The sequence below is a fragment of the Taudactylus pleione genome, unplaced genomic scaffold, assembly GCF_031769625.1.
Source record: "Taudactylus pleione unplaced genomic scaffold, aTauple2 ptg000176l, whole genome shotgun sequence".
In the NCBI taxonomy this organism is placed as follows: Eukaryota; Metazoa; Chordata; class Amphibia; order Anura; family Myobatrachidae; genus Taudactylus; species Taudactylus pleione.
Window position 1 is genome coordinate 1909261 of NW_028284578.1, and position 288358 is coordinate 2197618.

At 45.1% G+C, this 288358-nt stretch overlaps 3 protein-coding genes across 3 annotated transcripts; all 3 read right to left on the reverse strand.

The window, feature by feature from the left end:
• Positions 1-56887: 56887 nt before the first annotated feature.
• On the reverse strand, positions 56888-70462 carry SAP30L (SAP30 like). The gene is made up of 4 exons (XM_088475672.1): positions 70092-70462; positions 61632-61754; positions 60717-60815; positions 56888-59815 (listed from the first exon to the last, which is right to left on the reverse strand). The coding sequence occupies exons 1-4, from the start codon at positions 70281-70283 to the stop codon at positions 59684-59686; spliced, it is 546 nt and encodes a 181-aa protein (XP_088331798.1). The 5' UTR covers positions 70284-70462; the 3' UTR covers positions 56888-59683.
• A 15504-nt stretch (positions 70463-85966) lies between these two features.
• On the reverse strand, positions 85967-212962 carry GALNT10 (polypeptide N-acetylgalactosaminyltransferase 10). The gene is made up of 12 exons (XM_088475673.1): positions 212613-212962; positions 148282-148384; positions 146305-146443; positions 142814-142980; positions 124003-124188; positions 123402-123585; positions 120732-120849; positions 106466-106573; positions 103551-103772; positions 92035-92151; positions 91792-91941; positions 85967-90663 (listed from the first exon to the last, which is right to left on the reverse strand). The coding sequence occupies exons 1-12, from the start codon at positions 212763-212765 to the stop codon at positions 90496-90498; spliced, it is 1815 nt and encodes a 604-aa protein (XP_088331799.1). The 5' UTR covers positions 212766-212962; the 3' UTR covers positions 85967-90495.
• Positions 212963-241916: 28954 nt separating this feature from the next.
• Positions 241917-256249, reverse strand: LOC148520509 (uncharacterized). Its single transcript, XM_088475662.1, has 8 exons — positions 255781-256249; positions 253727-253833; positions 252006-252138; positions 249367-249377; positions 248332-248523; positions 243529-243656; positions 242346-242364; positions 241917-242057 (listed from the first exon to the last, which is right to left on the reverse strand). Exons 1-8 carry the CDS (start codon positions 256247-256249, stop codon positions 241917-241919), a joined length of 1200 nt encoding a protein of 399 aa, XP_088331788.1.
• Between the last annotated feature and the right edge of the window lie 32109 nt (positions 256250-288358).

Below are 288358 nucleotides of genomic sequence, written 5' to 3' on the forward strand. Positions count from 1 at the left end.
CTTGAGTCAGGTGCATACCCCCTCCTTTGCTTATGTCATAGGTGGATGTATAGGCTTGTATGGCCTTTTGCTGCTCCTCCATCCTCTGAAGCATATAGAGGGTTGAGTTCCACAGCGTCACAACCTCTTGCTTCAGGTGATGGCGGGGCAGGTTCAAGAGTGTTTGCTGGCGCTCCAGTCTTCGGCATGCAGTCGCTGAATGGCGAAAGTGGCCAGAAATTTTTCGGGCCACCCAAAGCGTCTCCTGCACGCCCCTGTCGCTTTTTAGAAAATTCTGCACCACCAAGTTTATTGTGTGAGCAAAACATGGGACGTGCTGGAATTTGCCCAGATGTAATGCCCGCACAATATTGGTGGCGTTGTCAGATATCACAAATCCCCAGGAGAGTCTAAGTGGGGTAAGCCACTGGGCGATGATTTCCCTCAGTTTCTCTAAGAGGTTGTCGGCGGTGTGCCTCTTACTGAAACCGGTGATACACAGCGTAGCCTGCCTTGGAACGAGCTGGCGTTTCTGAGATGCTGCTACTGGTGACGCTGCTGCTGTTGCTGCGTAAGGTGATACATCTACCCAGTGGGCTGTCACAGTCATATAGTCCTTAGTCTGCCCTGTTCCACTTGTCCACATGTCCATGGTTAAGTGGACATTGTGTACAACGGCATTTTTCAGGACACTGAGGACACTTTTTCTGACGTTTCTGTACAGTCTCGGTATCGCCTGCCTAGTGAAGTGGAATCTAGACGGGATTTGGAAGCGGGGACACACTACCTCCATCAATTGTCTAAATCCCACTGCACTAATGGCGGATACCGGACGCACATCTAACACTAACATGGCAGTCAAGGCCTCAGTTATACGTTTTGCTTCAGGATGACTGCTGTCGTACTTCATCCTCCTCGCTAAGGACTGTTGGAGGGTCAATTGTTTAGTAAAAGTAGTGGTGTTCCTACTTCCTCTCTGGGATGATGAACGACTCCCAGCAGCAGCAACAGCAGCAGCGGCAGCAGTAGGCGTAGCAATGCAGGATCCTCCGGAGGAATCCCGGACAGGAGAGTCAGTCATGCCAGTGACATGGCCTGCAGGACTACTTCCGATCCTGACTAAGGAGGAAATTGACGAGGAGGGAGTTGACGGTGTGGTTTGCAGGCGCTTGGATACAACAGGACAACGGGATTTAGGTGTCCCTGGACTGCTTACGGTCTTAGCCAAAGTTTCTGAACTTAACAGTAACTTTTTATGAATGCGCTGCAGGTGCCGTATAAGGGAGGATGTTCCTAGGTGGTTGACGTCCCTACCCCTACTTATTTCACCTTTACATATGGTACATATGGCAAGACAGTTGTTGTCCGGATTTGGATAGAAATATTGCCAGACCAAAGAGGTGGAATGTTTGGTCTTCTGCCCAGGCATGACCGTGATGGGCTTTTTCATCCCTCGGACAACAACTGTCTCCCCCGGAGCCTGATTTAAACAAACCACATCACCATCAGAATCCTCCTCGCCAACTTCCTCCTCAGCGCCAGCTACACCAGTATCCTCATCCTGTTGTACTTCAACAGTGACATCTTCAATTTGCATATCAGCAAGTGGACTGTGGGTGCTCCTTTCAGCACTTGCAGGGGGCGTGCAAATGGTGGAAAGAGCCACCTCTTCCCGTCCAGTGCTGGGAAGGTCAGGCATCGCAACCACCACCACACTTGGACTCTCCTTGGGGATTTGTGATATCTTCTTAGAAAGCACAGTTCTTCGCTGTGCTTTTGCCAGCTTAACTCTTTTGATTTTTTTAGTGGGAGGAGGGCTTCCATCGTCATGTGAAGCTGAACCACTAGTCATGAACATACTAGGGATCGACCTTAGCCGTTCCTTGCCACTCCGTGTCGTAAATGGCATATTGGCAAGTTTACGTTTCTCTTCAGCTGATTTAAATGTCTTTTTCAAGGTCATTTTCCTGAACTTTGCCATTTGGGATTGTATGTGCCCTCTACTATGACATTGGGCATCGGCCTTGGCAGACGACGTTGATGGCATGTTATTGTCTATGTCATGACTAGTGGCAGCAGCTTCAGCACTAGGAGGAAGTGGTTCTTGATCTTTCTCTATTTTATTTTTATCGGAGAAAGTTTGGTCCTCCATTTATGTTATATCGATTTGATAAATACGTGCGGCTAAACACAGAAAATAATTTTTTTTTTGGTTTGGACTGGAGTGTACTTTGGGGGTTACAGCACCCTTTAACGGTCAAGCCAGCCGGCCCTTTACTTATGACACAGGCGCACGCTTGGCACTACTTTGTTGATGCACGTGCGGCTACTGCGCACACAATTCACAAACACAGAAAATAATTTTTTTTTGGTTTGGACTGGAGTGTACTTTCGGGGGTTACAGCACCCTTAACGGTCAAGCCAGCTGGCCCTTTACTTATGACACAGGCGCACGCTTGGCACTACTTTGTTGATGCACGTGCGGCTACTGCGCACACAATTCACAAACACAGAAAATAATTTTTTTTTTGGTTTGGACTGGAGTGTACTTTCGGGGGTTACAGCACCCTTAACGGTCAAGCCAGCCGGCCCTTTACTTATGACACAGGCGCACGCTTGGCACTACTTTGTTGATGCACGTGCGGCTACTGCGCACACAATTCACAAATACAGAAAATAATTTTTTTTTTGGTTTGGACTGGAGTGTACTTTGGGGGTTACAGCACCCTTTAACGGTCAAGCCAGCCGGCCCTTTACTTATGACACAGGCGCACGCTTGGCACTACTTTGTTGATGCACGTGCGGCTACTGCGCACACAATTCACAAACACAGAAAATTATTTTTTTTTTGGTTTGGACTGGAGTGTACTTTCGGGGGTTACAGCACCCTTAACGGTCAAGCCAGCCGGCCCTTTACTTATGACACAGGTGCACGCTTGGCACTACTTTGTTGATGCACGTGCGGCTACTGCGCACACAATTCACAAACACAGAAAATAATTTTTTTTTTGGTTTGGACGGGAGTGTACTTTGGGGGTTACAGCACCCTTTAACGGTCAAGACAGCCGGCCCTTTACTTATGACACAGGCGCACGCTTGGCACTACTTTGTTGATGCACGTGCGGCTACTGCGCACACAATTCACAAACACAGAAAATATATAATTTTTTTAGCTCTTGGGGGGAGCACCCCTGATGGACAGAGCACCCCCTGGACAACACTACAGCACCCCTTTAGGACTGGGACACTGCACAGGACTTTGGAGTGGACACAGCCCCTATGGAGAACTGACTGCACAACACAGTCCAGCCAGCCCCTATGGACTTTGAAGGAGTGGACACAGCCCCTATTAACAACAGCAGCACAGCACAACACAGCCAGCCCCTATGGACTTTGAAGTAGTGGACAACAGCAGCACTACACTACACTACACAGCCCTAACTCCCACCCTCCCTCTTCACTGTCCACAGCCGAGTGAGAAAATGGCGCCGACCCGGGTACCTTATATAGGATCCAAAACCCGCGAGACTCGGAAGGCGGGATGATGACGTTTTGCCTCGATTTCAGATCCGAGTCAGGCGGGAAAAGTCGAGCCTGACTCGGATCGGACTCGGATCGGGGGGGCTCGGGGGGGTTCGGATTTCAGAAATCCGAACCCGCTCTCCCCTAATTGCTACGAAGAAGTCTGCACAGGAATAATGTATTTGATTGCACATATGCAGACTAGAGATGTGCTCCGACCCCCGTATTTTGGTTTTGGATCTGTATCTCCTCTGGTTTTGGATTGGTTTTGCTAAAACCACCCTTCCGTGTTTTGGTTTTGGATCTGGATTTTTTTCTAAAAAAAACATAAAAACAGCTAAAATCACATAATGTGGGCCTGTTTTTGTTCCTACAGTATTATTAACCTCAATAACATTTATTTCCACTTGTTTCCAGTCAATTTTGACCACCTCACAGCTCACAATATTGTGTTTATCCAGTTTAGACCCAGAATTTGCACCAAGCTAGCTAGCTGACTAAGCTAAGTGGCAGCAGTGGGTGGCACAAACACATGGCAGTTCAACTACCAACATGGCACATCAGGAAACAAATGTTTTTATTATTAAATAGGCCCAAGGAAGTTGGAGTATGTATGTAGTTGAAGGCAGGGACAGGAAGGGTTGATTGGTATTAAATTAAATTTAATTTAATTTTTTGATTCTGATGTAAATTTACTCATTCACATCAGTCCTTGCCCCAGAGAATCCTTGAGTGCCATGCCTGCTGCTAGGAGTGGATTTCATCCCAGAAGGGGTCCAGGAAGACTTCTAGTAGTGCTTTCCAAAACAATTGATGGTTAAATAATCCTTTGCAAAGATTCCACTTGAAAAGCATTTCCCAACCTGTACAGGGACATTAAAAAAACATAGTTAGTTAATGGCCTCCAAACTGTAGTTGTACCCACTGTCCACCAGCACAGATATGTAAACAAGCGGAACAGAGCAAATGAAAGATTTCAGATTTAATGTTTTACGTTGTGTCTTTCTTGAGAATCCTGCACCTGCTTTTGCTGCTAGGAGTGGATTTTCATACCCGAAGGGGACCAGGAAAAGTGCTTTCCAAAATTATTGACTGTTAAATAATCCTTTTCAAAGATTCCACTTGAAACTTCTTCCCAACCTGTACAGGGACATTAAAAAAAACATAGTTACTTAGTGGCCTTCAAACTGCCATTGTACCCTCTGTCCACTTAACAGCACAGATATGTGGACAAGCGGAACAGAGCAAATGCAAGATTTCAGATTTAAGGTTTAAGTCTTACGTTGTGTCTTTCCTGAGAATCCTTAAGCATCATGCCTGCTTCTGGGAGTGGATTTTCATCCCAAAAGGGATGAAGACATTGTTTCTTCTTCCCAGTGGATACAGATCTGAAGCGTTCAATTGGCACGTGATGCTGCAATGGCTTCTCCTTCAGTTTCTCCAGTAAGTGCATCTGCTGAGAAAAAACTAAACTTTCAAAACACCCACTGGTGATGGGTCAGAATTGTCTACAATTAATTACACCTCTACTGTGGCTCCATCTGATACGGTCACAATTCAAAGAATGGTTAAGGACTATTTAAAAATTTTTTAATGATAGCATCCAAAAAAGCATGTCAGCCAGTCCGTTTGACTACTGGCAGAAAAAAAAGGTAATTTGGAGGCCCTTGCACAAACTTGCTTTGCTTTACTTGAGCTGTCCACCCTCCAGTGTGTACTCAGAAAGAGTTTTCAGCACAGCCAGGAACCTTGTCAGTGATTGGCCTATGAGGCTTCTTCCCTAAAATGTGGAAAAGATGATGTCCATCAAAATGAACTACAAATGTGCAAAAATTACAGAGGACGTTATGATGTAGATCATTGATGACCATAATACATGATCATAATGTACATCATTGCAGATGACGTAACAGGGTGGAGGTTCCCAGATGGTTAAAGTCCCTATCTCTACTAATTTTGTACAAATGGTACAGATGCCTTTACAACTGTTGTCAGGATTTGGGTTAAAATAATTCCACACCCAAGATGTGGCTTTTTTGGTCTTAAGCCCAGGCATCACCCCAGCCTATTACCCCACTTTATATTATTACCCCAGCCTATACCATCACCCCAGATTATACTAGCACCCAAGCGTATGTCGTCATCCCATCCTGTGTTGTGTTGTGTATAAATTACAGCTGCGCTCCCTGTTAGATTGGGGATTCATTGTCCAGTTTAGTGGATGTGAGCTCCATTTTAGTCCATATCACCACACCCCTACACATCTTCTGACCTGGGCTACAGTAGGAGCAGCTGCACTCTGGAATACGGTTGCATGGAGTTGCCCCTCTGAATCTGAAATTCAGGTAGAGGGACCATGGGTAGGGAGTAGGGACACTATATCAGAGAATGCAGTTTTAGCTGCCTTATTTCATTTTTTAAACCATATCCTCTAATTTCACCTTTTGAAACTGACTATGTTTATGTGAATTTTAGCTGAGGCATTTGTGATGTCATTATGGTTAATATATTGTGCACATTATTTAGCACTTTGTTGTGGTCTTGTAGTTGGCATGTAGACTAATCATTTAGTAATGATTGAGGAAAGAAGTGAAGAGTTGAATTTTTTTATTGCTAACTTTGTGTTATTAAATTGTAAAATTGTGAAGTTTCCACTTACAGTGTCACAAGATTTTTTATGAATAAGAAAAGAATAACACACTGCGCTACCACTTGCAGTGTTACAATTTTTTTTACGAATACACTGCGTTTTCCACTTACAGTGTCACAAATTTTTTTACGAATACACTGCATTTTCCACTTACAGTGTCACAATATTTTTAGCGCATACACTGCGTTTCCACTAACAGTGTCAATATTTTTTACGAATACACTGCATTTCCACTAACAGTGTCAATATTTTTTACGAATACACTGCATTTTCCACTAACAGTGTCACAATATTTTTTACGAATACACTGCATTTTCCACTTACAGTGTGACAATATTTTTTACGAATACACTGCGTTTCCACTAAGTGTGACAATAGTTTTTACGAATACACTGCATTTCCACTAACAGTGTCAATATTTTTTACGAATACACTGCGTTTCCACTTACAGTGTGACAATATTTTTTACGAATACACTGCATTTCCACTTACAGTGTGACAATATTTTTTATGAATACACTGCGTTTCCACTTACAGTGTGACAATATTTTTTACGAATACACTGCGTTTTCCACTTACAGTGTGACAATATTTATTATACACTGCGCTACCACTTACTGTGTCACAAACAATACGTGTATGAATATTACATTGCTGTCTGACAGGCAGCATCACAGTAAAAAATAATAATAATATAGTGCACTGGGGTACAACACAAAAAAAATCTATATTTTTTTAATTAAATATATTATTAGCTTTTATTTTTTATACACTGGGCACCCTTGGATAGACAGAGCACCCCTGGTTGGACACAGCAGCCCCTGCCCCTGGATGGACACAAAAAACCCTGGATGGACACAGCAGCCCCTGACCTGGATGGACACAGCAGCCCTTGGATAGACACAGCAGCCCCTGACCTGGATGGACACAGCAGCCCCTGGATGGACACAGCAGCCCCTGCCCCTGGATGGACACAGAAACCCCTGGATTGACACAGCAGACCCTGGATGGAAACAGAAGTGCCTGCCCTTGATGGACACAGCAGCCCTTGGATGGACACAGCAGCCCCGCTTCGATGAAGCACAGCCCTGAGAGCCCGGGACTCAGCAAGCAAATGGCGCCGATCACCGTGGGGAGGGACTTTTATACAATCCAAACCCCTCGAGAATCCGACAGCGGGATGATGATGTTTTGACTTGCTTTGAGATCCGAGTCAGGCAGGAAAACTCGAGCCGGACTTGTATCTTGCCTCGGATCTGGAAGTTCGGGTGGGTCCGGTTCTCCGAGAACCGGACCTGCTCATCTCTAGTTAAAACAGAGCAAAAACAATCTTGATCTGATTATGAAGGAATAAAATGCCTCTAGGTCATTAAAGGGTTAAAAAATCAGATGTTATGAAAAAACGATTGGCAAAGCAGGGCGGCATGGCGCAGCCAAGTCGATGCGAGGGCGTGTGTGATGCTGTGATTATGTAATCTTGGTCCGACCCCTCTATACGTGATTACCAGTTATGTGAACTGGGGGAGTGGCCATGTTGATGAGATTCACTGCGAATCGTGTCATTGGCGGCCCTGACCGCTAGCCTGGAGAGTAGACAAGTATGGTACATAGTAAAACGTTACATGATGGTGTGGGAAAGTCAATAAGGGAGTGATTCAGTCAGCTTTGCAGATAGATCTCATGATTTTTAGCAACTGTGCATGTGTCAGATCCTGCATACTTAACTCTCAGCAGCTATGGGCGAAATCAAAATCGTACACATCCCAGCTGCATTTCCACTTGCGGCTGAGCGGGGTAACAGGGTGCACGTGTGCAGACTATTGAAAGGTGAATGATCGGGAATGATTTCAGGATGAACTGAGCGCAGCTCTGACTCAGCAACTAAGGGGTGAATTGAATTAGAAGCAAGTTTTTCTCAACAAAAAATCACGCAGACCTCGTGCCCAATTTTGGAATACCACGGGTATGCGTGCTACCGATACCCGCTGTATTTAATTTAAAAAAAAATGCACGTTGGGTTTTCAGCACTGAAAACCCTGCGGTGAGAGAAAAAAAAAACGAATTACCTCTCCAGTTGTTTCCACGGCTCCCGGTCATCTCCCCTCCATGTTTGCACTGGGGAGGGGGCTCTGCTGGATGTCGAGGGGGCTGCTGGGAGGCCAGGGAGCTGCTAGGAGGGGAGGTGGCTGATGGGAGATGTAGTTCTCCCTGCTGCTGACTCCAGGGGGCTCAAACACACACAGGGGTCACACATACACTCACACACACTTATGCAAACCAGAGCAAGTGGCCCAGCTTTTCTACCGGCAAATGCAATTTTAAAAATGGATGTGACAATAATGTTGGGGGGTGTACCATGGCCTGATGACAAAGTAAACTACTACATGCCTAATTTTTTAACCTATATGGTACACATAATAATGACCTTTTTTTTACTTCAATGACATTGAATTTATTACACTATAAGGCGCTTGTTTTCACCTTTTGCCAAAATATATACTGTATATATATATATATATATATATATAAAGTCAATGTAAGCTGGCACTCCAAAGTGTAGCAAATGTTACTTACCCTGGTGCCATCCGAAGGTGTTGTAACCTTAAATGTAGAAAGAGCAAACAGCGGCAGCAACGGGACTTCCAAAAATGAATCCAGGACACAGCAGTGTAGTTCAACGTTTCAGTCTAAGGAGACTTTTGTCAAGAACAACTTTCTGTTGTTCTTGATAAAAGTCTCCTTAGACTGAAACGTTGAACTACACTGCTGTGTCCTGGATTCTTTTTTGGAAGTCCCGTGAGTGCCGCTGTGTGCTCTTTCTATATTATATATATATTGTGGCACAGTTGGAATAGGAGTCCCTCTCCTGGGGTAGACGGACTCCCTCTTTACACACACCACAGCCGGAGAAACAGGACACAATTCTGGGGTTCTCATGCAAGCTGGTCGGAGCCAGTCTTTATTGTACCAGGTACATAAATAAAACAAAACACAAACAAAATCCTAGCCCGTCTGGGCTCTAACTAGACAGTAGGTTCCCTCACTATCAGAGCACTATAAACAAGTTCACATCCACAGTACTTACAGGTCTATATCAAAACAATGTCTCAGAGCAAGCTAGCCTGCGGGCCTGCTCTTCCAGGTGTGAGACACTCAGCCAGAACTAAATCCAGCTTATAAGAGCCATTTCCAGGTGCAACCCCTAATGAGCCTGCTACCAGGCTGAAAGGCCCAACACCTGGAGTAGCCTGTGGATGGAGCCCTAACTCTCATCACATCCACACCCCCAGGACCCATTCCAGCTTTTCACCAAAGCCGACATTCCAATCTGTTCAGAAGAACAGACTTTTCCTGGGGGTTTAAAAGACATATGTGAGAAATCTGGGACACACATATATGCCTTCCACAACTTTTTAAGTGCTTCTATCACATATCCACCCCTTTGTTTCGACCTGTGGGTCGGAACAACTGCAGCCCCCAAACAATGAACGCAAGACAAAGCGTCTGCATTGGCCAGCTGGCTTCCTGGCCTGTGCTCTACCAAAAATTTTAAGTTTTGTAATGCCAAGAACCACCTAGTTATTCTCCCATTGGTCTCTTTGTTCTCTGACATCCACTTCAACGGGGCATGGTCAGTGATCAGCCTTAATTTCCTTCCCACCAAATAGTACCTGAGAGTTTCCAATGCCCATTTTATGGCCAACGCTTCCTTCTCAACTGTAGCATAGTTTCTCTAATGTACATTTAATTTCCTGCTTAGGTAAAAAAATAGGGTGTTCTTCACCTTCCTTGCTCTGTGACAGTACCGCTCCTATACCTACTTCTGATGCATCAGTTTGCACAACAAACACCCTGTCAAAATCAGGAGTCATCAGAACTGGTTGGGAACACAACGTTATTTTCAACTCCTTCTCTGCTTCAGGACTCCATTCCACCATGACTTTCTGTTTGCCTTTGGTAAGGTCAGTCAGTGGGACTGCAATGGTGGCAAAATTGGGTATAAACCTCCTATAATACCCAGTGATCCCTAAGAAGGATCTCACCTGCTTCTTATTCAGGGGTCATGGCCAGTTTTGTATTGCCTCAAACTTATTGAGCTGTGGCTTTATCAAACCTCCGCCAATGGTGTATCCGAGATACTTTACTTCTTCCATCCCTAGACAACACTTTATTGGGTTGGCTGTCAAACCTGCCTTATAGATGGAGTCCAAAACTGCTTGTACTCTGGGCAAGTGAGACTGCCAATCAGGACTATGAATGACCACATCATCCAGATAAGCAGCAGCATACTGTCTATGGGGAATTAGAATCCTGTCCATCATTCTTTGAAAGGTTACAGGTGTCCCATGTAGCCCAAAGGGCAACATCTTGTATTGAAACAACCCCTCTGGTGCAGAAAAAGCTGTCTTTTCTTTGGCATTCTCAGGTAACGGCACTTGCCAATACCCTTTGGTTAAGTCGAGTGGTTAAATATCTGGCTGTCCCTATCCTTTCAATTAGTTCATCCACCCTAGGCATTGGGTAGGCATCGAACTTTGACACACTGTTCAATTTCCGGAAGTCATTGCAGAAACGCACACTCCCGTCCGGCTTTCGAATAAGTAAAATGGGACTTGACCACTCACTATGCGTTTCTTCAATTACATCCAACTCTAAAAAATGTTTTATTTCTTTCGATACTGATTCTCTTTGGGCTTCTGGTAACCTATAGGGCTTTATGTTAACCTTTACCCCTGGGTCAGTGATTATGTTATGTTTAGTGACTGTGGTTTTTCCTGGTATGTCAGAAAACAGCACCCTATTTCTGATCAGAAATTCCTTAACTTCCTGCTGTTGAACTGCTGACAGGGTTTTTGCCACTGTCACTTCGGGAACCAAAGGCCCTGGGTTTACTGGAGGGGCTCGGACAGCTGCCAGAGCTGCTCTATCCTTTAGACTTTGTAATTAACCTGTCCCACTTTTTCTAAAATTTCAAAGGGTCCTTGCCACTTAGCCAAAAGTTTACTCTCTACTGTGGGAACCAACACCAACACTCTGGACCTCATTCAGAGTCGGTCACGAGCACCGATGCGCTCGTAACCGATTTGATGGTTAGGCCTGCGCACGTGCAGCGGCCGCACTGCACGTGCGCAAGCCCCGGAGCGACAGAGATTGACAGCTGCCCCCGTTTGTTAGGGCCGGGGGGGTGGTTTCCAAAGTGGAGGTGTTCCTTTACGAACACCTACCATTTTGTGGGTGGCCGCACTGACATCATCAGTGATGTCAGTGGGGAGCTTCCTGCTCCATCAGAGCAGAAAGCTCCCTGGGGCTTACGAGGGCCCAGACCCAACCTTAGGGTCTGGTTGTAAGCCCCGATGGTCGCAATGGTGATCACCATCGTGACCATCAACCTGGTCGGTCATTGAGCTGTGAGTGGGAACCCACAGCTTAACGATCGACAAGGAGGCGGCCGTTCAGGATGCAAGTGGTACCTTGGTCAGTCAGTATTTCCTTAGGTATTCCCAACCTGCTAAAGACATGGACTATCTCTCTAGCAATGGTCTTGGTTGACTTATTGCGCAACAGTATCGCTTCCGGGTACCAGGTGGCATAATCCATTATCACCAGAATATATTGATGGCCCCGGGCAGACTTCATTAAGGGTCCATCCAAATCCATTGCTATTCTTTCAAATGGCATCTCAATAATGGGAACGGGACTAGTGAACTTTTAAAATGTGGCCTACTAGTGAACTTTTAAAATGTCAGTATCATTCAGGGCAGGATGCACAATAGTTAGATACCTCTTTATGGACCCCGGGCCAGAAAAACCTCTGCAAAATTCGCTCAGTGGTTTTCTCTACCCCTAGGTGGCCTGCCGTTATATGACCATGGGCCAGATCTACCACTGTTCTTCTGTATGTCTCTTCGTGTATGTCTCTTCATGGGCCAGATCTAACACTGTCTCTCTGCTGTCTCTTCGTGGATGTCCCAGCGCGTTCTTAAACTTAACATGTCTAAGACTGAGCTGATCATCTTACCACCCTCTTCCACTCCATCACTTCCCACAATTTCATTATCTATTGATGGCACAACTATCTCCTCTAGCCCCAACGTGCGCTGTCTTGGAGTTATCTTAGACTCCTTCCTCTCCTTTAAACCGCACATTCAGCACCTCTCGCAGTCCTGCCGATTTCACCTAAAAAATATCTCCAGGATTAGACCCTTCCTCACCCAGGATGCCACTAAAACCCTCATCCACTCACTGGTCATATCCAGATTGGACTACTGTAACCTTCTCCTAGCTGGCCTCCCAACATGACTCTTTCGATGATCTGTGGTCCTGTCAGCATCTCGGGCTGTAGCCATTTTGTGGTTAGATGGACAAGGTCATGCATCTGTGAGCATGGAGGCTTTTCTATTTGGAATTCTTAGTGGTAGACTCGTTGGGCACGAACAAACGAGGTGACCCCCAAGCAAGTTAGGATCTCCCGATATAGCTTTTCATAGTCCTTTGCATCAGCCAGGCACAAATCATAGTAGGTCTTTTGTGGTTCTCCAGACAGGATGGGTGCCACAAGACTTGCCCACTGTTCCTTAGGCCAACTCTCCCTTTCTGTGGTTCTCTCAAATGCCATGAGATACGCCTCCACATCATCACTTGGAGTCATCTTCTGTAAAAAAATTACTGGCGCGTATGGAGCGAGTGTGGGTTGGAGGGTCAGTGGATGCATCTCCAGACCACATAGGCAAACGCAGGGGGGGTTTCCGTCTGCCTGGAAACCCCCCTCCCCAGCACACATCATGACCATAAAAGAAATAGTAATATAATAGAATGTTACTAGCGCTGCATGTTCTTCTCAGTATCACAAATGAAATGATTAACACCATTTGTGGATCTTTTAAAATGTGTCAGCTAGTAATAAATATACCTGTGCACCAGTTAGGACATGCACTGTTAGGGGTGCACTGCTATAGACCATCAATAGAGTTAATTATTAATACTGTATAATAATACACTATCCAGTACATAAGGAGACCAATATGTACATATATATGTCCAGGGCAGTGCTAGGTTCTTCTGCCGTTCGCCCAGACTCCCGGACTTGCTCCAATGCTCTGGAATGGTGCCCACATCTGAAGAAAAACATTCTGCTCAGACAGGATGGACCTACTGCTGCATCTAATGGCATACTGTGATCGCTGGTCCTGTATATGCTGGAATTATGCAACACAATATACTTTGTATGATGCATATTAAAGCTGGATAAGTACTAATTCTGCCCTCTTCATGGACTGGCCACATTCGCTCTAAAATCAAGCATTTGGAAACCCCCTCTAGAAATCCTGCATTTGCCACTGGACCAGGCTACCAAGTGTTGTACTACCTCTTTTAAGGCCTGGTGGGTTTCCTCGATAGTGACTTGTTGTTGCCTCTGGGCTGTCTCCTAGGCCAACAGTTGCACATTGGTGGATTCCTGCTGAGCTCTGGTAGCTTTCTACTGAAGTTTGTTTGTTTCCTGCTGAGCTGCCGGAGCTTGGAGCAAGGCCTTAACAATGTCCTCCATGTTATCTTTAGGTGCAGGTTGGAAGCTGAATCTGGCTTCTCTAAGCATTTGCTGATGCCACCTTTATGGATTCCACAATTACGTTTCTGTTCCTTTAAATTTGAAAGGAAAATTTTTTCCTTGCTGCAATTTCAGTGTGTGCTTGACCGCATTCTCCATCAATTGTGACACAGTAGGGATAGGGGTCCCCCTCCTGGGGTAGACTGAAATGTTGAACGACACTGCTGTGTCCTGGATTCTTTTTTGGAAGTCCCGTGAGTGCCGCTGTTTGCTCTTTATATATATATATATATATACAGTATATATTGTGGCATAGTCGGGATAGGGGTCCCTCTCCTGGGGTAGACGGACTCCCTCTTTACACACACCACACCCGGGGAAACAGGACACAATTCTGGGGTTCTCATGCAAGCTGGTCGGAGCCAGTCTTTATTGTACCAGGTACATAAATAAAACAAAACACAAACAAAATGTTAGCCCATCTGGGCTCTAACTATACAGTAGGTTCCCTCACTATTAGAGCACTATAAACAAGTTCACGTCTACAGTACTTACAGGTCTGTATCAAAACAATGTCTCAGAGCAAGCTAGCCTGCGGGCCTGCTCTCACAGGTGTGAGACACTCAGCCAGAACTAAATCCAGCTTATAACAGCCATTTCCAGGTGCAAGCCCTAATGAGCCTGCTACCAGGCTGAGAGGCAAAACACCCGGAGTGGCCTCACATCCACATCCCCAGGACCCATTCACGGCCTTTCCAGTGCTGCTATCACATAATATATATCGGGGTAGGGGGACCCTCTTACAAACAGCAGCCAGGAAACAGCACACCAGTCCAGGGTTTTCGTGCAATCTGGTCGGAACAAGTTTTATTCTGCAACATAAACAACAAAATAAACAAAACATAAAAATAAATCCTAGCCTGTCTGGGCACTAACTAGACAGGTTATTCCCTCTCTACAAGTGGCAAGGCCTACTGCCTTACCACAAACACAGCACTTTCAAATATCACAGTGTCCCTGAACAAACCTCAGTGTCTGTTCTCCCCAGGGTATGTGAGACACTCAACCAAAACCTTAACACAGCTATATGAACCACTTGCAGGTGCAACTACTAATCGAATAAAAAAAATAACAATTAGTGCGCTCAATTCAGAGTTTGGAACAATACCAATGTCCAGGGAATGAGTCCCACAAGTGATTGCACAAACAGTGTCTTGTAACCAATTCCTCACATATGAAAGTGGGATTGTGAAGCAGAGATCCTGTATATGAAATGGATTGGCGTCTTCCCCAATATAAGAACCCCCGAATCCAGCCGGGAACAACACTAGAAAGAAAACAACTACTAATCAGCCTGCTCTCAGATTGAAAGGCCCAACACCTGAATGGCCTGTGGAAGGAGCCCTCCCTCTCTTCTCACATCCACACCCCCAGGACCCATTATCCAGCTTTTTCCAAAAGCTGACACTTCTGATCTGTTTGGCATAACAGACTTTTCCTGTTTTTTTTTTAAAACACATATGAAAGGAATCTGGGACACACATATATGCCATCCCAGACTTCTCCAGTGCTTCTATCACAATATATATATATATATATATATATATATATTGCGCTTTAAGTGTGCCGGTATGGAACAGTATGTCATGACGTCACTGGCATCCATCCGGCACTGGCACTGTAACTGTCCCAGCGCCGGTCAACAAGCGGCTGCTCTCTGCTATTTAAATTTGCGGCGCTGGTACTATCACTGTCTCAGTGTCGGTCAGCAAGCAGCTGCATGTTTAAATTTGGCTCCGGCCATGAGCCAATCATGGTTAGCAGACCGGCAGCCAAGTAGGAGCGGCCACACTGATTGGCTGCCGGTCCACAAGCTGTCATTTGCTCACAGCCAGCGCTGAATTCAAAATGCCAGTGCCACCAAAGACAAAGATTGGGGAAGGGCCCAGGGAAGGAAGCGCCGCAAAGCAGGGTGAGGTGGGCGGTGTGCTGTGGTGTGAAGTATGCAATGAGCTATGGTGTGTGGTGAGGTGTGCTGTGGTTGTGAGCGAAGGTGTGCTGTGGGTAGGAGGAAGTGGGGGTATGGAAGTATCAGGGGCTCAGGATTTGGGCTTTCCTAAGTAAAGCCCCCCTGATATTGTCATTCCCCCTAGCCCGGGAACATGTCCATTAAGGTGTCAGCCTTAATGATCGTAATTTCATTGCTTTTTGAAGTTCGAGTGGCAAAAAATCAATAGGTTTTGTGCATTTTCAGATCATGTCTAAGCAGCCTCAATGGGACATGTGAAACCATACGGTTTTTTGTCTATGGAATTTCATAGCTTCTTTAAAATGTATTAACTATCAGGGGCAACAAAATGGTACACTAACACAGGTGGAAGAGGGGACAGCACACAGGAGGTTGGTTTGGGAGGTGCAGAGTGCGAGACGGCTGTAGGCGTGCGGGGTAGCGGCAGCAGCAGTGGTGCAGAGCAGTGGCAGCGGTGCAGTGCAAAGGGGGCATCAGTGGGCGACAGAGGGCTCACTCGTAGTGCGTATTCACGTCATGAAATCAAATCAATGTCACAGATGCACGAATGCAGCAGTGAGATCTACGCATATATGTTAAAAATTGAGTGTGTAAAAAAAAAACGTAGCCCCCCCCCAGAAAACAACCAGCACCCGGGCTATGGAGCCCCCCAGTACTTGTTGTGCTAAATACAGGGGACTAATGATGTAGGGGTCTCCTGTATTAAGCACAACCAGCACCAGGCTTTCAGAACCAGTCCTAGTTGCCAAAATACAGGAGACAAATGATGTAGGGGTCCCCCGTATTTAGTGCAATCAGCACAGGGCTCTGAGGTTCCCCCCGTATTTCCCAGAACCAGCACCGGACTCCTTCTAGCAGGGGGGTGATGCCGCAGCCAGGGGAGCCCTTCCACCAGGCCCCCCAGCCGTAGCATCACCCTTCACGACTAGTCAGCCCAGGCCGAGGATCCCTGGGGAGTTGGGGACCCCCCCAATAAGAGGTCCCCCTCCTCAGGGCATCCCAGGCTGATAGCCCGAGGCTACCCCCAGCACCCCTGGGTGGTAGGTGCAGGGCTGATTTGCGTTGTGTGATGCATATGAATATATAAATATTGTCTTTTGCAGAAGTACTGCAGGTCCCAGCAGGCATCCCCCGCATACTGGCACTTGGAGAACCACAAGTACTAGAAGGCGGGGCACTAAGAGCCTGCTATTGGGGGGGTCCCCAACTAACCCCTTTATTAGGGGGGTCCCCAACTCCACAGGGATCCCCGGCCTGGGCTGACTAGCGGTCAGCAGTGATGCTTCGGCTGGGGGACCCGGTGAAAGGGCTCCCCTGGCTGTGGCATCACCCTCCCGCTAGAAAGGGTCCGGTGCTGGTTCTGGGAAATACAGGGGGGGCCCTATGCATTTTTCCCCCTGTATTCACAGAGCCAGGACCAGCTCAGAGCCCTGTGCTGGTTGCGCAAAATATGGGGGACCCCTACATCATTTGTCCCCCGTATTTTGGCAACCAGGACAGGTTCTAAATAGCCTGGTGCTGGTTGTGCTTAATACAGGGGACACCTACATCATTTGTCCCCTGTATTTAGCACAACCAGTACTGGGGCTCCATAGCCCGGGGCTGGTTGGTTTTTTGGGGAGGTGGCCACGCCATTTTTTTTTTTTTTTTTTAACTGTTTTTATTTTTAAACACAGAAGCACAGACGGGTCTGACTGACCCATCCCTGCTTCTGTGTTTGTTTTTTTTAAACACAGATGCTGATATCACGGATCTTCCAGATTTGAGCTTGCATTTGTGTGCTGCTACCTCCCCCGGGTCCTAATGCCTGCACTACCGCCGCCCGCTACTGTCCCCGGTTCCCGGCCACAGCTAATGCCCGCTAACCCCTACCCCCTCTCCCTCGCATCACGGCTGCAGCAAACGCCGGCTGCCTGCCCCCCGGACCCAGCCCCCGCTACCGCCCACAAACAACAGCCATCTTGCTGCACCCAAGTGAAGCCATAGTTATTACACCTGCTGGAGGCTCCTACTGCGGCTGCACAACAAGTTGAAAAGTCTTATCTCTACAATGGCGCATTCTTGAGGTAATAGTTTAAAAACTGTAACTTTCTAATTTACCTGAACCCCAAAAGCACGTACCCTGGCACAAAAGCTACCTAAAAAACAAACCCCAAGTCTAAATCCCAACCCTTCCCAAAAATCCCCCTTAGACTATAGCAGAAAAGGGTCCTAATTTTGAGTGTCAGAAAAAAGTGACAGTTGGAGCTTTAGATTACTCCCTAATTTTTTATGTTTATGCCCTGAAATTTGTCATGCAGTTCCGTGAGACAGTTCTACCCGGCCATACCAAATTTCAGATCGGTACCTCCTATAGCTTTTGAGGTGCAGCCCCTTAAACACCCTGCTTCGGAATTCTCTATGGAGAAATCGTTTTTTTTAGATGCAGCCTTAATATAAGGGCACAGCTGTGCCCTTATAATATATATATATATATATTAGGGGTGAGCGGGTTCGGATTTCTGAAATCCGAACCCCCCCGAGCCCCCCCGATCCGAGGCCGATCCGAGTCAGGCTCGACTTTTCCCGCCTGACTCGGATCTGAAATCGAGGCAAAACGTCATCATCCCGCCTTCCGGGTCTCGCGGGTTTTGGATCCTATATAAGGTACCCGCGTTGGCGCCATTTTCTCACTCGGCTGTGGACAGTGAAGAGGGAGGGTGGGAGTTAGGGCTGGCTGGGCTGTGTAGTGTAGTGTAGTGTAGTGTTGTGCTGTGCTGCGCTGTGCTGCTGTTGTCCATAGGGGCTGTGTTCACTCCACCAAAGTCCATAGGGGCTGGCTGTGTTGTGCTGCTGTTGTCCATAGGGGCTGTGTCCACTCCTCCAAAGGCCATAGGGGCTGGCTGCGTTGTGCTGTGCTGCTGTTGTCCATAGGGGCTGTGTCCACTCCTCCAAAGTCCATAGGGGCTGGCTGTGTTGTGCTGTGCTGCTGTTGTCCATAAGGGCTGTATCCACTCCTCCAAAGTCCATAGGGGCTGGCTGGACTGTGTTGGGCAGTCAGTTGTCCATAGGGGCTGTGTCCACTCCAAAGTCCTGTGCAGAGTCCCAGTCCTAAAGGGGTGCTATAGTGTTGTCCAGGGGGTGCTCTGTCCATCAGGGGTGCTCCCCCCAAGTGCAAAAAAAATATATATATTTTCTGTGTCTGTGAATTGTGTGCACAGTAGCCGCAAGTGCATCAACAAAGTAGTGCCAAGCGTGCGCCTGTGTCATAAGTAAAGGGCCAGCTGGCTTGACCGTTAAAGGGTACTGTAACCCCCAAAGTACACTCCAAACAAAATAAAAAAATATTTTCGGTGTTTGTGAATTGTGTGCGCAGTAGCCGCACGTGCATCAACAAAGTAGTGCCAAGCGTGCGCCTGTGTCATAAGTAAAGGGCCGGCTGGCTTGACCGTTAAAGGGTGCTGTAACCCCCAAAGTACACTCCAAACAAAATAAAAAAATATTTTCTGTGTTTGTGAATTGTGTGCGCAGTAGCCGCACGTGCATCAACAAAGTAGTGCCAAGTGTGCGCCTGTGTCATAAGTAAAGGGCCGGCTGGCTTGACCGTTAAAGGGTGCTGTAACCCCCAAAGTACACTCCAAACAAAATAAAAAAATATTTTCTGTGTTTGTGAATTGTGTGCGCAGTAGCCGCACGTGCATCAACAAAGTAGTGCCAAGCGTGCGCCTGTGTCATAAGTAAAGGGCCGGCTGGCTTGACCGTTAAAGGGTGCTGTATCCCCCAAAGTACACTCCAAACAAAATAAAAAAATATTTTCTGTGTTTGTGTGCGCCTTAGCCGCACGTATATATCAATATAACTTCAATGGAGGACCAAACTTTCTCCGATAAAAATAAAATAGGGAAAGATCAAGAACCACTTCCTCCTAGTGCAGAAGCTGCTGCCACTAGTCATGACATAGACGATAACATGCCATCAACGTCGTCTGCCAAGGCCGATGAACAATGTCATAGTAGAGGGCACATACAATCCCAAATGACAAAGTTCAGGAAAATGACCTTGAAAAAAACATTTAAATCATCTGAAGAGAAACGTAAACTTGCCAATATGCCATATACGACACGGAGTGGCAAGGAATGGCTAAGGTCTTTCCCTATGTTCATGACTAGTGGTTCAGCTTCACATGACAATGGAAGCCCTCCTCCCACTAAAAAAATCAAACGAGTTAAGCTGGCAAAAGCACATCGAAGAACTGTGCGTTCTAAGGAGATATCACAAATCCCCAAGGAGAGTCCAAGTGTGGTGGCGGTTGCTATGCCTGACCTTCCCAGCACTGGACGGGAAGAGGTGGCTCTTTCCACCATTTGCACACCCCCTGCAAGTGCTGAAAGGAGCACCCACAGTCCACTTGTTGATATGCAAATTGAAGATGTCACTGTTGAAGTACAACAGGATGAGGATACTGGTGTAGCTGGCACTGAGGAGGAAGTTGGCGAGGAGGATTCTGATGGTGATGTGGTTTGTTTAAATCAGGCTCCGGGGGAGACAGTTGTTGTCCGTGGGATGAAAAATCCCATCACGGTCATGCCTGGGCAGAAGACCAAACATTCCACCTCTTTGGTCTGGCAATATTTCTATCCAAATCCGCACAACAACTGTCTTGCCATATGTACCATATGTAAAGGTGGAATAAGTAGGGGTAGGGACGTTAACCACCTAGGAACATCCTCCCTTATACGGCACCTGTAGCTCGTTCATGAAAAGTTACTGTCAAGTTCAGAAACTTTGGCTAAGACCGTAAGCAGTCCAGGGACACCTAAATCCTGTTGTCCTGTTGTATCCAAGCGCCTGCAAACCACACCGTCAACTCACTCCTCGTCTATTTCCTCCTTAGTCAGGATCGGAAGTAGTCCTGCAGGCCATGTCACTGGCATGACTGACTCTCCTATCTGGGATTCCTCCGGTGGATCCTGCATTGCTACGCCTCCTGCTGTCGCTGCTGCTGGGAGTCATTCATCATCCCAGAGACGAAGCAGGAACACCACTACTTTTACTAAACAATTGACCCTCCAACAGTCCTTAGCGAGGAGGATGAAGTACGACAGCAGTCATCCTGAAGCAAAACGTATAACTGAGGCCTTGACTGCTATGTTGGTGTTAGACGTGCTTCCGGTATCCGCCATTAGTGCAGTGGGATTTAGACAATTGATGGAGGTAGTGTGTCCCCGGTTCCAAATCCCGTCTAGATTCCACTTCACTAGGCAGGCGATACCGAGACTGTACAGAAACGTCAGAAAAAGTGTCCTCAGTGTCCTGAAAAATGCCGTTGTACACAATGTCCACTTAACCATGGACATGTGGACAAGTGGAACAGGGCAGACTAAGGACTATATGACTGTGACAGCCCACTGGGTAGATGTATCACCTTACGCAGCAACAGCAGCAGCGTCACCAGTAGCAGCATCTCAGAAACGCCAGCTCGTTCCAAGGCAGGCTACGCTGTGTATCACCGGTTTCAGTAAGAGGCACACCGCCGACAACCTCTTAGAGAAACTGAGGGAAATCATCGCCCAGTGGCTTACCCCACTTAGACTCTCCTGGGGATTTGTGATATCTGACAACGCCACCAATATTGTGCGGGCATTACATCTGGGCAAATTCCAGCACGTCCCATGTTTTGCTCACACAATAAACTTGGTGGTGCAGAATTTTCTGAAAAGCGACAGGGGCATGCAGGAGATGCTTTCGGTGGCCCAAAAAATTTCTGCCCACTTTCGCCATTCAGCGACTGCGTGCCGAAGACTGGAGCGCCAGCAAACACTCTTGAACCTGCCCCGCCATCACCTGAAGCAAGAGGTTGTGACGCGGTGGAACTCAACCCTCTATATGCTTCAGAGGATGGAGGAGCAGCAAAAGGCCATTCAAGCCTATACATCCACCTATGACATAGGCAAAGGAGGGGTATGCACCTGACTCAAGCGCAGTGGAGAATGATTTCCGTGTTGTGCAAGGTTCTCAAGCCCTTCGAACTTGCCACACGTGAAGTCAGTTCAGACACTGCCAGCTTGAGTCAGGTCATTCACCTCATCAGGCTTTTGCAGAAGCAGCTGGAGAAAGTGAAGGAGGAGCTAAGATGGAGCGATTCCGCTCGGCATGTGGGACTTGTGGATGAAGCTCTTCATTTGCTTTGCCAGGATTCCAGGGTGGTCAATCTGGTGAAATCAGACCACTACATTTTGGCCACCGTGATCGATCCTAGGTTTAAAGCCTATGTGGTGTCTCTCTTTCCGGCCGACACAAGCCTGCAGAGGTGCAAAGACCTGCTGGTGAAAACACTGTCAGCTGAAGCGGAACGTGACACGTCAACAGCTCCTTCTTCATTTTCTCCCACAACTGGGGCTGCCAGGAAAAAACTTAGGTATCCTAAGCAACCCGCTGGCGGTGATGCAGGGCAGGCAGGACCAAGTTTGGACATCTGGTCCGGACTGAAGGACCTGGCAACAATTTCTGACATGTCTACTGTCACTGCATATGATACTGTCACCATTGACAGAATGGTGGAGGATTACATCGGTGACAGCATCCAAGTAGGCATGTCAGACAGTCCATTCCTGTACTGGCAGGAAAAAGAGGCAATTTGGAGGCCCCTGTACAAACTGGCTCTATTTTACCTGAGTTGCCCCCCCTCCAGTGTGTACTCCGAAAGAGTGTTTAGTGCAGCTGGGAACCTTGTCAGCGAAAGGCATAGGAGGTTGCTTCCACAAAATGTGGAGAAGATGATGTTCATAAAAATGAATTATCAACTCTTCCAGGGAGACCAGCCTCCAGAACGTACAGAGGGACCTGTGGTGGTGGATTCCAGCGGGGACTCTGTGAGGATGAGGATGTACACAACACTGAAGAGGGTGAGGAATCGGTGGATGAGGAGGATGAGGACGACATCTTGCCTCCGTAGAGCCAGTTTGTGCAGGGACATATTAATTGCCAGCTTGTTTTGTGGGGGCCCAAATGAACCAATCATTTCAGCCACAGTTGTGTGGCAGACCATGGCGCTGAAATTATTGCTTTGTTAAAGTGTGCATGTCCTGTTTATACAACATAAGGGTGGGTGGGAGGGCCCAAGGACAATTCCATCTTGCACCTCTTTTTTTTCTTTGCATTATGTACAGTTTGGGGCCTAGTTTTTCTAACTGCCATCCTGTCTGCCACTGCAGTATCACTCCTAGATGGGTCACGTGTTTGTGCCGCCCACTCGTGTCGCTTAGCATAGTCATCCAGCTACCTCGGTGCAACCTTTTGGACATAAAAACACTATTGTGAGGTGTGAGGTGTTCAGAATAGACTGGAAGTTAGTGTAAATTAAGGTTATTGATGTTAATAATAGCATAGGAGCAGAAAAACCAACGCATTCTGTGATTTTAGCTGTTTTTATGCTTTTTTAAAAAAAAAAATACAGATCCAAAACACAAAACCCAGAACCCAAAACACGGAAGGGTGGTTTTGGCAAAACCAATCCAGATCCAAAACACGAAAAGTGGCCGGTGCACACCCCTAATATATATATATATATATATATATATATGTGCCCCACTCCACCCTCCACTTACCTGGTATGGGTGTTGACGACAGGAAGCAAGCACTGCTCATATCTGTCTGCCCTCTCTGACTAATGGTGCATGCACACTAGGCGATATGCTCCCTGAGCGATATCGTCTTGTGTGTCCCCGGCAGGCTGTGCTCAATGTCGTTCATGACATTGAGCACACCCGCTGAACGATATCATTAATGATATCATTCAGCGCCGGGCTCTCTGCTCCATTCCATAACATGCAGCAACCTGACGACATTGTCAGGTTGGCCTGCATGTTAACCCGATGAACGATGATGACGAACGACCCGCGGGAACGCGCATCGTCGTTATCGTTCATCATTTTTGTGTTAAAAATGAACGATAAAGTGGACGACTGAACGATAACGATGTCGTTATCGTTTAGTTGTCCACTTTAATCGCCCAATGTGTACACGCCATATCTCCTCCATGGGTGCAATAGAAAAATTATATTATCATTCAGCTCCACTTAGGCTCTTTCCACTCCCCCGATAAGCTACGCCCCTTCTCCCATTCTCCAGCTTCTTGGAATTCTGGGTAAGGAAACCTGGCTCCCAATTGGTCGACAGCGGCCATCTTTTTGTAGCCTGATATGGGGGCAGCCATTTTTTTTTTAGCATCTGTTACTTGAGTCGGATCTCCCTCTGGGCAGCAGCCATGGAGCAGGAGCATCCTCTGCCTGCCTGCTGCAACCTGGCGACCCTAGAATACTAGAATGTACTGGCCCAGGTGGCAGATAGCACCCTGCCCCCTGGCCCAGCCTTCCCCTGAAGACACCGTTTCGGAAGGTGAGTAATTCGGAAACTTCCAATTGCTTAATTAGTCATTAGAAGGGATGCCGCCGAGGTCCCGGAGCATTTCCTGATCATTTTTCCTAAAAATATGGATTTTATGAAAAATGTCGTGCACTGGAGGTGCGCAAAAAAAGATTCTCGGCACTCAAAAAAATGAAAAACCCAACGCCTAATTGAATAGCAAAAATCCTGTAGCTGCAGAAAAACCCTGTATTAGCCACGTACATTTTTATTGCAACAAAACCTGGTTTTTAATATGATTTTTGCCCAGTTGTCATTATCAATTAGAGACCAATTTTGTGAGAAAAATTATCCGTTTTCATCCAAAAACACACAGGGTCCATGAAACTGTGTGTTTTCGTGATCGCGGCAATGAAACCGGAGCTGATTTCGAAGATTTTGTTTTGCCTGCCTGAGGCAGGTGAAACACAATCCCCGATTAGTGCCGGTTTTCGGGGCTAAAAGCACCCACCGGCAAATTACCGGAGCTAATAGGATACCGGCCTTGAAATGCTAAGCCCAAGGGCGCTGAAAGGGAGAGAGACAAGTATAAAGCATCTGGGCCTCTCTTGGGCTTGGGGCCTGTCAGTGGCGATTATGGTGAGGACTCATATGGCATCAGCCTGATTCACGGCCTAGCTTCTTATTGCCTGCACTGTCACACCTCTCGTAGGCTGTGCACCTGCAGCGCCAGCCTTTACCAAAAGCTGAGTATGCAGCCTCTGGGGGCACAAGAAGTAGCAGCACTGGTGCCCATGATTCCTCAATATAGCAGCCGATCTGACGGATTGGTACGATATCGCTGCTATATCGTACCTTGTTTGGGCATGATATCGGCCAGTGCGCCCTCCCGTGGGTACGTACATCGCAGTTCCAGATCTTACTGCATGTACACTTGATCTGGATATGTGATGTACGATCCCATGCAGCGCTATGCGGGTGGGGGTGGGGGGGTGCTGGCATATCGGGCAGTCAGCCACCCGATCGCTCCGTGTGTGGGGACTGCCCGATATGTCAGCCGTCGGATCGCAAGTCGCATATCGCACGGTGTATGGGGGCCTTTACACAGTTAAGTTCAACCATGCTCCAGAGAGAGTTATTTGCAAGTTGCTGGGCTGTTTTTCAGCAGTACAGTTACAGTCTAATTTTAGAGACTGAAAGTATTTGAAGTATGGGCTATCTGCAAATGAGCTAACTGGAATATTTCAAATACAAACACACAGCTTTCCCCATGCATCACAATCAGATGCCTATAAGTTTGTCTTCTTGTAAGCAAAAGATAGTGCAAGAAAGAGGTTATCATGAATGGATCTGAACCATCCAAAAAAGCTGAGATTTGTAGAAGTGAGGTTTTTTTTTTCTATTTTAAATATTGTAGTATATGCTTAGGCTCTTTTTCACATATATTGTTTTCTAATCTATATTGTGGTTCTATTGTGAATAAATAGGGTTTTATATGATTGAATGCAATAATGTAATATATAAGCATAATATAACAAATAAATATATATCAAATAAATATATATATATTGAGCATAATATAACAAATAAATATGATTGTATATATAAATGGTGTGCTTATAGGACTCTGTATACCACTAGCCCATACCTCTGAATCTCAACAAGCTGTTGTAGATCTGTTTATCTGATCTACTGGGAGTCTCCCCTTATCTTGCAAGTGGTTAAGGAATAGTTAACTTGGAAAATACACCAGACATCTTGGAGCCAAATAAAACAGCAGGGTTGACATCAGAACCAGGAGGTGGACAAGGGCCTGCAGAAGAGAGTAATTCTGGGGTCATCTGGTTAAAGATGGAGAGAGGAACCCACTAGTATGTAGTGGGGGATATACAAAAGCTGCTGAACTGCTGATAACTTATCTTATTCTGTGATTAGAGGATAAAGGTTATCAAACGAAATCTTAGCTCCTTCTGATCAGAGACAGTATGTGTGGATGGTAGAGACTTATAAAGGGCTTCCACTCCTTGTTGGTGATGACCATCCACATTTCTGAATGAATCCAACATTCAAAATATATAGAGTTAACCCAAAACGATTCAATATACAGGACTCCATCCAAAACCTATATCAAATTTGTAAGTAAAAAGAAAATTGTATTATAGAACAAGACTAGAAAACAAACAAAACAAAAAAAGCAAAGGGCCAGCAAAAGAGACTTATATCCTACATGTTAATAAAATGCAGAGGGCTCAGTTACATACATTTCCGCAAAAATATGTAAGCCACCAGGCACGTCAAGGCGTCTCTGCTCTGGTGGTCCTACACTACATGATAATAGCATCACTTTGGGTCATACATTTATGTATTTCTAAAGTGAGAGCCAACTCATCCGGAGGCACCCCAGGATCCTGGGGTGGATCCTCCAATAAGGCACTACCAGGATCAGCATACCCTTTAGGTTACTGATCCCATACAGTCAGGGCCGGTTCTAGACATTGTGGAGCTCAGGGCGAAAGTTTCTAGTTGCGCCCCCCCACCCAAAAAAAAAAAGAGGAGAAATAACTTTATTTAGATGGCATTCCTCTGTGCGCGTGCTTCCGGAAAGGGGGTGTGTCCTTGCTGAACACCCCCAATTCATCACACTGTGGGGCGTGCCCAGCACTTACGAAGGTACTGGGCTTCCCCCAAGCACTCCCTTTGTGGCGAATAATTGCCATGTGTAGTAATGCGCCTTACACAGTATGTCTTACACAGTAATGCCCTGTATAAACACATTATGCCACACGTAAAAATGCCCTTATAACACATTATGCCACACACAGTAATGCCCTTTATAACACATTATGCCACACGCAGTAATGCCCTTTATAACACATTGTGCCACACACAGTAATTCTCTTTATAATACATTATCCCCAATTGAAATTGCGCCACACAGTAGTCCCTTATTCATGTTATGACACACAGTAGTGCCCCTTTTACATAATGCCCAAATTACTACCCCTTATACACAAGGCCCACAGTAGTAGTGCCCCTTATACAATGCCCACAGCAGTGGTGCCCCTTATACAATGCCCACATCAGTGGTGCCCTTTACACAATGGCCCCAGTAGTGGTGCCCCCCCTGCAGTGCCTTCATTAGTAGTGCCTGCAGTGTTAATGCCTCCAGTAGTAGTGCCCCCATTGGTAATGTCCCCTATAGTAGTGCCCCCATTGGTAATGCCCCAAATAGTAGTGCCCACAGTAGTAATTCCCTCTATAGTAGTGCCCACAGTTGTAATGCCCACATTAGTAGTGCCCCCAGCAGTAATGCCCCCTATAGTAGTGCCTTCAGTAGTAATGCCCAGTATAGTAATGCCTCTAGTAGTAGTGCCCCCATTAGTAATGCCCCCTTTAGTAGTGCCTGCAGTAGTAATGCCCCCTATATTAATGCCCCCATTAGTAGTCTCCACTGTTGTAATGCCCCCAGTAGTAATGCCCCCTATAGTCTTGCCCCCAGTAGTAATGACCCCTATAGCAATGCTCCCTATAGTAATCCCCCCTATTCCCCCTATAGCCATGATGTCTCTCCCATAGATCCGATGAGCCGGAGAACAGGAGTCAGCTCTAGTTCCTCGGATCTGTGGGAGAGACATCATGACTTTGGGGACCGGCGCTGGGGGTTTTTCTTCTGGGATTTTTTTTCTCTCCTGGGGACTCAGTGGCGCCCTCTAGGTGCCGGCGCTCCAGGCGACGGCCCTTTTAGCCCGCCCCTAGAACCGCCACTGCATACAGTACATGCCTCTTAGAACACAAATACACAGAAGTTGCTCAATCACTTTATTGTCCCATCACAGGTACATACAAAGGAGAGGTTAATCTAGACTAGAAAACAAAAAACAAAACAAAATAAAAGCCCCCAGCATACTGCAGTGGGCCAGTGAAAAAGACTTACATCCTACATGATAATAAAATGAGTTTTTATCATGTAGGATGTAAGTCTGTTTTGCTAGCCCATTGCTGTGTGCTGGGGAATTTATTTATTTTTATTCTAGTCTAGATTAACCTTTAACATTGATTGAACAATCAATTCTGTGTAACACAGGTTATGTTTATGCTTGAGAAAATTATAAAGTCACCAGGGGTAAATTGTATTACTAAGAATGATGATGTAGAAACAGCAAAATTTCCAGTATTGGTGCCACTAGTTATCAAAGAGGACCACTGCTGGTCCAAGACTTCTAGATGCAACCAGTTGGGATGCAACAAGCATTCTGGACTGTGGAGCTCATTCAGACCCGCTCGCTAATTGCGGCCGCTCGCTCCCAGCATATTTAGATTTGGCAAAGGGACGTCAAGGCAGCCGCTTGCTCGTCAAGGCATAAGCACGCCCACTATGTTTTGGCGAGCGCTCACTTTATCAATGTAGACGCCCACTAGTGCACGTCATCTCCAGGAAGTGTCTTAAAACATTGGTACATCTAAGACCATCGGAACTGATCGCAGCGCTTGTGGTTGACTCTACCCTCCCACAAGCACTGCGAGCGGTTCAGGCTAAAAAACAACCAAGTGACATGTTCAATGACGCTACTTTGCTAATTATGCACACCCATTAAACTCCATTCTGACAGCCAGACATGCCTGCGTTCACAAATCCACTCCCCCGTTCACAAGCACCTTCCCCTGTTACCACCCACAAACGGCACATTCTGTCACTCAAAGTAGCGGGCAGTCTGTACTACGAGCGCATGATTCCCCATCTCTGAGACTGGCTAGTGCACGCACACTGCGAATTATACGCATGCGCAGACGGGTGACTATCAGTCAGTGCAATCGGCCACAGCTTAGCGAGCAGGTCTGAATCAGGTCCTGTGTGTCCTCAGCTATACTGTATCTGTTGGAGACCTTTTTCTTCTAGGATACTAATTTTTCATCAGACCATCTACAACCAAGGTTTTTTTTTTATTTTGCATTATATTTTTTATTGAAGACCATAACAAAATACAAACACTAATTCTTTCACATATACAAATATCAATTGAAAACCTGACAAAAGAATCAGCATTTGACATATCCATATAATTTAAATTGTTACACAATATGGTTGAATTTTTCAACTAAATCTTTATCAAACACAGTTGAACAGTGGCGTAACTAGGGGGGGTCGGGCAGGGTGCGTGCCCTGAGCGCCGTGGAACCGGCGGCGCGGGGGGGCGCCGCTGGCCACGGTCCGGCCCGCCCTAGTTAGCTACCAGTGTAGCGCCGACCGCAGAGAGTGCGGTCAGCGCTACACATTTACAAAGGACCGGCGCTAGGCTTCCAGCGCCGGTCCTGTGCTGCACAGCTGAGCCCGTTCCCTCCCCCTGAGCGCTTGCCCAATAGCCCTAGGAGGCGACCTCAGGCTGTGCATAACACACGCATTGCCGCCAGCGCTGGCAGCGATGCGTGTGTTAAACAGCAGCCAATGAGAGTCAGATAGACTCTCATTGACTGCTGCAGCACCCACTGCAAGAGCCGGGCTTCCGTCCGGCTCCTGCAGTGGGTAATGGGACAGACGTCATGACATCATGACGTCTCTCCCATAATGCTGAGCGCTCCAGCCCGGGAGGACTGGCGGGCAGTGGCGGGAGCGGTGTCGTGGACTGGAGCAGCAGCAGCAGCGTGGATTCAGGTAAGTATATTTTTATATATATATTTTTTAAACCTGTCTGCACTACTGGGGGCACAACGGGGGAGGGGGTGGCTACTACTGGGGGGACCTCTACTGGGGGTGGGGGCACAATGGGGGAGGGGTGGCTACTACTGGGGGCACCATTATTGGAAGGACCTCTACTGGGGGTGGGGGCTACTACTGGGGGCACTTAATCGGGAGGGGGAACCTCTACTGGGGACTACTACTTGGGGGGGAACTACCACTGGGGGCATTATAAAAGGGGCCTACTACTAGAGGCACTGCACTGGGGGGACCACTACTGGGGGCAATAATAGGAAGGGCCACTACAGGGGGCACTGGATAGGGGGGATCACTACTGGGTGCCTGCATAAGAGGGACCACTACTGGGAAAACTGCATGGGGGGACTACTGCTGGGGGCACTATATAAAGGGCACTGCATAGGGGGATACCGCTACTGGGCGCACTGCATTGTGGGGACTGCTACTGGGGTCACTGCATAAGGGGGAACACTACATGGGGCACTGCATTTGGGGGGGCCACTACTGGGGGTACTGAGTAAGGGGAACTAATTGGGGGCTGGATAAGGGGGACCACTACTGGGGATACTGTATAAGGGGCACTACTATGGGCCTGCATAAGAGGGACCACAACTGCATACTGGGGGTACTGTGTAAGGGGTACTACTGGGCTTAAGGTGCATATGGATAGGAATGTTCAGCGTGAAAATAAAGGGGTGTGTCATGTTGACACACCCCATTTTTAACTGACCACACCCATTTTTTTTGCCGCGCACATCGGGTGGGGGGGCTCCAAATACCCTAGTTACACCACTGCAGTTGAATCAGAACAAATGAAATATAAAATAATAAAAAATTTAATGAAAAATAAAAGAAACACAAAGGAAGAAGAAAAAGAAAGAAGCCTCCTAGCATATCGTAGAACTACTACGTCTGATCCTCTATTTTAATGCGCCATTAAATATATCCCCGGAGCCTATTGTGCGCTTCTTTAATTAAGACTAAGCATCTTATAGTGGTCCGACTCCTTATACTGCAACCAGGGATGCCAAGTCACAGTAAAATTATTACCCCTGTATGAGTGGGATAAAATCAAATCATCCATAGCCATATAGTGATAAAGACATGTACACCACTCCGACATGGAGGGGGCCAGCCTCGACTTCCAGTGAACAGGGATCACAGCTTTGGACGCACTTAATATATAACAGAGTAGCGACTTTTTAAAATATGCATAGGGTTTCCGAACAAGGTTCAAAAGCCAAAGTTAGGGCACGAAGGCAAGTCCTCATGGAGAATAAGACTTTGTCCCTAAAGGGTCTAATAGAAGGGCATTCCCACCAGACATGTAAAGGTGTTCCCAGTTCTGTCTCGCATCTCCAACAAATGCTAGGAACTCCTGGATACATCTTAGAAAGCTGGCTAGGGCAGCGTTACCAGCGTGTGAGGACCTTATAATGTGTCTCCATAGTTAACGCATTTACGGATGCAGCAAAAGTATTTCTAAAAATCTCCAGCCAATCATCCTCTCCTATTAATCCCCTTAAATCCAATTCCCAATCAGAAATAAATTTGGGTTTAAAAGCCTTTCAATTAACAGAGTATAAATAGAGGACAGAGGGTGTGGTGGGGATCCACGAACTGCACACACATATTCTCAAATGGAGTATTACCCCTCCCATATGTTTTAAGGGGGCCTAGTGTCGAGAGGAAATGTTTCATCTGCAAATATTTCCAAATCTCACTGTTAGGTAAAGCCCATCTAAATTGAATAGAGGGATAGAACCAAGGTTTGATAGATCCCCCACTTGGTGGTGGTCAATGGTCTGTAAGAAGAATATTGCTGTTCTAGGGCCTCCTGGTGTGAGGCTAGTATTTAAGAGACAAGTCTCACTTGTGGGATGATGCCGGAGACATTAAAACTATCAATCACTTGCAGGCAGCCTCATTTATCACAGTGTGCTTCCCCATGGGACGTATCAAACCCCACCAGGGATCAATTCTCCTAATCACACAGACAGGCTTATACCATTCACAACATAAACAATTGTTAGACTAGCCAAAATACACAGGAGAGAACCTTGCAGACTGTATGCTACTGAAGAGAACTAAGTGTGTGCGTGTGTGTATGTGTATATATATATATATATATATATATCTCCCATCTCGTCCCAACACCCCGACACCTCTCTCAGGAGTACTTGCTCCAATGCCTTCTTAGAGGGTCAGCGCCCCCAAATATATCCAATAAAGACAAGACACTCAGAGACTATGAGACATGAAAAAAATCCCACACAGGGTGCTTTAATATAGTCTACGTTTCGGGGAACATGTCCCTTTCCTCAGGACTGTGATCGCAATGCAAACTCAGCACCACATAAGGACGCCCACTTTACCATACGCACATTCGTATTACTTAGCAGAATAGCGAAACCATCAGTACAATCGAGTACCATCGGACCCATATGCACACTTGCACAAGCCCTGACCTCACTCAGAAATTGCTAATAGCCACGCATGCTATGAGCCCTCACACTGCGTGTGGCTCTTCAGTGGATAATTTATGCATGCCCCTGAAACGGTGTGCAAATGCAGTGGCACGCCTGCGTTAGTCCAACCACCCCACCATCACCACCCACAAACGGCACTTCCGGTTAATTACTCTGCTATGGGTCTGTGTAGCCTCTGCGATCGCAGTCCCGTTCGCAGTGATCAGCTTGCACACATTTTGATGTGTACGCATGCGCAGAACGCAACAATTGGCCGATTGCGTGCGAATCCAAACTGCATCAGGACCTTTGTTGGATATATATATATATATATATATATATATTAGAGATGTGCACTGACCCTTGAGTTTTGGTTTTGGATCTGTATCTCCCCTGGTTTTGGATCTGGATTGGTTCTGCCAAAACCTCCGTACCGGGTTTTGGATCTGTTTTTTTCTTAAAGAATCATAAAAACAGGTAAAATCACATAAAATGGGCCTGTTTTTGTTCCTACAGTATTATTAACCTCAATAACATTTTTTTCCACTCGTTTCCTGACAATTTTGACCACATCAAAGCTCACTATATTGTTTTCATCCAGTTTAGATCCAAAATTTGCACCAAGCTAGCTGGCTGACTAAGCTAAGCGGCAGCAGTGGGTGGCACAAACACGTGGCAGTTCAACCACCAACATGGCACATCAGGAAACAAATCTTTTTATTATTCAAGAGAGGCCTAAGGGAGTTGGAGTATGTATGTAGTTGAAGGCAGGGACAGGAAGGGTTGATTGGTAGTAAATTTAATTACATTTTTTGATTCCGAAGTAAATTTATGAGGGAGAAGAGGAAGGGAGGAGGGGAGGCATTTACAAATGCTTCTGCTGCTAGGAGTGGATTTTCATCCCAAAAGGGGACCAGGAAGAGTGCTACTGCTTTCCAAAATAATTGTTAAATAATCCTTTGCAAGGCTTCCACATGAAAAGCATTTCCCAACCTGTACAGGGACATTAAAAAAAAACATAGTTATTTATTTTTTACCAGTTATTTATAAAGCGCACACATAGAACCTGATTCAGACCCGCTCGCAAGTTGTGGCCGCTCGCTGGCAAAAAGGGGCCGGATATTTAAATGAAGTGCTCGCACTGCGTCGTGTAAGGATGCCCACTATGTTTTAGCGAGCGATGGCAAAACGCGCTTGCAAGTGTATAAAGACGCCCCCTTGCCACTCACAACACACGTCATCTCCGGGAAATGTAGGATTAATCGGGACCATCGAGAGCCATCGGAGCTGCTCACAGCCCTTGTGGTTGCCTTAATCTGCCACAAGCACATCGATCAGTGCGGCCTGAAATACATGCAGGTGACGTGACCAATGACGCTACTTTGCTAATTATGCATGCCCTTTAAACTGGCGTTTTGGCTGTCTGACACGCCTGCGTCCGCAATACCACACCCCCGTTTACAAGCACCTCCCCAGTTACCACCCACAAACGGCACTATCTGTCACTCAAAGTAGCGACCTGATAGTGGCTTACAAGCAACCAAAAACAGATCGCAAAGACTGGCTTGTGCACGTGCACTACGATTTATACGCATGAGCAGACAGGCGAAAATCGCTCAGAGCGAGCGAGCGGGTCTGAATCAGGGTCCATATTCTGCAGTGCGTTATTGTCCATTCACATCACTCCCTGCCCCACTGGAGCTTACAATCTATGGGCCTGATTCAGAGCCACTCGTAAGCGGCAGCTCGTTCGCTCCGAGCGATGTTTGCCCAACTGCGCATGCGTACGGATCGTTATACGCATGCGCGAACCAGTCAGTGCGGCCGAAATTCATGTGCTCGCAAAATAGCGAATGCCTGATAATTTGAGTGACAGAAAGAGGCGTATGTGGGTGGTAACAGGGGAAGGTGCTTGAAAACGGGGAGTGGAGATCCGAACGCAGGCGTGCTTAAAGGTCAAAACGGGCGTTTTATGGGTGTGCATATTTAAAACAGCAGCGTCATTGACCATGTCACTGGATTTTTTTGAAGCCAGAACTGCTCGCAAAATTGTGGTAGCAAAAACCAACCAGAAGAATAGCGAGCAGCTCATACCCTGTTCGATGTACTCGATTAATCAAATAAATAGCGGACATGACGTAGGATGCGAGCGGCCAGGGGGCGTAGTTTCCCAAAAAACGACCGCAAGTTTTGTTCGCTCGTTCAGACCTAGAGGCGTCAACAGACCCGCAAACAGCGAACGGTTCATTTGAATAGCCACCCCTATTTTCTGGACGAGCGAGCGCAAATAGCGTCCGTCTCTGAATCAGGCCCTATATTCCCTACCACATGCTCACATTTAGGGGTAAATTTACTAAAAATCGAGATAGGTTGAGATGACCATCTTGGGTGATTTATTCATTTTTTTCCAGCTTGCAAATTTACTAAAGGCAAAGTCGGGTGAGTTAGAGAGAGATTTCTCTCATCTCACTGTAAAACTCGATCAAATCACCATCGGGCCAAATTGGAAGTACTTTTCACCTAAAACATCTCTCAAATTTACCAAGAATTGGGATGACAAGCTCGGGAGAGATAGGGCAAATTCTCAACCCTCTGAACTGTGAGATGGTCTGAAACATACACAAATCATTGTGATTTATGTATATGTTTATTTCTGTAAATGATTAAAATCGGATTAATTTACTTAAAAAAATGATGTGAGGTCCCCCCCCCCCCCCCAAAAGGCTAACCAGCCCGGGCTTGTCAGCCTGTCCTGGTACTTAATTTACAGGGAAAAAAATGTGTAGGGTTCCACTGTAAATTTACGAACCAGCAACAGGCAGCAGGGACAGAGCTGGTTTTAAATCTACAGAGAAAAAAATGGTGTGAGGTTCCCCGTATATTTAAAACCCGCCCTGGACCCTTTCTAGCGGGGGGCTGATGCCACAGCCAGGGGTGCCCTTTCACTGGGCCCCCCAGCCGCAGCATCAGTCCTGACTGACCCGGGGCTGGTTAGTCATTTGGGGGGTGGGGACCTCACGTCATTTTTTTTAAAAAACATTTAACCCTTTTTAACAAGTCTTAACACACAAGCAACCAACACATATCTCACTGATATGTGCAGGCTGCTAGCTCGGGAGAGATTTGCAAAGAGAAAACACTGCAATCTCAGGTGAGTAATCTCCTGCAAAATGAGATACTCGGGAGAGATATCTCGTTCTGCTTCACCATCGGCCAACTCAATTAGCCTCAAATCGCCTGTTGGTAAATTTGGTAAAAAACAAGGGATTAAATCACCCGAATTTTGGCGATTTCCAGCGAGATTAATCTCCTTGAAAATCGGGACCATCTCAAATCTTAGTAAATTTACCCCGTAGTGGCCTTCAAACTGCCGTTGTACCCACTGTCCACTTAACCAGAGTAGATATATGGACAAGCAGAACAGACCAGCAAATGCAACATTTCAGATTTCAGGTTTAAGTCTTACATTGTGTCTTTCTTGAGAATTCTTGAGTACCATGCCTGCTGCTGGCAGTGGATTTTCATCCCAGAAGGGATGAAGACATTGTTTCATCTTCCCAACAAACACAGATCTGAAGAGATGTAAAGAACTACGGGCAGGAAAAAGAGGCAATTTGTAGGCCCTTACACAAACTGCCTTTGCTTTACTTGAGCCGCCCACCTTCCAGTGATCGGCCTGAGACTACTTCCCCAAAATGTGGAAAAGATGATGTCCATCAAAATGAACAATTTTTTTTTTTCGCACTTGGGGGGAGAGCACCCTGAATGAGGCAGCACCCTTGCGCAGCTACTTTGCTGGTGACATTGATTGATTGGATTAATTTTTGGGGGGGACATTGATTGATTGATTGGATTATTATTATTTTTTTTACACTTGGGGGGAGAGCACCCTGAACGAGGCAGCAGCCCCTTGATAAACGACACAGGCAGCAACCCTGCGCAGCTACGTTGCTGGTGATAAGTGGGGCTAATGTGCACACACACACAGAAAAAAAACACATTGATTGGATTCATTTTTTTTTGGCACTTGGGCGGGAGAGCTCCCTGAACGAGGCAGCACCCCTGCGCAGCTACTTTGCTGGTGACATTGATTGATTGGATTCATTTTTGGGGGGGCACTTGGGGGGGAGAGCACTCTGAATGAGGCAGCAGCCCCTTGATAAACAACACAGGCAGCACCCCTGCACAGCTATGTTGCTGGTGATAAGTGGGGCTAATGCGCACACAAACACAGAAAAAAAAACACATTGATTGATTGATTGGATTATTATTATTTTTTTTACACTTGGGGTAGAGCACCCTGAACGAGGCAGCAGCCCCTTGATAAACGACACAGGCAGCACCCCTGCGCAGCTACGTTGCTGGTGATAAGTGAGGCTAATGTGCACACACAGAAAAAAAACACATTGATTGGATTAATTTTTTGTTTGGCTTTTGGGCGGGAGAGCTCCCTGAATGAGGCAGCACCCCTACGCAGCTACGTTGCTGGTGATAAGTGGGGCTGATGTGCACACACACACAGAACAAAAAGCACAGGGATTTATTAAAAAGCTCTGTCCCTGCGAATCCCCTCTGCAGCCTTTTTTCGGAAAAAATACAGTGACAAGGCGCCCGCACATGCACCGACCGGCCGCTGCTACCCCCCCCCCCTGCGATTGCAACCTCCCTGCCATGGCTTCCCCCCGCGACCCCCCCTTAATTTCACTAACCTCCGGGGATTGGTGCTCCGGTGATGTCCTCCGTGGCTCCAGTCAGCTGGTCTCCCATCCTGTACTGTGACCCAGTCAGCTGACCGGGTCACAGTGCAGGGTGGGAGACCAGCTGACCGGAGCCCCTATCTCTGGCCCCTGGACTCAGGTAAGTTTTTTTTTTCTTTTTTATATTTTAGCAGTGATCATCGTGTGGTCTGTTTAGACCACAAAGCTGATCACTGGGGCCGACTCCGGGCTCTGCTCTGCCTGTTAGAGCAGAGCAGGAGTCAGGTAACTGGGGGAAAGCCTGGATAACGCCACCTCCAGGTGGCGTTATTATCATAGGGCTTCCCCCGGTATTTTTTCACATTTCATTTTTTTGTAGCTTTGGCCAGATCACATGTCCCATTACAATTATGGGAAATGAGATCTGCTTACTAAAAATATGTAATAATTAGGGCTTGGAGTAGAATTTTATGAATTCTACTCCAACTGCCCTTTAGTAAATATAGGTGATACTAAAATAATGTAAAAAGGGTGTGAAAACACCCTTTTTCACTTTATTTTAGTTAAAATAATGTTAATAAATAGAGCCCTTAGTATAATATTTATATTTGTTATGCAAAATTTTATTGTTTTCTGTTATTAGTCAGTTGTAATTAATGGTGGCTAAAACAGGCAACCTGCTGTAGTTTCTTTCAGTGGCATAACTCACAGGAAGTGCTCTGTGTGTAGGAATATATCTCCCCCACAATCACTTCATCTCAAATATCTTCAGTTCCGAGAAACTCCATCATTTGCTTTGTGGAACTTTATACTTTAGTTATACTTTGTTTTTTACTTTACTCCAAACTGCTCTCTTCGCTCCACAAATGCCGTCTCGCTTGCCAATTGATTACTTCCTCCCATTCCCGTCCCCAAGATTTTTCCTGTGCTGCTCCCTACTTCTGGTAATTCTCTCCCTCTCCCTTTCTAACTCTCCACCTCTCTACAAAACTTCAAACAGGCTCTCAAGACCTTCTTCTTCACCAAAGCCTTCCAGTTCTCATCCTAACCTAGTCCCCCATGCTCAATGCCTACCCCATCTGTGTCATCCTTGTCTGTCTGCCCCGACCCCTCTAGAATGTAAGCTCTCATGGACAGGACCCTCTTCCCTCACGTGCTTCTCCTTTCCCTTACTAATACTATCATCTGATCCATACTCCCTACAACAGCACCTAACCCTTGGTTTCTGTCACACTGCTGGTTATTGGAGTGTTACAACCTGCAATGATTATATATTATGTACTTGTCATGCATTGTCTTGTACTGTAAGTCAGTTTCCTTGTATTGCTAATTTGTTTATGTACTTTGTTAGGCGCTACGGAAGCCTTGTGGCACCATATAAATAAAAGATAATAATAATAGTAATCACCTAGCATTTGAAGACATTCAGGGACTCATGCAGGGTGGCACCCAACTCCATTATATGGACAGTTGTTACGTTTTGTTTTCATTGTGCATGCTCCATGGTTGTACGTATACAACTATAGGTGGATCGGAGTCATACGCCGCTGCGTCACATCTCCACTTGCACCTGAATGCGTGTAAGTGTTCGGCAACAGGGAGCTCACATGTAGGGTAAGTGATCTGAGGGCGCTATGGGCTTGTTGGCAGAATTGCAGGCTATACCGAGGTGAGCACATGCAGACAACTGTATTATTTCAGACAAATCTCTTGCACCAAGCATAGAGATATTGTAAATGTGCACTATTAGTGATGATGACTACGTGCAACTTAATTATTTCCATGCGACGGCCAACTTGCGAGCAACTCTGCCTCAGCCCTAGAATGTGGGTCTCCAGAGTTACAGGACACATGATCAGGGGGTACACTTCCTAAGGAGTGGGATGTCAAAGACGCGGCAGCTCCGACTGATAGAACTAACAATGGCAATAAAAATAAACAGTAAATCAGGTTTGCGTAGAGTGTGCCAATGCTGACTCTGTGGTACGGAAGCTGAAAGGGCAGTTGGGGGACCCTATGTAGTACGTAGACTCCTAGATGATGTGAAGGAGAAGCACTTCAGCCCATTGGTGAGAGAGAATGAGTAAATGGGGATGGGGACATCTGGTGGGGGGAGAGATAACAGGATGGAAGAAAGAGAGGATGGAGGGCGGGAGAGAGAGAGCAGGGGGTGGTGGATTGTAGACAGAGTGGTTAAGGGAGAGTGAACCGCTCCCTGTTGTCGCTCTTTGCATAAACACCAGTTCCTCTAGTTTCATGACATAATATTAACATGCACCCTGCTGTTTCGACCTTGTGGTCCAGTATTGATTACAATAATCTGTGTCAAGATTTTTGTCCCAACCCCTGGGAAATATGTTTTAGGTTTATCCGCCACGTGCGCGGCAAAGCAGAGATGCATTAAGGGGTAAAGAGGATAGTTGGATGAAAGATAGCAATTCAGAAGCATTAGGGACCCCCTGTGGAACATAGCTCACCCTTAAAATGACAACTGTACCCATTCCAAAACATTACATTTTATGCAATGTTATGTATATTAAACAATAACTTGTTTGGCCTACTTTGACTTTATACTTTTTTACTTGCATGCAGGGCATGTTTTATTGGCATGCATTGAGCAGAGCAGAACAACCTGTCCTGCAATAACATGGCCAAAGAAGGCCGAAACACATGTAAGTTATCACATTAAAATGCTATATTTAGTTATAGATATATTCTCATCAAGACACTACATTCAATAATGTAATAATAATCAAAATGTATTAAAATGTTGTAAGCAATTTATAAAAACAAAAGGATAATTTGAACCAGTTCTCTAATTGCCCTGCTAAGTTCTTAGAATTTTATGGCCAGCTGGGGTTTAAAAATCTGTTATTTTTGTAATGTGCTGTGTTAGAGATGCCCTCTGCTGGTTTGTCTCAGCTACAACAACTTTTTAATAAGTGCAGTATACTTACATATGTGTTGTGTGTAGTTTATGGGGAAAAGGATAATTTACTGTAGCTTGAAACAATTCAAGAAAGTAACTTTAGTAGGATGTTTTTTTTTTTTTTAATAACAATGTGAGATTACACTGTAAATGAACCTACCAATCAGATAACAGCTTTCATCAGATTTTCTGCAAGTTAGATTAATAGCAGCTTATGGTTATGCCTTACTGGGTGCAGTATATTTGTGCAATTAGCACTTTATAAAAATGAAGATTTGATCCGTGGTGGCATACAATTTTTCATAGGTAATGTGCGGGTGAGGGGTCACCATGATGGCCTTATTTTTGCTAATATTACTAATATTATTCACAACTAATTTACTGCACCTGACACGGAGGCACAGAATCTTGTGGCCTGAACCTGGAAACATATTTATATTTTGTTGCTAGAGGATATGTCCTGATTTTCCCAATGAAGTCCCCTTTTTGTTTTCTAACTGGAAATATTTATTTTGATATTATTAGAACTCCTAATGAACCAAAATTAATTAGGCAAATAGGAGCACTGCCTTACTTTTTACAGCCTGGGCAAACTGCAGGTCACGTGGCATTTACAGTCAGGTGCATAAATATTGGGACATTGACAGAATTTTCATATTTTGGCCTCTCTTCACCACCACAATGGTTTTGAACTGAAACAAACAAGATGTGCTTTAACTGCAGACTTTCAGATTTAATTTGAGGGTAATTACATCCAAATCAGGTGAACGGTGTAGAAATTACAACGGTTTCTATATGTGCCTCCCACTTTTTAAGGGGCCAAAAGTAATGGGACTATCAACTCAAAAGCTATGTCATGGATAGGTGTGGGCTATTCCCTCGTTATTTCATTATCAATTAAGCAGGTAAAATGTCTGGAGTTGATTCTTGGTGTGACATTTGCATTTCAAATCAGTTGCTGTCGACTCTCAATATGAGATCCAAAGAGCTGTCACTATCAGTGAAGCAAGCCATCATTAGGCTGAAAAATCAAAACAAACCCATCAGAGAGATAGCAAAAACATTAGGTGTAGCTAAATCAACTCTTTGGAACATTCTTAAAAAGAAAGAACGCACCGAAGAGCTCAGCAACACCAAAAGACCCGGAAGACCACGGACAAAAACTGTGGTGGATGACAGAAGAATTATTTCCCTGGTGAAGAAAAACCCCTTCACAACAGTTGGCCAAATCAAGAACACTCTCCAGGAGGTAGGTGTATATGTGTCAAAGTCAACAATCAAGAGAAGACTTCACAAGAGTGAATATAGAGGGTTCACCACAAGATGTAAACCATTGGTGAGCCACAAAAACAGGAAGACCAGATTAGAGTTTGCCAAACAACATCTAAAAAAGCCATTACAGTTCTGGAACAACATCCTATGGACAGATGAGGCAATGATCAACTTGTACCAGAGTGATGGGAAGAGAAGAGTATGGAGAAGGAAAGGAACTGCTCATTATCCAAAACATACCACCTCATCAGTGAATCATGGTGGTGGTAGTGTCATGGCGTGGGCATGTATGTCTGCCAATGGAACTGGTTCCCTTGTATTTATTAATGATGTGACTGCTGACAAAAGCAGCAGAATTAATTCTGAAGTGTTTCGGGCAATATTATATGCTCATATTCAGTCAAATGCTTCAGAACTCATTGGACGGAGCTTCACAGTGCAGATGGACAATGACCCGAAGCATACTGCAAAAGCAACCAAAGAGTTTTTTAAGGCTAAAAAGTGGAATGTTATGCAATGGCCAAGTCAATCGCCTGACCTGAATCCGATTGAGCATGCATTTCACTTGATGAAGACAAAACTGAAGGGAAAATGCCCCGAGAACAAGCAGGAACTGAAGACATTTGCAGTAGAGGCCTGGCAGAGCATCACCAAGGATGAAACCCAGCGTCTGGTGATGTCTATACGTTCCAGACTTCAGGCTGTAATTGCCTGCAAAGGATTTGCACCAAACGGGTATTCAATATGAAACGTTAACCTCGCCGTCGAAAATTTCGCCGCACATCAGAGCTTTTGCTGACGAAAAAGTATCGCGCGCATGCCCCCGATTGTCCCTGTATTCAATATGAAATCGTCGAAAACGGCACCCGGCGATACTTGGATCGGCGAAAACAAAGGGGAATTTTTTGGAAACAATTGTAGGACCCCCCTAAAGATGTCCAGACCTCGGGGATCACTATGGGTACCCCCGTTTTTGCCTGCAGAAGAAAGTCGGGGTTTTAAAATAGCTGCGACAGATGTTTTTTTCCCGACTTTGAAGAAGTGATGCAGAAGAGCATTTAGCTTTATTTTTTCATTTTTAAAAGTGGTCCCATCAAATTTTGGGTACATGAAAATGGGTACTAGCATATTTTTGTGTCCGTAAAGTTATTTTTTTTAAAAATCTGCAAAAATGCACCAGCCGCTAATTTGCGCAATGAAAAAAACACCTGCCACATAGTTGGGGACCCCACCAGAATTAATTTCATTAGTTTGGCATTTTTTTCCCCTTTTTTTTTTTTATTTTCACAACAAATTTTTTTTTTATTTTTTTAGGGTGTCCCGATTTTTTTATTTTTTTTTTATTTTTTTTTAACATTTCCTTTTTAAGGGACATTCCCAAAAGTAAAGGTTATTTAATATAAGCCTGCACCCCCAAACCCCAATTCTGCACTTTTTTTCACTTGCTGTAGTGATTTGAAAAATTATCCCTGTTTTTTTAAAAATGACCCTTGACCCCATTAACGAACAAAAACGGGAATTCTCGGGAAATATGCCTGGGACCCCCCTAAAGATGTCCAGACATGAAGGATCACTAGGGGTACCCCTATTTTTGCCTGCTAAGAATGTCTGGTTTTTACATAGTTTTGGCAGGTGTTTTTTCCTGCCGCGCTATTAGAAACCGCGACTTCCTTCAGTAGTTAAAAATGGGGGTACCCATAGTGATCCCCCATGTCTACACATCTTTAGGGGGGTCCCTAGAATATCCCAAAAATTCCCGTTTTTGTTGAACCTGTAAAAAAAAGTTGAAAAAATTTACAAAAAAAATGACATAAGGTCCCCCCAAAAGCCATACCAGCCCCAGGCTAGCCAGCCAGTGGTGGATTCTAAAAATACGGGGAACAAATTGTGTAGGGTTCCACCGTATTTTAGAAACCAACACCAGGCTGCAGGGGCTAGTGCTGGTTTTAAATATACGGGGCAAAAAAGACGTGGGGTACCCCCTATATTTAAGACCAGCACCAGACCCAACCGACCGGGGTGTAATGCCACAGCCCAGAGACCCAATTACCGGGGCTCCAGGTCCAAAGCATTACACCCTAAGTCGGTCAGCGCAAGCCGGTGATCTCGGGGGAGTCGGGTACCTCCCAAAAAAGGGTCTCCCCTCTCCCGAGCACCACAGGCTTACGCTGAAGCCTGGGGCTCTTCCCCATACCCCTTGCTTGGTGGGTATGGGGGTAATAGGGGAGCCAAATAATGTAACACTATTGTACTTTACAGTGGAACTACAAGTGCCGGCATGCCTGCCATTTTGCACTTGTGGAACTACAAGTGCCAGCAGACATGCGGCACCTGTAATTTCACTGTAAAATAAATAGTTAAAACAAGACAAAACACACACACCGTGTCCAGTAAGTTTATTACACACACCTACCCATTCACACATACTTACCTATACCAGATGTTCGGGCCCCTTGTCCAAGTAGAATATCCAAAAACATGGCCCTGCAAAGAAAAAAATCATACTCACCTGTATCCTGGCGCTGGTCTCCGCAGTAATCCACGTACTTGGCAAAAAAGAAAAACGAATACACGACCAACGAACGAGCTATGAATATGTGTGTTCCCACGCATACTCATAGCTCCCGAATGCCAGCTGATGGCACATACACGGAGCTGGCAGTCCTGAGAGCCAATCAGCGGCCGCACTGAGTGTAGAGTGGCCGCTGATTGGCTCCGGCTACTGACAGTTCCCACGTGGCGTGACTGGCCCACATGGGAACTGTCAGTAGCCGGAGCCAATCAGCGGCGGCTCTACACTCAGCGCGGCCGCTGATTGGCTCTCAGGACTGCCAGCTCCGTGTATGTGCCATCAGCTCTACGACGGAGCCGCCTCCGTCATGCGCATGCACACTTGGGCAACATCGACCGCTGAATACGGTGTAAAACCAAAACCAGCGAAAATGACGTCATCGGTGTGAAATTATCGCAAAAACTGACTTTTCGCTCCAATTTGAATACCCCTGAAAGTATTAAAAAGTGAAAGTTAGATTTAGGATTGTTTAGTTTGTCCCATTACTTTTGGCCCCTTAAAAAGTGGGAGGCACATATAGAAACCGTTGCAATTCCTACACCATTCACCTGATTTGGATGTAATTACCCTCAAATTAAATCTGAAAGTCTGCAGTTAAACCACATCTTGTTTGTTTCATTTCAAAGCCATTGTGGTGGTGAATAGAGGCCAAAATATGAAAATTCTGTCAATGTCCCAATATTTATGCACCTGACTGTATATGAGAAAACCGATCCCCCCTCCTAGTCAGTGACTTTTATAGAATTAGACACACTATTGGCTGCTTTTTGTCTTTTTACTTACCATACAGAACAATGCCACATTTACAATAGCAAAGTTGGACAATGCCTCTTTGTTTGGTGTAAAATACACTATTATACAAATTGGTACTGCGCATGCCTGTATGCAAATGTGGTTGCCTCTTAGTCTCAAGGTGTCCACACACTAGGCAATCTGATTACGATCATATATCATGTCCGATTTCTCCCCCGGCAGTCTTGGGCACGATTTGGTGTGAAAACTGCAAATTGAACCACGATCTATTGTGCATCCTTTAATCTATTCCAGTGCATTGTGACTGAGATTTTCAGATCATGCCTGCAGCAGGCAAGATCTGAAGATGCGATATACGACCAGCAGGTACGCGCATCGGTATCGTGAGTGGAGACTCACGATTAGGACTTATATTACACAATCTGTCATCCCGATGCGATGGAATCGGGGTGATTGGATAAAATATCGCCTAGTGTGTGGGCACCTCAACACTAATGGTGCCTGGAGAGGCGGGATGGGGGAGAGATGGAGATCTCAGTCTGGGTACGGGAAATTACTTATGAACAAGTTTTTATACAGTGCTTACTGTACATATTTGTTAGGGGTGAGCGGGTTCGGATTTCTGAAATCCGAACCCCCCGAACCTTCCGATCCGAGGCCGAACCGAGTCAGGCTCGACTTTTCCCGCCTGACTCGGATCTGAAATCGAGGCAAAACGTCATCATCCCGCCTTCCGGGTCTCGCGGGTTTTAGATCCTATATAAGGTACCCGCGTCGGCACCATTTTCTCACTCGGCAGTGGACAGTGAAGAGGGAGGGTGGGAGTTAGGGCTGGCTGGGCTGTGTAGTGTAGTGTAGTGTAGTGCAGAGTAGTGTTGTGCTGTGCTGTGCTGCTGTTGTCCATAGGGGCTGTGTCCACTACTTCAAAGTCCATAGGGGCTGGCTGTGTTGTGCTGTGCTGCTGTTAATAGGGGCTGTGTCCACTACTTCAAAGTCCATAGGGGCTGGCTGGACTGTGTTGTGCATTCAGTTCTCCATAGGGGCTGTGTCCACTCCAAAGTCCTGTACAGTGTCCCAGTCCTAAAGGGGTGCTGTAGTGTTGTCCAGGGGGTGCTCTGTCCATCAGGGGTGCTCCCCCCAAGTGCTAAAAAAATAATATTTTTTCTGTGTTTATGAATTGTGTGCGCAGTAGCCGCACGTGCATCAACAAAGTAGTGCCAAGCGTGCGCCTGTGTCATAAGTAAAGGGTCGGCTGGCTTGACCGTTAAAGGGTGCTGTAACCCCCAAAGTACACTACAAACCAACTAACAAAAATTATTTTCTGTGTTTGTGAATTGTGTGTGCAGTAGCCGCACGTGCATCAACAAAGTAGTGCCAAGCGTGCGCCTGTGTCATAAGTAAAGGGCCGGCTGGCTTGACCGTTAAAGGGTGCTGTAACCCCCAAAGTACACTCCAAACCAAAAAAATATATATTTTCTGTGTTTGTGAATTGTGTGCGCAGTAGCCGCACGTGCATCAACAAAGTAGTGCCAAGCGTGCGCCTGTGTCATAAGTAAAGGGCCGGCTGGCTTGACCGTTAAAGGGTGCTGTAACTCCCAAAGCACACTCCAATCCCAAAAAAATTATTTTCTGTGTTTGTGAATTGTGTGCGCAGTAGCCGCACGTGCATCAACAAAGTAGTGCCAAGCGTGCGCCTGTGTCATAAGTAAAGGGCCGGCTGGCTTGACCATTAAAGGGTGCTGTAACTCCCAAAGTACACTCCAATCCAAAAAAAAAATTATTTTCTGTGTTTGTGAATTGTGTGCGCAGTAGCCGCACGTGCATCAACAAAGTAGTGCCAAGCGTGCGCCTGTGTCATAAGTAAAGGGCCGGCTGGCTTGACCGTTAAAGGGTGCTGTAACCCCCAAAGTACACTCCAAACCAAAAAAAAAATTATTTTCTGTGTTTGTGAATTGTGTGCGCAGTAGCCGCACGTGCATCAACAAAGTAGTGCCAAGCGTGCGCCTGTGTCATAAGTAAAGGGCCGGCTGGCTTGACCGTTAAAGGGTGCTGTAACCCCCAAAGTACACTCCAAACCAAAAAAAAAAATATTTTCTGTGTTTGTGAATTGTGTGCGGAGTAGCCGCACGTGCATCAACAAAGTAGTGCCAAGCGTGCGCCTGTGTCATAAGTAAAGGGCCGGCTGGCTTGACCGTTAAAGGGTGCTGTAACCCCCAAAGTACACTCCAAACCAAGCGCAGGGAACTGCAAGTACTATATCTTTATCCCAAAAAAATATATTCTGTGTTTAGCCGCATGTATATATCAAATCGATATAACATAAATGGAGGACCAAACTTTCTCCGATAAAAATAAAATAGAGAAAGATCAAGAACCACTTCCTCCTAGTGCTGAAGCTGCTGCCACTAGTCATGACATAGACGATAACATGCCATCAACGTCGTCTGCCAAGGCCGATGCCCAATGTCATAATAGAGGGCACTTACAATCCCAAATGACAAAGTTCAGGAAAATGACCTTGAAAAAAACATTTAAATCAGCTGAAGAGAAACGTAAACTTGCCAATATGCCATTTACGACAAGGAGTGGCAAGGAACGGCTAAGGTCGATCCCTAGTATGTTCATGACTAGTGGTTCAGCTTCACATGACGATGGAAGACCTCCTCCCACTAAAAAAATCAAAAGAGTTAAGCTGGCAAAAGCACAGCGAAGAACTGTGCTTTCTAAGAAGATATCACAAATCCCCAAGGAGAGTCCAAGTGTGGTGGTGGTTGCGATGCCTGACCTTCCCAGCACTGGACGGGAAGAGGTGGCTCTTTCCACCATTTGCACGCCCCCTGCAAGTGCTGAAAGGAGCACCCACAGTCCACTTGCTGATATGCAAATTGAAGATGTCACTGTTGAAGTACAACAGGATGAGGATACTGGTGTAGCTGGCGCTGAGGAGGAAGTTGGCGAGGAGGATTCTGATGGTGATGTGGTTTGTTTAAATCAGGCTCCGGGGGAGACAGTTGTTGTCCGTGGGATGAAAAAGACCATCACGGTCATGCCTGGGCAGAAGACCAAACATTCCACCTCTTTGGTCTGGCAATATTTCTATCCAAATCCGGACAACAACTGTCTTGCCATATGTACCATATGTAAAGGTGAAATAAGTAGGGGTAGGGATGTCAACCACCTAGGAACATCCTCCCTTATACGGCACCTGCAGCGCATTCATAAAAAGTTACTGTCAAGTTCAGAAACTTTGGCTAAGACCGTAAGCAGTCCAGGGACACCTAAATCCCGTTGTCCTGTTGTATCCAAGCGCCTGCAAACCACACCGTCAACTCCCTCCTCGTCAATTTCCTCCTTAGTCAGGATCGGAAGTAGTCCTGCAGGCCATGTCACTGGCATGACTGACTCTCCTATCCGGGATCCCTCCGGAGGATCCTGCATTGCTACGCCTACTGCTGCCGCTGCTGCTGTTGCTGCTGCTGGGAGTCGTTCATCATCCCAGAGAGGAAGTAGGAACACCACTACTTTTACTAAACAATTGACCCTCCAACAGTCCTTAGCGAGGAGGATGAAGTACGACAGCAGTCATCCTGAAGCAAAACGTATAACTGAGGCCTTGACTACTATGTTGGTGTTAGACGTGCGTCCGGTATCCGCCATTAGTGCAGTGGGATTTAGACAATTGATGGAGGTAGTGTGTCCCCGGTTCCAAATCCCGTCTAGATTCCACTTCACTAGGCAGGTGATACTGAGACTGTACAGAAACGTCAGAAAAAGTGTCCTCAGTGTCCTGAAAAATGCCGTTGTACACAATGTCCACTTAATCACGGACATGTGGACAAGTGGAACAGGGCAGACTAAGGACTATATGACTGTGACAGCCCACTGGGTAGATGTATCACCTTACGCAGCAACAGCAGCAGCGTCACCAGTAGCAGCATCTCAGAAACGCCAGCTCGTTCCAAGGCAGGCTACGCTGTGTATCACCAGTTTCAGTAAGAGGCACACCGCCGACAACCTCTTAGAGAAACTGAGGGAAATCATCGCCCAGTGGCTTACCCCACTTAGACTCTCCTGGGGATTTGTGATATCTGACAACGCCACCAATATTGTGCGGGCATTACATCTGGGCAAATTCCAGCACGTCCCATGTTTTGCTCACACAATAAACTTGGTGGTGCAGAATTTTCTGAAAAGCGACAGGGGCGTGCAGGAGATGCTTTGGGTGGCCCGAAAAATTTCTGCCCACTTTCGCCATTCAGCGACTGTGTGCCGAAGACTGGAGCGCCAGCAAACACTCTTGAACCTGCCCCGCCATCACCTGAAGCAAGAGGTTGTGACGCTGTGGAACTCAACCCTCTATATGCTTCAGAGGATGGAGGAGCAGCAAAAGGCCATACAAGCCTATACATCCACCTATGACATAGGCAAAGGAGGGGGTATGCACCTGACTCAAGCGCAGTGGAGAATGATTTCCGTGTTGTGCAAGGTTCTCCAGCCCTTCGAACTTGCCACACGTGAAGTCAGTTCAGACACTGCCAGCTTGAGTCAGGTCATTCCCCTCATCAGGCTTTTGCAGAAGCAGCTGGAGAAAGTGAAGGAGGAGCTAAGACGGAGCGATTCCGCTCGGCATGTGGGACTTGTGGATGAAGCCCTTCATTCGCTTTGCCAGGATTCCAGGGTGGTCAATCTGTTGAAATCAGACCACTACATTTTGGCCACCGTGCTCGATCCTAGGTTTAAAGCCTATGTGGTGTCTCTCTTTCCGGCCGACACAAGCCTGCAGAGGTGCAAAGACCTGCTGGTGAACACACTGTCAGCTGAAGCGGAACGTGACACGTCAACAGCTCCTTCTTCATTTTCTTCCGCAACTGGGGCTGCCAGGAAAAAACTTAGGTATCCTAAGCAACCCGCTGGTGGTGATGCAGGGCAGGCAGGACCAAGTTTGGACATCTGGTCCGGACTGAAGGACCTGGCAACAATTTCTGACATGTCTACTGTCACTGCATATGATACTGTCACCATTGACAGAATGGTGGAGGATTACATCGGTGACAGCATCCAAGTAGGCATGTCAGACAGTCCATACCTGTACTGGCAGGAAAAAGAGGCAATTTGGAGGCCCCTGTACAAACTGGCTCTATTTTACCTGAGTTGCCCCCCCTCCAGTGTGTACTCCGAAAGAGTGTTTAGTGCAGCCGGGAACCTTGTCAGCGAAAGGCGTAGGAGGTTGCTTCCACAGAATGTGGAGAAGATGATGTTCATCAAAATGAATTATCAGCTCTTCCAGGGAGACCAGCCTCCAGAACGGACAGAGGGACCTGTGGTGGTGGATTCCAGTGGGGACGAGTTAATACTCTTTGAGGATGAGGATGTACACACTGAAGAGGGTGAGGAATCGGTGGATGAGGAGGATGAGGATGACATCTTGCCTCCGTAGAGCCAGTTGTGCAGGGATAGATTAATTGCCAGCTTGTTTTGTGGGGGCCCAAACGAACCAATCATTTCAGCCACAGTTGTGTGGCAGACCCTGGCGCTGAAATGATTGGTTTGTTTAAGTGTGCATGTCCTGTTTATACAACATAAGGGTGGGTGGGAGGGCCCAAGGACAATTCCATCTTGCACCTCTTTTTTTTCTTTGCATTATGTACAGTTTGAGGCCTAGTTTTTCAAACTGCCATCCTGTCTGCCACTGCAGTATCACGCCTAGATGGGTCACGTGTTTGTGCCGCCCACTCGTGTCGCTTAGCATAGTCATCCAGCTACCTTGATGCAACCTTTTGGACATAAAAACACTATTGTGAGGTGTGAGGTGTTCAGAATAGACTGGAAATGAGTGGAAATTAAGGCTATTGAGGTTAATAGCATAGGAGCAGAAAAACCTACAAATTCTGTGATTTTAGCTGTTTTTATGCTTTTTTTCAAAAAAATACAGATCCAAAACACAAAACCCAGAACCCAAAACACGGAAGGGTGGTTTTGGCAAAACCAATCCAGATCCAAAACACGAAGAAAGATCCAGATCCAAAACACGAAAAGTGGCCGGTGCACACCCCTAATATTTGTGTAGTGCTTTACAGAGAATATTTAGTCATCCACATCAGTGATTGTCCAAATGGAGTTTACAAACTACATTCCCTACATAACGGCGGTTTAAGAGAGGAGGGGGCCGGTGTGCAGGCTCTGTGTACCAGTGATGTGCGGTCAGTTGAAGCAGGTTAGCAGGGAATGGGTATGTAATGCCAGCTGTTGGGATGGCTCCTGTCAAAACCACGACAGCGGCATCCCAATGGTTGGTAACTCGACAGGGGTCGGGTAAGTATACTAACCCTCCCCCTAACCCTCCCCATTAGTGCCTAAACCTAAGTCACCCCCCTTCATGCCTAACCCTAACCTCCCCCACAAAACCTAACACTAACCCCGCTATGTAACCTACACCTAACCCTCCCACCACACGGCTAAGACTAAAGACGCCCCGGACTTACCTCGTTTGGGCAGCCGTCCTTCGGGGTGTCCTGGTGGTGGGATTAAGATAAGCGTCGGTATTTCGGCACCTATCTTAACTCCCTTGTCGGGATTCAGTCGTCGGGATTTAGATCGGTGGTCTGCCGCAAGGCCTGTTAGCAGAGCCTTTCCTGTCATACTTAGGTATAGTCCAGAGTTTTGACATTAAAAATAAGAAAAATTGAAAGAAAATATTATTATTTGTATTATTCTAATATTTTTATAGTGAAAACTCTGGAGTAAAAAGTGTACGGCTGGTGAGTCACTGCCTCCCCTGCTACCTTTTTACACACATCCCTGATCAAAACAGCCCAAATTTCCAGCACTATATACTGCTGCACCTTTGTATAATGCCCACATGTACCTTTGGGTCATATATGTATCAGTAAATCTGGCTCTGATACTAGCCAGTACCTCCCCAGCCATTTACCTCACCACATGTCACTGCTGTGTACCCCCCACTGGTAAATGTGCCAACCACACTCTGACCCCTGTGCTAGAATCTAATGCACATGCTCAGACCTCTAACAAAATGGGGCTGATGCCATTTTCTTGGTGATTTCTTTAACACACACACACACACACACACACACACACACGCTGATCCAGCGTTGAACGCAGACGCGGGTACTGCTGCGTGTTTTGACTCCCACTTGCAGCATTTCCATCTCAGAGCATCTTTAGGGACACCATTGGTGCACCAATGAAATGAGCACCAGCCCTATGTGCACTGCACCAGCAGTTTCTCTGTCTGAGTACAGTGTCCTGTGTGAGCAGCTGTGCGTCTCCGAACGCAGCCACTTTCAGCGACATGCCCACATCAGCTTAGCCACCCCCAGTACGCCCACTAAAATCCACAGATCCTGCATCCGTTTCTGTACTCCTTCTTTGAGTGGCAACAATCGAGACCCATGCGCAGACTTACAACATCGGCCAACTGCGTGCTCCATCACCACTACATCCACCTCTATATCGGTCCCAGTATGTGTTATGGATTTTTGGAGGAAATTTTAGCACCCAGAAGAAACATGAGGAGAACAAACAAATTCCACAGATAGGGTTCTGGTGGGAACCAAACACATGCCCCTAGTGCAGTGGGTCAGCAATGCTAACCACATTGCCACCTAGCAAGAGCATGTTTGTGCAAATGTGACTCAGACCTGCACAGCAGTGATGATGCACCTGTCAGTAACCATATCACACGCGGGTGACTGTGTGCTGGTGCACATACACACTGATAACAATGACAGTCACCAGCAAGTGATAGCTGCATCTTATTGAGTATCAATAGCTGCTTTCTCCTTTTAAAATGATTTTCTTTTTATTGGCTTCTGAAGTAAGGCTGCGATTGCAGGATGTGATTGTAGGCAGCGTAACAATGCTGCCTGCAATCACATGCCAATGCAATTTCATTTATTAAATTTTTACTTAATATCAAATCTTTCCATAGATTGTATATTCAGATTGTTGTACAAACTGTTTTTTTGGAGGATACATTTAATTAGATTTAGAGGGTGTTGTATTTTATGTAATGTTATATTACCTGTGTACAGCAGCCAATGGATAAAATACAGATTTTAGCAACTAACATAGTATTTTATGCAATAAACCAAGTCAAACTTCATACAGAGTGGTGCCATTAAAGGGAGCTGATTCTCCTTCTCGTTGATCATGTTCTGACCACTTATCAGTGGCGTCACTTACCTGGGAGAGACCTGGCTGGTCGTCGGTCTTCAGTGCACTGCAGGCGCAGCTTAGCAAAAGGCATCACTCCACAAAGCCACACCCCTTATGTGTGCACCGATCTTAGGGCGTTACTGCCCCTTCTCGGCACACACTGGGCTTACCCAGCATTCCTGCAGAGCAGCTCTCGGATGGTGTCACCCGATGCGGCCTGCACCCTCCGCCACCCCCCCTAGTAACGCCAGTGCCACTTATCGAATTATTCTTCACATTATTGCACTACAGCAGCACCCGCTTCATTTTAGATGCACAACAGAAGTGGGGTTATAGAACAGTACAGTGACAATGCAGACATGGGGGGGCCTGTTTGGAATACTCTACTGGCAAATTATCCACCAGAAATGACAGCCCAGGATCGTGTCCATGCTCTTGTAAAAAGATACTTACCAATTGTATCAGGAGCTGGTTACAATAGAAGATATTTAAGATAAAGATGTGAGTGCGGGGGGTAAGGCACATTCAGATTGAGCTGAATTCACCACTCAGTGAATAGTTTGGCAATAAAAGGGAATTCATAATAAGAAAATGCAGATTGGTAAAATGCTTGCTGGCTGGATGCACCTACTTACATATCTGGACAACGCATTTGACATCGGGCAGCATCCCATAATATTTACCAGCCTTTATCTTCTTAAGAACTTCTTCAGTGCTCTGATCTGGATACCAGCGATGTGTCTGGGAACGAGTCGTTCAGACATATCACACCGGCTCTGCTGAACAGCCGATGGCAGATATATCAGTCCATAGTGCTGTGCGTACGGGCGATCAACTAACCACCTGTACACTTGCAACGGAGGGCAGAGGGAGGGGGTCGTGGCAGAACCCATGGCTAGATGATCAGTGTATATGAACAACCGTCATCTGCAGATCAGTCGATCTTCAGATATATCTGTTAGGTGTGTACTCTGCTTTAGAAAGAACAAGTTACTGTACATCTTGGTAAAACCATGCTGCACTGCAGGTAAAATGTGCAGAGAGTTAGATTTGGGAGGAGTGTCCCCAAACTGAAATCTAAACTGCAGTGTAGAAATAAAGCTGTCCAGCATTTGTGGGCTACATGCAAAAGCAGCCGGTATTTACCCTGCATGATTGAAGAAGAAAAAAAAAGTAAGTATTTGCACCCCTTGCATTGCAACGTGGTTTGTCCAGGTTCACAGTTACTTGCTTTATATTACTCTATTCCCAAATCTGAATCAGACCCTTAAGATGGGTACACATCATACGATATATTGTATAATATATCGTATTGACAAGCATTGGAACGACTATATCGTATAGTCTGTACCCCAGATCCCTCATTCCCGTTGTTCATTGAATTGCCCCATACTTTGAACGTATGCTGAACTTTACCATTATGTATTCTTGTCTGACCCTGAAAGAGAATGAAAATAAAGTGTAGACTGTAAATCGACATGGTGTATGGTTGTCAACCTCCTCCATAGGCTTTAGCAATCCCTAGCTGTAGTACATATACCTAGCGAGTACTTTTCTTAGACAATACAGGTTGAGTCTCCCATATCCAAAATGCTTGGGACCAGGGGTATTTTGGATAACAGAATTTTCCGTATTTTGGAATATTTGCATATCATAATTAAATATCTTGGGAATGGGACCCCAATATACACACAGAATGCATTTATGTGTTACATACACCTTATACACACCTGCAGGTCATTTTATACAACATATTCAATAATTTTGTGCAGGGCCGGATTAAGGCTTGGGGGGGGCCCCAAGGCAACTAAGTTGCGGGGGCCCCCTTCAAGCCACACAGAGCCCAGTCCAGCCCAGCCGTGCCCCCAGTAGCAGTCCCTCCTCAACAGTGGTTCCCCCAGGAGTACCCCTAGTAGTAATCCTCCTCTATGCTGTGTCCCCCAGTAGTGGTCCCATCAGTGTGCAGTGCCCCCAGTAGTATCCCCAGCAGTGCCCCTAGTAGTACACCCCCTCTATGCAGTGTCCCCCAGTAGTGGTCCCACCAGTGTGCAGTGCCCCCAGTAGTATCCCCAGCAGTGCCCCTAGGAGTAGTCCGTCCCCCCCCCCACCCCAGCAGTGCCCCTAGGAGTAGTCCTTTCACCCCCCCCCCCACCCCAGCAGTGCCCCTAGGAGTAGTCCTTTCACCCCCCCCCCACCCCAGCAGTGCCCCTAGGAGTAGTCCTCCCCCCCCCCAAACAGTGCCCCTAGGAGTAGTCCTCCCCCCCCCCCAAACAGTGCCCCTAGGAGTAGTCCTCCCCGCCCCCCCCCCCAAACAGTGCCCCTAGGAGTCCTCCCCCCCCCCCCCCCAAACAGTGCCCCTAGGAGTAGTCCTCCCCCCCCCAACCAGTGCCCCTAGGAGTAGTCCTCCCCCCCCCCAACCAGTGCCCTTAGGAGTAGTCCTCCCCACCCCCAGACACGAAAAAAAAAATATCTCCACTTACCTTAATCCCCACTCCAGCGTCTGCTCATCCATCCGGCCCGCTCTGCATGATGGAAGAGACGTCATCGTCTCTTCCATCAGCCACAGCGGGAGCCGGAAGCTCGGTTAGTGGGCCGCAGCGCAGCAGCCGATGAGAGTTTGTGTGACTCTCATCGGCTGCTAAAACAAAAACACAGCTGCTGGCGCCGGCGGCTGTGTCTTTGTTCTGTGTAGTGCGGACGGCACTTATGTGCCATCCACACTACCGCCCTGCCCCAAGCTGATGCAGCAGCACTGACTGTGCTGCTGCATGCAGTAGTGTAGGGGCCCTCTGTGTTTGGGCCCAGGGACGACCGCCCCTGTCGCCCCCCCCTTAATCCGGCCCTGATTTTGTGGCTCAAGCAAAGTTTGTATATATACACATGAAATTCATTTATGTTTCATATAAACCTTATACACTGCCTGAAGGTAATTTTATACAATATTTTTAATAATTTGTGCCTTAGACAAAGTCTGTGTACATTGAACCATCAAAAATCAAAGGTTTCATTATCTCAGTCATGCCACAATTATTCCGTATTTCGGAATGTTTGGATATGGGAGACTCAACCTGTAATAACAGCCTAAGAAACCAACACAAACAAAAACATATCACAATAATATAAGTCTTCGGACTGCATTTTGTTTTCACAGCGCACGTGCTCCAACGCAAACGCAATTACAGGCATTGCAGAGTCGTGCACAATACCGTCGCCTCTCCACCCACGACTAAAGAGGTGCAGTGTAATGACAAAATTGCGGGATAGACAGAGTAGTCCAGAACATAAATGTGCTCGTCTTTGCACCAAGCAATAGTGCTCGTGCAGCTGAAGACGGGTAGATATATATATGGGTGAAAACACTCACATGGGTGACTACAATGCAGGAGCAATTACAAACAACATTCGTTCAACTATGTATCGACCCCTCATACACCATGTCCCACTGGTGTATCTATAATGGGTGTAGGGTGCGCAATGTACACGGGCCCCCATGTAATTATACTCACCTCTCCAGAGTCCCACATTGGCACTGCAGCAGTAACAGGAATCACCAGGAAAATGGTGCAGCGGCCATTTTCCATTAGACTTGAGCTTGCACAGTCACCAGGAACATAGGGCGGACGGGACCCTGCTAGGTCCATCTAAAGATCTAACCAATTGAAATATGAAGCAATCAATCAACTGGTCTACTCTCATAGCGTGTCATTAAAAAAAAAGTCCATTATGCTGGGTTCAAAGTCCACAAGATTATTGAGCCAAATATTGCAGAGTGATAGCTGGAACTACAGGCTCAAGCACAGCCAATGACATAGCTGCCTGATCCAAATCAGATCTCATTCAGAAATGGGCAGAAGACCAGAGCTGGCCACTATGTCTCCTCACCAGCAGCACTGGCAGACCGATCACTCGCAGGGTCTAAAGTGGAGGTGAGCAGCCGGAGGAGCTACAGGCTGGAGCCACTAGTTGACAGGTTATTACTACAGTAATTAATGTCTATAAAGAAATTCAGATGTTTTCTATGCATAATACAGGAACTTACTGTACACAATCGTGGATTATAGTTTGGTATATTATCACCAAGTGTGCCAAGAACCTGGAAAAAGCTTATTTGGCAGTATTGGTCCGAACATAGAAACCACTATGGATGAGGAATACTGGCTATGTAGTGTTAGGATAACCTGTCATATTATATAACACAGCATCAAACCACCTTCTATTGTAACTGAGGAGCAATAATTGCAAACACGGAAACGCTAAAGCGCTGATCAAGCAACTTTAATTAAAACATACTATATTTTTTAATACAATAAATATTTAAAAAAAAGGAGTGTAAAAATGGTTTTAAAATATAAATGGTAAATTGAAAAGGACAGTGAATATGTATAAAAGGGATTTTCATAGTTAGTATGAGCAAACACAGCTTTTACCCCACAATGGCGAAATGAAGCTGAACAGATCTTACATGTCCGATCACTCGGAGGGTGTAAGTGGAGGTGAGCAGCCAGTGGAGCTACAGGCTGGAGCCAGTAGTTTACAGGTTATTACTATAGTAATTAACGTCTATAAAGAAATTCAGATGTTTTCTATGCACAATACAGGAACTTACTGTACACAATCGTGGATTATAGTTTGGTAGTTTATTTCAACTAACCGTTACACTGATGGTTTTGTTGCAGCACGGATTAAATGGCCAGTAAAAATCTGCAGTGTAGAAAGCGTACTTTACCTGGAAGGTCTCATACATAGATAGGTCTTTCATAGGTGGCGATAATCCATTACATGTGAAAGACATCTACGTATGAGAAAATGACCGTTTGATTCATAAGGGAAGTATATCATTTATTATATCCCTATGGTTGCGTGACACAAGCGCATCTGAGTTTTGAATACCTGTTATTATAGGCATTTTGTGAGGTTTTTAAGGGTAGAACCAGATTTCTGATCACTTAATTGCTGCTAATTGAGTGTCTAGGTACCAGAGGCCACTACAGAGATTATATTTTATACTCTCTATATATTGTCCTTCATACAGCACAGCCAAAACACTTAGCACTTTTACTGAAGCTTAAACCAAATCATTCCTAGTCCTGCTGTATAACCAGAAAGACATGTCTGACTTGGAGACACGGAGCTATATGCTAGAGCTTTAGATGTAATCGGTTTCCAAACGGTGTAAAGTGCCTTGTATCCGCAAAATAGCCTTCTAAACTTAGACTGGGAATTATGTTTTGTGATCATTCTCAAAAGCTATATCAAATAATTGGTGTTGACCACTTCGGCCTAAGCTTCCCCACCTTGGCTATGGGCACCCTAACCAAGTTGTAGCAGGTCACTAGTTATGTTATAGTCTCTACCCACCGAGTGTAAGAGTCCATGGGGCAGGGCATACCAAAACCATCCTATCAGGTGGGACATTCTCTACCACATTCTCATTCCCCCCTCTGTCCACAAGCTGAAGATTAGGTGATTATAGGGAGCCCAGGTGGCGAGGGAGATTTACAATTAGCCAGCACTATTAATTGAAAATTGCAGTTCAGTAATAGAAGCAACTAATACATTATGAAGACTTAAAGAATAAATATTGAGGGATTTTAACACAGTGTGCAGTTAGCGGAGATCAAAGATTGGCTTTGTTACTCTTAACTCAAATCACACACTTGGCAGGGTATGTCCTTACAATAAACCAGCTCTTCCATCGTTTACTACTGGTATCACCTTTAGTTATTTCTAAACAAGTGTCCACTTCTGTTCCAGTGCTGCTTAGCCTAGAGCAGAGATAAACAGGCTGAATCTCTTCATTTCAGCATGCTGGGGACATGTCATATACAAATGTAAACCGTTTTTCTGTGCCGTTTTAAAGAAATTCATTTTGGAGCAATGCTTGCTGCACCGACAGGTTTTTATTTTTCCAGATAAGCGAGTTATAATAAGGGGGCACTCCAGCTAAACCTATTTGCACAATATCCTCCTCCTCCTCCCCAGTCAGGAGAGTAGCTGGAGATATTGTTGAAACCCTGCACTGTAGCAGACAATTCAGAATCATGCAAAGAGCAGGAGCCCAATGCTCTAAGCAGGGGACAGGAGTGGGTTTATGGTGGTAGAAATAAAAGTCAGACAAATTTCATGCATACTGCTAAAATAGTGTCAGATGGAGACAAGCGGCTCAACCTGTGCTTAAAAACATTATATATAAAAAAAACTAAACATCCCAGATGGACATGGCACATACTATAAGACTAAGAGCTAGTGAATATGTCCATAGACACGAGACATGTGAAGGTGCTGTTTTTAGACCAAGTGGCAATCACCGTGCTCGCCATAATAATAAAAATCTGATATAATCATAGAACAGGCACGACGACTGCCTGTGGATCAGATCTCTGGTAATATACGAAAGGTTCAAAAAACATGTAGTAAAAATATGTGGGGGCGTTGGGGCTCAGCTGCCATTGTAAGTAAAACCGCCACTTATTGCTGGGATATACACCTGCTGATAGGGAGTGTGGGAAATCTGCTGGCAATGCATTTCTCCCATTGTCTTTGACAACTACCCACCTTTGTTGTACAATGGTGGGTGGTTTTGGGAGAGTTGCCCTTTACCGCGTGCTTTCAAGGACATGATTAAAAGCACAATTCCCAATACATTGTGCCACTCGGCTCTTCCACATTAAGATGGGTTACTTCTGCATTTAAGGGAGAAGACCAGAGTGAGTTCCCTGCAAAGAGCTTTGTTACAATGTATTTGTGAGAGACAACTGTACACTATCTAGAAGAGCTAATCCTGCTCCAGTAAGCCTGAAGTCCTCTAGTATGAATGGCATATGCCCTGGGAGCGGGTGCCCACCAACCCAACTCTTTCCAGTCTCATGCAAAAGCGCAGTGCATGGTCATCACTGTCTATAGTGTAAGAAAACCAGCCTCTCCTTGGTGCCAGGAGAAACCATATGGCACAGAGTCAGCGGCTTAAGCTGTCACCGCATTCACGATGCTTATGTACAAAAATAAGTCCGTTGTTTTATAACAGCTGCCTGTCAAGTCCCATAGTCTCCGAGGCTACCCATCCAGCTGCTTGCTGCTTTCAGATTTCTGGTCCAGCCGGCTCCGGTTGCTTTTCACCATGTAGATAAAATAGGCCAATGTCTCCTTCTCATTTACTGGAATGTTCCGAAAGTGCCGGGATACAGTCTGTTGAAGGGGGCAGAGGAAAGATTGAGGTTGAACAATGCGTCAAAATAATACATTTGTTCTTCAAAGAGCATAATCTTAAAAAAAAAAACAGCTTACATATCTAACTTCAATGAAGATCCAGTTGTGTCCCTTTCTCCCAGTAATCCCCCCACCCTCCATTTTCAGCTTGGGACTTTTAAGTGCAGAAATCAGGTATTTTTTTTTTATGTATTTGCATTAAAAACCGGTTTAGATTGTAAGCTCTTGTAATGGTGCGTACACACGGTACGATAAGAAAGATATGAACGATGATGATATCGATCATATCGTTATCGTTCATATTGTGCATTTTTCAGTGCCTCCAACCCACCAATGACCTGCGATGCGCAGGCACGTATGGACGATAAAGATATCATCCATCGACCATGCATGCAGGCCACCCTGGTCGATATCGACCATGTTACTATAGGGACCGGCGATCGCAATCGTTGGTGGGCAGGCGGTGTGCTGGATGATCGATGTCGATCATCCAGCGATATAGTTATCGCTGACGGTCGTCCCAAGTGAATGCACCGTAAGTCAATCCTCACTCCCACTACCTTTAGGTTATGAGCCTCTATATACAATGTATATTATTACAGCAGTCAGTGGCAAGTAGGATGTTTCATATAGAGAACACACAACACTGATCCAATGTCAAGTGATAATCCAGCCTGGACAGCAGAACTTAGCACAGGGTTAATGAGCTGCGGCTCATAATTCATTATTCACCTGTGAATATTTCAGGCTCTCCCCTGGTCATCACGGCTACTGCAATGATGGCAGCTGTATTTAAATTGAGTTTCAATGTCAAGCTGTGGTGTGATATTAGAGGGTTTTACAACAGCAAGTAATGGTCGGTCAGTGCTGGGAAGCATACCTCTGCAAGCTGTGCCTTGTTAAGTCCAGGGCGAGTCTGGAGCTTGTAATGTCTTTTGTACCTCCGGAGAGTGTTCACTTGCAGCTGAAACAGGTCAACCTGCAGAAAAGACGAGATGCTCTGTTACTAAAAACAACTAAACAATTGGCTGAAAGTGATCAAAGTGACTCATCTACACTTCTCACAACAGGAACAGACCTATTCCCATTCACTTCAATGGTCCATTATTGCAAACAGATCCCAGCGTGTACACTACTGTACATGTAGTAAACCCAGTTGTAACAGATCTTGTGAATGGCTTGTAGTTATTTTAGTTTTTGTTTAAACTTCAGTTTTAAAAGGGAGAGCCATGGCGCCAATGTAGACAGTTTACATGGACAGCTTGAATTAGGCAGAGGCCTGTTTAACAGAGATAAAACAAAAAAAAAAGTTTTGCCTAAAACAGTTTTGATTTACTCTTGTAGAACATCCCCCACATTGGAAGAACTGATGTTCTTATTGGAATGTTGTCTTCCTGTTACTTTGCTAAAAACAACAGGCATCACCAATAGTTTTCTAATGAGCTACTAAAGCTGTCCATATACGCTGTGATCCGAATCACCAATCGGGACCCAATTCCCTACATGAGCCCCAAACAATTAGCCATCAATGTTTGATCAGGACCAATCAAATGCCAGAGAGTAAACGATTGCAATCATATTCCCAGTACAGCAACAAAGTAGGTGCTGAAGCTAAGCTGCTTAGTGCTCAGGTGGTGGCACCAGATCTCAGACTACCACAGGCTCACCAGGACTAAGGCTAAGCTGTAGGCCTTCATACAGATAGTGATGATTAAACTGACATTTGTTTTCTCTAGCCTGTATTTAAAAGCTCAAAATGCGGTTTAGAACGTGATCCATAAATAGGAATTCTCACCTCTGGGACGTCTGTTTCGTGTTCTGGAGAGTCTCCTCCATCATCGCTGGTTTTTCGTTTTCTCTTGTTCCGGACGCTTTGAATGAAATTTTTGTGGAAGTCACAGATGTAAAGATGTCGAACCTGAGGAACCCAAAAACAGTCAAAAGAAAATAAAGTATTTGTAAATTTGAACAATGCAGTCTTGCAATTTAGGTTTAGTAATTTTGGGCTTAATCTTAAATCAAAAGACTGAATCCGAGTACCGAGTGAAAAGAGGTGACCATTTTTATGGTAGCAGGCAGGAGAGTCCTGATAGAGATCTCTGCACTACAGGTCTGCCCTTTGCTGGACAAAGTTTTTATTTCATTACTGCAGCGACAGCACAGATTTCCTTGTCAAACGCTCATGGACCACTTTGAACACTGTGCCTGATTCAGAGCCGGACGCTCTTTAAGCGCGCTCACTCTGAATAAGGGCGTCCCTCTTTTTTTTTTTTTTTTAAAGCCAGCCTCCTGGCTGCTCGCATAGCTGTGGGTGACCACCCACAGCTTTAGCAAGCGGCCAGGTCCTCTAATAGAGTCGGAAGCTCACCACTGACATCACTCGTGATGTCAGTGGGGCTGCCCCCAAACGGCAGGAGTTCCTTCTGAAGCTCCTCCGTTTGGCCAGCCACCACCCCCTGCCCGCCTCCAAAACGGGGCAAGCTGTCAATCACAATCGACAGCTGCCCCGCTTTGGTGAGAGACCCGTAGCGGTGGAGCACCCGTCGCTGGCCGGGTCTCGCTCATGCGCAGTGGGTGACCATGGACCCGCTTGCGAGCAATGTGCGCTCGCGAGCCTGAATCAGGCCCACTGTTTGCTGCAATGGATGTTTGATAAACCACATGAAATGTCCCTGGTACATTCTTACTGCCTGTCTTCCTAAAAGTGGCAGCTCAGATTTAAAATGCCACCTAACCAGTGGGCTAGATAGTGTGTTCATTCTAGCACCCTGCACCTGTCACAACCCATGCAGTTCCTCTTTCCTGCCTGGGGTGTTGATCTCTGCTCTGGTGCTTCTAGCACACGCAGCAGATGCAACAAGCCTCTGATGTACAGACCACATTGTGCTAGAAGCAACAGAGCAGAGAGACACACCCCAGAGGAACTGCATCATAACAGGTGCAGGATGCTGGAATGAACACTACAAAGTAGTAAGAAATATTGTATACTTCAAGAAACATAAGGGTAGAGAACAGAGGGGAAGATGCAGCAGACACAGTGTTGCAAAACTGCTAAGGGTTAAATTAAACTAGAGATTCATCAGCTAAACTAACATATAGGGTGAGGGGGGTATTCAATCCTCTGCAATTCTCAGCCGCGCACATCATGGTAATATACGATGCGAGAACAAGCAGGCAATGATCCATTAAACATACTAGTATGCTATGAGTAAATTAAAATACAAAGCAAAACATATTTTGCTATACACTTCGGGATTGGCGTAAACCTCACAGCGCCAATCCCTGACAAGTACTAAGGCTCATACGACATTGCTGAAAAAATGACTGTTAAATATGTTGTACCTTGTCCTAACATTTACCAGAGATGTCACAGTGTGTTCTCAGCCTAAGGGTATTATGTCTGTACTCCATTGTATTTTATGAAGCATTTAGGCTTCTGAACAATGCAGGCAATGTTAAGATACAGACAAAGCGAACATCAGAATGTGTGTCGATCCTACTCACTTACATCAGTTTTTGGAATTACAGCAGTTATGTGCTTGTATCAGGCTGCAGGCAAACAAGTTGAAAAGTATACTATTCACCAAGTTCTAAAGGTGGAACTTCATAGCAATACGTATAGTTATATTCTGTACAGCATTGTTGCTGAACTAGGCAATGAAAGATCTGATAGCACTTTCAGGAGACACAACAAAAATCACGAAGGGGGAAAACGCTATATTCTGGCTGAGCATTATGGGAGATAAAAGTTTAACCATCACTGCTGCGCATAAGAATAGCGGTAGTGGATAGATCCCATTCAGTATTTGTACCTTGACATCATCAGTTAATGTCCAATGTCATTCCCTACTATACATATATGTACATATGGACATAGAGGGGGAATACAGCCATGGCCAAAAGTTTTGAGAATGACAATTATTGGTTTTCACAAAGTTTGCTGCTTCAGTGTTTTTAGACCTTTTTGTCAGATGTTACTATGGTATACTGAAGTAAAATTACAAGCATTTCATAACTGTCAAAGGCTTTTATTGACAATTACATAAGGTTTATGCAAAGAGTCAATATTTGCAGTGTTGACCCTTCTTTTTCAAGACCTCTGCAATTCGCCCTGGCATGCTGTCAATCAACTTCTGGGCCACATACTGACTGATGGATGCCCATTCTTGCCTAATCAATGCTTGGAGTTTCTCAGAACTTGTGGGTTTTTGTTTGTCTATCCGCCTCTTGAGGATTGACCACAAGATCTCAATGGGATTAAGTTATGGGGAGTTTCCTGGTCATGGACCCAAAATTTCGATGTTTTGTTCCCCGAGCCACTTAGTTATCACTTTTGCCTTATGGCAAGGTGCTCCATCACGCTGGAAAAGGCATTGTTCGTCACCAAACTGTTCATGGATGGTTGGGAGAAGTTGCTCTTGGAGGATGTTTTGGTACCCTTCTTTATTCATGGCTGTGTTCTTAAGCAAAATTGTGAGTGAGCCCAATCCCTTGGCTGAGAAGCAACCCCACACATGAATGGTCTCAGGATGCTTTACTATTGGCATGACGCAGGACTGATGGTAGCGCTCACCTTTCCTTCTACGGACAAGCGTTTTTCCAGATACCCCCCAAAAAATGAAAGGGGATTCAGAGAAAATAACTTTACCCCATTCCTCAGCAGTCCAATCCCTGTACCTTTTGAAGAAAATCAGTCTGTCCCTGATGTTTTTCCTGGAGAGAAGTGGCTTCTTTGCTGCACTTCTTGACATCAGGCCATCCTCCAAAAGTCTTCGTCCTTTGCCACAAAAGTAACATTATACCATAGTAACGTCTGACAAAAAAGGTCTAAAAACACTGAATACTTGTGTCATTCTCAAATTTTTTGCCCATGGCAGTATAAACCTGTGGCGAGTGAAGCAAGCCCGCGAGAGGACAAGTTTCTTCTTTTGGTGACCTTTATGGGCATGGAATCGCACTTCTGCCCTCACTCACGTCACTTCCAGGTACATCTACGGAAGGGGATCTATACACTACCATAAGATAGCACCTATTGAAGTGGCATCATTCAGAAAAACCCTTTAATAATGAATACAAGGATCTCACAATTGAAAATGGAGGCAAACCAATAATGTGATTAGTTATAGTGGTGCAGTATCTTCTAAATGTATCCAAGCAATACTATACGACTCGCTAGCGACGGGCAACACTTTGCCATTGAGTGGAACATCTTCTATATAAAACACTTTCTCCACAAAGACCAATCATTGAAACGGACCATAAAATTCCATCCTAATAGTTAATTTCCAATAGCTAAGAGCTTTTAAAAATCATATGGTGACTTTCCAGTGGTCTTCATCGGAGATCAAGGAATCTATAAGTAGTGGGATGAAGTGGTATTTCTCTAAAAGTTATATACAAGCAGACTGATGAGGAGATGGACAGGTATGTCCCAAAGGTACTATGGTGAAAGATTTCCTCCACAGACCACATTCAGACAGGATGATGTGGGTGACCAAGATCACTAAAGATACAGAAGGGGAGAATATTTTTCCTGAAAAACATAGAAGGCTGCATCTCTGGAACAAATACTAAGGGGCCCAGTTATTAACCCCATTTCTACGGGATTAAAGTGTTAGCAAAGCCTGACTATAAGAGATCTTGTCTTTATGCAAATTAACACTGCAGACCATACCCCTATGTTTTCTGTCACAATTTATCAACTCCAAAAAGTTTACTTTTCCAGCGCTTGAGCCCTATTACCAACAACATCCTCAGACGGCATTAGCTATTGTAGCCTATTGGCTACAGTACTGCTGGAGAGGGAACTTCCGATTCCTCTCCCAGTAGTTGCGGGCATCTCGGAACAGGGGCCTGTGTATGGCTGGTACAGCCTATTTCCGGGAATGCTGTCCAAGCAAGCAGGCATTGTGGGATCCAGGGATGTGTGCAGTCTCTCCTGGGTTAAGCCCTGCTCACTCATGCTTGTGGACTAAATCGGAGCCAGATACACAATCATGGGTAACAGGAAGTATAACAGTGGACTCGGCACACATCCTTGGTTCCCACCAATTACATTTGCGGATGATATTGCTATTACTGGTAAATTTAGGAATAATGACTAGACTAAATCTGAGGTTTCTAGATTCCAAAAATGGAGCTAGGACAGTCATTTCATTTTGAATGTGAAAAAAACTAAGAAATTATAATCGATTTTAGGAAATTAATCAAGCCGGTATATTGCCAGTTAGACCTGAATGGACAGAATGTGGATTCTTTTACATTTTTAGGTATTAATATTACAAAGAATTGCTTATACTCAAGTTGTAGCTAAATAAGCCCAGCAGCGGTTGTTGTTTTTTATTTTTTTTTATTTTAAGGAAAATGCCACAGTAATGTGTAGGGAAATCTTAGTGAATATATATTCCTATATTACTGAAAGGGCTATAACTTATGGAATTGTTGTGTGGTTTAGTTGAACGTAAGGGACGGTACACACTTGCACAATATCGGCCCGATTTGGCCAAATCGGAACGACAAAACTGGGCATATGGTACCGTATGCATGCCCAACTGATAGCTGCCGTGGGTCGCATGCGATATTGTGTGATTGGTTGTGCTGCAAGGCCAATCACACAATATTGCATGCAGTGCAATGCATATTAATGAAGGATGGAACGAAACATTGTTCATTAAATCTTCTTAATGTGTACTGTCCAATCTTGCATGGTCCAAGGGCGAAGGTAAATTGCTCCGACCATTGGCAAGATTGCCGGTCGTACAAGTTTGTACCCGCCCTAAGTCTCTTGAGAGGGTTGTTAAGTCAGCGGGTAAAGTGATGGCTTACACTTACCTAGTATTCAGGAGGTATATGAAAAAAGGCTTTGTAATAAAGTACAAAGTATATTAGCAGACTTATATAGTGTTCACTCTAGCTCCGGCGGCAGGCAGGGTGCCGGAGCTAGAGAGGGCAACTTTGTGCGCGCGGGCGAAAAGGAGGCGTGGCCATAAAAGGGGACGTGTCTATAAGAAACGTCCCCTTTTTCTTCATACTTGGGGGAGTGCCCGGCACTTACGGACATGCCGGGCAGCCCCCAAGCGCTGCAAACAGGGAGAATAGATGCCGGGCGCATGCGCCCGGCGTCTATTCTCCGGCGGTGACCGGGTCACCGCACATTTCTCCACCCGCGGGACACTGCGTCCCGCGGGTGAAGACTGCACCCGCAGCCTGTGAGGGCAGGGTGCTTTTTGCCCTCCTTCTGGAGGGCAGGGTGCCGCACCCTGCTAAAACAGCCTAGCGGGAACGCTAGACTTATCAATTGGAGATAGATAATGCAATATGAATGGTTATTTATAAGCGAAAACCATGATCAATAGTAAATAGGTCCCTTAAGATCAATGCTATGATCACAGGCATTCCTATAGATTGTGCACCAAATACTTTTCAGATACTGGACACAAGACCCATGCAGCAAGACATGGCCACTGGGGAATATTATATGGAGATTCTATTGGCTAAAACAGTATGAACACAGACATGAAGAGCTGCATACAGTAAGCTAAACAAGATATGTAGCGCTGAAAATTAGAGATTGTTAAGAACAAAACTGCAGCAACTAGGACAGTGGTTGTAAATCAAGCACGGAGAAAACAATATCGAATTTAAACAGAGCTCCTTGTGATGCCAGAACATTAACCATGCAGTAAGTGTGACCTTGTATGAGCCTGAGGACCTAGACTGGAGGGACCGAAATCACTTACTAATGTTCTGTGCAAACATGGTATAAACCCAGGGCAAGTTTCTGATCACATACGTGTCGTAGATTTCTTCTTAAAATTCTGAAAGCCCTAGTCCAATGTCACAGGATTATGAAGTAAATGATTACCAATACTACAATAAGGGGAAGAGACTCACAGGCTTCACTATGCCCTGAGCAGTTCAGGACAGCACGGCATGAGCAGAGGACAAGCTGACAGTACAAAGCAGAGAAGTGTACTTCTATCCAGCGTCAGAGTACAGAGAAAAATTGCAGTATGGCAAAGTACAGGATACGTATAGGGCAGTAATGTGTAGTATAATGGGCGTCCTTCTGTCTATCCACAGTGTAAGTATAAGACAGTAAAGCAATATGGGACATTGTTGCTCTAGTCTATGTAGAGTGTAAGGCACGTATAGTATAGAATATGGAGGCCATAACGGCTCTGGTTTGTTTACAGCAAAGGGCAGTACAGTATATTATAGGGGGCCAGCATAGGTCTGCATACAGTATAGGAGTATAGGTCAGTACAGTGTGGTATAATAGGGGAAATAGTAGATCTGGTCTATGTACACTGTACAGTATGGATCGGTATAGTATAATTTGGGACAGAGGTTCTGGTCTGCAAATAGTAGAGTAGTACATGGGACATAGTGGCTGTGACCCTTGTACACTACAGAAATATATAGTGCATTAAATAGTATAAGGGGACAGCAGCTCTGGAATGTGTACAGAATAGGGCAGTGCAGTACAGTGTAGTATATTATATAGAACATAGGGGCTCTATACAGTATAAGGTAGTATATGGACGATATTATAGCACATAGAGACTTGTCTGTGTACAGTCTAAAGGGTATGCAGTCTGGATGCCGACGGTCTAAATGCCGACCGTCGGCATCCCGACTGTCCTATCCCGGCAAGATCTAATACAGAGGTTCCCAAAGTCCGCCATTACAGTCTACGATTTAGGAATATCCATGCTTGAGCACAGGTGACTTAGTACCTCAATCCATTTGATTTAACCATCTGGACTCAAGCTTGGATATCCCTAAAACGTGGACTGTAATGGCGGACTTTGGGAACATCTGGTCTAATGACAGGCATCGAAATCCCGACGCCTGTCATTTTACCTACACTGGGAGCCCGGCATCCCGATCGAAGGTAAGCTGGGCGCCAACAGCCGCGGTTAGGGGATTCCAGGGGGAACTTAGGGTTAGGCACCCCCCAGGAGGATTAGGCTAGGGGAAGGGGAGGTTAGGCACCCCTGAGGGGGAGCGTATGGATAGGCACTTAGAGGGGGGTTAGGCATTTGGGAGGGAGGTTCGGATGGGGGGGGGGGGGGGGGTTAGGTTAGTTTATACTTCCCTTTAGTGCAGTCGAGATCTTCACTGGTGCCGGTCTTCCGGCGTCGGGATTTGAACCGCTGGACATGCACCCGGCGGTAAATCATACCGATCCGATCTAAGGTCAGTAAAGGCAGTATAAGGGGGACATAGCAGATCTGTACTGTTTGCATAGGGAAGTACAGTACAGAAGTATAGGATAGTGCACTATAAGGTAGTATAGGGCACTACAGTGCAGTATAAAAGGTGCCCACACACATACCGACTTTTCATCCAATTTGGCCGATTTCGACGAATCGTGACGACAGATCATGTAAAAAATGTCCAAATCGTAAGTTTCTACACTTGATCACGATACCGATGTGCGTCCCCGCTCGTCGTACATCGCATCTTCAGATCTGCCGTACTGTAGGGCAGATTAGCCAATCTGGGATACAATGCACTGGCTGCACGATAGATCTTAAGTCAGATTGGACATTTTTAACTCCAAATCGTGACCACGACTGCCTGGGGAGAGTTCAGGGGAAATCGTGTACAATCGGCTGATAGGGAGCAAGTCGGTATGTGTGTGGGCACCTTTAGGGAGACATAGCAGATATGTTCTGTTTGCATAGGGAAGTACAGTACAAAAGTATAGGGTAGTACAACATACAGCAATATAAGGTAGTATAGGGCAGTACAGTGCAGTATAAGGGGGACATAGCAGATATGTTCTGTTTGCATAGGGAAGTATAGTACAAAAGTATAGGGTAGTACAATATAAGGTCACATACTGCAGTACAGTACAGTATAGTATAAGAGGGTGTTAGGGATCTGGTCTGTGTACAGAATAGAACAGTATCGTGGAGTCGTATAGGGTAGTACAGTATAAAGGAAAAAGAGGATATTGCAGATCTGGTCTGTGCACACTATAAAGCATAGTACCGTATAGGAGATCTGGTCTGTGCACATTATAATGCATAGTACCGTATAGGAGATCTGGTCTGTGCACATTATAATGCATAGTACCGTATAAGAGATCTGGTCTGTGCACGCTATAAAGCATAGTACCGTATAGGAGATCTGGTCTGTGCACATTATACAGCATAGTACCGTATAGGAGATCTGGTCTATGTCACTATAAATAGTACCGTATCAGGTATTATAGGGCAGTACAGTATAGGGAGGACACACTCACACTCTTGTCGATGTCCAGTTTGAGCTTCTTCTGGGAGATACTCTTCTGCACCCGCTTGCTGAATGACGCGTTCCCGGCCGGCCGGGCGCAGCGCTCTCCCCCGTCTATCAGGCAACACGTCTGTCCGAAGAAGGGAGCGGCTGGGGCCGGAGGCCCATCCCTGCTGTCCTCCTCGGTACTGAAGCCGTTCATTTCCCCCGCCTGTGTATCAGGCCCAGCCGCCGGACATGCCGGGCCTTCCCCGGTTACACACTGCAGCAACCGGGCCGCCAGCTCCCTGACAACGGAAGTCCCTCCCTTTCCCCACCGCCTGGCGCGACTGAGATATCGGGGGCGGAGCTTCCTAGGGATGCAGGAACCCAGTATTGGCAGTGACGCCTGTCAGTTGGGACGACTCTGCACACGCCTCTCCTACTGCTAACCAATCCCAGTGATGTTATTGTGCCAGACGCTGAGTCCCCGCCCCCTCCTCCCTCTATTGTGCCGTGCTGCTTGCTGCTCCTGACCTGTCCCGCTGTTAGGGAACTAGAAGTCCCAGCAAAGGCTGACACTGACAGAACTTTATATTTACCCTGTCAAATGAACTTCTCCATAAAGACAGATGAGGTAGCTCTACTGGATATAATGACCACCCCAGTTCCACATGCACAATATAATGTAAAAATATTCCAGAAGTCAGTCAGTTACTCTCTCATCTGCACTCTTTCACTGTCAATAAAGGATTGGTGTGTACCCAACTGGTTATCCCAAAGAGAGTACAGAATAATATACAACAGGAGAAAGGGAGAAATCTTGCCTAGGGCATCAAATTGCTTAGGGCCGGTTCAGTGTATAAACAAACCCCCTACCTTTCTCCTGTTGTGTATACATATACACACACTCCCCCTATAGTCAAACTAGTTTACCCTTCCAATTTGGCCGGGAGCCTCCCGAAAATCGGGTGCTGCTCCTGGTCCCCCTGGAAAGGCAGGCAGGCAGCCGCCACTGATCCCGCTCCCCCACGATTGTATGAGAATCCCCCGCAGCAGGGGGCCGGTGAAGCGATTCACACCAAACCGCGGTCAAGGACGGTGGCTTCAAGTCAGCGTAGTGCAGTCCGCACTACACAGTAATAAACACATCACTGCCTGGTAGTACACTCGTACTACTCGGCAGCGGTGTCTTTGTTTTAGCAGCCAGAGTCAGAAAGAGTATCAGTGGCTGCTGCACCCATGGCTGAAGCTCACTCATGAGTTGTGGCTCCCACAGGGGGTGATGGGAGAGACATCAGCACATCTCTCCCATATAGCCCAGCGGGAAGAGCGGATTCATGTGTTTTTTTTTTCTGTCTCCTATATATGTAAGGGGAATTGTATAAGCAGGGACCACTACTGGGGGCACTGTATAAGGGGTACTACATTGGAGGGGACCACTACTGGGGACACTGCTACAGTGGACATTGCATAAGGGAAAAAAAACAAAAGAATAGTGTAGTGCCGTGTGGAATTCAATATAAAAATTTATTTCGCAATAGACCATACAAAATCTATGTATAGATAAAAAAAAATACTTAACAAGAAATTAATAATAGAAATAGAAACAAATATTCCCAAGTGTATTGATCCGAATATAGCAGCAATATACTGTCAACATATAAATAATTAATAGCAACACAGTGAATATATTAGATAGCAACTGAGCCACACCATTTACGTGACAGTCCGTAGTTTCATGTAGTAATGCAATTGAAGCAGAAGCTGTGAGCGTATAGTTTGTATCCAATGTCAGAGAGACAAATATCTGGTAGTATAAGCAGGTAGCAAAAGTGTACTTGTAATAAAAAAAAGACAGTTGCTGGATGACCAGCTGATATACTTGCAGACCCAGTGGGGTGGGAGGTAGATGAAGCTGGTATGAGGTCCAAATGTAAATGCCTTTCCAGGACGCTGTATGTGAGAGCCGGCGGGCGGTGGAGGCCAACGCTCGGGTATGTGGAAATCTATGGCCATTAATTCAAAATTGCTTCAGTGTGAAGCCAGGGCGGGTCACAAGTGTTGAATATATTGCACATGGGTTAGGTATTATGTCAACATTTATCATGTAGACAATGATGGCCAAGCAGTGACTTACCTGCTCCTGATGGCTCATCATGTGACCGAATTCCGGTTTAGACCTCAGAGATCCTTTGGCTCTCGGGCATTTCTCCCCTATCCCTCCCCCTCCCTCCCTCTAATGCTCAAATCTAATCCCCCCACAGCCTAACCATAATGTTGACAATCTGACAATGTCAACAGTGTGTTGTAACAATGTCAACATAATGAATAGCCATCGTTGATCTTTTGACTACATCCCATTGCGCATTACAATAATCTTTGGCTACTTCTGAGCAAAATCAGGTAGATATCTCTCTGCAATCTGCTTGTTCTGGGATGGTGGAGGTTCCAGCTGCAAAAATCATAGGTAACAGGAACCCCTCTAGTCCAGAGGTTCCCAAACTCTGTCTTCAAGGCACCCTAACGGTCCAGGCTTTAAGGATATCCATGGTTGAGCAGATTGTTAAATCAAAAGACTGAGGCGCTAATTAAGTCACCTGTGCCCAAGCATGCCTATCCTTAACACCTGGACAGTTTGTGAACCTCTGCCCTAGTCTGTTGTAGTAGTACACAGTATGGCTCTAAAGATGAGGCCAAATGTACTGAAGCATCAATGTACACAATGTGGCCACCATAACGGAGCACAAAGTGCACTGGCAGGGGATATATGACCTCATGAGCTAGATCTGATTACTAGCACACCTATGTTGAGAATATAGGAGATTGGTGCCATGTGTTCTTTTTGGGAGCGCAGTTTTCCATGGATGTTGTACTAGAAGCCAGCGTCGGCTCCAGGGGCAATATTTGAAAAGCTTAGCTGAATTTGGCACTTGAAATTAGACATTTGGCAGACAAAGCAAACTTTGGATACATTAGTGTCTCAGTTTTCAAAAATATCTTCAGTATGGTAATACTGGCAGCTGTTTGGGGAGCTAGCCACTGGCATTCCAGGAGGATTTCTGCAATTAGAACTACGGTCTGGTAATAATGGAGATTTGAGAGGCCGGCCCTAGGTCAGTTGAGCTTATTACTGAAAAAAAACTGACCAGGTAATTTCACCCAATAAATAAGGATGTACTCCAGTAGATGATTGACCTTCCATAGATCACCTTCATATCATTGTCTGCCACACCAATAATACAGCGCATGGAAAGGGCGTTCAGACAGAATTCTGCTTTAAAAATTGCCAGTGTTTGCATGACATTTAAAAAAAAATGTGACAGCACTTCTATAAATTTGTTGTACGGACATCGAAGAAAAAAAAAAAGCTACTTAAAGGCGCGTACACACTAGACGATGTGCTCACGCTGCAATATTGTGAGAGATTTCCCATGAACTCCCAGCGGTACTCCTGGACACGATATGGTGCTAAAAAGTGTCCAATCTTACCAAACGATCTATCGTGCAACCTTAACTATTTGCAAGTCGTTAGATCATGCATGATATATCGTTAGCTTACTAAACACCCGACGATGATCTGCAAGATTTCAACAAAATTTAAATAATGGGCAGGCCTAACTAGGGGGCATATGAAACAGGCGCTATTTTAGCTCTGTGCACTTCTGCTCTGTGACTAGTGAGGCTTGGTTTATATCTGATGAACGCTGTACATTGCTATTGTGCTCTGCTTTGTTTTGCCTGGCTTAAACTGTGTTTTTGCTGCATTCTGTCCTGTATTCTGTGGTGATGGATGCCTATCGCTATAAAGTTCTGCTAGCCTATGCTGGGACTAAGTTGGTAAAGGAGAGGGCGTAGCAAAGGAGGAGAGCATGCTGGACAAAGGAGTTGCTGTTGTAGAGGTATACTCGCTCTCACATGTCGCTGCTGATGACGATTCGGGAGATCAATCGCAACTTCCTGCGCATGGGTGACACCACCTTCCTAGAGTTGCTGCGTCTGGTGACCCCATATATCCGGAGGCTGAATACTAATATGCGGAGGGCCATCCCTGCTGAGGAGCGGCTGGTTGCTACCCTGAGGTACCTGGTTACAGGTAGGTCCCTAGTTGACCTGAAGTTTGGGTGCCTAATCTCCCCTCAGGCTTTGGGCACCATCATCCTGGAGACCTGCAAGGCTATTGTCAAAGTTCTGCAGTACCAGTTTTGCAAGGGTAAGAAAAAACACTTCACAATAATTTCTTTAGAAAAAAAAGTTTTTCTCTTTTTTTAGGAAATATAGAAAACAAGTGTAAAAACACTTTAAAAACAGTGTTAAATTTGCTGCCAACATGGCTGCGTATAATAAAACTGTCATTATGACAACACTATAAAATTGGCATGTTTGGGCATTCCAAACATGGAAAAAAACAACTGTGAAAATGCATTTTTTTTTTGTTTTACTATATATGCATTTATAATGTAAAAGACAATTATCAACAAGTTTCATCAGTCCCAATAGCTATGCTGCTCTATGATATATGTTGGGTCAGACGCCAGATTGAATAGGCCAAGAAACACATGGCGCAAGTACATATTGTGGTCCCGGCTTTCAACAATCTGTCCTTATGCCGTGTGTTTATTGACCACCATATACCATAGAGTAGCTATAGGGAAAGATAAAACTTGTTGATAATTTTATAAAAACATAAAACTGTTAAAGGTTGTAAAACCCAGGAATCTCCTCCTCAGACTCCAAAAGGGGACATGAGGTAGACGGGTTACTGGGTGGGGGGAGCGGGCTGTGACTGGGTTGGAGGCATCACAGAGGCGGGAGGGGCAGTTGAGTAGGGACGAGGGTCAGCGATGTAGGTGGCTGGTGACAAATTATTTCTGAGCCCCCTGATCACCAAATCATATAGCAGACGCTGAAATTCTAGCTACTGTATATGTCAGGCCTCATCTGCCTCATGGAGCTATTTATGTGGGAAGTTAGGTGATCAAAGTGGTCTAGGGGGCCTTCTCAAGACCTCTTCAGCCTGCCTCAAGAAGTCGTCTGCAGGCTGCGTTGTCTGTGGCTGCTTTCTTCCCTGCCGACGCCTTCTTTTTTGTGTAGCTGTTGGTGGTGGGCATGGAAGCAGTGATACCTCCCCCTCACTTTCCCCGAAGAGGCTCAAATCAGGAGTCCCTGCCAACTCCAGTTCAGTGGTGAGAGTCTGTTGGAAAAAAACAAAACTTAATGATCATATTTTAACCAGTATTTCCTTTTTTTCTAGTTTACAACCGTGGATGAGTGGAAAACCATCGCTGAAGAATTTGAATGGATTTGGAATTTCCCTAACTGCGGGGGAGCCATCGATGGGAAACATATCCGCATCACCCCACCTGCCAATAGCGGATACTAATATTATGATTAAAAGAGGTACTTCAGCATCGGTCACATGATTGTGGTGAATGTCAATTATGAATTTGTGTTTGTGGATGTTGGCAAGAATGGCCGTGCTTCAAATAGTGAGACTGCATTTTACCAGAGGTTCACCTCCAAGACCCTCAAGTTGCCGACAGTGGAGGAAGCATGGCCTAAACTTTGTCTTTGTGGCTGACGAGGCTTTCGCATTACACAAGAATATCATGAAGCCATATGTACAAAGGGGCCTGACCAGAGAGAATCGGATCTACAATTACAGGCTTTCCAGGGCACACTGTATTGTGGAAAATGCATTTGGAATTCTCAGTAACAGCTTCCGCATTTTCCAACCTCAATAAACCTGCGCGTGGACAAAATTGACGGTTCTCTGGAATGCTGTCCTGCATAACTTTCTACGGTGCAAACTAACCACAAATGGCATCTGGCACAGCTATGCCAGACGACCCCGACCACCCTGAGGAGGTTGGCCAGTTGTCGTCAGTGGTAACACCGGGACTGCAAAACTCAGGGACTGCCTTGGCAAAACAAGTGAGGAAGGAATACATGGCCTATTTTAATGGACCGGGGGCAGTGCCATGGCAGGACGACTGTCTCAGATTAAAAAAAAAAATGGAGCAGACATTTGGGGAAAGGAAAGAAAGCAATGTAAAAAACAAAAACACATGGTGTGTATGCCCTGTGTCTCTACTTACCAAACCTTCCTCGGACGCCACGCTGGCAACTTCGGCCACCTCCTCTTCTCCCTCTCGCTCGGCCATCAGGACAGCTGACCGTTGCTGAGGTTCTTACTCCAGGAGAAAGGAGATCAAATTGTAATACCACAAGGTAGGGTTGTACACATCAGCGGAGGCTCCAGATATTTTGGACTCTTCCTTCTTCTTCCTCTCTTTCACAAAAACTGTCCTGAGATTCTGGATTTTATTTCTCACCCATTTAACTGTTGCGTCGCTGTAGTATCGCCTGCTATATTGGACCAACTCCTCCAATGCCAATAGTTTTTTGGACTTGTTGGCATAGTCACGACAGGTGACCCTCCAGAGACATTCCTTGGCTTGCAAAAGCTCTAGGAAGCCAGTAATAAAATCGCGATCGTTATCCAAAGACATTTCTATGGGGGAAAAAAAATGAAATGGACATTTGTCATATCAAATTTTAGTGATTTTATACAGTTTTTTTTTTTTGTATTTTTAATTTGCCATGTGTTGCTGTTTTTAATGTTGTTTATAGTTATAGTATTTTTAATGTTTTAATGTTGAAGTTTCTCTTTTTATTTTTGCATTTTTCAATAAAATTTTATTTACAATAATTTCATAGATTTATTATGTTCATAATATAATTTGTACTTTTTTTTTTTTTTAATAATATATATTATATATGCACAATAGGGCTGAGTACAGAAATGTGGTCAGTGAGTCATGCATTTATACACATTGGTGGTCAGTGGGTGGGTCATGCATTTATACACATTGGTGGTCAGTGGGTGGGTCATGCATTTATACACATTGGTGGTCAGTGGGTGGGTCATGCATTTAATAATAGACATTGGTGGACAGTTTGCACTTAAAACACATTGGTGCTCATCAGCACTACATTATACTTACCAAAATAATATGAGATATGGTAAGAACTTACCCTTGTTATCTCTATTTCTACGAAGTCCATAGGGTTCCACAGGATACCTTGGGGTATAGGTGTGACGTCAGTCATCGGGCACCAAAGAGTTAAGCTTTCAGCCTCCCAGTATGCACTAGGTCCCCCTCCTATACCCCGCCCCCGAGCCAAGGCATCTCAGTTAGTTACCAAGCCATAGGCCGGAGGAGGAGAAGGAAGAGAGAGAACAAAGATCTGGACACATACAAGAATCACATTCTCACCAGAGGGAGACGGAAAACCCCCGGGACCTCAGCATGGCCGTCTCAACAGCCACGCCGTCAAAGACAGCCGAGTCAGGTCCGGGTGAAGACAAGGACCCTGAGACAGAAGGTCCGGTCGTAGCGGCTACCGCAGAGGACTGTCCACGGACAGACCCTGAAGGTCTGAGAACCAGTGCCGTCTGGGCCAAACGGGAGCTATCAACAGGAGCGTCCCTCCTTCCTGTTTGAATTTCCGGATTACCCGTGGAAGAAGGGAGACCGGAGGGAACAGGTATGCGAACCGGAACGTCCACCGGACGGACAGAGCATCCACCAGAGACGCCCCTTCGTCTCTTGTGCGAGACCCGTACACCGGCAACTTGTTGTTGTGCCGGGACGCCATGAGGTCGATCTCTGGAAGACCCCACCTGTCCACCAGCAGTTGAAAATTGTCCGGGTGCAGGGACCATTCCCCCGGATGAACGTCCTGGCGACTTAGAAAGTCCGCCTCCCAATTGAGCACTCCCGGGATGAAGACCGCTGATATGGTCGGAAGATTGCGCTCCGCCCAAACCAGGATCCGAGAGACCTCTACGAGAGCCGCCCGACTGCGGGTTCCTCCTTGCCTGTTTATGTAGGCCACGGTGGTAGCGTTGTCCGACTGGACCTGTACCGGGTGACCCTGGAGAAACCGATGTGCCTGCTGGAGAGCATTGAAGACCACACGGATTTCCAAGATATTTATGGGAAGCTCTGCTTCTGTCGGCGTCCACCTGCCCTGGAACAAGTGTGGACCCAAAACCGCTCCCCAGCCCCGAAGACTGGCGTCCGTTGTCAACATGACCCAATTTGGAACCCAGAACGGACGTCCCTTGTTGAGGTGGGTCGTCTGTAACCACCAAGCAAGGGACAGGCGAACCTCCGGGGTGAGCACAATCGTCTGGGACTTCAGAGACCGAGGCAGCCCGTTCCACTTGGACAGGATCAGGTGCTGCAGAGGTCTGGAGTGAAACTGGGCGTATTCCACCATGTCGAACACCGACACCATTGAGCCCAGTAACCTCATCGCCGAGTGTAGGGACACCCGGCGGCTGTGCAGACAACTGCGCACCCTTGACTGTAAAGCAGAGATCTTGTCCTCCGTCACGAAGATCCTTTGCTGTCCCAAGTCCAATAAGGCTCCAAGATGCAGAATCCTCCGAGACGGGATTAGAGTGGACTTCTGCCAGTTGATTAGCCAGCCGTGCCGTTGCAGCAGTGCAATGGTCAGGTCCAAGTGGCGTAACAGGAGCTCTGGAGATCCTGCCACCAATAACAGGTCGTCCAAGTACGGCAACATGCGGACTCCCTGCAGCCGCAGAGAAGCCGCCATGATCGCCATCACCTTGGTGAAAACCCGTGGTGCTGTCGCCAGGCCAAAAGGTAACGCCCGAAACTGGAAGTGGTCACTGCGGATTGCAAACCTGAGGAACTGTTGATGGCGCAAAAGAATAGGGACATGCAGGTAAGCGTCCTGTATGTCCAATGACACCATGTAGTCCCCAGGTTCCAGCGCCAGAATGATGGACCGTAGGGTCTCCATCCGAAACTTCGGTACCCGCAAAGACCTGTTGAGTGCTTTGAGGTTGAGAATCGGACGATACGACCCATTGGGTTTCTGTACCAAAAAAAGATTTGAATAGAAACCCTGGCCCCTCTGGGAGAATGGAACAGGCACTATAACTCCAGCCTGGAGCATAGTGTGCAATACCTTCCGCAGCTCCGTAGCCTTGTTCCGGTCTGATGGTAGACCCGTGGTGAAGAATCGAGCCGGGGGTCTGTGCCGGAAGGAGAGGGCGTACCCGTGGGAGACCACCTCCAGAACCCAAGTGTCTGTCGTAGTGGTCGACCAACACTGGGCGAACTGCAGCAGGCGGCCTCCCACCCTGGGATCCCCCAAAGGGAGGCCCGGACCGTCAGGCCGCAGGCTTGTCATCTGGCTTGGGGGCTGGACGTCTGGTACTCCATGCCTGCTTCCGGGGCTTGACCGATTTCTTAGGGCCAGCCTGTCGAGGAAACGACTGTGGTTTGGGCCTGCCCTGGGCCCTAGATGACCGAAAGGACGATGGTCCAGAACCAGAAGGAGCAGCGGCCGACGGGAGACAAGCCGATTTGGCTGCCGCCAGCGTGGCCACAATCTTATCCAGATCCGGACCGAAGAGAACTTCTCCGGTAAACGGCAACGCCTCCAGACCCTTTTTGGAATCTGCGTCCGCCTTCCAGGATCGCAGCCACAAGGTGCGACGAGCAGCTACCGCTGCTGAAGAAATCCTAGACACCAGAGTACTAATGTCTAGGGCCGCCTCGTTGATGTAGGTGGCCGAATCACGGAGATTGCCAATCAACTCCGCCTGTTCGGCCGGACAGTCGGAATCAAAAGAAGCCTCTAATGAATCCGCCCAGCGCTCCATCGCCCTGGCAACCCAGCAAATGGCCATAGCCGGCCGTGCTGCCCCCCCCCCGCAAGGGAATAAGCGGACTTCAGGCAGATCTCCACCTTGCGGTCCGTAGCATCCTTAAGGGAGGACATGGATGACATCGGCAATGTGGCACTATGGACAAGACGGGTCACGTGAGAATCCACCTGTGGAGGGGATTCCCACTTTGCAAAATAATTATCCGCGAACGGATAAGCCACCGCCACGCGTCTCTGCGGCTGGTATCTTTTGCCAGGTTGTTTCCACGCCTCCTCTAAATGGTCCACCAACTGACCCGAAAGAGGAAAGACTGTGGCATCGCCCTTCACATCTTTGAAAAAGGCATACTTAGATTTAGCCGCTGGGGGAACTTCGTCCTCAATCACCAAGGCTGTGCGGACCGCCCGAATAAGTCCAGGAATATATACTTTGGACTTAGCATCAGCATCCTTAGCATGGAGAGGTTCCTGATCGTAAGGATCCAGAATCTCCCCATCATCAGACGTCCCCTCGTCATCCTCATAAGGAGCCGACAGAGACGCCACCGGCCGTTTATGCAGCCGCATCACAGACTCCCCTTGCAACACATCCGACAAGTGCTGTACAGAACTCGTCAGGGAGTTAACCCACGCTGGCTCCTGAGAAACCGGGAGCAGGGAAATAGGGAGACTGTGGGGTACCACCAATTGTCGTGGGAAGTCTCCCCCAGGAGCCCCTAACCTTCCCCCCCGCGGCTGTCCGCTGCACAGCTTACCTTCGGTATGCCGGGCGTCGGTCTCGCAGTGTAGGGCTAATGATAGGCGGTGGGATTTCGATGCCTATCATTAGTACCTTGCCCACTATGACAGTCAGGAAGCCGGCGGTCAGCATTTCGACCATCGGCTTCCTGACTGCATAACGTTTTTTATATTGCAGTTGGGTGTTTGAGGCAGATTTTGAAGGTTTTTTAATGACACAAATATATACTTATGGGAATTTTAATGCACCCCCAATTTAGAAAGAACATTCAGCCAAAAAACTCTTGCTTTCCATCATTATTTCACGGTTTTAGAAAATAGGATTGTGTGAAAAATGCAGACGCGCATAGCCCCGAAACACGGTAAAATTCCACAAACGGCGTGATAACAACGTGCGTTAAGTTATTGCAGCTAATTGAATTCCTCCCATGGATTTAATGGCATTTGTGAAATTACAAGTCCCAGCGGGATACAGTCAGGAAGCAGACGGTCCAAATGCCGACCATCGGCTTCCCGACTGTATAATCCCGGCAGGGGTCTAATGACAGGCCTCTACTTTTACTTACGCTGTGAGCCCGACGCCAGGCATACCAATCGAAGGTAAGCCGGGCACGGACAGCCGCGCGGGGGGAATAGTTAGGGGCTCCCGGGTTAGGCACCCCCCCCCCCGGGAGGGTTAGGCTAGGGAGAAAGGTGGGGGGGTTTACGGTTAGGCAGCCCCCCGGAAGACTTAGGTTTAGGGTGCGGGGAAGGGGAGGGGTTAGGCACTCACTTACAGGGGGAGTTAGGGTTAGGCACTTGGGGGGAGGTTAGGCACCCCTAAGGGAGGGTTAGGAAATAGTAAAAATACTTACCTGTAGGGATCTTCACTACCGGTCATCCAGCGTCGTGATTTGAACCGCCAGACGCATTTCATACCGATCCCGTCCCAGCAACTTGTGGATCTACAAGAGAGCCTGCTGGAACAATTCCATAATAGTACGCTTGCCATAATATCCCTTTAATCCGGGACACCTATGATTTACACAGTTTCTGTGGCTGATTAAAACCAGATGAAATCCAGGCTTGAATTTAGGCAGCCACATGTGTGTAATTCATGTGCGTCCCGGATTAAAGGGATATTATGGCAAGCCTACATAATAGTATTTCCAGGCTGTCATTCCAGCTTCAGCCACAGCTTAGTAAATAGACCTCGCACACTTGGGAACCATCCTTTCACCTACTCGACGGCATACAAAAAAGCCTGCGTGATGAACCAAGGATTTCAAACTTTGATTCAACGGACCATAAGACCTTCTTACTTCAGTAGTCCACTGGTGGTGCTTCATGTCCCAGACAAGCCTCTTTCTCATTGCTAATACAGATTTTAAGGATATCCATTCTTAAGCACAGGTGACTCAATTAGTACCTCAGTTAGTTTGATTGTACCATATGTGCACAAGTATGTATATCCTTAAAACCTGGGCTTGAGTGCCTTGAGGACAGAGTTTAGGAAACCCTGGTAAACATATTGTGCCTGGATGCATCCATTGTATGTAAAATGAAATGCTGCTTTCTATTCAGCAGCTGTGAACGTGACAGCATTGGTGGATAATATGACACTCATTTTCTTTAATGAATCCACATACAAACTTAAATATGATCTAGAACAGTCCTTCATAGGCGTACCACCGCAGCAAGTAAAGAGGCCCCTGGCATTCCAACCCACACACACATACACACACAATACCAAGACCTAGAAGTTCAACAGTGAATACATGTAAATAAAACACAAGGAGATGTGTGAAGTACTCTAAAGAAGGTAATCGCATACTGTAGAGGTTCTCAAACTCCGCCATTACAGCCCAGGTTTTAAAGATTATCCATGCTTGAGCCCAAATGGTTTAATAAAATTGACTGAGGCGCTAATTAACTCACCTGTGCTCAATCATGGATTAAAACCTGGACTGTAATGATGGAGTTTGGTAACCTCTGGCATACTATATGGCTCCCTGGCCAGTCTTAAATACTGAATATTGTTCCTGAAAACAGGTTCCACCCATAAAAAAAGTTCACAAAAGAAACGTAGATTAAGAAAGAAATCTTTGTAAAATTTATTTCATTTAAATACATTATAAAATAAGTATCTTTTAGCCTTTAGAAACCTAGCAATGCATTATGTCAGAAGTCATCAAGGATTATTCACACCACTAAAGGTTAAAGTGCTGTAATTACCACCCTTCCACCCCTCACCGAATTAGATTTATGGGAGAGTAAATAATCTAGAGACTGTAGGGGTCAACCCTATTAGCCGCGATGATCTCGCCGATGCGAGTTGTCACAGCAATGGCCACACTTTACGGCAGCCCGGATTCACTGAAGTTTGCTCGCAGCCCCATAGGGCTCCGAGCAAAATTCAGCTAATTCGGGCTCGGAGCGGGCCGCGAAGGGTGTGAGGTGCCGGACCGCTGCCAGCGTTTTAACGCTGTTGCAACGGCAACAGCCACCCTTGGCACGGAATAGGAATGACTTATAAAGCTGGGTACACACTTAACAGATATATATGCAGATCACTCGATCTGCATATATCTGCAGATGATGGTTGTGCATACACACTGAACAATCATCTGTTTTCTGTCTTGGGGTACCGCTGGCTGGGGGCGGCGGCATCTGCAGCAAGTGTGCGGGAGGTCGGAAGACCACCTGTACACACAGCACGATGCCCCAATATATCTGCAGATATATCTGTCCATCGGCTGTGCAGCAGAGCCGATGCCATACGTCTGAACGACGTCGTTCACAGACATATCGCTGCTACACACTGGCCGACGGGCACCCTATATATTGGCCGATCCATTGATCGGCCAATATATCTGCCAGTGTGTACCCAGCATTAGGATACCTGTGGCCCAACCACAGCTGAAGTGTCCCAAGAGGGGTAAGACCCAGCTACATAATTGTTAGTTGTATTAAAAACGCCTCTAAACTCTTTGCGCAACTATTTTTTTCAAACACACAAATAGTTGTCAATATATCTTCCATTGGCAAACAGGAAAAGAAAAGGTCAGATCACTGCAACATCAATACTTTACATGTGATTCTTGTATGATTGTATTTACACAATGAAACAAATAATACATCAATTTAAAGTAGAGATTCCACAAAAATAAATAAAAAAGACAATAAAACGTTTTACAAGATGACAGCAGTGTGTAATTTTGCAGACATTCACCATGAATAAAGGAATCTGATGGTCATTTTATAGTCAGAAAAAATAAAGTAGTTATATGTGTCCAAATTAAATACTGTAATCATTTGTAATGTTACTCACAATAAGCTGCGTTTACTCCTGTCCGTAATTGGGGGCCACTGTACATGGTCACGTCTGAGAATGAGCGTAAATAGTACTTGGACATATAACGATGATATGACACATTTGTTCCATAGATCGAGAATGTGTCTTAAAGCTAAGAAAGCAAAGGGAAGAGCAGCACCAATTCCCCACACTACAGGTAAGGGTATTTCATTCTGATCTAAAAAGGTGGTGTGGAAAGCTTTCATCTATGGATTTTATCTATACCTATTTGGAATAAGGAGATCACTTTTCATATTTCCATGGACATATTTTTGTATTTATTAGGGTAATGCACTATTATAGTATGGTATATGTATATGTTTTTGCAGTGATCGTCATTATGGAAACACAGCAGTGAGATAAGTAAATATTTACTACATCTAGCATAATATAAACTATTACTCAAATATGATTATGAATTTTTTTTTTTTAAGAAAACTGAATTTGTCAAAAATTAATGTTTTAATTATGGCTAAGCTCAGAAAGTTGTGCAAAGGCCCATCTACACAGTACTGCATGTGACTTAACTATGCCAAAAACAACGGCAAATATGCTGGTGTTGAGGCTTCTGAGTTGCATTTTTGACATGTTAAATAACATTTGTAATCCCTGCAATTTGCAGCAATAACAGACTAAGATGCCAAATTATCAATAAGTCTTGCCGGGACAGTGCTTCTGGTAAGAGGTTGTCCCGGCGATGACTTTCCCCATTAAAAGCTCATTCACCACAGTGGTAACTGAGAGCTAAGCTTTTTGGAGCTTTGTAAATTACCAAATCCCACAGTTGAAAAAAACAGGGACTGCTCTATCCTCTGATACTTAGCTGAGCGCAGGAGATATTTCTACAGTCAACTACCTTTTCCCACATGATTTTATTGGGGCAGAGGGAATTAATAAATAGGCCCCATACAGTCTTATGCAGAGCATCTAAACTACACTACATCACCAGCCCACAGACGGTGCCATAGGGTACATAACCTCTATAAGTCCCCCCTCTATATGCGATCCTTGGCTCACAGTGCACACAGCTTCAATAGACCAGGTTCCCAAACTGGTTGCTGCAGTGCACTTGAAGGGGTGCCACGGGTTGGTGGTTCAAAATCAAATTAAATTATTTATGATCAATGTGATCGGCAAAACAAAGTGTTGGTGGCTGGCAATCATAAAATATGTGGACAAACAGAAGCACAACCCTGTCCTCCACCACATAATTGAACCTAAACAGGTAAGCACAATTTACTTTGCTGAATTTCTCAATAAATAAAAAAACTTTTGGCATATGTGCTGTGAAAAAAATGCTAGTACTTTATGGTGCCGTGATTCAAGAAAGTTTGGGAACCACTGGATCAGATGATAAAGATCACTTCTCTCTATGGAAACTGCACAGCCAGTACACACTAGATTGATCAGAAATACTACAAGCAGTATTGAGGTCTAGCCAGCACATGAAACAAATGGCAGCGTGTACAGTATACTACTATAATCATCAATAATCTGATCAGATCCATTCCAGCTGCTGTCACTAATAAGTCACCGTGATCTGAATGGTTACCGGATGCAAACTGCAGTGTGTGTGTACATATACATATATACGCACACGCTGTATTACTTGGAATCCAGCTGGGTTCCTTTACAGAGGGCCCCGGAGCATTTACTTTCATTGACACGTGAGTGCCGCCCGTGACACATAATATATATATATATATATATATATATGTATATATATATATATATATATATATATATATACACACACACACACATATACTTTCCATGGAAGCCTGGCACTCTGGATAATTAGAACAACGAAGGGGTGCCTTCCTAAACACATGTAGTCTCCAAACGTACCTTTGCAAGAACAAGGCGGCACTCCCAGTGATGATGGTACAAAAACGTGTATTAAATGGTTTCAGTGAATCATTATATCGACGTTTCAAAGTCCGTAGACTTTTTCATCAGGATGGGTCACGCAATATGTGAACAAGACAATCATTGACAAACATGGTCTTGTTCACATATTGTGTCATATGTGTCACTGGAACAATTTAATACACGTTTTTGTACCATCATCACTGGGAGTGCTGCCTTGTTCTTGCAAAGGGACGTTTGGAGACATATATATATATATATATATATATATATATATATATATATATAGGGTCCACTAACTATACAATGTACAAAACAGAAAAGTTCACATCTTATGCGGTACATTCTGTACATCTAATGGTGTGTACATACTGAGCGATATTACTGAGCGATTGCACGATTACGACATCGTAATTGTGCTATCGCTCAGGAATCGTGCACTATAATGACGGAAACGACCAGCAATGCGTGCTACCGCTGGTCGTTTCCGACACTGTCCATAGGCTGAAAAAGCAGCACAATCTGCCAATAACGACAGATTGTGCATGTTCAGTGATGAGGGAGGGCTCAGGAACAACGGTACGATTACGATGTTGTAATCATACTGTCTTTCCTGATCGCCCAGTGTGTACGCACCTTAAGTTTATCTGTTTGTGTAAGGAAAGAAATACTTCTGTAAATAGGTTTAAAGGCTACAAGCAAAAATAACTTGTAACCCAGCACAGAAGCACTTATCAATTCAGCTAGCCGAAAACAAAATTGGCTCAGGAGAAAGAACAAAATAAGTGACAGATAGTAGTAAAGGTTGTATAATGCAAAATAAATGGAATCAGTCACTACTACTATGCTATATATAACATAGGCAAGAAATGTGGATAAGGTAGAAATCATCCTGATAATTTGATATTATTTAGACACTCTTAGATAAAGTCAAATGAAGTTATGTTAAAGTAAATTTCATTCCAGACTATCCAGAGCGTGGCTACTTACTTAGAACTCGGAGCAGTGTGGAGTTATGTTGTTAAACTCTAACACACTAGTTAACATTTTATTGGTATATCTACTTGAAACAATCCAACGCAACGTAGCCTTCAATTACTTATGGTCCTAACCCCAGTCTACCCTGAATGTAATTTCATCCGCCTCCAAATCAGCCCAGATAAATTCTGCAAGATCCCATTTTTGAACTAACTTATAAACTACAATCAATAGTATGAGTATGTGACAAATAATTCTATGCAAAACAGTTCACTGAGCTTGGCGTTAATAAATAGAATTGCATAATGCATTTTATTTACAGAATGTTTTGTGAAAGAGATGCCTATGTGATGCACGTATACAAGAAAATATACGCCATGTCCTATGGCTGGTGTGATATGAAAGCAGAGGTAGAGTAAGTCCATTACATATATCACAGCATCCCAACCACACAAAGTAAGCAGGAATTTCAGCAATAGGGAAACATTCAGCAACATTAGGCAAAAACACAGAACAAATATGTTAAAACAGTAATGGCTATAGGTGTATGAGCCAGCCAGCGTACAGAACTGCACATTTCATGCTGTACAAATCATCGATGATGGTTACTAATGGCTATAGTGTGCCAGTTGTAAGTTTGCTTTAATAATTGGAGGCAATAATGTACATATAGATTGGTCTATAAAATATGATAAAATTGCAGTTGTATAAATGGTTTACTCTTTGACCTTCAAATGGCTTGAATTCATTGGCTTATGCGAGTTTGACTGCAGCTTTGGCTAAGTAGGTTAGTTTACCTTTCTGTGCTTTACAGAAATGTGTGTGTTCAGGCAGCAGTGTTTAGCTGTTGCCCTGGGATACGACCCAACTTTGTATCTTAAAGAAGAAATATCTGCCTGGGGCTATAGGCAAGGCAGAACATCAGCAAAGGTAGAGAGGAAAAGCAATTATTTAGTAAAACTGGGCAAGAGCCATGTAGAAGGCAATAAATGAACGTCAACTGAAGGTGGAGGACCTAGTTCATTTTCAGGATGGACAGAAGGGGCAGTGGTGGGTGCTGAAAGAACATCCCGTTTTTTCATATAGGTCAGATTATTTTTCTTATAATTCTGATTGTTTGATCCAGACTCTGCATTGATTGCACAATTCAAACAAGCTATGACCAGTCAGTGTATGAAAATAATTAATGTGAAACACTGTTCCCTTTACAACACAATAATTCCTCACTCAGTGTAAAAGCAATGCATGGGGGCATTTAGACAGCATGGACAGTTATGGAATATCATGTCCTTACTCCATTACATTATTAAAGCCTTAGCGACCTCGTGCCTAGAAGCCTGACCCTGCAGCCATGTACTGGTCCTGTTAGCTATTCTAAGGATACATACTTTATTGGTGGACCACCATCTACTGTACATTTGTTGCGCTGAAATGTGCTGTGTTCACCGATCACCATGGAAAGTGTTTTTACACCACAGCAGTTTTAGTAACTGTCTTATGGACAATGGTTTCAACTAAATGTACTCCAAGTCCGCTCGGCATTTGTTAAAACTGCCTCAAGGATAGACACAACATTTGTACCATTGATCTATAACTCATTATTTTAACGAACCTGGCGCAGGACAATGCATTGTGGGAGATGTATACATTGCTGTGACAATAGAAGCAAGATGAGATGGAGCCAATATAAACTTAAGATAATTCTTTGAGCACGTAACGTGATTTAATTAGTTTGTCATCTTTAAATTGTATTGCATGTTACACAGGCTGTATATGTAGGTAACTTGGACGGAGAGGCTATATTCTGGAACGGAGGGGTTTTATGGCTCGTTAAGCCAATGCTGGTGGCAACTGTCCAAGAAACCATCAATGCTTCCATTTTTTATGCAGAGGTTCAAAGGGAGGGGGGGGTTCTTTTACATGATTAACAACTTTTATGTAGGCTGTAATACCCAGCTTGGGCATGCATATACAACTTTACACCTACTCACAAGTCAGTACAAAACTCAATCATACAAAAGATTCCCGGATATAGGGAAAGCATTATCAAACCTTCTCAAGTGCGGCTGTTGCCCCATAGCAGCCAGATTCTAGCTATTATTTTATAGAATGCACTAGATAAACGATAGGTAGAATCTCATTGGTCGCTATGAGCAATATCTCAGCTTTAGAAAGTTTGATCAATCTCCCTCGAGAGGTAATAGGGGAGAAACCAAATGGCAGCATGTCTATGTTCCACCCAACTCCCATGTCCTCCTGTCCAGCAAGGCACTAGATATATAGTTCAAGTTTAGGCATTTGCTGTACACTTCCGGTTGTAGGCTGGTTAGTTCAATGATGCTGTAGTAGAATCATTCAACTTCTGTGAACTATGGTTTGTAGATTTTGGATTGTCATACACAGTTCACTGTGTGTTGGTGACAGGTCCACCTTAACACTAGCAGCAGTGACAAGTTTCTATCATATACTGTAGTGCAGAGGTTTACAAACTTGGTCCTCAATGCACCTTAACAGTCCAGGTTTTAAAGATATACATGCTGGACCACAGACTTAATTAGTGTGAATTTGATTTAACCACCTGTGTTCAACCATGGATCTCTCTAAAACCTTAACTTTTGGAGTGCATTGAGGACCACATTTGGGACCTCTGCTGTAGGGACTTATGAGATATCCTGCGAGATGCAGGTTCTGGACAAATTCCATCAAGTTTGCCAGTATTTGTAAAGCGCCAATCATTTAAAAGGCAAAACCAGGTTGGTTTCACCTTTTAAATAATTGTCACTTTAAAAATATGGGCAGCCTCGCCCATGTCTGCATCTCGCAGGATATTACATAAGCCCCATAATGTCTGTATTTTTCAGACTCAACCTCATTTACCTTATATTAAAGATCATCCTTAAAAAATAAGTGAATTAAAAAAAAATGCAAACTAAAATTAAACATCATAGGCGAAAATCTAAAAAAAAAAAAAAATTCCCTTTAACTCTTAAGTATATTAACCTTTCAGAATGGCTCACGCAGAACCTTACAGAAGTTCCACAGATCAAATAACTTAAAAAAATGACCACTGCCATTTGGGAATGAGCAAAAGTCACAGATTAATCTGAAAAAAACACGTCCCCCGATTATTTTCTATACATTTTATTTTACTATAATCCAGGGATTAATAGTCATTTTGGGCTCACATAGTAGACACTTCTAGGCGAATTTGATAAAAATGAGCACATCTACTGCCCAAAGCGTTGTGTGCTCATTGACAAGTCTACCTTCCAAAAAGTTCTGCATTATGAGCATCACCCCTACAGCAAACAAACTGTCCTATACTCCGAAAAAAGCTTTGGAAAATCTGTGGCTCTTTAGCCTGTGAGGAACTATAAATCCCAGCACACCCGCTGGGACCTCAAGCTCTACAACAGCTGGAGAAGCAACAGTTTGCCCAAAATTGTGAAAACAAATGGCATTAAAATAGACTTCATCACAGCACCCGTCTCTGTTTGTGAAATTTGCATAACAAACATTCTTTGAATATAATTAGAACATCTGTCACAAATGCCATCTCCAAAACCACCGATGTTCAGTCACAGCATCATTTAAAGTAACTCAGCCTCCGTTTACACATTCAAAATATCCTTTTTTTTTTGTTTGTTTTTTATTTAAAACCCTACACACCAAGGAAAACGGAAAAATAAATTTTCTTGCCAGAAGGAAACAAATATCCCATACACCAGTAAAAAATATAGATTTAAAATATATATATTCCTATTTATATATATATATGTATATTTATTTACCCCCCCCATTGCTATAAGCCCCGGTTCCTGTTGAAAACTTCTAAGACTGTGGAATTGGTATTTTCAAAAGTCCATTGCTGCGTGGGAGAGGAGGGATTGCAAATATTCATGAATAATCTGCGGTCCGACTCGTTGCAGTCCATGCAGCTGTTGCTGATGGGATGATAAATAGTCCTGTCCTAGGGGTAGAACAGAGAATATTAGTACTTGCCACAAGCTACAGCTCTTAAGTCAGTGGAAGGCAGCATAATAAGAGGTGCATATGTGGGCTCTCATTGTGCATTACAACTGCAGGGAGATGTTTATGTGGTATGCGTTTGGCATCCTGGCGGTCTGGATGCTGACGCTTACCTTACCGGCGCCAGAATACCGATGCCGGCATCCCGAACGCCGGGATGCCGAAGTTAAGTAGCGGGGTTGGGAGGAGGGGGTTAGGCACTACTGGGAGGGTTAGGCTCTAAGGGAGGAGAGTTCGGTTAAGGGTCTGTGAGGTTAGGTTTAGGCACATGGGGGGGCGCGGATAGGTTCAGACACCGGGGAGGGTTAGGGTAGGGAGAGGGGGAGTGTAAGCATACCAACCACCAACTGTCGATATGTTAACCCTGTCGACTATGTTAACAGTAAGTCATCTCCACCACTAACTAACTGCATGGATCAGATATCCAGGACCCTGCCATGTTGCAGACAGTCACCCTAAACCCCCCTCCCAGAGGTGCTTCTGCAACTATAGAATTTATTTGACACCTCTTGGTGAGAGCACTTAGTGGACAGTTGCAGCAGCCAACAATTATTTAGCTCTTGGCATGAGCCATAGAGAAATTCTAAGTTGTCATACCATGGCTGAACTAAATGAGTGTTACTTAGACATTCATGGGTGAGTATCTTCCACTGGTTTAGGCTGGGGGGTTTTACACACCAGAAATGCTAGCAAAAAGGATATGAGAGGTCACCCTCTTGAGGGTTGTTTAAACTCCAGATGGAAAGGAATCAAACTCCATAATGGCTAGCACATAAAGAACATGCTGCTGTTAATGTTCTAGTGCTCTGGGTACAGGTTGTTCTCCATTTTGGAGATTAAAAATCCTACATGTGTTGACCCTACTCAAGAATAAAGATCATTATAATAATGTTTTTCTTTTAATCTTATTCCAACGTTCTGTTTACTTAAGAATACTTTTGTGCATGTTGATATTTTTGGGGCAGTTACATTGACGATGTCTTCAGGTGAATGTTATCAGTTTGTTACATTCGAAGGGGCCGATAACCTTTGCTACAAAATGTGCCTAGTTTTCTAAAATTGAATATACCTTTCTGTATTTCCACAGCTGGTTCCCCTTCATCCCATGGCAATCAAAGAGTGTGACAGGGCTGGTGTGTGATATGGCATCAAAGCAAAACTTCTTGGTGTGTTGGGGGTCTCCTGGGCGGATGTCTTCCCTCCAGCCCAAAGTGAACACCTGCAAAACAAACTGCTTTAGTGCTCTTATACAGAGGATTGAGGCCTGGACTGGTCAGCGGTGAAACCAGGGGTCCGGTATCATCACATCTACCTGCACGCTACTCCAGGCATCAGCTTTACGTCCTTTGGTGCATATTTCCAGGCGTAGCTCAGAGCCCATGGACCCATGCTTTGTATCTACACAGAGTCCAGTCTTCTTGTTCTGGATCTGCACATCGGAAGAGAAGAGATGATTACATAATTAGCAGCAGTAATGCACTCTTCACATTCAGTAGGAATTATTTAGGAGCAGTAAAGAGGCTGGGCCTGTCCAGAGCTTAAAATCCTGCCAAAATATTTACATTACATTTAAAATATTCTATATATGAAAAATGAGAGATATGGTAAGAACTTACCTTTGTTATCTCTCTTTCTTCGAAGTCCATAGGGTCCACAGGGTTGACCTTGGGGTATAGCTGGATCTGGATCCACGGGCACCACGTAGCTAAAGCTTTAGCTCCCAGGATGCACTGGGTCCATCCTCCTCTAAACCCCGCCCCCGAGCCACAGGCACCTCAGTTGGTAAGTAGCCAAGGCCGGAGGAGGACCAACAGAGAGAAGGAAGACTGGAACACACAAGAACTATACTCACAGAAAGAGAGACGGAAAACCGGTGACCAGCCACACAGCCCATATGAAGCCAGGTGCGTTAGAGCGGGCGCCCTGTGGACCCTATGGACTTCGAAGAAAGAGAGATAAAGGTAAGTTCTTACCATATCTCTCATTTTCTTCTTCAGGGTACATAGGGGGTCCACAGGGTTGACCTTGGGGATGTCCCAAAGCAGTCCAACTAAGGACGGGGACGCTCCTGTGCTGAAAGGAGAATCCGGCACCCAAAGGAAGCATCCTGAGAGACGCAGGTGTCAAATGTATAGAACCTTAGAAAAGTATGTATGGAAGACCACGTGGCCGCCTTACATAGCTGCACAGCCGAGACGATACAGTGAGCTGTCCACGAGGGGCCCACAGACTGAGTAGAATGAGCCATAACAGAGGCAGGAACAGGCAAACCCTCCTGTGTATAAGCCTCACAAATAACTAAACGAAGTTTGTTTGTTAGCAGGCCAACCCCTCTTGTGAAAAACAGAGGACGAACAAGGAATCCGACTTCCAAACAGAACCAGTCCGGTCCACAGAAATTCTGAGAGCACGGACCACATCCAAGGAAGCCTCACCAGCCGTAAGGTCAGGTGACTGAAAGGTCAGCACAACAATTTCCTGATTAATATGAAACTTAGAAACCACTTTAAGCAGAAAAATCAGAAAGGGATGACGACAGGAAATCGCCCCCAATTCTGACACTCTCCTGGCCGAAGCAATAGCCAGGAGAAAGGGTCTTAGTAGGCAACCACTTGAGGTCCATGGACTCAAGAGGTTCAGATATAGGCCCCTGGAGGGCCCGAAGAACCACCGCCAAGTCCCAAGGAGCCACTGGGGGCACAAAGGGAGGCTAAATCCTGAGAGCACCCAGGAAAAAAGTGCGGACGTCTGGCAACAGAGCTATCCTTCTCTGGAACCACACAGATAGTGCGGAGACATGAACCTTAAAATAAGTCAGGCGTAAGCAGAGGTCCATACCAGACTGAAGGAACGCCAAAATCCTAGAAACACTTGAGGATCGTAATTTCTCGTGTCACACCATTGAAAATAAGTATGCCACACTGTGGTAAATTCTGGCAGAGACAGGCTTATGCGCCCAAAGCATCGTGTCAATGCCCGAGCTAGAGAAGCACTTGGACCTTAAGATGGAGGTCTCAAGAGCCACGACGGCAAAGATCGACAACCCATGCCTGGGTAAAGGCAGGGACCCCGAGACAACAGTTACGGACGTTGAGGCAGAAGGAACGGAGTGTCGATGGAGAGACTCCGAAGATCTGAACACCAAGGACGTCTGGGCCAAGCTGGAGCCACCAGCAGAAGCTTGCCGCCATCCTGCTTGAAATTCCGAAGAACCCGAGGAAGTATGGATATCGGAGGGGATAGATACGCAAACTGGAAGGTCCATCTGTCCGACAGAGCGTCCACTAAGCTAGCTTTCACATCTCTTGTCATGGATCCGTACACGGGCAAACTTATGATTGTGACGGGAGGCCATGATGTCCACCTCCGGCAGGCCCCATTTTTCCACAAGGAGCTGAAACACCTCTTGGTGAAGCGACCATTCCCCGGGATGCATGTCATGACGGCTGAAGAAGTCCGCCTCCCAATTGAGGACTCCTGGAATGAACACTGCCGAGATGGCTGGAAAGTGGCACTATGCCCAAGGCAGGATGTGTGACACCTGTCATCGCTGCTCGACTGCGAGTGCACCCTTGATGGATGACGTACGCCACCGTGGTGGCGTTGTCGGACTGAACTTGCACGGCTCTTCCTTGAAGAACGTGACTTGACAACTGGAAGGCCCTGTATATGGCTGAAGTTCCAGAATATAGATTGGGAGAATTGCTTCTTCCACTGTCCAACGGCCCTGAAGTGAGAGGGAACCTGTCACTGCTCCCCAACCCCGGAGGCTGGCATCTGTTGTCAGAAGAACCCAGTCCGGTATCCAAAAGGGGCAACCTTCGGTGAGATGAGATGTCTGAAGCCACCAAGATAGAGACAGACGCACCTCCGGAGACAATACCAGCACCTGAATCGTGATCCGGTGTGGTAACTGGGGGCTGCAATGGTACTGGCCATATTCCACCATGTCGAATGCCGATACCATGGACCCTAGAACCTGCAATGCCGAATGAACAGACACTCTGCAACTGTTCAGGCAACTGCGCTCCCGCAGTTGCAAGGAGGAGATCTTTTCTGGAGTCAGAAAAATCCTCTGCTGCTGAGAACCCAGAAGGGCTCCCAAGCGAACCATCCTTTGCGAGGGAATTTGGGAGAATTTTTTCCAATTTATCAGCCACCCGTGCGCTTGCAGACAAACGATCGTTAGGTGTATATGTTGTAGAACAGTGTTGGCTAACCTTGACACTCCAGCTGTTATGGAACTACATAACCCAGCATGCACTGCTACAGTTTTGCTATTAGGGCATGCTAAAACTGTGGCAGGGCATGCTGGGATATATAGTTCCACAACAGCTGGAGTGTCAAAGTTAGCCAACACTGTTGTAGAAGTACCTACGCTCGCCAGCAACAGGTCGTCGTCGAGATACGGCAGAAGCCGTATGCCCTTGCTCAGAAGATGGGCAGCCATGACTGCCATAATTTTGGTGAAAACCCTTGGGGCCGTGGAGAGGCCAAAGGGTAGAGCCTGACACTGGAAGTGGTGCTGCTGTATAGCAAACCGCAGATACCGCTGGTGTGAAGGCGGAAACATGAAGGTATGCGTCCTGGATGTCCAGGGAAACCATGTAGTCCCCAGGTGCCATAGCCAGAATGATGGAACGCAAAGTTTCCATCCTGAATTTGAGCACTCTGAGGAACTTGTTCAAAGACTTCAGGTTGAGAATAGGCCAATGAGACCCATTGGGTTTCTGAAACAGAAACAGTAGTACCCCGTCCCACGCTGAGAAAGCGGGACTGAAACAATAACCCCCACTTTCAGCAAGGACTCTGACTTCCTGAATCTGCAAGGCCTTGGCTTTATCCAAAGGAGGACTCGTGCAGAAAAACTGGTAGGGGGTCCTGTGACGAAAGGATAGGACGTACCCCCCCGGAGAGACCATTTACCGTACCCAAGCATCCGTGGTGGTATTGCACCAATACTGGGCGAATTGAAGAAGCCTGCCTCCCACTCTGGGATCCCCCAGGGAGAGATCCGTCCCATCAGGCTTGGAAGCAGGGCGTCTAGCACTCCAAGCTTGCCTGGGGTAGGACTGACCCTTGGATTCTCCTGAGTACGAAAGGACCGAAATGCAAAGGTCCTCGCCTTGAAAGGTGCAGCTGCTGAAGGCAGAAATGTAGACTTAGACTTTACCAGGCAGTCAACAATTTTGTCCAAGTCTCGACCAGGCCTTTCTTGGAATCAGCATCCGCCCACCAAAAGCGTAACCACAAAGAGCAGCAAGCAGACTCTGGAAGTCAACTGACTTGCATCCAAAGCCGCTTTGCCAATATAGGCAGCAGCATCTCTCATCTGTCCCACCAAAGCTTTCTGGACCTCTGGAGCTTCCTCAGAAAGGTTATCCTCAAGCACATTGGCCCAGCTCTCAATGGCCTTAGCTACCCAGGAGATAGCCATAGACGGACGGGCCACAGCCCCCGAAAGAGAATAGATTAACTTCAAGCAAGTCCCCACTTTCCTGTCCGTGGAATCCTTTAAGGATGAGATGGAAGGCAAAGGCAGCATAGCACTCTCGATCAAGTGAGTAACATGAGAATCCACCGCAGGTGGGGATTCCCACTCTTGCAATGACCTGCAGGAAACTGGCAACTAGACGCCAAACGTTTCTGCGGCTGGAATCACTTACTAGGCGACAGCCAGGCTTCCGCCATGTCGTCAGTCAACTGGTCAGCTAGAGGAAAAACAGCTGAATTCACCTTTGCTTGTTTGAAATCCTGGAATTTGGATTTAGGGACCGGGGCGTCATCCACTATTTCAAGAATGGATCGCACCACCCTTAACAAAGCTGGTACATTTATAGAAGAAATGGTTTCCGCCTCCCGGACAGGGGAATCTGAGTCAGAGTACTCAGGTAATTCCCCGTAATCTGATGATGCCTCAGAGTCTGAGAGCTGCGTAGCCTGGGACAACATCACAGGGCGCTTAGACGCCCTTTGGGGCTTATCACTCCTCAGCATAGATTGAAAAGCTGAAGATGAAGCCGTCAAACTCTGGATTGAACTAGATAATACATCCAACCAGCGTGGCTGACCCCCCTGTGTAAGTCCCTGAAAAGGGACGACCGAGTGCTGAGTCACCGGAGGAGGCTGCACATATAGCGGCAAACCCGGATAGGTATTAACAGATTGAGGCCCAGGGGAAGACCGCAATATTTGCTGGACACCCTGTGATGGGAGAATAGCAGTTTGGGTTAAACCCCATCTGGGGGAGAACTGTAACTTATTTTTAGCAAACTCAAATAAATAAAAGCTATGGGGCTGTTAATCAGCCCCCCTGCGCTTAAAGGTGACCCGACTCCGGCCGGGCTCCAACTAAAACTGAGGTGCCTGTGGCTCGGAGGCGGGGTATAGAGGAGGATGGACCCAGTGCATCCTGGGAGCTAAAGCTTTAACTGTGTGGTGCCCGTGGATCCAGATCCAGCTATACCCGAAGGTCAACCCTGTGGACCCCCTATGGACCCTGAAGAAGAAACAAACTTACCTGTAATTCTCCTTCTGTATCCACCCTAGGCTTCATGCATAAATGTACCCCCTGATTGTACTGAAGCCACTGTCTCTGACTAACCACTAACAAGTTAATAGAGTAAGCAAAACTTTCTCCTTTCCCTGATCATCTTCACACAGGCTTCACTTTATTAAGTAACCTGCCCCTGATGTATGTATGTAACTGCATATTACAGGATTTCTCAGGGAGGATGAGGAGAAAGGGGGGGGGGGGGGGGGGAGAATAAAGCTCACCATCCGGATCCTCAATGCAGCAAGGTGCCTTTATAGTTATTTGAGAAAAAAAAAACAACAGGATTTTGGTACTTACCGATAAATCCCTTTCTCCGATTCCACAGGGGACACTGGAGTTCAAGACAGTGGGGTATAGACGGTGGTAGAGCAGAGCCTGGCACTTTAAATAATTCTGAAGTGTGACTGGCTCCTCCCCCTCTATGCCCCATCAGCCCCAGTTTCAAGAACTGAGCCCGAGAGGAGACGGTAGACAACAGGAAAATGAGAAGGAGAAGACCACAGAACGGAACAATACCGACTGAAGGAGAACAGAGGAACCCACTGCAGGGAACACATGCAGTCACACAACTAGATAAGGACCCAACAAAACGGCAGGAACGCAGCGCTGGGCGGGCGTCCAGTGTCCCCTGTGGAATCGGAGAAAGGGATTTATCGGTAAGTACCAAAATCCTGTTTTCTCCTTCATCCACTAGGGGACACTGGAGTTCAAGACAGTGGGGACGTCCCAAAGCCAACCTCCCGGGTGGGAAGCGCGGAGAACCTGCCGACCTTTCGGCCAACCGAAACAGGGACAGCCCAAGACTGGAGGCATGTCGTAGAGCCAGGAGACAATCAGAGCTCCTTGCTGAACAGTCACAGACATTCCACAACTTACAGCGTAAATTCAATGGAATACGGCTAGAGAGTAGCCGCAGATGAGAAGCATCAGAACACCGTAAGCTCAGCCAAAAACAGACCAAGCAAGACCGCTGGGAGCAGAAAACCCCAACTAGAATCCATAGAATGGCAGTAACATGAGAACAAAACTCGAGAAAACCGTACCAGCGACAACTACAGGAAGCTGCAACAGTCTCAGACAGCAGAATCCCAGCACTGCGGGACATCAATCATATAGATAAAAGTATAATGATACCAATATACAGAGACGGAGCTGAACCCGTCCACAGACTCTTAACCAAGCAAACAAGGAGGCAAGAGTCACGACCTAACAGTCGCCCTGAACCATTCTCGAGGTCCAACTATAACTACTAAAGGGTTGGTAACCAGTGGAAGGTTTAGACCATAGAAGTTGTCAACGAGTGGCGATCCCACTGGGCATGAGACGGATACGAGAGGATTGAGACTACAATTCCTTCCAGTGGGTCAGACGGCAGTACCACCCCTCCTGTCAAACAGCAGACAACTTCCTACATGATGGTAGAGTGTAATCAGTACCAACTACTGGCCTGAACATAGTATGAAAACACCCAGGATACCCTTAGCAGAAAAAGAGCACGGATGCCACCTCCACCCAGGGAGAGTTACCAATATAGGGAAGTATCCCATCCGCAAGGCAAAAGTACTAGGACAACTATGAAGGTACCATTCAGGTACCTGTCAGTGTGCTGAATTTATCAACAGATACTGAACAGGAAACTAACCAGGCCCTCTGTATGGAACATAGAGACTGTCACACTTTATAGTAAAGATGTGCATTAGCCCATAGATGCGCTTCAGTCCATAAACCCAACAGATTCCAGTAGAATAGGGTCACAAATCTCAATGTTACAACTATGCACCTACACACCAGGAAAGCTCTAAAGTGTACAGCCAACTGATTTAAAAGAACTGAAGGCTGCTAGGACAGCAGCTAGGGTGCGTAAGAGAGAATAACAGCTATGTCATTATGCATGAAAAGGAAGCATCTTCCGAGGCATTAGTGGGGGAAGCCCGCTTACCTGTGAGCGACCAGAAGCCCTCTGGACGCTATGTAGAATGTCACTGACCTTATTCATCTCACAGCAACCCACCACGACAGGTACAGAGAGTAGCCTCAGTGGGCAAAGATCAATGCTCTACAGCACGGACTTCAGTCTGGAGATGCTGCAGAAGAAAATACTGTAGAAACTAGCAAATTGTTAGTGGAGACAAGAAGGCCGTACAACAGGACGCTATACCTGAGCCTGTTCCATTAGGGATATGTATCCATATAGAGATTACACATACCCCAAAAACGGTCTGCTAGTGTATCCTTACATTAACACTTATAATGGTGAAGTGTGTATTACGCCCACAATCTGATACAACCCAGGCCAGACCCTGCCTATATCGGCGGGTGGCCCTAGGCCTCATGTAAATTAACTAAATAAGCCATGAGGATGGAATAGATCCAGGATTCTCTATGTACTGATAGGAAATGTACCCAAGGGACCATCAGATACCCATTTTATTGAGATATGCGACAAGACAATAATATAAAGTACCAGAATCGATGCTGGGAAAGGTACCTGTACATAGACATAGAATGCGTTAATTATCCCAAGTAAGAAGAGATATATATATATGTAGTGATAACGCCAGTCAGGGCCAAAAACAGATTTCTCCAATTATTAGGAAAATTCATACAAGGAACGGGAATATATCAGTATATATACACATACACACACACATAAACATAGCTGCATGAAAAGACAAACTCTTTGAAAGGAAGAGTTAGTACCGACATAGTAAGTCACTTGTCAAACTCCTGCACCAGGAGATCAGCACGCTACATACATATACATATATACACACACACACATATATCCCACAATAGGAGATCAGCATGCTATATCTATATATACACACACTGCATTCCTAGTGTCTTACAAGTTGGTTACTAAGTGCGCCCTAGAGTGTAGTTGTAATTAATAGGTCCCCCGAAGTGGACGCCGTAGATATAGACTGATGGAAACAGGACTATAACCCGAGGCGGGTGTAAGTACATATCCTTATATACATGTGTGGACATACAGGAAGGCCCCAGGACATGTATAGAGTCCATACTAGAAGCAATGCCGTAGGAGCCTCTGACTATCCTATGTAAGCTGCAGAACATGACTCTAGTCTATAGAGCCACCATATAATATGTATGTATATAACAGACAGCTTCTGGTAAACCCTGGCAGCTTTCCAGACGTGGAATAATATGTACCTTAATGATTGTGGAAGTATAGGCATACCTACACATATCCATAATTATATACAAATACACACACACCACCCAATCCCTAGGGAGAGATGGTGTAAGCGGAGTTATAGAACAAACTACCAGATCAGGAGAGTCCAGCCTCTCATCGCAGCATCCTCTTTAAATATGCTAGGTATCAGACATAAAACTGAGAAGAACATATCCTACCCCTGCTTTAATGGTAAGGATAAGAAGCAATATATATATATATATATATATATATATACACATATATATATATTATATACACATATATATATATTATATACACATATATATATTATGTATATATAATATACATACATACATATACATACACACATACACACACAAATCCCCACATGCCTACGCGTACCTACATACAAGATTAGTAGGTGACTATATAATTTGAAAAATATAACAAGGGCAATAGTTAGAGCCATGGAAGGAACTGAGCCCCAGGTCTTAACACCGGGTTTAGTATAAAATACAAGTATATACATACATGTGGCTTACCTCCACGCAGGGAGACTGCTCATGTGCCGCGTGTGGCCGTCATTCTGCTACGGCGTTGGGGCAGGAAATGTTAGCAACGTACTATCCCAGACTGATTGCGATCCTGGGACCCTTCCGTTACCGGTGTACTCGCCTTATCAGGTGTGCCCCAGATGATGGAAATCAAAAGATGACCTCAGTGATGCGAGACAGCAATGCCAACCACCACAACGGCCATATGTTACTACTTCGTGTTGTGTGTGCTGCCGAAGGGAATAAATAAGATATAAATCCATATAGATGCATACCTTCTAAGGTAAGCACCGAAGGCTGTTGAGATTTAACATATGTGCAGCCACATATATGCATGAGAACAGTACGGCTCATTCTTAAGGTGAGCCAATGTGAGGCATAAGCCTGAGGATGGGACGCACCCTTTTTGTAACCTTGAGTTAAAGATATTCAATAACCGTAATTTCTGGCAGCAGCCAGAACAGTGGCCCCGACTATGCATACCATACACATTTAGGCAGAGTGATCTCTGGCAGCTATAGATGCAAGAAACACACTGCATTATTCTGTTACACATCAAGCATATGTGCCCCAGATGTTCAATGTAATAAGCCTGCCGCACCTGGTATACCCAGGCGGTCTCCCATCCAAGTACTACCCAGGCCTGGCGCTGCTTAGCGTCCAAGATCAGACGAGATCGGGCGTGTGGCCATAGGCGCTGATAGATATGTGGTGGGCAAAGTGGCATGGACACAACCTCTATATTAGGCTGTGGCATGTTCCTCCCTGTGCTTCATTTTTTTTTTTTTTAAATATAATATTAAACCAGTACACTGCCCAGTTCCGTAGGGGAACTACCGACGTGCAATATAACAGAGATGAGGCAGAGCCAGATCTATATAAAGACTGCAGGTTAAATTACAAACTCCACAGTTGTGTCGTTAAACCTAATAAGACCAGTGCTGTAGGTTTAAGTAAAGAAAAAAACGGGAGAGGCATTATGCAAGCACAGGGAGAACATACAAACTCCCAACAGCTAGAGCCGTTCTGGGAATAAAACCCACAACCCTTTTAAGGGTTGCACCCCCCACAGAACTCCAGAGTGAGGATGCAGGAGATGCTGGCAATAAGCCCCAGCTCCTTTTAAGGCAGGTGCATATGCTGTTTTAAAATACTCGCTGGAGGTAATGGCGGCATCTGTGCACGCCAGCATGGACTAGACTCCGCCCCTTATCAATAAGCGGGCGGGGCGCAAACAATGGCTGGTATAGCAGCGCGAGTGGGGCAGCGGGAACGTAATAGCCAGCGCCGGTGCATCTTCATACAAGCACCGGCGCCGCAACCAGCAGCCGAGAGCGCTGAATAACAGCCTCGCTCTCCGGCGGCTGTGTGCAGAAGCCAGCGCTTCTACAAGCACCAGCGCGGCAGGGAACAGCCGCTCTGAGCAGCTTCCTAAGCCCCGCCATGCGCCAATTGTAGGCAGCGCCGGTGCAATCTTCATACAAGCACCGGCGCCGCAACCAGCAGCCGAGAGCGCTGTGAATAACAGTCGCTCTCCGGCGGCTGTGCTCCTCCCCCTGCAGAAGCCAGCGCCAGTGCTTCTTCAAGCACCAGCGCGGCAGGGAACAGCCGCGCTGCTGCGCAATGTAGACTCCCTTATGGGAGTAGCGGGACGCGCAGGCTCCCTCCCCGTGGGGATAGAGAAGAGGGAGGATTCGGCTCTCGTGAGAGCTGACAAACAGAGCGCTGTCAGCTCTATTAAGTCAGACAGCGCTCAGTAGCAGGATATCAGGGCTCGCTGCTAGGCAGCAACATTACAGACTGTCTGAACAGTCTCCCTGTACATGAATCCGCGCTCTATGCGCGGTAGCTCTGCCCCTTGTAATAACGCTAGCGGCGTTTTAACAGGATTCCAGGAGGGGTTATACTACAGTGTATACCACCTGAGCCTGGGAGGGGGCAGAGGGGCCGCAGATTAAACTCCGTTCCCCATACGGGGAACAGAGCTATACTTACCAGCTGCTGGCATCAGGGCTGCGGCTAGGCATTCGGAAGCACGGACACAGCCTCTATATTAAGCTGTGGCGTGTCCTCCCTGAGCTACTGCCAGGGTGCCTTGGACTCCGACACACACTCTTATTTAGTGGTGGCGGGTCTCCTGATGCCTCCATGTAGCAGGCTGACAGACGCAGCACTCTGTCAGCCTGTCCTCAATGCTTTGTGAAAGCTAGAAATTAAAATAAAGTTGAAATAAAAGAAAAAATACTAAGTGTGGGCTGGAGCTCAGCCCTATGTGACCGGTTCTCTCGGGCACATTCTAAAAACTGGGGCTGATGGGGCATAGAGGGGGAGGAGCCAGTCACACTTCAGAATTATTTAAAGTGCCAGGCTCTGCTCTACCACCGTCTATACCCCACTGTCTTGAACTCCAGTGTCCCCTAGTGGATGAAGGAGAAAAAAGGATTGATCCCCCCCCCCCCCACAAGTTCACTATAAAAGTATGGCACCTCGCTACCACTGAAAAAAACATTCCCATACGTCCCATATATTTGCCAATTTGCAATCCATGGTCTTACCTCTCCCCAAGCAGCTGCAGGAGGTTCCACCGGAGGATAGTGATTGGGCAAGTCCCAAGCTACGTTGGTCATGAACCACTTGAAGTTCTGACAGTTCAACTTAGCACGTAGCTCCTTCTGAGATGCCACATCACCAGGTGAGAGATGCCGGTAATCAGGCCGTCGCTGGTAGATGTACTCTGCGTATTCATCCATCCAAACTTCAGCAACACGTTTCAAGTTCTAAAAGAGGATCAATGCAAGGTATGTCAAAGCATGGTAACTTTATAGGTGATGTTCTATTCAATCCTGTCATTTCACCCTTGTTGCAGGTTTATTCTAAAACAGAATGAAACTTGTAGTAAAACTACTCGAGAGGTTTGTAGTTGTAAAAGTTCATTTGAGTTCACATTGTGTCCACTAGATGGGGCTACAGTACCAGCTAACACCAGCAGGCACATGAAGAGTTGGACGTATGTGCACTTATTTTTATTTATTTTTTGCATAAAATATGCATTTTCCAACTTCGCATATTCATAAAAAATAGACTTATGCGTTTGTTCTATATATAAGTGCTTTCAACTGTGCAATAACTTTTAGTGCTACACTTTAATTGCATTTAAGTGTAAAAATTGCATTTACCCACAGCAGCCAGTCAGCAAAAAAACTATCTGTCCAGCAAACTTGGCAATCTGGCATGCCTTGAGAGAAAATGTAACTGGTCTGACTGCTTTTATTGGTCTCATTGAGTAGACTCAGCTGTGTCATCTTAACCTGGCTTCTACCACTTTACTAGGTTAGTGGGGTCACCAGTAGAATAACACAACCAGGGGTGGAGTCCTCTGCAATAGAGTAGAGCTGTTTTTGCTCCCTGCAAGTACACATATATGGCAGTGATTGCAAATGTACGCGCTACAGGCACTAAGGGACCCAGTTTGTAAAAATGCCCAGGTCTTGCAGGATGCGCTGCAGGTGTCGGCACCAGTTACATCCCTCACCATCTCCCAACCAATGACTGCGGGCGTTAGAGTCTCCTCAACCAATCAGCATGACCACCGCCTCCTGGTCATGCGACGGTGCCAGGCTCTCTCCTCATGGATCTCTGAGGCGGAGCCATTTTCATTCAGCAGCTGCCGCACGGGTAGACAAAGTTCCCCTGACCTCCATGCACAGGTCTGCAGCTATGTGACGCCGGATCCCCCCTTCGCCCCCGAGGCCGCTGTGCTATTCCCCCCCCCCCCCTCCCTGCATCACTTCTCAGGGATCTGCCCATCTAGAAGATGCAGCCGCGGACACCCGATGCCCGCTCCCCCTCACTCTCCCTGCCCGCTCCATATCTGTCCAGTGCTCGCACTGCTGTCTCACCGGCTCTCCCCCTGCCCGCTTCTCACTCCATCAGCAGTACTCACCTGCTTAGTATACTGCATTCGCGCACCCACCCCCACGCTCCCCACTCCATCACATCTGCTGTACTTAAGCCAGCGCTTGCACTCCTGTTCCACCCGCTCCCCCCGCCTGCTTCCTGCTTTATCAGTACTGGCCACTGAGTACGAGGATCTGCCCGGCTGTGAACACCTAACACTCCTCACCTCTCGTTGCCGGCTCCATTACTTCTGTTCCATGCAGGTACTGTTCTCAAAGAGGCTACTTTATTTTTTCTTTTCTCAAGTCTTCTTTCATCTCTACCTATCTTCGAGGCTACCGAGAGAAAAGGTGCCCATCCAGGCTGCATGCATAGGCTAGTGGGTATGTCCGCACCCTGTGCACATCAATCTTCGGGACATCCCTTTCTGTTGGGTCGGATGCTCCCCGTTCCCCTCCCCCCACTCTGGTACACCGATACTCTTCACTCAGTGTCCGAGGAGATAAAGGGGAGAACTGTAACAACGGGAGGGAACCGGAAAGTACCCTCTCCTGCACAAGCTGCCATGTAATCGGCAGCTTGTGCATGGTATCGGAGGCTGCACGCCATCTCAGGGTGGCGTACAGCATCACTAACAAATTCAGAAAAAAATGCTTTTTCAGAAATGGATGAATTACACAATTTGAATGACAGGCTGCGGAGGAAGTGGAGTTTTAAAGCCAGGCTCCTTCTCCATAGCCTGGAAATCCTTTGTGAAGTTTTCTTTATCTGGGCTTAATTCAGCAGGAGTTAGTCCCGGAGCTATTCAATTCAGCACGCTGTTAGGTTGACTAAATGATTTCTTCTCTGGAGGGTGCGAGGACAAATCCGACTGTAGTGCCAGCCGCGAGGCCGTTTTCCAGCCTCGTGGCCGACACTTTAGTATGAGAAAGCCGGTTCCCGCAGCTAAACACCCAGGTTAAGTTGCGAGAACCGACATTCTCAGACTTAAAAACTTGTAATTGTCGGACTAAACAGCGCGCTGAATTGAATAGCTCCCTATGATTACTATTACAGGTCAGCAGTATACCACAGCTGTGTGATATTTTGGAGGGGGTGTGAGGAGGGGGCTGCAGTAGTGACACTGCAGCTTCTCATTCTTCTCATAGGTCCTACCACTCATTATGCAGCTATTTTAAGTGGTGAAAAGGGGGGAGGAGGAATGGAGAGGAGGGAATCTAAAACTCCATCTAAACCCTGTTCTTTTTGAAGTATTTGGCTGCTAGCTAAATGTCCTAGTGCTCTTGACACTCCCATGCACAATAATGCAAAGAGAAAATAAAAATGTACGCAATATACCAATAACGAACATCCATCTTTGTCTCCCAGTACATATCTCAGAATCTAAGGTACAGTCTTTCTTTCATGTATCTTTTCCACCCATTTTAATTCCCACTTATAATTAGGTTTTTGTGCGAGCTTCTTTGTTTCTGATGCAGACTACTGAAAAGAGTTCTACAACATAGAAAATCCCAGGACGAAGATCAAATTCTAAGCTGGGCAATATCAGTAAACAGGAGGAAGAGAGACTTACCCGTGCTAAGCTGACACCAGCGGGGACCTTGTATGGCACATATTTTCGGTATATATGTCCTACTCGTGAGCATGGAGTATCTTCCATTCGCCCTCCACACATCCATACCTGCCGTGAGAGACATTTGTAGTCATTACAAAGCAAGTTGTATATTTGATTACTTTGAGTACTTTGGATCTCTGCAGCAGCAGACAGTGGGGAAAACAGAACATATGTAGAATGGAGACAAAAAAAAAATGCCGAAATGGAAACAAAGAGTAGGGAGGGGCCGGGATCATGAGAGACTGGGTATTCTAATTGGAATAGGTCACAGCTGAAACAAGAGGGGTGGGAGTGGAACAGAGTGGAGATTGGGAGAGTTGTGAGGGAGCATTAGTGTGAGCAATACAAGTGGAAGTAGGGTTAGTTGTAATAAAGAGATGGGATTGCACAGACTGTTTAAGGATCTGAAGACTGGAGCAAAGCTAAAAAAGGTTTAATTTGCTCCTGGAACAAACTATGTTGCAATGCAAGGGGGGTAAACATTTTCTTTTTTTTTTGGAATGCAGGGAAAATACAGAATTATGCTATAACATACCTTTTGATAATTCTTTTTCTTAGAGGTCCATAGGGTCCACAGGACTTACCTTGGGATATATAGTTGGACAGCGTCCATTGCACCAAACAGTAAAGCTTTGGAGTTCCCAGCATGCACTGGTCCTCCTCTCCCTGTATACCCCGCCCCCAGCCACAGGCACTCAGTTCGTGACTAAGCCACGCGGCAAGAGATGTAGAATAGAGAAGAAAGAAACATTTCACAAGAAACACTAAACAAGCGAAGAGGGAATCTGTGATATAAAGCTTTAAGAACAGGCCCATCTGAGGCCAGGTGCATCAGGGTGGGTGTCCTGTGGACCCTATGGACCTCGAAGAAAAAGAATCAAAAAGGTATGTTATACCATAATTCTGTATTTCTTCTTCGGGTTCCATAGGGTCCACAGGAATTACCTTGGGATGTCCTAAAGCAGTTCCCTTAGGAATGGGGACGCTCCTGAGAAGATTCTACGCCATCTGTGTCGCCCCTGTCTGTCTGCCCTTCCCCTTTAGAATGTAAGCTCTCACAAGCAGGGCCCTCATCCCTCACGTGCTTCTCCTCCCCCCTACGTATAGTATAATTTACTCCTAACTCCCCACAATGACACCTAACACCTAGTTGCTCATGTCCTGCTGCTTGTGTTATGCAGCTATGTTTATAAACCATGTCCTTGTCCTACATTGTTTTGTATTACTATTAACTGTTTTTCTTGTGTGCTCATTTATGTACTGTGTAAGGCGCTGCGGAACCTTTGTGGCGCCATATAAATAAAGGATAATAATAATAATAGGAGAATCCACCGCCCAAAGGAAGCATCCTGGAAGGCATACGTATCAAAAGCATAAAACTTTATGAACGCACTCACGGAAGACCAGGTGGCTGCCTTGCAGAGCTGTTTATCAGAGGCGCCCTGTCTTACCGCCCATGATGGTCCAACAGGCCGAGTGAAATGGGCTGTCACCCTGTTAGGAACGGGGAGATTAGCCTGAGTATAGACCTGAGAGATGGTCATACAGAGCCAGCGTGACAAAGTTTGTTTGTTTGCTGGCCAACCTCTTTTGTGGAATCCAGACAACAAAAATAGAGAATCTGTTTTCCTGATCGTCTTGGGCCGATCCACATAGATCCTGTGGGCTCGAACCACATCAAGGGAAGCTTCACCTGTAGACAGGTCTGACGCCTCAAAGGCCAGGACTACAATTTCCTCATTAATATGGAAACGGGAAACCACCTTTGGAAGGTAGCCTGCCTTGGTACGGAGGACCGCTCTATTCTTATAAAATACCAGATATGGAGAACGACATGAGAAAGCTGCCATGTCAGACATCCTGCGAGCTGAAGACATAGCCAGGAGAAAAAGCATTTTCGCCGTCAGCCATGTCAAGTCCACCTTATCCAAGGGTTCAAAGGGATGCGTCTGCAGTGCCCTGAGAACCAAAGACAAATCCCAGTGTGCTACCGGTGGGAGGAATGGAGGTTGCAGTCACAGTACCCACTGCATGAATGTTGTAACATCTGGCAGAGGAGCAATCCTGCGCTGAAACCAAACCGTCAAAGCCGAAACTTGGACTGTCAAGGTAGCCAGGCGAAGAACTAAGTCTAATCCAGCCTGGAGAAAAGAAAGTACTCTGGCCACCTTAAATATTTTAGGGTCATATTTCCTGTTGTGACACCACAGAAAAAATAACCGCCAAATCCTGTGATAGATGCGAGCAGAAGCAGGCTTCTTTGCTTTAAGCTTTGTCTGTATCACTGACGTAGAAAACCCCACGGCCTTTAACAAGGAAGACTCAAGAGCCAAGCCGTCAAAGCCAGCCGAGGTAAATTCTGGTAAAGACACGGACCCTACATTAACAGGTCCTGCCACAGAAACGGACTGTCTATTGATAGAAGTGTCAGATCCGAAAACCAATGCCTCCTGGGCCAGACAGGAGCTATTAGAATTATCCTGCCGCCTTCCTGTTTGAATTTCCTGATGACCCATGCACGGAAGGAGATTGGAGGAAACAGGTACCCTAACCTGAAGTTCCATTTCACTGCCAGGGCGTCCACGAAGACTGCTGAGGGGTCCCTTGTTCTAGACCCGTACCTGGGAACCTTGTGGTTGTGACGTGATGCCATTAGGTCTACGTCTGGTAACCCCCACCTTTCCACCAGGGTATGAAACACCTCCGGATGAAGAGCCCATTCTCCGGCGTGTACATCCTGACGACTTAGGAAGTCCACTCCCCAGTTGAGAACACCTGGGATGAAAATTGCGGATATCGCTGGAAGATGACCTTCTGCCCACAACTGAATCTTTGCCACCTCCCTCATAGCTGCTGGACTTCGTGTGCCTCCCTGATGATTTATATAGGCCACTGCCATCGCGTTGTCGGACGGAACTTGCACAGGCCTGTCCTGAAGAAGGTCCTGCATCAGAAGAAGTGCCTTGTGCACTGCCCGAAGTTCCAATACATTTATTAGCATATGGCCTTCTAGGTCTGTTCACCTTCTCTGGAAGGTGTGCTGACCCATCACCGCTCCCCATCCACGCAGACTCGCGTCTGTGGTGAGGAGTACCAATTCCGGGACTCATTATGGATGGCTCCTGTCTAAGCAAGTCGTCTACAGCCACCAGGCTAGGCAGAGACGAACCTCTGGGGAGACCGAATCATCTGACGTTTTATCTGATGATGCTGACCATCCCATTGAGCCAGGATCCACAGCTGTAGGGCTCTGGAGTGGAACTGAGCATAAGCCACCATGCTGAACATGGCTACCATGGAGCCCAGTATCTGCATAGCAAAGTGGACTGACACTACTTGCTTGCACAATAGACTATGCACTCGAGACTAATGCCATAATCTTGTCCTCCGGCAGAAAGATCCTCTGTTACAAAGAGTCCAGCAGTGCCCCCAGGTGCACCATTCGCTGGGTCGGTGACAGGGAAGACTTCTTCCAGTTGATCACCCATCCGTGCTCCTGTAAGCAAACAATAGTCATTCGGAGATGACATTGCAATATCTCTTGAGACTGGGCCAATAGCAGGAGGTCATCTAGATATGGCAGTATCCTGACCCCTGTCACCTGAGACAGGCCGTCATGACTGCGATTATCTATGTAAATACCCAAGGGGCTGTGGCCAGACCGAAGAGTAGAACCTGGAACTGAAAATGTTGCTGATCTATTGCAAACCCTCTGGTGGGATTCTGCAATCGGAACATGCAGATACGCATCCTGAATGTCTAGTGACACCATGAAGTCTCCCGGTTCCATTGCCAGCACGATTGACCGTAGAGTCTCCATCCAAAACTTCGGTACTTTGACAAATCTGTTGAAAGATTTTAGATTTAAGATAGGTCGGTGCGACCCATTGGGTTTTTGGATCAAAAACAAATTTGAGTAGTAACCCCTTCCCTGTTGCGTCACAGGGACTGGGACTATAACTCCTGAGTTGAGGAGGGTCCCCACAGATTCCTGGTAGCCCGACACTCTGACCGGGTCCCCAGGAAGTTTTGTTACCACAAACCTTTGAGGGGGATACTTTCAAAAAGTTATGACCTAGCCATGAGCAACCAGTTCCCGTACCCAGGAATCCGTAGTTGTCTGCCGCCAGGCCTGGGAGAACTGTAACAGTCGTTCTCCAACCCTGACCTCCTTCAGGGGGAGGCCCGCCCCATCAGACCGTAGGCTTACCGTCTGGCTTGGAAGCTGGGCGCTTGCCTGACCAAGCCCTTCTGGGTGGCCCTCTATGGGACTGACACTGTCTGGACGAGGGCTGTTTCTTAGTCTTATTTTGCAGCCGAAAGGACGGGATGATGACTGTCTTCTAGAAGTAAATGTGGATGGTAATTCTGCCGACCTGGTGGGGCCAGTGTAGTCATAATATCATCCAATCCTGGTCCAAACAACACCTTGCTTGCGAAAGGTAAGGACTCTAGAGCCTTCTTAGACTCTGGGTCTGCCTTCCAGGACCTTAACCATAGGATTTTCCGGGCTGCCACAGTGTTAAGCCAAGACCCTAGAGGCCATTATGCCTGCATCAATACCTGCTTTCCTCAAGTATACAGTCGCCTCCTGTATCTGATCCAGAAGGAACTTCTGTTCTCTTGTCGGGTCGACTATAGTCTCTGCCAGAGATCTAGTCCAATCTTCCATCGCCTTTGTCACCCAGGCTACAGCCGTAGCTGGACTGGTAATGGTTCCAGACTTTGAAAACATTGTTTTAAGATAACCATCTAGTTTCTTATCCGTACTTTCCTACAAGGCAGATGCTGCTGGAATAGGCAATGTAGCAATCGTACTCAACCTAGTGATATGAGCGTCTACTGTGGGGGAAACCTCCCATTTACAGCAGGCTCCTGGCGCATATGGATACCTAGCGGTTTACCTTTCTCGTGGGCGAAAAATGCTTGCTAGAGGTTTCCCATGCCTCTGACATGAAATTAGTCAACTGTCCAGAGTGGGGGAAATTAAGAGTTATGGTATAACATACCTTTGTTAACTCTTTTTCTTCGAGGTCCATAGGGTCCACAGAAATTACCTTGGGTATGTAGCTGGAGTGATCCAGGCACCAAACAGTTAACAAGCTTCAGATCCCAGGATGCCCTGGATCCCCCTCCATACATACCCCGCCCCTGGCTACAGGCAGTTAGTTTGTTATCAAGCCCAAGCAGGAAAGGAAAATTGAGAAGGAAGGAAGGACCCTTGTACTCTAGACACACTCTCTCTAAGAAGAGGGAATCATAGAAAATACAACAGAAAAGAATTTCCCAACAACAGGTGCATTAGGGTGTGTGTCCTGTTGACCCCTATGGACCTCGAAGAAAAAGAATTAAAGGTATGTTATACCATAACTCTTATTTTATTCTTCAAAGTCCATAGGGTCCACATAAATGACCTTGGGACGTCCCAAATATGTTCCCTTTAGCGGTGGGGACACCCCTGTGTATCAGCCGCAAGGAGAATTCTACGCCCATAAGGAAGCATCATGAGAGGCAAATGTGTCAAATGCATAAAATTTGACAAAGGTCTGGACGGAAGACCACGTGGTCGCCTTGCATATTTGTTCAGAAGAGGCACCACGACGAACCGCCCACGATGGTCCCACAGATTGAGTAGAATGCACTGTGACCGTGTTTGGAACAACAAGGTCAGCTTGTGTGTATGCTTGAGAAATTGTCATATGCAACCACCTGGCCAAAGTCTGTTTGTAAGCTGGCCAGGATCACTTATGACAGCCATACAACACAAATAAAGAATCTGACTTTCTAATGGAGTTGGTACAATCTACATAGATACGTAGTGCACGGACAACATCCAGTGATGCTTCAACAGCCGAAAGGCCTGAAGCTTGCAAAGCTGGAACCACAATTTCTTCATTCACATGAAACCGGGATACCACCTTAGGAACGTACCCGACCCTAGTACGAAGAACAGCTCTATCCTGATGGAATATCAAAAAAGGAGATCGAAAAGACAGGGCTGCCAAATCAGAGACCCTATGGGCAGAAGCTATAGCCAGAAGAAAAACAGTCTTGGCTGTCAACCACTTCAGGTCTACTGATTTCAGGGGTTGAAATGGAGGAGCCTGCAAAGTCTTGAGAACCAAAGTCAAAACCCACGGGGCTACAAAGGAAGGCTGAAACCTCAGAACACTGTGAAAAAATATTCTAACATCAGGCAATGGGGCGATCCTTCGCTGAAACCAAACTGAAGCCTGAAGCCAGAAGCCTGAACCCTGAGTGGCCAGACGGAGACCCCGGTCTAACCCAGCCTGAAGAAACGAAAGCACTCGAGAGACCTTAAAACACCTTAGGGTCACATTTCCTCAGTTCACAGCACTGAAAATATGAGTGCCAAATTCTGTATTAAATGAGAGTAGAGGAAGGTTTCCGTGCCCTCAACATTATCTGAATTACAGAATTGGAAAAACCTTTTGCCTTTAAGACGGAGGTCTCCAAAGCCATGCTGGCAAAGACAGACGAAGATTTGTGTATAGGCAGGGACCCTGTATTAACATGTCCGGCCTTAGAGGAAGAGGCCATGGAGTGTCTATGGAGAGACTCTGTAGAACAGTGAACCAATGGCGTTTGGCCCAGGCAGGAGCTATCAGTATTACTGTCCTGCTTTCCTGCTTGAATTTCCTGATGACCCTTGGAAGGAGGGAAAACGGAGGAAATGCATACGCCAGTCTGAAGTTCCACTTTACTGCCAGAGCATCCACAAACTCTGCTGCAGGATCCCTGGTTCTGGACCCGTACCTGGGGACGTTGTGATTGTGACTTGAGGCCATGAGGTCTACTTCAGGAAGACCCCATCTGTCCACAAGGCTCTGAAATACCTGTGGATGAAGAGCCCACTCTCCGGCATGAATATCCTGCTAGCTTAGGAAGTCCGCTTCCCAATTGAGGACTCCTGGAATGAACACCGCCGATATCACTGGGAGATGACGACATTCTGCCCAGACCAGAATGTTTGAAACTTCCGCCATGGTAGCCTGGCTCCGCGTGCCTCCCTGATGTTTGAGGTAGGCTACGGCGGTGGTGTTGTCGGATTGTACCTGGACAGGCCTGCCCGTCAGTAGTTCCTGACCCTGAACCAACGCCCTGAATACTGCCCTTAGCTCTAGGACATTTATGGACAGAAGACTTTCTCTTGTCATCCAATGTGTGTCGACCTGTCACTGCACCCCAACCGCAGAGGCTAGCATCGGTCATGAGGAGTACCCAATCTGGAAACCAAAATGAGCGACCCTTGTTGAGACGGTACGTCTGCAAACACAATGACAGGGACAGTTGCACTTCTGGTGAGAGACGAATCATCTGTGCCCTTATTGCGTGGTACTCCCCCCATTCCAGTGCGAGAGGATCAACCGCTGCAATGGTCTGGAGTGGAACTGGGCATATTCCACCATGTCGAAGGTTGACACCCTGGATCCCAGAATATGCATTGCCACATGAACAGATACTAACCGGCTGTGCAGAAGCCTGCGTATCCGTAGCTGAAGGGCCGCAATATTGTCCTCTGGCAGGTGTATTCTCTGTGTCAGGGAATCCAAGCGAGCCCCTAAATGCACCATCTGCTGCACTGGTAGAAGCGACGACTTCTTCCAATTTATAATCCAACCATGTCTGTGTAGACAGGCAATTGTCAGTCTGAGATGATGCTGCAATTCTTGAGGCGACTGAGCCAATATCAGGAGATCGTCCAAGTATGGCAGGATCCTGACCCCCTGGCACCTGAGGCAGGCCATCTTTATTGCCATGATTTTGGTTAACACCAGAGGGGCCGTTGATAAACCAAAAGGCAGTGCCTGAAATTGGAAATGTTCCTGCAGCACTGCGAACCTCAGGAAACGTTGGTGGGATGGTGTAATTGCTACATGAAGATATGCATCCTGAATATAAAAGGACACCATGAAATCCCCTGGTTCCATTGCCAAGACAATCGACCACAGAGTTTCCATACAAAACCTGGGCAAGTGGATAAATGTGTTGAGTCCTTTTAGGTTTAGAATAGGTCGGCAAGGTTTTTGAGTCAAGAAGAGGTTGGAATAATATCCCTTTCCTAGTTGATTCACTGGAAACGGGATTATTACCCCTGACATCAGCAGGGAGTGTATAGTCTGTTGGATTGCCAAGGCTTTTACCGAATCCGCTGCCAGAATCGTGCCAAAAAACATTTGCAGGGGACTTCTCCAGAAAGTAAGGGCGTACCCCTGGGAGATCACCTCCCGAACCTAAGCATCTGTTGTTGTAAGATGCCAGGCTTCGGAATACTTTAGAAGTTGGCCTCCTACCATGGGATCCCCCAGGGGGAGGCCCGTCCCATCAGGCTGCAGGTTTAACCTCAGACCTGACAGCCGGACGTCTGTTTAGCCAGGATTTCTTAGACTGTGGTTTCCTGTGAGAACTGTCTCTAGAGGAAGACTGACCTCTTGCTTTTCCTTGCAGCCGAAAGGCTGACTGCTTAGGTCTAGCAGTGGATGCCGAAGGTAGACCAGCTCTTTTAGAGGCTGCCACCGTAGCAACAATCTTGTCTAACTCTGTGCCAACAAAATGCCCCCCGTGAACGGAAGGGATTCCAGGGCTCTCTTAGACCCTGCATCTGCTTTCCAGTCTCTCAGCCAAAGGGCTCTCTGAGCCACAACCGAGACCACTGATGCTTTAGAGCAGGGGTCTTCAAACTTGGCCCTCCAGCTGCTGTGGAACTACACATCCCAGCATGCACTGCCATAGTTTTAGCATGCTGTTATATCAAGAAGGTGGTAGTGCATGCTGGGATGTGTAGTTCCACAGCAGCTGGAGGGCCAAGTTTGAAGACCTATGCTTTAGAGGATAATATACCAGCATCCAAAGCTGCCTCTCCCAAGTAGGATGCCGCCTCCTTAACACAGGAGATAATAGTCAGCTGTTCCTTGGAAGCTTCTGGAAGAGCACTTTCCAGTGTCTTCATCCATTCCTCAATGGCTTTGGAAACCCAAGCTGTAGCCATGGCTGGGCGAGTAACAGCACCTGATAGAGAAAAGACTGCCTTAAGACAGGCTTCAAGTTTCCTATCTGTGGGACAATTAAGAGAGGATGCAGATGGTATAAGCAATGTGGCGCGCCTAACCAGATGTGCCACATGTGCATCCACTAATGGAGGAACTTCCCATTTAGTGCACTGATCCAATGGAAAGGGGTATATAAGGCTTCCACCTTTTTTGTAATATGGAATTTCTTATCTGCCGAATTCCATGCTTCCCGCATAAGATATGAAAGGTGCTCAGATTTGGGAAACTCAGGTATTATAACCCTCCGACGTTAAAATCTTGTAGTCTTTCTTTGTACTGGCTCTTCCTCGTTAATGTTTAGCACAGCCTTGACCACCCTAATCAGATAAGGGACATCTGCTGCTGGAAAATGGTCTTCCTCCTCTGAGGGGATTCGTGAGAGAAACCCTGTGTACCCCCCTCATCAGAAGCTGTACCAGAATCTGAAAGCTGGATGGTGTGCGAGACCGACCGCCTTCTGGTGTTTGGCTGTACTGGCCTAGTCGCCTGCTGTGGCTGCTGAAAAGCTGCTAAGGACGAAGCCACATTCTGACCTGAGTGAGCATACATGTCCATCCAGGACGGCCGCATCGGGGGCAAAACCATAGTAGCTGCCGAGGGAACCCCCACATTGTGGCCGGCCCAGGGGCCGCCAATCTGTCTGCAACCTGGGCCATAATCTGGGAAAAGGAAGCCCAAGGGGGCTCCTGCCCAGAAGCTGGTAGATTTGACTGATGTGGCAACTCCTTAAAACAGTGGCCACATAATCCATCCTTTATGAAATCCTGTAGGGATAACACCGCTTTGTAGGCAACACATGACACCAGCACAAGAGCATCAGCCACCTGTCTTTCAGCTTCTTTGGACATAATATCTCTAGTGATATGCAAAGTCTGAGTACAAATGTGACAATGTTTCACACCCAATATATACCACAGGTGTAGCAGAGGGTCAATGAGGAGAAAGAGCAGTGATAGATTATGACAGAGTTATTTAGAAAAGGCAGCATAACACAGCAGATTTCAAAAGTCACATACAATACACATAGATATAGTTAATATATATTATAAATATATGCACTAAGCTCTTTAGCAACTACTGATAGCCCATGTAATATAAGGAGCTCTGTATGACCTGATCACCGCAGGAGAGATATAGAAGGAGACTGACCCAACCTCCTGAGAACCCAGCCTCCGAGAGCACATGAGTGGTCTCTGGCCGACTCAGAGGGAAGGAGGAGCAACCAGGACGTAGGAAGATTGTAACTGAACCAGCATCTGGGGGGGGGGCCTGACAGGGGATAGCGTACCTCCCCTTATGCTGTATGGATCCGCCTGGCACACTGGCCGACACCATCAAGCCCCTGACTGTCAGGATCCCTCATGTCCCGGTGGTCTGGCGCCGGTGACCGTTTTCACATGGCTCTGCACTACAGCGTCCTCCAGCGAGTCTCCACCGCCATAGGCACGAACTGCCACACGGTTCCAATGCCGCGGGGAACACTTTACCTGCATCCCAAATGTTCCCGGTTGCAGTCCTGGGCTGGTTAAGTCCTGCCAAAATCACCAGTACCCTCAATGGTGTTGTGGCCTGGCGGGGGAAGACAGATCGGCGACACGGATGTCTATCCAAACGCTTAGCTGCTTCAGGTTCTCCCCTCCATCAGCACTCGCCGCTACTACTCGCTGTCGCAGTCCCACTGTCCGCATGGTGCTCCTGCACCAAACAGCAAAAAACTAACTACCTGTAGCCAGGGTCGGGGTATGTAGGGAGGGGGACCCAGGGCATCCTGGGAGATGAAGCTTGTTAACTGTTTGGTGCCTGGATCACTCCTGCTACATACCCAAGGTAATTTCTGTGGACCCTGAAAAAGAAATAGCCTTTAGTCATGGCCTGACGTCTTAAGACCACCTCTTTAGATGCTGGTGTGACCTCCTCCTCCTGAATATTAAGGACAGACCTCACACCCCTTACCAAAGAGGGAACATTCACCAAAGATTGGTGGTTCTCCTTTACCTAGACTGACTCCGAAGTCTGAGAATCCTCATGCGATGAGAAGGTTGATTCCGACTCCTGAGGCAACACATGGTGACTCTTATGCCCCCTCTTCCTTACCCCACCGGTCTTTCCACCTGCGGAGAGGCTGAAGAGGGTAGTATCGCCTGGCTGGAGTGAGCAGTCATATCCCAACAGGGATTCATGGGGGGTAAACACTTAGGAATGCTGTGGGATCCCCATAGCCTGAGGTACCCCCTCAGCTGGAGCCCGTATCTCCATTGCCCTGCCTATCAAATAGGACAGGACTTCCGGTGTGATGGCCATCCATGAAGGCCCTGGTGCTGATGCAGGTGTACCAGTACCATACGTACTAAGTTCCAGTTTGCTACAGGTCTTTCAAAACCCATTCAGATTCATGTCTTGCTCAGACAAGCCTGCGGCACAGAACTTACAGAATATCAGCACCGGAGGACTCACATCCTTATCTTCTGACATAATAAAATGTACATACAAGATATACTATCAGTGACACACACCCTGCCTCAGAGGGACAAGGAGAAACACAGTGATAGCAGTAACTGACAGTCTCAGAAACCATAGACAGTGTACACACAGCAGCTGGCACACAGTCGCATTCCATGCAAAAAGACGCGCAATTGCTACTGCAATGTGGACTCAATCAACTAAACCGGCCCCTGGAGGGGGATGGAAGGATATAGAGTGCACTATATGCCAAACCCAATGGAGAGGTATATAGAGAGACCAACCAAAACCTCTGAGACCAACTGCTACAGCCGTGAACAGACACTAAACTGCGTGCGTCTCACACACGAGGTGGTCATTTATACCAGACGAGGGAATCCTGCCCGGAAGTTGGCGTCTGGGGGGAGGAGCGGCCGGGGTAGCGCCTTATCTATCCTAAGCTGCAATTCTGACGGCTGGGATACGCTGCACTACAAGGTAATAAGACGTTGACTAGTGCACTCCAGTGCCTCTTACCACCCGTCGCCGGCAATAGACGATATGACCCCGGCCGCCTTAGTGAGGAATAGTTTTTTCAGAAAGTCTTTCACCAGCAGCGGCCTATGGCGCGTCTCAACACCAGAGGCTAGGGACTGCTTGCGCATGATTCCCAGAGAGGAATCCTTACCTAACATCTCCGTTGACCCGACCACGGTCCCAGACCTCAGCGTCTTCTGGCCGAAAGCTAAGCCGTGCTGAGGCCTGCTGAGAACCTCAGGTCACGAAGCGGTCTGGTGTTTCGGTGGAGGTAGGTGGAGGCACAGTAGAGCGTCATTACTGGCGCTAGTACCGCCAAACTCTTGAAGTTTCACAACTTAAGGTAAAACATAAAATAAAAAAAGCTTAGCACTGCCTAGCAGTCCCACTGTTATAGCAGGTTTGTCTTGCCGCACAACAAACAAAACAACTGAGTGCCTGTGGATGGGGGCGGGGGATATAGGGAGAAGGACCAGTGCATGCTGGGAGCTCCAGAGCTTTGCTGTTTGGTGCAATGGACGCTGTCCAACTATATATCCCAAGGTAATTCCTGTGGACCCTATGGAACCCGAAGAAGAAATACTGGCTGCTTCTGCATGCAGTGCCCAAATACTGGGCAACTTTGTTTTTAGAAAGAAATCTCTGTACATTTTAAATCCGCCCCAACTGCAGTGCAACATGGTTTTGCCAAAGGTGCAAAATTGCCCTTTATTTGCTCCTTACTCTGCATAAACCCCTTTGTGTGTAACTTGATAGGCTGAATATGGGGTCAGCTCACAGCACGAATGCTGCCACTGCGTGTTGGTGCCAGGTCTATTTTAAGATTAATTATGTTTGAGAGAGAAGGCACTACAAAAAATAAAACCAAGCTTCAACAAAAGATTAGATAGAATACGAGTTATAGATTCTTTGAGAAACTTTTGTAAAATTAACAATATATCCATAACATTTTAATACCTTTATAGCAGAAAAATATACCCTTCTACTAAACTGTACATTGCTACAGCTAACTACATTGGAGTTATTTTTTCTGTACCCAGGAACAGCACATTTACATGTCAGACTGCCTCACTGGGTGGCTAAATTATATCGGTCAGTGGTTTCATTAATTGCAAGTCTTTAACTGTAATCTCCTTCCAGTGAGAAGACAGCATCTTAGTAAGTAATGGGGCTGAGGTCTTTGCTAAGCTCTTCCTATTGTTGTTTTCACAGAGAATGGGCTTATAAATGAGCTTGTAGGTATGTGAGGCTCTGTGGTCCTTCACTGTCGTCTCTATGGTCCTTCTCTGAAGTATGCAGGTCATAAATCAACCATTAATTAACCATGTGTCACATGATGCTCGCTGGCTAAGCATCATGGGAGAATATAGATTAGCAATGACTGTTATAGACCCAATGGCTGTCAATTCTTTACATTACACTAAACTAGTGCTTCCCAAACTTAGACCTCAGGGCACCCTATAACAGTCCATATTTTAACTATCTACATGTTTTTACGCAGAGCTGGTTGAATCAAAGTATTGATTAAGTAATCCGTGCTCAAGCATGGCTTTCCTTAAAACCTGGATTGTTAGGACAGAGTTGCTAAACAATACCCTATATAGTCCTACTTGCTCAAAACACAACAATGCAGTGCTAGTTGCAGTCTGTTTCATAGCACTTGGTTTCCCTCATATTTATCATAGACATCTAGATATTCAGCTGTGTACAGTGCTGCCAGTGCAGCATAAGAATAAATAAGTCTAGCAAGCCCCCACAGACTAGCTATCCTTCATTTCCCTGTTTCAATCCGCCCCCTCCCAGCAGCCAGTCTTTTGTGCTTGCGATTTCAGCACAGTTATTAATCTATCAGCCACAGATGACTGCTCCACTTTATCTTAATTTCAGGACAATAAACGGAGCTGTTTCTGTGTGACTTGTCCCTACCCCGTCAAAGGGGCTCTCGGCGGGTGACTAATTACAAGGGGTGCGGCGAGTAACTCTCTCTGGTAAATGGGAATTCGGTGTGCGGAGGGTTTGTTGCTTTTGCAGGTGTCAAAAGCATTTTAGTAGTGTGCCTGTGAGGGGAACTTGTAACGCTGTAGCATTCTCCTAAGAACAATCTCTGCATGCCTGGCATTTCACAGGAAGCCGTTAGAGGTTGCGTTATTGCAAAAGTTCACAAGGCCCAGTCTGACCTTGAAAGATATTTCGTACTGCTCTCCTCCCCAAATCTCCAGCCCCGGATCATATCCTCCGAGCTCCCAGAACCATTTTCTGTCTACAGCAAATAATCCGCCAGCCATAACCGGAGACCTACAATGAAAGCAAATGTAATAGAGATTCAGCACACAGACAATAAATTTTCTGGGTCAGGTACCTTGCCTGCCCTGCTGGCAAACACAGCAGGTTCATTTGTATTATATGGCTGCTATCTGGGGGAGATTCTTTCACTCTGCAGAGTATTTCTGTCAGTTAATCCCGCTGCTGCTGGAAACGCTTACGACAGATTGTAACGCTATGCATTGCTGAGCCTAAAGGCCACAAAAGGGACACATTTTAATTACTTAGATTTCTGTGTTAGAACTGATAAAGCAACAGCTGTCTTGGACTGTAACAGAACATTCTTTGGCAGACATCAAGAGCGCAAGTGTGTTGGCCCTTAGTAAATACTTTTACGGCCATTAGGCAACGTTTATTGGTGCTAGTCATCCTGACTTCTGGTAACACCAGAGTTACTTGTGATTCTTTCAAAACTAAAGCTGGGTACACACTGACAGATATATCGCCTGCACCATTGAACGGGCGATATATATCTTTACTTCATCACCGGGTGTGTACAGCGGATATGTCTGTTAACAATGTAATTCACAGACATATCTGATCTGCTGTGCAGCACAGCAGATGGCCGTGCTGGTGTATATGGGCGACCTGCCGATCGCCCATAAACATTCTGCAGGGATCCGACGGTGACTAACAGCTCAACTGGGCGGGCAATATAAATACCCAACCAGTTGAGCTATCCGGCACATAAGGAAGACAATTGGTAAGTGTGTATACTCTTACCAATCGTCGGATAGGTCAACTTAGTGTGTACCCAGCCTAAGAGACATATTTTCAAAAGTAGCACAAGAAGAAATTTATCAGTGCCAAAGCATTTTTATTTTGGCATAATCTTCAGTCACTCTTAACCCCCATATACTTAATAATATGATGCCAGATTGTTTCGCTGCAAACCCTGACTTATTTTTGAGGGTTCATTATTCCTGACTAAAATAGTTGGTGAATATACATTTAAAAGGTTACCACTACAAAACCAAAGGGTTTTGTCGTGCCCAGCATCCACGGCCTCCACTGTATGTGCAAACACAAGAGGCCTAGTTGACCATATATTCTTTGCCATTCACTTATTCAAACAGTGTCAGGTAACCAAGGCTACACTAATTAGGTAATTAGGGATATTATAACTACCGTTCTGCAGCACAGTGAAAAGTGACAAGCCATTTAGGCTAAACATCAACTTTGGCTTTGCAATGCAAGGACATTTAAAGATATGCAGGTTCAAAGACATATTAATCATCTACAAGTATGCCACCAGCATTCCTGTAAAGAGGGAATTTTCCCCAATATATTTCTTTAGTTCAGAGGTTCCCAAACTTTTCTGAATCACGGCGCCCTAGAGTATGTAGTGAAGTAGTACAGAGACGTAAATTGTGCTTACCGGTCATCCTTAGGTTCAGTTATGTGTTGGTGGACAGTTTTGCGCTTCTATTTGTCCACATATTTACATTAATCTTTGACCATAAAGAATTTGATTTGGTGCTGGACCACCAACCTGAGGCACCCCTGCAAGTGTCCCGAGGCACCCCAGGGTGCCGCGGCGCACAGTTTGGGAACCACTACTTTAGTTGATAGCACATTACCTGCTACAAATCTGTTGTACTTCTGACATTAGATAACATTTATAATTCTGTACAGCGACCCACTGAAGCGTGAAGATGTAATCAGGTCAATGTCTTAGGAGCACTATAGAGACAATAGAGTAACACTGCTTTGCCACTGAATACAGTATGAAAGGCAGCTTGTGTAAGTAATGTGTAATGGGTCCCTTTATAAAGATTTGCCTGAAGAGATTTGAGACGGTTCAAAGATGTGTTTTTTTAAAACACCTTTAACCGATTTCTATTGCAACAGGCTCCCCCAGCTGTTTAATATTTCAAATCTACTGCTGTATCTGAGAAATACAACAACCAATTCTATGACTGTGTCTGATGAAAACGCAAAGTTCTGAAACCATTATTACAACAACCTTGGAAAAAAACATTATTCCAGACAAGCAAAATTAAACATGAAAAAAAAAAGAAAAAAAGAATATTTTATTCATAACGAACGAGTCAATCAAACCTTTTCAGGACTGTAGTTGGAGAATAGAGTGTTATACATTGTGCTCGATCTAAATAACCTGTAGAGAATGCACTTAGAATCCCATTATGCAGATAATGATTCAATTAAGTGATCACAGGGTCTAAACTTTGCATCTTTTAAACAAAGGGATGGACAAAAGCCGGTTGTCATAGAGACTGAAAAAAACATTCTAAGGAGTGGAACTGGTATTCACACGCAAGGACACCATTGACTGTCAGAATGCGATTAAACGCTAGCCGGTATCAGCGGATGGCATGATGAAGGTAGGATAATGGCACATTCCATGTTTATAGTAACATGTTGAACTCCACCCGATACCACATGTTTAGTTTTGGCTTCTTCTCGAAGCACCACAGACCAATAGAACTACACTTTTGTAAAGGAAATGGAACAATTAAATTTAACTTTAGTAACATTGTGGAATAAATGCAACTGAAACTCACTCGAAAGGCTCACTGGGATCAGAGATCTGTAACTCAGGAGGGATGGGGATCCGCTTGTAAAACATCTCCCAGTCAAAAGCCCCTCGCATGGCGTCACCGGCTTGTGTTTCATACCCGAAGTTGTCATGGTCGATGACATCGATCATTGGACACACAATGGTCTTGCGGTTTTGTGCTATACGGTCTGCAAGAGGAGAGAGATTCATTTTAGACAAGTCCAAGCCTGGCTCGAAGCTAATGTGGATTAACGGTCATCTCTCTATCAGGAAATTAGAACACTGAACTCTGGAAATAAAGCAATGAGCTGTTTGTACATAATCTACCTTGTAGGAATGGATTTAGGTCAGACATTCAGCCAACAGTGACACATGCCAGTTCTCTCAGCTGCTGCCTCACAGCAACCACTCTCTGGAGAAAAAGGACTTTGTAGTTTGAAAAGAAGCATTAGCCTAAAACATGCTAGTAATGGCAAATGTGACATTTAGTGCACTATTCCTTGGTAAAATAGTGGTGACTACTGTACATGATGCAGCAGAAGTTAGGTAGTGTTATATAAATAAATGTAGTTCTCTATGTGTCCAGCAGAGGGGGGTGGTCTCACCGAGCAGTGGTGGCAGCCAGTTCACATTGGCTTCACAGTGCGAGTCTAGGAAAGTGATGACTTCTCCAATAGCCACCGAGGCCCCCAACATGCGAGTACGTATGAGGCCTTCTCTCTTCTTGGTGCGGACTATTCTCACCTTCGGGAAGTTCACCATGTAATCTTCTAGACGCTTCTTCAGGTGCTCTAAAATAGAAGCAGCAGCATTCAGATCACACAGCAGTGGTCAGCTTCCGGCGACCTGCATGCATCCTCCTGACCAGGAATGCTTTTACCACCTTCAGACCGAAATCTCGAATCTGAGTACCCTTAAGGAACACACAGCCTATGGTTTAATGCAGTGTTTCCAAAACATAGTCCTCATGGCATCCTAACAGTGCATGTTTTCCAGATGATTTAACACAATAGATCTACAGGTGGTACTAATAATTCCTGAGGATACCATAAAAACACGCAATGTTCGGGTTCCATGACGTTTAATGAGACTTCCCACTCAGAAACCAACCAATCGCCTCTGTACATCCCATATTTGCCATCAATTTAAAATCTTTTTTCATGAACACTTTAGAATTGGGTAAATCTAAGACCCCATGAGCTGCGCTGGGTCTGCCGACCAATTAACTAAATACTGAGGACCCAATGAGGGTGGAAACAGCTCAGGCCAACAGCAGTGGACCCAGGACTACACAATTGCGCAATTCATTTTATTTATTTTTAAGTGCATGTTCCTGAGCTAAAAGCTTTAATTTGCAACCATTCTCTTTACAATAGAGGAGCAAAACTTTCAGTAATTATTGTGCTTTTTCACAGGTAACATAACTAATTGTACTTATCACCACTGATCCTGAAGAAAACTTGAACTCATTAACCTAAAAGTTATAAGGACCACCGATCCAGATGATAAACCTAAATATTACATAAAGTTTTGATGACTAAACGGGATTTATAGATTAATTCACATGAAACAAAAAGCACATAAATGATTTATCCCATCGTCGTCCTCTTTTAAACACAACATTCTACATACACACTAAAAGACACTTGTATCCAAGTACATTCCAGCGAAATATATTACTCCTCATCAGTGCAGAAGATCCCTCTCACCTCCTGAACTCTGGAGCTAATGGGTTATTCTGCAAAGCACCTTATTCTATTTTTTTTTTTGGAACGAGGTTTTATTTTATTTTCATTTAACATTTATACAGTAAAATGGTTAATCACAGTACCCAAACAATAAATCATCACAAATTAAAACCTTATTTATCAAATTACACGTTACATAAAGGGTTTATTTTTTGCCTATTCTAGATATTTTACATCCATTTTTAGAAAAAAAATATATAACTCATCACTTCTTATTTTAAAATGTTGTTTTCTGGACTCAGCTGTTCCTCTAGAGCCGTTTACCGACACGGGGGCCACAGCTGAGCTGCACACAAGTAGATCGCTTTGCAGCCAAAACCTGTTTTCGCTCTGTGCAGGCTCTGGAGCCGTGTGCACGCAAGTAAAGGCAATGAAGAGCAGTGTGCTACTTAGCTGCATCACCGTTTGCAGGTGAAGAGATGTAAATGGGGGCAACTTAGGTGATGGCACGTAGGCAAAGATTAGTGGTCATGTATAGATGGAATTGTGGGCAAAATTTTGGTTACATTAAACGGACTCAACGCCCATATCATTTGCGGTAGTCCTGGTTTAAGAGTGATCGGAGCAAAGTCATGATTAGAATAGAACTTAGCAGTGTAAGGTAAAAAATAAGTGAGCCAGAAATTACCATGCAAATCTCCCAATTGAAACCACCCCAAAGGGGTGACTGTACTAAGCAGCATCTTGCTTTTCTTCATGTTTAACAGAGACATTTTAAATGTCAGTAATGTTAAAAGCAAAACATGGCGCGTTTTGCTTTTAATATCATTGCTGTTTTAAATTTACGTGGTTAAATTCGTTGAAAAGTTGTGGCTTGAGAAGCTGATGTTTGGTCTCCAGAGACGAAGACCTGTCTAATTTTATCACTTTTCTTATTCACCCTTTTTTGTCATCAGAAGAGTAGCAAAGAGGGTTTCTGTTCAGTAGACTCAGGTGTGACCATGTGTAGGCAAGTTTGAAGTTGAAAGAGATTGCACAAAATATAACCAGATCAAGCATCTAAATGTTCAGAACTGCACAGAGTAGTGAATGGAGTCTCTTGGTGGACCGATTCTGGAAGATTTTAGTGCCAATTACGCCATTATATGAAGTTGTGTTCACACAGCCAACTTGTAAATAGATGACAGAATATTTCAGTTTAATAGTAACGTGAAGCTCAAAGAAAAGCAAAGACAATGAGAACTACAGTACATCAGATATACAGGAATTTTGCTGCAACTTTGGACAGCATTAAAAAATACAGAAACCATTTTATAAACGGACATTCCTTAGGTAGGAAGGACAGTTGGCAACAATGATTAACCTTCTGCCTGTGTTGTGAAAGCCAACCATATTGGTCCTCTGAAGGCATAACACATAGGATGAACGCTCTGCAAATATATCGCAAAACAAGAAACCGCAGATATCGTATTTTCATAATATTGGATCAGCTCAAAAACATGGCTACTTTCATACTCTTTAAATGATACCCCTTTCACACTGCCGTTTCAACTTGGGTTGCGGCTCGGTGTGAAAGGGTCCCCGAAAAAAAAACGGGTCCAGTGAACAGGCAATCCAACCCAGGTAGCTTGCATGGTTGACACAGGAACGGGTGAGCCAGGTCATCTGACCCGGGTCACGTTTACAGCATAGGGAGAGGCTGTTTCCAGGAGCTTGGAGATGATGTCATCTCCAAGCGCTGGCAGAACAGTTCCACTGCTCCCGTGTGCAGTGTAAATGGCGTCCACCTGAAAATAACCCAGGTGTGAAAAGGCCTGTCCCGGGTCTGACCGATATTGGAATAGAACCGGGATTTTGGTGTGAAAGGGGTAAAATTAGTCCATTGTAATATTAAAAATCCTATATAATTTAGGAAAATATATTGCAATTTCCCCATATATGCATAAACAAGCATCCCTTCATGTTTAACATGAAGAGCTAAAACAGGCAGGGCCAACATTAACCACGCAAGCCTAATAGACATTGCAATACACAAGTCCTGCCCTAGAATAGTCTACAAGTCACACTATCCAATATATAAAGAGCATTTCTGCTGTACAAACGCATTCTTGCAGCAGCTGCCATTCCTCTTTTATCCCCGAGGACTACTTCTAGGCTTGGCTAAAGGAATTCAAGTAACCATACAAAAAATATCTCCATAAATAAAATACATTTCTTCTACATAGGTTTTTACTATTATTTACAGAGCAGACGTCCTTCCACCGCTGACTTACACTGCTCTGCAAAGCTATTTTTCTCTCCTCTAATGCTTAAAAAACAAACAAATAACTGTATAAACTTTTTCCTCCTACGGTTCTCTGGGGGCACCATGGCAGACATTAAAGCTTTACGGTTTTAATAATTTAGAAGCTGTGTGTGGCTTTCAAGGAATAGATATGGCACGTCTGGGTCTCAGTGGGGAACGGAGAGATCAGATACATGATCTTTGCCAGAGATTTCAGCAGCTACAGTAAAACTTGCAAAAGCATAAAGATATAGCAAAATAATTAGGTATGGGCACATTAAATGTATTAACTTTAAATTAGGAGTTCATGAAGTCTAGTCTTACTCTTTCAGAGAAGGTAATTTTTTCAATTAAAGTTGAACCGTCACATACAGTAAATAGCCATCGATTGACCTGAACCAGTATTTAGCCTTCCAATTCACGAGGATCTGAAGGCAGATCTTATGTTGTGTACACACTTTTTCATATATCGTTCAATCGACAAACTATATATCGCGAGTGCATCGACGGGTGTGTACAACCACAATATGTCTGAACTACATCATTCACAGATATATCAGGTCGGCCGTGCAGGACAGACGATGCATGTGTGTACGTACAATCTGCCCACCGCCCAGACACTGGCTGCAGAGACCGCCGACACAGACAACTCAACTGGACGGGCAAATTTAAATGCCCGACCTGTTGTGATGTCAGGCCAGAAATATCGAGCAGCCGATTAGTAAGCTATACACACTAACCAATCTGCCACTCTGATCGGTCTGATGACCGATCCTTTTTCCTAGTGTGTACCCAGCATAAGGTATAGGCCCCTCTAGACAGGTAGAGATATTTCCGACAACACCATTTAAATTCAGCAACGAAGTACATTTATAGCATAATCTGCTTCTTAATAATATCAACTATGCGGGCCATACATCTACGGTCCGATTCCCCTTTCTGCCAACACTGTTCAGACGATCAAAACCGCCGACACATGGACACAGATGATCGGCTATCTGTCGGCAGATAGGGGAAAAACAGCATGTTCAAATTCCCGGACGCGATCATATTTTGGTTGAGACTGGCAAATCAAAAATTTCCAACTTGTTGGATTTCCCAGACCCCGACAGAATGAGGAATTGGGGCAATCCATCTCAGCTGATGTATGGGCCCCATTAGCTTGAAACATTTGAAAAAGTTACATTTTGAATTTTAGTAATAACTTGCATTTATTTATATTTTTATGAAATAGCTGGTAATGATGTTTAAAATTATGCGTCTGAGGAAGCCCACTTGGGAGAGTAAAGCAAAAAGATACAAAGATACCTAAATGTTAGCAGAAGTATCATTATTAATATTCTCTATTTAAATAGTGCGGATATATTCCATGGAGCCATACGGTTGAAGAATTGTGGTGCAGGTAAAGTAAAGCTTACTATCTACTACTACAGTGCTATCTCTAGAGATGGCCTTCCCCAAATCATGAGGAAAATATATGTAACATAGACGGCAGTGGTACACCCTCTACGGCAATCCTACAGCAGGAAATATTCACTGAAAAATGGCTTTATTTAAATAAAGCCATTTATTTTAAACCAGGACAGTAAAAGGAGTACATTTTATCCATGTGTGTTTTTTAACGTTCTCTTTTTACCTTTTGTCATGTTTTTTTTGATAGCAGAAACAAAAGGACAATGCAGGGCTTCCAGTCCCATTGTGCTTGTTTGAACAAGAAATCTGAGTCATGCATATGCACCAAGACTGGTCAGTTGATGCTGCAAGAACTACTACTGCCGCTATCAGAGAGTATGACTGAGCTGCCCCAGCGATATTTTCCAGTAATGGGAAACCATCCATATTGCCACTTGCTAATAAATGTGCACCCCCCCTCAATTACCATACAAAACTACAGCTCAACTTTTACATATTTATTCCCATATGTGAGGAACAGCTGCTTCACTGAACACACACTTACATTATAAGTTTAGTTTTCAGTTTATACATTTTCATTGTGACCTTTTAAATAAGAGTAATCAGTAAAGTTTAATAGAATATTTATGCCATATACAGTAATACTGCAGAGTATGCTTAAGACAGCCACAATTCCCCTAATTAGATAACCACGCCAAGCTATGCTGCCCTTAACTGTGATATACAAGGTGTTTATGGGTCCAACAGGTTGCAATTAGAACTTAAGCACCGGCTGTCCCATTAAGATTCTAATCAGCGATGAAGGGCAACGTGCAGCAAAAGGGCAACCGAATAGATCTGAGAGCGCTCTACCGTCCTGCCATCTTTGGGGACGGAACAGACAGGAGGTCTGCGGAAAAATAAGGAGGCTCTCAGGGAGGCAATTAGGGTTCTGGCAGAGAGAGCGCAGCTAAATAATTTACTCTGATTGCTGGGAAAAAAAGAAACAGCTGTTCAGATTTAGCATGGAGAATCTTACATTGATAGAGCTGCCAAAGCTTATAAAATTATTTATCAGACAAAGAGAAATAAATAAGAGTTGTCCTGATTGCCACAGCTACTGTGGGTGGGCGGAGATCCAGGGTTAAACCGAGCAGCTTTTCTGTAAACCACTGGTTTTGTAACATGGACACACTTGACAGCAAAATGATCATCGAATGGATGACTGGAACCCTATAATCTTTACACATGTCCACATATGCTGTAGCATTGTGCAATCACATTTTCTTGTTTGTTTGTTTTACATTAATCCCTGTTGCAGACAAGATCGCAAACTAATTTCCTTAACACAAGCACTCACCACAGCCAGTTTAATCAGATGCAGAATGGGAGAAAACTACTGCAACCTAAGTAAATCCTAGTTGGAATCAAACCCAAGGCCCATTTTAGAGTTACCCATGTCCCCATTATAGTCAGATTGCGCGACTATCTTAGTCCACAGCCTCACCGTCTAAGCCGGATTAGAATGGCTGTGGGGAAGTGAGTACACCAGTTTTAGCCAAAGTAGTCAAAGAGGGGTTCACAGGGTCACCACAAGCAACGGTTTTTCCATGGGGTGGGGGAGCTCTACTCATGGAAGAGAAAGACCAGAGAGAGAGGGCGGGGGGGAAGAACTGCCAGAGAGAGCAAGAGAGAGGGGGAAGAACTGCCAGAGAGAGCAAGAGAGAGGGGGAAGAACTGCCAGAGAGAGCAAGAGAGAGGGGGAAGAACTGCCAGAGAGAGCAAGAGAGAGGGGGAAGAACTGCCAGAGAGAGCAAGAGAGAGGGGGAAGAACTGCCAGAGAGAGCAAGAGAGAGGGGGAAGAACTGCCAGAGAGAGCAAGAGAGAGGGGGAAGAACTGCCAGAGAGAGCAAGAGAGAGGGGAAAGAACTGCCAGAGAGAGCAAGAGAGAGGGGAAAGAACTGCCAGAGAGAGCAAGAGAGAGGGGAAAGAACTGCCAGAGAGAGCAAGAGAGAGGGGAAAGAACTGCCAGAGAGAGCAAGAGAGAGGGGGAAGAACTGCCAGAGAGAGCAAGAGAGAGGGGGAAGAACTGCCAGAGAGAGCAAGAGAGAGGGGGAAGAACTGCCAGAGAGAGCAAGAGAGAGGGGGAAGAACTGCCAGAGAGAGCAAGAGAGAGGGGGAAGAACTGCCAGAGAGAGCAAGAGAGAGGGGGAAGAACTGCCAGAGAGAGCAAGAGAGAGGGGGAAGAAATGCCAGAGAGAGCAAGAGAGAGGGGGAAGAACTGCCAGAGAGAGCAAGAGAGAGGGGGAAGAACTGCCAGAGAGAGCAAGAGAGAGGGGGAAGAACTGCCAGAGAGAGCAAGAGAGAGGGGGAAGAACTGCCAGAGAGAGCAAGAGAGAGGGGGAAGAACTGCCAGAGAGAGCGAGAGAGAGGGGGAAGAACTGCCAGAGAGAGCGAGAGAGAGGGGGAAGAACTGCCAGAGAGAGCGAGAGAGAGGGGGAAGAACTGCCAGAGAGAGCGAGAGAGGGGGAAGAACTGCCAGAGAGAGCAAGAGAGAGGGGGAAGAACTGCCAGAGAGAGCAAGAGAGAGGGGGAAGAACTGCCAGAGAGAGCAAGAGAGAGGGGGAAGAACTGCCAGAGAGAGGGGGAAGAACTGCCAGAGAGAGCAAGAGAGAGGGGGAAGAACTGCCAGAGAGAGCAAGAGAGAGGGGGAAGAACTGCCAGAGAGAGCAAGAGAGAGGGGGAAGAACTGCCAGAGAGAGCAAGAGAGAGGGGGAAGAACTGCCAGAGAGAGCAAGAGAGAGGGGGAAGAACTGCCAGAGAGAGCGAGAGAGGGGGAAGAACTGCCAGAGAGAGCGAGAGAGGGGGAAGAACTGCCAGAGAGCTGTTTGAGTGAGAAGGTTAAATAGTTTCCAAAGACAGAGGAAGAAGAAAATTATATTGTGAAGGGCAGTGCTCAGTAAAAAAAACAAAGAAAAAAAACACAATAGGACACAGCTACAGTGATGTGTCATTAAGGGAAAGCCAGAATAGAAAAAGTCAGATGCACAGCGTGTCAAAAAACGACAGCTAACAGGAAAGGTGACAGGTGACAGAGACCAGCAGCCATCATCTTCCCGTAGAAGACCCAGAAGGGCAAGGGAACTGTCACTGCCATTCATATTAAGTCCTGTGGGAAGCTGGATCTGCTCAGAAGGTGGACAACTAAAGTCGCTGTTTCCAAAATTAAAACCCAGTAATAATCTGCTAGTTTACTTTTGTATTTACGTTTGTGATTAGGACAGCTCATTATTAACAAAAAAGAGTTTGACGTAAATGTCAGTGCACAAATGTGACTAAGTAAAATCAACTGACAGAAATGCTAGTGTAACATTTATATATTTCTATAAATACTACAAAGTTTTTCTAGGTCAATTTATGGTAAATACAGTTTAGTTTTAGTAGCTAAACATCTATTTCATAATATGGGAAAGATTTCTGGACTGCACACCCTGAAAAAAAAAAAAAAAAAAATTATATATATATATATATATATATATATATATACATATATATAGGGAGGTGCTACCTGATGAGACTAATTGCAGGCACAAAAGCAGACAAATCTCAGGTGCACAACTCCAAATTATTAATAATATATAAATTCAATACAATTTTGCAATCAATAGAGGTTTTTAGCATAATCTTGGCCAAGGTTATGGGCCTACCCACCATATCCAGGTAACCTCTTTAGGGTAGATCGCCAAAAATACTAAGAATGAAATACATACTGTAGTGCAACTTTGGTTCATTTTTGGGGCGTGGGTCTCCCTGGATTGCCTTTGTTGATCTGTTTCAGGGCACCGCATTATAACACATTTTAACCCTTCACTGTTTGTTTATTATATATGTACCTCACTTTTTATTTTCATTCTTTATATGCAGCAGTAGCTGCTCCTAACTATCTCTTTACACTGCACTTTTCTTACTATGGCGGTGCCCTGGGGCGGCTTAGCTGGGCTAGTTTGGGGGTGTCCTGCACTCTGGATTTGAATCTTAGTATGTTAGGGACCTACCCTAAAGAGGTTACCTGGATATGGTGGGTAGGCCCGTAACCTTGGCCAAGATTATGCTAAAAACCTATATTGATTGCAAAATTGTATTGTATTTATATATTATTAATAATTTGGAGTTGTGCACCTGAGATTTATCTGTTTTTGTATCCATTTCATAATGTTTACACAGTGGATTTTAGATACAAGCTTTAAAGCTGCATACACACAACGATGTTAGTAACGGACGATTTTAGTGAACGATTTTCGTTCAGATTTTCCCCTGAAAAAGTGAACGAAGATCGTTTATACAAACCGTTGGTTACTAAATTAATAAACGATTTTCATGAACGATGAACGATTTTTAATCATGCATACAGTGAATGGACATCGTTCATTCTGTACAACATGAACGATTTTCTGAACAAAAATCGTTTGTTGGACAGTCAGAATGGACGATGAACTACAAACTTGAACGTGCATGAACGATTATCGTTCACCTTAAAAAGATGAACAATTTTATAAACTATTTAACGATAACGACATCATATTTAAATCGTTCAAAAAACCGTTGTGTGTGTACGCACCTTTAGTGAGCAGTTTTAAAACTTCTGTAAATGAAAGCAGGTCATACTGAAATTGGTCATGGAAGGCTTCATAATACTGGCTCTTTAAGCAAAGCAGATAGTCACCATTATGTTGCTGATTCAAATAGTGGTGATATTCAGCTGCGCACACATCTACCCAATACGGTGAGGTAAAACTAGCGATATGGCGCGTCCCGAGATGCCATTCTGCTCAGCACATGGGACCTCATTCAGACCTGTTCGCAAACGGGCCGAAATTTAGGCCCTGCGCAAGTGCACATGCGCAAGCCTCAGAGCAAGAGAGAAATTCTCTCGCTCCGCAGCTCACTACAAAAGGGGCGGCTGTCGATGGTGATCGACAGCTCGCCCCATTTTGTAGGCGTGGCGGGGGGGTGGCTTCACAAACAGAGGCGTTCCTTAAGGAACGCATGCAGTTTTGTGGGCGGCCCCACTGACATCAGCAGTGATGTCAGTGGGGAGCTTCCTGCTCGATCAGAGCAGGAAGCTCCCTGGGGCTTGCGGTTGCCGAGACCCAACCTCAAGGTCTCGTCGCAAGCCGCGATGGTCTTGACCATCGCGACCACCAACCTGGTCGGTCGCTAAAGCTGTGGGTGGTAACCCACAGCTAAGCTAGTGACCAGGATGCCGCAATTCAAAAGAGAAGCGGCCCCCCACATTAAGAGCAAGCGCTTGCATTTTGCGAGCGCCTCTGAATGAGGGCCATGGTGTCTGAGCAGCCGCCTATAAACCAGTTTCTCAGAGTGTCAGTGTGTACCATTATTATCAGCCACTTTTGCAGTAAACAGAGAAACCTCGTGATAATTGATAAAAAAAAATATTTTTTTTCTTTTAAATGCGTAACATGACTGGCACTGTTCCAACAGTCTCTGCCAGAGGTAGGTCACCTATCGCAATTAATAAGAATCTCACCAAGCCCTGTCACTCTCAGGTCATCAGGCGTATCCTATTGTTTCCATTGCCCTCACGAAGGAAGTTATATTTTTAGAATTATAGCTAGATGGCCATGGGTTACACAGATGAAGGTAGTAAGGAGTTGTACAGAAGTACAAAAAAAAAAAAAAAATCAGAACACCCTCATCTTAGTAATTCATAACAATTTTGTGCAGCACAAATTGTTCTTTGCTACAAAATAAGAACAAGTTATGGACGATCACTTTTCTCAAGAATTCTATAATGCTGTATTGCCAGCCTGTGCCGCTAATGCACTCCTTATAATTAATACCACTTGCCTGCGGCATGTTCCCAGTGAAACCGTCTGGATGATGATAGCGGCAGGAAAGGCATTGCTCACAATTGGAGGTAAATCTGATTCGAGGCAATTTATGTGCATGGTTTCGGCTCTTAAAGCTTCAAGCGTCTCAAAAAAGATGAACAACTCATTCAGTTTATCCTTGTAAAAAAAATATATATATATAAAAAAAAAATAATCACAAAAATCTAGTGGTTGAAAGGATCCGAAACACTGCCTCCCAGCAAGCAATTAATGCCTCCTTGTAGCTGATTGAAGACCCGAAGGAAAGTAACGACTTGCTTTTGCTGAGTGCATGGGCTTGTGGGACGGGAGAGTGGTTCAATGTCTCATTCACTTCGCATAAAGTACTTTAACGGTCTTTAAAATTGCCTCCTCCTCACATCATAGAGCTACAAAGCAGCAAAGCAAGTCAATCAATAAGGCTTCTATTTGAAAAGTGCCATATATTACTATCTGTACAATTTTCCCAGCAAGATGCTTTAAAGGCGGCTCAGAATGTAGCAAAAAAAATTTTTTAAAAGCATAATTTCACAAGAAGGCTTCATTATAGCAAATATATAATTTACATTATATAAAATGCAGCTCAAGTAGTAGGTGAAAGTGAAAACGCAAACTGTATATCATCAGTGTATAAACAAAAAGTAGGTTGGGAATAAAAAAACAAAAAACAATTTAACTAAATTAGAAAAATGCACAAATACTATGTACATGTGTATAGTATATGGGGGCCATTCAAGTGTTTGCGCCCGCGGCTATCACTAACGGACGAAAAGTCCTTGTTTTGGGCACCCAAATTGCTGTTTGCGCAAACTAACCAGGACTTTTGACGGGTATAGCCATTTTACATGGCTAGTCCCATGTTATTTGGGCACATGTGCAAAAAGGCATGGGCACCCAAAAACAATTGAATAGCGCCCCCTGATCTCCCATCACTTAAGATGGGAGATCTTGCGCGATAAAACAATTGAAACTACTCTATAGATATTTGTGCACGGCTACACATTGCACCGAACGTTTGAGGCCAGATAAAGAAACTACTGTACCGAACATAACTGGATTGTCTATAAATGTGCAGTAGGTTTACACTGGTATTCTAGTAAAAATAATATACAATTAAGTCTTAAACGGTCATTAAATTGTAACACAAATAAGCCACGTTACACATCGTCTTCATTTAACTCATTATAAAGGTAAATTATTCCATTAGCCATAGCTCCGGGACTGTTACATGAAGCCATTTTTCCCCGGAGGCTCTGATGAACCAGCAAATCAACTAAGGTAATAAATTATAATTGACAGCACAGAGGGAAGAGGTGGGGTGGGCTGTGCTGGCACTGGAGGTCCAATCAAAAACTGGAACTGACCAACATGTCAGATATTGACAAGAATACTGGATTATTACTGCACATGGCACAGTGGTTGCTCACAGACTACACGTTGCAGAATCCAGCCGATAGTCCCAGTTTTAAAAATATTCTTTATATTAGCACTGCTAAATAAAGTATTTGACGTACAAAAAAAATTGACACTATTACTGATATACAATATTGTCACTATTACTGATAAACAATATTTATACACACTTTTCATTATATATGTGAACCTGGTATTGCACAACTTGGAATTTAGGCACTCACTTACCTGAAAGAATCTAATAGAAATGTTAGAGTGTACCTAATATCAAATAATGAATGTATTGTTACAGGGAGAACACGGACCACTCCTGTTATAAAGAACAGTGGAGTCACTGCTGGGACCCTTAGTGCCACCAGTATATTATCTCAGACTGCCAGACAGTTTATCCTTAAACAGGCTTGCAGGTTTATTGTGGGTAACAGCGGCAACAGATATAGCGGGAGGCAATCGGGAAGCCGACTGCCTAAATACCGGCAGCCGGCTTCCCGACTGCCATTTCCCGGCAAGGGTGAAATGCCGGGCATCTAGATGTAGACGCCCGCATTTCCCCGACGCCGGGAGACCGGCGCCCGGCATCCCGATCGTAGGGATGCCGGGCGCCGCGAGCGGACAGCCGCGGGAGGACAGCGGCGGGGGGGGGGGAGGGTTAGGTTTAGGGCTCTCGGGGGGGACTTAGGGTCAGGCACCCCCCCGGGAGGGTTAGGGATAGGCTAGGGGGAGGGAGGGTTAGGGTTAGGCATTCCCCCGGGGAACTTAGGTTTAGGCAGCGGGGAAGGGGGTGGTTAGGGTTAGGCACTTGGGGGGGAAGTTAGGGTTAGGCACCCCTAAGGAGGGTTAGGGTTAGGAGGGTTAGGTTAGTAAATACTTACCTATCCACGATCGGGATTTCCAGCGCTGTCGGGCTTCCGCTGCGTCGCACTCTGCTCCTGTCGGGCTGCCGCTGACGGGAATCGAACCGCCGGCCATGCGGCCGGTGGTATTTCATACCAATTCCGATATAGCAGCGGTTGTCAGAATATATATATATATATACATACAGAATATGCAGAATATACAGAATATGCGGTTTATGTCACAAAAGACAGTGATGGTGATAGCGGTTATATAATTAGTGTGGCCGCAGCCCGACCACACGTGGCTAAAATCTAAACACCGGGACTGAAGGGGTTAACCCTCTTTGCACGGTACCATCTTTAAAGGGACAATGTAGGTGCAGGACGTCATGTACTGTAGATTTATGGGTGAGATTGCATTTTATCATTTAAAATGCAGTGCGCAATTTAGAAATTGGGGAAACCGGTTTGAATGTACAGGCTATGCACTTCTAGAAATGTAATTTGGAGACAAACTGCTCTAGACATCTTCCCCTAGGGATTGATATGGTAATTGCCTTAGCCTGGCAGTGGAGGGTTGGTGTTGACTGAACAAGCCTTTTATTCGAAATGCGGGCTAGGAGAGCGCCTGTGTCTCTCTGGGTAAAATACCCAGCAAGTTTAGGGAAAACAATTTGTTTGTGTTTAAGAAGCTCTTATTGGATTGAACTTCTTAAGAACTTAAGGTGTTAAGACAGGGAAAGCCAAACTGGTTTTATGCATTGTTCCTCGTATTTGAAAGAATGAATGGAATTTATCAGTTCCTGTGAAATGTTATATTTACCGTTTGAGAGACAGTCTATGCTAAGTTTGTGTGTTTTAGGAAAGCCAAATGTTTTTGGGTGGTAACGAGGAAATTTAGTTAATTTCTGTGAAATGTAAGATGTTTTTATTTATGTTTTGTGAGTAAGAGGAACCCAGGGAGGACTTACCCCCTGTGGTAGTGTGTATTGGAGTGGCATAAAAGAAGGGCATGTGAGCCCTGTATGTGTACATCTTTGTGTATCTTTTTAAAGATCAAGACTGCTGTATCATCTGTATGTTGTACCCCCTTGAAGCTAAGGGGAAGGGTCTTTTTCAAGACTGTGAGAAAAAAACATCTTCCCTTTACTAGGACTGCATCTCAATCCTGCGATCAACAGAATTACGCCAAATGCTATTCCGTTCTCCAGCTGTTCTGGGTGGAACTCAGCATCTCCAAGTTCAAGCCACCTACCAGCTACCGTGCAGAACCTGGTCCATTGCGAGGGATCAGGAGGAATCAGCTGACACCAATCAGGAAGTGTGGCTGCAGCTAGTCGACGCATACGTAGTAGAAGCGGTTCCAGGTTCCAGAGGTAGGAGACTGAGTACGTAAGAGGCGGTTCCAAAAGGAGTTTGGTGGCGGCAGCATTGTTAAATGCCCACTTCGCAGTGGGCAGTGGAATCCCTGATACCACAAGACCCAGTGGGAATCAAACCCAATCTTTGATCGAGTGTCAAGTTGAGGTCGTCCGGTCACAAATAGGTACTCCCAAACTCAGAGGAACATGCGCTGCAGGTCCGTGCTGTACATTACACACACACACGGCAAGATGGCACAGGGGTGAGGGGACATGCATGTGCAGTAACTGGTTCGGCGACCATCTTGGTAAAGGTGGCTGGCTGTCTTCAATACATAGCAGGAGCCAGGGCTGGAGCACACTGCTCTCTAACAGAGATGCTTGGTAAATCTGTGTTTTTGGTGTGAGTAGTTTGCTTTCTCTGTAAACAGTTGAGGTGTGTCCAAAGGACAAATCAATTTCAATTTATGAATAAACTATCTATGCCAACTTGGGCCACTAGGGGTCACAGAGGACAATGACAATGAAGACCATTTACCCGCCAGACTAACAAAAACATTTCTTAAACATGGATCTAGCAACTGTCAAGGTTCAGTGAACCCATTTTGCTGGGACTTTGATGTCATAATATGCTTGTGCGATAATTGAGACGGTCGCATTGGTTTCTCCTAAATCACCTGAAGGAAACCAGTTCTGCGCTGATGGCTGTAATGGGTTTGGGCAGATCCAATTCTACTTTCCCTAATTGGTCAACAGTCAATGCTCGCTAAATGGGCCATTTCCAAACTGTTCACTGCTTAGGTGGAGACATGCAATAGGAAAATATGGCATATTTTATAAATTAGGTATACTCAAAATACAAAATGTCCCTAGGGAGAAAATTTTACTTATTTACTTATGTTTAAATTTTTTAAGCTTTAGTAGGCGTGAAATGACCAAGATGGTAAATGTTTTGCTTTGTCCTTGCATGTAAAACTAACTCTTTTGTCAGAACACATGTGCTGTTTTGCAAGGTATTATAAAGCCATGAAGCAGCGACTCCCACCAGAGAATGTATCCTTAGCAGTAGCAGGAGAACTGAACGGACTTAAGCTGCATATCCACTACACCAGGGGTGGAGAACCTTTTTTCTGCCGAGGGCCATTATGATATATATAACATTATTCGCAGGCCTGGTGCAGGCCACTCCCCCTCAGTGTGATGTCACAGGGGACGGGCCACAATCACCGGTGATTACTGCAATGCCCGAAGCTGTAAAGACAACGGTGTGACCGTCTGAAGTGTCCAAGGATGCTTCAGGCGGCACTACTGCATAGATTCTGGCTGCAGGGTGCCATTCTAGGCACCCTGCTAGCCAGATGAGTTTAGCAATAAAAAGCTCAGAGGCCCAGTCCGAATTATACGGCCCCCGGGCCTGAGGTTCCCCATCCCTGCACTACATGATTCGCTCCATGAGCGATATCATGTAGTGTGTCCCCGGCAGTGGTGTGCTCCATGTCCTTAGCAACATTGAGCACCCACACTGAACGATATATATAGTTCAGTGACGTCACCCTCCTACATCAGCATACTTGCAGAACCTGACATTATTGTCAGGATGCCCTGATCAGGAGGGGACTGCTGGGACAAGAGTCCCGGGCCCGGACACTGGCAGAACAGGAGGGGACCCACGCCCACTCCTACCCCCAATGCGCAGCCCGCACTATATATGTGTTTATCCTGTGTTTGCACCTGCCCTTTTATATATTTGATATTGCTGACTGATCTCCCTGCACCTTCCTGGTGTGCTGGATGATCGATATCGAACGATCCCACCAACGATGAGCCAGCGACCCGCGATCAAAGACCCTCATCGCTGGTCGTTTGTGGGGTTGGAAGGCACCAAAAAAAATCAACGATCTGAACGATAACGATATGAATATCGTTCACATCGTTAATTTTTATCGTACTGTCTGAACGCACCATAAGCGAGGGAAGGGGGGGGTCCAGGGGCCCTGCCTATTTTTCAGTCCCGGGCCCCACAATTTCTAATGGCAGCCCTGCCTGCAAGTACGGGCGATGGGCAGTGTCGTCAACGACCATCGGGAGCGCGCATCGCTGGTCGTTGACGCCATAGTCACTGGACGATATACTGAATGATTGAATAATAATGATATCGTTAAGTCGTTCATTATATCGTCTAGTCGATACGCGGCACTATACTGACAAAAGAAATTGCTTTCAAGCTTCACCATTCAAACAGAGGCCTAATATGAAGTGAAAAGGGAAGTAAAGGGCCGTTGACACAATTTATCATCCTTAGGACCAAATCACTCTTGGCACTAAATCTCCTGGGTAATAAATTTGCTGAACAGATACATACAGCTGGATAAATACATTACGACCTCTTTATTTCATATAACCTTCTGCTATCTACTATAACAACCACAAGTCCATTCTCCATACTCCCTCACTGCTCAAACCAATTCAGTATCATCATTAACCACACAATGCTCTTCCTCATCCCACTGCCCCCTCATCAGCCCCTGTGATTATAAACCGCCTATCAACATGTCTCGTTCATCAGTATTGGCACGTAGCTCCATGCATCACCTCCCCTTCATCAATATAATCATGGTACTTATCCACTCCAGTCATCACTAACCCCATTGTTCTGCAATAACAACCTCCCTTCAGTAACCATCATTAATCCCCATGCTTTATTATTGATGCAGCTTGTACACAGCTTTCTGGGCACCAAGTCTTCTCCTCCTCAGCATAACACAACACAGTAGTGCCCGAAGAAGAGGACACATGTTCTTACTTGTGCAGGGCATCGTAAGGTACAATGGGCTACTGAGGATTGTGAAACCCTACCGGAGAGCTTCAAATGAACCAAAGATTACTGGAAAGAACAGGTTCTCCAGCACTGGTAAGGGTGAAAATAAGGGGTAAAAATATTCTAAACCACATCTATGAGTAGCTGAGATTTTGATACATTTTTTATTTTTACGTTAATGCTTTATTTGTATTTTATCTTTTCATTTTTATATAATGTTGGCTAATCTAATTTTATGTCTATATGCTGATTATTGATGCTGGGGCAATGTTTAACAAAATATTGGTTTTATATTCTAATAGTGATAAAGTTTTTATGTACATTTCAAATTCATCTATCCGTGACAGTTACCGTATGTTATCTTAATTCAATTTATAAATTAAATAAAAATGTTATTGCCCATTTTTTACCTAGAACTGATTGAGTTAAAGGTACTTAATTTCAACGAACTGCGGCAAATTATTGGACTATCCCAAAACTTTTAGCTCTCCTGATATGGAAGAATAAGGGTTAGTTTAGTCACAGTTGGTTTAGAATATTTTTACCCTACTCTGATCCGGAGAACCCCCGCTCTCCTTAGGCTGCAGGTACAAGGTACCCTTTGGTGCCACCCACATCCCTAATCTCACCAGATTAGTAACAAGCCAACATAGGTACATGCCTTGGGTGTAGACCAGTTAAGGGGCCCATCCATTTGCCGACTTTCTGCATGATGCGACCAAAACCAGGTGGTTTTGGTCGGATCATACAGAAAGTCTGCAAGTGGATAGCCGGCAAGGACTAGCGATGCACGTGCACGCTGGGTCCTTGCCGACCCCGACTATCTATCGAACATGCCCGTCAACCTGACGACGATCGTCAGGTTCCACATGTTAATAGATAGGGAGGTTGGGCTCCTACACTGAAGACGTTCAGTGAACGTCTTTCAGAGCGGTGCCCCCACCACAGTGACTTGAAAGACTGAATGCTGGATGTTCAGACCTTCATGTCGTTAAATGGATAGGCCCCTTTAGGGGAGCCCAAGGAAAACAGATGACTTATGTTGTGTATTATTATATACTGTTATACTGTTGTGTATTATTTTACTTTTGTTACTGCTCTCTTTGCAGTTTTACAGCACTGATTTGGTCAGTTTCATCCAGGGTTAAATTTATCATTTTAGCAAAATGTCTCTATTTTCTCACCCTGTAATAAGTAACTCTCTATTCATAGAAAGACATGACTGAAATGAACAGAAGTTAGAAACAAAAAGCAATGTATGTACTAAAAGTTGCAGGAGGGTATAAAAAAAAATAAAGAAATCTGAAGGTCAATAACCCCATTAAATCTACTTAATTCAGGTTAATTTAATCAATTAAAAGTTATATTAAAGTTGAAATAAATAAATAAAATTACTGAACATAAAATGCATTGTATACTATTGGCTGTCCCCTGATGTACTTCTACAATGCCATCCATCAGACTGTCTTGCAAATTAATTTCGGCATCAGAACCAGGTTCTCAAACTCGGTCCTCAGAACCCCAAACAGTGCATGTTTTCCAGGTCTCCTCACAAAATCACAAGTGAAATAATTAGCTTCACCTGTGGATCTTTTATAATGCGTCAGTGAGTAATGAATACACCTGTGCACCTGCTGCGTGACCTGGAAAACGTGTACTGTGTGGGGTCCCGAGGACAGTGTTTGTGAACCACTACTCTAGACAATGCAGTGTTGGGAAAAAAGCCCACGCACCTTTGTCACTGAAGTCGTCCACCAGCACAATCTCGGCGATGAGCTCTGGGGGAGATCGGTTTAGGACGCTGTGCACGGTGCGCAGGAGGGAAGACCAGCCCTCGTTGTGGAAGGGGATGATCACACTGGTGTTTGGTAGCTTGGTTGAATACAGCTTGCTCTTGCAGCTACAGTAGAGAAAAATAAATAAATCAGAGGACATAAAAGGGACACCTGTCAGCTTCATACACAGACTGTCCCTCGAGCTCATGTCAAATGAGGACAGCTTGGTAACGTCTGAGAATGCAGCAGCTGAGAGGTGCAAAAGTACAGATGGGGATCACAACTGGTGATACGTACAGCGACATGCAATGATATAAGCATGGAGTAAGGATGCAGAACATGTCTCAAAGGAGCTACTGTATGCCATTGAGACCGAGTAATCATCATCCTTACAATCTAAATCACACGCAGAGCTAAATCTTATGGGGAACATACTTGATGTGATACTGAGTGGATGATGATTAGAATTATATCTGCAGCTCCAATTATTACATGCTCCAGCAAAGCATTATGCAGAACTGTCTGATCTCCCATCCAAAAGGAGACATTCTATTGAAATAATACTTTTAAACCAGTGTTTGTTTTCCCCTGTTTTTCTCGCAATGTAAAACAAAGGAACTCTCACGTCAGAGTATGTGTCATTCAAAAGACATAGCTTGGCTTCTAAACGGTGCTAAATGGTGCTATCCTGTTCTGGATAATTTGGCCACAAGGGGGCAGCAGTGCTTGAGTCAACGTAGGGATGAAGTCTCACTTGGCTTTCCGAGTTGGTGAAGTTGGCAAATTGGCTGCTCCTTATTAAATGGAAACAGTTAACTACACACAGTGGAAGTTTTCATTTGGCAGCTGAAACAATAGTAATGAGAGTGCAGACTATCAATTCACCAGGAACCAGCAACATCACAGAGGTTTCAGTGACTTTACAGATTGTTAACAAATTGCTTGGCTGCAATATCAGGAGTAATGGTTGAGCCCTGAAAACAGCTTATCCCATTGTGTGCATGTGACAGGTACAATTTAGTCAGTGTAAATGAATGAATACTCATTGAAAAGTATGACTGGTCTATTTTAAAAATAATGAAAAAAAAAAAAGTTGACATTAAAAATAAAACAAAAATAAAAATGAAAATGACAAAGTTCAAATTGTGGTACTTGAAGTCCTTAACCCCTTTGCTACGGAGGGTTTTCTCATCCATGCTATGTGCTGAGCCCATTTTCTGATGTTTGTGCTTGTCACAATCCAGTATCAAATCAATGATTTATTTTTTATGCAGCACCCACACAAACTTGTTTTTCTTTGTGCAAATGTTAACAGTCTTAATTTAAATGCTAACAAAGGGATTAAATTGTTTTTGTCTCCAGTCTAAAGTGACTAGGAGTTATCCAATTGTTTGAGTGACCAGTCCCGTGCTGGTTGCCACGGCCGCATTCTAATGCACAAATGCACGGGATTAGCTGCGTAAAGCGGCTTCTCCTGTGCCAAGTGTAGGCACGCGATTCAGTTAAAGTGCGCCTGGCACTAGCTCCCAGCCCCAAAGCCCTACTTTAGGCGTATTTCTGCCCGCACCTCAGGAGGGTGCAAGCAGAAGTCCACAATAAGGGGCGCCCAAAACAATTGAATAGATCCCGGTCACTTTAGATGGTAGCTACGGGTGCTCAAAACAATTGAAGCATCTCCCAAGTGTAGGTAAACTAGCGCAGTCCCACAAGGCCTACCACATTAAATAAGGGGAGAAATTATTTTATTTGACACAATATGGGGCAGATCTGGAGATCTGGTCTTTAGATCCTCACCAATGTCCCCCTCCCCATGGGTGAAAATGTTTGCTGTTTAAGTCATTGGTTGGGGACCTACTAAGTGGGCACATTGTTTGAAATAGAAGACGCTCCTGTTTAAACAAGGATGCCCGCACGTGTGCTGCCCAGTATGGGGGAGATGGGGCACATTGTGCCTTCTTGCCATCTATGGAAAGCTACATATTTTGATGTCTCTGGTTGAAATTGTCTGGTGATCAAAGGTTATCACAAGAAACAGATACAAAAGGGACCACAATTTAAAGTAGGGGAAACCCTTTTTTCATAACTGGGTGCCCCCACATTCACATATATAATTATCGGTGTGACAGCATGTCGTGCCCTCCTGTACAGATATACGACTGCCGTTCAAGGGATAATGTCCGATACACTGACCATCAGAAATTAACTTCTAATGCAGCTACTAGTTTGAAAGAGGGTATTCCATCTCTTTAGGTGCCAGTGAGGGGGAGATAGAGTGACTTACAGTCCCTCCCCCTATTCTCTGGCATTTTTTTTCCCCCCTTTAAAATGACATCACTAGTAAGAGACCACTCCCAAACGCAGTCTGCTACTGCCTACCGGTGTTTAGTACCAGTGAGAAGACGGTAGGAGGAGTTATTTTAAATTACACACTAAACTGCGGAAGACAATTGAGACTCGTCCTCTGCAGTATTAAGGTGCAGTCCTCTGTGGTGAAAGGGTTAATGCTGAAAACAATATTATTTCTGCTCATACTGTGCCCGTCACCTAATCTTACGGAGGGAGCCATTTGATGGATTCAAATAATACTGAGCCTACAAATTCACTAAGAAGGAAGGGCATCACAGACACAGAGCACAATAACCTGGGCTAAATGTAGTCTAAAGGTTATTGACCTACCAGAATATATTTGGACCTTGGAAGCAAACTTTATTCACAAAAAGTATAACTGAAAACTGTATATTTAGACATTGATCCACTGCACTCTCAACTGCCACAACTGGGATGTGACTGTTGTGTACACAAATATATAAAGTTTTTATATCGCTAATATGAATGCAGTGCATCTGCACATATTTCATGTTTATCCCTGGGAGACTTTGCAGTGTCTGGGAGTGAGCGGTGCGGAGAAGACTGCAGTGTGGTGTATTGTACGATCACCAGAAACCTCTCCTTGTAGCACATGGCCCTCATTAGCTCAGCTGAATGCATAAATCCAGTGTGCTAGCCGCACGTACAGAGAATTAAGATTGAGTTTCTCTGTCATAAGACTCCAAATCATGGGGGAACACAGAAAGCCAGAAAGTGATTTGTTCATGATCCATTTGAACTCTTACTGCACACTCTTAAATAATACATACACAGATGCCCATCCCACCTTCGTTATATTTTTGGTGGCACCGAGAGACGAATCGACTCATTAAGGAGCTGAAGTAAACTAGGTGCACAGGTGACGGTTGCTGACTGGCATGCATCTTATCATAGCTGTCGCTTTGCATACGGTCACAATTGCGGCTTTATTAGTGAACACAATTTGCACTTGCGATAGGGGTCGCAACTGAGTGCAACTCTGCATCATATTATCGCCAAATAAAAGCACTTCTCTGTCTGTGAAACGTCATACAGGAATCTTCACTGCGTCGTAAAGCCTAAGAGCTCGGAGATTTACTCACTTTGTGTGCCGGATATCTGGAACAGATCTGTTGAGTGAGATTTTGTCGCTGACGTATATATTGAATCCATTTTCGCGGTATGCCTGCTCCACGCGATCTGCATCGGTCATCACGAAAGGTTTCCCCTGCTCGCCATTACCTAAGTTAACGTACACATCATGAACACAGAGTATAAACAAAGGTAAACAATCAATCACTATAGAGGGCGTCCCAAGACGGTGACTGGAAGATACATTTGTTAAGCTGGCCATACACACTACAATTATCGGGGCGATCCGCCTGATACCGGCGGATCGCCCCAATAATTGTAGCGTGTGGGGGGGCGACCGAGGGTTAAATATTGCTCGGTCGGGCATGCCGGATTGTCCAGCATGCCCTTCCGATGCACTATTTCCTGGTAAACTGTCGGCCGCATCGGGCAGTGTATGCCCAGCCGCGGCCGACAGACAGACAGACATTTCCTGTGTTCCTTCCTATGGAAGGAGCAGGGAAATGTCTCCTCCCCCGGGGGCGGAGAGCGGATGTCGGGCTGATACACTGAGAGAAATCTCACAGTATATGCCGGCGACATCTGCGGCTGGCAGGCTGCCAGATAAAATGTCTGTCGGTCTGACAGACATTTTATCTGGCCGTGTATGCCCAGCATAATAGATGTGTAATACCGATACAAATTTCTTATTATGAAAACCATGTTTTGTGCTTTGACAAAACAGTACAAGAAAAAAGTAAACAAAACGGTGACTGAGGCCAGTGGCACATGGACGCTTGTGCCACTATGTATCACACACGCTTGGACACAATTCCTGGCACACTAGCACTATACTGTATGAGCTCTGTGAGCTGTGCGAGAATCACACCGCAGCGTTCACACTACCAGCTATTCCAGAGGTTCCCAAACTCGGTCCTCAAGGCAGAATGGGTATGAAGGGATGGGTTCATATCCCGACGCCGGCAGTTCGAAGGAAGAAGATCCCGACAAGACAGGTAAGTACTCTATCCCTACCCCTCTCTCCCGCTAAACCTACCTTAGTGGGGCCTATCCCTAACCCCCGCCCCCTAGTACCTAACCCTAACCTCCCCCCCGGGGTTCCTAACCCTAACTTCCCCTTAGCGTACCCTAATCCTAACCCTCCTGAGGGGGTGTCTATCGCTAACCCCCCCAGGGGTGCTTACCCCTCCCCCCTAGGGGTGCCTAACCCTAAGCCCCCCCCCCCAAAACCTAACCCCACTACGATCCCTAAACCTACCCTCCCCCCCTCTCGCAACTAACGCTAAGGGTGCCTTGGACTTACCTCGTTCGGGCTGGTGTCCTTCGGCATTCTAGGCGTTGGTATTTCGACATCTATCTTAAGTCCCTTGTCGGGATTTCCTTTTCGGTATTGAGACCAGCGGCATCGCGGCCGCCGGTCTCATAACTGCATACCCTCAAGGCACCCTAACAGTCCAGGTTTTAAGGATACCCATGCTTGACCACAGGTGGCTTAAGTAGTACCTCAGTCAGTTTGATTTAACCACCTTTGCTCAACCATGGATATTTCTAAAACATGAACTGTTGGGGTTCCTTGAGGACCGCATTTGGGAACCTCTGAGCTATTCATTTGCAAAAAAGAACAAGTTACAGTGGATAAGCAGGCAAACAAAGCACCATTTGTCTGTAGCGTTAAAGTGAACCCATCTCTTACAGACCGCAGAAGCAGCCATGTTGTGGCCAATAGTCTGGAAGCAGCCCATCAGAGAACCTGGTGCCTCAGTGAGGTCAGCAGGAAATTAAAGGCTGCATGCTGGTGAAAATAAAAACTGGCTTGCTGCACTGTATACAGGTGACAGGTACTCCCTAACAGGATGTTTTGCAAATTGCTTAATCAGTAACCAAGATTGCTTGGAGTCACACTATCTATGTAGCTTTCGGCACTCCAAATGGATGTTCTGGATTTTAATCTTTAATACTGACAGCAGAGACAGGATTGCCAACACTACCTGTTCGATCGTGGTCTAGTCTCATTCGCTCATAGTCATGCCAGTCTTTCTTCCCCGTGCCTTTGTAATTGGCATATTCATCCTTTTGTCTCATCAGTGCAGCCTGTAAATGAGATGAAGGTAAATGTTAAAAAGAATTACAGAATTCACAGCTAATACGTACTGTGCTTAGATACATGCTGAAATCTAAAATGACACCTGAAAAGATGTTAGTCGACTGCAGTTTCCTGACCTAAATGTACCTTCATGTGGTTTCTTATTAATTAAAAATTAAAGAAAACACCATTGTAGCCTCAGACTCCTCAAAGTATCTGTACAATAAATGATACATGAAGTGATGTCAGTACAACATAGAAGCAGACTCAATTTCAAACAACAAAGCATCTGTCAATGCAAGTAAAATGTTACATGTGTTCCGGTTCCATTACAGGGGACTTTACATTCTAGTGAAAATTGAAATTCTAATTCTATCACTCACTTCAAATCAAAGAAACTAACTGCTTACATTAACTACAACTGTAAGTGATTGGCCGTCATATATCGTTTCTTGATTAGAGTGAATAATATTCAATGAACAGCAGTTAGCTAAATGCTACTCCCCAGTAACACTCAATGGATGGTAATTACGTTAACCACCTTGATGTAGTGAATTTAATGCAAATTGCCTGAATTATTGTATTACATGTGCAACTGTGACTCTATAGGAAGCAAGGATTTAGCATTCCGTTTATCCCGAACAGCAGCAGTAAAAGAATATTGACATTGTTTTTTTTATACTTATAGCTGCTCTCTATACTAGTCCAAAAATATACCAGTAGGTTAACTGCATACAAAAATGGACGTGTCTCCGTGTGTTAGGGGTTTTAGACTGTAAGTTCCAATGGGGCATGGACTGATGTGAATGATGAAATATAATTATTAATCAGAATAAATATATAAATATTATGTGTAGAAGAGCGCAATATGGCGGCACAATTAAAACAATAAAATTAATATGTTGGAATTGCCATCTTTGGATGTTACAGTAGAGAACCACAGAGAGAGTTTAATGTAAAAACATAGTAGGACTTTATCGCAAGCTCTGTCCCTGCAAGGGATTTTTGATAAATCCCTGTGATATTTCCAAATTTCGCAAACCAATGCGAATTCAGGCGAAGATATCACACTACAACCGCATTTTAAATGACTTTAAGGGGCCTATATATCAAAGCTTGATGAGAGAGAAAATTGTGACATATAGATCACCAACCAATCAGCTTCTAACTTGCATTTTAGAGGCTGTGTTTGAAAATTGACAGTTAGGAGCTGATTGGATAATACTTTTTCTCTCACAAATTTCTCTCTCATCAAGCATTGATACATAGGCCCTTTAGTGACTTGAAATGTGAGAGACTGGCAGCAATGTGTCAGTGTATAGTGAGCAACATCTTAATGAGGAGTTCTCTTCATAATTTCAAGAAAGCCAGCTCAAGCTTTAAGCCAGTGGTCAGGGAACAGGGGTAAATTACCCCACATGGGGTAAAAATGAAATTCCTGGGCGGTAATGGACAGACAGCCGGGCATTCATATGAATCATAATATAGAATAGGGAGGCTCTAAGCCGGACGCCCGCTGCAGCACCGCGTTTGCCAGAAGCTGGAGTTCTCTTCTGAACTCCAGCTTCCTCCTCTCTCCATACACACTATGGGAGAGAAGTCATGACGTCTCTCCCATAGTTCCGAGGAGCAGCCGGGCGGCGGATGCAGTAAAGGGGATTAAGGCAAGTGTTTTTTGGGGTGTTTTTTTTTTTTACAAGCGGCACTACAGGAGCATTATATGGGGGGCACTACTACAGGGGCATTATTTGGGGGGCACTACTACAGGGGCATTATCTGAGGGCACTACTACAGGAGCATTATATGGGGGGCACTACTACAGGAGCATTATATGGGGGGCACTACTACAGGGGCATTATTTGGGGAGCACTACTACAGGGGCATTATATGAGGGCACTACTACAGGTGCATTATATGAGGGCACTACTACAGGAGCATTATTTGGGGGGCACTACTACAGGGGCATTATATGAGGGCACTACTACAGGTGCATTATTTGGGGGGCACTACTACAGGGGCATTATATGAGGGCACTACTACAGGTGCATTATATGGGGGGCACTACTACAGGAGCATTATTTGGTGGGCACTACTACAGGGGCATTATTTGGGGGGCACTACTACAGGGGCATTATTTGGGGGGCACTACTACAGGGGCATTATATGGGCGGCACTACTACAGGAGCATTATATGGGGGGCACTACTACAGGGGCATTATATGGGGGGCACTACTACAGGGGCATTATATGGGGGGCACTACTACAGGGGCATTATATAGGGGGCACTACTACAGGAGCATTATATGGGGGGGCACTACTACAAGAGCATTATATGGGGGACACTACTACAGGAGCATTATATGGGGGACACTACTACAGGAGCATTATATGGGGGGCACTACTACAGGGGCATTATATGGGGCACTACTACAGGGGCATTATATGGGGCACTACTACAGGGGCATTATATGGGGCACTACTACAGGGGCATTATATGGGGCACTACTACAGGGGCATTATATGGGGCACTACTACAGGGGCATTATATGGGGCACTACTACAGGGGCATTATATGGGGCACTACTACAGGGGCATTATATGGGGCACTACTACAGGGGCATTATATGGGGCACTACTACAGGGGCATTATATGGGGCACTACTACAGGGGCATTATATGGGGCACTACTACAGGGGCATTATATAGGGGCATATCTATGGGGGCACTACTACAGGGGCATTACTACAGGGGCATAACTATGGGGGCATTATATGGGGGCACTACTACAGGGGCATTATATAGGGGCACTACTATATGATTTCCTTCCTTTCAAATCAAGGGGGTAACGTCGGCGTATCTAAATATATTTTGGGGTAAAAGGTAAAAAAGTTCCCTGACCCCTGCTTTAAGCTGATGCCAATTTCTACCTGCCCCTTGACCCCCCCTGCCCAACTCCTCCTTGTATGTCCAACCATCTCTTGATCAGATAAAACAAATATACATACAGACTGATGGTTAGTGTATTACATATTGCCGAAGACTAGAGAAGTCAATTATTTACCTCTCACAGGCACAATACAATCCACAGCAGGCACTTTTGAATCCACTGAGTATTGCACAAAGTGTACATAAATAGGAGGATTTGAGTGGTCACAATAAGAGGAAGATACATTTCCTCACCTGTTCTTCGCAGCTGCACATAACAAGCTCCTTATTATAAGCCCAATCTGAATTGCATGATTCTGTCTGTCTCCGCTCCCAGCGGTAACCATGGTGTTTACTGTGGCATTGTCTCTTACACAGTGGTACAGTGTTCATGTCTCAATGCACAAGAGTCCAGACCATGACAAAAGTCACTGTCTCCAGTCCAGGCATCTCTCTCTATATATAGCATGTGAAATGACATGGATTTACAAATCCTTTCAAAGAATTCTCAATTATACACAGCTAACAAATGATGCCGATGAATAAATTCTGGTCCACAAAGATAAAGACAAGTGATCAAATTGCAATACGCTAGTTACAGTCCAACATCTCCATTATACATTATTGTACCCAGTGGAGGAGCATTACACAAGGGAAACACCACCATCAGCTGTATCTGAACATTCCTGCTAGGTCCTCTGTTGGGGAAAAGCAACTTTATAAAGGGTCAGGTCCTTCCCTGCTCTGTATTGCTATTACGGGAGTTTTCTACTATAAACTGTTTTGAGACCAAATATAGAGCTCAGAGGGGTGTTTTTAAAACTGCTCTGTTCACTATAGAATGTGGCTTGTGACTCTGGTAGCCATGGTAATTACATGAAACACTGAAGAACTATAAATCATTACTATCAGCCTGAAAAAACAAGTCAAGGAATAATATCAATTACCAAGCTTCTCACTGTCCTGCCATAGTGATTTATGTTTAAAAACTTCTTTCCCCCTTGGGAATAATATTTTAATCATCTCGGTAATACACAACACTTAGTTTATATTAAACGTCAAAGAGTGTCTTTAGTTACTTTTTAATACTGTGCTAAATGTGAAGATATTATCTGGAGTGCTCCAACCTTTGTGTCTATTTAAGTTTATAGAAGCAGGATTTTTATGCTGTAAAAGTAAAAGCCAGCCGTCTACATTAGAAAGTGTATCAATAACATGTAGTTGAAACTCAAGGTCTTTTTATGCAGGTTAAATATAGTAGTAGTTCAACGCTGTATGCAATCCTCATACCTACTCCTGGAGACAGGAAAATCCTATTAAGGATCTATTTTAAAAAGACACAGTAGAAATCCATTCAGAGCTCATTAAGTTATCAGTTCAGAGAGAAAATGTATTGCGCTCACTAGTTAATAAAGATAACATGCCATTATCGTGGAATGAGAATATAAATATCTTTGATTGACATAGGAGACCCTCATATTTGACTAACGCATTGTTTCAGCTATTTTCTGTAGCCGTGCTGTCAAAAATCAGGGGAAAATAGTATATTTAGCTACAGATGTTTTACCTACAGTATATAAGTAAATCAGTTTTAACTTTATAGGAATAGTTTTAAAGTGAAAAATAGGTAGCGAATTTTACTGAGAAGACGGAGGACATTTCTTCTCAGACTGCCCCGATATATGAACATTAGTCAAATCATTTTGTAGAAAAGGTGTCCAGTTGGATACGAATGGTTATTTAAGGCACCCGAAACCCATTTTTAAAGATTTACAGGAAAGGCTTAAGCCCCCCATACATCAGCAATCTGAAAACCACAATTGAACAATTTGAAGATTTATTGCCCGATTTTAGGATTTCCCAATCTAGCAACCTGCGCCCATACACTACAGATCTTTTTTAGTGATTTGCAGATCGATTGCAGCAAACACAGATCTTGAAAGGCTCCATCATTTTACTAGAAACGGTCTGCAAATCTGCTGATCATGCCCATACACTAGCAATCTACAGCCCCAATCCATCTGTGAAATCCAACATGTTGGACAATCTGATTTAACAATTCCAATCACTTTTTGGTTGCAATCTGCGATCTGTGAAGCCCATACATTGCAGATTTTATACACAATCGATTGCAAATTGCAGAATTGCCACAATCGATTGCTGATATATGGGGGCCATTATGCAGTTGAACAGGCAGGCAGAGGGGTATGGAGTGACAGAATGCGGGCAGGCAGGGGAATCGACCACTGCAGAAGATTGGAGATAAGCTTATGCTCAGCTGATGATGTCTCATCTGATTAGAACATGCTGATCAGAGTGGAGGCTCTAAAAACCTGGCTGTTTTGATTTGCTGATTTCAAATTACCATTTATAAAATAGGTTAACAGGACCATATTACCAGGTATATAGTAACAGAACATCTCATTATATAGAACTTCCTGGGTACATCATACGGAGAACTAACCTAATGGCATCAAGCATAACATTTAATACATTTTATAGAGCTAAATGAGAGAAGTTTTAAAGACCTAGCAGATAGTGGTACAACAGTAAGATTACAACATTGTCATCATACAGTTGTTCCTCTTCCCCTGTAGTGCCTGAACGATATGTCATTCAGTGTAAGCACCCTCCCTCATCCCTGAACATGGTCAATCTGTCGTTATCGGCAGATTGAGCGGCATGTTCAGGCGACGACTCATGTCGTTAACGACCAGCGGGAGCACGCATCGCTGGTCGTTTGACATTTTCATGCCCGATTTGTGCACCATTAATGAGTGATTGAACGATAACAATATCGTTACCGTTCAATCGCTCAATTTAATCGGCAAATGGATACCCGCCTTAAGACGGGGCAGATTTAAGTGACTCAAGTAGCAAGATCTATTTATGACTATGATGATTATCTAGCAGTAAAAACACACTCTATAAATATTTAGTCAAATCAGAATTGTACAAACAGACATCATTCATATATTCTTACATACATTTAGCGTACATAATTAAGAAGAGTCCCTGGGGAGAAACTTATTAAGCAGTGAGAATAAGGAGTTATATTCTGTACTGTAGGTGCTTTGCAGATAAACGCATGACGGTAAGAATGAGCAATTCATAAAGATATGGATCATCTGTCATTCATTTGCCACACATTAATAGATATTGTTCCCTAGGTGTGTTCAAAGACAGAAATATATAAATAAAACATATCTGTTTACTCTTTAATGAACATAACATCTTATATAATGTAGATCAGGGGTAGGCAACATGTGGCGCTCCAGCTGCTGTGGAACTACACATCCCAGTTTCAAGATGAGATTCCTCATCAGGCCATCAGAGCTTAGGAAGCCAGGCCTTGGTTTCTATATTTCTGCCTTCCCAACTAATGTGAATTTCTCCGCCTTGGCAGTGGAAACAGAATCCTTATTCGCATCTACCGTCTCCATCATAAAGGGCCAGATGAATAAAAAGTTATTCACTGTGATAGCAACTGCAATTCATCTCAGACCGCCTTACTAGAACTACAGTCAGCATCCAGAACAAAGGAGATGCATATAACGGATATATTGAAGACACTGACAAAACGGCCAAAATAATAAACTAACATTATAAGACAACCCAGAAAAGATCCCTCTGGAAGAAGTCTCAATAGCAATACAAACCAACCGTAACTACACCAGGCACTGAGCTATAGCATCCTGATGTCTAGTCCTTGGGTAGCGGGAACCCCACCAAGATAAGTTTTGGAACTGTACTACAGGAGGGCAAGCTGCAGGTTACAGAGCACCCTCCCACCTGGCATCCCACCCATTGCCCCGCGGGCTCCAGGAAAGAGAAGGAGAAGCTGCGAGGATGCAATGCCTACAGCCCATCTCCAAATGCAGGGTGAGCCATGTCTGAGGTGGAGCAGTGGCCTATATACTCCCTCCGGAGGGGGGTCCCCACTTTGTGAGCACCACTGGTGCCCGGTAGTGTAAGGAAAAAGCGTTGTACCCATCAAAAAGGCCCTGGGGAGAACATTGCCTCAGTCCTACATGCTAAAACAATGCAGGCTGAATCACTAAAGATGTGTAGCCAGTATTATGGAGCTTGAAGGTCTACTTAGACGCGCTGAACACCAAGACTGTATGTTATAGTAAATACCAAGTTTAAAATAATGGAATTTTGACTTTGCTCCTATTTACTACCTCCTACTATTCCCGTTCTGTTGCTGGTCACCATCACTGCCAGCGACGGGCTGCTGTGTCCTGCGGGACAGATAGAATGCACATGCGCATGACACTTTAACCTGGCGGGGACTTAGAAATGGCTGGAAAACTTTGCTGAAGCCGGAAAGGCTGATGCCGAGTCCCCACTGCCGGCAATGAAGACCGTATCACTCTCACCATCTATGGCGTAACCGATAAAGTGACAAACAGTGGTAATCTTAGTTTACCGCTGTATGTTAAATATAGAAAGGAGGACAGCGAGTGTTAAAGGGGATATGTCTCATTGTTAAATGGGCCCCTTCGCTCTCAGAAGTCATGCTGACTCCGAACCCTCTATATACGAAGCGCTCTCCCGTTATTCCCCTTGATAGCCTATACAGCGTGTTTACAAAGGGTCAATCTTTTGTTCTTCCTAGCCCGCCAAGCAAAGTATATCTCAGCAGTAGGAACGTCAGGGCACCGTGAGGCAGTAGTTATAGATTTAAGAAAAAAATCAATATATAAAATAAACAAAAAGAAAATAATAAAGATGAAAAAAGAAATCGGCATGTGGATCTGATCTTCCTAATTTATATGGAAGAAACAGACAATATTGTGCCTTGGGAGAACTTACTCATGTTTCTAATACAAGTTGCAGTATACTTGTTTCACCAGGATAGTATAATTGGCCAGTGGAGGCAGAATGGAAGTCTGGCGGATCCTTACCTTTATGCCATTCCCGTAAACAATGGTTCTTCAATCCTATTTCGGTCCTGAGCCAGCACTCTATTCATGTGTAAATAATGTTCATTCATCTGTGTAATAGTGCATGTATTGTTCGTAAAAATGGCTGTGGTCAGGCATCCCCCAAGGAGAGATTTGAGAAGTGCTGCTCTAAAAGCCTCGTGCACAGTTACCTGTGACCACATTAGCAATTTCATTGTGAGGGACGGCAAAGTACATGTTTGGTTCATCAAGGGAGAGGAAAGCGGGAGGGCGCAGAATTAAATATCATCAAAACGAATGGATGAGTAAAAGCCAATTCTAAAAGGTTTGCAACTATTAAATGCTTTGAACATGTACAAAATCGAGAACAACAAGACTCTCTTTCTTGCACTTAAAGAGTATTGCCATAATTCAGTTAATTCAATAACCATTACCCGGTAACATTATCTGGAGATCTCCTCATACAAATCAAACACTACACTAAAACTTAATTCAAAACCATTTTGGGGCCTATAAAAGCATTTTGTAAGCATAAAAAAAAACATAGGTTACAGTTATACCAATCAGGCAGATGTAAACTCAATATAACAATCTGCAAAAAAATTATATATGCACATGTATAAATGCAAATAAAAGACACTGGGTCAATTGTAATAGCTCACGATTTGCTGGAGCCATCATGATTCCGGCGAGATAGTCATTAGACTAGCAGACATGAAAACGACTGCACGATTACGACATTGTAAACGTGCAGTCGTTTGTCAGTCTGTGATGAGCCTGCACTGAACGAGCAGTCGTTCAGTGCAGGCTCATCAATCATCTGCAAACATGCTCAACCTGACATTATCATCAGGTTGACCAGCATGTTTGCACGATGATAGATGTCTAAACGACCAGCAGGCACGCGCATCGCTGGTCCTTTTAGACATTTTTGTAAACGATTTGCAAACGATTGAACGATCATTATCATTCAATCGCTCAACTTAATCGTCTAGTGGATGGGCACCTTTAAGGCAGCAATTATTTACACCAGGGGTTCTCAACTCCAGTTCTGAAGTACCACCTACAGGTCATGTTTTGTCAATTACTGTAATCAAGCACAGGTGAGTTAATCTATCCCTCCTGCTTCCACAAACAGAACTCCTCAAAATATGACCTGTTGGGAAAACTTGAGGGTTGGCAAACACTGGTTTTAAGGCAAAATCAAACTGTCTGACTGGAATCGCGACGGCTCCCGCAAATCACAGGCTATTACCACTGGACCATTGTCTGCAATGAAGGGCTGTATCCTCTTTTCACATTTAATGAACAAACAATGGATGTGATTATTCTTTAGAACATAAATTTCTAAGCATTTTTAAAAAATGCATTAATATACAGCTTTGTCCAGAAATGTAAAGACATTGGCGGAAAAAAATAGGACAAAAAAGAAATGTAATTTAGTTAAAGTTACAGGAAGGCATTCACAAGACAAATGGCTCAATTCAATTCAATGCAAATTGAACAGCGCCGGGAATGAGCTCCCGAAGCTATTCAATTCAGCGCGCTGTTAAGCCCGACTAAGGATTTCTCGCATCTCTCCTGGGGTGCGAGCAGAAATCCGACAAAAGTACAGGTGCAATGCTGTTTTCTGCCTTTAGAACGGTGGAAATAGCATCGCCCAGGGAAGTTTAGTCGGAGAATGCCCGTTCTCGTGGTAAATAAAAGCTAAATGCAAACTAGATATGTGATTGAATGCTGCATAGTTATGAATACTGATGCACAACAAGGATGATTATTGAAACACCTCTTTTTTATGTGCGCCTCACTTTTATCTTAATCATGAAAGTGTGGGGCCACTTTTGAAGGCTTTTACTACTTTGGTCAAAGTGCACCTAGAGGTGTGTGCGGTTCTATGCTGATGTAACAGTTGAAAGAGCAATGCATCTTCTCCATGACATGAAACTAAGCCTGCAAACCCTTCCTTCTAATACCAGGAGCATTTGCGCCCGAAAATACACATTATGTCATAAAACAGCATTTGGTGATTATTGTGTTTGCAATTTTAGAAATGAGCTTTAGAGGGGAATTCAAATAGCCGCCGTAAATTACCGCAGCTAATTGATCCCCCGGAGGCTATTCAATTCTCCCTGATAGCTGACACTATCAGGGATTTTTTTCACCTGACCGGGGGCAGGACAAACAAAACCTCTGAGAAGTGACTATTTTGCGGCCACGATCACGAAAACACATGGATCCAGGAACTTATCCTAAATCCTGTGTGTTTTTGCCAGAAAACAGGACATTTTTGGAGCTGTAAAAACCATGACCCCTTCCACCAGGTACAAAGTTATCTGATCCTGGACTTCCCACTTAATTTATGATTGCAGTCACCTGTGTTGACTAATTGAGGAGAAGAGATTGAGGAAGTCCAGGATCAGATAACTTTGTACCTGGTGGAAAGGGTCATGGTGGGGGTCGGAGATGATCACACGCTCACATAACTCCCATCCCCGGCTCCACATAATTCATAAAATTGCTCCTGCATTTCTAAATCGCCGCAACCTCACCAGCACCGTCGCACGGAGCTGCCCGCCGACCATAGCATCGTTGGCTTTTTATCAGAGTCCCATCTCTGCCTGCTGACGCCCCGCCGAGCTGTACACTCACTGGCTGTTTGCAACATTGTCCTTTTTAATCAAATACTATAATTTCTTGCGGTGGTATTTTTGCTTGCTCTGGGCTGATACTGCCACTTACCATTCTCACCAGGGCAATCTCCCACCGTACACAAAGCCCGAAGCCCTGACACTGTCAGTGTCCGACAGAGCAGCCGCGCAGGCCAGCAGCACTAGCTATGTCTCACACAACGCTGCTGCCGGCGACCCTGCTCCTGGGCTGCCAACCCAGCATAGTGTGCCGCGGTCCTCCCTCCCCTGTCTCCTCCCCACACTTGCCTCATCGGGTTGCTGGTTGCCTCCTTCTCCTCCTTTGTGCACCGCACTGGCGCACTTCGGTGGTTCCATCTATTCTGGTCTGAACATATTGCATCATAAGCCGGCCCTGGGGAACCACACTGCGTACCAAATGTGGCGGAGGCATGCGGAGCAGCATGTCCAGCAGGTGAGTGCCTTGTTGTTATGCACTGTTTTAATTTATGTCTCCTTATGTCCATGATTACAAGAAGTGTGGAGCATATTATTATATTATGTCATGTTGGGTCTGGAGCAAATTAATATATTTTGTGGGGAGGGGGTCTGGATCAAATTATTGGGCAGGGGGTCTGGAGCATATTATTACTGTGGTGGCTTGAGTGGGGGCGGGGCTGGTGTGTGTGGAGCATATTATTACAAGGGGGTCTGGAGCATATTATATGTGGGGAGGGGGTGTGGAGCATATTATTGTGGGGGGCTATCTCTGGTGCATAATATTAACAAGAAATAATATTTTTCTTGTTAATGTTATGTTTGTTTTTTTCCAAAATCTATTGAAAATGGGAGGGGCAGATCTGTAAGTGGGAGGAGTAATGAAGAGGGGAGGAGTCAGTATTAATTCTTAAACCGCGCCCCCCCCACCACCCAAAAAGTAAAGTCTAGATCCACCACTGCATGTTACTGCCCAGGGGCGCTGAGAGTGGGGGGAGCGGGCACTTTACCCGGGCTTGCTGGAGGGGCCCAGGTCAAACGCTGCTTCTCCCTCCTCCCTAGCAGCTGAGCAGCCCAACATATGCTGCTGCGTGCTGGGCTGCAAAGAGAATGATTGCTGATGCAGAGCAGCAGTGTCCTGTGCCTGAGAGGGGGAGTGATCATACTGATAGCACCCCCCCTGGATTTGCGCTGGGCTGAGGGGAAAGTGCTCCCCCCTGAAGGGGGCATGGCCATGCCTCCCACTATTAGGCCACGCCCCCTGCACCCGCTCTTATCGGCCATAAATCTGCCCACTGTAACCTATGTAGTGTGCCCTAGATGGCTGCCTCGTCTGGTAACTTCAAGGCTTGACTGAGCGACCAATGGAATTATTCAGGCAGGGGGTATCCGGCTAGTTCACTGTTCAGTTTATCCTTGTGTGCCCTATTTTCCATGCAATGCATATTCGCACATTATAACCAATTGGTAGCCTCACCTGGTGCTCTATGGGAAATTAAAACTGCATGCTTCTGATGTACATACAAGGACCTGGACAAGTATTTTATCTCTCCCATTATGCGTTGTCACTTCCAGGCATTCTCTGTTCTGCCCAGTGTTATCTTACATAGTGTGCCTAAAAATGGCTTCCTTACCTGGACTCTGCATGGGTAGGATGAATAATCCTGCAACCGATGACCCAAAATGGATGTGAAACCCATTGTAGTATCTACATGCTCTCTGTATTTCATTGTTCCTGTACTGTTTTATGTCTCTGTACTGTATTATGTCTCATTCTGTCTGTCTCATTCTGCGCCTAGAGTCTTACTGTTGAAGATCACTATATAAATACAATTATTACTACTACATCAGTAAGAAGTCATACACTTATAAAACCGTAAACATTCCTCTGGGAATCTGCCGTTAATCTCTAGTTGCTGTATTTCTTAAAGACTCCAAAGGCAATGATAATGTTGGAACCTGTTACAGACTTAACAATTGTTACCGACTGAGGGCCTGGTTAAACAGCGTACGCAACTGCGATTTCGTACGGAACGCAGCTGCAAAAATATGCTAATGCTTGCCAAAGCACAGCCGGCATAGGAACACCCACTGCTGCTTTCTCATATCCGTCCAACCTCGCAGAGCGTTCTCATGCTGCGTAAGCAATCGCAGTTGCTAATTTCTGCACGCCCATGAAACGGCGTTCAAACGGACAGGCACGTCTGCTTTTTTCTGACCACTCCCCTGTCACCACCCCCAAACGCTGACAGCCTGTCACTCTGCAATGGATTCCTGTGTGCGTCCGTAATCACAATATGATCGCTGCGCACGTGCAGTGCGGCTTGTACGCATGCACGATGGCAAACAATAGCTCGACTGCGTTCGATATAGCTATTGCGTACACTGCTGAATCAGGCTCTGACTCCTAGTTCACCTTTTGGCGAACAAATTGCTAAGTATACACAATTTATATTTTACTATACCAATTTCACAAAGAAAACATACGCTGGTTACCACAACATTGTGCTTGCACTTTGCATGAGGTTGGTTACAGCAAGGCACATTCTGCTTGAGAACAAACATCAAGGTCTTACTAACAGCATGCTAGTCTTCGTGCGTGAAAAGCTATTACAGTAAATGTTGGCACAGCAGGAGAGCGGTCAGATAACTAGACTTCAGGGACTATAATAGTACTGCAGTGACGTGCAAGAGAATGTGGAGACTAGAGGACTAGGAAAACTTATTTCTTCAGAGTTGTCGCTGTGCCTGCAGTATAGACTTAAGCGGGAGTTACATTCACCATTGTGCCATAAAGTACTACACTAAACCTATGCAGATCATTTCCGTTGTGCCACGCTGATTCTCTCGAAGTAGCAACTAGGCAGCTAAAGGACTAAACCCCAAAACTTTACATTTCATACATGAAGCACAGATGGTGTAATGGTTGCCTCACAACACTGAGGTGTTGGGTTTGATCCCCACTACGGTTCTAACTGTGTGGAGTATGTATAGTCTTCCAGCGTGGGTTTACTCTGGGTACTCCCATTTCCTCCCACATTCCAAAAATGTACTGGTAGGTTAATTGGCTCCCTACAAAAATTTACCCTAGTGTGTATGTGTTGGGTAATGTAGATTGTAAGCTCCACTTGGGCTGGGACTGATGTGAATGGCCAAATATTCTCTGTAAAGAGCTGCGGAATATATTTGAATTATTTGTATTATTATATAAATAACTGGTAATAATAAAGAAGTGTGAAGATAAAATTCACAGATCTGTCCCTAACCGTGGCAATTCCGTTGTTGCAAGATAGAGAAGCACCACCCTCTTAATCCACTGCTGCTACAAGTATAGGATAAATAGCATTCTAAACCTAAAAAAAAAAAAATTTCAGTTATGCAGTTTCACTCAACTCCATATACTGTACATGAATGGATAAACAAAAATCAAAACTGCAACCTGTAGGCACTAAGAAATGCCTAACTAAACCCATCTCCAAAACCATCCAGCATTTTGTTATTTGCTGCTGTAAAAGATCTTGATGTTTTATAAACATTGATAATTTAATATGGAAGCACAGTATACGTCTGCTTACTGAAATGTGGAACTTTAGAATTCACTATTCCTGGCCTTGAACAGAATTATGGTGCATACACACGATCAGATTTTTTCTTCAGATATGGACGATAACGATTTAAAAATCGTTCAGTCGTTCATATCTGAAGGAAAATCGTTCATATCTGACATGCCTGAACGATGGACGATCAACGATGCGCGTTCCCGTTTGTCAGATAACGATATCTGACATCTGATGGGTTTGCAGTCAGACTTGGACGATTCCATTCATTTTAATGCAGTTAAAAATCGTTCAATCGTTCAAATCGTTCAAAACTTTGGTCAAATCGTTCAAATCGTTCAAATCGTTTAATCGTTCAGTCGTTCATCTGACAAGTCTGACAAATCTGACCGTGTGTACGCTCCATTACACATCAGTACTTAGCTTAATAAAGTCTATTGAAGGAATGCAATTCAATGCGATGTGCCGATGCCTCGCTGCGCACATACAGTATAGTGTCCAGTGGCCCAACACATTGAATTGAATTCCCTCCCTTAAGGCCCCCATACATCAGCAATCTGAAAACCACAATTGAACAATTTGAAGATTTATTGCCCGATCTTAGGATTTCCCAATCGAGCAATCTGCGCCCATACACTACAGATATTTTCAGTAATTTGCAGATCGATTGCAGCAAACACAGATCTGGCAATCTTGAAAGGCCCGTCATTTTGCTGGAAACGGTCTGCAAATCTGCTGATCATATCCATACACTAGCAATCTGCAGCCCCAATCGATCTGTGAAATCCAACAGAGATGGATTGCAGCAATCGTGTAATTTGCAAATCGATTGTGTATAAAAATCTGCAATGTATGGGCTTCACAGATCGCAGATTGCAACCAAAAAGTGATTGGAATTGTTTAATCAGATTATCCAACATGTTGGATTTCACAGATGGATTGGGGCTGTAGATTGCTAGTGTATGGCCATGATCAGTAGATTTGCAGACCGTTATCATGAAAATGATGGGCCTTTCAAGATTGCCAGATCTGTGTTTGCTGCAATCGATCTGCAAATCACTGAAAAGATCTGTAGTGTATGGGTGCAGATTGCTCGATTGGGAAATCCTAAAATCAGGCAATAAATCTTCAAATTGTTTAATTGTGGATTTCAGATTGCTGATGTATGGGGGCCTTTAGTCAAGTCAAACTGTAATTCAGTCAAGAACAGTTTCATTTTCTAAGCCTATTATAATGACCTGTATTCTCCATACATGGCAATATAAGAGTACTGCAAAAAATAAAATCAGATGGTAATTAAATATATATGAAACTAGAATGGGTTACTGCTAATTTCTATAATTTATACATAATCTCTTTTGTTTTTTGTCTTTTTTCCTATGAACCCTTGTGACCTAACCCCTAAGTTGCAAAGCATCGTATGATGAATCGAGTGGAAATCCGATGCGCACTCCCGCAGCTCTTAAAATGTATCGTTTGATCAGATGTGCAGCCTGTCATATCTATCGTGATCGTATGCCGATCGTGTCGTGTATTTGCGCATGTGATGCATTGTGCGTTAGACCTTCATAATTTCAGTGACATTTTGAAGAAGTGTGTGTTCTTTCAATGACCTTCCCTCCTAAACTTCAGATCGATCGTATCGTGAGATCGTATGTACATCGTGTGTCAATCGTGTGGCCGGGACTGCCAGGGAGTTCAAGAGAATTCGACAGATGAATCTGATGTTATGCTGGTCGTACTAATGTATGACCAGCATAAGAGTGCGTGGGAAGCTAATCACCATACTATAAAAAGACAAACATTTTTAAAACGTATAATTACTCTGCCATTCAGGACTTCTGTACAGCGGGACATTACTATGCAAATATCCAACAAAAAATTATGTCTGTTAAGTCAATTAAGTTGTGAATTCCTGAAAACAAAATTACACCTCCAGGCAACTTACTCAACTCCTTACTCGTATCCCTCACTTTGTTTGTCATAAATGTCAGAGTTCATAAACTTTAACAAACAGCAAGCTGGCCCTGCACAATGTGTCCAGGTAATAGATTGCCATGTGTGGGAGAGAAAAGTGCTTAGCATGGGAATCGCATTGGCTACAACCGCCTGCAGGGAAGTGCCTGGGAAAAGCCTCAGGCACTCTATGTGATTAAACTCATCTCAGGTAGATTGCTGCATCTCCAGGCAGGAAGAGGGAAATTATCATCATTTCTCTAACAAGCTCACTGGGCACCAAAATACAGTTAAAAAAAAAATTATTTTTGAGATATATATATATATATATACACATACACACACACACAGTGTATCTAGAAAGTATTCACAGCGCTTCACTTTTTCCACATTTTGTTATGTTACTGCCTTATTCCAAAATGGAATAGTCATTTTGGTCCTCAAAATTCTACACACTATACCCCATAATGACAACGTGTAAAGTTTTTTTTGGTTTTTTTTTAGATTTTTGCAAATTTAACAAAAAAAAACAAACTAAGAAATTCACAGCCTTTGCTCAATACTTTGTTGATGCACCTTTGGCAACAATTACAGCCTCAAGTCTTTTTGAATATGATGCCACAAGCTTGGCACACCTATCTTTGGGCAGTTTCGCCCATTCCTCTTTGTAGCACCTCTCAAGCTACATCAGGTTGGATGGGAAGCATCGGTGCACGGCCATTATCAGATCTCTCCAGAGATGTTCAATTGGATTCAAGTGTGGGCTCCGGCTGGGCCACTCAAGGACATCCACAGAGTTGTACTGAAGCCACTCCTTTGATATCTTGGCTGTGTGCTTAGGGTCGTTGTCCTGCTGAAAGATGAACCGTCGCCCCAGTCTGAGGTCAAGAGTACTCTGGAGCAGGTTTTCATCCAGGATGTCTCTGTACATTGCTCCATTCATCTTTCCCTCTATTCTGACTAGTCTCCCAGTTCCTGCCGCTGAAAAATATTCCCACAGCATGATGCTGCCACCACCATGATTCACTGTAGGGATGGTATTGGCCTGGTGATTAGCGATGCCTGGTTTCCTCCAAACATAACGTGTGGCATTCACGCTAAAGAGTTCAATCTTTGTCTCATCAGACCAGAGAATTTTGTTTCTCATGGTCTGAGTCTCCTTCAGGTGCATTTTGACAAACTCCAGGCATCTGCCATGTACTTTTTACTAAGGAGTGGCTTCCGTCTGGCCACTCTACCATACAGGCGTGATTGGTGGATTGCTGTAGAGATGGTTGTCCTTCTGCAAGGTTCTCCTCTCTCCACAGAGGAATGCTGTAGTGACAGAGTGACCATCGGGTTCTTGGTCACCTTCCCGACTAGGGCCCTTCTCATACGATCGCTCAGTTTAGACGGCCGGCCAACTCTAGGAATAGTCCTGGTGGTTCCGAACTTCTTCCATTTACGGATGATGGAGGCCACTGTTCTCATTGGGACCTTCAAAGCAGCAGATATTTTTCTGTACCCTTCCCCAGATGTGTCTCGAGACAATCCTGTCTCGGAGGTCTACAGACAATTCCTTGGACTTCATGCTTGGTTTGTGCTCTGACATGCACTGTCAAGTGTGGTCTTATATAGACAGGTGTATGCCTTTCAAAATCATGTCCAAACAACTGAATTTACCACAGGCAGACTCCAATTAAGCTGTATGAACATCTCAAGGATGATCAGTCGAAACAGGACACACCTGAGCTCAATTTTGAGCTTCATGGCTGTGAATACTTATGTACATGTGATTTCTTGTATATTTTTTTATTTTAAATTTATTTTTTCTATCTAATAAACTTTAGGTCTGTCCTAGTAACTTAAGGAAAAGGTGACCAAAACAGACAGGGGGTAAAAGTTTTGTTTCCCATTTAGGAAAATTCTGCACTAGTGAGATTGAAAGAATCGGTAGTAGCGCAGCTTTAAAAAAAAAAAAAAAAAAAAAAGGTTTTGCCAGAAATTCTATGATTGAATAAAGGGATAACTTGCATTTTAGTTTTTCAGCAAAAAAATTATTTTTTCTAGGTGCATAGGTGTCCGTAAATCCCCACAGCTGACAATGATCATATCAAAGACAAATTCAGAGCCCACACAAGCTGAACTGTGCATCTCAGTGGGCCGCTTGACGAACAGACAATAAGAGTTATTTTTGGGACTAAAGACCTGAAGCTGCTGCTCATCCCACAGGGAAACAGACTTGTCTAGAATCATTCAGGGATGTAATACCATAAGCACAAATGACAGCGGACAGCTCCTCTTCCCGACAGGCTCTGCAGTAATGAAAAGTGCTAATGGGCCGAGATGTGTGTAATTCATCCTGAAAGTACAGTTGGAACCTGCTTCTGACCTGGTCTGCAGCCAACACGTAATATGGAAGGGCAAAAACGGAGCACACAAAAAGATCCCAAACTATTTTAGGAATGGGTATGATATCCCGACACGTGTGTTGACGGCTGTCACTATACAGAGAGCGGCATCCCGATTGGGACAATCCCGACAGGGGAACGATAAGTAGTGTTCCCCCCTGTTCTATTTACCCCCCAACCCTTGTTGCCTGTACCCTAATACTAACCCTCCCCAAACCGTACCCCTAACACTCCCGGTAAGTGCCTAAACCTAACCCTCCACCCCCTTAGTGCCTAACCCTAACCTCCCCCCAGTGGTGCCCAAACCTGCCCCCCCCCCCTGTCTGGACCCTAACTTCCTAACCCTAAAGGTGCATACACATACAACAATTTTGTAAATGAACGATTTTAGTAAACGATTTTTTCCCTTGAAAAAATGAATGTAAAATAGGTTACTAAAATTGTTCATTTACTAAATGTAATGAACGATTTTTATGAACTACAAAAGATTTTTCCATATTAACTTACTGAAAATCGTTCAGTTGACTAGTCTAACTGAACTACAAACATGAACGCACATGAACGATAATCGTTCATCGTTTGACTCAGAAAGTGAACAATTTTTAGAAACGATTATCGTTAAACGATAATCGATCAAAAAATCATTGTGTGTGTATGCACCTTTAGGCTCCGTTATACTGCTGCGAGAAGAGTGTAGAGCCAAAAGCATCTTGATATCAAACAAAAGTTGCACATCTGTTACTTCACTGCTAATGCACTATCGCTGAAGCTTTCCCTCTCTCTTGTGCCACCAATTTTAACAGAAAAGTATAAATTAAGTAAGAGCAGTTCACTACTATTATATCAGACAGGAATCTAGAGAGAAAGCTATACTACACATAATATTCCGGCAAAGGGTAGTATAAATGTATCTTCCATATGTGGAAATAAAGTAATAATAACTGCATGGCTATATTTACCTATTTGGTGCATATGCTCTTTGAATGAAAATCTCGTTGCTTATTAATGGACCCCTATAAAAATATAGGGGTAGAGGGGAAGCCTTGGAGAGAGATAGTGGGAGGAAGTCAATTAGCAGCAATAATTTACCATGGGTGGAAAAGGGAGGGGGTTGGGTATGGGTTCCTGGTGGTTGGGATGCCGCTGGTCAGAATACCAACAGTGGCATCCGAATAGTCAGAAATCCGATACCCATGGGTAAGTATACTACCACTAACCCTAACCCTCCTCCCTCCCTGTGCCAAAACCTAACCTCCCCCTCTAGTGCCTAAACCTATCCTCCCCCTCCCAGCACCCTAAAGGGGCTATCCATTACACGACCAGTAGGTTTTGGTCGCATTGTTCACAAAGTCGTGTAATGGAAAGCCGGGCAAGGACCAGCGATGAGCTTACACGCTGGGTCCTTGCCGACCCCGACTATCTACTGAACATGCCCGTCAACCTGATGACGCTCGTCAGGTTCGGCATGTTCAGAGATAGGTCGGACTCTGGCACTGAATGACGTTCAGTGAATGCCATTCATTGCGGGCACCGCACCTCAGGTCGCCTAGTGGGTAGGCCCCTTAAACCTAACCCTAACCCTCCCTCGCTTAGTGCCTACCCCTAACCCCGGATACTTACCTTCGGGATGCCAGCGGTCGGGATCCAGGCGCCGGTATTTAGACCATCGACATCCCATACGCCGGGATGCTGACTACATCCCGAAAAAGGATGGTAACCTCTGGCTTTTTCTCATCCGGTAAATTTCCATGTTTACCGGATAAGTTCCTGGACATATGGGTTACCATGGTCGCGGCACCCACAAACAGGCTATTTAACGCAGATTTCTTTTCGAGCTCAAGTTCGAAAAAAATCCTAGTTAACTGCAGCCTGTGGACTGCCTTCGGCTCTAATTGTATAGCCCCGCTGTTTCAATTAGTGTGGTAAATTACTGCGGCTAATTGAATTCCTCCCAACACGGAGATAGATAAAGTACCAACCAATCAGTTACTGTCATTTTTCAAACACAGCCTGTAACATGACAGTTAGGGGCTGATTGGTTAGTACTTGGTCTCTCTCCAAGGCTTAGTACATCTTCCCCATAGACACTGAGCAGCAGGTACCAGAGTGGGCTGTTGTCTTCTAGTGGTTTTCTTTTAGCCTACTCAGGTGTAGTGTGATAATTATATTACCTTATGAGACAACTGACCTTACTAATCGCCACCTAGGCTGCAGTTACTGCTAGAAGCTGCTATCTATAAGCAGTTATTTGCCGCTGTACAGAAATATTAATTTCATGCTCGGTAATCACATTTTTCCCCCTGAATAATAGGCTCTTAGAATAGCAGTTTGTACATACACTAATAGCAATAATTTAAATCGAGAAAGGTCAGGCTGCTCTGTAGTGAATGTGTCGTTACAAGCAATCACAAAAGAACACAATTTTGATGTGTGAATCTTATTTTTCTATAGAGGTGCCACAAACTTCTAGCAACAGTCGAACAGGAGGCTCATATCGGGACGTAGTCAGGAACCTGACTGTCACAATACCGACAGCGGCGTCCCGACGGTCAGAATCCCGACACCTTCCGGCAGTAAATATTAGCATTAGGGGGAGGCTTAGGGTCAGGCACTGGGGGGGAAGGGGTTTAGAATACTTACCTCAATCTGTCGGGATTTTGACCATCGGGATGTCGCTGTCTGTCTTCTGACTGTCGGCATCCCGCACCCAACCCCTCATATCACTACTCTGCTGGCAGAATGTCTGGTTTCTGATACTATTTAGGTCAGTGATGGCCAACAAAGGGGCCCCAGGGACGCATGCAGCTCTCTGAACCTTCACTTGCAGCCCCCACCTCATTCCTGCTATGTTGTCATAGATGTTTATTATAGCATTGTTTAAAATTATAGAGATCACTTCCTTTGATTAAATGCATTAATTTAACTTATCACCAAGTTAAAGGGCAATGTGCGACCATTCTGAGGGATAGAGAGCCGCCCAATGTGGCCCTGTGCCCTCGAAGTGCATCAGGTTAGCGATCACTGATGTATGGACTTGGTCACATTAGCAGTTTCTGGAGTTTGAGACAAATAACATCTATCATCATTTAGTTGCTGACATCACTTACTCATGAAACCCTCCGAGCTGCTTATATTATTGTACGGACAACATAGGCCCATGTGTCAGAGACACAGCTATTTTTAACAACTTGCATGACACTGCCCCTATCACATGTAGCACTAACACCATTACATGGATGAATAGGGCACTGCACACTCATTCCCTCTGTTGCCATAAAACATGCCATGAGCGGATTGGCTATAGATTGTTCTTCCCCGCCTACTTTAAACAAGGGAACACACAGGTAACGCAGGAGATGGTAACAGAGGGTGCTTCCAAAGAAATGACTAAATGTAAGCCATGGCCTCATATTAAAGCATAAGTAATGTAATGGACCGTACACACTGTCAGATCAGACAACAATCAGATATCGTTGTCTGATCGTCCTACATGTGCTGGATGATCATTATCGAACATTCAGCACATGTACCATTCCCCCAACTACTATAACGACCCTCGATCAACGATCAAGGGTCCCTATAGTAATGCACGGGCGATTATTGACCATCCGTGCCCGTGCATCTTTTGGTCGTTTGAGGGGGCAAAAAAAAAAAAAAGAGGACGATTTAAGCGATCAAACGATATTATTATTGTTTTAAATCGTCCTTTAAATCCAACCGTGTGTATGCACTATTAGTCAGCTGGCTACCTAACAGTTACCTATTTTCATTACTGTAAATCAATACTATGTAGTAAGAAAAAACACAACATGAGCTGTGTGCAGTTCAATTAGGAAAAAAAAAATCAACATCACTGCTATAAATTTGTCAGACTGTTGTGTGTGGAAATGTATTAAAGAAGCCTGCTGAGATGGTCCAGCTTAATTAGAATAAAATGGTTCAGTTTTTGCCATACGCTCAAGTAAAATATACACAACATTATTGCTTAGCCTTGCATACATGTTAATCATTAATAGCATGGAGGACAATTCTGCAGCCAAGGTATTATAATCTATGAGCTGTAGATATATTGCACAGTTCACTATTGACAGGATCATTTACAACAATTAGATACCACAAACATGATAAGGAGTTGCTGCTTCCATGTACGGAAGGGGATCTATCTCTACCCGTACTGACAAGTGGGGTGAGCCATCTAGGTCTGCTGAGTTATAAATACACTTTATGCTGTAAACATACATTTGTGTCTCATCTTATTGCTTATTACAGTAGTTAAGTAAACAGAAAAGAATATAAATTTTAAATACCAAGTGAAGCTGCTATTTTACATGAACCCCTAAGCTGCATACACACACAAAGTTGGTCAGTCAGAAAGAACTACAAATGGGAACACGCATGAATGATAATCGTTTATCGTTATAACTCAGAAACTGAACGATTTTTTTCAACGATTACGTCGTCATTATCGTTAAATCATTCAAAAAATCGTTCCGTGTGTATGCACCTTTAATGATTAGCATACTTTGTAGAATTTATGAGCAAATGTTTTTGCATTTTGTTTTAGTTGACCATGTACATTCCAGCTAAAGCTAAAAAATGTTTTGCTCTGCATAAGTGGCACATCCTGTATACACTGCAAGTTGTCCTGTTTAACACTTTGTAGAAATGATCAGTCAGCAAGTGTACATAACAATTGCTGAATGTCTCTCCAGAGTCCTGAGCAGATAATGACATGGAGTGCAGTTTTAAGGCCCATGTACGCCTTGCCATAAAAAGGCGGTGGCTGGTCATTAAGGAGTTGCTATACATCAAATGATGTCGGAGCTGTACAATACACATGAAATAACAGCTAAACTGTACTAAACAAGTCCACACAAGGTTACCATGTTAGAAATTAAATACTCATATTATAAACATATCATACACCTCATTCCTTCTCTGTATTATAATTCTTCCAAACCACCGGTGACTATATTAATATATGACTTGCTATCATGTACTCTAGATTAACTGTAAGCTGATTTTTCTTTTTAATACTATGACAACACAAAAAATAACAGTCCTTTTATTTGAAAGCTACACCGATAAACACAAACTGTAGGTGGATGTGCCAAAATATAACCACTAGAGACACTGTTCCACAACAACATCGGAACCGATTTGGTGACCATAACCAGTGTTTCCAATTACAGGGGGGGGGTTTTCCTGTTTTTAGGGAAATTTGACAATGATCAAGAGCAGTGTTTGCATTTCATGGATCGTTTCTCCTTATTACAGGGAAATTTAATACTGATCATGACGAAATCTCCCTTGAAAATCGGGTAAAATGCATGCAGGTCTGACGGGCGATATCGTCAGCATGGCCCCTGCTGTTGCACCATCGCTCCTGGCATCAGTAAGTGTATATGCACTTGCCGATGTTGGGACACCTCCCGCGGGACTTGCCCCCTACGATATCGTGCTGGGTACACATCGACTAATGTGTACCCAGCATCAGTCACACACAGATATACAAGTGTTGCATATCAAATTAACCAGCACAGTCCCCTGGTGCTTCCTAGTCACCATGCGATTAAATAATTTTATCGCGAAAGCAGATCCCAAAGTATTATTCAATTATTGCTGCCAACAGGTGCAATTGCCACTGGCATCCATATTTTATCTCGCACCCTTCTGAAGTGTCTAGCAGAAATTCTGTGTTTTGAGCGCCCAATTGGTAGTTTGGCCGCTTTAACCTGGACTTTAGATGATGAATTTGGCCGTGACATGCACGAAAAGGAATGGGCACGCCTGCCAGAACAAAACAAGTGAATATCGGCCAATCTAAAGTGAAGAGAGATCACCGCACAAAAAACAATTGCCCCAGAGTCCGATTTACTGAACATGCAAAGAAATCTGATGAGGAAAAGCACCCTACTTCTGAATAAGGCGATTCCTACATTTATAGAGAACACAAGCTCAGTCACAGGGGCAGCACAGCAGAGAATATTAGCAGCTTCACAATCGTCTGTGCCTTATAACTAACCTCAGATCATGAAAGTTAATTGTGGCATTTGCAACAGTAGGTGCTATTAAATCAAACAATTCTTCAAACGTATCTTTCGGCCAACTAAAGTTACAAGGTTAATTAAGTGTGTGAAGCACCAATAAAGTGAGACTTAATGGATCTATAAATTGTATCCGATTAGTGCATCTGAGGATTGTAAACTGTTTTACACGCTGGGGACAAATAAGCACTTATGTAATCCCTTAATGCTAGAGGATGCTGGTTTCACACTGCTAGCATCCCGTTCATAGTCAGAATATCATCACGCTCATGTTAAAAACCCTGAATTACTGGGACTTGTTTTGGGGATTTATTGTTTATTTGGTTGGTTTAGTTTCTGGATTATTGTTGTTTTTTGTTTTTTTGTTTGTTCAGTTTCAGTTTAATGAATGAGCATTTAGGAGCACACCCGTGTTTTCTGTGATTCAAAAACATTTACAATAGAGTCACCTAAACAGACTCTCTACTTATTTATTACCAGTTATTTGGCGCACACATATTCTGCAGTGTTTTACAGAGAATATTTGGCCAGTCACATCAGTCCCTGTTCTAGTGAAGCTTACAATCTACAATCACTACCACATATACACACACACACATACACACACACACATACACACACACACATACACTGTAGGGTTCTTTTTTTTGAGAGCCAATGAACCTACCAGTATAGTTCTGGATTGTGAATGTGTACAATTATATAAAATGCTATCAAACATGAGTTGAAATTATTATGTAGAACAGAGTAGCCACTACAGCAAATCCAGGAGCCAGCAGGACCTTTAAATGACCATACGCATTAAAATCAGTAAAATCACCGGCATTGAATACTAAAAGTTTAGAAGCTGCTTTCTAGGTACATTGTCTACCAGGTTTATGGGATTTTCCCAGCCCAAGCCAAGATTACCATTACATGTATTAAAAAAAAATTCAAGAGGGTAAACTGAATCTGTTCATATTTTACAAAGAGGAAGGAAATTTCCACTGGGTTCTTAGGGGGGGGGGGATTTCTTGTCTAAAGTGATGGGCAATATTCAATTGTTTGTGCAGCTGGGTGCGAATGCCGTGGGCACCCATTATTTCTGCTGGCAACCACCCAAGATTGCCAGCAGAAATCTGCCCAAAGTCTGGCTTTTGTGTGCCCAAACAGCGGCTAATTTTGGTGCATTTGGTCACGACATGCACAATAAGTAATGGGCATCCACGGCACTCTTGGCCAGCTAAACAATTGAATATCGCCCTTTAAACGGGAGCTGCGGGCGCAAATAAACAGCAGCAACATCTCTCATTGTACATTTACTAGCACTAATGGGTTCTATGTCTGTGCAAGGATGGAGAACAGGAAGACAGAACTGGACTTCTCAGTACAGGAAACTCTGCAGAACTGAAGGGTCAGAAGTTAATGGGTCTCTCTGGTAACTTGCAGGGAATGCTTCTCATTAATATCTAAAAGCCAGCATTATATTCACAGAGGGGTATAGGCTTCTTTCCAAAAGAAAAGTAAGGCTTACATATGTAAACAGCTCATCATTGCCAAAACTAAATAATAATATAGCCACACACATTCTTATTTTATAGATATACATACACATTTATTTTCCAAAATGTGCACAACTGTCAGTGAATACGTGACACAAAGCTCTACGATCTTGTATCACATACCTGAACACGCCTCACCTGAAATTCGTTTTCAGTCATGTATGCCCAGTATCCATCAATAAAACACCCAACACTGCTGAGAGCTGCACATCAGCACTAAAACCATAGCAACCAATCATTTCTTGTCTAACCTGCTACAGACAGACAAAAGCTAAATTCTGATTGGCTGCTATGGTTTTAATGGCGATTTTCACCTTTGAGCAGTGTTCCCAAACTGAAATAGTCACTTTAAGAATAAAGTAAGTTTGGCGTCATTGATTTATTTTTTTAAGTTATTATTCAGCCAAAATAGTTATCAAAACACTACTAAAAAGTATATTTTGTTCATTTAGCCTGTTGCTGCCAGTCTGTGCCAAATTTGCAACATCTTTATCAGACACCCAAGCTCATGTTAAAGCACGTAATTATATTCTCTAACACTAGGGGCGCAGTTAGAGAGATCAACATTAACCTGAAAAAAACTTCAGTGAAGACACCTCATGGGATCATCTGATATAGTGAGAAAACTTTCACAACCTTTGGCGCTACCTCATGCAGCAGCAGAAACAGATCAAAATATAAGTCACCAACTTATAGATACAATCATATAAACAAAAAATGATCTTACAAGTCCGCACTATGAGACGTTCCAAATAGTATATCTTTTCACAGACTCCAATCGTTTTTCAATCAATCAGTCCACATGTAAAAAAATAGAAAATCTGTTGTAATATAGTTCATACTGTAGCATTTCCACACCCTAGGTGTAAGGAATGGATGGAAAGGTGGTGAAAGTCCCAATCCAAAATAAGGGGAGATATAGAGAGGATATCCAAAGTTCCGTTAGGTACTTTACGTGGGAGATGCATCAAGTTGCGATAAACAGCATCTCTCAACTTCAGCGCCAGATGTGAAGCAAGCAATTGAATAGCTACTGCCATTCATCCCGGGAGCTAAACAAACTCACATTGAACTGTAATTCCATCCAAAGAATGGACAAATAAGAGACACAGGTTGGCTTTTCTAAATTATATAATGGGAGTTGTTCACTTTAAGACATCCTATGTCTATTTAGTAAGTGCATTTTATTAGAAATAATACTGTGATTATTGGTCCCCAGGGCCTCAAAACAAACTTGTTTGCAGAGTATCTTCCTGCTGTCAATAAATAGCATCCTGTACTGTAAGAAGCTGATCATTAAATGGGATTGAAATGCCGGCAGCCGCCGGTTCAAATCCTGACAGCATGAGCTAGACAGCAGGAAATCCCAACAACAGCAGGTAAGTGATCTAACTCTCCCTTGGGGGTACCTAACCCTAAACTCCTGGGGTGGTGCCTAACCCCCACTTAACGCTCTCTAAACCTTCTTCGGGGTGTCTAACCCTAACCCCCCCCCTCCCCCAACCTAACCCCTCTAACTGCCCTAATCCTAACCCCTCCCGCCGGCTAACAGGATGGGCCCCCCCCCCCCCCCGTCGTTCTGGATTTCGGCTTCGGGATTATGATAGGCGTCGGTATTTTGACTCCTATCATAATTCCTTTGCCTACATTCTGCAGTCGGGATTGTGATAGGCGGCCGCATCCCCTGGTCATGCATTGCATTCACTGTGCTATGGAGAAAAGGTGTTTGTGAATGGCCACTGATTGGACCGCCCCGCTTATGTTGTCCAATTAGATGCTGTATTCACTACAAATGTCCCTGTGATTAGCTTGAAATTTCCACCTCTAACAGAATGGATAAATATCTACAAATACCGAGCACTGCGCTCGTTATAAAGATCTAGGGGGAACCTATAAAAAAGCAGCACTCACTAATGTGCTACAAACAATGTTGTATATAACTATAGACGGGGCAGGGATGTAAAAAATAATGTAGAGCCAGTCATAGAAATCTAGGAGGCAGTACGAGTAAGTTTTATTAACCTCAATGGAAAAACGTCAGGCGCCAGCACTAATGTGTGAGGCATATTGCCTACTTAGAATTTGTCCAGCCCTGGAAGGGAAGTAATCTCAGAATAGACAACTCCAGAGGGAATTTTACCCAGGGTAGATATAAATCAATATGCATATACACTTTGAAATCCTCTTGCATTTGAATAGATGTTTTTCAGCTGTGGTTTCCAGCTTGCCCACATTCTTTTCCCATTTGTCCAGTCTGTCTCTGCAAGCCAAGCCTTGGTTAAGTTTTGTGGTTTGTACATTTTGCTGACTGTTCGCTGGTTTCACAAATGTGGAGAATTGCAGTAGGAACAATTAGAAAGGACTGAGGGAGAGAGGAGCATATAACAGTATGCCTGTCTGCATTTTCAGACACAAAGTAGTAGGACAAAGCAAGAAACCACTCACAAGCTCCAGATAAAAGAATGCACTGTTTATGAACACAATAAAAGCTGTGCCTCTGATTGTCCATCGCTGGCTCTTCCAATCTGAAGGGAGCAATCAATGGCAGTACCAAATGATTCAGCGCTGTCATTGTACACAGCAGTGCTGAGAATGGTTATTATCCTTTATATCTATAGTGCCAACATAGGGCCTGATTCAGAGATGGACGCTCTGCACAGCTGCTGCGTCTTTTGTATGCAGCAGCTGTGCTAAAATATGCAAAAGCCGCAGGAGGCTTCTTGTGTAAAAAGGCGCCAAAGTGCAGGCGATGCTGCGACCGAAGACGCTCAGGTTACTCAGGATGTCCGGTGAATTCACTTGAATTGTGGAGACCAATAAAGCCGCGTACAAAAAGGCAGGCACCAGCCTCGGCATGCCCAGAAAACATGGCTGACACCACTCTTTCTGGGACGGCATCCATTCACGCACCTAAACATGTCAATCACGCTGTGGCTTAGGAGGTACTGCGACCGTCGCCACAGACGCAGATCTGCACATGTGCAGTACAGATCCTGCGCACGAAAAGATTGAATATCGGATATGTACGCAAACCATCGGGTTCACATACATCTCTGAATAAAGCCCATACTACACAGCAGGGCCAGACTGGCCATCTGGCACATGACAGATGGGCCGATCAGTTGTTAAACCCTGGCAGAGCAGCTTCGCCTCCCTGCTCGACCGGGATACATGCCTCGAGGCCAGGCCCCCATGACTCGTGGCACGCCCACGTGAGACTTAACCACGCCCTGTTTTTGGCAGGTCCACGCCCCCTTTTGTGAGTGCATGCAGAGGGACTGCCAGGGCTGATCAGGAGCCCCAGTCCATCCCTGCTATGCGGTCAGAACAGGGAGAATGTTGAACTGCTCACATCAGTCCACAAGATACTAAGTTAATTTTTTCGAAATCCATTTAAGCTACCAAAGACACGCACGTGGGGAGAACATACACACTCTACACAGAAAGCGCCCAACACCCACTGTGGTGCAGCAGAAATACTAAGATTGTTTTCTTACTGCAGTATACATATTCAATAAATGATATATCCCATGCAGACTGTAATATTTTCTTTGCTCAATGGGAGTCTCAATCAATATTCAGTTCACTAGTAATTTTTTACCTTATGGAGGCATGAGGCACAAGGTGCCTCCACGAGATCACTAGATCCTAATGAATTGATAGGCTGCATTCAGCACACAATATGGTAAACACAGAAACAAATAAAAGAATAAATAAAAACAATGACCTAATTAGTTTACAGTGTGACTTCTATGCAGACAGTTTAATCACATACGTTTTTACTTGGCAGCCTTGTAGACGTTTTCCTCCCAGGTTCTATATCCCAGACACTACATGACTGCTATATGAAATGACCTGAGTTCATAGCAATGCTGAAACACTGTTGTCTGAGGCTAGGAACTAGTGACTCATGATTACTGGTGGTGCAGTCACAGATTCCTAGTGGTACGCTGCATTCTCATTCAGCCCAATGGCTGCGACCACCCGCTGTGGAGGACAGGTTATGTTTATATGAAACCACATTATGTCAGACACTGGTAAACAAAGCAGCATATTGAAGTGATAGCGTCACCAGGCACGGCTCTGCAGGATAAATGTGTACAAATATATGCATGCTATTTGTGTAATATCACTTGAACAGCAGCAACCAGAACACAAGTAACAGGGGAAAAAAATACAGGCATTATATAAGCCGGCAGTGGATCCGACATCCAGAAACCCATTATGGAAGAAGTTCCAAAAACAAGGTGAGGGGGGGAGGAAATGATTGCTACTACTAGATGAGGGTGACACATACTCAGACATAATCACCTAGTACCTCCTTCCACAGGCATGGTGATGAGCACTGCCAAACAATTTAATGAGGAGAGAGGGGGAGTATGGGAAAACACAGAGACTGTTTAAATGCAATTTAGGATATTTTAAGGCTGTTGCTCCAAATGATGGAAAAACCTTTTATGCAAAAAAAAAATGTAAAAACACAATCCACATGCATTCCAGACCTATATATACTAGACGGAAAAAGCATTAAATAAAACACAGCTGTCAAAACAAAAAACTTCATGTTTGGCGAATTTATTTGGAAAGGTCAAAGCCACAGCATATACAACACTGAAAACAGCTTGGCATCTCCCAGCAATAAAACAAGATATGCAGGTATTAGCATAGGACAGCGAGATGTCAATCTGTGAAGGATGATTGTGCAAAGTCTATCGCTGCAGTCATGAGCTTGGACCAGCAATACAATTTTACTGGCAGATTGGAAGCAAAGCAAATGCCGATTAGTTTCATCAATGTGAAGCGGTGACAGCTTAGATGGGGATTTTTAGGAAACAGATCTCGGGGAAGAAATGCCAGTTATTTGTGTGGATTAAACAAAACTGATTTGTGTCAAACAGCAGTTGTGTGGGAGTTGGCAACCTAAGCAGTGTGGTTATCTGGCTATGAGGGATTTGTCTGTAGACACAACAGAAATTAATGATCCTTTTTATAGGAGACAGGGATTACAGTAAAATAAAAAGGACTACAGATTTTCAAGCCACAAAGTAACTTTTTCAAATGTTGTACGGTTTCACAGGCTACTGTATGGTATCATACGAAAATACACACTGGTCTAGCATTAAGCTATGTACAAACATCAACCTTTAACATGCGTGCGATTTTCAATTTGGGTGCTGGACAAATCGCACAGTGAGGTAGATTTACTAATCGGCAGTTTATCAAAGTCGCGACCAACGGATCCATCGGTCATCAGCGACTAATAAATCTACTCTATGGTATCTACACACTGTATGAAGGCAAATATATAGTGTATAATAGTGCAATCCCATTTTCCTTCAGATGCCCATTTTGGCCATACATCGGTGAAGCGAGGGCGCGCACAGAATGGCAATTTTATTCAGCCTATTGTGCTGCACAAAATACTTTATGCGCCAAAATCCCAGGTAGCACAGATGTAATGGTCGCCACATCAGTACAGATTTTGAATGGTGCAGCAAACTAGGCAATAGCGAAATACTACTCTGGGGCGCTATGTACTTCAGTACGTAGATACCCCAATGGTTAGCAGCGCTGGAACCTTGGGTTTGATTCCAAGCCAGTGTGCTATGTAAGTGCAGCACCTAAGTTCTCCTTGTGCTTCTCTGGGTCTCCTCTTTGTGCTCCATGTCTCTCTAATATATTGTCGTCCAGGCAAATTGGAGGGGCAGAATCCGGCTGTGGACATTACTAAAGGGGCTTTGGGCCTGATTCAGACCCACTCGCGAGCGGCTGTCCGCTCGCAAGTGGGTCGATGTTATGGACTGAGCATGCGCACGACGGAGGGAGCTCCGTCGTGCGCATGCGCCAGACGCGACGAGCGAAGGAAAGTCCTTCGCTCGTTGTGTCCGATCAAAGGGGGCGTGCTGTCAATGGGAGTGATTTTGGCTCTGATAGAGCCAAAATCACTCCGGAGCTTGCGGTTGAAAACCTCAACCGCAGGCTCCGGCTCGCAATTTCGATGGTCGCGATGGTCACGACCATCGCGGCCATCACAATGCACGCTCGTATAGCCTGTGGGTGGTGACCCACAGCTATACGAGCGTCCAGGAGGACGCTCCATTTTCATGGAGCCCGGCCCTCATTCAGAGCGTGCGCTCTGCTCAGAGCGTACGGCTCTGAATGAGGGCCTTTGTCTCAAATTGAACACCCTCTTTATCTGTGTACCCATGTGGCACTTTTTTTTAATGAAATAACCAAATGCAGGCTGTCCTAATTTTAGTTTGCCAGACATGTGACAATTGATATAAATGATTCCTATTGTGTCGCATATGCTCGCCGTGCGAGGAACGAGGCACCAATGGCGGTAATAATATCTTACATGTGTAAAGCAGATAAAAATAGTCCACGAGTGATTTTAAAGTAACCAAAATGTCACTGTTTTGAACCAAATTGGCTTCATATCTGGCCTCAATGAGAGCAATAACAATGCATAAGTATTGGAACCCTGCTGACTGTGAACAATATAAAACAATCTGCCCCAAACGGCCCTTTTCGCGATCGTGCCCAGCACTTTGGTCGGGGTTAGCCGATTTATGCAGCTAAACCCTACCACTTTGGGAGCGATCAGCGTGAAAAGCTGGAACAATTCAATAGCGGCATGCGATCTCCCATCACTTTAGACGGGAGATCCGGGCTGCGAAAACAATTGAATTCCGCCCTTATGGTTAATCTTATTCCATCCAGAAATGTAAAAAAAAAAAGCCAATAGACTTAATTGAAGCTCTAAAAACATTGAGCTTCCCTTCAAAGTTGTGGAGAAAACAAATTAATTTAGCACAGCTTCATTCCAGAGTGAGATATGCCATAAAATGTGCTTTTGGAGACGTAATCCAAAACGTCAGCTTCCATAGATTTTTACATAAAATAGTGTTCATTCTACCACCCTGCACCTGTCACAACCTGTGCAGTTCCTCTTTCCTGTCTGGGGTGTCGCTCTCTGCTCTGGTGCTTCTAGCACACTCTGGTCTATCAGCAGTTTGTTGCAACAGCTGAGTGAAGTGGCGGATTCAGGGGGTGGGGGCACCCAAGCACGTGCCCCCTGTTATTTAGGAAGAGGAGTTGTTTGTTTACTTTTATTGCAGGTGCACGGCCACAACGAGGCTGCTGCTTCCAGCCCTCCTTGGGGCGTGCAGCAACCAATGTGCACGCCTGCCCGCGCTGTCAGATAGTTTTTTTTTGTTTGTTTTTTTAAGACAAGGCGCACATGACATCACACCGCTGAACAGAGGAGCTACGGCTCGCAAGAGCACTGCAGCAACAAGGTAAGAAGGGGGGAAGTGGGGGCCTGCCGAGAGTGGGGACTTAGGGGGAAAGCTGGGGAGTGGGGACATAAAAGGCTGGGGCTGGCTGGAAAGTGGAGGCACAGAAGGGGTACTGCTTGGGCGTGGGGGAAACAAAGGCTGGGGCCGGTTGGGGAGTGGAGACAAAAGGGGAACTGCTGGGGATGGAGACGCAGAAGTGGGGTTGCTGGAGCTGGGGACAGAGAAGGGGGGCTGGCTGCAGGGATGGAGTTGCAGAAACACTGGGTGGTGGGGCTGTCCTGCATTTATTACACTTCTAACACAATTGGAGCAGCCAAGCAGCTCTGCCTTCCTTAGCTCCCTTTCCTGAGCAGTGCCACGTCAGGACAGGTTGCTGTGGGTGATACTGCAGGGGTGTCAGTTTGAAAGTAAGCAGTTTGCTGGTGCTGTCCGTGGCAATGTGAGGTGAATATTGAAGGAAGAGTTAGGGTGCTGTAATGTGGTGTAATAATGATGGAAGGTGGGGGGTGGGTGTGTGCTGTGATATGATGAAGGGGGGAGAGTGCAATGAAGTGGGGGAAGTGCTGCGAGAGGAGAACATTGAAGGGGAGGGGAAGTGAAGGGGTGCTGTGTCCAGACCTGCCTACTAACTTTCTCGTCCTGTCACCCACAACATCTGTCCCACATACACTTACCCTATCACCTACCAGACCTGTCCTAGCACACTCATGCTATCACTTACCATACCCGTCCCCTCATACTCACCCAGTCATCCACCAGACATGTGCCCAAAGACTCTCTGACCATGCCAAACACCAGACCTATGCCGCCCACGGCTTCGGCTACTAACAGGTTAAGTCATTAGTCTGTGAGGGGGCTGGGGTGTATTATTTTTTTTCCTGTGGGGAACAATGTGTGTGTTTTATTCCTGTGGGGCCAATTTTGTTTTTCTATGGGGGCAAATGTGTTTTATTTTTTCCTGTGAGGAGCAATGTGTTTGTCTTTTTTCCTGTACGAGCCAATGTTGTGTGTTTTATTTTTTCCTGTGAGGAGCAATGTTTGTCTTTTTCCCTGTACGAGTCAATGTTGTGTGTTTTTTAATATTAAAAATAGTAAAAGTATTAATTATGGGTATAGTTGGATGGGGGCGCTCAAAAAGGTCTCACACAGGGTTCTGGAGTCCTGTGAGGTGGACATTGGACGGGCCGAGGAGGTGCTGTGAGGTGGTTGCTAAAGAGGCTGGAGGGTGCTGTAGGGAGGGGAGTGCTGTGAAGTGGCAGTGAAGGGGGTGCACTGTGTAGTGGACAATGAAAGGGACAGTGAGTGCTCTGAGGTGGACAGTGGGTGCTGTTAGGGGGACAGTGAGTGAGTCAATGAGTGAGCTGTGAGGGGTCAGTGTTATATGGAAGGAACTGGCAGTGAGACAGATATGGAGAGGGCAATCAGGGATATACTGTATGCAGGGAGAACTAGATGAGAGCTATGAAGGGGGCAATCAGGGAGATATGCAAGGGCACAGACAACAATGGAGGGGATAATCTAGATATGGGCAGCAATAGGGCAATGAGAAAGATCCATGCATTCTAATGCTTTATGTTGGCTGGCAGTTGCAAATTTAGGGGGAGGGTTCTAATTATTTGACACTTTTAAATGCAGGTATTTATTCCCTGTCTCTTTTCAAGGGGATCCGGTCTAAAGATCTACAGTAAAAAGGTAGACAATGTTTAGATAGACACCAGATGTTAGACAGTCAAAATGTCGACAGGGTCAAAAGGTCGACCCGCTAAAAGCAGACGTGTAAGAAGGTTGACAGGAACAAATGGTCAACAGTGTCAAAAGGTTGACATGAAAATGGTCTACACGATTACCCCAATGGTTAGGGTTAGGCACTTACCTCGACGGTTAGGTACAGGCACTAGAAGGGACGGTTATGGTTAGGCACCAGGATGGAAGGTTAGGGTTAGGCACCAAGGGGATGGTTAGGGTGAAAATTAGGGTTAGAAAAAACAACACGTGTCGACCATTTATATGTTGACCTTTTTGTACCTGTCTACCATTAGTGTGTCGACCTTTAGTCTTTGTCGACCTATTGACTGTCTAACATCTGGTGTCTATCTAGATATTGTCTACCTTTCAATCCACATCCCTTTTCCAGACAGGTGTGAAACTTTCCAAGATTTAGACAACTACCAACTGACCTTAGAACACCAGCTGGCTGGTAGGACATAAATTATTTTAGCCTTGGCTATTGTATGCCCTCAGTGTGATGAAAACGAGGACGTGGCTCTGGGTATGGCATTCCCTGTGAGGCCACGCCCCTTGCTATGAGGACACACCCACTTTTCCAGGAACTTGAATGCGCAAAACACCACCCGCCCCACACCTTCCCCTATCGTGGTGCCCCCTGTCAGTTTGTTCTGGACCCGCCCGCAGGCTGAGTGTGCTAGAAGCACCAGAGCAGAGAGCGACACCCCCAAGCAGGAAAAAGGAACTGCACGAGTTGTGACAAGTACAGGGTGCTAGAATAAACACTACATACCATTAAGCTTGTTTTACAAAACATGAGGCCAGTTACCCCACTGACTGTAAAAATCAGACCTTTGCTAGCCTCTAATTGGCCCATTCAGCTTTTTTCCTCAAACCCCATAGAGATGTTAAGTGTTCTGTATATGGCAGATATGTGCACAGCCAACCATGGAGTACACCAGCAGAATTGAACCAGCCCCTAAGGTAGGTAAAAGTTAGTAAACAGGTATAAGTTTTGTTCCAGTATTGGTTGGAGTGACCCAATTACATACATTAGTTTGCATCGGTGACAGAGGTGTACCTGAGTCATTTACTCACATCATTTCAAGTAATTATAAAAGGTGGAACGCCATTAATTCTCCCCCACCCAGAATACAGGTGCAAGCACCGGTTACACACTGCATGTCAACCTTTTTATATAGCAATTGCTCCAATACAATTATTATTACCATTCAATAATATGAGAGATACAGTGGCTCTATGTGGAACGTCCGCACAGAGGCTTGCTCCACTAGAGAACATTTAGACAGCGCACTATAATATCTGCTCGCTCCACAATTTTTCACCCAAGGGCATCTCTGCTACTAAAACATTCTTCTCTGAGGCGTCCTGGATTTATGAAAAGCCATAAGGACATGTAATGATCTTTTTAATAATTAAAAAGTGGTAAAACTCAGAGCAGATTTACATCTCTCTGAAACTATTGCAAAAGATTTCCTTTTATACCCTATCTTAGAAATGGCATTTCACAGACAAATATACTATTTATGCTGGATTATCACAGGGAATACAGACATGAAAAGCACAGCAGTTTCACCTATTATTTATCACAAAGCTGGATCTGGCCATTCATCAAAGAGAACAAAGTCAATCGTTGCGCAATACTTTTCCTCACTTTTGACAAGTTTACCTCCTCTCACCCCACCTCACGTGAAAGTCCAAGTATAAAAGACTTGTAACGAGTAACAAAAGAACAAATCTGCATTAATTTTCCTGTGTTCCAGGTTTTAATGAGACCGTTTTTCAGTCACTGCACACGGCTGCGCCGACAGATTTGTACTAACAATGCAGTGGGCTGGTGAGTTAATGAACAGGGCATCATCAAACGCAGAACCTCTTGTTAATCAGTAGTATAACAGAAGCAAGACTTCTGCAACCTCTCGTCAAATCAGAGAGATCACCTTGCATAGCAGCCCTTTCACTTCGCGTGTTAAGGTTCTCGACAAAATCAAGGATGCAGCAGGCCAGAGAAAGTGATGAGGTGCTATATTAATGATTGTTTTTTTCCACGGCAAACAGCAACAGCACGATACGAGACAGGAGTGTGAAACGTTCGCTACGAACATCCATGTAGCCCAATATAAAGCTGTCTAAAGGGCCCCATACATCAGCGACCCCGGCATCGCAGAAATCCAACATTTTGGATTTTCCCGATTTGACGATTGCGATCAAAAAATGATTGTGATTGTCTAATCGGGGACATTTAACATGTAAAATTTCAGCGATCCTGCCACGGATCGCTGACCATCGATGGTGGGCAGTCGGCGTTTCCACACGGAAGATCACTATTTCCATTGCTACATCGCAACAATTCATCGCAGATGTATGGGCACCTTAATGGTATCAGATGGTGGGGAACACCATAACATGGGCTCAGGCACAAAAGCATCTCTGCCCCATCAAAGATGGATGCAAACACTATGATCAGGCGATCATTGTCTGATCGTCCTGCATCGAACATCCAGCACATGCAGCAACCCCCCCAACTACTAGAACGATAGTAAACAGGCTAACATGGTCGATATTGACCATGTTGGCTTGTATACATGGACGATGGTCGATATCTATATCGACCATTCGTGCCCGCGCATCTACCATCGTTTGGTTGTTTTAGGGGGCTTTAGCAGCTTCGGACAGTCTCCCACTTCAGCCCAGCATGTGCTGGGCTGCTGTGTATGGGGGGCTGTGCCGGACCCGGGTTAAGTAGTACCCCCGCTTGTGCCCCCCTCTCTGCACCCCTGTGTATGGGCGAGCGGCTGATCACACGTACACACTTGCCGATGGACAGATATTTCTGCAGACATATCTGTTCATTGGCTGAGCAGCACAGCCAATGCGATATGTCTGTGAATGACGTTGTGTGGAAAGACGTATCATCTTTCCACACTGGCCGACGGGGCACGATATATTTTGCTGATCAATTGATCGGCCAATATATCGGCCAGTGTGTCCCCAGCATAAGTCACCTGTGCTCAATCATGGATATCTCTAAAACCAGAACTGTTGGGGAGCCTTGAGACCACGTTTGGGAACCTCTGTACCAGGGTCGCACAATATTGGAATTTTATTTTTTTTTAAATCCTATTTAAATAAAATAAATTAGTTTTGGAACCTTGTTCTGTACTAAGCCTAAAGGTGCGTCCACATGGTACGATTTGCTCCATGAACGAAAATCATCCAGTGTCCCCCCGGGAGGGGTGTGCTCAGTGTTGTCGCAAACACTGAACAAAATCAATAACGATTTAGTTCAGTGCCGGGCTCCCTCCCTCATCCCCGAACATGTTCAACCTGGCAATATCGTCAGGTTGGACAGGAGGTTCGGGCGATGAACGGCAACTACCAACTACAAACGGGAGCACGCATTGGTAGTTACCGTTCATCGTTTTGGCCCTGAAACTGAACGATTTTTTGAACGACTGAACGATAATGACAGTTATCGTTCAGTCGTCAAAAAAAATCGACCCTTGTGTACGCACCATTAGATAAAGTGAACGGAGATATAGTCCCAACAAATCGGCTCCTAACTGTCATTTTTCAACAGCCTGTGACATGGCAGTTAGGAGCCGACTGTCTGTGACTTTATCTCCATTCACTTTATCTTCATCCAAGGCTTAGTAAATAAACCCCTAAGTCAGAGTTGGCGCTCCTCTCTCCGCACGCTCCAACTCTCCACAGCCACACTAAATCAGCGTCAGGACGTGATAGCGTCATGCGCGGCATTCAGTGAGGAAACCCGAAAAAGCCTGTAGAGCTGTGTCGAGGCACTGTGTGACTGTCTGCGCCTCGAGCCAGTCTGCACACAGCACTCGCGACACATGTTGAGACGGTCGCGACCCACAGTTTGATAATCGACGTTCACTGTTGTAATGTGGGAATTTGCAACCCATTATCATTATAGCAGTTCTCCCTTGATCTAGGCTATGCCACATGATACTGCACTGCAAAACAAGTAGCTGCATTATCTTTAGCTACTGTCGCGAACAGAGCAAAAGATGTTACCACGCGAAACCTTACTGCTCAGGGAGTCTACTGTAATTACAGTGTACGTGCATGCAGCTATTGTAACAGTATGTAACAATTTTTTATTTTGTCCTTGTGTTTGAAGTGTTATTTCCTAATGGCCTTTACTCCAAGAGTATAGAAAATTACAATTATTCGCCACAAACTATGCTTTTGTGACCTGGTCAGAGATATTATGAAATGTTCTTGCTTCAAAATATTGGGATTCCTTATGGGTCTCCAAGGTGGTTTTATCAAGTTTTCCTGCTTTCTTTGCGTTTGGGACAGCAGAGACACCAAGGCGCACTACAACAGATGACACTGGCCACAGCAGACAGAGTTCTGTGTGGGGACGAATAATGTCAAGCGGGAGCCACTGGTGGACTCCAGGAAGGTGCTGATGCCTCCACTACACATGAAGCTCTTTTCATGTAAAACACGAAATTGTCTGGGTGACCCCAAACTATACACACACATCACTTTCTCTGTAGTCAGTCTCTCACTGTCTGGGGAACAAATCATTGACAGACACAGTGATTGCTGAATGTAAGTACTATGCTAAAGAGATCTAATGTTGTTACCTCTGCTCATGCATCCCAATGTTTATGCTAGGAGACGCCAATCAAAATTACATAGAGAACCATGCAATTTCGATGGGCATTTCTGGGCAGTAATGGGGAAGGGGTGGCAAAGAATTGCAGACACGTCTGTGTCAATTTCTAAAGACGCAGTTTTACTGACACCGGCGGCCATGGACACTCGGACATTCTGCGACTACCATAGTCAGGTGCAACGTCCAGCGGGTGCGCACTGCAGCTGGCGAGTGTTTCAATAGGATGCCAATCAGTCACGGCATTAAAACAAAGACACAATAGCAGAAGTAATAAAAGTTGTAGCCACAACTGCAATTGCGTCCATCTCTGAACCACCCTCAGTTCTTTAAAGTTGATGTGTTGGAAGCAGGAAAAATGGTAAGCGCAAGAATTTGAGTGACATTGACATGGGCCAAATTGTGATGGCTAGATGACTGGGTCAAAGCAACTCCAAAACGGCAGGTCTTGTGGAATGTTCCCAGTATGTAGTGGTTAGTACTGACCAAAAGTGGTCCAAGGAAGGACAACTGGTGAATCAGCAAAGGGTCATCGGAAGTAGTGAAAAAGTTAATGCTGGCTATGACAGAAAGGAGTCAGAACACTGTAACTTGCTGCATATGGGACTGCCTAGCCACAGACCAGTCAAGAGTGCCCATGCTTACCCCTGTCCACCGCTGAAAGTGCCTACTATGTCAGAAAAGAACCATGTAGCAATGGAAAAAAGCGGCCTGGTCTGATGAATCAAGTATTCTGTTACATCATGTGAACGGCCGGGTTCGTGTCGTTTACCTGGGGAAGAGATGGCACTAGGATGCACTAGGGCAAGAAGGCAAGTCGGCAGTGTGATGCTCTGGGCAATGTTATGCTAGGTAAACCTTGGGTCCTGCCATTCATGTGGATGTTGCTTTGAGCAGTAACATCTATTCTAATTTTGTTGCAGACCAAGTACACCCCTTCATGGCAACAGTATTCCTTGGTGGCAGTGGCCTCTTTCCGAAGGATAATGTGCACTGCCACACTGCAAAAATTGTTCAGGAATGGTTTAAGGAACATGAAAGATTTAAAGGTGTTGACTTTGCCAAATACACCAGATCTTAATCCGATCAAACATCTATGGGATGTGCTAGTGGAAAAAAAAAAGTCTGGGCCATGAAGAGCACCCCTCACAACTTACAGGACTTAAAGGAACTGCTGGTAATGTCTTGGTGCCAAATTCCACAGACACCTTCAGAGGTCTTGTAGAGTCCATGCCTTGACAGTTCAGAGCTGTTTTGGTGGCACAAAGGGGACCTACCCAATATTAGGTAGGTGGTTTTACTGTTATGGCTGATCAGTGTGTGTGTGTGTGTGTGTATATATATATATATATATATATATATATATATATATATATATATACACACATACACACACCTATCTACATGTAAATACAATACATCTACAGATACATACACACATTGGATGGTGAGAAGCCAGATAGACAGCACTGTCTCTACCCATAATGCAGTATGGTACAGTGGAAGGGAGGTGTATAGAGCAAACTGGCCACTTAGTGTATATTTCCTCTAATAAGAGCCATGGGGAAAATGAGGCAGTGGGGAGTGAAGTGTAGGCTTATTGTTCAGGGACTTCTATTTAATAAATCCTCTACCCCCGCAGGAGTCATTTTAATTTGTGTTTCTCTCATTATCTCAAAGCTCCACTCGCAATGGTCTGTTATTATCTGTTCTGCTCCAACGTGATGGTACTAATTGTCTCCTTGTATAGTAAATGCATGCGAGAGCCATTTCCATCTAATTACCAGTGTAAAAGGAGAGCCCAGACACAATACCAACTCCATGTTTTCTGCCACATAGCGGATGACCCAAAGTAACAGACTGGAATTATCTCATTAACTCTTCCCTTTATTTTAGAATTTGACACATTTAACAGAAGCTCTTTGCTATAATGCGCAGTGGATAAGGCTTCATAGTTGTGTTACATTCGGACTGTGTTATAAATAGGACCTCATCTGTACTATAGCTGCATAATACAACTCAATAAAGATCTCACTAATTACATGTCCATCTTGGACAATCAACATGGTAGGTGATCATTATTTAGTTAACCGGCCTACTTTCAGCAATGTTAACACAAGCCTGCCATTTCCACATAAGACTATGCTGGTATATTCATCTAGCAAAAAAAAGTCATTTGTGAAACATAGTATACAAAATATCTTCCAATACGAACTGACAATGCTAATGCCTGATACAGCAGCAAACTGCTTACAGTGTGGAGCGCTACCTGAATATACCTATAAAGGAAATTAAATGTCACTGGAACAATGTTCTCTTTTAATGTTTCTAACAGTTAAGCTGCTGCCAAAAAGGCATCCAATCTAACTTGTCACCGACTTGGCAAGACAAGCCAATGCTTCTAAAATAAATGATGTACATAGTGATTAGTGTGCAACAAGCTCATCCCATGTACTAAAAGAGACAAGACTGTAAATTGTGAGAGTTCTGTAATGGATCCTTTTTGAAGTACGACTAACAAAAGTACCTGAAGATAATCAAGTCAGTAGACCTTTATTTATGTATTTTTAATCACCGCCTATATGTTTAGAGAGAAAGTTTTTTAAAGTGCCACTAAAAACATTAAAAAGGGGGGATGTTCAACAGTCAATTGATTTAGTGTTCATTCTAGCACCCTGCACAGCCCGTGAAGTTCCTGCCTGGGATGTCGCGCTCTGCTCTTGTACTTCTAGCACACTCAGCCGACGCAACTATTTGCTGAGGTACATACCAGAGTGTGGTAGAAGCACCAGAGCAACAATCCAGACAGGAAAGAGGAATTGCACGGGTTGTGACAGGTGCAGGGTGCTAGAATGAACACTAAGATTTATGCCACCATAACATCCTGTCTCCCCTGCGGAATGCAATAGAGTAGCCAAAATCTCCTCCTCCAGAACTGACCACACATCTGCAGACAAGCTTTTATTAACATTTCCAATAATGATGCCATCGACATGGCTTCCACCAACAACAAGCGAGAGGTAGTTGGCATCCCGGCAGTCAGAATCCCAGCGCCGGAATTCCGACAGCAGTCAGAATCCCGGCTCAAGAATCTGTGCTAGGGGGATAGGTTAGGATTAGGCTGAGAGAAAGGTAGGTTAGGGTACTTACCTGCACGCCTTAAAATTCTGACCGCCAGGATCCTGTTCCCAACCCCAACACACAGCCAGCAGCGGTGAATGTACCATCGGCGGGCACGATATTGGGGGCCCTACAAGTCAAGTAAACTTTTGGGACCGTATTTTGTTTCCCAGTACTTCGGATATTCCACCCAAAACTAAAACAATTATCGTTCAACTCCCGATACTCCATCAATAGTCGGATCACAACACTACTATGTGTAGTGGCGAGGGAGCAAGTATGACAACCTGACACAAATACATGCCTGTGTTTTTATCAAGTCAACTCTTATTAGACGGAATGAGACAGGATCTGCTGTATAGATCGTCGCAGTTGTCCTGTCAGATCACATTAAAAGCAGGACAGGACTTGGAATAATAACGTGAAAGAGAGAAGGGAGCGAGTTAATGAAACAGAGGTAAAATAATGTCGCCAATAGCAGGACAGCTGCAGTGGAAGGCAGGTCTGGTCAGGCACAGGAATGTAAACATTTATTACTTCCATTGCAATATAAACCATATGCCTAGAGTCTGTCTGGAACGTGCTAGACTGGAAGGAAGTCCCACAAACATATGCTGGCCAAACACTAGCCCGATTTCTGGCCGATTACACGATTTTAGACGTGTCGTACGATGAATTGTGTGAAAATCGTGTAGTATTTAGGTAGGAATACGATCCGATGCGTGCTCCCGCTGCTGTTCTATCGTATCTTATGATCAGACGTGCAGCCCTTATTATCAGTCGTAATCGTATACAGATCGTGCCGTGTATTTGCGCATTCGGTGCATCGTGCGTCAGACCGGGGTCATTTAAATCTATTATGATCGCATGTTTTTGGTGAGGCACACGACTGATCGTATCACAACCCGTCGTATAGGGGCGAGTGATTGTACGTCAGATCGTGTGTACATCGTGTGTGAAAAAAGCACCAAATCGTGCGGCCAGGACTGTCGGGGAGTTCAATGGTCGTACTAGTGTAGGGCCAGCATAAGAATTCCATGAGGTAGTATTAAACAAAAATCACATAATATTTAATAAAATTAAAAACTATATCAGAATGTCTTCAAGAGCACTGGTACTCTCACAGAGAGGAGGACGCCATTTTGTGATGATCATGAGAATGCAGCTTATCTATTCACTAAGAACTACAGCCTGCACCGAGGCACGAAGCACAAGTTCAACTGTCCCAATATGGACATTGTGAAGCACAAGGTGTATTGTTATTGTTAATTTCCACTCAAACTATTTTACAAACAAAATTATGTTTCTTTAGATTTTTAAAGAAGATTCGGATGGCATAAAAATCAGGGGGCGATTCAATTGTTGGCGCCGGCGGCTGTCAGTGCTGGGCGCTTGACTGAACAATTCAATTGTTGCTCCGTTACGGGCGCGTTAGCCTTTGGCATTTCTGCTCGCCCCCTCCTGAGGAAACAAGCTAAAATGTACAATAAGCCCTGGTTTTGGGCGCCCTAACCAGCACTTTAGAGGGTTTTAGCCTTCTACACGGCTAAACCCAGTCAAATTAGGCACGTCCAGCGATCGTTAGAAACTACAGAATAAAATATGTCTGCACGGCCAGCAAAACTAATACTGTCACATGTACAGCTTCAGTAAATGGTTCCAATGTAGTAATTAAGACATGAGAAAAGATAATACCGACATTCATCCATTACTGGCCCATTAAACAGTGTTTGCTTTCTCCTCCAACCTTGCATCCTGGTTACACCCTGATTATCCACATAGATTCAATTACATTTAGGGCAAATATGCACTCAGGAACTGGCAATCATTGTTGAGTCAATAATTTTAGTCCGTTACGATTTGTCTGTGGTTAAATGAGCACTAAACCTAAAATATAAGAAACCTTCTGTTAAATTTATACTAACAACATTATCTGTCTATACATACATATGCATTAAGATTATTAAAACAAAGTTATTTTCAGGTGGGAAGTTATTTTGACAGTGCACCCAAGACTTTTCATGTGTCATGTTCAAACTGCTGAAATGCAGCCTACAAGGTTTTTTTTGGTGGGAGTTACTGGCAGGAAGTCTATGGTGTTGAGGAACAAAATATTCCTACATGAGTGCAACTTTAGTAGCTCATTATATAAACCAATGTAAGCATTCCGTTTAGTACTGTAGTCTTTAAACACTTTGCAACCTCGGTGTCCGCTATAGAGATTATAGTGCAAGAAGAGGATAAAAAAAAAGAGGGAAAGTCAGACAATTTTCTAAGAAGGGGAGGATATGCTGGGTTATTGTTAATATGTGTAAAGCATTTGCTGCAAATATGTAGCACCCAATATGATTGTATAATGTAAACTACAATAACTGCAGCATAACATCCAGGTAAAGCTAGGTACACACTGGACCGATGTCTTCCAGTTGGCCCTGCTGCACAGCCAAATGGACAATATTGCATGCTGTGCAAGGTAATGAAGGACGGAACGAGGGTTTGTTCAGTCCTTCATTACATCGTTCTGATGTGTACCGCGGATATGATATGTCGGCCCGTCAGCCACCATTTCATCAGAGTACATATAGCTCCAGTGTGTACCCAGCTTAACTACACAAAGAATTGCAGTCCTCTCATAAGGACTGTGATTATGAACCATCCTAAAATACACTTTACTCTAAGGGGGCGATTCAATTCAGGAATTTAGCTCCCGGTCGCAATCGATTTCCGTGACAAGCCACGGGGCTGCATTTACCGCTTTAAACAGGACTTTGGGGCTGGTCGTGAGCAAAGTGCGCCGTAACTGCATCAACCCCCGGCACTTAGCACGGGAGAAGCTGCTTAATGTGTCTAATCCCGTGCATTCTCACGCAAAATAGTTGCTATCGCGGGAATTGAATGGGAGCTAAATTGACCCCGCATAGGAATTAAATCGGCCCCTAAAAGCTCTATAACATGACAACAAAACTAAACTAGCCATTTTCATGAATGGTGGTAAATTATTCAGTTGTAACTTGACCTCATCTCCGTAACACTATTAAGTTTCTAGATAATGGCTCTGTCTAGGCCAGGGGTGGGGAACCTTTTTTCTGCCAAAGGTCATTTTGATATATATATATAATATTATTTGCGGGCCTGGAGCAGGCAACGTCCCCTCCGTGTGATGTCACAGAGGGGTGGGGTCACAATTGCTGGTGATTATAGCAATGCCCTGGGCATCCTGAGGATGCTCCGGGGAGCTGTAAGGGCTGCGTTGTGACCGTCTGAAGCATTCTAAAGACGCTCCAGGTGGCACTGCTTCATAGATTCTGGTTGCAGGGTGCCATTCCAGGCACCCTGCTAGCCAGATGAGGCTAACAGGAAAAAGCTCCAAGGGCCAGACCAAATGATTCCTGGGGCCTTATACGGCCCCCGGGCCTGAGGTTCCCCATCCCTGGTCTAGGCAGTGCTGGCAGACCCATAAGGTCAGCTTGACCATCAACTGTTGGCAACCATCGATAGTTTAACAATTAAGTTAGATAGTTTTACCATCGATGGGGGTCCGGGGGTCCTTGGTGGTGTGCTTTAGTGGTGGAGGTCCGATGGCAGATAATGGTCTGTGCCCTAGCATCCAAAGTACATTATTATATACCATATTATACACTAATGTCCAACCCCTGTTCCAGTTCACATTCTGTGACATTTAACAATAAGTCTATTGGCTTTCTAGTATACAGCAAACAAAATGCACAGTGCTGCAGGAAGACAGAGCATCAGACCCTATATTTAAATTCTTATATTTTTTTATGCCAGTTCATATTAAAGTGTGCATGCATTTTATTCTGAATACAGTATATGCAATGCCACAATATTTTGCACCTTATTCACCCCCTCTTCCTCTAACCATCACCACCCTCCCCCCCATACTCACCTTCCATTCAGCATAAACTTGCTAAGAAAACAAAGATAGATGAGGAGAAATAGAACCAGCAGCATAGAACAAGATAAAAGGACTGTGCACTGTCACTTAGATGTCTGCATAGGACCTGGGAGTAGATTTTTTAAATTCTAAAGTAACAGTCAACAAAAAAATGGAACAAACAAGCGGTTTGGTACCACACCAGACTATATGTGTTTTTTCCTCCTCAGTTTATTATACTGATTCAAAATGGTTTGCACTTTGTATATCATGGTTTGTACTTTGTATATCACTAGTGCCATATAAATAATAATAAATTATATTGTGTGCAGTACACAGGGTAAGCAGGTGCTACCCCTTTTTTCACAACGCTTTTGGCGGGTCGCACCCGGGATTTGTGCAAGCGTCGATGCCGGGTGCGACCCGCCTGAGACCCCTCTCAGACTGGTGGCCCGACCGGGCACTAATGCCACCGCCAACGCTGCTGAGCCGGCGCTTGGAAATGATCTCATCTCCAAGCGCCGGCTCTCCCTATGCAGTGAACGGGACCCGGGCCGCCTCAACCCAGGTTACCCGTTCACACCACACCGCGAGACAGGCTGAACTCGTATTCAACCCTGCTCGCTACCAGAGTTGAAATGCTGGATCGACGCGGGTTGTTTCAACTGGCCCCTTTCACACTGCGCAGTAACCAGTTTTATTTGATGGCAGTGTGAAAGGGTAGTAAGTTTTACAAATCCCAGTTGTAAGAAGGAAATATATGGTTGTACTGTGGGGTCTGCGTAGGTGAAAAGAACGAGATTATTGAAGTGCAGTTTTTGCATTTTATTTATTTCAGATATACAGAACAAAAATGGCATGGATGTCTTTTATTTAAACCTTCTATTCATGATTCACAGACTGAGCTATTCACACAATAGGGTTTAAAGTTCAGGGTCACGTCAATGATAAACAGGGTCAATCACACCATCAAGTGGCTTTTATTGTACAGAATATCTATGTACAGATACTTGGAAATAATAAATTATACATATAGTCTTGTTGTCCTTAATCCAAGGTCTAACCACAACTAATCCTGGCTTGGCCAGTCCTCGGTTCTAGGTGTGCTAATGTTGTCCCACGTAATTACCATAATATTTTATTAGTGGAATTTAAGCCATGAATAAAAATATACCTATTAACTGGCACTCCAGCCAGGGAATGAAGAGAAATCAGTAGTTTACATAGACATTATCTATCCATACAATGTGAAACAATTACTTCTACAAAAGCGTGGAATTCAATTGCCGCCACCGATGCCACGTGCTGTTCCAGAATGGCACATTGCATCCTGCCAATACAGAGGTGCCAGGAAAAACTAGCAATGTCAGCATCCATGCCCCCACCCCACCCCCCCCCGAGTGGAAACTTTATATAAATATTTGTCAAAGGTATCATCAGAGACTTTTGTTCTTCCATATGTGGCATTCACAGGATGGTTTAGTGACCTATCACAGCTGGAAGCAAGGCCTCCCTATCACTAGAGCACGTCAGCTGTGAGAACACGGCATGAAGCATGCACCTTTAATCTGCACACAGTGTTTTATATTTACTGATCGGTCACTATGTTGGCTACAGAACACCACATTGTTTGGGAAGGAGGAATGTTTGGTTTTGAATCATCCATGTGATATCAGCGTTACATAGACACGTTAATATGACATGTTCAATGTATGGTTTTAAAGTGTAGCAAATTGGTCTTAACAATGCAAGTACATTTTCATTTGTGGACCATGAAACTTCAGCCCTGATAACAATTATATAGTATTACCTCCCCACTATATAACAGATAGCGGCTCTGTTCTGAATCATCCTTGTGACACCACCCTTACATAACAATGTAAGCATATGGACATATATGCTCATTTTCAGTTATGAGACTTGAAACTTCTGCCGTGGTAACAAGCACAGTATTAACTCTCCACTACATTACAGATAGCTGCAACTCCCCCCACATATTTAGGACAATGCGCTGATAGGAAGGGATACGGGTCAAATAACTTAAGACTCTAAACATCTGTGATAATAAAAGATCACTGGCTGTGCCACGGTACAGTATATGAAACAAGCAGTCCACACAATGCATTTCTGTGCTGCCAGTCACTGCCTACGTGGTGTGCTGGAGAAGGCCCTCTCTCCTACTGTGCTGCAGGAGTAGTGTGGGCAAGCATGGTAGACATTTAGTACATTATTCGGCCCAGCAACACTCACTCTTTGATAAATAGGATTATGAAATACAGACTGTGACTGCTATACTCTATACTACTGTCAGGCTGTGAGAACAGGCTTTGAACGTTCTGTTAAAAGCAAGGACAAAGTACAAGGTTTTCTCTACCGTCAAATGCATTTCCAATGCCCACTTGTACAAATCCTCAGTGATTAGGAAGAATATGACACCATAAATAAGAATAGATTGGCAAGTGAAAAGTACCTACAGTAGCAAGCCATGTCTATTGACTTTTGTACAATAAAGACAAAATTAATGCCTGAACAGTCGACCCACCACCTGTTCACAAAGGCGGACATGTGCTTTATAGCATTCTACCATGTTTTTACGCTGAATAGGAATGGGGGGCACACAATGGCAGAGAAGGTCACCAACCATTATGAATGGTTCCTGGTTGTACAATCGTTTCTGCACAGCGAGGCACCCAGATAAATCTAGTGTTCCCACTAGGCTGTTTTGGCAAGGTGCCGCACCCTGCCCGTTTTGTTGATGTTGGGATGCACCCTTTTTTTTTTTACTGCGCCAAGCACCACTTCGGAGCAGACCAGTCCCTAGGAAGAGCTTTCCAGTCACACAACGGCACTGAGCTCCGGCTCCAGGCCTACACAAGCCGGGAGCTACGACCACACATGTACTTCTGACGCCCATGGGGTATGCCTCTACGAAGGAGAGGTGAGCCACTCGGAGCCAGCCGAGACTCTCAAAACTTGCTGTATATTATCGCAGAATATAGGAAGATGGGACATCAACTGTTTGAACACGAACAGAGCCATGCAATATGTTTTATAATGTAGCATAGAATATGCATTTACCCTCATCTTAATTAGATGTCATATATTAGGATTCAGTGCTGATACATTACATAGGATATATTCTTATGAGCCTAAGCATTTTTTTTTATAATATGCCCAACATGACAAACACACATCAATTGAAAAAAATAAAAAAATAAGAAAGAAAAATAAATAACTATCAGGTGAGGTACAAGGGAGCTCAAAAAATTATATTTGAAACCATTTTATATGGCCAATTCTGAATTGGCTGCACTAGTGTGTGGCATAATATTAACTGTGGGCACTATTGTGTGACATAACAAGAACTGAAGGCATTACTGTGTGGTATAATGGAATTGTGGGCACTACTGTGTGGCATATGAATTGAGGGCATAATATAACAGTATAAATAATGTAACAATTATATCAATGTATGACAATAACTACACCAGCTTTAGCAACAACGCGTACAAAATTTTGCCCTTTAAAATTAAAATGTGCCCACCTCAATGATAAGTACCTTGCCCAAAACAATTCTACTATTGTCCTATTTTTGCCTACATTATCATTTTTATAAAAATAAAAAAGACTTATTTATGTACAAACATTACCAAAAGAAGTCCCTGTCTGTCTTTGAAAGCAATAATATAAAGTTCACTCATACAATAACAAATAAACAATTTAAGCTGCACACAGCAAAAATGCAAAAAATTCATGAGTTTGGTGACAAAACTATAAGCACCCGTTGCCATTGAAGGGTTAAGGGATTTTAGCAGAATTAAACAGCACTAGTCACAAAACTATAGGCACTTCAACAGTATATGAAAAACCATTCTTACACGGCATAACACCGAGGTGAAAAGATTGTTCTAGTCTGTACAAACAGTTCTCACATATTAATATTTTTAATCAAAACACAGGATTTCCATCCTCTGCTGCTAATCCATTTTATAGTCCAACGCTACCTGAGCCACCCATGCCGTCTAAAGATAGATAGAAGTGCGGAGGTGACTATCACCAGCTTGGCAATTCAAGACGCTTCAGCGCCAGGAGCATAGGGGAGGCAGAAGAGCAGGCTAGTATGGCAGCATTTGGTATAGTGTGAGAAGCAACAGAGAGAGGTCATTGGTGATCCTGAGAAACGTGAAGCAGGACTAAATTATTGCTTTAGGTTGAATCATTTTAATCAACCCAAGTCAGTGATTTGGAACTCCAACCTCATAAATCATCTTCCCAATTAACAGTGTACAAGTCTTCACACAAGGGCCTCATGCTTCAATCAAAACGGCTGTCACCAAAGTATGTAGGTCATGAGTACAATTTATATATCTATCACAATCTGAAGAACTTTTACTTACTATCAAAACTAACACAGCCAAACGGGGTAATCTTTGGCACCATCACTGACTCGGACAGGGCAAGAGACCAATTAGGCCAGTCATGTACAGCCGTGGCCCAAAGTTTTAAGAATGACACAAGTATTGGTTTTCACAAAGTTTGCTACTTCAGTGTTTTTAGACTTTTTGTCAGATGTTACTATGGTATACCAAAGTAAAATTACAAGCATTTCATAAGTGTCAAAGGCTTTTATTGACAAATTCATTAAGTTTATGCAAAGAGTCAATATTTGCAGTGTTGACCCATCTTTTTCAAGAACTCTGCAATTCAGAAAGGACTGGTAGTGCTCACCTTTGCTACTCCGGACAAGCGTTTTTCCAGATGCCCCAAACAATCTGAAAGAGGATTCATCAGATTCATCAGTCCTCAGCAGTCCAATCCCTGTACTTTTTGCAGAATATCAGTCTGTCCCTGATGTTTTTCCTGGAGAGAAGTGGCTTCTTTTCTGCCCTTCTTGACACCAGGCCATCCTCCAAAAGTCTTCAACCTGTGTCATGCCAACAATAAAGCACCCAGAGACCATTCATGTGTGGGCTTGCTTCTCAGCCAAGGGAGTGGGATCACTCCCTTGGCTAATAATTTTGCCTAAGAACACAGCCATGAGCAACTTCTCCCAACCATCCAAGAACAGGTTAATGACGAACAATGCCTTTTCCAGCATTGCCATAAGGCAGTGGTTCCCAAACTGTGCGCCGTGGCACCCTGGGGAGCTTTGGGACACTTGCAGGGGTGCCTCAGGTTGGTGGTCCAGCACCAAATCAAATTATTTATGGTCAATGTAATATACATTTTTGGACAAACAGAGGCACAAACCTTTCCACCTCCACATAACTGAACCTAAGGATGAAAGGTAAGCACAATTTACTTCACTTTACTCATTTCTTTTCTGAATTTCTCAATGTCAAACTTTTGGCTTAGGGGGTGCTGTGAAAACAATGCTGATACACTAGAGCGTCGTGATTCAAAAAAGTTTGGGAACCACTGCCTTAAAGCAAAAGTGATAACTAAGTGGCTCGGGGAACAAAACATCTAAATTTTGAGTCCATGGCCAGGAATCTCCCCAGACCTTAATCTCATTGAGAATTTGTGGTCAATCCTGAGGAGGCGGGTGGACAAACAAAAACCAAGAAATTCTGACAAACTCCAAGCATTGATTAGACAAGAATGGGCGACCATCAGTCAGTATGTGGCCCAGAAGTTGATTGACAGCATGCCATGGCGAATTGCCAAATTGCAGAGGTCTTGAAAAAGAGTTATCCGGTCTAAAGATCTACAGTAAAAAGGTAGACAATGTCTTGATAGACACCGGATGTTAAATAGGTCGACAGGGACAAAAGGTCGACACACTAGAGGTTAACATGTAAGACGGTCAACAGAAATAAATGGTCGACAGGGTCAAAAGGTCGACATACAAATGGCAGGTTAGGGTTAGGCACTTACCCCAACGGTTAGGGTTAGGCATTTACCCCAACGGTTAGGGACCAGGAGGGAGCAATTAGTTTGAAGATTAGGGTTAGGAAAAAAAGAAAAAAAAAAAGTATCGACCATTTTCATGCCGACCCTTTGACCATGTCGACCATTTGTACCTGTCTACTTTCTTACATGTCAACCTTTAGTTCCTGTCGACCTATTGCCTGTCTAACATCTGGTGTCTACCTTTTCACTGTAGATCTTTCAATCCATAACCGAATAAGAAGGGTCAACACTCCAAACATTGAATCTTTGCATAAATTTAATGTAATTGTCAATAAAAGCCTTTAACACTTATGAAATGCTTGTAATTTTACTTTAGTATACCATAGTAACATCTGACAAAAAGGTTTAAAAACACTGAAGTAGCAAACAAATGTGAAAACCATAGGAACGCACGGTTAGTGTTTTCCTAACCCCTACCCTAACCCTCTCCGTTGCCTAAACCTAACCTCCCCCTAATGCCTAAACCTAACCTCCCCGCGCCCTCATCCTAACACTCCCTCCACGATGCCTAATCCTAACCCTCCCACCAGTGCCTAACCCAACACCCCAACCTCCCCCTAACACCCCGATACTTACCTTCGGGATATCGACGGTCGGGATACTGACGTCTGAATCCCGACCTGCCGGTATTTAGACCGTCGGCATCCCGCACGTCGGAATGCAGACTACATCCTATTTAAATAGTGTGTATGCACCTACGATCATGTTTTATCAGGAGAAAGCAGATCGCATCTGAAGAACGGACTACATGTGCATCCTACTATTCATCAAATGTGATGGTACAATGTCAGTACACACTACTGACCGTTCTGTCCAAAACTTCTGCTGCTGCTCCCGCGGTCACTGCCTTTTCAGCAGATGGTTTCAAGAGATGATTATCACAGCTCAAATGCCAGAATGGAATAGCGTGTACGCATTAATCTGCATATTCATTTGGACTTCGTAAGTGTATGTAAGAAGAATCAGATCTCAAGTGTGATTGAACAAGAGTGGACCTAGCTTTAGTATGTACTATCTTTATATATTAATAGTGTTCAAGCCCAGCGCAACTGAGAACAGTACATACATTTACCATAGAAGTTAATGATCTCTATAACAACCCATGTTAAGGCTGCATCTAATATGCGCGGACTAACTGCAAATAAGGTAAAGCGCAATCCACTTACTCACTGTATATCAGCCCTAAATTAGTAAGAGAAAATGCTTGTTAAATTAAACACGCATACGTTCTAAAAGCTGCTAATGAGGCAGTAAAGATTTGCAAGACTATAAATTAAACAGCAAAGGCAACAATGAAAAGGTTCGGAAGAGGAGATCCTGAACTAAGGTTTAAGATCACAGAATTATTTCTGCATGTAGCTATAAATTTTAGTCTTTAGAGAACAGGCAGTGCCAGAGAAGTGGAAGAGAAAGACCTTTTTGATGCAGTCATAGGCGTAGATGACAGATTTGCAGCTGCTCGCGCGGAGAGAACAAAGTATTCTCTGCCAATCTTGCTGCAGGTGGCAATTCTGACAGATAGTCAAAGAACGATAAATGAAAAAGGAGATACGTGTTAGTCTCAGATCTGGCTGCAGTCCCCAGCGTACGAGCTCCATGCCTGAAAAACACTCTCCAATACGGTCTGCACTACGCTATTGGTTGTGACAGCAATAAGGTGCTGGGCTTCCAGAAGAGGTTGCAGCGTAGCACCCGCACAATGTGGGAAGGTGACATGTTAGGAATTTTAAGTCGGGAAGAATTACCATATACTGTGCAGTTCATCAATGAACCAAAGTAATCTCTTTAAACTATTTGCAGGTACATTTTTTTTGAATCTTAGAAAATTATTTTTGTTTGTTATAAAGCGATCAGTAATTTCAACTAAATTTAAGCATTAACAGCCTTCATGTGACCCATTTAAATATTCATTTGGGAAGCATGGAGGTAAAATGTATTGCTTAATGTTACCCCTATATTTCACTATTAAATTCCCACTCCGTTACAGATAGCTAAAGCCACTTCCCACATATTTTGCAAAGTAACCTAATGGCATATCGTGCCGGTCAAAAAGCAAAAATTCTAATCAGTTAAAGCTGCACTACTCTATCGGAAAATATTTTATGAACGTGCCCCCATCATAGCCACCAGTGTGTCCCAGTGCAGGCATTATTCCTGGGTCCCTCCATTTGTCTCACAGCAGCAACCAAAAACCAACTGGGTCTGTGATCCTCCAGGGAAAACACCAATTTACCAATTAAAAATAGTGAGCTTTATCCTAATAAAGATCAGATAAAACCCCAGGACAAAAGGCTCTAGGTAAAGAGTATGATATACTGTAGGACAGTGAAATGTTTTCAAATACTGGAGTCACTCTACATTGCTGAGTAAAGCTGGAAATTCTCGTCTCTCCAGTATATATTATTGTCCAGGCACAGGAAGTGGTTTGCACATGTAAAGTAATCCTTAGTTTAAGTACAGACACCAGTACTTTTTGTATTTATTTATATTTTCCCCCTAAGTGGTTATGGGCTGCACTCTGTCAATATGTAAAGCTGCAGCGCATATTTCCCCCCCTTTAATCGTGTCTGCCTTAACCTTCACAGATGCCTGAAAGCTTACATTGAAAGCGCACTCTGCGGGCTTCGGGCTGAGCGATACTGGCTGTAATGCTCATTTGTGGACAATTGTGTGTACAGAAGCAAGAACTGAACAGCATGACGCCACCCTGGAAGCAGTTACCTTCATTATCTCAAATGACGAGACCCCACAAGAAAACCTTCTACATTAATCAAATAAGTGCAGTAAGTAACCAAGAACTCTGGCTATATATACTTATTTAAACACACGCAAGCTAACCCCCCCATGTACGTAGACAAATAAAAGTTATACCATTTTGTGTATAATTTCTAACTTCCTTTACAAGCATAAGTGAATGACTAAAAACAAACAAAAAAAATTTAAAAAAATCATAGTAATCTAAAGAATTGTGCAAGAATTTTATATATAAATTAACTAACCCAGTCGGTGATGCCCTTTGGGGGGTGTCCTATTGCCCAGATACCCCACCCCAACCCACACACTGGAATCACAACAATTCTGTGGTTTAGAAGCAGGAAATAGCTCCATGAGACCTTGCAGTTAGTGCCTGCAATTATACAAAAAAAAAAAACAGCATTCTAACACCCATTTTGTGAGGATCTGCCATGTTTCAATAAGCTTTGGCTTCAACAAACAGGTCATGGCTAATGTTTTTACCTTATTTATTGGCTCTAGGTGCATGGTTCTCACTTATGTTTGACTGAAGAGCTCACTAATTGTAATTTTCTTTTTTTATTGGATGTGAGGGGATAATAGTATTAATTTTGTAGAGTTTTATTAACAACATATTGGAGGGAATTCAATTGTTAGCACCAGCAGCTGACACTAATGGGCGCCAAATGGAGCAATTCAATTATTGCTTCATTCGGGCGCGAAGAGCCGCGGGAACACATTTCTGCACGCACCCTCTTGTGGTGGTGAGCACAAATGTGCGATAAGTTCGTGGATTGGGCGGGCTAACCAGGACTTTAGACAGATTTATCCATTTTACGTGGCTAAACCCGATCTAATTGGGCGTGACAAGTACGATAATTAATTGATGCCCAAAGCCAACTGTATTGCTATATCAGGCAACCATTAATTATACCCCTTTTCCACCTAAATTCTGGGTCTGACCTGGAGTTGGAACAATGTTCCTATCCGGATCAGACCCTGAATTTTGCCGGCGCCGACCCGGGATATTCCCGAGTTGGCGCCGCTCACACCGCAGTCGGGTCTGCATAGACCCGGCTTTTTCGGAGTGAAAGTGGTCGCTTGGAGATGACGTCATCTCCAAGCGCCACTGAAGCCGGACCAATCGGCCGGCTAGCAGCGCACTCCAGGTCATCGTGACCCGGAGTGCGCTGCTCCCACAGCAGGGTTTCACAGGCTGCGCCTGTATTAAACCCTGTTAGTTACCTGGGTTGGATTGCTGGGTCACTCGACCCGGCGATCCAACCCTCTCCCCTTTTACACCAGGGAGCTGCCCGGGTTAACCCTTCAAAAACCAGGGTTTTAGCTCCGGTGTAAAAGGGGTATTAGTATGTAGAAAAAAAAACACAATTGAATCACTACCATTATGTTCATTTGGTAAAATTTGATTTAATTATTTAAAGTCAGTTAGTATTACTTTTTCTTTTCTTTTTTTTTTTTTTTAAAGTACAGTACAACTTACTTTATGCCACACACTTTTTTTTAGTTAACGTATGTCATTGCATAGCATTTGCACCTGCCTATAAGCAGTGGAGGCAGACATTTTGTGGGCTGTGCCAAGAGTCATGACGATGTAACCTAACAATTCACTAGGAACTAAGGGCCTGATTCAGACCCGCTCGCGAGCGCAGGACGCTCGCAAGCGGGTCGATGGTGCCCTACTGCGCATAACAGAGGGAGCTCCGTCGTGCGCATGCGCGAGATCCGGCTAGCGACGGGGTAGCCGTCGCTCTGGGTCTCGCACCAAAGGGGGCGTGCTGTCGATGTTGATTGACAGCACGCCCCCCTTTGGTGGGCGTGCCGGGGGCGTTGCTGCCAGACGGAGGCGTTCCCATGGGAACGCCTACCGTCTGAAGCCGGCCCCACTGACATCAGTAGTGATGTCAGTGGGAGTGATTTTGGCTCTGATAGAGCCAAAATCACTCCAGGGCTTGTGGCAGCGAGACCCTACCGCAGGGTCTCCGTCGCAAGCCCGATGGTCGCGATGGTCTTGACCATCATCATGGACACTCGCTATAGCTGTGGGTGGTCACCCACAGCTATGCGAGCGTCCAAGAGGCCGCTCCATTTTCAGGTAGGAGGGCCCTGATTCAGAGTGAGCGCCCTGGTCAGAGCGTCCGGCTCTGAATCAGGCCCTAAGTGCCGTGTGCCTTAAGGCATACATCCACTAGACAGGCAAAAGTCTGCACGGTTACGGCATTGTAATCGTGCAGTCGTTTGTCTGTGATGTGCCTACACTGAACGAGCAGTCGTTTAGTGAAGGCACATCAATCATCTGCAAACTTGTTGACCCTGACTATATCGTCAGGTTGTACAACATATTTGTACGATGACATGTCTAAACGACCGATTTTCAAACGATTATCGAACGATAACGATATCGTTCAATCGCTTAATTTAATTGTCTAGTGGATGTGTACCTTTAGCAAGATCATTAGCTACCAGTGAATTCACAGATGGCCGTTTTGTTGGCTGAACTACCCATGTATGCTGGTAATGTCAATATCTCCTAATCAGCTGGTTCAGTGGTCCCCAAACTTTTTCAAACCACGGCGCCCTATAGTATCAACCTTTGTTTTTCACGGCACCCCTGGGCCAAAAGTTTCTGACATAGAAATGCAGCAAAATTTATTTGATGCTGGACCACCAACCTGAGGCACCCCTGCAAGTGTCCTGAGGTACCCCAGGGTGCCACGGCACACAGTTTGGGAACCAGTGAGCTAGTTGGTTGTATCCTCATGAACTTGAGCAGAGTTGAAAAACCTAATGTCAAAGCAATTTAAGTTTTAAAAGTGATCAGCGATAGGCGTCAGATTCTCAGGCAAACACTGATCGTCAGGTCACAATGTAGCAAGATTAGATACAATGAATCTTTATTACCCACCTTAGCATCACAGGCATGGAAGCTGTACAGAAACTATAAATAAACTGAGAGTGTCATGGATCAAGCTGACGAGATAAACCTGTCACTGTATTATGGAAAATGGCACTTATACAGTAAGTCACTGCTAATCGCTCTTTGCCCTGATCACAGATAGTGATGCTCTGCTAAATAACAGGTTAGATGCGACACAAAAGTTTGCTTGGATACCTGAGAGGGAAATGAAATGACAAAGAGATAACAATCTGGTCCAAAGTTTAAGCCGCTGAACACAGGTTATCTAGAAAAGACTAGACTACATGGTAGTAATCCCATAATATTGTTTTGCAATATATAAAAATTACTGCCTTTCCTTATCTACTTCTAGAAATAAAGTTCAGAAAATCCAAACATCTTATGCTGCTGCAAGGTGTCTTATAGTTAATTGTTACCAACTAGTGACCAACAGTACTTTGCATTTTTCCAGTGGTAAATTCTTACATAGGTGGAATCAGCGGGTGAAGTCCGCCAGGATATATATGGCAGGATAACATAGCACCACTTCTACTGCAATATTATCGCATTTTGTTCACTTACATTCCTTATACCACCACCTTCAAATTTCCATTTGGATCACTGGGTGGAATCACATTTAAATTAAACCCCAAGATTATTAGGAGCAGTTTTTAGCAATGGCTGCAGATTTGTTTCAAAGCGATGTGCTGCCGAGCACTGTGGCGATGCCGGGCTGCGCAAATATAAGCCATTCACGGTATTGCCAACATTCCAAATAGAGGAGTGAAGGAAAACTTTAGATGTGCCTTTCCAGAATAGAATTCTCCCCTTAGAAGTGGGGAGAGGACCGGATGAGCCCCTAAAGAGCTTAAAAGTTCTGCGCAGTAACAAGAGTTGTGCAAGAGAGACCCAGGCCCCACATCTACCATGAAATGCGCTGGTTACTTTTACAAAAAATATATTTCAAAAGTCAGTTCAGCACTTAAAAAAGCAATGAGCAATATTTACACATCCTGTTAATAAAAGAACATTTTAGAGAGTTTGTAACTCAATAGACAAAGTTGTATGATACTACAGCCGCCAGCACCGGTCTGCAGCAACAACGTGACACAAAAAAGGTAGAAGTTAGTGAATTTGGTAATCTTGGGCTGTCCTACATGATAAGGTAGCTACAAAGGTTTGCACATCATAACAAGGCAGAAACCTCTTTCCAGGTCACAAAATTAACAATGCAAAACTGTACACCCAAAGAACTGCCCCGTCAGCATATATAACTATATATAGATCTTCTTCCTTCCCATTCACACTATTTACTCTGGGTTTCACCACAATGCACTGACATCACCCTAATCCGTTATCCCCCTCTGGACCACCAGCTCTACACAACACACACTATTTCCAGACAATTATACAAGGACATAAGAGTGCCCCCTCTACATACTAATGCAATACCCATGCCCACAACTCATTGCTTCTCATTCAGAGCACATACATATTCAGCATGCAGTACTTCAGTGTCCACAATCATACACGCAAAGTAGGATGAAACTCTTTGTGGAGTAAATGACAGCACACACGAAAGATACACACGTCAGCGGGTGCTGAATGGAATCTCAGAGCTACGTGTTGCAAACACCCAATTATGCAAAACAAGCTCAGTACTTCATATATATATATATATATATATATATATATATATATATATATATATATATATATATATATATAGCAGCATTGGTATAAAAGCATATAGCTGTGGAGTAGTCATTTACAGGTGCTATCAGAATACAATAAGGTACAAGGTGGAGGGATGGATTTTGCTTTTGCATTCAGAATGGTGTGTTTCAAAAGTTTCCCTGGAAGACAATTACAATTGCCGTATGTTTTAATTAACTGAGTGGTTTGATTCTTTATGCACTTGCTGGGAACATAAAATGTATGTTAGTTCAATTTGAAAAGTTTGAGTTTGTTACCATGTTGAGCGAGTCACTGCTCCCACTGTAAACAGTTAATTGCTCTTGAGTTTTAAATATTGCTAAATTCTGACATACTTAACTCCATAAGACGTCTACTTGCCAGTGACGAATAAACGACATACCATTAAAATAGACTGAAAGCAGAGACAGTGCCATTTAAAGCACTAATACAAATCACCCCCACCAAATGCAGTGGCAGAGATATAACTTGTAGTGCAACATCTGTACCCATGAAACACACAGACTCAAAACCGATTAACCTGCAAATCTATCTGCCACACACCGGTATCCAAACAAACCACTAAGGATTTATACAACAACATATAAAAAGTGCAAGTAGTGTGTACAAGCAAACTCCTGTAATTAGCTAGATATGGACACCCAGCACTATGCAATGCTGCCACTGCTCCCTACTGCACAAACACAGCACAGTAGGGAGCAAGCAAGTACTAGATTGTGTGCTGCGATCCGTATGTGGGATACTCACACTCCAAATCTATTCATACTGTCACACAGGAGGCTCACAGTTAAGCTGGCCACACACTGGACCAACTTACATGCAACCAGCCAACTTGTTGATTGGTTGGAATGAAAATCTGGTAACGTATGGGAGTAACTAATGATCAGCAATTTGCTCCTAAATGCCAGAAAACAGATGAAAATGGTCGTTCAGACAAGTTTGTTAAATGTTTGATCTAAACTATTTGTTCAAACAACAGTTTTGGTCCATTTTCCAGTGTTTGGGAGCAATTGCTGATTGTATTCCTTACCAGATTTTCATTCCAACCAATCAACTAGTTGGCTGGTTGGACAGATAATCTTTAGATGTGTGGCCAGCTTTAATGAGCTGGTCCACGCCGAAAGCTAATACTCGCATACAGTTCTGAGACGCACTCATTCTCCAGATCTTATAACCGGCATCATGGGACATTTCAAAGCAGTTTCAAATAGGTGTTATATAATGCTGCAGGTCACCCAGGAGACCAGATGCAGCATTAAATGAAATTATTAAAGCTCTACCCCTGTAACACTCCAGCAATTCAGTTGTCAAAACCAATAGTCAGGTCTGCGGGACTCTACTACTCCAGGTGATTATGGTCAGATCTTGGAGACTCTCCCACTAAGCTCTATTATGCACTCAAATGCTTACACTCAAAAAGCAGGACACAACACTCCACTTTCCGCTAGCAGCGAGGAACACTCACACTTGAGGCATTTACAGTCAGCTCTGCAAGACACTCACACTCCAGGTGCTTACACTCAAACTTGTGAGACCCTCACATTCTAGGCGCTTAGTCAGCTCTGTGAAACACACACTCAGCTCTACAGTACACTCACAACCCAGGAGGTTACACTCAGCTCTGCGGGACACTCACACTCTAGGTGCTTACAGTCAGCTCATGAGACACTCACACTCAAGGTGCTTAGTCAGCTCATGAGCCACTCACACTCCAGGCGCTTACAGTCAGCTCATGAGACACTCACACTCTAGGTGCTTACAGTCAAATCTGCGAGACACTCACACTCCAGGCGCTTACAGTCAGCTCCTGAGACACTCACACTCCAGGCACTTACAGTCAGCTCATGAGACACTCACACTCCAGGTGCTTACAGTCAAATCTGCGAGACACTCACACTCCAGGCGCTTACAGTCAGCTCATGAGACACTCACACTCTAGGCGCTTACAGTCAGCTCATGAGACACTCACACTCCAGGTGCTTACAGTCAGCTCATGAGACACTCACACACAGGCGCTTACAGTCAGCTCATGAGACACACTCAGCTCTCTATGGTACACACGCCATTCAGGTGATTCCACTGAGTTCTATGGGACATACACTCGGCTCCACTGTACACTCACACTCCAGGCTCTTGACAGTCAGCACATGAGACACTCACACGCTTACAGTCAGCTCATGAGTCACTCGCACTCAGGCGCTTACAGTCAACTCATGAGACACTCGCACTCAGGCGCTTACAGTCAGCTCATGAGACACTCACACTCTAGGTGCTTACAGTCAAATCTGCGAGACACTCACACTCCAGGCGCTTACAGTCAGCTCCTGAGACACTCACACTCCAGGCACTTACAGTCAGCTCATGAGACACTCACACTCCAGGCGCTTACAGTCAGCTCATGAGACACTCACACTCCAGGCGCTTACAGTCAGCTCATGAGACACTCACACTCCAGGCGCTTACAGTCAGCTCATGAGACACTCACACTCTAGGCGCTTACAGTCAGCTCATGAGACACTCACACTCTAGGCGCTTACAGTCAGCTCATGAGACACTCACACTCTAGGCGCTTACAGTCAGCTCATGAGACACTCACACTCCAGGTGCTTACAGTCAGCTCATGAGACACTCACACTCAGGCGCTTACAGTCAGCTCATGAGACACACTCAGCTCTATGGTACACACGCCATTCAGGTGATTCCACTGAGTTCTATGGGACATACACTCGGCTCCACTGTACACTCACACTCCAGGCTCTTGACAGTCAGCTCATGAGACACTCACACGCTTACAGTCAGCTCATGAGACACTCACACGCTTACAGTCAGCTCATGAGACACTCGCACTCAGGCGCTTACAGTCAGCTCATGAGACACTCGCACTCAGGCGCTTACAGTCAGCTCATGAGACACTCGCACTCAGGCGCTTACAGTCAGCTCATGAGACACTCGCACTCAGGCGCTTACAGTCAGCTCATGAGACACTCGCACTCAGGCGCTTACAGTCAGCTCATGAGACACTCGCACTCAGGCGCTTACAGTCAGCTCATGAGACACTCGCACTCAGGCGCTTACAGTCAGCTCATGAGACACTCGCACTCAGGCGCTTACAGTCAGCTCATGAGACACTCGCACTCAGGCGCTTACAGTCAGCTCATGAGACACTCGCACTCAGGCGCTTACAGTCAGCTCATGAGACACTCGCACTCAGGCGCTTACAGTCAGCTCATGAGACACTCGCACTCAGGCGCTTACAGTCAGCTCATGAGACACTCGCACTCAGGCGCTTACAGTCAGCTCATGAGACACTCGCACTCAGGCGCTTACAGTCAGCTCATGAGACACTCGCACTCAGGCGCTTACAGTCAGCTCATGAGACACTCGCACTCAGGCGCTTACAGTCAGCTCATGAGACACTCGCACTCAGGCGCTTACAGTCAGCTCATGAGACACTCGCACTCAGGCGCTTACAGTCAGCTCATGAGACACTCGCACTCAGGCGCTTACAGTCAGCTCATGAGACACTCGCACTCAGGCGCTTACAGTCAGCTCATGAGACACTCGCACTCAGGCGCTTACAGTCAGCTCATGAGACACTCGCACTCAGGCGCTTACAGTCAGCTCATGAGACACTCGCACTCAGGCGCTTACAGTCAGCTCATGAGACACTCGCACTCAGGCGCTTACAGTCAGCTCATGAGACACTCGCACTCAGGCGCTTACAGTCAGCTCATGAGACACTCGCACTCAGGCGCTTACAGTCAGCTCATGAGACACTCGCACTCAGGCGCTTACAGTCAGCTCATGAGACACTCGCACTCAGGCGCTTACAGTCAGCTCATGAGACACTCGCATCCGGCGCTTACAGTCAGCTCATGAGACACTCGCACTCAGGCGCTTACAGTCAGCTCATAAGACACTCACAATCCAGGCGCTTACAGTCAGTTCATGAGACACTCACACTCCAGGCGCTTAGTCAGCTCTGCGAGACACTCACACTCCAGGAGCTTACAGTCTACTCATGAGACACTCACACTCAGGCGCTTACAGTCAGCTCATGAGACACACACACTCAGCTCTGTGAGACACACTTAGCTCTATGGTACACACACTCCATTCAGGTGATTCCACTGAGTTCTATGGGACATACACTCAGCTCCACTGTACACTCACACTCCAGGCTCTTGACAGTCAGCTACGTGGGACACTCAGACACACTCAGAGTTCTGTGGGGCACACTGTCCTGTTGGACACTCAGCTCTGCCAGGTGAGTAAGACGTTGTCATGGAGACACACATACCTGCCCGTTCACCGGAGCCCCGTTGCTGTCCCCGGCAGCGCTCTCCAGCTGCCGCTCCCGGTATAGAGACCACAGACCCACGTTGGGCAGGAAGAGCAGGGCGGCTAGCCCCAGCCCCACCGCCTGCAGCAGCCGCTTCTCCTTCCGCCGCATGGGAAGCCCACGCCCGACTGCTCCCCCCCCGTCTCACACACTCCGCTCTGCCGGAGCACCAAAGCCTGACAGCCCGGAGGACGGAGCCAGCCGGAGATAGGCGGCGGCACTGCACCCAGCGGCGGCGCCCGGGAGAGGGGCGGGGACACACTGCTGCTGCGCGCTCCCGCGGCGCCCTCCTCAGGCTGCCGGTGCTGCCTGCTGTATCCGCTAGGCGGCGGGCTCCGGCGACCTGTTGCTCTAACTCTGGTGGAACTACAAGTCCCAGCATTCCACAGCTATAACTGTGTGCTGGACAGAAGTGGTGGACGATACTAGGAAGAGAAGTGTGTTTAATATATGTATACCAGCCACTGAAATATTGATCTGATGACAGATATGTGTTTTTCTGTGTGTGTGCATGTAGATGTGTGTACATATATAGATAGATAATGTATCATTAATGCCCCTCTTTTCTACCTGACGTCAACAACAGACTTCAATATTTATATTTCATGGCAGCGGCCCCTTTCTTGTTTAAAGTACATCACGTTATCACGTATGTGCGGAATATTGTACTTTTTTTTAAATTATATTTGCGCCATATGTGATACGGGCAGAATCACACGTAATGGAGCATACACACGGTCAGATCTGTCAGATGAATGATTGAACGATTTTACCAAAGATTTGAACGATTTTTGACTGCATTAAAATGAATGGAATCGTCCAAGGCTGACTGCAAACACATCAGATGTCAGATAACGTTATCTGACCATCGGGAACGCGCATCGTTCAAATCGTTCATCTGACAGATATGTCAGATTTTCCTGCAGATATGAACGATTGAACACATTTTTAAATTGTTATCATTCAGATCTGAAGAAAAATCTGACCGTGTGTATGCAGCATAACAATTTTGTTACCAACGATTTTCTATCAGATTTTTTTAAAGTGTAATGAACAAATTTTTGTAACGAAAATTGTTCAGTTGGTCAGTCAGAATGAACTACGAACGTGAACGCACATGAACAATAATCGTTAATCGTTATAACTAAGAAACTGAACGATTTTTTAAACAATTGAACGATAACGATGTCGTTATAGTTAAATAGTTAAAAAAATCGTTACGTGTGTATGCACCTTTAGACCTCACGGGGCCCTAGGCTAAATACTGGTTTGGGGCCCTTATCCCGATCCGTTCATACAATGAATACCTATTCTAGACAAACTGAAACTGTAAGAAAATCTTACAAAGAATAAATTGCAAAGCAAACTAATCCATAAATAATACAGGGGTAGGGCCGGATTCAATTAGCTGCAATAAAACGAAAACTTATCGCCGGTAAAGTTTACGCCCTATTTGCCAGTTTTGGTGTAATCTTTTCACGTACTTTCGCAATGCGCGCTCCCATTTTTCGTCCTATCCAATTACAAAGCATGCAAAAACTAATATGTGCGATAATTGCGCATGGCCAAAGTAGCGAAAAGTACAGCACATTTTGGGGAAATCAGTCTGTACCCCATAAAAAGCCTAACTGAGATAGGAAATCAATATAGAAGTGTATTACTAGCCCTAATAAAAGTATTTTGGGTTCTTAAATTGTGTGACATGGTTGTTATATGCATATTTGCATAAGTGTGGAACATTTAGAAAAATCTATATTTTCTGGAGAAAATAATTACTGCAGTTAAATTGGGGGTACATTAAAATGGCTGCAAGTATATTTTTGTGTCCTTAAAGTGCACTTTTAGAAATTGTTAAAAATACACCTGCTTAACAGCCCCCCCCCCCCCCCAAAAAAAAAAATACCTAACCCATTACTTTAAATCCATTTTCCAACATATTTTATATTTTTGCCCCAAAATTACATGTCATTACAGGTTGAGTCTCCCATATCCAAAATGCTTGGGACCTGGGGTATTTTGGGTAACGGAATATTCCGTATTTTGGAATAATTGCATATCATAATGAAATATCTTGGGAATGGGACCCCAATATACACACAGAATGCATTTATGTGTTATATACACCTTATACACACAGCCTGCAAGTCATTTTATACAATATTTCCAATAATTTTGTGGCTCAAGCAAAGATTGTGTACATACATGAAATTCATTTATGTTTCATAATATACACCTTATACACACAACCTGAAGGTAATTTTATACAATATTTTTAATAATTTGTGCCTTAGACAAAGTTTGTGTACATTGAACCATCAAAAATCAAAGGTTTCATTTTCTCAGTCATTCCAAAATTATTCCGTATTTCGGAATATTTGGATATGGGAGACTCAACCTGTATTAGGGGGAGTTAAGCTAATTTAAAAATTACTTTTGCCTAATTAGTCATTAGGGGGGTGTCCAAAAAGTTCTAAACCAAGTCCCCACTAGAGATGAGCGGGTTCAGATTTCAGAGATTCGAACCCACCCGAATTTAGCTGATCCAAGTCGGACCCAAGCAGGCTCGGGGTTTCCCACCTGACTCAGATCTCAAAACCGAGGCAATGTAGTATATAGGGATCATGCGGTGGACGCCATTTCACTTTGGCTGTGGAGACTGAACAGGGAGGGTGGGTAGTGTAGGGCTGGGAGAGTTGCTAGTGTTGTGCTGTCTGCTGTGTCCTGGGCTGGTGCACTGCTGATCCATTCTGGGCTGGTGCTGTGTCCTGAGCTGGTGGTGCTGTGCCTGGGCTGGTGCTGCTAATTTTTACTGTCTGTGTGTGTGTGCGTGCGTGTTAGGTTTACCGCACAAGATCTAGCCAGCAACGCAAGTTGCAACCTAGTGCTGCCTGACTCCAGTCATGATCAATCGGTGCTCTGGGCTCAAGTTCTGGACCTGAAAAAAAATAAAAATCAATTGTCTTTTGTTTATCTTTTACTGTCTGTGTGTGTGCGTGTTATGGAGCGTACACACGGTCAGATTTGTCAGACTTGTCAGATGAACGACTGAACGACTAAACGATTTGAACAATTTGAACAAAGTTTTGAACGATTTGAACGATTGAACGATTTTTGACTGCATTAAAATGAATGGAATCGTCCAAGTCTGACTGCAAACCCATCAGATGTCAGATATCGTTATCTGACAAACGGGAACGCGCATCGTTGATCGTCCATCGTTCAGGCATGTCAGATATGAACGATTTTCCTTCAGATATGAACGACTGAACGATATTTAAATCGTTATCGTCCATATCTGAAGAAAAAATCTGATCGTGTGTATGCACCATTAGGCTTAACCGCACAAGATCCAGCCAGCAACGCAAGTTGCAACCTAGTGCTGCCCGACTCCAGTCGTGATCAATCGGTGCTCTGGGCTCAATTTCTGGAGCTGAAAAAAAATAACAATCAATTGTCTTATTTTTGATCTTTTACTGTCTGTGTGTGTGCGTGCGTGTTAAGCTTAACCACACAAGATCCATCCAGCAACGCAAGTTGCAACATAGTGCTGCCCGACTCCAGTCTTGATCAATCGGTGCTCTAGGCTCAAGTTCTGGAGCTGAAAAAATATGAAAATCAATTGTCTCTATTTTTATCTTTTACTGTGTGTGTGCGTGATAGGCTTAACCGCACAAGATCCAGCCAGCAACGCAAGTTGCAACCTGGTGCTGCCCAATTCCAGTCGTGATCAATCAGTGCTCTGGACTCAAGTTTTGGAGCTGAAAAAAAATAAAAATCAATTGTCTTTTTTTGTCTAATATTTTTGTGTGTGTGCACGACTGCACGTGTGTGAATTTTGTAACTGCACCTTGGCGCTTGTGCCACTACTTCAAGACTGCAGAAAATATGGAGGGCTGTCACATGACAGGAGAGCAAGGCCAAGAACCACATGTTGTAGCTGCCGCCAGCAGTGCAAAGCCGTCAACTTCCTCGTCCTCTATAAAGGCCCATGCCCCAGGGTTTAAGTCACGCCATTGACATGGTAAAGCTACATGTACTGAAGCTAAGAAAAAGTATTGAAAGGAAATTTGCCTTTAGATAAACACAAACTTGGCAATATGCCCTTCAGTACGCGAAGTGGCAAGGAAAGGATAAGGCCTTGGCCTTATCCTAGGAAGACTGCTTATCTAGGAAGACTGCTGATTCTGATAGCCCTTCAGAAAAAACAACTGTGTGCCCTGAGAAATCGAAATCACAAATCCCTGAGGAGAGTGCAAGTTTGTCCGCGGTTGCCATGTGTGAGCCAGACCTAAATACTAGTGTACTGGAGGATCCTCCAAGTTCCAACATTTGTGTACCCTCTGTAAATATGGGGGAGGGCAGTCAACATCTTGCAGATGTAGTCATTGAGGATGCTTCTGTGGAATTGCAAATAGAGGAGGAGGATATTTTGGTAGTTGAAGGTCTAAGGATGATGAGGATGTTGGTGTTGGGAATGTTGATGCCAAGGATGTCCTTTGTGTAAGTAAGGCAACAGCTGTTGCCCATGGATTGAAAAAGCCAAAGCCCATTGTTGTCATTCCGGGACAAAAGACAAAAAAATCTACTTCTCACGTGTGGAATTATTTCCACTCTGATCTGGACAACAGTTGTCAAGCCATATGTGCGTTGCCATGCAAGAGTGAGTAGAGGGAGGGACCTAAACCACCTAGGAACCTCCTCCTTGTTTCGTCACTTGGAGCGCATTCATCAAATATCAAAGTGTATGTTGCCAAGTTCCAAAACTCAAAACGTAACAAGTTCAGTGTCACCTACCTGCTCTCTCTCTGTGAGATCCAAGCGCCTTCGATCACCAACACCTGCATCATCAACATCCTCATTCGTCATTGGGAGTAGTCCTGCTGCATCCAATGTTGGTATTCGAAGCATTATAGACTCCTCTCCTATCCGTGATTCCTCAGAAGGATCCTTGTGACTACGCCTGTTGCTGTGAGTGGATCTTCATCCCAGAAGGGGACCAGGAGGAAGACTACTTGTAGCGTATCCTCCAAAAAACAATTAACTGTTAAACAATCATTTGCAAGGGCAAACAAGTATGACAGCAATTACCCATTTGCACAGCAGATTACTGACGCCATAACAGCTATGCTGGTATTAGATGTGCGTCCAGTATCTGCCATTATTGCAGTGGCTTTTCATCAGTTAATTAAGGTCCTGTGTCCTCGCTACCAGATCCCTTCTAGATTCCACTTCACTAGAACAGCAATTCTAAGTCTGTACAAGGACATTAAAAAAAACCTTATTAATATCCTCAGAAATGCCGTTGTAAACACTGTCCACTTGACCACTGATATGTGGACAAGTGGGACAGGGCAGACTAAGGATTACATGACTGTGACAGCCCACTGGGTAGGTGTATTGCCTGCAACAGCAGCAACAACATCTGCCAAAAGACAGCTGATACAGAGGCATGCTACTCTTTGTATAACTGGTTTCACTAAGAGGCATATCGCTGAGAACCTCTTAGAAGAACTCAGGGAAATCATTGCTAAATGGCTTACCCCACTTGGACTCTTCTCAGGATTTGTGATTTCGGACAATGGCCCTCATTCAGAGCCGTTCGCTATTTGCGGTCGTTCGTTTAAAAACAAGGGGTGGCTATTCAAATGATCCGTACGCACATTGCAGTCTGTTCACACCTCTAAGTCTGAACGAACGAGCAAAACATACGCTCGTTTATTTGTTAAAAACGCCCCCTGGCCGGTCGCATCCTACGTCATGTCCGCTATTTATTAGATTAATCGAGTACATCGACAAGGGTATGAACTGCTCGCTATTCTTGTGGTTGGTGTTTGCTACCACAAATTTGCGAGCAGTTCTGGCTCTAAAATAACCCAGTGACGTGATCAATGACGCTGCTGTTTTAAATATACACACCCATAAAACGCCCGTTTTGACCTTTAAGCACGCCTGCGTTCGGATCTCCACTCCCCATTTTCAAGCACCTTCCCCTGTTACCACCCACATACGCCTCATTCTGTCACTCAAAATAGCAGGCACTCGCTATATAGCGTACAAACGATTTTCGGCCGCACTGACTGGTTCGCGCATGCGTACTAAAAAGCGTACGCATGCGCAGATGTGCAAACATCGCTCGGAACGAGCGTACTGCCGCTAACGAGCGGCTCTGAATGAGGGCCAATGTCACCAATATTGTGAGAGCATTACATGTGGGCGAATTCCAACAAGTCCAATGTTTTGCTCACACAATTAATTTGGTGGTGCAACGTTTTTTCAAAACTGACACGGTCGTGCAGGAGATGCTCTTGGTGGCCCGCAAAATATCCGGACACTTTAGACATTCGGCGACCGCTTGTCAAAGATGGCAAGACCAGCAGGTACTGTTAAATTTGCCCATCCATCAGCTGAAGCAAGAGGTAATAGCTCGGTGGAATTCTACCCTCTATATGCTTCAGCAGATGGAGGAACAGCAAAAGTCCATCCACGACTGTACAACTGACTGTGACATAGGCCGTGGAGGGGGAATGCACCTTACTCAAGTGCATTGGAGAATAATTTCCGTGTTGTGCAACGTTCTCAAACCCTTTGAATTTGCCACACGTGAAGTTAGTTCAGACACTGCCAGCTTGAGTCAGGTCATTCCCCTCATCAGACCTTTGCAAAAACAGCTGGAGAAACTGAAGAAGGAGGTGAAACGGAGCGATTGCGCAAAGTATGTCGGACTGGTGGATCAAGCCCTTGATTCACTTCACCACGATCCAAGAGTCGTCAATCTATTGAAATCTGAAAAATATATTTTGGTGACCATTCTGGATCCTAGGTTTAAGTCCTACCCTGTGAGTTGTTTTCCAACAGACTCAAATCTAAAACTGTGCAAAGAGCTGTTGGTAAAAAAATTGTCAGCTGCAGCCGCACATGAAACGCCATCATCTCCTCCTTCAGTTTCTGCACCTGCCAGGAAAAAACAAAATTTTCCTTACAGAATGCCTGCTGGTCATGCAGATCATTCATCAAAAATTGACATCTGGTCGGGCCTGAGAGAACTGCCTACTAGTGACATGTCTTCTACCGTGACTAAGGCCCTCATTCAGAGCCGTACGCTCTGAGCAGAGCGCACGCTCTGAATGAGGGCCGGGCTCCATTTTCATGGAGCGTCCTCCTGGACGCTCGTATAGCTGTGGGTCACCACCCACAGGCTATACAAGCGTGCATTGTGATGGTCGCGATGGTCGAGACCATCGCGACCATCGAATTTGCGAGCCGGAGCCTGCGGTTGAGTTTCTCAACCGCAAGCTCCGGAGTGATTTTGGCTCTATCAGAGCCAAAATCACTCCCACTGACATCACTAGGGATGTCAGTGGGCCGGCTTCTGACGGGAGGCGTTCCCGTGGGAACGCCCCCGTCAGGGAGGCACGCCCCCGGCACGCCCACCAAAGGGGGCGTGCTGTCAATCAACATTGACAGCACGCCCCCTTTGATCGGACACAACGAGCGAAGGACTTTCCTTCGCTCGTCGCGTCTGGCGCATGCGCACGACGGAGCTCCCTCCGTCGTGCGCATGCTCAGTCCATAACATCGACCCACTTGCGAGCGGACAGCCGCTCGCGAGTGGGTCTGAATCAGGCCCTAAGTGTTATACGGTCTCCATTCACAGAATGTTGGAGAACTATTTCAGAGATAACATCCTAATAGGCATGTCAGACAGTCCCTTTCAGTACTAGCAGGAAGAAGAGGCAATTTGGAGTCCCATACACAAACTGGCTTTGCATTACTTAAGTTGCCCACCCTCCAGTGTGTACTCCGAAAGAGTTTTCAGTGCAGCTGGCAACCTTGTCAGTGATCGGCGTAGGAGGTTACTTCCTCAAAATATGGAAAAGATTATGTTCATTAAAATGAATTACAAATTCCACGAAGAAGACCTCTACCAACAATTACATGAAAAAAAATTACAGAGGCGCCTATGGTGGATTCCAGCGGGGACAAATTAATATTGTCTGAAGGAGAGGATGTACACACTGATGGAGAGGACGAGGATGATGACAGCTTGTAATGTAAAGCCAGTTTGTGTATGGGATCATTTTCATTTCCATGTCCAATGCATATTGGCAGCTTGTTTTATGGGGGTCCAAACAAACCAATCGTTTAAGCCACAATTGCCAGTCCTTGTCGCTGAAATGATTGGTTTGCTAAACTGTCCTGTTTCGTATACAACATAAGGGTGGGAGGGCCCAAGGACTATCCCATCATGCACCTTTTTCCATTCCATTATGTGCTAATTGGGGCATGGCTGCCTGACATTTTAAATTAATGTTATGGTTGGTTTAGTAACTAATGATTTATTTTTAAATTAATTTATTAGCCATTTTACAGCCTGGGGCTGTACCAATGAATTGTTTTTAATTACTTTATTATCAATTTTACAGCCAGGGGCTGCACAAATGAATTTTTTTTTATTAATTATTCAGCCAGGGGCTGCACCCAATTATTTTTTTTTACTTTTTTAATTAAATTATTATTAACTATTCAGCTCAGGGCTGCACCAAATAATTGTTTTTTAATTAATTATACAGCCAGGGGCTGCACCAACTATCAATTCTTCAATCCTCAAGGGTATCCCAACCATCATCTTTGCACAGTCCTCAACTTTGTTAATAATTATATCAAAAAGTTTTGAGCCAGCAAGCTGGATGCAACCTTTTGGCCCTATAACTAGATAAAAAAAATCAATATTGTGAGCTGTGAGGTGGTCAAAATTGACTGGAAACTAGTGTAAATAAATGTGATTGAGGTTATTAATACTGTAGGAACAAAAAAAGGCCCATTTTATGTGATTTTAGCTGTTTTTTTTATTTACTAAGAAAAAATCCAGATCCAAAACACGAAAACAAAACACGGAGGTGAGGTTTTGGCCAAACCAGGGGAGATCCAGATCCAAAACCAAAATACGGGTGTCGCGCACATCTCTAGTCCCCACATTTTTAGTCAAAAGTGGATTTTGCAAATTTTTTCACCTGCTCTGAGATGGTGTAAACTTTTCGCCGGTTTCTGTCTAATGAGTTTTCGCTCATGCAAACACTTCGGGAACTGAATAGCACAATACACACTTATGTGCAAAAAGTTTGCACGAGCGAACACTTTTCACACCTAATTCAATATAGCCCTAGATGCAAGATTGTTTAATGAAACTCTCAAACATCACACAAATGCGCGCTTCCGAGAAATACAAGATCCAATCAGAAATGCCTATTCGCGCTACTCGCAGCAAGGCGGTGCAGTGGCGTCACTATGGGGGTGCGGGGGAGTGTGGACCGCACCCAGGTGTCACCCTCGGAGGGGCTGACACCAAAATGCCTGCTCTTCCTCAGTGACAGTAGCCGGGTGCTGCAGTGTGACATTCTCTGTCTCAGAGGAGGAGACGACAGTGGAGGCACTAGTAGGTTATGAAGTGCGCACCGGGTGTATTGGTGTGTTTTTAAACGATGTCAAATGGCTGATATGTGCATTTTTTAAAGAAAATTATAAAAACCTAACGTTTTCCGTTTAATCACAAACAAATGAAACAGAAAATGCAGAAAAAGTAGAAAAAAGGTTCATTTGAAGCCACTTTTCTAAAAATGTAAAAAAAAATTATAAAAAGCAAATATTTTTCATTTAAAAACATACTTTAATTAAATTTGGACTTCCTAAACTAATGAAAAAGTTGATATTGGCGTAATGACATGTAATTATTGGCCCAATTAAGCTAATTGAAAGCTTCCAAATGCCTAATTATTCATTAGGGGTGTGTCCGAGGTGTTCTGCACTCTTGGCCTGATTTGGAGATGAATGCAATGGCGATAACATACGCAGTTGGAGCAACTGTTTGCCATCGCGCATACATATAAGCTGCACTGCGTTCGCATTGCGAATATGGTCGCACATAGGAATCCATCGCAAAGTGAGTGACAGGAGGATAGCGTTTAGGGGTGGTAACAGGAGTGGTCAGAAAAACGCAGGTGTGTCTTTGTGTTCGATCGCCATTACATGGGCGTGCATAAATTACCCTTTGCTATCTCCAACGCAGCATGAGACCCCTCTGCCTGAGATGAATGCTGCCGAGTCTGCAGCTGGTCAGACCTTCCGCAGGGGCAAGATAGCCTATCAATCTGCATCGATGTTACCGATATTTACACAGGTATGTGTCGTCGTCATCGTCGCATGCAGGTAAGCAGGCAGCAGTGGGCGTCTTTATGCTCGGGTGATCTTTGCAAACATTAGCTTATTTTTGCAGCTGCATTGCGTACGAAAACACAGCTGCAATTGCATTAGCATCCATTTCTTAATCAGGCTCAGTGTTCCAACATTGCACCTTAAAATAAAGATTTTCCTGACCTTTTGACCTCAGGAAAGTGCGCATGAAAAAAACGTGATTTTCCTGTGGAAAAAACTGCGCGTTTGGAATTGGATTGCAACTGCAATTCGCAGTGTGAGTTCCCCATGAAATTGCTCGCACAAGCCAATTCACACCTAATTTGGTTGGTCCCATGGTATGCAGTCGGGAAGCCGGCGGACCTAATCCTGACAGCCGGCTTCCCGACTATCATATCCCGACAAGGGTCTAAAGATAGGCGTCGATATGCCGCCTGTCATTAGACATATGCCAGCCCGAGCGCGGATAGCCGCAGGGGGCAAGGGTTAGGTATAGGGTTCCCAGGGGGGGGACTTAGGGTTAGGCACCCCCTCAGGAGGTTAGGTTTAGGCTAGGGGAAGGAGGGATAGGTTTAGTCACTTAGATTGGGGATTAGGGTTAGGTAACGGGGGGTTAGGGTTAGGCACCCCTAAGGGAGGGTTAGGGGGTAGAATAGATTAGTAAGTACTTACCTGGGGACGATTGGGATTTCCACTGCTGCCGGGATGCTGGTGTTGGGATTCTACACACGTCCGGCGGTAAATCATACCAATTCCGGTTTGCTATGACATGCTGCAGGTATTGCACTGCTGATTGAAAATATTACCTATCACCGAGTATCATTAAATAGACCCTATGGGGCCGGAATCGGTATGATCAGTACGTCATAGCAAACCATTCTCATTGCAGCCCAGTTACACCCGCCCGATCGCAAGCGGAGATATGCACTGATCCCTTTCCATTTTTCTGACCGCCATGCACTGCAGAGAGCATTTTTGTGACTACCTTTACACTACAGAGACCATTTATGTACCCACCATGCACTTCAGAGACCATTTTTGTAACTGCCATATAATACAGAGAGCATGTGAATGATCATCACTATGTAATACAGAAAACATGTGAATGATCGCCATATAGTACAAAGAGCATTTGAATGACTTCCATATAATACAGAGAGCATCTAAATGACCGCAATATAATACAGAGCGCATCTGAATGACTGCCATGTAATACAGAGAGCATCTGAATGACCGCTATATAATACAGAGAACACTGACCGCATCGGGTGATACCGTGGGGAGGGACGCCACTGATGGCAATCACAGGGATACTGTCTGTACTGTATCACTGTCAAATGATTGCTCTCTGTATTGTATTTTAGTTAGGGCTAATGGTTTGCTATCTCCGCTTACATTTGTGTTGGGTCCTGCCTACATTTTATTTGGTCCTGCTTACTTTAATTTTTCAACGGCCACTGTAAGTTCCTAATCCGCAACTGGTAAGGGGGCAGGTCGAGTGTGAACTATTAATATCTGCTCCCTGGACATGGACTTTCAAATAATATTTTAAATAATAGTTTCTAAACCAACAGATTTTGAGTACTTATTTTTTTATACTTTTAATACACGAGACGCCATATTACACAGAAAATAGGTGCAATATGAAGCATTCATATTTTATTGTGAAGTAATGTTCCAATGTGAACAGCACATTTAAATATAGGGCACTGTCTGTTAAGGTGGTGGGCTAAGTAAATCTCACCCAAAAGCGAAACTTGGGTTTCCATGATCATTGACCATAGGTTTGTGAAAGGGACTGTGTGAAACAATTGATTCCTATTCTGTGGGCATTGGTTTTGCTGAAGCTGCAAGTGTTGCCTGGTGGTAAGATTGCACGATCTTAAGCAGGGTCCAAGAATTTTCACTCAAAGGTCCTGTTAGCAGCAATGGCTAGTTCTATGCATGACAGTAACTGTGAGGCTCAATAAGATGATCATCACTGTCACTAATACTAGTTGTAGGCAGTGCAGTAGTAGGATTGCCAAGTATTAATCCCAATTTCCCACATTTAGTTTCAAGGAAGATGACCAATAGAACTAATGTCTAGTTATGTCCACAGCAGTGGTAGAAATGACAAGTAGGGTGTAGGATGTGCATATGTACAGCTTAGTAAGACACTTTTTTTGTAGTTATATGCAGAGACATAACTACCAGTGGGCCAGGATAGCACTCACCAGGGGCGCCAGTCAAGTGGGGGCTCTGCACAGCACTGCCACCCACAAATGTTAACCCCTGGTGGACCACATAGCTGCAAGACCCTGGCTAGAAAGCTTTCTTCAAATTACCGTAGCCTTGCCTTTTGCTCTGAGTTCCTGGCTCCATCACAGAGCCTTCATGATGTTATGGCCCAGAAGTGCAGCTTGCGTGAGGTCATGATGATACAATGCAGCTTAATGGAAGTTCTTCACTTTGCTAGAGGTGCCCAGGCCCCTAAAGATGCTTCTGTTTATACTGTATGCACAGATTTAGCCATATAATTTTATCAGCAATGCCCATTAATTTGCCATTGGTAGTAAAGGGCGAGTACTATCATTATGCCATAGTAGTAGTGGTACCCACTTCATCACTGCTGCTGCCCAGGGCCGGTGGAAGGTTTCAGGGCACCCTAGGCAAAGGTTCACAATGTCGCCCTGTTTTTTCCCAAACCCTCCACCCAGCTCACAGACACATACACAGCTCACTAATAATATTCACATGACCCGAATTAAAGGGATGACATAGTAAGCTTATAATATATATATATATTAGGGGTGTGCACCGGCCACTTTTCGTGTTTTGGTTTTGGATCTGGATCTTTCTTCGTGTTTTGGATCTGGATTGGTTTTGCCAAAACCACCCTTCCGTGTTTTGGGTTCTGGGTTTTGTGTTTTGGATCTGTATTTTTTTTTAAAAAAGCATAAAAACAGCTAAAATCACAGAATTTGTGGGTTTTTCTGCTCCTATTCTATTATTAACCTCAATAACCTTAATTTCCACTCATTTCCAGTCTATTCTGAACACCTCACAATAGTGTTTTTATGTCCAAAAGGTTGCACCGAGGTAGCTGGATGACTATGCTAAGCGATACGAGTGGGCAGCACAAACACGTGGCCCATCTAGGAGTGACACTGCAGTGGCAGACAGGATGGCAGTTTGAAAAACTAGGCCCCAAACAGTACATAATGCAAAGAAAAAAAAGAGGTGCAAGATGGAATTGACCTTGGGCTCTCCCACCCACCCTTATGTTGTATAAACAGGACATGCAAACTTTAACAAACCAATCATTTCAGCACCAGGGTCTGCCACACGACTGTGGCTGAAATGATTGGTTCATTTAGGCCCCCACAAAACAAGCTGGCAATTAATCTGTCCCTGCACAAACTGGCTCTACGAAGACAAGATGTCGTCCTCATCCTCCTCATCCACCGATTCCTCACCCTCTTCAGTGTTGTGTACATCCTCATCCTCACAGAGTATTAATTTGTCCCCGCTGGAATCCACCACCACAGGTCCCTCTGTACGTTCTGGAGGCTGGTCTCCCTGGAAGAGTTGATAATTAATTTTTATGAACATCATCTCCACATTTTGTAGAAGCAACCTCCTACGCCTTTCGCTGACAAGGTTCCCGGCTGCACTAAACACTCTTTCGGAGTACACACTGGAGGGGGGGGGCAACTCAGGTAAAATAGAGCCAGTTTGTACAGGGGCCTCCAAATTGCCTCTTTTTCCTACCAGTACAGGTACGGACTGTCTGACATGCCTACTTGGATGCTGTCACCGATGTAATCCTCCACCATTCTGTCAATGGTGACAGTATCATATGCAGTGACAGTATACATGTCAGAAATTGTTGCCATGTCCTTCAGTCCGGACCAGATGTCCAAACTTGGTCCTGCCTGCCCTGCATCACCGCCAGCGGGTTGCTTAGGATACCTAGGTTTTTTTCTGGCAGCCCCAGTTGCGGGAGAAAATGAAGAAGGAGCTGTTGACGTGTCACGTTCGCTTCAGCTGACAGTGTTTTCACCAGCAGGTCTTTGCACCTCTGCAGGCTTGTGTCGGCCGGAAAGAGAGACACCACATAGGCTTTAAACCTAGGATCGAGCGCGGTGGCCAAAATGTAGTGGTCTGATTTCAACAGATTGACCACCCTGAAATCCTGGCAAAGCGAAATAAGGGCTTCATCCACAAGTCCCACATGCTGAATGGAATCGCTCCGTCTTAGCTCCTTCACTTTCTCCAGCTGCTTCTGCAAAAGCCTGATGAGGAGAATGACCTGACTCAAGCTGGCAGTGTCTGAACTGACTTCACGTGTGGCAAGTTCGAGGGGCTTGAGAACCTTGCACAACACGGAAATCATTCTCCACTGCACTTGAGTCAGGTGCATACCCCCTCCTTTGCCTATGTCATAGGTGGATGTATAGACTTGAATGGCCTTTTGCTGCTCCTCCATCCTCTGAAGCATATAGAGGGTTGAGTTCCACCGCGTCACAACCTCTTGCTTCAGGTGATGGCGGGGCAGGTTCAAGAGCGTTTGCTGGTGGTCCAGTCTTCGGCACGCAGTCGCTGAATGGCGAAAGTGGCCAGAAATTTTTCGGGCCACCCAAAGCGTCTCCTGCACGCCCCTGTCGCTTTTCAGAAAATTCTGCACCACCAAGTTTATTGTGTGAGCAAAACATGGGACGTGCTGGAATTTGCCCAGATGTAATGCCCGCACAATATTGGTGGCGTTGTCATATATCACAAATCCCCAGGAGAGTCTTAGTGGGGTAAGCCACTGGGCGATGATTTCCCTCAGTTTCTCTAAGAGGTTGTCAGCGGTGTGCCTCTTACTGAATCCGGTGATACACAGCGTAGCCTGCCTTGGAACGAGATGGCGTTTTTGAGATGCTGCTACTGGTGACGCTGCTGTTGTTGCTGCGTAAGGTGATACATCTACCCAGTGGGCTGTCACAGTCATATAGTCCTTAGTCGGCCCTGTTCCACTTGTCCACATGTCCGTGGTTAAGTGGACATTGGGTACAACCGCATTTTTCAGGACACTGAGGACACTTTTTCTGACGTTTCTGTACAGTCTCGGTATCGCCTGCCTAGTGAAGTGGAATCTAGATGGGATTTGGAACCGGGGACACACTACCTCCATCAATTGTCTAAATCCCACTGCACTAATGCCGGATACCGGACGCATGTCTAACACCAACATAGCAGTCAAGGCCTCAGTTATATGTTTTGCTTCAGGATGACTGCTGTCGTACTTCATCCTCCTCGCTAAGGACTGTTGGAGGGTCAATTGTTTAGTAAAATTAGTGGTGTTCCTACTTCCTCTCTGGGATGATGAACGACTCCCAGCAGCAGCAGCGGCAGCAGTAGGCGTAGCAATGCAGGATCCTCCGGAGGAATCCCGGATAGGAGAGTCAGTCATGCCAGTGACATGGCCTGCAGGACAACTTCCTATCCTGACTAAGGAGGAAATTGACGAGGAGGGAGTTGACAGTGTGGTTTGCAGGTGCTTGGATACAACAGGACAAAGGGATTTAAGTGTCCCTGGACTGCTTACGGTCTTAGCCAAAATTTCTGAACTTGACAGTAACTTTTTATTAACGCGCTGCAGGTGACGTATAAGGGAGGATGTTCCTAGGTGGTTAACGTCCCTACCCCTACTTATTTCACCTTTACATATGGTACATATGGCAAGACAGTTGTTGTCCGGATTTGGATAGAAATATTGCCAGACTAAAGAGGTGGAATGTTTGGTCTTCTGCCCAGGCATGACCGTGATGGGCTTTTTCATCCCACGGACAAAAACTGTCTCTCCCGGAGCCTGATTTAAACAAACCACATCACCATCAGAATCCTCCTCGCCAACTTCCTCCTCAGCGCCAGCTACACCAGTATCCCCATCCTGTTGTACTTTAACAGTGACATCTTCAATTTGCATATCAGCAAGTGGACTGTGGGTGCTCCTTTCAGCACTTGCAGGGGGCATGCAAATGGTGGGAAGAGCCACCTCTTCCCGTACAGTGCTGGGAAGGTCAGGCATCGCATCCGCCACCACACTTGGACTCTCCTTGGGAATTTGTGATATATTCTTAGAACGCACAGTTCTTCACTGTGCTTTTGCCAACTTAACTCGTTTGATTTTTTAGCGGGAGGAGGGCTTCCATCGTCATGTGAAGCTGAACCACTAGTCATGAACATAGGGAAAGACCTTAGCCGTTCCTTGCCACTCCGTGTCTTAAATGGCATATTGGCAAGTTTACGTTTCTGCTCAGATAATTTAAATGTTTTTTTTTAAGGTAATTTTCCTGAACTTTGTCATTTGGGATTGTATGTGCCTTCTACTATGACATTGGGCATCGGCCTTGGCAGACGACGTTGATGGCATGTTATCGTCTATGTCATGACTAGTGGCAGCAGCTTCAGCACTAGGAGGAAGTGGTTCTTGATCTTTCCCTATTTTATTTTTATCAGAGAAAGTTTGGTCCTCCATTTATGTTATATTGATATATATGTGCGGCTAAGGCGCACACAAACACAGAAAATAATTTTTTATTTTTGTTGGAGACTAGTGCACTTTGTGGGTTACACCACCCTTTAAGAAATGAGCCAGCCGGCTCTTTACTTATGGGACACAGGCGCACGCTTGGCGCTGCTCCTTTGTTGATGCACATGCAGCCGCAGTGCACACAATTCACAAAGACAGAAAAAAAAGAATTTTTTATTTTTTGTGGAGCGCACTTTGAGGGTTACACCACCCTTTAACAGACAGACGCACGCTTGGCGCTACTGCTTTGAGGATGCACGGACAGTGCAGACAATTCACAAACACAGAAGAAAATGTTTTTTTTTTGTTGGAGTGCACTTTTGGGGTTACACCACCCTTTAACAGACAGATGCACGCTTGGCGCTACTGCTTTGAGGATGCACGTACAGTGAGCACAATTCACAAACACAGAATAAAAAAATATTTTTTGGAGTGCACTTTGGGGGTTACAGCACCCTTTAATGGACAAGCCAACTGGCCCTTTACTTATGACACAGGCGCACGCTTGGCGCTACTTTGTTGATGCACGTGCGGCCACAGTGCACACAATTCACAAACACAGAAAATTATTTTTCATTTTTTTGGAGTGCACTTTGGGGTTACAGCACCCTTTAATGGACAAGCCAGCCAGCCCTTAACTTATGGGACACAGACGCACGCTTGGCGCTGCTCCTTTTTTGATGCACGTGCAGCCACAGTGCACACAATTCACAAACACAGAAAATTATTTTTTATTTTGTTTGGAGTGCACTTTGGGGGTTACATTACCCTTTAACAGACGAGCCAGCCGGCCCTTTACTTATGACACAGGCGCACGCTTGGCGCTACTTTGTTGATGCACGTGCGTCTACTGCGCACACAATTCACAAACACAAAAAATATTTTTTAATTTTGTTTGGAGTGCACTTTGGGGGTTACAGCACCCTTTTACAGTCAAGCCAGCCGGCCCTTCACTTATGACACAGGCGCATGCTTGGCGCTACTTTGTTGTTGCATGTGCAGCTACTGCGAACACAATTCACAAACACAAAAAATAATTTTTTATTTTGTTTGGAGTGCACTTTGGGGGTTACAGCACCCTTTAACGGTCAAGCCAGCCGGCCCTTCACTTATGACACAGGCGCACGCTTGGCGCTACTTTGTCGATGCACGTGCGGCCACAGTGCACACAAATCACAAACACAGAAAATAATTTTTAATTTTTTTGGAGTGCACTTTGGGGTTTACAGCACCCTTTAACGGACAAGCCAGCCAGCCCTTTACTTATGGGACACAGACGCACGCTTGGCGCTGCTCCTTTGTTGATGCACGTACAGCCACAGTGCACACAATTCACAAACACAGAAAATATTTTTTTATTTTGTTTGGAGTGCACTTTGGGGGTTACACCACCCTTTAATAGACGAGCCAGCCGGCCCTTTACTTATGACACAGGCGCACGCTTGGCGCTACTTTGTTGATGCACATGCGGCTACTGCGCACACAATTTACAAACACAAAAAAAAATGTTTCATTTTGTTTGGAGTGCACTTTGGGGCTTACAGCACCCTTTAACGGTCAAGCCAGCCAGCCCTTCACTTATGACGCAGGCACACGCTTGACGTTACTTTGTTGATGCACGTATGGCTACTGCGCACACAATTCACAAACACAAAAAAAATGTTTTATTTTTTTTGGAGTGCACTTTGGGGGAGCATCCCTGATGCACAGATTACCCCCTGGACAACACTACAGCACCCCTCTAGGACTACAGCCTTCATGGGACACTGCACAACACAGTTCAGCCAGCCCCTATAGACTTTGGAGTGGACACAGCCCCTATGGACAACTGACTGCACAACACAGCCCAGCCAGCCCCTATGACAGCAGCACAACATAGCCCAGCTAGCCCCTATGGACAACAGCAGCACAACACAGCCCAGTCTTCCCCTATGGACTGAGTGGTCACAGCCCCTATGGACAACAGCGGCACAACACAGCCCAGCCAGCCCTAGCTCCCATCCTCCCTCTTCACTGTCCACAGCCGGAGTGAGAAATGGCGCCGACGCGAGGACCTTTTATAGAATCCAAACCTCGTGAGATCCGGAAGGTGGGATGATGAAGTTTTGCCTCGATTTCAGTTCCGAGTCAGGCGGGAAAAGTCGAGCCTGACTCGGATACGACTCGGATTCGGAGGGGCTCGGGGAAGTTCGGATTTCAGAAATCCGAACCCGCTCATCCCTAATATATATATATACATACATACCATGTTAGGGACAGCAGATGATTTGCAAAAATAAAAAAAATTTAACCATAGGCTCAATGCGTTTCCGTGTGGAGGTAGCCCACACCTTCATCAGGAGCAAGTGTGGTAGAATATCAGTAACCCTTTATTATATAATCTGTTTTATTTATGTGTGTTTGCCATCACTCCTTATTTTAGGAGATGATGGGCTATTAATATGTCTATTGTTTTTTAAACAAGCCATGTGTATTTACAGATAATTAATCAGATTACAGGGTACATTTCTTAAACCCCCACTTCAAAGATGACCCAGGCCTCTTACTAGCGATGTTATTTATTTTTTCTACTTTGTTTTATACCAAGGAGATTAACACCCTCCTCCCTACAGCTGCTTACCGACAAGTGCCACTCTATCTATTTCTTGTGGTCATTTTTATTTCTATGTCGATCAGCAATTTTATTGATAACATAGGCCCTCATTCAGAGCCGCACGTTAACAACAGTACGCTCGTTGCGTTCCGATGTTGACTAACCGCGCATGCATCGGTGTTACACTGCGCATGTGCGTACGGCAGATTGCGAGCTTTTTTTCTCTCGTTCCTAAAATAGCGTACAGGAAGTGACATGTCAAATGTGATTGACAGAACAGGGCGTTTTTGGGTGTTGACGGGGGTGGAGATGAAAAAACGCAGGCGTGGCGAGGCGTTTTTGGGGCGTACATACATTAGCAGATGCGAACGTCAAATGTGTTCGGACCGTCTCATACGTCACTGAAACATCCGCTTTCCCTTCAAAATGCTCGCACAGCTTAGGGTCAGGATTACTCGACCACATTGGCGATGGCCTTCTCCTCCGTCCCGGGACTCCACGATGGTGCAGCGATTAATCGCGGCTGGTCAGTAAAGTAATTAGTGTTGGATTGAAATCCGGCTTGGTATGTGTTTGGAAAGCAGTTTATTGGGATAGCACAAAAGCGTACGCAGGTGGAAATCAGAGCTGCTAATGTCATGATTACACAATCAATTAGCGTACATTTTTGGGGTTTTATTTTGGCCACAATTTGGTGGTTATGGCCTATTGTAACAATAATGTCATCATCTTTTAATTAGCTCCCCTTTTTTTTGGTTTACTGTGGAATTTGCATCGCTATGTGATTTTTTAAACGTTCCTTAAAGAGGCCTTTTTTTTTTTTTAAGAGGGTCAGTTTTTGCGTTTAAGGCCAGGATTAAATGTAACCCATTTGTACAATAATGTCACAATACAATGTCAGTGTTTTGTTTTTAATTTATTGTTTACACACAAACAAATTGGCCTAATATTGTATTGCCTTTTTTTGTGGCCAAGATATTTGATCCAAAAAAAAATATAACATAACTACTAACATAAGCGTAAATAAAAAATTTAAAAACATTTCACAAGAAAGGAGAGGGAAGTTTTGACCAGAAAGGAATATGAGCCAAGCACAGAAGGAGTGTGGGAAAAGTCGCCATTGCTGTCACCGTTTTCTCGCCCGTTTGGCTGGGTGAGGGTGGGCGCCAGACCGGGTCCGGGATGCCATCGGGCTGGCCTGTCCAGAGGCAGATGTTGTGGCCTCTGGACTAGGCACAGGGCTAGGCACATTTGGAGGATTGGCTGATGTTGTGCCAGAGGTGGAGGATCCGGATGTTCCGGCAGGAAGGGAGGTCGGCTCCACCATGTGCTGGCGAACGAGCTGCTCCAGGGCATCGGCGATGCGGATGTTGGCCCTGGTATTTTCCGCCAGGGCCTGACCAATGGTCACGTTGGCCGCAGCATTTTGCTCCAGGGCCTCAGCCACCCGTATCAGACTGGCGTCCATCCTCTGCAGAATCTCCGTATGGCAATCCGATTTAAAATTGAGTTCTGTGAGGAGGCCCACTGCCTGCGAGGGGGCACGCCCTGGACTGGCTTCTGCAGGGTCCTCAGCCGGATGTACTGGTTCCTCCCCTGCAGAGCCAGCAGAAATTCTGCGCCCAAGGCTCCCCTCTGGAGCAGACTCATCCGCCTCTGTCTCTGTTAGGAAATTGGAGAAAAGACTCACATTAGAATCTACATATTGGCACAATAGCATTTCTGAGTTGGTGACATCACAAGACTTACCTTGGCCAACATGAGGAGCCGCAAAGTCTGGCATGTCCGTATCCATGTTGGACACGCCAAACACCTCCACAGCCTGCACACACCCCTGTGCCATCTCTTCTAAGTCTGTCAACTCCAATGACACAGGGGTGGGACCCCCACCTGTCCCCCTTGCATGCCTAGCCCTGTCGGCAAGTTTTTGCTTTAGACGATATTTGAAGTCTGCCCATCTGTGGAATGAATTTGGAACCATTATCCTTTTTTTTACAATGGGGTTTGTTTCTAGGATGGGAAAGTGTTTACTTACCGCCGTTTGACATCCCGGGCTAGACGGACATAATCACCCACCCTATTGACAGCAACGGCGACCTCCTCCCACATTCTCCACTTCTGGCTTTGGCTCATATTCCTGGCTGCCTGGGGCAGGATGTCAACGCACTTCTGGATAAAAACCTCCATCTCCTTGCTTGTGAAATGTGGCTGCCTTTTTTTTTTGGCAGCTTTGGCGGGTTGACTGGGGCCAGCAGTCTCTTCCATGTCATCCTCCTCACCTATTTGGGTAAATATGCAGATTTAGCCACTTCACAACTTGCACAATATTATGTTTTAAAAGAATAATTGACACAAAATGCATGAAGGCCTTACCGCCGCAATTTGGACCATTGTTTCCCTGGTTTGAAGCCATGTCTCTGCTTCCAGCATGAAATCATCCAGAAATTCTATGTGATTTCGTGACGTATTTATACATGCGTCCTTAGTTTGCGGCCGCATCATTGATTGTGCGTCCCTATGATTCATCCTTAATTTGTGCGGGAAAATAAACACTATTTATGGCTTGGTGTGTGTGGAGTCGAGGTGGGGTTGTTGGAGTGTTGTCGGTTAAGTGCTTTGGATTTGGTTGTTTGCGTTTGGAGGATTTGGCAGAGTTGGTTTTTTGTTTGTTTTTGCTACATTTCTTTGGTTTTTCCGTTCGCATTTTTTTCTTTTTTTCCACATCCTTTCCTGATTTGGTAAGTTTTGTGCATTCAAATTTGTGGCCAATTGGTGTATTCTTCTGTTTTGTGGTTCGTTAATTTGTTTAACACTCATTTCATCTTTTTTAGTTTTTTTTGGTTTTCGGACCCAAAGAAGTTTTTTGTGGAAATCTTATATATTCGAGTTGGGTAAGTCCATTTTTTGTCTTGCATTTGCGAATTAATTACCGCATTTTTGACTGTTGGTGTAGTGACTTGCATTTGCGAATTAATTACCGCATTTTTGACTGTTGGTGTAGTGACTTGCATTTGCGAATTAATTACCGCATTTTTGACTGTTGGTGTAGTGACTTGCATTTGCGAATTAATTACCGCATTTTTGACTGTTGGTGTAGTGACTTGCATTTGCGAATTAATTACCGCATTTTTGACTGTTGGTGTAGTGACTTGCATTTGCGAATTAATTACCGCATTTTTGACTGTTGGTGTAGTGACTTGCATTTGCGAATTAATTACCGCATTTTTGACTGTTGGTGTAGTGACTTGCATTTGCGAATTAATTACCGCTTTTTTGACTGTTGGTGTAGTGACTTGCATTTGCGAATTAATTACCGCATTTTTGACGGCTTATTCATCATATAATCCAGTTTTGCTTTTCCCTTTTCCATTTTTTGGGTCCATTTGAACCCTATTTGACGTACGGTGTGCAATGTCGTTTTCATCGATGGCCAAATGTGTTTTTCCGCTATTTTCTGTGTTGGCTTGCAACAATTTTTAAACCAAAAAAACACCCTCTAAATTTTTGAAGTCTCATTGTTGGCTTTTTTACAGTTTATACGTATCATGACAATACCCCGGCATGTAAGCAGCTATGGATGGTATCAGAAAGCTAAGTTGTTTTTTATTACTTTTGGGGTGGGTCAAAAGCCTTACATTGTAAACTTTGAATTTCAGGTAGATCTGGGGCGAATTGTTCTGGCCCTGCTCCCGGAAGACGACCAACCTCAAACTCGTCCCAGGCGTAGGCATCGTAGGCATGCAAGGCCCCAGATATTTCGAACACGTGTCACCCTTTTTGGAATGCCCGATGATGAGGTTTTAAGACGCTACCGTCTACCTCCCAAAATCATCATAGACACTCTCTCATTAATAGAAAGTGATCTTGAGCGGCAAATTGACAGTCCAACAGCAATACCACCACTGACGCAATTTATGGCGGTGTTACATTTCTGTGCCTCAGGATCATTTCAAACAACGGTGGGAATAGTGGCGGGCATCTCCCAATCCTCCTTTTCCAGGATCCTGAGGGCAGTGATGGAGGCACTTTTCAAGCACCTCCATCATTTTATTCAAATGCCTTTGGATATGGGTGCCCTTAGTGTGGCCAAGGCCAATTTTTACCAAATAGCTGGCTTCCCACACATCATAGGGGTTGTGGATGGTACTCACATACCACTTCAGCCTCCAGCACGGCTGGAGGCAATATTTAGAAACAGGAAACACTATCACTCCCTGAATGTAATGGTGGTATGTGATGCCTCCCTCCAGATCCTGTCCCTGAATGCTAAATTACCCGGAAGTGCTCATGACTCCTTCGTCATCCGGCAATCAGGGATATGGCAGAAATTAACCAACCTACAAGCTGGTGATGCGTGGCTTCTGGGTAAGTGGAGACCTTTAGTACATAACAATGTTAAGCTTGATACACAGTGTTCCTGATGTGGTCTATTTTTGTTCACAGGAGACAGTGGATACCCTTGCATGTCCTGGCTGCTCACTCCTTATTTGGCTCCCACACCAGGGCCACAAAGTGCGTATAATTCCGCACTTACAGCCACCAGGCAAGTGGTGGAGCGCTGTATCGGCCTTTTAAAAGGCCGATTCAGATGCCTCCACCGCTCTGGTGGCGAGCTCATGTATGTGCCGGATATGGTGTCGAAAATTGTGGTCCTGTGTGGGATATTTCACAACATTGCCATAAGGAGTGGTGTCCCAATGCAGCCAGAGGATGCCTTACCTGAGGATGGCCCCCCCGAGGTTGGTCGAAGGTCAGCATGTGGGGGGGCCATACGCGATGATGTGGTGGCCAGATTTTTTAGGTAAGTTTGAACAAAACTCCAGTGTTTATACCTAATGTGTTTGTGTTTTTTGGCGAACATCTAATTTTTTTTTATTTTTCTCACCATCTTCTGTTTGTTCACATAATCTTTGGCACTCCAACGCTCACTACTTCCTGCTACCCTTACCAAACCTGGATCTGGTCCTTTTGGGCATATATTCTGGAACCCATATCGCAACGCCATGTTTGTGGAATCATGTTGGCATGGTCCTTCGTCAACCAGTTCTTGATTTTGTGTTTTTATTTAATTATTTCTTGGTATGTGTTGTATTTGAATTTATCACTGTGTATTTTTTTTGGGAGTGACCACTTTGTTTTCTCTGTTATGTTGTGAATAAATGTTTGAAGAGTGAAATGGTCTTCCTTTTTTGGGACGTTAACAGCAAGTGTAACCAGGTTAACACAAGTTACATTTGACTAAGGGGTAAACCAGTACTGACGCCAGTTGAGCAAAACTGAAATATGTTTTCAGCTTCCCAATCCACACCAAAAGGAAGCCTGGCCCAACCTTGGGATTTGTAAGATTGGCCTAAGCAGCTTGCGCACCAAGTAGGAACCTGGAAAATGTAGAAATCTGTAATTGACACTACACCCAAAAAGGGAAATGACATTGTTACTGTTATGTGTTTCTGGTGTCTGTTTGACATACAAAGACAAAACACAATCTAACTTTTAAAAAAGGGAAATCCTTGCAGGAACTTATGTCAGGCTAAACTATCTTGGTTTTGGTTTTTAAAAATGAGCCACAACGTATATTTGTCTTAATAAATTTATTTGGAAAATAGAAAAAAAAAAAAAAATCTAATGCCGAAGGAGGCCAGACAGCCGGTCGAGGGCCACCAGAAGGCCGATTACATTTTGGCGCATCTGCCCCACAACATCCGCCACCTCTTGCCGACGCCTCTGTTCCTCTGTGGGTGAGAAAAGTGTGTGGGTTAATACAACAATAGGGAATCCACAGAAAAACTTAAAAAAAAAACCAAATCACTCCTAAACCCAAAAACAGAAATAAAAAGGGTGGGCTGGCAAAAATACAAGGCCTAGGTACAAATTCCCACAGGTATGATATGTGTATGCTTAAATCACCAGGAAGAGGTAAAGGCAAACCTTCACAATCAACAAAAGTCAAGCCACAAAAACACAAAGAAAGGCACGACACATGATTACATACAAACAGTTTGTGCTTTAAAAAAAAAATTAAAAAAACATACCGGGAGACAAATCGGGAGCTCCGGCCAAACCTCCATGATCCTCCTCGGAGGATCCGTCATTCCCCAAAGAATGGGGCGGAGTTATGCTGGACTCCGGGGAGGGGGTAATTGGAAGAGGGGTGGGTGGAGGAGAGGGGGAAGTGGGACGGAGGGGAAGGAGGCCCGACATTTCCGGGAGAGGGTCTGGGAAGGATGGGGAGGAGTGGGGAATAGGGGAAAGATTTGGGGTGGAGTGTTGGCTGGGGGTTGGGGAGAGTGGGCGGGAACGCCGTCTGGATGGACGTTGACGGCGGAGTCTTGGCTGTCCCCCTAAAATATGTCAAAGAAATTGCGTTTAGTTTATGGACAAATCCGGGCAACCAAACCAAAAAAAAAAAAATAATAAAAAATAAAACCAAAAAAAATAGCAGTAGAATTAATAAATCAGAAATAGAGGGGAAACATGCAGACGCAGATATGAGTACCAATAATAAATAGAACAGACAGGAAAACATGCAGACGCAGATATGAGTACAAATAATAAATAGAACAGACAGGAAAACATGCAGACGCAGATATGAGTACAAATAATAAATAGAACAGACAGGAAAACATGCAGACGCAGATATGAGTACCAATAATAAATAGAACAGACAGGAAAACATGCAGACGCAGATATGAGTACCAATAATAAATAGAACAGACAGGAAAACATGCAGACGCAGATATGAGTACCAATAATAAATAGAACAGACAGGAAAACATGCAGACGCAGATATGAGTACAAATAATAAATAGAACAGACAGGAAAACATGCAGACGCAGATATGAGTACAAATAATAAATAGAACAGACAGGAAAACATGCAGACGCAGATATGAGTACAAATAATAAATAGAACAGACAGGAAAACATGCAGACGCAGATATGAGTACCAATAATAAATAGAACAGACAGGAAAACATGCAGACGCAGATATGAGTACCAATAATAAATAGAACAGACAGGAAAACATGCAGACGCAGATATGAGTACAAATAATAAATAGAACAGACAGGAAAACATGCAGACGCAGATATGAGTACAAATAATAAATAGAACAGACAGGAAAACATGCAGACGCAGATATGAGTACAAATAATAAATAGAACAGACAGGAAAACATGCAGACGCAGATATGAGTACAAATAATAAATAGAACAGACAGGAAAACATGCACACGCAGTTTGCCCCACAAACACAAACATTAAAACCACAATACATAACACTTGCCAGGATCTGCATGCGAAAGCATGCCAGCAAGCGGGGCGTTCGCCGTTGCAGGTCGGACCACCTGCGCTCCAGCTGCCCGATGTTGCGGCGTGAGCCGAAGGACCGCAGGCGGGACCGTACCTCCGCATACGCGGAGCGCTTCTGCCGGTTGGTCATGGGTTGAGGCTGGCTGGTGATCCGGCGATCCATGACCTCCGTAAGCACCAGCAGCTCACGCCTGGTGAATGCGGAGGCTCTCATGATGGCAATGGTGTTTTTCTTAAAAATCATTTTTGATAAAGTGTGTAAAAATTTTCTGATTGGCTAATGTATTTTGGAAATTAACAGGAGCAATTTTATTGGTTAGTGTATGAGTCATGTGTTCGACAGGGCCAGAAATCTCTGGAGAGTTATGATAGGCTTGATGCAGTGACATGCGTAAGCAAATTTAAATAAAGAAATGAACCCAGGGAAATATGCGGGGATCCACAGCAATAGTACAATTGTTTAATTGTGGTTCACATGTTTTTTGAACAATAAAAGCGAATGTTTCATCCGTACGTATTCTGCGGGTAAACACAAACACGGACAAGAGTAAAGTTTCTTGCATTGTGTTGAAAAAAAACAAACAATTAAGCTAATTGATACATTGATTGGCATGATACGATTGATGGAGGTAGGCAGAATAAAGGAGCAGGTAATCGACATCTGACAAGGCCACTTCCTGTTTATACGTGTGCGTGCGTTCCTTTCAAGCCATTTCGGGGATGTACGCTCGCTATTTCGTACGCTCGTTAGTTAGAGGAGGGGTCGTCAGAGTTTAGGGAGGAATTTTAGATGCGAACGAAAATACGAGCGAGCCATTGAATTTAAATATTTTTGTACGTACGCCTAACGTACGTGCGCCCGCTTGCGAGTGGGTCTGAATGAGGGCCATAGTACTGTCAACACCCTGTTTCTTGAGATTAATGAGTCTATATGTCCACCCCTGCATATATATATATATATATATATATATATATATATACACACACACACACACCTTTTAATATTGTAACATGTAGAGATGATTTTTAGTATTAGCCTGGAAGACCTCTGTATTTTCTGTAACCCTGTTTTTCTTCTGACTTTTCTTTGTTTCTTTTTATATTACAGCTATATGTATCTCTTATTATACTATGCCTTGATAAAGGTTCTAATGTGGACCGAAACGTTGGCAACTATTTCTATGCATGCTAATAAACTTATGTATTATTGTGAGTAAACAAGTCTGGAGAGTGCCTTAATCTCCGCAGCCCGTGGAGTTATCTTTGGTTATGTATGTATTACAGAAATCAAATTCACAATATAAACAGAAATTACTAGAAGAGAAATCAGTTTTATTAGATTTAAAATAGTATATATATAGTGTGCATATGTTGTTCCATGCATGTATCAAACTTGAATATTCAAGCTGCTATTGTATTACAGTCGTAAGGAGTACGTAGCTGATGTTATCGATGTCTTGAGGAGGACGCAGCTGATGTTATCGATGTCTTGAGGAGGACGCAGCTGATGTTATCGCTGTTGTGAGGAGGATGCAACTGATGTTATCGCTGTCTTGAGGAGGACGCAACTGATGTTATCGCTGTCGTGAGGAGGACGAAGCTAATGTTATCGCTGTCTTGAGGAGGACGCAGCTGATGTTATCGCTGTCTTGAGGAGGACGCAGCTGATGGTATCGCTGTCGTGAGGAGGACGCAGCTAATGTTATCGCTGTCTTGAGGAGGACGCAGCTGATGTTATCGCTGTCTTGAGGAGGACGCAGCTAATGTTATCGCTGTCTTGAGGAGGACGCAGCTGATGTTATCGCTGTCTTGAGGAGGACGCAGCTGATGTTATCGCTGTCTTGAGGAGGACGCAGCTGATGTTATCGCTGTCTTGAGGAGGTCGCAGCTGATGTTATCGCTGTCTTGAGGAGGACGCAGCTGATGTTATCGCTGTCGTGAGGAGGACGCAGCTGATGTTATCGCTGTCTTGAGGAGGACGCAGCTGATGTTATCGCTGTCTTGAGGAGGACGCAGCTGATGTTATCGCTGTCTTGAGGAGGACGCAGTTGATGTTATCGCTGTCTTGAGGAGGACGCAGCTGATGTTATCGCTGTCGTGAGGAGGACGCAGCTAATGTTATCGCTGTCTTGAGGAGGACGCAGCTGATGTTATCGCTGTCTTGAGGAGGACGCAGCTGATGTTATCGCTGTCTTGAGGAGGACGCAGCTGATGTGATCCCTGTCATGAGGAGGACGCAGCGGATGTTATCACTGTCTTGAGGAGGACGCAGCTGATGTTATCGCTGTCTTGAGGAGGAAGCTGCTGATGTGATCACTGTCGTGAGGAGGACGCAGCGGATGTTATCGCTGTCTTGAGGAGGTCGCAGCTGATGTTATCGCTGTCTTGAGGAGGACGCAGCTGATGTTATCGCTGTCGTGAGGAGGACACAGCTAATGTTATCGCTGTCGTGAGGAGGATGCAGCTGATGTTATCGCTGTCGTGAGGAGGATGCAGCTGATGTTATCGCTGTTGTGAGGAGGGCGCAGCAGATGGTATTACTGAGATAGTTGGTAAACAGCATGGTGAAGGTGGAGCCGGTATTTTTGATGTGATGAACTGGATGAGATCTTATCTGCAGTACATTGTTTTCCACCTATCACTTGTGAATGAAAATCCAAGGAACAGGTGTTGCTCCTCTGCAGATATTGCTGATTCTGGGGTTGTTAGCAGCTCATCCACAGGTATAGAGTCACAGATATTACATGGTGTCTGTGAAGAGGAAATAAATCAGATATGTTACTTAATACAGAAAATACATGCATGGCTAATTGGCACATTTATTTTTGTATGTGTCATAATGAAGAATAATAACTAGAGTGTACTATACATACTATATTATACTACTGTATATAATGCTATGCCTATGTATAGTACGATTATGAGAATGATCAATACCGAACATTAATATATTAGCTACTACTATGAATTGCAAAATTTTGTTGCAAAGATATGTAACCAATGTAACGAGATGCCTTACCGACATTGGGTTATTAGTACATTATAGGGCTGCTTCTCCCTTATACAATATAAATGCATGTGAAAGGAAGTATATTGCAGCACATTTGTTTAAAGTAACATAAACAAATAAAGGTAAACATATATTTGTTTTTGCAATTAAATTACTAGTAGTGAGAGGTGATATGTCCTCTTAAAATAATTGAACTGATCTCACAGCCTGTCATAGCATTGTAATTCCTCATGCTCGACAGCAGTGGCCAAGTGGAAAAGAGACTGTCCAATCGTTACAGATTAACATTCCACAAAGTATTCTCTTCATTCTGCAATTGGCCACAAAATTGTAGCCATGAACAGGGATGTGCAATAAGGGTAGGCAGGGGGAGACACAGCCTCCCCTGTCATACTCCTGAGATTTGATATAAAATGATTAGAATAATACAAAGAAGATATTTATAACTTATAAACATCTTCTTTGTTTATAGTAATCATTTTTATAGTTAACACTCACCAGCTTTGTGGAGCTCCCTGGGACTGCAGGGAGACGCGAGATGAGGCATCAACAGCTCAGCCTCGCTTCTGTATAGTCAGACACTGCTTGCAGAGCTAGGGGCAGGGCCACACCACAGACACTAAGCTGCACAAAAAGAGAGCTAATAGAGGCATGCCTCTGAGTATGGGAGGCATGCTTTGAGCCCTGATGTACACCTTAAATGTGTCATGTGACCAGGAAGTGCACTGCAGTGTTTAAAGATCGGCTATCAGTTAGTGGCAACAAGAGAAGACACAATGATGCCGGTAGGAGACTCAATAGACACTGAAGCTTAGTGTAATAAGGGTAGATTTACTGAGAGTAGGGCATGAGACAGGCTCCAGGCAATCAGACTCATCTCCATGTGTGCCTCCCCAGCCATTGACCTCACCGCACGTCACTGGCCATGAATGTAGCCAATTCTACCCAAACACACCACATAGCATTATGAATCATCTATTGTCATCCCAGCTTTATCCATAGAATAGATAGTCATCTAAATGCGGGTTTACAAGTACAGTGAGGAATGCCATTGTATTGCCAGATCATTGCACCTATGAGGCACTGAATATTCTGCATTTGTGCAACAATTTGGTGCAACGTTACTCATCTCCCCTCCTCTTCATCATTGCACACAGCAGTCTATGTCTGTAAGATACACTGCATAAATTCCCATCTTGCTCATATACTTACGGGCGCATTTGAAATGGGGGAGCTGACCTGCCTGCCTCTAGTTCCACCCAATTTATTGGCCGGAAAAATGGATGGCATTTTATATTCCTACAGTATTCCTGCCTCTTCCTTGGAGATTTGCATAAGAGCTTTTAAAGGAAAAATAGAGAAGTATAGAATGTTAATGGCAGATAAGCACTAGCTAACCATTCCATTCATTTCCTTATGACACTAAAACGACCTGTGCCGGAGGCTTATTTACAGTAACTAGTATTCTTCTAGCAACATAAAATGGGCCCCATTCAACCATGAGACATAACCCCTTTAGCACGCCCTAAAGGGGTTGTGTACTCCATTCAGTATTTAACAAACAGCAATAAACTTAGGCCCTCATTCAGAGCCACTCGCTAGCAGCAGTACGCTCGTTCCGAGCGATGTTCGCACATCTGCGCATGCGTACGGTTTTTAGTATGCATGCGTGAACCAGTCAGTGCGGCCGAAAATCATTTGTACGCAATATAGCGAGTGCCTGCTATTTTGAGTGACAGGATGAGGCGTATGTGGGTGGTAACAGGGGAAGGTGCTTGAAAACGGGGAGTGGAGATCCGATCGCAGGAGTGCTTAAAGGTCAAAACGGACGTTTTATGGGTGTGCATAATTAATACAGCAGCGTCAATGACCACGTCACTTGGTTGTTTTTAACTCAGAACTGCTCGCAAAATAGCGGTTGAAAAAACCAACCTCAAGAATAGCGAGCAGTTCATATCCTGTTCGATGTACTCGATTAATCTAATAAATAGCGGACATGACGTATGGTGCGAGCGGCCAGGGGGCGTTTTTATCAAATAAACGAGCGTATGTTTTGCTCGCTCGTTCAGACTTAGAGGTGTGAACAGACTGCAATGTGCGAACGGATCATTTACATAGCCACCCCTTGTTTTTGAACGAACGAACACATATAGCGAACGGCTCTGAATGAGGGCCTTAGTTTAATGCGGTTTGTCACTGTATCATTTATTCCATCTATAGATGGCGATAGCGATATGGTCCCAAAAACAGCCTTTTCGGCTTCAGCAAAGACTTCCAGACATGGCCAAGTCCCCGCCTAGTGAGAGTGTAATGTGCATGTGCAGACTGACCATTTCTCATGCAAAGGATGCAACATTGCAACATTCTGTCCCTGGCAGCAGCAGGCTGCCAGCAACAGCGTGAAGGATGCCGCCAAGGAGGGGATGTTGCTGTACCTTGCCGGATGGGTAAGTAATATTAAATACCAACGGAATATTCCCTAGTATCACTGCAATTGGGCCCTATATATGATATTAATGATTTGTCTCACTTGTTCCATAACATATCCTACTCACTTATTACTTACTTTCTTTACTTAATATGGAAGTTGTCTTCAACTTTCAAAGGCGCTAACCCAGGTATGGGCAGTGATTTGCTTTGGCACTGCCCCACCCCATTTGCTACATGCAGCAGATCATAGTGCCGGAATACTCCTGCTCTATGAGTTTCATTGGAAGGGATCCCAGGGTACAGCTACTTGCTACATGGAGAGCCAGATAAGGTGACCAACTTTTTATAGGACTAACTCGGGCCACATCCTTACCAGACAAAAAAAAAAAAGTTTTATTTGACAGCTGAAATTGGGATTTACAAGAAGATTGGGGCTAATTACGTTTATGTTTTTTGTAGTTTGTTGAATTAGAAAATTAGGAGGTTCTTCATAATGATCTCCTCTTCCCTGATCCCTGCCATCCCAGTGATTGATGGCTGATGTCACTTAAATACGCCCCTTTTGGGGGCGAGGCTTAGGTCTGGCAGTGCTAGAAAACAGACTGGCTTCTAGGGACTGCATCAGCTGCAGCCCCGAGAAGCCATGGGAAGCGCTCTCTCTGCTATTGCAGTCCATACTCACAGTCCCAATGGACTACCTGTTAAAGGTCATAGACTCACAATAACAATGTTCTTGTTGCAATTATTCTGTGTTCTGCCTCTATTTTTTTATTTTTTTTAAATCACCATATGGATGTTACATTTTACACATTTAAAGAATGCGTCCCAGGGAAGGCTTGCGGGATGCTGGACAATACCAGCCAAACCTGAATGGTTGGTCACCCAAAGCACAGAAAATCCCCCTAGACACACCTCTTCATATAATTTACATTTTCCATGTACCCCTTTGCTTACTTTCCTCTAAGATGTACATATTAGGTGCTAGGAACCTTTCTTTGTACTGTAAACATGCTTTAAGACACTATATCATTATTCTACACTGTACATTACTGATATTTTAAAACCCTTTTCCTGACACTGCTAATCCAACGCCTGTGCAACCAAACCTTCTGCATGTCTTACTTTCTGCTTGGCTAATTAACGCTTACAAAAATAATCCATGCAACAATATCCAAAGCAATCCAATTACAGCTTCTTGATAGCTCGCCTGTAAATTCGGTCAGTCTTTTTTGCAAATTACTCACCCGGCTATCTTACACATTGCTATCTTGTTACTTTATTAAAAATGAGCAGTGTAGCTATAACTAGGTTTGAATGCTATGACTGCAGACACTTAGGGATATATTTACTAAAGTGAGTTTTTAGAAGTGGAGATGTTGACCATAGCAACCAATAAAATGCTACTTAACATTTAACAAGCACCTTCTAGAAGATAATAACTAGAATTTGATTGGCTGCTATGGGAAACATCTCCACCTCTAAAAACTCTCACTTTAGTAAATATACCCCTTATATCCTATGCCTTTAATGTATCTGTTTTATTAGAATTCAGAGACCTGTGCTTCATTTCCTCTGTGACCCTATACAGTGGCGTAAATTCATCCCAGACACCCAGAGGCAAGTTATAATTTGGTGCCCACTCCCCCTAAAAGAAGGGAAAATAAATATGGTGCATATCTATCTATCTATCTATCTGTCTGTCTGTCTGTCTGTCTGTCTGTCTGTCTGTCCATCCATCCATTCATCGATCCACACAAAGGGCTCTATTTATTAACATTATTTTTACTAAAATAAAGTGAAAAAGGGTGTTTTCACACCCTTTTCACATTATATTAGTTTCACCTACAGTTACTATAGGGCAATTGGAGTAGAATTCGTAAAATTCTACTCCAACCCCTAAGTATAACTTATTTTTAGTAAGCAGATCGCATTTCCCATAATTGTAATGGGAAATGTGATCCGACCAAAGTTACTGAAAATAAATTGTAAAAAAAGTACCGGGAAAAGCCCTGTGATAATAACGCCACCTGGATGTGGCGTTATCCAGGGTCTCCCCCCATTACCGGGCTCCTACTTTGCTCTAAAAGGCAGAGTAGAGCCCGGAGCCGGTCCCAGTAATCAGCTGTGTGGTCTAAACAGACCACATGCTGATACACTGCAAAAAAAAAGTAAAAAAAATTCACTTACCTGACTCCAGGGACCGGTGGTCGGGGCTCCGGTGATGACTCCCCTCCGGTCAGCTGGTTTCCCATGCTGCACTGCGGCCCGGTCATCAGGTGATCGGGTCCCAGTGCAGTATGGGATATCAGCTGACCGGAGGCATGGAAGACATCACCGGAGCACCGATGACTGCAGGTAAGTGCTATTAAGGGAGGGGTGTTTGGGGGGGTCCGTGATCGTGGGGGCGTGGCTTAGTGTCGGTGCGGGGCTTAGTGCCAGGGGGTAGCAGCGGCGGCCGGTCGACGCATGCGCGGGGCACTAGTCACGTTATTTCTTTGAGAAAATATCGTGACTAGAGTGCGGAGGGGATTCGCAGGGACAGAGCTTTCTCACAAGCTCTGTCCCTGCAAGGGATTTGTAGTAAATCCCTGTGATATTGCTTGAATTCGCAATGCAAATTCAGTCGGTAATATCACACTAAAATCTGCATTACAAATGCGGATTGTAGTAAATAGAGCCCAAAAACACTAATATAGAATATGTGAATTTGTTTCTATTAGGCTTATTTACTAAAGTAAATTTGCAGGATATCCCCCCCTTTTTCGGATCTATACAGCAATGCGTTAGTCACAAATAAGACAGTGACCTGTATGGTGCAATTAGCATGAGGCTCAGAGTCCTCCTGATGGAAGCGAAAGCCAACTAATGTGGGGTGGGGAGCCCTCCTGATACCCTTGATTGAGGGGAAAACCAACTGATGTGAGGGCTTTGAGGTCTGAGTTTGAGTCAAGATACTGTAAGACTGCTACTGTGGTGGAACTACAAATCATAAAATACCCAGTCTACTGCCGACTACTTCACATGCCAGGAAGTTGCTACACCAAAAGATCTTCCCCCAGATTCAGTCACTAGTGCCCCAGGCCCCCCGCCTTCCATGCCTTCTTACCCGCAGCTCAGTCTGGTGCATCCAGCTACTGGAAGATCTGCAGCCACCGGTATGCTGGGGCCTGACGCACAGGTCCGCAGCTACAGCTGCCACCAGGGAGGAGTGAGACGGGCAGTTGTGGATGAGGGGGGACGGCCGAGTCACACTGGCATGAGAAACTGCTGAGAAGCAGCGACATTAATGAGTAGGGACAGGCTATAGATAGATGGAAGTGGCATCTGATGGTCTGATATGGAGCCCTCCACTAGTATATGGTTATGGTAGCTTCTCAGGTGTCGGGAAGAGGTTGCATGTATTGGGTGGCCGTGACGTTACACTCTAGGTATATATTTACAGCCCTAACTGGGGTGAATATATTGTGGGCAATGGAGGAGGTGCCCCTTTAGTGCTGGTGCCCGGCGGCGCGCCTCCATTGTCTCCCATAGTTCTGCCCCAGGCCATATAATGTCTTGACCCAGCTATAAGCGCTATATACTTACTCTCTCAAGGATGTCCAAGATCTCTGGATGGATGTCAATTGGATACTGTGGGGCATCAAAGAGGACAGAATGATGAATCATGATGGGCTCATCTTCGCCATAAAAGGGGTATGCTCCAATGGCCATTTCAAAAAGTACTACCCCAAAAGAAAAGAGGTCAACCATGGTGTTATACGGGTTGTTACGAAGTATCTGTGAAAACATCATTGAGGAATAAAAAAGTTAGTATATTGTCCAAGCTGGCAGGAGGCACCCAGTTATGCTGACAGCTACTATTTGTACATATTCAGAGATCAGATGAAAGAATGTCAGTCAGCACACTGTATACTGGTATTTACACAAGCAGCCTTCAGCTGGGGATGTGTGTGACAGAAATCAAGCGATTAATCAAAATGATAACAGTTATCGTAATGACAGTGTAAGAGAATTACTTTTGATTATTGCAGGAAATGTATTATACAATGCAATGTGTTGCTGATAGCGTCAATATTCACCTTTTTTATTTATATAGAAATGTGTCAGAGAAATTACAGGGGCAGTAGATCACTTGTAGCCATAGGCAAAACTGGGGGGTGGTCCGTTTTGCCGATCCTCCACTGCCCGCTGGCCGCCCCACCGCCCCACCCGCTGCACGCCCAATAAAGTGGAGACCTGGAACATGATGTCACACCAGGCCACTGAAAGAGAGGATCTGAGTCACATGAGGGGTAGGACTCAACAAGATGATATGTGTGGGGGCTGGAGACACAGAATGGGGGCTGGCTGGGGACACAAGAGGGGGGCTGGGCTGGGGACACAGAAGGGAGTCTGGCTGGGGACACAGAAGGGGGTATTTCCGAGTATACAGAAAGGGTGCTGGCTGGAGACCCACAAGGGGGGCTGACTGGAGACAAGAAAGGGGGGCTGGCTGGGAAGACACAGAAGGGGTTCTGCTGGAGACACAGAAGGGGGGCTGGCTGGGGAGCCATAGAAGGGGGCTGGCTGGTATTCATTAATTGTTTTAGGTCTCCTACACTTAGGTACTCCATAACATACCATACGTGGCACTGGGTAAGAGACAGAGGGCATGATATAAGTTACATTATAGACATTACTCATTCTGACACACACCAGACAATAGTCACTATTAGTGGAATGAATGAGGGCGAATGTATATTCCATATCTGCCTGGTCTTCTGTCTGAGATGGGCATGTTTGCGTGTAATGCAGGTGGGACATGGGATAAGTGGGTGAGTTTGTGCGAGACAGTGAGGAGTGTGGGCCAGTATGTACATATGGTATGATAAGGAAAATCCTCTTACAAGTGTCCATGTATCAGTAATAGAATAAGTGTCTATGTATTCACATAGGAAAACCCTTAGAGAGTCTCCCAAAATGTCAGTCCCCTTGTGAGACCAGGATACATGCAATTTGTCGACACTAATGCTGCTGACATAATGTTGACGGGAAGATGGAGAAACAGTACTATTGTTATTTAAAGCATGTTTACTGTGTTGGCATTATTACTTTACACATGATAGTAAAGCATCATGTTTAAAGTTATAATGCACACACAGGTAGCATGCTTTAAATATCAGTACTGCGTTAGCATATTCCTGTCAACATTGTGCTGTTGATGTCATAACTGTAGACTTTTTAACTACATTTAATGAGACTGAGGGCTCCCAGATACTACAGGAAGGAAGTAGAATCAGTATATGGAACATCTGTCTGAAATTAGTGGTTAGTACAAAATGTACCAACATGTAATGACAAGGAAAAGCCTTATTACTGGTATAGTTTCACGACAAACTTACTGTTGACTCTGTACTTGATATTCTGTGAATTACTTATACATGAGGTGTATGTTATACTTTGTTAGTCTTGGTTTGTTTATTTAAATATATGTAACTTATAGGGAGAAGGTGATATACAGTCAGGTGCATAAATATTGGGACATTGACAGAATTTTCATATTTTGGCCTCTATTCACCACCACAATGGCTTTGAAATGAAACAAACAAGATGTGCTTTAACTGCAGACTTTCAGATTTAATTTGAGGGTAATTACATCCAAATTAGGTGAACGGTGTAGGAATTATAACAGTTTCTATATGTGCCTCCCACTTTTTAACGTGCCAAAAGTAATGGGACTATCAACTCAAAAGCTATTTCATGGACAGGTGTGGGCTATTCCCTCATTATTTCATTATCAATTAAGCAGGTAAAAGGTCTGGAGTTGATTCTAGGTGTGACATTTGCTTTTGGAATCAGTTGCTGTCGACTCTCAATATGAGATCCAAAGAGCTGTCACTATCAGTGAAGCAAGCCATCATTAGGCTGAAAAATCAAAACAAATCCATCAGAGAGATAGCAAAAACATTAGGTGTGGCCAAATCAACTGTTTGGAACATTCTTAAAAAGAAAGAACGCACCGGAGAGCTCAGCAACACCAAAAGACCCGGAAGACCACGGAAAACAACTGTGGTGGATGACAGAAGAATTATTTCCCTGGTGAAGAAAAACCCCTTCACAACAGTTGGCCAAATCAAGAACACTCTCCAGGAGGTAGGTGTATATGTGTCAAAGTCCACAATCAAGAGAAGACTTCACAAGAGTGAATATAGAGGGTTCACCACAAGATGTAAACCATTGGTGAGCCTCAAAAACAGGAATACCAGATTAGAGTTTACCAAACAACATCTAAAAAAGCCATTACATCTCTGGAACAACATCCTATGGACAGATGAGACAAAGATCAACTTGTACCAGAGTGATGGGAAGAGAAGAGTATGGAGAAGGAAAGGAACTACTCATGATCCAAAACATACCACCTCATCAGTGAAGCATGGTGGTGGTAGTGTCATGGCGTGAGCATGTATGGCTGCCAATGGAACTGGTTCCCTTGTATTTATTGACGATGTGACTGCTGATAAAAGCAGCAGAATGAATTCTGAAGTGTTTCGGGCAATATTATATGCTCATATTCAGTCAAATGCTTCAGAACTCATTGGACGGCGCTTAACAGTGCAGATGGACAATGACCTGAAGCATACTGCAAAAGCAACCAAAGAGTTTTTTAAGGCTAAAAAGTGGAATGTTATGCAATGGCCAAGTCAATCCCCTGACTTGAATCCGATTGAGCATGCATTTCACTTGATGAAGACAAAACTGAAGGGAAAATGCCCCAAGAACAAGCAGGAACTGAAGACATTTGCAGTGGCAGAGCATCACCAGGGATGAAACCCAGCATCTGATGATGTCTATGCATTCCAGACTTCAGGCTGTAATTGCCTGCAAAGGATTTGCAACAAAGTATTAAAAAGTGAAAGTTAGATTTAGGATTGTTTAGTTTGTCCCATTACTTTTGGCCCCTTAAAAAGTGGGAGGCACATATAGAAACCGTTGTAATTCCTACACCTTTCACCTGATTTGGATGTAATTACTCTCAAATGAAATCTGAAAGTCTGCAGTTAAAGCACATCTTGTTTGTTTAATTTCAAAGCCATTATGGTGGTGAATAGAGGCCAAAATATGAAAGTTCTGTCAATGTCCCAATATTTATGCACCTGACTGTATAAGTGTTAGAAAACAAGGGACTGTTGAGTTCTAAAAATATCCCTTTGTGAAGCAAGCTGTTTAAATTGTGACTAACGTCTCAATACACTGAATAACAGAGTGACAGAACTTCTTACCGGTGTCTGGAATGCTGCACATGCATGTGTGAAAAGCGCATGAAAAGTCCTGAAAGCTCTTCACTAATGTTCTCTTTTCTACTCTTTTCACAGCCACCTGCTGTTTGCTGGTGGAATATGATGCCAGGAACACCTGGATGAGACACAGTGTAAGGACAAGGAACCCAAAGAGTGGTATAGAAAGTCAGACTATGTAACCCAGGCCAGACTATACGGTGTCCAGAGCCAGATTAAGGGGGGTGACAGGGGTGGTTTCCATGGGGCCCCCACACACAGGCCCGGCAAAGGGGGGACTAAGGGCACAAGTGTACCACTGCCTGCGCTGCTGCATGATCAGCAGGGCGCAGGCAGGTATCAGTAAAGAGACAGTCCGGGGAGCCACTCAGTAACTTTATGGCATTGGCGGTGGCCGGTGCAATAAAGTTTATTATGTTTAATCGGTGCAGCGCGCGTGACATCATGACATCACGCAATGCTGCATCCGCTAAAAGAGATCAGGCTTCAGAGGAACCACAGCGGGCAGCCATACTTTATAGAAGGTAAGTGTGGGGGCTGGGCGCTGGGGAGACACTGAGGGGTTGAGAAACACTGGGCTGGAGAAACAGAAGGGGTCTGTGAGGGGACCAATGAGGGGGGGAGCACTGTGACCATATTGGAGGCTGATAAGCAGCGAGGTGATTACTGCAGGCTATAGTCATTCTATAGACAGAGGGTAGAAGAGATGTGATATGGCCCTGCAAGGGGCTTTATAAGAGACCCCTGATTACACAGTGCAGCAGCCTACAGTATGGAACCAGAATGACCTATTAGCAATATTCGTGTTGTCACACCCATTCACAGCAACTTCTGATGAGCAAGTTTGGGAAAGCTCAACATTAAAAGAGATCACCTATGCCCAATTATTACAGAAAACCCAACCTACCCATCTAGTAGGTCCTTATGGGTCTACACCTATTCCTGAAATACCAACCAAACACCACCAGTGTATTAGCTTCCTATAGTCTCTGCATATGCCTGGACACAAGAAGGCCGTTGATGTAAGATTATTGGGTGACTGCTCTGCCTTTTACACTGGGGAGTGAGAGTGGAGGGGTGACTGTAGTCATCAAGGGAACAAGTGGTTTCAGACTGACACCAACAGTTCTACTAATTGGAGGGAGAAGTAGTGGAGATGGCCCACTGACAATGAGCAATATATTACAGATACCACAGACAGTTACATGGCGGTCAGTCCTAAATGTCAGAAGCATTCAGTAGAACCTTACATAGTAACACCACCAGGACAGGGGGTCAGTGATCGATTAGAACATGCCATTTGGTTCCTGGCACCTTCTCTGTATACCAGTGTCTCCATTCTCAGGAGACACCATGTACTGGTTTAGAACAGTATGCAGGGTTACTTAGCTGTCTCTGCGACGAGCAGCCCTGCATGCTGTGCTGCAATCAGCTAGTGCTAAAGCACAAAGGCTCTTCTCGGTAACAGTAAAAATTAAGTATCAGATAGAAAAACATTATTTTACAATAGATCAGAATATAAGAACAATGGGCTGGGCTAGAAGACGGAGAACTGGAGAACCCCCAATAGAAACATTTATGCTCATGTAATTATTGATAATTATACGATATAGCAATTAAAGTAATGTTCATAAGGCATCAGATATTATCTTCTGTTTCCTGCAGTGTCTACAGTTAAGTCTGCAAAATCTGCATTGATCACTTACCTTCCCGAAGCTACCCTCCCCAATCATTCTGTGGAAGTTTAAACTTGACAGAGGGTGACAGGTATCCGATGTCTCTGGGGGGCTGCCTGGTGGGATCTCACTTACATCTGTTGTGTAAACAGAAATCCAATTTATTCACAGAAATTAACTTTTTTGTAATCTTTCTTTTGAAAGTTTCAAATAATTATAGAATAGAAAGAGACCAGCACAAACTGGGGTAACGTGTTATGAGTTGTCAGGTACAGTATTAATACCTTATTTCTCTTTAGTACATGATCAGTATATCTTTATTTTGCCTTATCATTTAGGATGAGATGCATCAAGGGTAAAAATGCTGCCAAACCCCGAAAATGTGGGTTTGACCGCATTTCTCATATGCACCAAGCCCCAGAGTGCCATGAACTCTGGGACTTGGTTTGCAGTGGGTAACGCCATCTTGATGATGGCGGTACCCATAGAAGCCTATGGGCTTCTCTCCGTAGAGTGCTGATAGAGGGATTTAATCGGATCCCTCCCAGCACCCCTCTGCATCATATGCGTCCTTCTGCGCATGCACAGAAGGACGCCAGGTGGGCTTCTGGGTCATAGATCCGGAAGTCCGTCCTTCACAAAGGGCCAGTCTTACCGACAGAGCGGTCCTTTGCAGGGATTGTCATGCATATCGGCGTTACCAACGCCGGCATGCATGCGATGACCGGCGGAATGCATCACATCCCGAGTGCGATGTGTCATGCATCCCACCCATAGTGTTGGGGTCTGAAAGAACAATGGATAGGATAATTTAAAAACTAAGTGACAGGTACTACAGAACAGTAACTATTATTGTCCATAACAATTCCAACAAGTTTTAAAGACTAAAGGAGGCCATACACGGCACGATATACGTGCCGATCCGACAGATCGGCACGATATAGGTGCTATATCGTGTGTGTATGGGCACGATATCGTACCTGATATCGTGCTGCGTGCTCCCGCGGGATCGTAAATCGCATCCCCAGATATTCCCGCAGGTTCATATGGTCTGGGATCCGATGTATGATCCCATTGAGATGGTGGAGGGGGGAGCCGGCATATCGTGCGGTCAGCGGGGACCACGCGATTGTCAGCGGGGTCAGCACGATTCGTCTGCTGGCGGATCAGCAATCGCCCTACACGGTGCATTGCACCATGTATGGCCACCATTAGGAGACAGGGAAAATACAGAAAGAGTGGTAACAGAGGGATAAATGCTTTAGGTGTAATAAAGTGTATTGAGAAAGATGAAAAGTAGGGTTACCTATGGGCGCTCATTTACACAATGACGTAAATGTGTATAGTGCGGTATTCTTTCTGTGCTCATTACGTAGAGTGCGCTGACAGCGCAGCAGCACCCACCTTACTGACGCCTATGATGTGAACATTTCTCAATAATATAGTAAAATGCTTAAAGTTCCATATGCTGAGTACAGCGCACATCAGCACCTATGTGTGAATGAGCCCTATTAAAGGCTAAAAGAAATGGAGAGTTTAAAGGACAGAGCTTGTAGGGGTTACCTACAATATTGGGGTGATGGAGTCTGGGGGCAGTTACACATTTCTACATAAATTATACATTGTACAGAAATTGCACCAATATTTATAGTTTTCATAGAACTTCCCACAATAACAATATTGGAAGGTGTTAGAAGAGAAATGTACCAGTTTGGCTGCTAGTTCACATTGATTTAGCTGTAATATATAAAAAGTTCCTTCTGTGCACATAGGGCCTGATTTACAGTCAGACATTAGAGCATTATTATCATGTCACATAAAATGTATCACACATCACATGTGCACAATTTGCACCAGTATTGTGAGCTGCACATATGAAACACTACCATTGTGCATCGTGACCAGGGTTGCAGAACAATAACTGCATCTACCTGAGCTGAGCACATATTTAGGGTTAGAGTTACGTATGACTAGTGTGCTTGCCGGATCTATTCATGGCACTTAGTAGATGTAAGTACCACCTTACACCTCACTTACTTCTCTATTACATTACATTTATTGTTTTCAAGTAAAAAGCATTTTACCTGCTGATCTCTTCTTTTTACACATTTTTCCGCCTAATTCCTCACTTGTAAGAGATCTCTTATTGCCCCTATGATCTGACACCTCTACGATGGTATTGATGGGCGCGCTGGGTCCTTCGTCTGGACTGTCATAATGTTCCTCCTCCTTCTTTTTCTTACTCCTCCCACTGTTCTCCGTCTGTTCTGCCGGTCTCTTACAGCTGGTCTTTTCCACCTTTCTCCTCTTATTTGGGGCCTCATCTGAGGGATCAGTTGATCTAGTCGGTTTCTTTTTGCTCTTTTGGAGCGCCTTTGAAGTTGCCTCACTTGGTGGCTTCTCCTCAGTTTGATTAATACCCACTATAATATTGAGGACATCTCCTCTCCCCTCACCTACATCTCCCTCCTTATTCCTCCTGCTGCTATTCCCTTGCTCCTTTGTAATGCACCTGCTCTTTTTTGGTTGCCTCTTTCTTTTTTTAGCTCTCATGTTATTTAAAATGAAAAAAAAACAAGAGTTTGCCAAGCACAAGAAAAAAAGCACTTTCACTAGAATTGGTGAAAATACACAAATGGAAATGAGACTGATTAGCAGCCAGATGACATCATAAAGCATCTTTATGGCTTCAGCAGCTGCTGTAAGTCCAGTGTTACTGCCTGTTACCTACTGTCCCTATAATATAACCATATTTCATATAAGAAAAGTATTTTTGGACCCAATATCAATGTCCCTAACACTCTGGGTGCTCTAGGATTAGAATCTTTGGGGCCATGTCCAATGTGTAATCCAAATTTCACATTATTGTTCTTATTTTTCCCTATTAGGGGTATATTTACTAAAGTGTGGGATTTTAGATGTGGAGATGCTGCCCATAGCAACCAATCAGATTCTACTTATAATTTATCTAGTACGTTCTAGAAGATAATAGCTAGATTGGTTACTATGGGCAACATCTCCACTTCTAAAAACTCACACTTGAATAAATATACCACTTAGAGTTAGGTGATATCTGTTTATCTGTTTTGGCTACTGCTATATATAATAATTATATATAATTCTCCTTGATCCTACTAGTCTGTCATAGACAATTTTCCTGCCTTATTCCCTTCTCTACACAGCACTAAGGTCATACATATCCCACATTACTGGTGATATAAAGAAAATAAAGACAATTAGTAATTATTTAGCTGGTGTAGTTTCCATGAAGGTTTATTTTATAAAATGAGGAGCAGTCGCTGTCTGTCGCATGTACTGTATATGGCAGCCTGTGCTAGCAATGCTTTACTTCAGGGGCATAACACCAAATCACAGGGCCCATAGCAGAATTTGTAGGGGGCAGTGATAAGTTCCCTCCATCCTCATAGACCCCCACTCAGCATGCAAGGGCTGGCACATGTGCAGTGACGCGCATTTGGCCTTTTAGTTAAAAAAAATGAAAACACGGCCTAATGATGCACACAAAGGACCACACATCAGAGGAGCAGAGTTGCGGGTTGGCATAGTATTTGAATTCACACGTAGGCCACCACTCACCACTAGGTACCATATCTGTCACACCCCCTTGCATATTGTACCGCGGTACACATTGAACGATGTAATGAAGGACAGCATGATCCCTCCTTCTGTCCTTCATTGTCTGCAATGGTGCCACATGCGTTATCGTCTGGTTGGCCATGCAGCGTGGCCAATAGGACGATATCGATTGCGACCGCGGGAGTGAGCAGATAATCCGTAAACACTGTGCGATCTGCACGATCTATCATTCCGATCCGTGATGGAAAGATAGATCATTGAATGGATCGCATAATGGGCCTGATTCAGAGCCGGGCGCTCTTTAACAGCGCTCGCTCTGAATCAGGGCGGTTTTTTCATTTTTTTAGCGTGCGGGTCTGAATCAGGCCCAATGTGTACCCAGCTTTAGATTGCTCCTACAATTCTTTACCCATAACATGAGAATATAAGTACTCTTACCCTTCTCTTTTTCACTGTCTGGTTCTAATTACTGTCAAATGGTGTTTCCTACATTAAAGAGTCTTAAAATAGGGAGTAATTTATAACCCTTTTACACCAACCGAATAACCCGGGTTATTGCCGGGTCGATGCTCTGTGTGAACGGCTCCCAGAAAAATTTCCCGGGTTGACTTACCCGGGAATCTTACTCGGGTTGAGAGCAGGGTTGAACACGGGTTGTTCCCGTGTCATGCGGCAGTGTGAACGGGTGCTACCCTGCTTATTTGACCCGGCTAGCTCTAAAGATGCTGATTGGAGCATCTGGGGCACTGGCAGATGATGTAATTTGTCAGTGCCCTGCAGAGAGATGCACATGAAGCCATCGCTTGCCTGCCTAACCTCCTGCACCACAGCAGCCTGACCAGCAGCCAGAACTGCAGCCTGACCAGCAGCCACAAACGCAGGCTGATACACAGCCTGCCACAGCCAGAACAGCAACCTGTAGCAATGCTGTAATCAGTCCCCACCCCTCTCTTTTGTTGCCTTTTGTCAGACCTTAAAACAGACCATTTTTAATTACTTCTATAGAGAAAAGCAGGGATTACCCGGGTTCAGTGTGAACAGGGCAAACCCGGGAATAACCCGGGTCAAGTTGCAGTGTAAACGGGGTCTGAAGCGGAGTTCGACCCGGGATTGACCAGTGTTCAAATTCCAGGGTCGGACCCGGGATTTTGGTGTAAATGGGGTATTACAGTCTCCTGATGGGATTCTGTCTGAGAACTTGCTGATTTATTGGACTAATGTGGGTAATAAAGTAACTCAATCTTCTGCCGTGTGACTGGTGTTTGTGAATGTGACATGGTCCACTAAAGGATTTGCATATTGTTAGCAGAGAGTAGCCTAAAATGTTCCCTTCTCCTTCCCTTCCCAATCCTTTATTGTGTGGATGATTCAATAACATTTACATATCTTCCCTGTACTAATATGCGCACTCCCGCCGCTGGTGACTTTGTTCTCTAGTTTATATCCTGTTCTCATCCACTATACTATAAGCCATGGAGCCCCTCACAATAGAATGATGAATATTCCTGCACAGTAATAATGTACAATAACAAAACTTACTTCTAGGGGTGAGTGGGTTCGGATTTCTGAAATCCGAACCCCCCCGAGCCCCCCCGATCCGAGGCCGATCCGAGTCAGGCTCGACTTTTCCCGCCTGACTCGGATCTGAAATCGAGGCAAAACCTCATCATCCCGCCTTCCGGGTCTCGCGGGTTTTGGATCCTATATAAGGTACCCGCGTCGGCGCCATTTTCTCACTCGGCTGTGGACAGTGAAGAGGGAGGGTGGGAGTTAGGGCTGGCTGGGCTGTGTAGTGTAGTGTAGTGTAGTGCAGAGTAGTGTTGTGCTGTGCTGTGCTGCTGTTGTCCATAGGGGCTGTGTCCACTACTTCAAAGTCCATAGGGGCTGGCTAGACTGTGTTGTGCAGTCAGGTGTCCACTCCAAAGTCCTGTGCAGTGTCCCAGTCCTAAAGGGGTGCTGTAGTGTTGTCCAGGGGGTGCTCTGTCCGTCAGGGGTGCTCCCCCCAAGTGCTAAAAAAATACATATTTTTTCTGTGTTTGTGAATTGTGTGCGCAGTAGCCGCATGTGCATCAACAAAGTAGTGCCAAGCGTGCACCTGTGTCATAAGTAAAGGGCCGGCTGGCTTGACCATTAAAGGGTGCTGTAACCCCCAAAGTACACTCCAAACCAAATAAAAAAATATTTTCTGTGTTTGTGAATTGTGGGCCTGATTCAGAGTCGGTCACTATTTGCGCTCGCTCGTCCAGAAAATAGGGGTGGCTATTCAAATGAACCTTTCGCTGTTTGCGGTCTGTTCACGCCTCTAGGTCTGAACGAGTGAACAAAACTTGCAGTCGTTTTTTGGGAAACTACGCCCCCTGTCCGCTCGCATCCTACGTCATGTCCGCTATTTATTAGATTAATCGAGTACATCGAACAGGGTATGAGCTGCTCGCTATTCTTGTGGTTGGTTTTTGCTACCACAATTTTGCGAGCAGTTCTGGCTATAAAATAACCCAGTGACGTGGTCAATGACGCTGCTGTTTTAAATATGCACACCCATAAAACGCCCGTTTTGACCTTTAAGCACGCCTGCGATCGGATCTCCACTCCCCGTTTTCAAGCACCTTCCCCTGTCACCACCCACATACGCCTCATCCTGTCACTCAAATTAGCAGGCATTAGCTATTTTGCGAGCACATGAATTTCGTCCGCACTGACTGGTTCGCGCATGCGTATAACGATCCGTACGCATGCGCAGTTGGGCAAACATCGCTCGGAGCGAACGAGCTGCCACTTACGAGTGGCTCTGAATCAGGCCCTGTGTGCGCAGTAGCCGCACGTGCATCAACAAAGTAGTGCCAAGCGTGTGCCTGTGTCATAAGTAAAGGGCCAGCTGGCTTGACCGTTAAAGGGTGCTGTAACCCCCAAAGTACACTCCAAACCAAATAAAAAAATATTTTCTGTGTTTGTGAATTGTGTGCGCAGTAGCCGCATGTGCATCAACAAAGTAGTGCCAAGCGTGCGCCTGTGTCATAAGTAAAGGGCCGGCTGGCTTGACCGTTAAAGGGTGCTGTAACCCCCGAAAGTACACTCCAGTCCAAACCAAAAAAAAAATTATTTTCTGTGTTTGTGAATTGTGTGCGCAGTAGCCGCACGTGCATCAACAAAGTAGTGCCAAGCGTGCGCCTGTGGCATAAGTAAAGGGCCGGCTGGCTTGACCGTTAAAGGGTGCTGTAACCCCCAAAGTACACTCCAAACCAAATAAAAAAATATTTTCTGTGTTTGTGAATTGTGTGCGCAGTAGCCACACGTGCATCAACAAAGTAGTGCCAAGCGTGCACCTGTGTCATAAGTAAAGGGCCGGCTGGCTTGACCATTAAAGGGTGCTGTAACCCCCAAAGTACACTCCAAACCAAATAAAAAAATATTTTCTGTCTTTGTGAATTGTGGGCCTGATTCAGAGTCGGTCGCTATTTGCGCTCGCTCGTCCAGAAAATAGGGGTGGCTATTCAAATGAACCTTTCGCTGTTTGCGATCTGTTCACGCCTCTAGGTCTGAACGAGCGAACAAAACTTGCAGTCGTTTTTTGGGAAACTACGCCCCCTGTCCGCTCGCATCCTACGTCATGTCCGCTATTTATTAGATTAATCGAGTACATCGAACAGGGTATGAGCTGCTCGCTATTCTTGTGGTTGGTTTTTGCTACCACAATTTTGCGAGCAGTTCTGGCTATAAAATAACCCAGTGACGTGGTCAATGACGCTGCTGTTTTAAATATGCACACCCATAAAACGCCCGTTTTGACCTTTAAGCACGCCTGCGATCGGATCTCCACTCCCCATTTTCAAGCACCTTCCCCTGTTACCACCCACATACGCCTCATCCTGTCACTCAAATTAGCAGGCATTAGCTATTTTGCGAGCACATGAATTTCGTCCGCACTGACTGGTTCGCGCATGCGTATAACGATCCGTACGCATGCGCAGATGGGCAAACATCGCTCGGAGCGAACGAGCTGCCACTTACGAGTGGCTCTGAATCAGGCCCTGTGTGCGCAGTAGCCGCACGTGCATCAACAAAGTAGTGCCAAGCGTGTGCCTGTGTCATAAGTAAAGGGCCGGCTGGCTTGACCGTTAAAGGGTGCTGTAACCCCCAAAGTACACTCCAAACCAAATAAAAAAATATTTTCTGTGTTTGTGAATTGTGTGCGCAGTAGCCGCATGTGCATCAACAAAGTAGTGCCAAGCGTGCGCCTGTGTCATAAGTAATGGGCCGGCTGGCTTGACCGTTAAAGGGTGCTGTAACCCCCAAAGTACACTCCAAACCAAATAAAAAATGATTTTCTGTGTTTGTGAATTGTGTGCACAGTAGCCGCACGTGCATCAACAAAGTAGTGCCAAGCGTGCGCCTGTGTTATAAGTAAAGGCCGGCTGGCTTGACCGTTAAAGGGTGCTGTAACCCCCAAAGTACACTCCAAAACAAATAAAAAAATATTTTCTGTGTTTGTGAATTGTGGGCCTGATTCAGAGTCGGTCGCTATTTGCGCTCGCTCGTCCAGAAAATAGGGGTGGCTATTCAAATGAACCTTTCGCTGTTTGCGGTCTGTTCACGCCTCTAGGTCTGAACGAGCGAACAAAACTTGCAGTCGTTTTTTGGGAAACTACGCCCCCTGTCCGCTCGCATCCTACGTCATGTCCGCTATTTATTAGATTAATCGAGTACATCGAACAGGGTATGAGCTGCTCGCTATTCTTGTGGTTGGTTTTTGCTACCACAATTTTGCGAGCAGTTCTGGCTATAAAATAACCCAGTGACGTGGTCAATGACGCTGCTGTTTTAAATATGCACACCCATAAAACGCCCGTTTTGACCTTTAAGCACGCCTGCGATCAGATCTCCACTCCCCATTTTCAAGCACCTTCCCCTGTTACCACCCACATACGCCTCATCCTGTCACTCAAATTAGCAGGCATTAGCTATTTTGCGAGCACATGAATTTCGTCCGCACTGACTGGTTCGATCATGCGTATAACGATCCGTACGCATGCGCAGATGGGCAAACATCGCTCGGAGCGAACGAGCTGCCACTTACGAGTGGCTCTGAATCAGGCCCTGTGTGCGCAGTAGCCGCACGTGCATCAACAAAGTAGTGCCAAGCGTGTGCCTGTGTCATAAGTAAAGGGCCGGCTGGCTTGACCGTTAAAGGGTGCTGTAACCCCCAAAGTACACTCCAAACCAAATAAAAAAATATTTTCTGTGTTTGTGAATTGTGTGCGCAGTAGCCGCATGTGCATCAACAAAGTAGTGCCAAGCGTGCGCCTGTGTCATAAGTAAAGGGCCGGCTGGCTTGACCGTTAAAGGGTGCTGTAACCCCCGAAAGTACACTCCAGTCCAAACCAAAAAAAAAATTATTTACTGTGTTTGTGAATTGTGTGCGCAGTAGCCGCACGTGCATCAACAAAGTAGTGCCAAGCGTGCGCCTGTGTCATAAGTAAAGGGCCGGCTGGCTTGACCGTTAAAGGGTGCTGTAACCCCCAAAGTACACTCCAAACCAAATAAAAAAATATTTTCTGTGTTTGTGAATTGTGTGCGCAGTAGCCGCATGTGCATCAACAAAGTAGTGCCAAGCGTGCGCCTGTGTCATAAGTAATGGGCCGGCTGGCTTGACCGTTAAAGGGTGCTGTAACCCCCAAAGTACACTCCAAACCAAATAAAAAATAATTTTCTGTGTTTGTGAATTGTGTGCACAGTAGCCGCACGTGCATCAACAAAGTAGTGCCAAGCGTGCGCCTGTGTCATAAGTAAAGGCCGGCTGGCTTGACCGTTAAAGGGTGCTGTAACCCCCAAAGTACACTCCAAAACAAATAAAAAAATATTTTCTGTGTTTGTGAATTGTGGGCCTGATTCAGAGTCGTCGCTATTTGCGCTCGCTCGTCCAGAAAATAGGGGTGGCTATTCAAATGAACCTTTCGCTGTTTGCGGTCTGTTCACGCCTCTAGGTCTGAACGAGCGAACAAAACTTGCAGTCATTTTTTGGGAAACTACGCCCCCTGTCCGCTCGCATCCTACGTCATGTCCGCTATTTATTAGATTAATCGAGTACATCGAACAGGGTATGAGCTGCTCGCTATTCTTGTGGTTGGTTTTTGCTACCACAATTTTGCGAGCAGTTCTGGCTATAAAATAACTAGGGGTGAGCGGGTTCGGATTTCTGAAATCCGAACCCCCCCGAGCCCCCCCGATCTGAGTCCGATCCGAGTCAGGCTCGACTTTTCCCGCCTGACTCGGATCTGACATCGAGGCAAAACATCATCATCCCGCCTTCCGAGTCTCGCGGGTTTTGGATCCTATATAAGGTACCCGCGTCGGCGCCATTTTCTCACTCGGCTGTGGACAGTGAAGAGGGAGGGTGGGAGTTAGTGCTGTGTAGTGTAGTGTAGTGTAGTGCTGCTGTTGTCCACTACTTCAAAGTCCATAGGGGCTGGCTGTGTTGTGCTGTGCTGCTGTTGTTAATAGGGGCTGTGTCCACTACTTCAAAGTCCATAGGGGCTGGCTGGACTGTGTTGTGCAGTCAGTTCCAAAGTCCTGTGCAGTGTCCCAGTCCTAAAGGGGTGCTGTAGTGTTGTCCAGGGGGTGCTCTGTCCATCAGGGGTGCTCCCCCCAAGTGCTAAAAAAATAATATATTTTCTGTGTTTGTGAATTGTGTGCGCAGTAGCCGCACGTGCATCAACAAAGTAGTGCCAAGCGTGCGCCTGTGTCATAAGTAAAGGGCCGGCTGGCTTGACCGTTAAGGGTGCTGTAATCCCAGAAAGTACACTCCAGTCCAAACCAAAAAAAAAATTATTTTCTGTGTTTGTGAATTGTGTGCGCAGTAGCCGCACGTGCATCAACAAAGTAGTGCCAAGCGTGCGCCTGTGTCATAAGTAAAGGGCCGGCTGGCTTGACCGTTAAGGGTGCTGTAACCCCCGAAAGTACACTCCAGTCCAAACCTAAAAAAAAATTATTTTCTGTGTTTGTGAATTGTGTGCGCAGTAGCCGCACGTGCATCAACAAAGTAGTGCCAAGCGTGCGCCTGTGTCATAAGTAAAGGGCCGGCTGGCTTGACCGTTAAAGGGTGCTGTAACCCCCGAAAGTACACTCCAGTCCAAACCAAAAAAAAATTATTTTCTGTGTTTGTGAATTGTGTGCGCAGTAGCCGCACGTGCATCAACAAAGTAGTGCCAAGCGTGCGCCTGTGTCATAAGTAAAGGGCCGGCTGGCTTGACCGTTAAGGGTGCTGTAACCCCCGAAAGTACACTCCAGTCCAAACCTAAAAAAAAATTATTTTCTGTGTTTGTGAATTGTGTGCGCAGTAGCCGCACGTGCATCAACAAAGTAGTGCCAAGAGTGCGCCTGTGTCATAAGTAAAGGGCCGGCTGGCTTGACCGTTAAAGGGTGCTGTAACCCCCGAAAGTACACTCCAGTCCAAACCAAAAAAAAATTATTTTCTGTGTTTGTGAATTGTGTGCGCAGTAGCCGCACGTGCATCAACAAAGTAGTGCCAAGCGTGCGCCTGTGTCATAAGTAAAGGGCCGGCTGGCTTGACCGTTAAAGGGTGCTGTAACCCCTGAAAGTACACTCCAGTCCAAACCAAAAAAAAATTATTTTCTGTGTTTGTGAATTGTGTGCGCAGTAGCCGCACGTGCATCAACAAAGTAGTGCCAAGCGTGCGCCTGTGTCATAAGTAAAGGGCCGGCTGGCTTGATCGTTAAGGGTGCTGTAACTCCCGAAAGTACACTCCAGTCCAAACCAAAAAAAAAATTATTTTCTGTGTTTGTGAATTGTGTGCGCAGTAGCCGCACGTGCATCAACAAAGTAGTGCCAAGCGTGCGCCTGTGTCATAAGTAAAGGGCCGGCTGGCTTGACCGTTAAGGGTGCTGTAACCCCCGAAAGTACACTCCAGTCCAAACCAAAAAAAAAATTATTTTCTGTGTTTGTGAATTGTGTGCGCAGTAGCCGCACGTGCATCAACAAAGTAGTGCCAAGCGTGCGCCTGTGTCATAAGTAAAGGGCCGGCTGGCTTGACCGTTAAGGGTGCTGTAACCCCCGAAAGTACACTCCAGTCCAAACCTAAAAAAAAATTATTTTCTGTGTTTGTGAATTGTGTGCGCAGTAGCCGCACGTGCATCAACAAAGTAGTGCCAAGCGTGCACCTGTGTCATAAGTAAAGGGCCGGCTGGCTTGACCGTTAAAGGGTGCTGTAACCCCCAAAGTACACTCCAGTCCAAACCAAAAAAAAATTATTTTCTGTGTTTGTGAATTGTGTGCGCAGTAGCCGCACGTGCATCAACAAAGTAGTGCCAAGAGTGCGCCTGTGTCATAAGTAAAGGGCCGGCTGGCTTGACCGTTAAAGGGTGCTGTAACCCACAAAGTACACTCCAGTCCGAACCAAAAAAAAAATTATTTTCTGTGTTTAGCCGCACGTATATATCAAATCGATATAACATAAATGGAGGACCAAACTTTCTCCGATAAAAATAAAATAGAGAAAGATCAAGAACCACTTCCTCCTAGTGCTGAAGCTGCTGCCACTAGTCATGACATAGACGATAACATGCCATCAACGTCGTCTGCCAAGGCCGATGCCCAATGTCCTAGTAGAGGGCACATACAATCCCAAATGGCAAAGTTCAGGAAAATGACCTTGAAAAAGACATTTAAATCAGCTGAAGAGAAACGTAAACTTGCCAATATGCCATTTACGACACGGAGTGGCAAGGAACGGCTAAGGTCGATCCCTAGTATGTTCATGACTAGTGGTTCAGCTTCACATGACGATGGAAGCACTCCTCCCACTAAAAAAATCAAAAGAGTTAAGCTGGCAAAAGCACAGCGAAGAACTGTGCTTTCTAAGAAGATATCACAAATCCCCAAAGAGAGTCCAAGTGTGGTGGTGGTTGCGATGCCTGACCTTCCCAGCACTGGACGGGAAGAGGTGGCTCTTTCCACCATTTGCACGCCCCCTGCAAGTGCTGAAAGGAGCACCCACAGTCCACTTGCTGATATGCAAATTGAAGATGTCACTGTTGAAGTACAACAGGATGAGGATACTGGTGTAGCTGGCGCTGAGGAGGAAGTTGGCGAGGAGGATTCTGATGGTGATGTGGTTTGTTTAAATCAGGCTCCGGGGGAGACAGTTGTTGTCCGTGGGATGAAAAAGCCCATCACGGTCATGCCTGGGCAGAAGACCAAACATTCCACCTCTTTGGTCTGGCAATATTTCTATCCAAATCCGGACAACAACTGTCTTGCCATATGTACCATATGTAAAGGTGAAATAAGTAGGGGTAGGGACGTCAACCACCTAGGAACATCCTCCCTTATACGGCACCTGCAGCGCGTTCATAAAAAGTTACTGTCAAGTTCAGAAACTTTGGCTCAGACCGTAAGCAGTCCAGGGACACCTAAATCCCGTTGTCCTGTTGTATCCAAGCGCCTGCAAACCACACCGTCAACTCCCTCCTCGTCAATTTCCTCCTTAGTCAGGATCGGAAGTAGTCCTGCAGGCCATATCACTGGCATGACTGACTCTCCTATCCGGGATTCCTCCGGAGGATCCTGCATTGCTACGCCTACTGCTGCCGCTGCTGCTGTTGCTGCTGCTGCTGGGAGTCGTTCATCATCCCAGAGAGGAAGTAGGAACACCACTACTTTTACTAAACAATTGACCCTCCAACAGTCCTTAGCGAGGAGGATGAAGTACGACAGCAGTCATCCTGAAGCAAAACGTATAACTGAGGCCTTGACTGCTATGTTGGTGTTAGACGTGCGTCCGGTATCCGCCATTAGTGCAGTGGGATTTAGACAATTGATGGAGGTAGTGTGTCCCCGGTTCCAAATCCCGTCTAGATTCCACTTCACTAGGCAGGCGATACCGAGACTGTACAGAAACGTCAGAAAAAGTGTCCTCAGTGTCCTGAAAAATGCCGTTGTACACAATGTCCACTTAACCACGGACATGTGGACAAGTGGAACAGGGCAGACTAAGGACTATATGACTGTGACAGCCCACTGGGTAGATGTATCACCTTACGCAGCAACAGCAGCAGCGTCACCAGTAGCAGCATCTCAGAAACGCCAGCTCGTTACAAGGCAGGCTACGCTGTGTATCACCGGTTTCAGTAAGAGGCACACCGCCGACAACCTCTTAGAGAAACTGAGGGAAATCATCGCCCAGTGGCTTACCCCACTTAGACTCTCCTGGGGATTTGTGATATCTGACAACGCCACCAATATTGTGCGGGCATTACATCTGGGCAAATTCCAGCACGTCCCATGTTTTGCTCACACAATAAACTTGGTGGTGCAGAATTTTCTGAAAAGCGACAGGGGCGTGCAGGAGACGCTTTGGGTGGCCCGAAAAATTTCTGGCCACTTTCGCCATTCAGCGACTGCGTGCCGAAGACTGGAGCGCCAGCAAACACTCTTGAACCTGCCCCGCCATCACCTGAAGCAAGAGGTTGTGACGCGGTGGAACTCAACCCTCTATATGCTTCAGAGGATGGAGGAGCAGCAAAAGGCCATACAAGCCTATACATCCACCTATGACATAGGCAAAGGAGGGGGTATGCACCTGACTCAAGCGCAGTGGAGAATGATTTCCGTGTTGTGCAAGGTTCTTCAGCCCTTCGAACTTGCCACACGTGAAGTCAGTTCAGACACTGCCAGCTTGAGTCAGGTCATTCCCCTCATCAGGCTTTTGCAGAAGCAGCTGGAGAAAGTGAAGGAGGAGCTAAGATGGAGCGATTCTGCTCGGCATGTGGGACTTGTGGATGAAGCCCTTCATTTGCTTTGCCAGGATTCCAGGGTGGTCAATCTGTTGAAATCAGACCACTACATTTTGGCCACCGTGCTCGATCCTAGGTTTAAAGCCTATGTGGTGTCTCTCTTTCCGGCCGACACAAGCCTGCAGAGGTGCAAAGACCTGCTGGTGAACACACTGTCAGCTGAAGCGGAACGTGACACGTCAACGGCTCCTTCTTCATTTTCTCCCGCAACTGGGGCTGCCAGGAAAAAACTTAGGTATCCTAAGCAACCCGCTGGCGGTGATGCAGGGCAGGCAGGACCAAGTTTGGACATCTGGTCCGGACTGAAGGACCTGGCAACAATTTCTGACATGTCTACTGTCACTGCATATGATACTGTCACCATTGACAGAATGGTGGAGGATTACATCGGTGACAGCATCCAAGTAGGCATGTCAGACAGTCCATACCTGTACTGGCAGGAAAAAGAGGCAATTTGGAGGCCCCTGTACAAACTGGCTCTATTTTACCTGAGTTGCCCCCCCTCCAGTGTGTACTCCGAAAGAGTGTTTAGTGCAGCCGGGAACCTTGTCAGCGAAAGGCGTAGGAGGTTGCTTCCACAGAATGTGGAGAAGATGATGTTCATCAAAATGAATTATCAGCTCTTCTAGGGAGACCAGCCTCCAGAAGGTACAGAGGGACCTGTGGTGGTGGATTCAAGTGGGGACGAGTTAATACTTTGTGAGGATGAGGATGTACACACTGAAGAGGGTGAGGAATCGGTGGATGAGGAGGATGAGGATGACATCTTGCCTCCGTAGAGCCAGTTTGTGCAGGGACACATTAATTGCCAGCTTGTTTTGTGGGGGCCCAAACGAACCAATCATTTCAGCCACAGTTGTGTGGCAGACCCTGGCGCTGAAATGATTGATTTGTTAAAGTGTGCATGTCCTGTTTATACAACATAAGGGTGGGTGGGAGGGCCCAAGGACAATTCCATCTTGCACCTCTTTTTTTCTTTGCATTATGTACAGTTTGGGGCCTAGTTTTTCTAACTGCCATCCTGCCTGCCACTGCAGTGTCACTCCTAGATGGGTCACGTGTTTGTGCCGCCCACTCGTGTCGCTTAGCATAGTCATCCAGCTACCTCGGTGCAACCTTTTGGACATAAAAACACTATTGTGAGGTGTGAGGTGTTCAGAATAGACTGGAAATGAGTGGAAATTAAGGTTATTGAGGTTAATAATAGCATAGGAGCAGAAAAACCTACAAATTCTGTGATTTTAGCTGTTTTTATGCTTTTTTTCAAAAAAATACAGATCCAAAACACAAAACCCAGAACCCAAAACACGGAAGGGTGGTTTTGGCAAAACCAATCCAGATCCAAAACACGAAGAAAGATCCAGATCCAAAACCAAAACACAAAACACGAAAAGTGGCCGATGCACACCCCTAAAAATAACCCAGTGACGTGGTCAATGACGCTGCTGTTTTAAATATGCACACCCATAAAACGCCCGTTTTGACCTTTAAGCACGCCTGCGATCAGATCTCCACTCCCCATTTTCAAGCACCTTCCCCTGTTACCACCCACATACGCCTCATCCTGTCACTCAAGTTAGCAGGCATTAGCTATTTTGCGAGCACATGAATTTCGTCCGCACTGACTGGTTCGATCATGCGTATAACGATCCGTACGCATGCGCAGATGGGCAAACATCGCTCGGAGCGAACGAGCTGCCACTTACGAGTGGCTCTGAATCAGGCCCTGTGTGCGCAGTAGCCGCACGTGCATCAACAAAGTAGTGCCAAGCGTGTGCCTGTGTCATAAGTAAAGGGCCGGCTGGCTTGACCGTTAAAGGGTGCTGTAACCCCCAAAGTACACTCCAAACCAAATAAAAAAATATTTTCTGTGTTTGTGAATTGTGTGCGCAGTAGCCGCATGTGCATCAACAAAGTAGTGCCAAGCGTGCGCCTGTGTCATAAGTAAAGGGCCGGCTGGCTTGACCGTTAAAGGGTGCTGTAACCCCCGAAAGTACACTCCAGTCCAAACCAAAAAAAAAATTATTTTCTGTGTTTGTGAATTGTGTGCGCAGTAGCCGCACGTGCATCAACAAAGTAGTGCCAAGCGTGCGCCTGTGTCATAAGTAAAGGGCCGGCTGGCTTGACCGTTAAAGGGTGCTGTAACCCCCAAAGTACACTCCAAACCAAATAAAAAATAATTTTCTGTGTTTGTGAATTGTGTGCACAGTAGCCGCACGTGCATCAACAAAGTAGTGCCAAGCGTGCGCCTGTGTCATAAGTAAAGGGCCGGCTGGCTTGACCGTTAAAGGGTGCTGTAACCCCCAAAGTACACTCCAAACCAAATAACAAAATATTTTCTGTGTTTGTGAATTGTGTGCGCAGTAGCCGCACGTGCATCAATAAAGTAGTGCCAAGCGTGCGCCTGTGTCATAAGTAAAGGGCCGGCTGGCTTGACCGTTAAAGGGTGCTGTAACCCCCAAAGTACACTCCAAACCAAATAAAAAAATATTTTCTGTGTTTGTGAATTGTGTGCGCAGTAGCCGCATGTGCATTAACAAAGTAGTGCCAAGCGTGCACCTGTGTCATAAGTAAAGGGCCGGCTGGCTTGACCATTAAAGGGTGCTGTAACCCCCAAAGTACACTCCAAACCAAATAACAAAATATTTTCTGTGTTTCTGAATATTGTGCGCAGTAGCCGCACGTGCATCAACAAAGAAGTGCCAAGCGTGCGCCTGTGTCATAAGTAAAGGGCCGGCTGGCTTGACCGTTAAAGGGTGCTGTAACCACCAAAGTACACTCCAAACCAAATAAAATTTTTTTTTCTGTGTTTGTGAATTGTGTGCGCAGTAGCCGCACGTGCATCAACAAAGTAGTGCCAAGCGTGCGCCTGTGTCATAAGTAAAGGGCCGGGTGGCTTCACCGTTAAAGGGTGCTGTAACCCCCAAAGTACCCTCCAAACCAACTAAAAAAATTGTTTCTGTGTTTGTGAATTGTGTGCGCAGTAGCTGCACGTGCATCAACAAAGGAGCAGCGCCAAGAGTGCGCCTGTGTCCCATAAGTAAAGAGCCAGCTGGCTCATTTCTTAAAGGGTGGTGTAACCCAGAAAGTGCACTACTCTCCAGCAAAAATAAAAAAAATATTTTCTGTGTTTGTGTGCGCCTTAGCCGCACGTATATATATCAAATCGATATAACATAAATGGAGGACCAAACTTTCTCCGATAAAAATAAAATAGAGAAAGATCAAGAACCACTTCCTCCTAGTGCTGAAGCTGCTGCCACTAGTCATGACATAGACGATAACATGCCATCAACGTTATCTGCCAAGGCCGATGCCCAATGTCATAGTAGAAGCCACATACAATCCCAAATGACAAAGTTCAGGAAAATGACCTTAAAAAAAACATTTAAATCATCTGAAGAGAAACGTAAACTTGCCAATATGCCATTTATGACACGGAGTGGCAAGTAACGGCTAAGGTCTTTCCCTATGTTCATAACTAGTGGTTCAGCTTCACATGACGATGGAAGCCCTCCTCCCACTAAAAAAATCAAATGAGTTAAGCTGGCAAAAGCACAGCGAAGAACTGTGCGTTCTAAGAAGATATCACAAATCCCCAAGGAGAGTCCAAGTGTGGTGGCGGTTGCGATGCCTGACATTCCCAGCACTGGACGGGAAGAGGTGGCTCTTTCCACCATTTGCACGACCCCCTGCAAGTGCTGAAAGGAGCACCCACAGTCCACTTGCTGATATGCAAATTGAAGATGTCACTGTTGAAGTACAACAGGATGAGGATACTGGTGTAGCTGGCGCTGAGGAGGAAGTTGGCGAGGAGGATTCTGATGGTGATGTGGTTTGTTTAAATCAGGCTCCGGGGGAGACAGTTGTTGTCCGTGGGATGAAAAAGACCATCACGGTCATGCCTGGGCAGAAGACCAAACATTCCACCTCTTTGGTCTGGCAATATTTCTATCCAAATCCAGACAACAACTGTCTTGCCATATGTACAATATGGAAAGGTGGAATAAGTAGGGGTAGGGACGTTAACCACCTAGGAACATCCTCCCTTATACGGCACCTGCAGCGTGTTCATAATAAGTTACTGTCAAGTTCAGAAACTTTGGCTAAGACCGTAAGCAGTCCAGGGACACCTAAATCCCGTTGTCCTGTTGTATCCAAGCGCCTGCAAACCACACCGTCAACTCCCTCCTCGTCAATTTCCTCCTTAGTCAGGATCGGAAGTAGTCCTGCAGGCCATGTCACTGGCATGACTGACTCTCCTATCTGGGATTCCTCCGGAGGATCCTGCATTGCTACGCCTCCTGCTGCTGTTGCTGGGAGTCGTTCCTCATCCCAGAGAGGAAGTAGGAACACCACTACTTTTACTAAACAATTGACCCTCCAACAGTCCTTAGTGAGGAGGATGAAGTACGACAGCAGTCATCCTGAAGCAAAACGTATAACTGAGGCCTTGACTGCTATGTTAGTGTTAGACGTGCGTCCGGTATCTGCCATTAGTGCAGTGGGATTTAGACAATTGATGGAGGTAGTGTGTCCCCGATTCCAAATCCCGTCTAGATTCCACTTCACTAGGCAGGCGATACCGAGACTGTACAGGAACGTCAGAAAAAGTGTCCTCAGTGTCCTGAAAAATGCCGTTGTACCCAATGTCCACTTAACCACGGACATGTGGACAAGTGGAACAGGGCAGACTAAGGACTATATGACTGTGACAGCCCACTGGGTAGATGTATCACCTTACGCAGCAACAGCAGCAGCGTTACCAGTAGCAGCATCTCAGAAACGCCAGCTCGTTCCAAGGCAGGCTATGCTGTGTATCACCGGTTTCAGTAAGAGGCACACCGCCGACAACCTCTTAGAGAAACTGAGGGAAATCATCGCCCAGTGGCTTACCCCACTTAGACTCTCCTGGGGATTTGTGATATCTGACAACGCCACCAATATTGTGCGGGCATTACATCTGGGCAAATTCCAGCACGTCCCATGTTTTGCTCACACAATAAACTTGGTGGTGCAGAATTTTCTGAAAAGCGACAGGGGCGTGCAGGAGACGCTTTGGGTGGCCCGAAAAATTTCTGGCCACTTTCGCCATTCAGCGACTGCGTGCCGAAGACTGGAGCGCCAGCAAACACTCTTGAACCTGCCCCGCCATCACCTGAAGCAAGAGGTTGTGACGCGGTGGGACTCAACCCTCTATATGCTTCAGAGGATGGAGGAGCAGCAAAAGGCCATACAAGCCTATACATCCACCTATGACATAGGCAAAGGAGGGGGTATGCACCTGACTCAAGCGCAGTGGAGAATGATTTCCATGTTGTGGAAGGTTCTCCAGCCCTTCAAACTTGCCACACGTGAAGTCAGTTCAGACACTGCCAGCTTGAGTCAGGTCATTCCCCTCATCAGGCTTTTGCAGAAGCAGCTGGAGAAAGTGAAGGAGGAGCTAAGACGGAGCGATTCCGCTCGGCATGTGGGACTTGTGGATGAAGCCCTTCATTCGCTTTGCCAGGATTCCAGGGTGGTCAATCTATTGAAATCAGACCACTACATTTTGGCCACCGTGCTCGATCCTAGGTTTAAAGCCTATGTGGTGTCTCTCTTTCCGGCCGACACAAGCCTGCAGAGGTGCAAAGACCTGCTGGTGAACACACTGTCAGCTGAAGCGGAACGTGACACGTCAACAGCTCCTTCTTCATTTTCTCCCGCAACTGGGGCTGCCAGGAAAAAACGTAGCTATCCTAAGCAACCCGCTGCCGGTGATGCAGGGCAGGCAGGACCAAGTTTGGACATCTGGTCCGGACTGAAGGACCTGGCAACAATTTCTGACATGTCTACTGTCACTACATATGATACTGTCACCATTGACAGAATGGTGGTGGATTACATCGGTGACAGCATCCAAGTAGGCATGTCAGACAGTCCGTACCTGTACTGGCAGGAAAAAGAGGAACCTTGTCAGCGAAAGGCGTAGGAGGTTGCTTCTACAAAATGTGGAGAAGATGATGTTCATCAAAATGAATTATCAACTCTCCCAGGGAGACCAGCCTCCAGAACGTACAGAGGGACCTGTGGTGGTGGATTCCAGTGGGGACGAGTTAATACTCTGTGAGGATGAGGATGTATACAACACTGAAGAGGGTGAGGAATCGGTGGATGAGGAGGATGAGGACGACATCTTGCCTCCGTAGAGCCAGTTTGTGCAGGGACAGATTAATTGCCAGCTTGTTTTGTGGGGGCCCAAACGAACCAATCATTTCAGCCACAGTCGTGTAGCAGACCCTGGCGCTGAAATGATTGTTTTGTTAAAGTGTGCATGTCCTGTTTATACAACATAAGGGTGGGTGGGAGGGCCCAAGGACAATTCCATCTTGCACCTCTTTTTTTTCTTTGCATTATGTACAGTTTGGGGCCTAGTTTTTCAAACTGCCATCCTGTCTGCCACTGCAGTGTCACTCGTAGATGGTCACGTGTTTGTGCCGCCCACTCGTGTCGCTTAGCATAGTCATCCAGCTACCTCGGTGCAACCTTTTGGACATAAAAACACTATTGTGAGGTGTGAGGTGTTCAGAATAGACTGGAAATTAGTGGAAATTAAGGTTATTGAGGTTAATAATAGCATAGGAGCAGAAAAACCAACACATTCTGTGATATTAGCTGTTTTTATGCTTTTTTAAAAAAAAAAATACATATCCAAAACACAAAACCCAGAACCCAAAACACGGAAGGGTGGTTTTGGCAAAACCAATCCAGATCCAAAACACGAAGAAAGATCCAGATCCAAAACCAAAACACGAAAAGGGGCCGGTGCACACCCCTACTTACTTCATAATGTGGGAACACCACAACAACTGGCCCACACTGCTACTTATAAACCAGGCTGCATGTGTTAAACAGCACCTATAATGTTTACTTGATACCAAATATATTAAAACTAACACAATATTAATGTGGTAGACTGTTTTACTATAGTATTCAATAACTTAAAAGTGGCTAATGACTATAATACTGAAATAAAAAAACATGAAAAAATATGGCTGTGCAGCTCCCTATGTAACCGCTGTACAGATAGATAGTGGAACGTTGCATCCTTGTGAAAACTGTGTATGACCAGTTGCAGCAATAAACATTGGTACCTAAGACTGTAATATATATCAGCAAGTATAACATCTTGCTGCCATGTCCTGTCTACTATAACTTCATTTATTTCAACTTTTCCATTTTTCTCTTGAATACCGCTTTCTGCAGCCTTACTGTTCTTTTGCCTTTTGTGCTTGTTGGTCCCAGTGTACACTATAATAATTATAAATACTGTATAATGTATAATGATAATAAACTACTAATAGAAAGTATACAATAAAAACAGAACCTGCTGCGCTGTCAGTCAGAAAATGAACCTCTTGACAAAACAAAGCAGCTAAAAAGAACAATAGGAAAAAAAGGAGTAGAGCGCTAGTTTGATAAAGTGACCACACTGATTAATGCAAATAAATTTATTGCAACATAACACAATAAAATATATAAAACATACAATAAATTCTACACTGGTAGGATATGGAGATATATATAAGAGCAATGGTCAAATAGATAAAGGTGTGGGACCAATCCAGGGTCCAATAGAAAGTATAAACGTCATAAAAGTAACAAGTTATCAAGGATGTCTTTATTACATTTTAGATTTGTACATTATCATAACTTATTACACTGGCATTTGTGTGTCTATAAATGTGTTTGCAAGTATAAAGTGCATCTGGATGGTATAAAAGGTGACTCATTGAATGTATTGCCCAATATCCCTTCTCTCTGAGGACATGTAAAGGTCAAGGGCGGGATGTACTAAAGGTAAAAATGCGATTTTGTTTTTTTTTACCGCATTCCCTGAATGTACTAAGCACCTGAAATGCGGTGCATTTCGGTGCTTCGTCCCGATAGGTAACGTGGCGTTACCCAATAGAAGCCTATGGGCTGGGAGGGATCCGATCGGATGTCTCCCATGAGCTCCCGTGGCCGGCGGCCTTCTGCGCAGAAGTACCTCTGCCCGGCATCATCGCAAAGGACAGCTCTTATTGGGATGTAATTCTTGGTACATACCGCAGTAATGAACCGCGGTATGTACCCGAAGTCAGAGGGGATGTATCGCATTGCGGATGTGATGCTTAGTACATCTCGCCCCATCTTTTTGTAAGAGTAAATCCACTAAACTGAGAACAAGATGCTCAATATTAACACATTGAAGCTAATTTAAACAGCTTGTGCCACAACAGAATTACAGTAATACTTTGCAGGTCTGTAAATAGTATATATGGTAACCCACTACTGTCCTATAAATTGTCTATCACCTGGCTTTCTAGACTCACGGACCTTGCTGTGTGCCTGTGTTGGATATACAGATATGCCTTTTTTTCTTCTATGTTTGTAAGTGTAAACCTTTATTAAATCTTTTTTAATGTAAAGGACGACTACACTATATTCTTTTTCTCCTGTTTGTGTATGTTTTCTCCTACACTGGAAAATGCTATAAGCATAAAAGAAAGGGAAAGACATCCACATTTCAGTTGCAGGAGGGATAGTTGAAGATATCCAGCATTACTCCACTACATTATTTTGAGTCTGCATCATTATGTTCCATTGGTGATTATATTTTTGTTTTATCTTGTGTGACTCTTCTCGCAGGGTGTTCTCACATATATATTTTTTAGGTGAATTTGTCCACTGGGGAGCGCCATTTATAGATGCATTAGATCTTTTATTGTCCTTTGTCCTATAAATTGTGGCAGGAAAGTCCATTAAAAGTGATGGCAGTGCGACCACCTCAGATGACGTGCACAAGTCCTTTCCTTTTACACATGTGCAAAATAAATCAAATATGAAAGTAATTGTATTTTTTCTTTTGTTTTATTCAATATTGCAGAGTTTTATTGATATCCCCTCATTGCGTTCTCTTCACCCGCTCCCTCTCCCCATCAGTATGTAGGAGTGTGAGGACCGGTGTGGAGTTACCGTCCACTCTGCTGCTGGTGGTTAGTCTGCTTATATGACAGTGCACTTCCAGAACAGCAGCTTGTGGAATCTGTGAGCCTGATTCAGACCCGCTCGCGAGCGCTATGTGCTCGCAAGCTGGTCGATGGTGGCCCAGTGCGCATGCGCACGACGGCGCAGGCTCCATCGTGCGCATGCGCGAGACCCGGATAGCGACTGGCAAACCGTCACTCCGGGTCTCATACCAAAGGGGGCTTGCTGTTGATGTTGAGTGACAGCACACCCCCTTTGGTGGGTGGGCCGGGGGCGTGGCTGCCCAGACGGAGGCGTTCACATGGGAACGCCTACCGTCTAGGGCCGGCCCCACTGACATCACAAGTGATGTCAGTGGGTGGACTTCTTGCTCTGTAAGAGCAGGAAGTCAACTGGGACTTGCGGCAATGAGACCCTACCACAAGGGTCTCGTCGCAAGTCCGATGGTCGCGATGGTCTTGACCCTTGTCGATGTTGATCGACAGCACACCCCCTTTGGTGGGCGGGCCGGGCGTGTGGCTGCCCAGACGGAGGCATTCCCATGGGAACGCCTGCCGTCTGGGGCCGGCCCCACTGACACCACAAGTGATGTCAGTGGGAGTGCTTTCGGCTCTGTTAGAGCCGAAAGCACTCTTGGCATTGTGGAAACGAGACCCTATCACAAGGGCCTCGTCGCAAGCCCGATGGTCGCGATGGTCTTGACCATCGCGACCATCTTCCTGGCCGCTCGCTATAGCTGTGGGTGGTCACCCACAACTATGCGAGCGGCCAGGGGGCCGCTCTAAAAAAACAGAAGGCCGGCCCTGATTCAGAGCGAGCGCTCTGTCAGAGCATCCGGCTCTGAATCAGGCCCTCTATACGGATACATCTCCTGACATCAGATTGTCTCAAGTTTGTATCCACACCCTTCATATATACTATTGTCCAAAGCCTGAGGCTGAAGGATGCCTCTTACTGGTGGTCAGAGTGAAGACACCGGGTAGTTTGCTGATAATGGAAGATGTTGTCACATTGTATCTTTGGCTGTGATGTGGTCACTCTGCAGGCACATGGAGGGGTAGTAACATTAATGGGTAAATCCTAGCCCTCATCCAACCGGCAGGACATGGACAATTGTAGAGTCAATTCCATCTTCTGTTACCCCAACTGTATAAATGGATCCAACTGAAAACTCAAACAATAACTTAAATGTAATAAATTCACAATAGCTAATAAATATTATCAAAAAAAAATTCTCAGTGTAACATAATACTAATTTTAATATACAGATATCTCCATTAAAAAAAAAACAAACAAAAAAACTATTTCACTCGAGATACATTATCATTGTCATATTACACTGATGCTGCTGATAAATACACTATGATGCCAGAGCATTTTGGGCGCTCAAATCAGGGGCCTACTCAAATTTGTACTCGCCACCTCAGGATAGTGCGATCAGAAATGTGTGCTCCCTCGGCTATGTGCATCCATACAGAGCAACAACTGAATTGTTCCATCAGGCATCCAGTATACCAGAACTGCGCTAAAAACAAGTGAATTCCCCCTTCCTAAGTAGTAATTGTTGTTCGTGTTTTAAAACTTGACTTCCCGGGGATAGGAAGCTGCTCCTGCTTTGCTTGTAATTGGTGTGAGCATGAGTTGTCAACTGCCATTTATTTTGTAAAGATGCTCTTGCCAAGGAGGGTTTCCCTGATAGTCACATTCTCCAAGGTGAGAGCACTGGCACATTGCGCATCCCGGGGCAGTTATTGCGCATCGCCAATTTCTAACCATCATAACATTTTGGTATACTTTCATTATCCCCAGCCACGTGTTAATTTTAGCTGCATGCACAGTTACTTTAAAGCACAAAATAAATAACACTTGGCCTTCTCACTCTGGACCTCATTCAGAGTCGATCGCTTGCTGCAAGCGATCGCTCTGAATGAGGATGGCCGCTTTCTTTTTTAAGTGCTGCCTCCTGGTCGATCGCTAGGCTGTGGGTTACCACCCACAGCTCTTGCGATCGACCAGGGTGATGGTTGCGATGGTCAAGACCATCGCAACCATCGGGGCTTGCGACGAGACCCTAAGGTTGGGTCTTGTCAACCACAAGCCTCAGGGAGCTTCCTGCTCTGATCGAGCAGGAAGCTCCCCACTGACATCACTGCTGATGTCAGTGGGGCTGCCCCCAAACGGCAAGCGTTCCATCAGGAATGCCTCCGTTTGGCCGGCCACGCCCCCTGCCCGCCTCCCAACGGGGCGAGCTGTCACTCACCATCAACAGCTCGCCCCCTTTGGAGCGCCCGTCGCTAGCTGGGTCTCGCGCATGCGCACGTCGGAGTCGGCTCTGACATGCGCATGCCCAGTGGGGAAACATCAACCCGGTTGCGAGCGCTCAGCGCTTGCGACCGAGTCTGAATGACCCCCTCTGTGCTTCCCACGCCTTTCTCCCTTCTGCTCAGACACCTTTGAAGTAACCTGCACCCGCTGTACTGCCTTCTCTCTCTGCTACCATAATTTTTTTTGCCTAGCATTATCACACATCACACTACTGCTGTTTGTTGTCAACCCCTTCCACCTCCCCCTTGACCCTATCCCTTCCTGCCTCCTCTGCTACCTCACTCCTTCTGCACCTCCATCTACCTCCGTCTTGCCCACCTCCTTAATCTCTCCCTCTCATCTGGAACTGTCCCTTCTGCATTCAAGCATGCCCTTGTCTCCCCCATTCTTAAAAAGCCTACCCTTGATCCTAACACTCTCTCTAACTACCGATCCATTTCTCTCCTCCCTTTTGCCTCCAAGCTCCTTGAGCATATGGTCTACAACCGCCTTCCTACTTTTCTTTCCTCCCACTCCCTGCTTGACCCACTTCAGGCTGGTTTCTGTTCTCTCCACTCCACTGAAACTGCACTTACAAAAGTCAGCAATGACCTCCTTACTGCCAAATCCAAGGGCCACTACTCTCTGCTCATTCTACGTGACCTCTCTGCTGCTTTTGACATTGTGGACCACCCTCTTCTCATGCAGATCCCTCACTCACTTGGTCTATGTGATACTGCCCTTTCCTAGCTATCCTCCTACCTCTCTGACTGTTCCTTCTATGTCTACTCTTCCCACCCATTTCCACTAACTGTAGGTGTTCCCCAAGGTCCTGTTCTTGGACCTCTCCTATTTTACCTCTATACATAGGTGAACTAATCAGCTCTTTTGGCCTCCAATATCATCTCTATGCTGATGATACTCAGATCTACCTCTACTCCCCTGACCTCTCCACCTCTCTCCTCATCCATATCTCCAACTGCCTCTCTGCTATCTCTTACTGGATGTCCCAGCGCTTTCTTAAACTTAACATGTCTGACACTGAGCTGATCATCTTCCTACCCTCCCGCATAACCTCGCTTCCCACAATTTCATTACCTATTAATGGCATAACTATCTCCTCTAGCACCCATGTGCGCTGTCTTGGAGTTATGCTTGACTCCTCCCTCTCCTTCAAACCACACATTCAGCACCTCTCACAGTCCTGCCACTTCCATCTCAAAAATATTTCCAGGATCAGACCCTTTCTCACCCTGAAGGCAACTAAGGTCCTTATACACTCACTGGTCATCTCCAGATTGGACTACTGTAACCTCCTCTTATCTGGCCTCCCTGACTCCCACCTCTCTCCACTCCAATCTGTCCTCAATGCTGCTGCTTGACTCATCTTCCTCTCCAAACATTCTACATCTGCCTCCCCTCTCCTACAAGCCCTACATCTGCCTCCCCTCTCCTACAAGCCCTACACTGGCTACCCTTCTCCTTCAAAACCCAAATTCAAGGTCCTCACACTCTCTTACGAAGCCCTTATTCAATCCTCTCACATTTACATCTCTGATCTCATCTCACTTCACACTCCTGCCAGCCCACTTCGCTCAACAAATGCATGCCGCGTCTCTTGCCAACTGATTACTTCCTTCCACTCCCACCTCCAAGATTTTGCCCATGCTGCTCCCTACCTCTGGAACTGTCTCCCTATCAGACTCTCCATCTCTCTATAAATCTTCAAACAGGCTCTCAAAAGTCACTACTTCATCAAAGCCTTCCAGCTCTCATCCTAACCTGCTGCTTCATGCTTCTTCCTGTCTACCCCATCTGTGTCACGCCTGTCTGTCTGCCCCTCCCCTTTAAAATGTAAACTTTAGCAAGCAGGGCCCTCTTCCCTCATGTGCTTCTGCTTCCTTCACTCACATGATCATCTACTCCCCACAAGGGCACCTAACACTTGGTAGCTGATGCCCTTCTGCTTAATTTTGTTTGTTATGACTGCTATTGCAGCAATGTATATAAACTATATCCTTGTCCTGCATTGTTTTGTACTGTACTTTGTGAGGTGCTGCGTAACCCTTGTGACACCATATAAATAAAGGATAATAATAATAACTTCCTGTCATAGCCGCGCTGGAAGTGGATGGGTCCTGCCAGCTGTCCCTGCTCTGGGGCTTTTAATCCCACTGCACTGTCACCTGCCGATGTGTAGTTGACCAGGCACTTCCTAACCCACTGTATTTTAGACTTGCGACAACATACAGCCATGTTTATTAGAAGCTGAAGTTGTTGACTGAAAAAGAGAGGGTGAAATGGGTGAAAGGGACAGAGAGAGCAGTGAAAAGGGAGAGAGAGAGAGCAGTGAAAAGGGAGAGAGAGCAGTGAGAGACATAGGGGTGAGAGGTGGAAAGGGAGAGAGAGGGGTGTGAGAAGGAGGGAGAGGGGAAGAAAGCAAGGAGAGAGTAGGTGAGAGGGGGAAAAAGAGAGACAGTTTTCCAGTCCAAGTATGGTCTCCTATGTGAGCTATTGAGCACATCTTATGGGCGTGTTCTCCCATAACACACTCATAAGACTGACCATCTCTGTGTGTGCGTTCTCCCTGTCACTGCCCAGGTGTGAGGTTTTGATTTTGTTGTGGGTTCGGGGTGGTAAAAGGAGCAGACACTGAAGCAGATTTAAAAATAACCGTGGAGTTTTTAATGAGTGGCTTAACAGACATGAATTTGGAAAAACAAAAAGTCCGGGTATAGTACTAAAGTGCACTTGGGAAACTGTAGTGAAGCAATGGGAAAAAGTCCAGGTAGTGATAACAGAAGGTAGTCCAGTATTCCAGGGTTTGCGAGACTGAAATGAGTTGCAGGCTGAAATGAGTTGCAGACTGAAGTGAGTTGCAGGCTGAAGTGAATGGCAGGCTGAAGTAAGTTGCAGGCTGAAGTGAATGGCAGGCTGAAGTGAATGGCAGGCTGAAATAAATTGCAGGCTGAGAAATAATGTCCAGGGAAATTGCAAGTGGAGGCAAGGTGCAGGGTAACAACTGACATAGGTACTCAGGCAAGGAAGAGGCAAAGGAGGAGGCAGGAGCCAGTGGGGCTGGAACAGACAGGGTGAAGCAGGCTAGGTAATGATCCCAACAGACAGGTGAATGAGCACAGGAACTCTCTCAGCTCTCGCTGAGAAACACGTTGCACTGGCAATGAGAGGAAGCTCGGCACTCCCTTAAATACCCAGTGCTGCACTGTAACAGGCCAGAGAGAGCATGTGACACACCAGGATAGGGCGACTAGGTCACATGAACGGAGGTAAGATGGCGGGGCCCATGCCAGAGCGGAACGGAAGCACCACCAGGCCTAACCAGACCAGAGTGACAGTATGCCCACACAGGACTACGCGCAGCCAATGCACCCCGCCAGATACCAGCGCCCCGCTAGACACCCCTCGCCATAGCGTCCTCACAGGTAATACCTGCCGGCCGGCATGCCGTGAAACCCTTGTCGTGACACCAGGAAGCCCTGGAGATACAGTAGGGGTCAAGTGCAGACCACTGTGTGAAAGGACTGAGGCAGTGGCCTCAATTCAGAGGTGGACGCATTAGCAGCTGCTACAAAGTCTTTCCTGGTGTACACTTGTGTGTATGAATGTGCAAGGACTGAGACGCCCACTGTCAGCATCTGTAGGCGCTGTTATACTGCCTGGTGTGTCTTTAGACGCTACCATAGGTCGCACCTCAAAACCTGCACCAGCCCTATGACAGGCGCAGTTTCTCCATCTGAGTATGGCCTCATATGTGAGCGGTTTAGTGTCTCTGTGCACAACCACTTTCACCAACACGCCCTCAACATTCCCATAACACGCCCATAAGACTGACCATCTCCGTGCGTCTGCATAGCCACCTCCCTGTCACCGGCCAGGAGTGGCCACTACATTTTCAATACAGTTCTACATACGTGCATCTAACATTGCAGCTGCCACTCCGTAAGGACGCATGTGCGGTGCGACTTTGAACGTGCAGCAGCAAAAACTGCTCCACTGCGTTTGACATTGGCATTGTGCACACCTCTGATTCAGGCCCAGTGTCTGAGCCATGTTCTGCTATCTCTAAGGAATTGAACCTGTTTGTTACAGACATTGGGCAGAATGTACTGGGCATCACTTACTAAGCAGGCCCAATAGTAAGAAAGATAGTTTTTGAAACATTATGGGATTTGATAGGGGTTTGCAGGAGACCAAGGGCAAAAGTTACTATGCGCTGTGTTTGATGTCATTTCAAAGAGGCCGGAAACTGCCTTCCATTGACTGGTTGTTCCTCTGTAGGAGGGGAGGGTGTCCCAACTTTCTGAGGGTTTCCAGCCCTGGCCTGACCAGTTTGGGGCTGGTTAACATTATGGCAGGGGGACCCCATGTTGTGGGTATTCACCATTAGCACAGGAATACCAGAGACTGGTAAGACTTATGGTAGTGAAGCACAGGTGCACCAAACACTGGAATGACTACTAGGCACGAGCATCTAGAGTGCAGATTCCAAGCACAGGCATACCAAGGGGCCATTAGGATCCAAGCAGCTACGCTGACTGGGTTTATGGTCATGCGACTAAGGGCAAAAAACAGCATGCATGCACAAATTCATTTTTCAAAGATGGTGGGTGGCAAAGAAAAAGCTGGCAATGCCTGGGAGGCCGCTGTCTGGTGGTAAGTACATAGGAAGGTAAGTACATGACTAAAATAAATACTGTATGTAGGAATGTCAAAGAGATAACAATGACTATTAGAACATTTAGATTCAATAAGAAATACAACCTCAGACTTAAAGAGAATTAAACAACTGACATTAGTCAACAGATATTAATTTGCTAAATGAACATGGAAGGAATACAAAATATATGAGAGCATTTGGACTTCAGAAGATCAATTTTGGACTTGGAGGTGGAGACTACACACTAAATCTACTAAAGCTGTTGGCTAAATGGATTTTTCTACATTTTACCATGAACCAATAAGGTGTTCAAGTCATATGTGGTGGTTCGTTAGAGGAAAGCCACTGCCATTTTTTTCTGCATGTTGCTTGGTGGGTCAAATGATTACAGTCCAGGCATATGTTCAGGAGGATAACCTTTTGCAAGCCTCTGACAGTTCTTTAGGGTTTTAGATGGCAGGGAGTTCAGATCCTCTCAGCTTATGACAGCTCCTTCTGACCTGCTCTCTGCAAACTGTGCACTACTACAAGCCAGCTTCTACTATTGTCTGATACCTGTCCTGATATTTGGTTGTGTTACTGGATAAATACTCTTTGCTACCTGTTCTGACATTGGATATATTACTGGACATATGCTGTCACTGTCTACTACCTGTCCTAATCTGGTGTATGTTACTGAAAATGCACTGTCTGCCACCTGTCCTGACCTCATGTAAGTTACTGGAAATACACTCTTTGCTACTGTCCTGACCTTGTATATGTTACTGGAAATACAGTGTCTACCTGTACTGACCTCATGTACGTTACTGGATATCCTGATCTTGTGTATGTTACTGGATATACACTGTCTGCAACTTGTCCTGACCTTGTCTTCGTTACTGGAAATACAGTCTCTACCTGTTCTGACCTCATGTAAGTTACTGGAAATACACTTTTTTCTACCTGTCTTGACTTTGTGTATGTTACTGGAAATACAGTGTCTACCTGTCCTGACCTCATGTACGTTACTCGAAATCCTGATCTTGTGTATGTTATTGGAAATACACTGTTTGTTACCAGTCCTGACCTTGTGTGTGTTATTGGAAATACATTGTCTAGTACCTTTCCTGACCTCATGTACGTTACTGGAAATACACTGTTTGCTACCTGTCCCAAAATTGTGTATGTGACTGGAAATACATCAGCTATGTTACTGGAATTACTCTGTCTGCTACATGTCCAGACCACTGGCTATGTCTTCCACCTGCCTCATCTAACTGCTTGTCTCCATATTCCTAGCCTGGATGGGTTTTAATTAAGTCTCTACTACTCTTAGCCTGAAGTCCTGAAGGCATCAGAGTATCAGAGAGTGTATGGACCTATATGGGAAAGCTAACTTGCTATATGCTGTAGGTGAAGACCTCAATATGCCTAGGATTTACATACAATAGTTCTGAGCTATAACACAAGGATTACATGAAAACATAAAATATGGGGTATTTCTGAAAACAATTGTACCTACTTAGCAGCTAAAACTAGTTACTGGAAAAAGAAAACTTGAAAATATAGCGGGATACAGAAAAGCTTTTTCCTTTATCAGTGTAACTGATTTATATAGCAAAGAAAGTCTCAAATTAATAGTGGTTTATAACCAGTCTTATGAATTATATTAAGTATATACATTCATTCATTTATATATCTTTGTATTTTATCTCTGTTGGTATTCTTTATTCTTTCATGGTTATTTAATACTTTCAAAAAGCGACAGCTGGGAGTATATGCACCTCAGAAGACATGCTTCTTCATCTTGCCTATCATTTGGCTATTACTTTGGTTAATAATGGTTTTCTAAAAATACCTGAGAAAATATCAAAGATTGCTGAGAGAGAACCCAATGGTTTGGGTACATCGCTGAGGGTGGGTGGACGGTGCATGCTACGGAGCCGCAGTGTGCATGTGTTGTGATTCAACTGTGGCTCCATTTGCAGGGTCGGAGAAGCTGCAGCTTGAATGATAGGCTGCAACCATTTGGGGGCGGGGATGGGGTGGAGATGGCCTGCGTCCCAGAATATGGGGGCATGTCCATGTCGGCCCTGTTTTCTGGGCATGCAGAGGCCAGGGTTTGTGTCTTCCATCGCAAATTTCCTGGCCCTTGCAGAGAAGTTCCAGCTTAGGGTTACTGGCCCTTGCAGAGTAAGCTTAGGGATACTTAGATGCTCGACGGCTGACCGATGGTGATCCGATGCGTCCGAGGGTGCAGCTGCAGATCACAGAAGCCACCAGGAGGCGTCTATTTACAGCATACGCCTCCTGCGGCATTAGCAAACGTTAGCATTGCTGCTACGTCCATAGACACAGCAGCTATGGTAACAGCATAGAACTCTGAATTCGGCCCATGGTCATTCAAGTTAACAGAGCAAGACCCGAGCTTAGTCTATACATGATTATAGCAATGCCACTTGAAACCTTAAGACACTGCTTACCTATTAGAGACCTGACTACAGGGAAGCTGAAAGTGTCTCCTTAATACATCACCTCTACTGCTGTCTCCATGGAACATATAATCAATTCAGTCAGATACTGGACGACAGACCTTGCACCATATATATTAGGGGTGAGCGGGTTCGGATTTCTGAAATCCGAACCCCCCCGAGCCCCCCCGATCCGAGTCCGATCCGAGTCAGGCTCGACTTTTCCCGCCTGACTCGGATCTGACATCGAGGCAAAACGTCATCATCCCGCCTTCCGAGTCTCGCGGGTTTTGGATCCTATATAAGGTACCCGCGTCGGCGCCATTTTCTCACTCGGCTGTGGACAGTGAAGAGGGAGGGTGGGAGTTAGTGCTGTGTAGTGTAGTGTAGTGCTGCTGTTGTCCACTACTTCAAAGTCCATAGGGGCTGGCTGTGTTGTGCTGTGCTGCTGTTGTTAATAGGGGCTGTGTCCACTACTTCAAAGTCCATAGGGGCTGGCTGGACTGTGTTGTGCAGTCAGTTCTCCATAGGGGCTGTGTCCACTCCAAAGTCCTGTGCAGTGTCCCAGTCCTAAAGGGGTGCTGTAGTGTTGTCCAGGGGGTGCTCTGTCCATCAGGGGTGCTCCCCCCAAGTGCTAAAAAAATAATATATTTTCTGTGTTTGTGAATTGTGTGCGCAGTAGCCGCACGTGCATCAACAAAGTAGTGCCAAGCGTGCGCCTGTGTCATAAGTAAAGGGCCGGCTGGCTTGACCGTTAAAGGGTGCTGTAACCCCCGAAAGTACACTCCAGTCCAAACCAAAAAAAAATTATTTTCTGTGTTTGTGAATTGTGTGCGCAGTAGCCGCACGTGCATCAACAAAGTAGTGCCAAGCGTGCGCCTGTGTCATAAGTAAAGGGCCGGCTGGCTTGACCGTTAAGGGTGCTGTAACCCCCGAAAGTACACTCCAGTCCAAACCAAAAAAAAAATTATTTTCTGTGTTTGTGAATTGTGTGCGCAGTAGCCGCACGTGCATCAACAAAGTAGTGCCAAGCGTGCGCCTGTGTCATAAGTAAAGGGCCGGCTGGCTTGACCGTTAAGGGTGCTGTAACCCCCGAAAGTACACTCCAGTCCAAACCAAAAAAAAAATTATTTTCTGTGTTTGTGAATTGTGTGCGCAGTAGCCGCACGTGCATCAACAAAGTAGTGCCAAACGTGCGCCTGTGTCATAAGTAAAGGGCCGGCTGGCTTGACCGTTAAGGGTGCTGTAACCCCCGAAAGTACACTCCAGTCCAAACCAAAAAAAAAATTATTTTCTGTGTTTGTGAATTGTGTGCGCAGTAGCCGCACGTGCATCAACAAAGTAGTGCCAAACGTGCGCCTGTGTCATAAGTAAAGGGCCGGCTGGCTTGACCGTTAAGGGTGCTGTAACCCCCGAAAGTACACTCCAGTCCAAACCAAAAAAAAAATTATTTTCTGTGTTTGTGAATTGTGTGCGCAGTAGCCGCACGTGCATCAACAAAGTAGTGCCAAGCGTGCGCCTGTGTCATAAGTAAAGGGCCGGCTGGCTTGACCGTTAAGGGTGCTGTAACCCCCGAAAGTACACTCCAGTCCAAACCAAAAAAAAAATTATTTTCTGTGTTTGTGAATTGTGTGCGCAGTAGCCGCACGTGCATCAACAAAGTAGTGCCAAGCGTGCGCCTGTGTCATAAGTAAAGGGCCGGCTGGCTTGACCGTTAAGGGTGCTGTAACCCCCGAAAGTACACTCCAGTCCAAACCTAAAAAAAAATTATTTTCTGTGTTTGTGAATTGTGTGCGCAGTAGCCGCACGTGCATCA

Coding starts and splice junctions, on each gene's coding strand:
- SAP30L (XM_088475672.1), bottom strand. CDS start 70,283: ATGAACGGCTTCAGTACCGAGGAGGACAGCAGGGATGGGCCTCCGGCC. Junction 61,755..70,091: donor AACTGGACATCGACAAGAGT/GTGAGTGTGTCC, acceptor TGGGTTCCTCAG/GTTCGACATCTTTACATCTG. Junction 59,816..60,716: donor ACAAGGCACAGCTTGCAGAG/GTATGCTTCCCA, acceptor CCCCTTCAACAG/ACTGTATCCCGGCACTTTCG.
- GALNT10 (XM_088475673.1), bottom strand. CDS start 212,765: ATGCGGCGGAAGGAGAAGCGGCTGCTGCAGGCGGTGGGGCTGGGGCTA. Junction 92,152..103,550: donor CTGCAGCTGCTTGGGGAGAG/GTAAGACCATGG, acceptor TCCGATGTGCAG/ATCCAGAACAAGAAGACTGG. Junction 91,942..92,034: donor ATGCCTGGAGTAGCGTGCAG/GTAGATGTGATG, acceptor TTTGTTTTGCAG/GTGTTCACTTTGGGCTGGAG.
- LOC148520509 (XM_088475662.1), bottom strand. CDS start 256,249: ATGAGAGCTAAAAAAAGAAAGAGGCAACCAAAAAAGAGCAGGTGCATT. Junction 253,834..255,780: donor TAAAAAGAAGAGATCAGCAG/GTAAAATGCTTT, acceptor TTTACACAACAG/ATGTAAGTGAGATCCCACCA. Junction 252,139..253,726: donor GGGAGGGTAGCTTCGGGAAG/GTAAGTGATCAA, acceptor TGTCTCATCCAG/GTGTTCCTGGCATCATATTC.